General features: G+C 40.6%; 1 protein-coding gene across 2 annotated transcripts; it reads left to right on the top strand.

Moving 5' to 3' along the window:
- Positions 1 to 46,670: 46,670 nt before the first annotated feature.
- Positions 46,671 to 238,821, top strand: DOCK11 (dedicator of cytokinesis 11). Of its 2 annotated transcripts, XM_037989079.2 has the most exons (54): positions 46,671 to 47,068; positions 93,027 to 93,143; positions 93,228 to 93,317; positions 93,803 to 93,885; positions 95,617 to 95,686; positions 96,305 to 96,400; positions 112,401 to 112,535; positions 117,015 to 117,192; positions 117,584 to 117,663; positions 119,068 to 119,151; positions 123,287 to 123,427; positions 124,772 to 124,984; positions 133,770 to 133,892; positions 135,347 to 135,429; positions 139,709 to 139,831; positions 140,016 to 140,092; positions 143,438 to 143,622; positions 143,714 to 143,779; positions 145,512 to 145,604; positions 147,628 to 147,751; positions 151,868 to 151,989; positions 152,470 to 152,556; positions 153,927 to 154,016; positions 159,959 to 160,077; positions 162,665 to 162,734; positions 162,822 to 162,947; positions 163,872 to 163,943; positions 164,861 to 165,007; positions 168,667 to 168,750; positions 169,577 to 169,688; positions 170,179 to 170,217; positions 172,508 to 172,686; positions 178,314 to 178,430; positions 181,275 to 181,350; positions 181,931 to 182,040; positions 184,167 to 184,278; positions 190,124 to 190,190; positions 191,863 to 191,910; positions 193,222 to 193,364; positions 194,991 to 195,106; positions 197,286 to 197,423; positions 201,554 to 201,736; positions 204,568 to 204,681; positions 207,201 to 207,416; positions 207,503 to 207,560; positions 215,680 to 215,786; positions 224,008 to 224,130; positions 228,605 to 228,718; positions 229,260 to 229,406; positions 233,165 to 233,375; positions 233,741 to 233,931; positions 234,376 to 234,476; positions 235,768 to 235,906; positions 238,340 to 238,821. In XM_037989079.2, exons 1-54 carry the CDS (start codon positions 46,967 to 46,969, stop codon positions 238,457 to 238,459), a joined length of 6,261 nt encoding a protein of 2,086 aa, XP_037845007.2. In that variant the 5' UTR covers positions 46,671 to 46,966; the 3' UTR covers positions 238,460 to 238,821. The 2 variants fall into 2 exon arrangements, with proteins under 2 accessions (XP_037845007.2, XP_037845008.2); XM_037989080.2 differs by lacking the exon at positions 170,179 to 170,217.
- The last annotated feature ends 20,501 nt before the right edge of the window (positions 238,822 to 259,322 follow it).

Raw genomic sequence — 259,322 nt, 5'->3', positions numbered from 1 at the left:
TGAGAAGTTGGGGAGCCACGGACATATCCTTGTTGATTAGCATGGTCTTAGAGTGTTCTACGCTTTCTAGTAAATTATATATTGTTTGTTGCTTTCTTCTTGCCAGTACTGTGCTCTCTCCCTCTCCCTTTCGCCCTCCCCTCTCCTCATCTCTCTTTGGTTACTTTGGCCCCCTTACTCTCTTGTACTCTCCCTTACTGAATTGTTATGCTATTGGCTTTCTAAAAACCAGGCACAGTTTCTTTAGTCTCAAGGTCTAGGTGGCATTGTGATTGATCCAGTGTTTCTTTTTTAAACTTGATGTCTTCAGCTCTTTGAGGTAGCTTGGCTTTCACTAACTTCTGCCTGAGAACTTGTAGTCGGCTGTGGTGTTGATTGTTTTAACTGCATATAATCAGGGTATTATTATATGACTATCTCCTGATAGGTTTTATATGGTTACTTGACCAAAAAGATAAAACGAGTTGGGTTGCAAGCTTAAAAGCATAATGCTGGCTGGACATGGTGGCTCATGCCTATAATCCCAGCACTTTGGGAGGCCGAGGCAGGTAGATCACCTGAGGTCGGGAGTTCAAGACCAGCCTGGCCAACATGGTGAAACCCCGTCTCTACTAAGAATACAAAAATTTAGCTGGGCGTGGTGGCGAGCAGCTGTAATCCCAGCTACTCGGGAGGCTGAGGCAGGACAATCGCTTGGACCCAGGAGGCAGAGGTTGCGGTGAATCAAGATCGCGCCATTGCACTCCAGCCTGGGCAACAAGAGCGAAACTCTGTCTCAAAAAAAAAAAAAAAAAGCATAATACCGACACTTGTTATTGCTATATGAATACACTGAATTTGAAAAGGTAGCATCAAAATATATACAAAAAAGTTGAACACTATTTCTCTTTAAAATGAGCATTAGATATTCTCTATAATAAGTGATACGGTATTATTAAAAAAAAAAAGGAGCACAGGTTCTAGAGTCAGGTAAACTTGGATTTGCTTCCTTCCCGTTAGCACATTCCTTGGGCAAGTTATTTATCCTACATTACTACTACTTCCTTATCTGTAATATGGGAATACCTAACTTAAAGTGCAAAGATTTGCTAAGAAATCATGTATGTGTAAAGCTTGGTGCCTAACCAGTAGGTAAACTCAACAGATGTACATTTCTTACTGCCTGTCACAAATCCCTGAGTACTCTCCCAGACCAAAAAAAAAAGATAATATGATATATAGAAACGTTTTCTTTTTGAGATGGAGTTTCGCTCTTGTTGCCCAGGCTAGGATGTAATGGCGTGATCTCGGCTCACCACAACTTCTGCCTCCCGGGTTCAAGTGATTCTCCTGCCTCAGCCTCCCGAGTAGCTGGGATTACAGGTACGCGCCACTACGCCCAGCTAATTTTGTATTTTTAGTAGAAGTGGGGTTTCTCCATGTTGGTCAGGCTAGTCTGGAACTCCCGACCTCAGGTGATCCACCTGCCTCAGCCTCCCAAAGTGCTGGGATTACAGGCGTTAGCCACTGCACCCGGCAAGAAACACTTTCTAGACAGGGATTTCATGGACACACAGAATTTTAGGGATTGACATAGGGCACCGACATTTTTTAACATTTTTAACAGACATCATCTACTATCCCCAATAAAAGAGAAGACATTTTAATGCTAAAAACATAGGCCAAGCACTATCATATAATCTTAGAGCAACCAATAGTCTATTAAAGTGAATAAACTTAACTTTTGAAACAAATAGTTATATTCCCTTATTTTTCTTACGATACCATGTTATATTTTTCAATTAAAGAACCAATATTGGTATATTATTATTAACTCCACACTTTGAATCAGATATCACTACTTTTTACCCATATTTGGTCATCATGTGTCCTCAGACCCCTCTTAGCTATGACAACTTCTCAGACTTTCCATGCTTTTGATGACCCTGATAGTTTTGAGGAGTACTGGTCAAGTATTTTGTTGAATGTACCTCACGTTGGGTTTGTCTAATGTTTTTCTTATGATTCAACTGGGGTTGTGGACTTTCAGGAAGTGAATTGCTCTTTTCATTACATCACATCGAGGGTACGTTCTTACACCTGGCTGAGGTAGTGTCCATCATATGGGCACAATTTAAGCAATCCATCAAACATTCAGGTTGTACCTCTTATTTATTACTGTGAATAACAATAGGAGATAGAGAAATATATATCTTGTCAGAATTTCCAATTATTGATCGAAGGTGGTAGGTCCTTAAAATGAAAGTACAAAGGCATGAACTCTTAACAGTAAGCACCAGCCTGGGAAACTTGGTGAGACTCCGTCTCTACAAAAAAAGAAAAAAAAATAACCAGACATGGTGATATATGCCTGTGGTCCCAGCAAATTGGGAGGCTGAAGCAGGAGAATGGCTTGAGCCCAGGGGGTCAAGGCTGCAGTGAGCCATGTTCACACCACTGTGCTCTAGCCTGAACAACAGAGTGAGACCCTGTCTCAAAAAAAAAGAAAAAAAGAATAAACAATGTATGAATTACAAGAAGTTCCTGCATAGAAATTGGGAACCCCAATTTGTAATCCTGGTTGTGGTGGCCTTGTGACTTCAGGAAATACAAGTAGTTCTCTGCAAGTCTATTAAAATGAAGTCTTTGGACTAAGATTTCTAACTTTGATGGTCCATGTGCTTGCCGGCAGTCCTTCAGAAACAGTGCAGCTGAGGATTTCCTCACTTTCTCATTCATTAATTCAAATTCCTGCTGACATTATAACTTGTGATCTTCTGTGGCATCAGAATGGCACAATCAGTGACTTGAGTTCTACTACAGTATCTAATTACAAGATCGGTATATTGAGAAGCATTTTTCCTGATTTTTTTTTTCTCAAAATATGTTCATCAACTGGATCAGTATACACTGTCTCCTCTAGATGGTACCCAACATTTAAAATATTGCAGTGTGTATTATTTGGATAAGAAGACCAAAGACATAATTTAAAATTGCTAGGAGAAATGCCTTAGATTTTCACCATCCCTACTTGGAGAGGGGGAAGAACATTGCAACAGATGTCAGTGCTTTGCTTCTCTTAGGACCAGAACCAAACAGAAAAGGGACCAAGAAGCAACAAAGAATTATACTATTCTATTGAACCTCTGAGCAGATTTCAAATATTAAGTTTTCAGTGAACCATTAAACTAACCTAAGTTGTTTACAAAACAAAGTGAAGCAGTGCAAACTAGAACAATCTGTTTTCTAAGCCTGTTGAACATTAGTAAAACTCAACTATTGGCTGGACACTGGCTTACACCTGTAATCCCAGCACTTTGGGAGGCTGAGGCAGGTGGATCACCTGAAGTCATGAGTTTGAGACCAGTCTGGCTGTTGGCCATGGTCCAACATGGTGAAACCCGTCTCTACTAAAAATACAAAAATCAGCTGGGCATGGTGGCATGCGCCTGCAATCCCAGCTTCTCAGGAGGCTGAGGCAGGAGAATTGCTTGAACCCAGGAGGCCTCTGGAGGTTGCAGTGAGCCGAGATGGTGCCACTGCACTCCAGCCTGGGCGACAGAGTGAGACTCTGTCTCGGGGGGGGGGGGGGGGGGGGAACTCAACTATTTTAAGTATGGCCAAAGTGAACTTAAATTGAACCTACCCTTGTTAAGTCAGAGTCCTTAATTAGGACAGTCTTCTCTAGAGTGAGTTTTGCATGAGGCAAAAAAGAAAGGCACACTTGGTCATGATGAAGCTCTGTGTGTGGCAAGAGCAGGAATGGTGAAGTGGTATGGTGGCGAGAGGTACAGACAACTGGAGAGGCAGCAGCAGCTGGGACAGACACAGGTGGCAATGAGAGTGGAAGGTGGTGGGAAGCCTCAAAACTCACAGAGGATGAAGTTGAAGCAGATACAGAAGAGAATCATTCCACTTTATTGATTATTATGGTTGATTTCACCCATGAATATGTATGAAAGTCAATCACAGGTCCTTGTAAGTAATGTTCAACAAATATTTGATCTGAATTGAGTCTACTGCAATGCATACAACAATATGTAAAAGAGTAATTGAAGAGATGTTGGAAACTGACTTCCTTGGGTCAGTTTTTGCCTTAACATAGTCATTCACTTATCAGTGGAATAAACCGTTAGATAAACCATTGAGTCAGCCAAGCTTCCATGCATCTTCATTAGGGAAAGGAGTTATTTTAAGCTTATAAGCAATTCTATGAAAGCTTTCACTCTTGTGCACTAATGTCAAGAGCAGGATATTTCGTTTTTCCTCTTTCCAGGTCATCTCCTTTCAACCCCATGGGGACTTCTAAAATTGTGGTCTGCTATGCCTTCCTCAGAAGCACCTGGGAATTAGTTTAACGTGCACTGAATCACAGTCTGTTGGAAAAGGGATGCAGGAATCTGTTTTCAACAACTAAGAATCCCTGAACTAGGAATATAAGTTTAAGCAGCTAACTCATTCAGGTAAAGGCCAAGAGACAGACAGTAGGGACATGAATTGCCCAAGGCCTACAGCCAGTGGTGTACTAGTAAATGTTTCACAGTCCACCCTCCAAAAAAAAAAAAAAAACAAATTTGTAATATTTGCTAATTTCCATGGTATAAATACTCCCATGGTGGCCAATTTTTAAGCTAACAATGTGACATCACCTAACATGGTGCACTGTAGCACTGTTACATAGTATTTGCACCATAAAGATAACAATAAATAATCTCAAGATCATAAATGGTAGTACAACATAGTATGATAATCAGGAAGTGATGACCTTTTAGTAATTTTTACCTGTATCTTTATTATAACTTCATTGTAATACTGATTTTAATTATGGCTGTGTTTAACAAATGGCTTGCAAATTTTATTGATCGCCTCTCACCATTACCTGAAAACATTCTTGAAAAAGACACACATCCCTCCTTTGGCCTGTGGACTCATCATAGCACCCACGTGAGCAAGCTTAGAGAACCTGCCATGTATCAAGTGAGGAAGGAGAAGTATTAGGGGAGGCATTGTTTAGGGATGGATTTGGCCAGTAATCAACAATCGGGAAGAGCTGTTGTTGTGTTCATTCCCCTGGGGCCTGTGTGGCCACACAGAACCAAGTAGGCAGCTTAGCCTCCTCATTCAGAGGCTTGCCCTAGAGTCACGTCTGTAATCCCAGTACTTTGAGAGGCTGAGGTGAGCAGATCATGAGGTCAGGAGATTGAGACCATCCTGAGTAACACGGTGAAACCCTTTCTCTACTAAAAATACAAAAAATTAGCCGGGCGCGGTGGCGGGCACCTGTAGTCCCAGCTACTCGGGAGGCTGAGGCAGGAGAATGGTGTGAACCCGGGAGGTGGAGGTTGCAGTGAACCAAGATTGTGCCACTGCGCTCCAGCCTGGGTGACAGAGCGAGACTCCGTCTCAAAAAAAAAAAAAAAAAAAAAAAAAAAAAAAAAAAAAAAATCCCGTCTTTACTAAAAATACAAAAAATTAGCTGGACGTGGTGGCACGTGCCTGTAGTCCCTGCTACTCAGGAGACTGAGGCAGAAGAATCACTTGAATCTGTGGGGTGGAGGTTGCAGTGAGCCAAGATCGCGCCACTGCCCTCCAGCGTGGGTGACAGAGCAAGACTATGTCTCAAAAAGAAAAAAGTCTCGGGCCCCACCCCAGACCTCCGGAATCAGAATGTCTGGGAGCCTGATCTAGAATTTGCATATTTAGAAACACACCAAGCAAGTCTGATGAGCACTAAAATTCAAGAACTCCTGAGTTGAAGCAGCTGTAAAGATAAGTAAGTATACGTACCCCTGAAGGTGTATGAAGATTTTTCAAGGCATATGTAGGCACAGATAGTTTTAAAGGAATCAATTTCCAGATCATTCACTTTCATATGTACTCAGATTCCCCAAATCCATCTGCCTGAGGAAGTGACAACCTGCAGAATCTTTCCCACTTCCCCTTTCATGATTGCCTATCTCTACCTTCAAAAACGAAAACCATACTTCTCGCCCATCCCAAAAGTTAGTATGGAGCATTGCCACAGGGTGTGAGAACCTCCAGAGATATAAATAGAAGGACAATCCAACATATTGGTGTTGGTGCTGAGAAAATTAGTGATACTCTGATAATGGGATAGCATGTCTTTTTCCCAGTCAAGTGGTTTCTAATTCATTGCTTTCAGTAACTTTGAAGGAGGACCTAATTGCCAGCTAATCATTAAAAATAACTTTGATCATAGAATACTTTTTTATATGTAACTTGGAAAGGGTTCAAAGAAATGGGTGGCATTGCTATAAAAAAAATTCCATTCTCATCTATTTAAATTTGTGAATGAGGTTCCTCAATGCTTATATCTATAAAAGAAAAGAAAAATAGGAACAAAGTTGATGTTGAACCCTGTCTTCCAGCAGTAAAAGTAATCCACAGAAACATGAACTAAAAATGGCCCCATACACTTTAGAGCTGTGTTTCCAATAAAAATGTACTCCTCATGCTTAATAATTATTGATTAAAATTGTTGTGGCCAGGTACAGTGGCTCATGCCTGTAATCCCAGCACTTTGGGAGGCCAAGGCAGGCGGACCACTTGAGGTCAGCAGTTCGAGACCAGCCTGGCCAACATGGTGAAACCCTGTCTCTACTAAGAATACAAAAATTAGCCAGGTGTGGTGATATGCACCTGTAATCCCAGCTACTTGGGAGGCTAAAGCAGGAGATCGCTTGAACCTGCGAGGCAGAGGTTGCGGTGAGCTGAGATTGCGTCACTGCACTCCAGCCTAGGCAATAGAGCGAGACTCCATCTCAAAAAAAAAAGTTACATTTATGTTGATTGTCTAGTCATATAACTTATAAATAAATAATCTGTAAAACTATTTTAATTCAGAAGAAAAGTGTTAACATTTTAGAGCATTGTGGTGACAAAATTAAAAATCATTTCAAGTTTAACGTGTATCTGATTATTTGCTGCAAGGAAGTATGACAAGATGATCTATATAAACACTTTCAGAATACAAAATAGAATAAAAATCTGTGGAGGAAGAGGAATGGGCTTACATGTTCAAAAAGAAAAGGGAATGATGTATAGCCTCCAACTGTTAAGGAGCTTGTCTTCATGTTTTTTAGAGGAATTATGCTGTCAAATTGATATGATATGAGCCCTATGGTGTGATAAATATATCTTAATGAAGTTGTTATTTTTAAAAAGAAAACTCCTAGGGCAGTAAGATTCCAAAAGTAATGTAAGATTTCTTCTAAAATATTTGCAAAATGCCACAATTGCATTCTCTCCAGTATTTTAATTTGTGATGTAAAAGTTTAGATGTCAATTTTAAAACATGTCAGGAATTATGTTGAGCAACAAACGTTGAAGACCACTGGGGTAGAATATGAAGGACGAGGAGGACTGGCATAAGGTAAGCTGGGTCTGGGTCCTTTGAGCTTTCACGCATTGTTCTCTTTTTTTTTTTTTTTTTTTTTTTTTTTTTTTTTTTTTGAGAAGGAGTCTCGTTCTGTCACCTAGGCTGGAATGCAGTGGCACAATCTCGGCTCACTGCAACCTCTGCCTCCCAGGTTCAAGCGATTCTCCTGCCTCAGCCTCCCATGTAGCTGGGATTACAGACTCCTGGCACCACACCCAGCTAATTTTTGTATTTTTAGTAGAGACGGGATTTCACCATGTTGGCCAGGCTGGTCTCGAACTCCTGACCTCAGGCGATCTGCCCTCCTTGGCCTCCCAAAGTGCAGGGATTATTACAGGTGTGAGCCACCACACTCAGCCTTCATGTATTGTTCTGAGAGCAATGGGCTGCTCTCATGTGAAGAGTGGGGTGGGCAGAGGGTGTCAAGAATGGGTAAGACCAGAGGCTGAGCAAGCAGCTAGGAAAATGGGCAGTAATCCAGGCAAGAAATGATAGTGTCCGGACCAGAGTGGTAGAAGTTGGAGGACAATTCCTTCCCAGGATTAGTTTGAGGATAAAATCTTGAGTATGAAAAGGATTGAGTGGGACACAACTGGAAATTGCTAGTGCTGTTATTAAATACAAACCTCATAAAGCAATACGACAGCTTATATTGCTAAACCAAATTGCAAATCAACAAGATAGCTGTCAGATACACTAACAACAATGCAGTACATCATTTGGAAGGTCATCATTATTCATTAAAAAGGTACCGGCCGGCCCGGCATGGTGACTCACGCCTGTAATCCCAGCAGTTTGGGAGGCCGAGGCGGGAGGATCACGAGGTCAGGAGATCGAGACTATCCTGGCTAACATGGTGAAACCCCGTCTCCACTAAAAAAGTACAAAAAAATTAGCTGGGCGTGGTGGCGGGCGCCTGTAGTCCCAGCTACTCGAGAGGCTGAGGCAAGAGAATGGCGTAAACCTGGGAGGCGGAGCTTGCAGTGAGCTGAGATTGTGCCACTGCACTCAAGCCTGGGCGACAGAGTGAGACTCTGTCTCACCAAAAAAAAAAAAAAAAACAAATTCCTCCCAGCTCCATCACATCAGCAGGTAAAAAGACATTTCAGGTCTTTTATTTAAACTGGTGTACACTACTTAGGACAGTAACTTCTGAATTTATACCTAGAGGGCCTGTGTATTGTAGACCTTAAGCTGGGGCTCCCCAACTGCTGGGCCACGGACTGGTAATGTCCATGGCCCATTAGGAACCGACAGCACAGCAGGAGGTGAGCAGCAGGCTGGTGAGCATTTTACCGCCTGAGCGCTACCTCCTGTCAGATCAACAGTGAAATTAGGTTCTCATAGGGGCATTAACCCTATTGCGAACTGTGCATTTGAGGGACCTAGGTTGCACACTCCTTATGAGAATCTAATGCCTGATGATCTGAGGTGGAACAATTTCATCTCAAAATCATTCCCCACCCCACCCCACCCCATCCCACCCTACCATCCATGGAAGAATTGTCTTCCACGAAACTGGTGCCTGGTGCCAAAAAGGTTAGGGACCACTGCGTTAAGCAATTATCTCTTATAACCCTGTCCCACATTCAGAACTGCATAAAAATTCATTTGAAGTCACAGAACCATCATTTGGATCAAGTCTATCCCCCTCAACTTCCATTTCTTTGGATGACAGTTTTTTGTTGATCACTTTTTCTTTCAACAATTTTGAAAATAATTGGGAATGGAGTGAGATGTATGATATTTTGAAATAACTACTAACTGTCCATCCCTATTCCTGAAAGTAAAGTTCTGAAATGTATACATATTATATATGTAAATATGTTTATATATAAAATATATATAAGGTGAAAAAATATTACAAAAATTAAGTCAATTCTTATGAATTAAAATGGGCTTTTTAATAGAAAAGTTTTTTAAAATTTCTTTAAAATGATGCTGCATATCAGGGAGTAGAGTGTGTTCTGGCTCTGCCATTAGCTTTATGACTTTGGGCAAATAGCTTCCCCCTCCCTGGGCCTCAGTTTCCCTATCTGCAAAATAAGGGATTGGACACAAAGATATTTCAATCCCTCCAACTCTAACTGTGGTGATTTCACCACCTAATTTACCTATAGCTGTTTCTTTTTCCCTCTAGGCTTGCTGTGTGTAGGCCATTGTATAATTTCATTTCACCTCCACTAGAGGGTGGCCAGGGAAAGGAGATGAGGCTCAAACCAGCTATTTGTATTCTTTGCCGGCAAAAAACAAAAAATAACGTTGGCAGAAGAAATTGATATTACATGGACAAGAATAAAACTGGGATTTCAGTTGGTTTCATTTGTCTTAGCTGTTATGCTCCTATGTTATACATAGGAATTATGAGAGAGGTGTTTTACAAAATTTTCTTTTTAATTAATATAAGGAAATCAAGCACAGTTGACCATCCATATCCTCAGGTTCTGCATCCATGGATTAAACCAACCTCAGATCAAAAACATTCTAAAATAAAATGAAAAAATGACAATAAATAATAAAAAGTAATACAAATGTTTAACAATAGAGTATATCTACATAGCATTTACATTGTATTAGGTATTATAAGTAGTGATGATTAAAGTATACAGGAAGGCCGGGCCCGGTGGCTCACGCCTGTAATCCCAGCACTCTGGGAGGCCAAGGTGGGCAGATCACTTGAAGCCAGGACTTTGAGACCAGCCTGGCCAACGTGTTGAAACCCTGTCTCTACTAAAAATACAAAAATTAGTCGGGCGTGGTGGTACGCACCTGTGATCCCAGCTACTCGGAAGGCTGAGGGAGGAGAAGTGCTTGAACCCGGAAGGTAGAGGTTGCAGTGAGCTGAGATCATTCCACTGCACTCCAGCTTGGGTAATAGAATGAGACTGTGCCTCGGAAAAAATACATATACAGGAAGATGTACATAGGTTATACAAATACTACACCATTTTATATACGAGACATGAGCATCCACGAATTTTGGTGCCCATGAGGGTCCTGGAAACAATTCCCTTTGGATACCGAGGGACAACTGTATATACTTGCCTCCTCCAGACTGTATGTCCCCAACTAATAAATCCAGTCTCTACTAAATCAATCTTCGAGCACACCCCTTTCCCATTCTTTGTACTGGAATTTCCAGTCAAGAATTCTGATCAGGAACCTTCACTGATTCCGATTTGCTTGCCACAGAAAATTGTAGCTCTCTGGCCAACTTTCTGACCAATTTTGTTTCCCGTTACTTCCCAGAAAATATCCTGTACCCAAAAGACAGCTTTTCATGAAGATCCCACAAACATAGCCTTGGTGTTTTCAGGGCTGACCTACCGTGTTGTGATAAAGCTGTAAGCTGGAGTCGAAAGATTTTAGTGCACCAGAGCTTGTTAGAGAATGGCTGATTCCAGGGCTGGGCAAGGTAAGCACAAGGTGAGCCTGGAGCATATTTTTATGCCAGAAATTAAGGAAGTGCTCAAAATAAATGATGGTAGTATGTCACAAAGACAGGTACCACCTTGAAGGGACCATGGGCCAAATCTGGGAAAATTGAGATTCAAAATAATTAAATACAGTAATGAATTAGGACATGTTAAAAAAATAGTAAAGATATAAGTTCATACCAATAATAGATTTTAAAAAATAGCTAAATAAATAAAATGAAGAAGGGAGAGAACTTTACAGTAGAATTCAATTGTGAATGTGGAAGAAGTGCTAGAGTTGGAAAATCAATATTTTGCAACCATCATAGTAAATATTGGTTCAGACAAGAGTCATCAATGGATTTAGATGAGAAGTAGGCTATTTGCATGTTCTTAAAGTATTACCCCACTGGCCAGGCATGGTGGCTCACGCCTGTAATCCCAGCACTTTAGGGGGCCGAGGCGGGTGGATCAACTGAGGTCAGGAGTTCAAGACCAGCCTGGTCAACATGGCGAAACCCTGTCTCTACTAAAAAATACAAAAATTGGCCAGGCGTGGTGGCGGGGGCCTGTAATCCCAGCTACTCAGGAGGCTGAGGCAGGAGTATCACTTCAACCAGGGAGGCAGGGGTTGCAATGAGCTGAGATCATGCCATTGCACTCCAGCCTGGGCAACAAGAGCGAAACTCTGTCTCAAAAAAAAAAAAAGGTATTACCCCACTGACTTCTTGTTAATTGCATAGCAAAAGGAATAACTATACAGTCAAGAAACTGGACATCACCTTGACCAAGTGATCAAAATTAATATCACCAGTGGGACAGATGGATAATATGTGCCTCTGGTTTGACACCCTGAGAAAGACCCAGAAACATTTGTGTAGTATTCTAGCTGAGAATGCATCACCTGAATCTAATCAGGAGGAAACACCAAAGAAACTCCAAATAAGAAACACTATTTAAAAAAAAAAAAAAAAAAAGACTATATTCTATCTCTCTTTCTCTCTCTCTTTTTTTTAGATGAAGTCTCACTCTGTCACCTAGGCTGAAGTGCAATGGTGCCATCTTGCAACCTCTGCCTCCTGGGTTCAAGTGATTCTCCTGCCTCAGCCTCCTGAGTAGCTGCGATTACAGGCACCCGCCACCGTGCCCAGCTAATTTTTGTATTTTTAGTAGAGACGGGGCTTTATCATGTTAACCAGGCTGATCTTGAACTCCTGACCTCAGGTGATCTGCCCACCTCGGCCTCCCAAAGTGCTGGGATTACAGGCGTGAGTCACTGTGCCTGGCCTATATTCTTAAAAAACAGTGATGTTATAAAAGACAAAGCTGTCCTGGTGGAGTGCCTTATGCCCGTAATTCTAGCCCTTTGGGAGGCTGAAGCGAGAGGATCACTTGAGGCCAGGAGTTCAGGAGCAGCCTGGACAACATAGCAGGATTCCTACTCTACAATAATAATAATAATAATATTAAAAATAAATTTTAAAAAAGACAAAGCCCGGGCATGATGGCTCATAGCTGTACTCCCAGCACTTTGGGAGGCCAAGGTGGGAGGATTACTTGAGCCCAGGAGTTTGAGACTACCCTGGGCAACATAGCGAGACTTCTACAAATAATTTAAAAATTAGCCAGGCATGGTGGTGTGCACCTGTGGTCCCAGCTACTCACAATGTTGAGGCAGGAGGATCAGTTGAACCTGGGAGGTCGAAGTTGCAGTGAGCCATGATTGCACCACTGCACTCCAGCTAAGACCCCATTTCAAAAAACAACAACAACAACAAAAAGACAAAGACTGTAGAAATGTGTCCAGATTTAAGGAGATTAAAGCAACATGACAAATAATGCATACCAGATCCTAGATTGGATCTTGGAGAGGGGAGATGATGCTATAAAGGACATCATTGGATCAACTGATAAAATGGAAATATGGACAGTAGATAAGAAAAAATTATTATATCAATATTAAATTGAAGTTAACTGTACTGTGGTTATGTAAAATAATATTACTAGTCTTCAAAATATACAGGCAGGAGGATCGCTTGAGTTCAGGAGGTCGAAGCTGCAGTGAGCCATGTTTGCACCACTGCACACCAGCCTGGGCGACTTAAGTCTTTAGGGGTCATAAATCATGAAACTTAATCTCAAATAGATGGATACAGAGAGAGAGATCATGCTCGAATGAGCCATAATGGTAATAATAGCTGAATCTGAGTAAAGAGAGTATATGGGGTTCTTCGTACTGTTTTTGTTTGTTTGTTTGTTTTGTTTGTTTTTTGAGACGGAGTCTCCCTCTGTTGCTCAGGCTGGAGTGCAGTGGTGCAAACTCAGCTCACTGCAAACTCCGCCTCCGGGGTTCAAGTGATTCTCCTGCCTCAGCCTCCCGAGTAGCTGGGATTACAGGCGCCTGCCACCACACCGGGCTAATCTTGTGTATTTTTACCAGAGATGCGGTTTCGCCATGTTGGACAGGCTGGTTTTGAACTCCTGCCCTCAGGTGATCCACCTGCCTCGGTCTCCCAAAGTGCTGGGATTACAGGGGTGAGTCACTGCGTCCGGCCCTCTTCTTTTCTTCAATTTTATTTTTTGAGACAGGATCTCACTCTATGGCCCAGGCTGAAGTGCAGTGGTGCGATCTCAGCTCACTGCAGCCTCGGCCTCCCAAGTGATGCTCCCACCTCAGCTTCCTGAGTAGCTGGGACTAAAGGCACACACCAGCATGCCTGGCTAATATTTTGCTTTTTTGTAGAGACAAGATTTCATCATGTTGCCCAGGCTGGTCTCAAACTTCTGGGCTCAAGCAATCTGCCTGCCTTGGCCTCCCAAAGTGCTGGGATTACAGGCATGAGTCACTGCGCCTGGCCAGCCTGGTTTCTTAGGCTCAGGTTCAGGTGTGCTCCATTTCAGGACCCATGCCAAAAAGGAAATAGATACCTGTGGCATGCTTGTCTTTTAGTGGATAGCAGGAATACAAGATGCTTCTTAAAGCCTCTGCTCAGAACTGATACGCTACCACTTTGGCCCATTGGTCAAAATAGGACACCTGGCCAAGCCCCAAATTCCTGGAATGGGGAAATATACTCCACCAACTCTACTGGGTGGGATGTACTACAAAGCTGCATAACAGAGAGTGCAGATGGATAATTCCCTAGGGAGAAGGAAGAAATGAGAAGGATAATCCAATATTCTAGACACTCTTGTCCATACACCAGAGTAGAGTTGAGGTGGCTGTGAAGTCCTGTTTATGTTATTCTGATTATAATTATTCATACATTTGTGGCTAACTGATTTAAGACCTATCTCTTGTACTGGATATGAGCTCCTTGAGGGCTGGGATAGTGTCAGGTTTTGCTCATCATTGAATCCCCTGCATCTAGGACGGTGCCTAGTATGAAGCAGGCACTCAATAAATGTCGTTGAAATCATGGATGAATAAATGGATCCCTGTTTTTGTTAGAGTATTACATGACTCATCTCTCTTTCGAGAATCTCAGAGCATTTTACAGTTTTGTCAAAAATGTCCTGCAATCAGGAGACTCGTTTGAACCTGGGAGGCAGAGGTTGCAGTGAGCCAAGATCGCGCCACTGCACTCCAGCCTGGAAAAAAAAAAAAAAAAACAAGGAAAAGGAAATGTCCTGCAATCTCTTTGGAGAACAGAGGTCACACTAGGGTTTGGAACAAAATATTACAAAAGGATAAAAGTTTTTTAAGAGATTCGGGAAGAGGAACCTACACGCTAGAATTTAGGTGTGACTCTAAAATCATAGACGGTATCTGGAAAGCCTTGATAAGAAAGATCTCCCTAATGACACTTGATTCTGGCATCATCAAATAAAGTTGAATAGAAATATATCATCCAGTCTTGCACAAAAACTCCAGGACACAAACCAAGTAGGCAAAGGAGAAAAACGGATTACATGAGCTTTGACAGAAAAAAAGAAATTATTACTGCCCATTTACTTAGTCATGGTGAATAAATCTTGAGTTGTTAAATAAAACGGATCTTATTCTCAGTTAACCCCCCTGGGGTCCCCTGAGCAATTGGAAAGAGATATTCTGGGAATAACCCAATCATTCAGATACTGGGAGGAATCAAATGCCTACCTAACAAAGAAGCAAAGGGATGCCCGTCTGCACTTCCCACATCTTTCCACAGAAGTATCCCAAAGCACAAATGTATGAATGCGGTAAGCACACAATTTTGTTGAACTCACAGGTATTATTCCAAAAATCCATGCAAAGTTTGCTTCCTGCTCCATAACATACCCAAATGCGTTTTAATATAAAAATACTATTTAAAATTACTCATTGTCAGCCGGGCAAGGTGGCTCATGCCTGTAACCCTAGCACTTTGGGAGGCCAAGATGGGTGTATCACTTAAGGTCAGGAATTCGAGACCATCCTGGCCAGGATAGTGAAACCCCATCTCTACTAAAAATACAAAAATTAGCTGAGTGTGGTGGCACGCACCTGTAATCCCAGCTACTTGGGAGGCTAAGGTGGGTGAATCACTTAAGCCCAGGAGGTGAAGGTTGCAGTGAGCTAAGATCACACCACTGCACTCCAGCCTGGGGAACAGAGCGATACTCTGTCTCAATAATAATAATAATAATAATAATAATAATAATAATAACAAAATTACTCATTGTCTAGTAAAATGGAAAGAAACTCCAGGAAGATGCACCTTGTTGCTTTACACACGACCCCCTTTCCCAGCCTGTTCTCTTCCCCAGGTTTACTTACCTCTGTTTGAGAAACAGACCTTTTTATCATTGTGCTGAAGCTGTTAACCGTATTATAATATTTAAATCAACCTGGCTAGATTTTGCCACTTTATACAGGAAAGATTTCCAAAGGTGATGTCAGAAGGGAATCAAGGGGCTCTTTTGCAAGTGAAAACCAAAATAGAATCAATGAGAATGAGATTGCCCCAAAGGGATTTCAGTATTTCTCTAGAAACTCTTTTGCTATTCTGCCCCTGTGGCCTAACTTGGGCGATCACTCTAAAACCTTATGCTTCTGGAATCCCCACCCCTACATAAATCACCCAGCCTGTTTGCGCAATAGAAATATTAGCCAGTGGAGTATGGGTCATCCAATAGGATTAGAGAAGAGGCTTCTTTTTCTGACTACAAGAGTAATTTTACTCAGTGTATAACAAATTTAAAAGTATAAAAAGGCAGGAAAAAAAATAAGCTGGTGACCCAAATCCCTTTTTGGCATATTTTCTTCCAGCTTTTTTTCTGCTTTTTTTTTTTTTTTTTTTTTTCAGGATAATAGCGATTGTACCATACATATAATTTTTTTTTTTTTTTGGTGGAGGCAAGTCCTCACTCTGTCACCCAGGTTGGAGGGCAGTGGCATCATCAGGGCTCACTGCAGCCTCGACCTCCTGGGCTCAAGCAATCCTCCTACCTCAGTATCCTGAGTAGCTGGGACCACAGGCACTTGTCACTACACCCAGCTTATTTTTGTATTTGGTGAAGACTGGGTTTCTCCACGTTGCCCAGGCTGGTCTCAAACTCTTGGCCTCAAGCAATCCTCCCACCTCGGCCTCTGAAAGTGCTGGGATTACAGGTGTGAGCCACGACACCTGGCTGACACAAGTAAATTTTTATCTTGGTATTGCCACTTTTAATATTACAGCATTTCCCATATCCTTTAATGCTTCTCTAATGATTCTGTTTAAAGACTATTCAGTTTCCTGATATCTAGCTGTATCATAATTTACTCAACCATTGTCTTAACGTTAGAGGTTTGAATTATTTCCAGTTTTTCAGTTTTCTATTAATAACACCGGCCAGGTGAGGTGGCTCACGTCTATAATCCCAGCACTTTGGGAGGCCAAGGTGGGCGGATTACCTGAGGTCAGAAGTTTGAAACCAGCCTGGCCAACATGACAAAACCCCGTCTCTACTAAAAACACAAAAAATAGCTGGGCATGGTGACATGCGACTATAATCCCAGCTACACAGGAGGCTGAGGCAGGAGACTTGCTTGAACCTGGGAGGCAGAGGTTGCAGTGAGCCGAGATTGTACAACTGCACTCCAGCCTGGGTGACAGGGTGAAACTCCGTTTCAAAAATCAATCAATAAATAAATAACATTGGGCCGGGTGCGGTGGCTCACACCTACAATCCTATTACTTTGGGAGGCCAAGGTGGGTGGATCACTTGAGGTCAGGAGTTCAAGACCAGCCTGGCCAACATTGTGAAACCCTATCTCTACTAAAAATACAAAAATTAGCTGGGCGTGGTGGCATGTGTCTGTAATCTCAGCTACTCAGGAGGCTGAAGCAGGAGAATCGTTTGAACCCGGGAGGCGGAGGCTGCACTGAGCCGAGATTGTGCCACTGCACTCCAGTCTGGGTGACAGAGCAAGACTCCATCTCAGAAAATAAGTAACACCTGGATGAACATCTTTGTGTACAAAATTTTGTCTGCACTATAGAGTGCACACTTAGGTAAATGTCTAAGACTGAAGACTCAAAGGATTTGCACAGTTTTTTTAGAGATAGGGTCTTGCTCTGTCACCCAGACTGGAGTGCAGTAGCATGATCTCGGCTCATTACAACCTCTGCCTCCCAGGCTCAAATGATCCTCCTTCCTCAGCCTCCAGAGTAGCTGGGACTATAGACTCACACCACCATACCTAGCTAATTTTCTTAAAATTTTATTTTTTTTTTGTAGAGACAGGGTCTCAGTATGTTGCCCAGGCCAATCTCAAACTCCTAGGCTCAAGCAATCCACCGGCCTTGGCCTCCTAAAGTGTTGGGAGCCACTGCGCCCAGCCGATTTGCACATTTTTAAGACTCTTGATACAACTGTCTATTAGGGTTTTTAGTCACAAGTAACAGAAGCTGACTCTGGGAGACTGAGCAGAGAAGTTGTTTACTAAAGGATATTGAGTCTTTCACAGAATTGTTGGAGGGACTGGATAATCAAGGCTAAGCTGCCAGAAATACCCCAAATCAGGCCACAGAATAAGCTGATGGAAAAGATACTATAGCCTGTAATCCCAGCACTTTGTGAGGCTGAGGCTGGCGGATCACCTGAGGTCAAGAGTTCGAGACCAGCCTGGCCAATGTGGTAAAACACCGTCTCTACTAAAAATATAAAAAATTAGCCGGGCATGGCGGCAGGCACCTGTAATCCCAGCTACTCAGGAGACTGAGGCAGCAGAATTGCTTTAACCTGGAGGCAGAGGTTGCAGTGAGCCGAGATCGCGCCACTGCACTCTGGCCTGGGCGACAGATATGTAAATAGCACTCCCTAGACTTACACATATGTGGTAGCCCTGAACCCCACTCTAAAAAAAACCCACTGGCACTGCTGCCAGCACCCAAAACAGATGACTCCCTCCTTTCATTACCTCTGTCAGCACAAAAGGAAGCTCCATGCAGAGCCGGGTTTAATCATCATCATCACTGCCTAATATAAGTTTCCTAAAAGCAAAGCCGAGACCACATGCTTGCAGGCTAGCTGAAAAGGACACTAAGAATTCGATATGAGCATTATAAACTTGGAATTTCCACAAATATAGGAAATAAGTTTGCCAGATAAAATACAGGATATCTGGTTAAATCTGAATTTCAGATAAACAAGTAATAATTTTTAATATAAGTGTATCCCAAACATTTATGGGACGTATAGTAAAAAATTATTTCTTGTTTATTTGAAATTCAGACTTAACCAAGCATCCATGTTCCTATTTGCTAAATCTGGCAACCCTAATTGAAATGCTATTCAAAAGATTATGGTCAGCTGTGCAGGAATATTTCAAACATCCACTACGCTATCGTATTGCTTTAGCTAAATGAAGCACCAAAAATGAACAGAAGTTTCTAATTCACTAATAGTCTTTTAAAAAAAAGTTTGCTGGCCGGGTGTGGTGGCTCACGCATGTAATTCCAGCATTTTGGAAGGCTGAGATGGGCAGATTACTTGAGGCCAGGAGTTCGAGACCAGCCTGGGCAACGTGGTGAAACCCCAATACAAAAATTAGCTGGGTGTGGTGGCAGGCAAGTATAGTCTCAGCTACTCGGGAGGCTGAGCCAGGAGAATCACTTGAACCTAGGAGGCAAAGGCTGCAGTGAGTTGAGATTGTGCCATTGCACTCAAGCCTGGGTGACAAAGAGAGACTCTGTCTCAAAAAGAAAAAATATTTGCTAATTTGATAGGCAATAACTGATAGTAATATTTATTTTCATTTACCTTTCTTTGATTTTTAGTGAGGTGGAACAGTTTTCCCAATCTTCATTATTTTTATCTCCCTCTTGGTGAAGAGATCTTTCATGTGATATACATTGGTCTATTGGAGTCTTTCTGTTTTAATTATCAAAGATGGCATTAGCCCCCTTACAATAAATATATTATCCCTTTACACAGTTTATTGTCTATCTTTTAATTCATGATCCTTTTTTTATAGAAGTTTTATTTTACTTTTAAATATGTATATTTATATTATATATATATGTGTGTGTGTGTGTGTGTGTATGACCTCCTGGCCAGGTTGGTCTTGAGTTCCTGAGCTCAGGTGATCCGTTTGCCTCAGCCTCCCAAAGTGCTGGGAATACAGGCATGAACCACCATGCCCGGCCTATTTTTTAAAAATATTTTGAATAGAGATGGAGCATCTCACTCTGTTGCCCAGGCTGGTCTCAAACTCCTGGTCTCAATCAGCCCTCCTGCTTCAGCCTCCCAAAGTGCTGAAATTACAGGCATGAGCCACCGTGCCCAGCCACACAAAGGTTTTGTATGATCAAGTTTCTTGCTTTTCCCCCCACGTTTAGAACAATTTTACCTAGAGATCGGATAAATGTTTATTTGTTTCAGTTTTCTTTGTATGATTGATATTTTCATTTTACTTTTTTTTTTTTTTTTTTAGACGAAGTCTTACTCTGTTGCCCAAGCCGGAGTGCAGTGGAGTGATCTTGGCTCACTGCAACCTCCACCTACTGGGTTCAAGCAATTCTCCTGCCTCAGCCTCCCAAGTAGCTGGGATTACAGCCATGTACCACCATGCCCGGTTAATTTTTTGTATTTTTAGTAGAGACGGAGTTTCATTATGTTGGCCAGGCTGGTCTTGAACTGCTGACCTCATGATCCACCCACCTTGACCTCCCAAAGTGCTGGGATTACAAGCATGAGCCACCACGCCCAACCTTTATTTTACTTTTTAATGTGCATGGAGGTTGAGTAATGATTAAAGAGGCCTTTTCCTAATCGTTAGCTAACAAATTATCCTAGTAGGGTTTACTGAACAAACCAAGGGGTATCTTTTTCAAAACACTTGTCAATGTAGTGAGTTTCTCTCTTTCATTACCTAATAGCACTGAGCCCTTACAATTCCTTCTTTTAGCATATTCCTATGACCCTACCAATAGTAACATAAATCTCATTTGGACTCCATAATATTTACTCACTTTATACATTTAGATTCATAAGCAAAGACATTCAGAGGCTCTCTCTTAGCCAGGCGCAGTGGCACATGCCTGTATTCCCAGCTTCTTGAGAGGCTGAGGTGGGAGGGTAGCTTGAGCCCAGGAGTTTGAGGCTGTAATAAGGTATGAGCTATTGAAAGGTGAAGCCAGCTGGACTTCCTGGGTCGAATGGGGACTTGGAGAACTTTTCTGTCTAGCTAGAGGATTGTAAACACACCAATCGGCACTCTGTAAAAATGCACTAATAAGCGCTCTGTGTCTAGCTAAAGGATTGTAAATGCACTAATCAGCACTCTGTAAAAACACACCAATCAGCACTCTGTGTCTAGCTAGAGGATTGTAAATGCACCAATCAGCACTCTGTAAAAACACACCAATCAGCGCTCTGTGTCTAGCTAGAGGATTGTAAATGCACCAATCAGCCCTCTGTACCAACACACCAGTCAGCGCTCTGTGTCTAGCTAGAGGATTGTAAATGCACCAATCAGCACTCTGTGTCTAGCTAAAGGATTGTAAACGCACCAATCAGCACTCTGTAAAAACACACCAATCAGCAATTCTCTGTGTCTAGCTAGAGGATTGTAAATGCACCAATCAGCACTCTGTAACAACGCACCAGTCAGCCCTCTGTGTCTAGCTAGAGGATTGTAAATGCACCAATCAACACTCTGCATCTAGCTAAAGGATTGTAAATGCACCAATCAGCACTCTGTAAAAACGCACCAATCAGCACTCTGTGTCTAGCTAAAGAATTGTAAGTGCACGAATCAGCTGCGTCTAGCTAAAGGATTGTAAATGCATCAATCAGCACTCTGTGTCTAGCTAGAGGATTGTAAATGCATCAATCAGCACTCTGTGTCTAGCTAAAGGATTGTAAACGCACCAATCAGCACTCTGTAAAAATGCACCAATCAGTGCTCTGTGTCTAGCTAAAGGATAGTAAATGCACCAATCAGCACTCTGTAAAATGGGCCAATCAGTGCTCTGTAAAATGGATAAATAAGGGAATAAAAGCTGGCCACCCCAGCCAGCAGCAGCAACCCGCTCAGGTTCACTTCCATACTGTGGAAGCTTTGTTCTTTTGCTCTAAATCTTGCTACTGCTCACTTTTTGGGTCCGTGCCACCTTAAGAGCTGTAACACTCACTGCGAAGGTCCGCAGCTTCATTCTTGAAGTCAGCAAGACCAAGAACCCACCAGAAGGAACCAACTCTGGACACACTATGATCCTGTCACTGAACTCCCGCCTGGGAAACAGAGTGAGACCCCATCTCTTAAACACACACACACACACACACACACACACACACACACACACATCTCTGTTTACTCCTGAGAACTATACCTGACATTCATGTGACTCAAATGATGATGGAATTACATCTTTGGGAACAAGATGACCTACATCTACACAGATGTAGACAACTAGATGAAAAAATAAGAATAATTTCTCCCATAATTTTGATTTTCTCTAAAATAGATCTTTTATTATAATAAAATATTGTTGTTGTTGTTGCTGTTGTTGATAATTCTTGCTTTTGAGACAGGATCTCACTCTGCCACCCAGGCTGGAGTGCAGTGGCATGATCGTAGCTCACAGCAGCCTTGAATTCCTGGGGTCAAGTGATCTTGCCACCTCAGCCTCCCAAGTAGCTGGGACTACAGGTGTATGCCACCATGCCTTGCTAATTTTTTAATGTTTTATAGAGATAGGGCCTCACCATGTTGCCTACGCTGGTCTCAAACTCCCAGGCTCAAGTGAACCTCCCACCTTGGCCTCCCAGAGTGCTGGGATTACAAGCATGAGCCACTGTGCCTGGCCTATATATTATTTAGGGATAAATGCATATGTAGGAAAAGTATACAACATTGCTTTTGGGGTACATAGACTTTAGGTAGTGATAACTTCTAAGGGAGTAGAGGATAGGATTGAGGAAAGGTGTAGAGGGACTTCAAATGTATTGTTTTATTTCTTGAAAAACTCTGAAGTCCGTATGACAAAATATAAAGATTTGTCAAATCTAAGCAGTGATGAAATCATTTATTCTCTGTAGTTTTCTGTGTTTTTGAAATATTTCAAAAGTTCAAAACATTAAAAACATCAACACAACTAGGTGATGGATAGAACGTGGGTGTGAAGTCAAGAGAGGAGTCAAAGATGACTCAGGTTTTATGTCTGGTGCTGACGTTAGTGACAGAAAAAGAGAAGCTACGGAAACTGGCTTTGTGGAAGATGATGAGTTATATTTCAGACAAGTGAAGCTGAAGGAAACAGCAGAACATCCCTCTGGAAATGCACATGAGGCTGTGTGAAGCTGGGGGTCGGGAGAGAAAACAGGCCTGTCAAGACGGTGTGGCGAAGCAGGACATTAGCCCTGAGCCCCACCCTTTCACCTCTTCACAGGGGCCAGCCCTTTCAACATTAAAGAGTATTTCATTAAGAGATCCAAGAAGGGCTGGGCATGGTGACTCACGCCTGTAATCCCAGCAATTTTGGAGGCTGAGGCGGGCAGATCATTTGAGGTCAGGAGTTCAAGACCAGCTTGGCCAACATGGTGAACCCCCATACAAAAAAAAAAAAATTAGCTGGGGATGATGGTGCACACCTGTAATCGGGAGGCCGAGGCAGGAGAATCACTTGAACTGGGGAGGCCAGGTGAGACTCCATCTCAAAAGAGATCCAAGAAGGAGAGGAGGAGGAACAATGAAGAAGTCAGGTAATGAGGACCAAGGAAAGGTTACTGAGTATGGTGATGACTTTCAGATGAGAAGATTTTTTGCTGTTGTTTAGAGACGGGGTCTCACTCTGTCACCAAGGCTGGAGTGCAATGCCACCATTATAGGTCACTGTAGCCTCGACCTCTTGGGCTCAAAGGATCCTTTCACCACAGCCTCCTGACTAGCTGGGATTACTGGTGCACACTCCCGGCTAATTTTTTTCAATTTTTATAATTTTCTTAAAATTATTTTTTTGTAGACACATGGTCTTGCTATGTTGCCAGGGCTGGTCTCTAATTCCTGGGCTCAAGCAATCCTCCAACCTCAGTCTTCCAAAGTGCTAGGATTACAGGCATGATCCAACGCTTCTGACTTCAGATGAGAAGATTTTTGTCAAGCAGTTATGAGAGGCCAGGTGGCAGGCAGCAAAGGATCAAGTGAGTAGCAAAAGGAGGGGAAGCAGTGGTAGAATATTCATTTTACAAGATGAACAATGAAAGGGAAAGGAGCTACTGTACAGTATTTATGAATAAATATACAGGTAGTAAGAGTATAAAAACCAGCAATGGGAAGTACAGACACTGACTTCATATGTAAATGTACATGAATGTATGTGTATACGCATACATGCATGCACATTTGCACACATGCATGTGTGTATGAAATGTATACTTAGGCTGGGTGCCGTGGCTTTCACCTGTAATCCCAACATCTTAGGAGGTTAAGGCAGGCAGATCACTTCAGCCCAGAAGTTCGAGACCAGCCTGAACAACATGTTGAAACCCCATCACTACGAAATTTAAAAAAAAAAAAAAATAGCTGGGCATGGTGGCATGCAGCTATAGTTCCAGCTACTCAGGAGGTTGTGGGAGGATGGCTTGAGCTTGGGAGGTTGAGGTCGCAGTGAGCTGAGATCACCCCACTGCACTCCAGCTTGGACAACAGAGTGAGACCCTGTCTCAAAAAAAAAAAAATGCATAATGGAACATATTTTATTCATTCACAAACACCAATTCATAAACTTCAAAATCTGTCACAGTGAGCAAATATATATATGCACAAATATGATGTATACTTAATGATAGATATGTATATTATGCCTGTGTACAGTTTTACCTTGTGTGAAGAGGGAACCAGGAAAGAACTAAGCATTTAGGATGATCTCCACCACAGAGTTTTTAAATGGACCACCATTCATGAGTGTGGAAAATGAAAATCTCAGAAAGCTTCTCGCCTGGAGTACTGTGAGGGGGAAAGAAGTCAAAAATATACCCGCTCTGGAGACATTTTCAGCCATTACAAGAGAAAGATGAAACCAAAGTCAATAGCCCTTAAGGATAAGATGCAAACAAACAAACAAACAAAACAAACCCTTTAAGAGGGGAACATTAAAAATTGCTCCCTAACTACTAGCGTAAAAGCAATGCAATGGCAAAGCGCTCGAGGTGGAGATCTTTTTTGTTGCATGCACAAGTCAGGGAAAGAGCAAATGATGACGTGAAGTCTCTGAGCTGGAGGAAGTCCAGAAAATGAAGTAAAGAACTGAGAAGATGAAATAGTTTCCACAGAATAATACACTAAGGAGCATTTCCCACATGTATTTGACCAAGGAACCCTTAAAATTATCGTATGTGACTGGAGTTCCACCAGGAACTCAAGATATAATGCTCATTTGAATGAAAGTAGACAAACAGGGCAGGGCTGGGCGCAATGGCTCATGCCTGTATCCCCACCACTTTGGGAGGCCAAGGTGGGTGGATTGCTTGAGCCTGAGAGTTCAAGACCAGCCTGGGCAACATACGGAGGCCCCCCCCTGCCACCACATCTCTTAAATAAATAAATAGCCCGGCATGGTGACTCATGCCTGTAATCCCAGCACTCTGGGATGCTGAGGCGGGTGAATCACCTGAGATCAGGAGTTCGAAACCAGCCTGGCCAACATGGTGAAACCCCGTCTCTACTGAAAATACAAAATTTAGATGGGCGTGGTGGCAGGCATCTGTAGTCCCAGGGACGCAGAGGTTGCAGTGAGCTGAGATCACGCCATTGCACTCCAGCCTGTGCAACAGAGGTAGACTCCATCTCAAAAAAATAAAATACATACATACATGCATACATGCATATATACATAGAAAGTAGACAACAAAAATGTTTTACTAGTGAACTAATTGCCACAAAAAACTGTTACAATTTGATTCACATGCTTGAAAAATTTCATAAGACATCAAAATACCTATAACATTACAACAATCGAAATATTTTTATTTTATCGAGAACAAATATAAAGTTCAGATATCTTATATTTTTATGTTTTGTTATAAAATGTGGCATACATGAAGCAATGTTGAAACATGGCAGCAGTGTTTATGTCTTTTCATTACATACTTCCTTAATATTATGACCAATCATCCTAAATGAAAATGTTATATAATGTAGCCATTCAACAAATATTTACTGAGTGCCTACTATATGCCAAACACTGTTCTAAGTGTTGTGGATATATAGTGATGAACAAAACACACAAAAAGCTTTGCTCATACAGAGCTTATAATTTACGGGGAGTGTTTGTCTCTCCCCGTAAATTATAAGGAGGCTGTGGCTCACACCTGTAATCCCAGCAATTTGGGAGGCCGAGATGGGTGGATCACCTGAGGTCGGGAGTTCGAGACCAACCTGACCAACATGAAGAAACCCCGCCTCTACTAAAAATACAAAATTAGTGGGGCATGGTGGCTCATGCCTATAATCCCAGCTTCTCGGGAGGCCGAGGCAGGAGAATTGCTTGAACCTGGGAGGTGGAGGTTGCAGTGAGCTGAGATGGCACCTATGCACTCCAGCCTGGGCAATGAGAGCGGAACGCCATCTCAAAAAAAAAAATATATATATATATATATATATACACACACACACACACATATATATATGTATATATATGTATGTAGTACGTGCTATGGAGAGAAAACAAAATGGGGAAGAAAGAAAAATAGGTAGTCTGGGGGGTGAGCTACAATTTTAAATAGGATATAAAGGGAAGGCCTCACTGAAAAGGTGACATTTGAGAAAACGCTGGAAGGAGGGGAGAAAGATAACCACTCTTCTGTCTAGGGTGACAGCATTCCAGACAGAGGGGACAGCAAGTGCAAATGCCTTGGGGCTGAAGCATGCCTGGCATGTTTGAGAAGGAGCAAGGAGGCTGGTAAACCTGATGTGAGTGAGCGAGGGGAGAATAGAGATGAGAGTGGAGAGGTCACCAGAGGTGAGGGTGTGGAATCATTGTAAGGACTTCGGCTTTTGCGGAGTGAAATAAGGAGCCGAAGGAGAGTTCAGAGCAGACTGCTGTGATCTGACTTCCATTTTAACAGAATCACTCTGGCTGCTGTGTTTTAAACACTGAAGGGGCCAAGGGTGTAAGCAAGGAGACCATTTAGGAGGCCAGCACATTCTTAGTAAGAGAGGATCCATCCATCATCTTAGTAAGAGATGATAGTGCTTTGGACCAGGGTATTAATGGAAGTGGTGAGAAGCGGTCTTATATTTTGAAGGTAGGGCCACCAGGATGTGCTGAAGGATTGGATGCAGGATGTGAGAGAAGGAGGAGTCTGGGATGGCTCCAAGGTTTTGGGCCTGAGCAACCTGAAAAATGGAGTCGTCATTAATTGAGATGTGTAAGCGTCTGAAAGGTTTCTTGGGGGAAGATGGGTAGCTTCATTTTGGACATACTATACACACACACACACACACACACATATATAAAATATATATATTATAAATATCACACACACACATATATATATATATATTTGAGACAGAGTCTCACTTCGTCACCCAGGCTGGAGTGCAGTGGAGTGATCTCAGCTCGCTGCAACCTCTGCCTCCCTGGTTCAAGCTATTCTCGTGCCTCAGCCTCTGGAGTAGCTGGGATTACAGGCATGGGCCACCATGCCCGGCTAATTGTTTTTGTATTTTTAGTAGAGATAGGGTTTTGCCATGTTACCCAGGCTGGTCTCAAAATCCTGCCCTCAAGTGATCTGGCCGCCTCAGCCTCCCAAAGTGCTGGGATTACAGGCGTGAGCCACCACGCCTGGCCCTGGACATACTAAATTTTAGATGCCTATAATAAATGCAGGTAGGGATGTTAAGCACACAGTTGGATGAATGAGTCTGCAGTTCAGGGGAGAGAGATCTAGGTTGGAAAAGTAAATGTGGACCTTGTCAGCATACTTCCTATCTGATACAGTAGCCACCAGCCACATGTGACTATTGGGCATCTGAAATGTGGCTAGTCTGAAATGAGACATGCTATGAGTGTAAAATATTCACTGGATGTCAAAGACAATACAGAAAAAAAACAGTGAAATTTTTATTAATAATTTTTAAATATTGATTACATGTTGAAATGATATTTTTGGCTATACTGAATTAAATAAAATACATTATTAAAATTGATTTCACATGTTCCTTTTTACTTGTTGAATGTGGCTAGTAAAATATTTAAAATTATATATGTGGCTCACATTGTATTTCCATTGGAGCATGCCGGTACAGATGTTATATAAAGCCATAAACACTGGATGAGATCATCAAGGGAGTGAGAAGAGTGGCTAGAGAAGAGGTCCGAAAATTGAGGTCTCATTGACAAGAAATATACTATATATATAAAAATATATATATACACACACACCACATACGCATACATAAACACATATATACACACATACACATTCAACTTTATTGCGCTTTAATTGTAAAAGATAACACACATTCATTTTATATATGTATATATGTGTGTATATATATTCACACATATATATGTATATATTCATGTTATCACCACCCCACTATGTTTTGTTTTAATTGCAGCTTAAAATGAGTAAACCATTTTGAATAGATTCATTGGAGCAAAGAGAGGAGCACAAATCCCGTTTTACAATATTTAGGCACTCTTTAATTCGGCTGTTTCAGAAATCATTGTTTCATTTTAGATACCTCACCTCCTGAGTTTTTAGAAATCAAAGGCTCTCATCGTTTATGTTTTCTTGAAATTATTCTGACTCTGTTAGTTTCAGACACAGTTTGAGCCCCATAAGAGTGGTTTTTGTTTATAACTTTTCTTGAAAATATTTTTTGGCCGGATGCGCTGGCTCACACCTATAATCCCAGCACTTTGGGAGGCTGAGGTGGGTGGATCGCGAGGTCAGGAGATCGAGACCATCCTGGTTAACACGGCGAAACCCCGTCTCTACTAAAAATACAAAAAATTAGCCGGGTGTGGTGGCAGGTGCCTGTAGTCCCAGACACTCGGGAGGCTGAGGCAGGAGAATGGTGTGAACCCGGGAGGTGGAGCTTGCGGTGAGCCGAGATCGCCCCACTGCACTCCAGCCTGGGCAACAGAGTGAGACTCTGTCTCTACCAAAAAAAAAAAAAGAAGAAAAGAAAAAAAATTTTTTAATGTATTTTTTTGGAGATAGAGTCTCTAGAGTCTCACTCTGTCACCCAGGCTAGAGTGCAGTGGTGCAATCATAGCTCACTGCAGCCTTCAACTCCTGTGCTCAAGCATTCCTCCCACCTCAGCCTCACAAGTAGCTGGGGCTACAGGTGCACACCACCACACCTGACTTATAACTCTTCTTTCAACCAGACATCTCTGGGGAATGAAAATAATGAGTTTATATAGCACAGGGCCCCTTGTATAGGGTTCAACAGACTGTCTCTACACAATGTTTTTTTTTTTTTTTTTTTTTTTTTTTTTGAAATAGAGTTTCGCTCTTGTTGCCCAGGCTGGAGTGCAATGGCATTATCTCGGCTCACCGCAACCTCCGCCTCCTGGGTTCAAGCAATTCTCCTGCCTCAGTCTCTGGAGTAGCTGGGATTACAGGTGCCCGCCACTATGCCTGGCTAATTTTTGGTATTTTTAATACAGATGGGTTTTCACCATGTTGGCCAGGCTGGTCTCGAACTCCTGACCTCAGGTGACCCGCCCACCTCAGCCTCCCAAAGTGCTGGGATTACAGGCATGAACCACCGCTCCCAGCCTCTACACATCTTTATACATCTCCAGGGGAGTGCCATTCACATAGTCTATGATGTGATTGGCATCTCCAGAATTGTTCCATGTGGCAATACTTACCAACACAACATCATACTGAGATATATTGTCCTCCCCAGTGATGGCAGTTTCCCCGACATTATTCAAATTATGTACTAAACACATGTACCACCAGGGTTGCATTGATTTTCTATTATGTTTTCATTCTCCTGGTGATCTTTTACAGACTTTCAGTAGTCTTTGGCCATGGCACACCATTTTAAAAGGCAGATAATCACACAATAACTATAGAAATGTATTCCCTTAGACCTCATCATTCCCAACACACTCTGGCTTCTTGGCAGTCGTTCCCCTCCCCCGTCTTTATCCGCTCCAAAGCAGCACACATGGGCAGTTTATTGGGGCATGATCAACCTTTGGACTTTTAGTGTAAGGAAATTTCTGGAAACAGACAATATATATCATATTGCTACAGTTTTACAAGCACACCTTCTCTCTTTACTCTTAATTATGGAAACTTTAACATACAACATACACAAAAGCAGAAAGAATGGCATAATTAATTCTCATGCACCCATCATTCAGCTTCCGCAATTATTAGCTTTTTGCTAACGTTGTTTCATCTACCACCATCCCACCTTTTTTTTTTTTTTAACCGGGTCTTGCTCTGTCACCCAGGCTGGAATGCAGTGGCATAATCATGGCTCATTGCACCCTCAACCTTCCAGGATCAAGCAATCCTCCCACCTCAGCCTCCCAGGTAGCTGGAACTATAGGCACATGCCACTGCACCCATCTAATTTTTTTTTTTTTTTTTTGAGACAGAGTTTCGCTTTTGTTGCCCAGGCTGGAGTGCAATGGCGCGATTTTGGCTCACTGCAATCTCTGCCTCCAGGGTTCAAGCAATTCCTGCCTCAACCTACCGAGTAGCTGGGATTACAGGTGACCACCACCACGCCTGGCTAATTTTTTGTATTTTTAGTAGAGACGGAGTTTCACCATGTTGGCCAGGCTGATCTCAAACTCCTGACCTCAGGTGATCCACCTGCCTCAGCCTCCCAAAGTGCTGGGATTACAGGAGTGAGCCACCGCACCCAGCCTACACCCATCTAATTTTTTTTTTTTTTTTTGGAGAGACAGGGGTCTCCCTATGTTGCCCAGGCTGGTCTCGAACTCCTGGGCTCGAGCGATCTTCCCATCTTGGCCACCCAAGGTGCCAGGATTATAGGCTTGAGCCACACCCTGCACAGTCTTTTTATTCTTTCTTTTTTTGAGACATGATCTCACTCTGTCATCCAGGCTGAAGTACAGTGATGCGATCATAGCTCACCACAGCCTCTACCTCCTGGGTTCAAGTGATCCTCCCACCTCAGCCTCCCAAGTAGCTGGGACTACAGGCACTCACCACCTTACCTATCTAATTCTTTTTAAATTACTTTTTGTGGAGAAGGGGGTCTCCATATGTTGTCCAGGCTGGTATTGTAGTTTTTAAATTGAGCTGGAATTTGCATAATATACAGTTTACCATTTAAAAGTGCACAGTTCAGTGTCATTTCGTGCATTGAAAATGCAGTGCAACCACTACCTCTCTCTAGTTTCAAGTGTTTGCATCACCCCAGAAGAATATCCTGTACCTATTAAGTAATTACTCTTTATTTCCCCCCTCCCTGACCCCCGGCAACCACTGATATGCTTTCTGTCTCTATAAATTTGCCTATTCTGGGCATTTTATAAGAAAAGAATCATACAATATGTGACTTTTTGTCTCTGGCTTTTTTCATTTAGCATTTTTTAGAGGTTCTTTCAAGTTGTAGCATGGATCAGTCATGCATTCCAATTTATGGCTGAATAATATTTCAAAATATAGATGAACCGCAATTTATGTATCCACTCATCCATTGATGGACATTTGGGCTGCTTCCACCTTTTGACTATTATGAATAATCCTGCTATAAACATTTGCGTACAAGTTTCTGTGCAGACATATGTTTTCATTTCTCTTGGAAATATACCTAGGAGTGAAGTTGCTAAATCATATGGTAATTCTATACTTAACTTTCTGAGGAACTGCCAAACTCTATTCCACAGCAGCTGCACCATTTCACATTCCCACCAACAATATACAAGGGTTCCCATTTCTGTACATGTGACCAACACTTGTTATTTTCTCTCTGTGTTTCTCTCTTTCTGTGTGAGCGTGTGTATGTGTGTATTATAGCCATCCTAGTGGGTGTGAAGTGGTATCTCATGGTTTTGATTTCCATTTACCTAATTACTAAAGATACTGAGCATTTTTTTTTTTTTTTTTTTTTGAGATAGAGTGAAGCTCTGTCACCCAGGCTGGAGTGCAGTGTCCCCATCTCAGCTCACTGCAACCTCCACCTCCCGGGTTCAAGCGATTCTCCTTCCTCAGGTTCCCGAGTAGCTGGGACTACAGGCGCATGCCACCACGCCAGGCTAATTTTTGTATTTTTAGTAGAGAAGGGATTTTGCCATGTTGGCCAGGCTGGCCTCGAGCCCCTTGCCTCAAGTGATCTGTCCACCTCAACCTCCCAAAGTGCTGAGATTACAGGCGTGAGCCACTGAGCCCAGCCTAGCATTTTTTTCATGTGCCTATTCGTCATTTGTATATCTCCTCTGGAGAAATGCCTGTTCAATTCCTCTACCTATGTTTTTGTTTTGTTTTGTTTTCTTTGAGACAGAGTCCCAGTCTGTCACGAGGCTGGAGTGCATTGGCGCGATCTCAGCCCACTGCAATCTCTGCCTCCCAGGTTTAAGGGATTCTCCTGCCTCAGCCTACCGAGTAGCTGGGACTACAGGCACACACCACCATGCCCAGCTAAGTTTTGTATTTGTAGTAGAGACAGGGTTTCACCATGTTGACCAGGATGGTCTCCATCTCTTGACCTCGTGATCCACCCGCCTCAGCCTCCCAAAGTGTTGGGATTACAGGCGTGAGCCACCACACCCGGCCTTTCTTTTCTTTTCTTTTTTTGAGAGAGGGTCTCACTCTGTCACCCAGGCTGGAGTACAAGGGCACGATCATAGTTTACTGAGGCCTCAACCTACCAGACTCAAATGATTCTTCCACCTCAGTCTCCTGAATAACTGCTCTACTCATTTTTAAATTGGATGATTGGCCCTTTTCTTATTGAATTGTAAGAGTTCTTTACATATTCTGAATACTAGACTCTTATCAGAATTACATTTCCCATTCTGTAGGTTGACGTCTCACTTTCTTTATAATGTCCTTTGATGTACAAAAGTTTTAAATTTTGATGAAGTCCAATTTATCTATTTTTTTTTCTTTTGGTGCTTATGCTTTTGGTGTCAAATTTAATAATTCATTGCCAAATCTGAGGTCATAAAGATATATCTCTATGTTTTCCTCTAAGAGTTTTATCATTTCAGATCACATATTTATTTATTTATATTTTATTTATTTATTTATTTTTTGAGACAGAGTCTTGGTCTGTCACCCAGGCTGGAGTGCAGTGGCGTAATCTCGGCCCACTGCAACCTCTGCCTCCCGGGTTCAATTGATTCTCCTCCCTCAGCCTCCTGAGTAGCTGGAAACACAGGTGCCTGCCACCACACCTGAATAATTTTTTGTATTTTTGGTAGAGATTTCACCATGTTGGACAGGCTAGTCTCAAACTCCCGACCTCAAGTGATCCACCTGTCTTGGCCTCCCAAAGTGCTGGGATTACAGGCGTGAGCCACCACACTCAGCCTCAGCTATTATATTTAGATCATTGATCCATTTTCAATTAATTTTTGTATATGGAGTGAGATAGGGATCCAACTTTATTATTTCGCATGTGGTTTTCCAGTTGTCCCAGCACCATTTGGTGGGGAAGAGATGCTTCTTTCCCCCATTGTATGGTGTTGACACTTTCTGTAGTATTTTAAAGCAAATCCTAGACATCATGTTGTTTCATCTGTAAATACTTCAACGTTGATCTCAAATCGATAAAGACTTCATTTATTTATTTTGAGATAGTGTCTCACTCTGTCACCCAGCACAATCATGGCTCACTGCAGCCTCAACCTCCCAGGCTCAAGCGATCCTCTCACCTCAGCCTCCTGAGTAGCTGAGACCACAGGCATGCACCACCATGCCCAGCTAATTTTTGTATTTTTTTTGTAGAGACAGAGTCTCGCTATGTTGCCCAGCTGGTCCTGAACTCCTGTCCTCAAGGGATCCTCCTGCCTTGGTCTCTCAAAGTGCTGGGATTACAGGTGTGAGCCACCACGCCTGGCCAGTTTCATCTCTTGGTTTTTTTTTTGAGACAGAGTCTAGCACTGTTGCCCAGACTGGAGTGCAGTGGCACGATCTCAGCTCACTGTAACTTCCATCTTGCTGGTGCAAGCCATTCTCGTGCCTCAGCCTCCCGAGTAGCTGGGATTACAGGCATGTGCCACCACGCCTGGCTAATTTTTGTATTTTTAGTAGAGATGGGGTTTTGCCATATTGGCCAGTCTGGTCTCGAACTCTTGACCTCAAGTGATCCACCCACCTTGGCCTCCCAAAATATTGGGATTACAGGCGTGAGCCACCGCACACAGGAAGCTCCATCTCTTAAGTGGTTTGTTTTCTTTTGTCTGAATTAATCCTGGTCTTCTGTACAAAGCCTTAAGCCTTCTGTACAAAGAAGCAGTGTGAGCTAGAATCTATTCACTAGGCAATTTTTTTTCTTTATTTCTTTCCTTTTTTTTTTTTTTTTTTTTGAGACGGAGTCTGGCTCTGTCACCCAGGCTGGAGTGCAATGGCATGATCTCAGCTCACTGCAACCTCTGCCTCCCGGGTTCAAGTGATTCTCCTGCCTCAGCCTCCTGAGTAGCTGGGACTAGAGGCACGTGCTACCACACCCAGCTAATTTTTGTATTTTTAGTAGAGACGGGGTTTCACCATTTTGGCCAGGATGGTTTCGATCTCTTGACCTCGTGATCTGCCCGCCTCAACCTCCCAAAGTGCTGGGATTACAGGCATGAACCACAGGGCCTGACCTCACTAGGCAATTTCTAAGGTCTGATCCAACTCCACGTATCTACCTTCCCTGTCCTTGCTCCTGCTCTGATCCTAGTCCCTGCAATGTTCTGGATACAACTTATCTGTCCCTAAAGGCTCCTGAAAGTCCTTCTTTGCTCTTTTCAGTTGTGCCCAGGAATAATTTCCACTGGACTTGTCCAGCACCAAGTCCTCCTACCCTTTCCCCAGCCTGGACCATTTGGTGTCTCTCTTTTTTTTTCATATGAAGACAGCACTAAACCATTTGGTCTCCTTATAAGTAAGTTTCCCATTCAGCAGTCTGGGTAATAGTGTGAGATCTCATCTCTAAAACAAACCTTAAAAATTAGCCAGGCACAGCCGCATGTACCTGTAGTCCCAGCTACTCAGGAGGCTGAAGTGGAGGAATTGCTTCAGCCCAGGAGTTCAAGGCAAAAAAAACAGTTTCATATTCAGGAATATACATGTGCATAATAGAAAGCAATACCTAATGCTTTCTACAACATTTGAAATACTTAAGAAGCTTACATTGGCATTTTCACAGACATATCATTAGCTTCCTGCAAGGGAAAGGGTCATTTTGAAAACCACAACACTTTATGGATGAAGAGTATTTTTTTTTTTTTTGAGAGGGAGTCTCCCTCTGTAGCCCAAGCTGGAGTGCGGTGGTGTGATCTCAGCTCACTGCAACCTCCACCTACCAGTTCAAGCAATCCTCCTGCCTCAGCCTCCCTAGTAGCTGGGACTACAGATACCCACCACCACACCCAACTAATTTTTGTATTTTTAGTAGAGATGAGGTTTCGCCATGTCGGCCAGGCTTGTCTCGAACTCCTGACCTCAGGTGATCTGCCTGCCTTGGCCTGCCAAAGTCCTGGGATCACAGGTGTGAGCCACTGTGCCCAGCTGAGTTTTTTCAATATTTGTTGGTGGTTAAGTATATTAGGACAACATGCTAAATTTGGACTTATCCCACACTCCCACTTTCCCATTCTGACAAGTCTGGGGACTGCCCTCTCCACCCCATCTGACTTAGTCTCCCAGACATGCTGGGTATCTGGCTATAGCCTAGAATTGACTCAGCAAACAAGCAAATGTAAATACTCATTGAATCTTTCTGGGGCCATTCCATGGAAACAGAAATATATTAAGTTTTTCTGCTTTTGAGAAAACACTATAGGGCACATCCACGGGCAGATATATTTGGTGGCTCTTAGACCCCCTGACATACACCCACGGACCATCCTGATCTATTTGCTTTCTGGCTTCTGATCTGGGCCCTTCTTAGGAATAGTTTTTCTCTGACCCTAGAGTCTTGACTAAAGCCAATTGGACATTCACTTCCCATTTTTTGTTTTTTTTTTTTCCCCATTTGTCTGGCAGTTTCTGTCCTGGCTTCCCCATACTTGGGCTCTCCTATCTTGGATTCATAATTATATTTCTAGCCACTCTTTCTTTCTGACTTCTTTAGCTCTTATTTTCTTTTTTTTACAGTTATATTTGTATAAATTTAAGGAGGACAAATGCAGTTTCGTTATGTGGCTACATTGCATAGTGGTGATGGTTAGGTTTTTAGTGTATCCATCACCCAAATAGTGTACATTCTACCCATTAAGTAATGTCTTATCCCTCACCCTCTTCCACCCTCCCACCCTTCTGCATCTCCAGTGATTATTCCACATTCTATGTCCATGTGAATGCATTATTTAGCTCCCACTGATAAGTGAGAACATGCAGTATCTGACTTTTTGTTTCTGAGTTGTTTCACTTAATGGCCTCCAGGTCCATTCATTTTGCTGCAAAATTCATAATTCCATCCTTTTTATGGCTGAATAATATTCCATTGTGTACATATATCACATTTCCTTTATGCAATCATTCATTGATGGACACCTACTTTGATTCCATAACTGTACTGTTATGAATAGTGCTGTGATAAAAGGTGAGTATAGGTGTCTTTTTGATATAATTATTTCTTTTCCTTTGGGTAGTTTCCAAGTAGGATTGCTGCATTTAATGTAGTTTTCTTTTTAATTCTTTGAGGCCTTGCATTACACTGTTTTTTTCTCCCTTTTCCCCCAAGTAGCCTCTGAACATTACATGCCTAGTCATCCTCTGCCTGGCTCAGCTGATGGTCCTAGCATCTCCCACTGATGGGCTTTTTCTTGTTCTCCTGAAGAGTTTCATATGGCTTCACAAGATACAACTGCATTTTGATTATGATTCTCATAGATTTCTGCTTTGCAAAAACCAAACAGACAAAACCCCACAACTCAGGAAACCACGTTGATATATTTTTTAAAAGTCTAGTTCTGACTATTTTTCTATTCTCCATTGGCTTTTACTATTCAAAACCCCTCGCTTGCCAGCAGTGGCATTCCACCTATCCCCACCTCTCTTAGCTGTGAGGCTAAAGGATAGAACATTCTATTTGGCTAAAGAAAAAAGGTCATCAGATTGAGCCCAGAGATGTACACGTAGGGGCTCATAAACAAAACAACCTCATTTCACTCTTTTACAACAGAATTTTAGCTAGGTCACTTCTAGTAATAGCCATCTATTGGGGGAAAATTAATGACTATCAATTTACGAAACAGGATGATGGAAAATTTTTCAATGAGAGCTACATAGAGAAACTATTGGGTTAATCCTCCTCAGTGACCTAGAAGTATATTGAAAAAACAAAATAGTGCTTTTCTGATAATGAAACATGACAACTGTACCTAACCTTTTAAAATTAACAGTGGTGCATGTATACTGTGATCTTTTCAAGGGCAGCAGGACCACATCTGAATCATTTTCTCCATAGATTATCTTGAGGAACATGATAGTCAAATGTCCGTAGGTATCTCCACCCATCTGGGCTTTGGGTCATGAATTGATACTTATACAGGAACTAGCTGCCATTAGGTGGAGCAATTTGAAGTCCAGTAGGTCATCTCGAAGGATATCAGATCAGGAGGTTTAAGAACTCCAGATGTTTTAATTTAGGTGAGTGCAGCTACAAGGCTGCTAGGACATTAACAAAGAACTGATTGATAGAGAAGAAAAAGTGGCTGGTATTAGATAATGGTATTAGATAAAAGTAGCTGGTATTAGATGATGGGAAGGGCCTGACGTCTGGTTGCCAAGGCACCTAACTCTTCACTCAATAGTCCCCCAAGCACAGGATTCATGGCTTTCGTGGCTCCATCTCTTGGGTGTGGAGCATAATCCTTAGCTGACCTTTGAAAAATGCAACCTCAGGCTTGCCCGGCTTCTGGTACTTCCAACTCTTCTTTGCCATTATTATAAACACAACTATCAGTCTTTGAGGGGAGGCTGATCTTTTAGTTCAGATTTCCACAGTTCAGATTGGCAGGTGTCCTTTGTCATCTCATAAAGGAATTAAAGTGACCTGAGAAAATGTCCTCTGGGTAAGATCAATGCCACCTGTACTCTGTCCTTGCCTGAACTCTCTCATCAGAGCTCTCATGTGCATCAGCCCTTCCCCACTCCTTTCAAGCCTGTACAGCCCGGGCATGACAATGAATTTGGTCCTTTAGCAATAGCATGTACAACTTCCAGGTTATTGTCTATCCTTTTTGAGAACTCAATAAATTATTATTATTATTATTATTATTATTATTATTTTGAGACAGAGTTTCACTCTTGCCCCCCAGCTGGAGTGCAATGGCATAATCTCGGCTCACTGAAACCTCCGCCTCCGGGGTTCAAGTGATTCTCCTGCCTCAGCCTCCCGAGTAGCTGGGATTACAGGCTTCTGCCACCACACCTGGCTAATTTTTGTATTTTTAGTAGAGAAGGGGTTTCACCATGTTAGCCAGGCTGGTCTTGAACTCCTGACCTCAGGTGATCCACCTGCCTTGGCCTCTCAAAGTGCTGGGAGTATAGGTGTGAGCCACTGTGCCCAGCTGAGTGTGTGTGTGTGTGTATGTGTATATATATATATATATATTTTATTTTTATTTTTATTTTTATTTTTATTTTTTTTTCTTGAGACAGAGTCTCACTCTGTCGCCCAGGATGGAGTGCAATGGCATGATCTCAGTTCACTGCGAGCTCTGCCTCCCAGGTTCACGCCATTCTCCTGCCTCAGCCTCCCAAGTAGCTGGGACTACAGGTGCCCGCCACCACACTCGGCTAATTTTTTTGTTTGTTTGTTTGTATCTTTAGTAGAAACGGGGTTTCACCGTGATAGCCAGGATGGTCTCGATCTCCTGACCTCATGATCCGCCCGCCCTGGCCTCCCAAAGTGCTGGGAATACAGGCGTGAGCCAACGCACCTGGCTTAAAAAATATTTTTAATAAAATTTAAAAATATTTTTTAAATATGTTTTTAATATTTTTTAAAAATATCCCTTTGAAGGATAAAAAAGTGAAAAAGAAGGTGATGACTTTGGGAAATAAGGAACCTCTCATTATTCCAAGTGGTACCATAGGTGATTAATATATATTCCATAAGTTTTATATTATTTAAAATATCTTATAATTGCAATAGGGCTTTTAACTTTTTCAAATACTCATATATTGCCTATATTATTGTATCCAACAATATACAGTTATCTGACAGATTAAAATATATATGACAATCTCACTATAAATTCATGACTAATGGAGCAGCATAGAATTAAAGTAAGATGGAGATTCTCCCAGGGCCCTTAAGGTTAGTCAATGCCATGTGGTGTATTTGAAAGATACCTAAAAGACCTGGTTTCTGTTTCTGGCCCTGCCAACTACTGTGTGACTTATCTGTAAAATGGGGAAAAATCATCTTGGCTCTGTTTACCTCTCCAGATTGTTCTGAAGACTGAATGAGATAATGGATATAAATATGCTTTGGAGACCATACAGCTCTCCACAATTATAATTTGGTTGTAATAAATGTCTCAACAATACACAGAAGTGAACATGGTATCACGGTTTCTTTTGTTTGACTTTATTTATCTCATTGAAGTCATCATGAATATATTCTGATCGGAGAAGCTGCACACAATTTGTATATAATAATTAATTATTGAGTGACCCTTAAGTGCTCAACACTGTTCTAGGCCTGCCTTGGGCAACACTGTGGCCACTAGTCACACATGGCTATTGAGGACATGAATGTAGCTCATGCGACTGGGGAAATGCATTTGTAATTTTAGTTAATTTATACTTAAATACAAAACTGATATGAAATACATACTAGAATTGTTTTTTTGACAGGGTCTTGCTCTGTCACCCATGCTGGAGCACAGTGGTGCAATCATGGCTCACTGAAGCCTCAAACTCCTGGGCTCATGTGATCCACCTGTCTCAACCTCCTGAGTAGCAGGAACTACAGGCGTGTACCACAATGCCCAGCTAATTTTTTAATTTTTTGTAAAGATGGAGTCTTGTTATGTTGATCAGGCTGGTTTATTTATTTATTTAGACATGCAGTCTCACTCTGTCGCCCAGGCTGGACTGTAGTGGTATGATCATGGCTCACTGCAACCTGCGCCTCCCGGTTTCAAGTGATTCTTCTGTCTCAGCCTCCAGAGTAGCTGGGACTACAGGTGCATACCACCACACCAGGCTAATTTTTGTATTTTTAGTACAGACTGGGTTTCATCATATTGGCCAGGCTGGTCTCAAACTCCTGACCTCGTGATCCACCTGCCTTAGCCTCCCAAAGGGCTGGGATTACAGGTCTGAGCCACCATGTCTGGCCAATTTTTTGTATTTTTAGAGGAGACAAGATTTCACCATGTTTGTCAGGCTGGTCTCAAACTCCTGATCTCAAATGATCCTCCTGCCTCAGCCTCCCAAAGTGCTGGGATTATAGGCATAAGCCACCGCACCCGGCCAGTAGAAAACTTTTTTTTTTTTTCTTTTTTTTTTTTGAGACAGAGTTTCACTCTTGTTGCTCAGGCTGGCATACAATGTCGTGATCTCGGCTTACTGCAACCTCCCCCTCCTGGGTTCAAGCAATTCTCCTGTCTCAGCCTCCTGAGTAGCTGGGATTACAGGTGCCCGCCACTATGCCTGGCTAATTTTTGGTATTTTTAGTAGGGATAGGGTTTCACCATGTTGGCCAGGCTTGTCTCGAACTCCTGACCTCAGGTGATCTGCCCACCTCGGCCTCCCAAAGTGGTGGGATTACAGGTGTGAACCACCATGCCCAGCCTAGAAAACTTTTTAAGTATGTTTGGAACAACTTGAATTTGTGAATGTACTCTTTCAACTGTAAGTTTATGAAGTCTAAATACAGATCCTCATAGATTTCTGATGAAAATTTAATATCTAAATTACAGTGTAAGGGTAGAATACACTCCAAAGTTTGAAGACTTATTATGAGAAAAAGAGAGCAGATTATCTCATTAATATACTGACTCCATCTTAAAGGCTGGAGTGCAGTGGCTGGAGTGCAGTGGTGTAATCTCAGTTCACTGCAACCTCTGCCTCTTGGGCTCAAGCGATCCTCCCACCTCAGCCTTCAGAGTAGCTAGTACCACAGTGTCACACCACCACACCTGGCTAATTTTTTGTACTTTTGGTAGAGACAGGGTTTCACCATGTTGCCCAGGCTAGTGTCAAACTCCTGAGCTCAAGCGATCTGCCCACCTCGGCCCTCCAAATTGCTGGGATTACAGGCGTGAGCCACCACACCCAGTGAAAATATACTATCAAAATTAATTTCACCTGCTTCTTTTTACTAATTTTTAAAGTGGCTATGAGTGAATTTATAATTACATATGTGCTCATATTATATTTCTGTTGGGCAGTGCTGCTTTAGGCACTGATGATAAAGCAGTGAACAAAGTAGACAAAATATCCTGCTTTCATGGAACGTGCATTTTAGTGTGGAAGACAGATGATAAAATAAATATATAAACATATATAGTATATCAAACAGTGACAAGTGCTTTGGAGAAAAACAAAGAAAGCAAGTTAGATAGGAGATGGCAGGAGGGTTGAACTTTTAAATTCGAAGGTCAAGGAACGCCCAAAACCTAAAGATGTTGAGAGAGTAAGTAATGAAGCTTCTTTCACTGGGTAGAAGGAACAGTAAGTGAGGAGGCCTTCATGATGGACAAAGCCTTGGCAATTCAGGGACCTGCAAGGAGGCCTGTGTGGTAGATCATGGAGTGCAAAGGAGAGGATCAATAGGAGATGAGATCAGACAGGTATGGGAAAAAAGCTGTAATGCTGGGTGAGACAGGTCAGGTAGATTGTGATGGGCAGTTCCTGATATGACTCCAGATGATTCCTGCCTCCTAGTATTAATACCCTGTGTAATATCTTCCCCTTCAATGTGAGCTGGATCTAGTGAATAAAATACAGTAAAATTGATGGAATGCCACTTCCCAGTTTAGGTTATAAAAGACTGTGGCTTCCAATTGCAGGTAATCTTTCACTCTTTCAACTCTCTCGTTTGCTCACTTTTTTTCTTTTTCTTTTTTGACAGAATCTCACTCTGTTGCCCAGGCTGGAGTGCAGTGGTGGGATCTTGGCTCACTGCAACCTCCGCCTCCTGGGTTCAAGTGATCCTCTCACCTCAGCCTCTCCAGTAGCTGGGATTACAGGTGCATGCCACCACACCCTGCCAACTTTAGTATTCTTAGTAGAGATGGGGTTTCACCATGTTGGCCAGGCTGGTCTTGAACTCCTGACATCAAGTGATCTATTCACACTGGCCTCCCAAAGTGCTGGAACTACAGGTGTGAGCCACCGCACCTGGCCCTGTTTGCTCACTTTGGTAAACTGCCATGTTATTAATTGCCTTCTGAAGAAGCTCATGAGGCAAGGAACTGAGGCCAGCCTCTGGCCGACAGCCAGCAAGGAACTAAGGCCCTTACTGCAACAACCTATAAGGATCTGGATGCTGCCACAACCACTGAATGGGCTTAAAAACAAATTCTGCCCCAGTTAAACCTTGAGATGGGTGAGGTCCCTGCTCTGACACCTTGATCAAAGCCTGTGAGAGATCCTGAACTCATACCTTGATGGCAGCCTAGCGAGAAACTCTGGTTTGGACAACCCAACTAAGTCATGCTTAGATTCCTGAACAACAGAAACTGTGAGATAATATATGTGTATTGTTTTAAGCTGCTAAACTTGGGAGTAATTTGTTACACAGCAAGAAATAACACTAGATATTGTAGGTCACTGTAAGTAGAAACTGAACAGGGGGTTGGTGGGAATCACTGGCTATGTTGCAAATCAACTACAGGAGGGTAAGGGTGGAAGCAGGGAGGTCAGTTGAGAGGCTATTGACGTAAGCTTGCTAAGGGTTGCTGGTGGTATTGGTAGAGATATTAAGAAGTGGTTGGATTTCAGATGTATTTTGAAGGCAGAGCCAACAGGCTTTGCTGTTGGTTGTATAAAGGGTGTGTAGGAAATAAGATGACTCTAAGGCTTTTGTTCTGAGGAACTAGAAAGAATGATCATATACTGAGATGGAGAAAACTATAGAAAAACTAGATTCGTGGAGAAAGAATAAGACTTCGATTTTAGGCATGCTGAATTAGAGATACTTACTAGACATCCCAGTGGGGATGCTGAGTTCAATGTACAAGTCTGATGTTTGAGGCTGGAAATATAAATTTGAGAGTCTTTGGCATTTAGATGATAAAATGTTAAAGTGTCCTTGCTCCCCACTTACACTTCCCACCCATGAGGCCCTCACTAATAACTCATGTATAGGGACATACATATACACACACACACCACACACCCTTTTTTTTTTTTTTTTTTTTTTTTTTTTGAGACAGAGTCCCGCTGTATCCTCCAGGCTGGAGTGCAGTGGAGCAATCTCGGCTCACTGAAATCTCCACCAATCTCCACCTCCCGGGTTCAAGCGATTCTCATGCCTCAGCTTCCCAAGTAGCTGAGATTACAGGGTGCACACCATCATGCCTGGGTAAATTTTGTATTTTTAGTAGAGACGGAGTTTCGCCATGCCATGTTGGCCAGGTTGGTCTCAAACTCCTGGCCTCAGGTGATCTGCCTGCCTCAGCCTCCCAAAGTGTTGGGATGACAGGTGTGAGCCACCGCGTCTGGCCCACACATACACATTTTCATACATAGAGTCATTCTGCAACTTGCTTTATCAATGAACATCCTTTGGAGCTTTTTCAACGTAAGTACATACATATATATGTCATTCTTTTTTTAATAGCTGAAGAGAGTCCCTTCGTTTGAATAAATCACATGTATTCATTCATTCCCTGAACAACTATTTTTTGAGCACCCACTATTTTTTTGTGCCAGGCAGTGGTCTAGGGACTGATCATAAAGAAGTCCCTTTTAGATGGACATTCAGGTTCTTTCTAATATTTTGCTATTACAAACATTTGATACAATGACCATCCTTATACAGGCATCTGAGTTCACATGTGCGAGTTTTTATTTAGCGTTGATTTATACAAGTGGAATTTCTCGGTCAAAGGGCTCAATGGCATTTCTAATACTTGTATCTCAGGTTCAACTAGGATAGTCTTAAGGCAGCAGCTAAATTTGTGATAAAAACCTAATATATTTAACAAATGTAGAAAAGAAATCACCCAATAAAATGCCCCATTGGAAGTTGTAAGATTGCACCTACAATTTCCCTTTACTATGTGAGTGTAGTTATATCCAAATCCTACCCATTCCGCAAAGTCCAGCTCAAACACTCCCTGTTTCAGAAAGCCTTTCATAGGCCCTAAGCAGGTATGATCTCCCCTGCCTTTTTTTTTTTTTTTTAATCTTTTTTGAGACGGAGTCTCACTCTTCTTGCCCAGGCTGGAGTGCAATGGTGCAATCTTGGCTCAGTGAAATCTCTGCCTCCCGAGTTCAAGCAATTCTCCTGCCTCAGCCTCCCAAGCAGTTGGGATTACAGGCGCCTGCCACAACACCTGGCTAATTTTTGTATTTTTAGTAGAGACGGGGTTTCACCATGTTGGTCAGGCTGGTCTTGAACTCCTGACCTCAGGTGATCCACCCACCTCAGCCTCCCAAAGTGCTGGGATTATAGGCATCAGCCACCGCGCTTGGCCCTTCCTGCCTCTTTACCTTGAGTGTGGTCTGTATCACATACTACCTGGTACCATAAATACATTCTGTACTAGACTTTCTTTTTTTTTTCCCAGAAGGAAATAGTGTCTTTAATTCATACTGCATTCTCCCTCAGTGCGTAGCACCATGCTCAATGTTTATGTACTTAAATAGAAGTCTTCAACCAGAAGAAGTGAAATCTACAATCTCAAGAATGAGCATAGAGCCTGCACAATGGCCAGATGGTGTTTGTGCACCATCAGTGTGACATATGTTTCCCATGGCTCACAAGACTCTGCAAAAATTGCTTACTTCTCCTACTCTATCTTGTACCACTCCTCTTCCTTCTATGCTCCAGCCACACTGGCCTTTTTTTGGTCTTTGAACATATTAAGTCTGCTCCCATCTCTAGGCCTTTGTTCCTGGCATTCCTGTAGCCTGGAATGCTCTACCTGCTGTTCTCTGCTGATTGCTTCTTTTTCTTCAAGACTCAGCTCAGTGTTTACCTCCTCAAAGAAGCTTTTCTTGATCATCTATTTTAAACTAGGTCCCCAACTCCAGTTACTCTCTATCAACTCACCTTAATTCTCTGCATAGCATTTATCTTTCTGAAATTAACATGTTCATTTCGTTGAGCTCACATTGAGCTCCAAGAGAGGAGGGACCTCGCCTGTCTTGTTTAATGTGATGCACCTTCAGTGGCTACCATAGAGCCCGTAGTACTAAGAATGCTTTTGCCTGAAAGTAACAGAATATTCATCTAAAAGTGGCATAAATTGCAGGAGTTTATTTTTCTTACATAAAAAGGAACTCAGAGGTAGGCAGTATCAGGCCTGGTTCAACAGTTCAATGCTGTCTGGATTCTGGATTGGCTTCTCTGAGATTGTCTTGGCCTTGCCTCATGGTTGCAATATGGCTGCCAAGGGCCAAAGCATTGCAAGCAAACATCCCTCTCAGGAAGAAAGTGGGGCCTGGGCCTCTCTCCTTTTTATTTTTTTTTTATTAAGGTAGAAAAACTTTCCCAGGAACCCTCCTCTCACACTTCCCTCTTATATCTCCTTGGCCCAAACTGAGCGGGAGTCTAGACCATCTCACTAGTCAATAAGAGGGAGCTTATCATGTTTTTTTCATCAGTCATGATTCATCACCTGGAGTTGGGCCTGCCTTCCCCAAACCCTGTGGCTCTGCCCTATACCTGAAGTGAATCTGGGCTCTCTTCGAAAGCAAAAAGTGTTATAGCTATTGTGGCAGTAACAAACAGCATGAGCCACCCAGGCATTTATGGAATAGAGGGTATGAATTCTTGGAGATCTGCCTACGTGCAACAATTAACAAATTTTACACATACTGTGCAAAACTAAGATTTGTGACAGAATGTCTTTAGAGGACTTCCAGGTCCCAGGCCCTCTAGGAGCCTCCACATATGCTTTATTGAGACTGATGTGATGACTGAAATAGGCTTACTGGGAAGACACTTGGCCTTTTCTGGGTTCAAAGAAACCATCACCACGCATGCGCTTGTTTCCATAATAAAGTTCCCTAAAAGACTGTTTGGTCTCTGAGGGTGGGGAAAGTGCCCTATGGGTGGTGGTAGGACTGCTTTCAGAAGGGCTGCTCCATCCCCCAGACTGAGGGCCATTTCCAAACTCTCAACAAATGAAATAACCAGATAGAAAACTGCCATCATCAGTGGAACCTTTCACTCTGCACTTCAGGAGGTCTGACAGGGTCACTAGTACTTCAAGATTCACGTCCCTATTTCTGTCTTAAGCATGTTCCTTTTATACCCTGTTATGAGATGTTCTTTGATTCTTGGAAAAACAATTTCTTGGAAGCTGAAAAGGGTAAGGAGATGAATAGGAAATGGAGAGGTGAGTGCAGGGCACTTGTAAAAGCTACTAGAAGATTGGTAAATCCTCCAAACCCAGGGAGATGGCCTTCCTAATGCCACCCCACCCCCACCCCACTCCTGGCGCAGTCAGTGCTGACCTAGGGACCACCTGCCACAGGCTCAGGCCCCACCATCCAGCTCTCCCCCGTGGGGGACGGAGCGAGGGGTGCCGCCACAATAAGTTTCCATTTCCAGAAGCATGCTCTCTCCCCAGTGTTGCCCCTAGTTAGGTGAACTAACTGAGTAGGAAAACGGTGTGGGCGAGGAGGGGGACCCAGGCGAGCCGCTCACGCTGGAAAGCCGCTCTATGTCCTTCGACATTGGTGCGACCCTTCCCCACAGAGCACACAAAAGGCGGCTGCTCCACGTTGTTTTCCAGCCCCTAGCCGCCTGGGCCCTGGGGGCTTGCGGGGTGGGGGGACATGAGAGTTCTCCAGCCCTCCTGCGGGGATTGCAGCTTCGAGGCGGGAGAGGAGCACTAGGGTAGAGCACGCCCCACTCTTGGAGACATTTCATCACCCCTCTCTGTTCCCCCACCCCACCCCGCCCCGCCCGCCCGCCCCACTCAAGCGGAAAAAAAAGAAGCAGCCCAGATCTCCCCTCCCGGATGCGGCTGCACCAGCAACATCAGCTGCGGGCGGAGCCCGAGCGGTAGCCACTTCCCCCCTCTTCCCTCGTGACCCTCACCCCCACCTCCAGTTCTCCCTCCCCCTCTACACACCCTTCCTCATCGGACACACCCTCCTGCTTCGGCTGGTGGCGATCGGAGCTCGGGCCCTCTAGGGGAGGGAGCTGCCGCCGCCGACGCAGTGGGGCAGGACAGTGAGCGGGCGAAGCGAGCGAGAAAAGGAGGGAAGGAGGGAACGAGGGAGGAGCAGCGGGTGGGAGGTGGGAGGGAGGAGCAGCGCGAGCCGCGCCGCCGCCGAGCTGCGATGTGGCCGGCCGGCCGGCGAGTAAACAGAGGGAGCAGCAGCGGCCGCGGCCGCCGCGGGCCGGGGCAGTGAGTCCGCCCGCCCGCCCGCCAGCCGAGGTCGGCCAGCCCGCCGAGACCCGCCCGCTGCCGCTGCTATGGCCGAAGTGCGCAAATTCACCAAACGGCTCAGCAAGCCTGGCACGGCGGCTGAGCTCCGGCAGAGCGTGTCTGAGGCCGTGCGGGGCTCCGTGGTGCTGGTGAGTGGCCGGGGGACGGGGCATCCCGGGGGACGCGCTCCAGGCGGGAGCGACGCGGGAAGGGGCAGGAACGGCGCCAGTGCGGCCGCCCGGTGCGCCGCGCGCTCTCTTTCTCCGCTCCAGTAAGTTTTCGCACCGGTAGCCGCCGGCCGGGGTCCGAGTCCCAGGCGCCCGCTGACAGCGCTCCGGCCGCCCGGCACGGCGGAGGCGTGCGCCGGGATGGAAGCGGACTATCAAAGCCGGGCTCGGACGGCTGCGGAGGAGGCGGAGGGGGAGGCGGAGGGGGAGGCGGGGGCTCCCACCCGGTGTCGGGGCCGGGGGTGTGAGCTAAAGAGCTGACCTCACGCTGCTCTGGACTCCGCACAAAGAGCTGGGGACAGGGGCAGAACGAGATCCCTATCGCCTCCTGCGAGCACCTGAGGCAGCCTAGGCGGAAGGATGCGATGAGCGTTTGGCACACACACTCTCGCGCGCACACACACACACCGTGTACACAAAAAAGAACCCCACCCAGAAAGCCCCGGGCGCCCAAGCTCGGGCGGGCGGTGAGAACAGAGGAAGCAGAGCGACTTCCTCGTGCAACTGGGGAGAGAGAGGGCGGCGATGGGTTTTGAAGGGGTGCTGCTGCGGAGGGAGGGCATTAGAAACAACGGGGTTCCGCGACAGAGTGGGCGCAGGGTCATCCACCGCAGGGAGAGGGTATCCCTCGGGGACCCGCGAGCACTCCAGAGGCAAGGGGAAGGTGCCGTGGGGATTTGGGGGAAGACTGGGTGTGTCAGTCCAGGGATGGAGGACCTGGGGTCAGAGCTCCACAGCTCGGTACTGGGGGATGGGGATTCGAAAGCGCGCTGACTCCCTGGGAACCCTCCCAGAGCACCCTCAGCCTTACCCGGATTGTCTGACTCCGGAGAAAGGCGAAAGGGTGCTAACGGGCACTTGCCCCTTCTCTTGTTTTCAAGACACTCGTTGCCAGTTTCCTGGACAAGCGAACAAACCCTGAATAAGATATCGGACTGATTAATTTGTGTTTGTTTTGTTACTTTGTTTTTTGTTGTTGTTTTTGTTTTTGTTTGTTTTTGTCTCCCTCAGCTCCATTTTACAGCGAGTCGTTTGCTGTGTTTAAGTTTCACCGTTTAAGAGAGGGCTCTTTTTGTTAAAACAACTTGTCATCGGAAGGGAACTTGACAGCTTTTCCTTGTAATTTTTCTGTTGCTCTTGTAGAATCAGCAATAAAACCCAACATTAAAGGGAGGCCAGGGGCTTGATCCCAACAGTGGAGAAAGTTGACATTGGTGGGAGTTCTGGAGGAGAATCAAAGGTAAACTATGTACCTTTGAGATAAAGATCTGATCCCTAATAGCTACAACTGTGCAACCCTAAATGACTTTAAAGAAATCTCTTTATTGTGGATGGACCCTTGAAAGTTTAATTCTGCTGTTTAGTGGAGCTAAATCCAGACCTTTAATGTTATTTTAATGGACTTGGCTTATTGTGTGTTTCAGTCTGATTTTGGAGTGAGGACCTGTTGAGGTCAGATTGGAGCCTTGCCTGTCACCACAGCCAGTTAAGAGAGGAAGGCAAGCTGTGTGCAGAACATTTATACCAGGGCTCTCATCTTGGGCGATTGTTAACAAGTGATTCAATCTACCTAGCAGAGAACACTTTCCTAAATTCGGAGAAAAAAACAAAAACAAAACAACAACAACAATAAAACTTCCTTGAGCAGGGTTGGCGGCCTTCTACCACAACACGCGAAGAAAGTCGTAGGTGGACAGATTTCTCAAGAGAATAAATGGGACTAAGAAAACTTCCACTGGGATTTGATCAGCGCTTGACCTGCCACCCTAGCAGCAAAAAGTTAACATTAGCGTTCTTTCCCATGTTTTTAGGTTTTCAAAAGAATTCTGTGCATTGCAGATTCAGCGGCTCCTTCCTAACCATTGATTCTATGGCAAAGCAGACAAAAACTGTTACTGGCAGAAGTCTCTTCTAGGAGACACTGGCAGTGGCCATGGTTCCCTTGTCAGCCCAGCTTACTTGGGACCAAGGCCATTGATTTTTACCATTTACACCAGGCAATACAGAGGAATATTTACTCATTACTCTAGTATGTGAAACATTGAGATTTTGGGAGTGAGGCAGAACAGATTCTAGTAATCTAACTCAATGAATATCTATTGAGCCCTTACAATGTGCTAGATGCTCTATAATTATGAGAATGCAAATGATCTTTTTCTTCATTTGTTTTCATTAGTTACGATCTGGGTTGGTTGTGTGTATGGGAATGTCTTTGTCAATAGGACACCCAGATTATGCACACAAATCAACTTTAGATTCTTCATAGAGCCTTAGCGAATGCTATTTGTAAGCAGTTTAGTCAATGAAAAAATAAGGAAATAGTTCTTACATGGAGTGTTGCTCCTAAATGACTCTCTCTCACAAAGAGCTGTTAACCAAAGTTAGTAAAACCACGAGTGGCTGGAGAGTGAGGGGACCATGTTACAGCTGCTGCCATAACTTCTGATTCTTTTAAGGGACAGCTGAGGTAGGATTTACACTTGTGCTATAAACCCAAGATACTCACGTTGGGGCTTCAATATGAGATAGAGCCATTACTGCAGCAAGTCAAGCTTTCCTCTGGTGTATCTCTTGTTAGAACGTGGAAAACCCACCAAGCTGTACAAATATACAGTATTTCCTGTTTAGGTTTTTTTTTTTTTTTTTTTTTAAGGATTTTAGAATCACACCCTTATTGGCCCATTGCTAATTTCATTCAGTTTTCCTCACTGTTCGAACAATTCAGAAGGCTGGGCCTGGGCTATATATATAGCATGTTGTTGCACATTCAAACTGTTACTCAGTTATTAGTACTTCCACGAATGTATTAACTAACTACATAATAAAGCAGACAGAGAGACTGTACCACTATTACTGCATTTTCCTGTAAGTTCAGCGTTTTTACGAAGGTCAGTTTTAACCCAGGGAAAGGGATAATTATAGAATCATCATTGAGAGATTTCTCAAGAGGGGATTGGGGAGAAACATTATAACCTGAGAGTGTCTGTGATTAAGAGAGAAGTGTTTACATATATACATGTTTAAAATGCAGAGTTTTAAATTTTTAAATTGATTTTGTTGTAATTCAGGATGTAGCTACTGGTGCCGCAGGGGAACAAAGGCATTTTGCTAAACATGTTGTATGATGGCTGCCCTTTAGAGAAGCCACTTTATCAGTCTGGAAGAGTCGCCTAGTAGCTGTTTAAATACTGTTTACTGCTGAGCTTACCCTCAATTCCTTGTGCGCCAAAGGATCGGGAAAGAGTTGCTAGATATTAGGGGTTGTAGCCCTTGCAGGCGCCGTAATGCACGCAGCGTCCCCTGGCTGGCATCAGCCAGATTTCGTTTAATAGCTCCAGTAGAGAAAAGCTCTCCAGAAGCTGAGAATGGCTGAAAAGCGTCTGCAGCTGTTGACTCCCCCAACCCGCTGCTCACAACTACCTTAGCATGGAATGTTTGTTATGTTTGCATTTAGGGAAGCACTGAAAACGGAACCACTCCTCTGCTCACTCTTCCCAAGGGAATTTGTGGAAAGTAGGTAATATCGGACAAAACCCACAGCCTCATCTGTAAGGAGGTGAGAACAATACAGAATAAAAGCCGGTTTCAACTTGGGCTTCTTGACCAAGCCTTTCCAGTTCAGAGGCTCTCAGTGAACTAAGCTCTCAATAAACTGAGGGTCAGGAAAGTTAACCAGAGTATTGGCACCTAAACATAAAATAGTCTCGCTACTGGAGGTTAGTAGGGCCCAGAGCAAGCCAGTCCACCAGGATCTGTACAAAAGACCGGTGCAGGTTGCTGTGAAGCCAGAGAGGCCTCCTTGCTGAACCCTTGTTTAAGTACCAAATAGGAAAATTTGTTTTCTAAGACTAACGTGTTAAAAAAGTCTCTGGATTGAGTCTTTTTCTATTCTAATCGTCAGTGAACCTTTGTTATTTAAGCTTTCATTGCTTTTTTTTTTTTTTTTTTAGACGGAGGCTCCCTCTGTTGCCCAGACTGGAGTGCAGTTGTGATCTCCACACTGCAAGCTCCACCTCCCGGGTTCACGCCATTCTCCTGCCTCAGCCTCCTGAGTAGCTGGGACTACAGGCGCCCGCCACCACGCCCGGCTAATTTTTTTGTATTTTTAGTAGAGACGGTGTTTCACCGTGATAGCCAGGATGGTCTCTATCTCCTGAGCTCGTGATCCACCCACCTCGGCCTCTCAAAGTGCTGGGATTACGGGCATGAGCCACTTCCCTTGGCCGCACAACCTTTAAATAATTTTTTTTTCATTTATCAGTATCTTATTAACATTTTTTGATGTCAATAAATACAAATCTATTTAATATTTAATGACTGCCTAAATTTTCATTATGGGTGTATCACAGGTAATTATCATTTATTGTTTGATATTTTGATAATTTTTCTAATTTTGTGCTGTTATAAACATGAACTATAAAGGTAAATAGCTATATGTCTTTCTTTACTTTTAAATTTAAATTAATTAAAAGTAATCATACCCAGGTGTGGTGGCTCACGCCTATAATCTCAGTACTTTGGGAGGCTTAGGCAGGCATATCACCTGAGGACAGGAGTTCGAGACCAGCCTGGCCAACATGACAAAACCCTGTCTCTACGTAAAAAAAATACAAAAATTAGCCGAGTGTCATGGTGCATGCCTGTAGTCCCAGCTATTCAGGAGGCTGAGGCAGGAGAATTGCTTGAACCCAGGAGGTAGACGTTGCGGTGATCTGAGATCCCATCACTGCACTCCAGCCTAGGCGACAGAGCAAGACTCCGACTCAAAAAAAAGTAATAATAATAATCAGTTTCCAAATTTCACCTGCCACAGTTCAAGTGCTCAATAGCCACATGTGGCTAGTGGCTACTATATTGGACAGTGCAGACATAGAGCATTACCATCAGTACCTGAGTGAATGTCTTTGAGAAGGCATTTTCAAAATTGCCAGATTGTTCCCTTAGGATAAATTCTAGCAGTGGACTTGCTTGCTCAAAGATTACACTGTATACATTTTTAGTATTAAAAATTCCTCTTATGTACTGTTAAATTGCTCTACAGAAAGTAGCTTCAGTTTATTTTTTTACCAGGAGAGTGTGAGGGTGTTCATTTTCTCTCTCCCATGCCAACGCTTGTTAGTAGTATTTTAAAATTTTTTGCAGTTTGATAGGAAATAAATGGTACATCACTGTTCTGATTTGCATTTCTTTGATTACCCTTAAAGTTGAACAGTTTTTCATGTTGATTGGCCTTTCATAGTTCTTCTATTGAGGCTTGAATGAATCTTCTTACAGACTTATTTCCTCATATGTGATTCTTGCAATACCGTCTCCATCCCCCAAGATTCTGTTTTGCTACGTCTGGGGTGGGGCCTGCATCTGTATTCTTTTAAATGACCCCAGGTAATTCTTATGTGCCCAGAAACACTCATCTAGACCGTTTGTCCACTCAAGGCAGGAATGTCCTTTCCACCCACCCCTGACAAATGATTGTTTAGCTTCTCCTTAAACACCCCTGCCTGTTAGAGGGCTATGTTAGAAAAGGTTCTTGGGTCGAAATTTACTGTGTAAATTTCACCATGAGCTAGACCTAGCTCTGCTGTTGGAGCCACACATGATTGCTTCCTTCCTCTTTCGCATAACAACCTCTCAAATATTTAGAGACAGCCACCATGTCATTTTTAAATTCACTCTTCACAAGGCCAAAGAGGCTTCATTTCTTTCCTTTGTTCCCCACATGACTTGCTTTCAAGATTCTGCATATCATGGTCATCCTGTTTGGGCTCTTTTCCAAGTTTTCTGTGTCCTACTTTAAGATGTGAGAGACAGAGCATAAGCTAGAGGATCAGATCTGGTCTTGAATCCAACATCTGTCACCTGCCTGAATTGTGAACAGAGGCAAGTAACCTGGTCTCATTTTCCTTATCTGTGAAATGGGGATAAATAGTAGTACCTCCCTTGTGGAGTTCTTGGGAATAACAAAGGTAACATACGGAAAGTTTCTAATGTATAAGTGATTCATGAAGGTTAAAAAAAGAGATCTGGTGAAAAAAAACCAAACAGTATTCCAGAAGGATCTGCCACTGAATATAGTTGGGGAGGGGGCAATGTTTTGTATCAGTTCTGGGTGTGAGCCAAGAAGCCAGGGGCTGTGTATGCATTTTTATTCCCAGCCCAGCCCCTCACACAGTGCCTGGAGTGCAGTAGATTCTTAGGTGTTTTGTGAAAATACACTGCCAACCTTGGGTACGATGGACTCATTGTTGGGAGAAGAGCCTGGAGGCCAGGAAATGACTTAAAATACAGTTAATATAGTTCTGGAGAGAGATAACAAAGGCTTTTTTTTTTGAGATGGAGTTTCACTCTTGTTGCCCAGGCTGGTTTGCAATGGCACAATCTCGGCTCACTGCAACCTCTGCCTCCTGGGTTCAAGCGATTCTCCTGCCTCAGCCTCCCAAGTAGCTGGGATTACAGGTGCGTTCCACCATGTCCCAGATAATTTTTGTATTTTTAGTAGAGGCAGGGTTTTACCATGTTGGCCAGGCTGGTCTTGAACTCCTGACCTCAGGTGATCCACCCACCTCGGCCTCCCAAAGTGCCGGGATTATAGGCCTGAGCCACTGTGCCAGGCGAACAAAGGCTTTTAACTGAGGCAATTACAATGGAGATAAGGGAGAAGACATAAGAAATATTGTGCTGAGAAAATCAACAGGATTTGATGATTCTTAAAAGGGAAGGAGAAGGGGGAGGAAGAAACAGGAAGAGCGGAGGTGGAGTCAAGATAATTTTGAGGTTTCTCAGCTTGGGTGAACTGAAGGAAAAGCAAGTTTGTTGATAGGGGAAGGGAAAAGAAAATGAGCAACTTCTATTTGAGAGGGTTGTCAGGGCAAAGCCAGGTTACAGTTAAGCAAGACGGTGGCTGAGCATATAAGGTTGTCTTTTGGCAAAGGACTAGGGTTCTTGAGGGCAGAGGTGGGAAGTGTTCCAAGTGGGTCCAGGAAGGAGAGGAAGAGCCAGGAAAAGGCCAGGGCTGAGTGGACGGAGATGAGATTGTAGGTGAGATTAGCTGATTGAAGAGGTTTGCACCTTTGGGGGTGATTAGGGAAGTGGGAGGCAGGGTGTGGAGAAATGATCTGGAGGCCAGCCCCAGACTTCCAGTTAGAATGGGGATGGGAAGTGAGTTCACTCCTTGGGCAGATCGCACTCTGGGGTGGGTCTGAGCAGCAGTTGCCCTAGAGGAGGAGGGGGTCAATGAGGGGTTGACTACCTGCTCAGGTGCTCAGGAAGAGGCTAATAGGATAGTTCCTGCTTTTATGGGAGACTAGAGGTATGCAAATAACCTAGAGGAGATAGAAGCCAGATAGGAGGCCAGTGGTCAGTGGTTTCCCAGTCTTCACCCCATCTCCGACCCCCACCCCAAACCCCAGTGCTCTCTCTTGAGATCCTTAACATTTTTCAAGACTTTTGTCCTTTCTGGATTTGACAAGGTTAAATAGGCCTTTACTAATGAACATTGTTCTGTCTGTGGCATTTCCCACATTTATTTGACCACAGACCCTGCTCCGCTCCCCCGGCTTTTTATGGAAAGTGGAGAGCAAATGGTAATGTCTAACAGGCTGAGAAATTCCTATATAGTGTGCCTGTGTAACTAACTCATCTTTGGCATTCTCTTACTTGACCTCTGTGGATTGCAAGCAGTGGTTGCTACTTTCCCATGCTCCACTTTAAGAACCACCCTTGCTGTTCAGTTCAGAGGAGTAATTCACCTGATTGTGCTTTCTCTTGAGCTGTAGAACTGTCAGCAAGGCATGTTGAAAGTTTATTAGTCTTTTTAAATAATTTGTTTATCATGGAAGGGGAGGCCAAAACTACATGAGGGTATAGCGCGAGCCATTTCTTCTTTTCTGTAAATCCTAAGGGTACTTAGAATACGTTTCTCTTTGAGATTTACACCTCTTGGTTTAATTTTTATCAGACATGCAGAGGAGTTGGTGGGTAACATTAGCCTGCCGTTTATATCAGCCTACAGCCAGATGCCTTTTTGATTCCTTGCAGGACCCCACCCTGGACGCTCCCAGAGCAGTAGCTTGAATGGAGCAAAGAGACAGCCTCAGTTAGCTGCCATTGCCTGTAAGCTTGTGCTTCAGAACAAAGTGGTTAAGAGAGTAGGCTCTGGAAGCATGCTGCCCAGGTTCATAGTTCAGCCGTAGATGACCTTGGGCCAATTATTTAACCTTCCTGGGCAGTGGTAACCCCCTCAGGAGCTTGTTGAAAGGCTTGAATGAGTTATTTTTTTTGTTTGTTTTGTTTTGTTTTTTGAAACGGGGTCTCGCTCTGTCACCCAGGCTGGAGTGCCGTGACACAAACTTGGTTCACTGTAACCTCCGCCTTCTGGGTTCAAGCGATCCTTCCACCTCAGCCTCCCTAGTAGCTGGGACTACAGGTGTGCACCACCACTGCCCGGCTAATTTTTGTGTTTTTAGTATAGAGACAGGGTTTCACCATGTTGATCAGGTTGGTCTCGAACTCCTGACCTCAAATGATCTGCTTGCCTCGGACTCCCAAAGTGCTGGGATTACAGGCGTGAGATACCATGCCCAGCCTTGAATGAGTTATTATAGTATTAATGTATAATATTTAAAGCACTTCGAGCGGGGTTTGGCAATTGTTAAGTACTGGCGACTGCTGGCTCGCATTATCATCCCCAGGCTTTATGGTGGGCAAGAGACGTCTTTTGTGTATGTATTACAAGTCAGCCGACAGAAAAGTTAACTGGAAGAGAGGAAGCAGATACCCTTGCTTTAATTTCTTGCTCCAGATGATGCCCCAAAGGGGTGAGCCACATGGCTGAGCCAAGAATCATACCCTTCCTGGAAGAACAAGCTGGCAGACCCCTCTGCACGAGGTTCTTGCCAATACCCGTTCCAGTCTGACTTAGTCATACCGAAAAGCGTAGTGGATGGGAGCAAGGGTTCTGGGTTTTTGGCATTTTCCACCTTCACACCAGTTTAATGAGTGAGTGGGAAGGCTGGTCCTCAAGCGCGGAGAAGCGCTCTGTCCTGTGCCTGGGCCGGAAGGCTCTCCAGACTGGGGAAACTGTACCTGTGGCCTTTGGCAGAAGCACTTACCTTTATGCCAGCCTGTTCAGTGTGATTTATGCAAAGGGGTGAATAGAAGAGAATTGAGATCTGTGTGGAAAAACAGAGTTTGGATATGCCTACCTTTCCCTTTCAAACCTTCACTGACGCCAGGCACGTTAGCTTACACCTGTAATCCCAGCCCTTTGGGAGGCTGAGCTGGGAGGATTGCTTGAGTCTGGGAGTTCCAGGCCAGCCTGGGAAATACAGGGAGACCCCCATCTTTACAGAATTAAAACAAAAATGAGCCAGGCATGGTGGCACATGCATGTAGTCCAGCTACCTGAGAGACTGAAGTGGGAGGACTCCTTCAGCCCAGGATTTCGAGGCTGTAGTGAGCCTTGATTGTGCCACTGTACTCCAACTTGGGTGACAGACTGAGATGCTGTCTCAAAACAAAACAAAACAAACAAAAAAACCCCAAAACCCGAAAACCTTTATTGATATCAGTTTCACTCTTAATCCTCACATTTAATAGTCAGGTGAATATTGAAATTCAAATACTTTTTAAAAATTCTATTTTGGGGCTGAGCGCTTTGGCTCACACCTGTAATCCCAGCACTTTGGGAGGCCGAGGCGGGTGGATCACTTGAGGTCAGGAGTTTGAGACCAGCCTGGCCAACATGGTGAAACCCTGTCTCTACCAAAAATATAAAAATTAGCTGGGCATGGTGGTGCACGCCTGTAATCCCAGCTACTTGGGAGGCTGAGGCATGAGAATCGCTTGAACCTGGGAGGCAGAGGTTGCGGTGAGCTGAGATCATGCCACTGCACTCCAGCCTGGGTGACAGAGTGAGACTGTCTGAAAAAAAAACAGAACAAAAAAATTATATTTCAGAAACATACTTTTTAATAGGAAACTTTAAAACTTAAAACTCTCTTGAGAAATTATTCTTTTATATTGGGCTATTCTGGTTTTGTGGTAGCAGGATAAGTTCTGTTAAGGATAGTGTGTGGCTGGGCATGATGGCTAGTGCCTAAAATCCCAGCATTTTGGCAGACTGAGGCAGGAGGATTGTTTGAGGCCAGGAGTTCAAGACCAGCCTGGGCAACATAGTGAGACCCCCATCTCTACAAAAAAATAAAAAGAATACTGTGCACTGGTTCCTAGCAGAGTCAATACAGTGGAAAACATGCCGACTGCTCCAGCTCCACGTGGTTCATCTTTTGTCTGTGTAAAACCTTGCACAATCGTGCCTAAATTTGCTATTAATGATTTCCTGCCATTCTTCTCCACTTTTATTGCCTATTGAGTTTATTGTTCATGGGAAGTTATGTGCTTTTGCCTTTTTTGACTTCTGTTGGATTGTGTATATGTTTCAAGCTGCTAAGAAATGTTAGAAGATATTCTGATACTTCAACTTTCCCATCGCATTGCTTTCCCTAATGACTGGAAATATTTTACTGGGTAAGATTTAACTGAGAAGTCAAATGTTCTTCCAAGTCTCTGAGACAGAACATCTTTATTTGAAGTGTTTCGGTGAAGTGTGTCAGAAGGCTGGGGAATTCTTTTGTATAAGACTTCTTTTTTTTTTTTTTTTTCCCCCGGAGACAGAGTCTTGCTCTGTCACCCAGGCTGGAGTACAGTGGTGCAGTCACAGCTTACTGCAACCTCCGCCTCCTGCGTTCAAGCGATTCTCCTGCTTCAGCCTCCCAAGTAGCTGGGATTACAGGAGCCCATCACCGTGCCCAGCTAATTTTTGTATTTTTAGTAGAGACGGGGTTTCACCATGTTGGCCAGGCTGGTCTCGAACTCCTGACCTCAGGTGATCCATCCACCATGGCCTCCCAAGGTGCCGGAATTACAGGCATGAGCCACCGTGCCCAGCCCATCTTTTAAATGATGACAAGACCTTGAGATTTTTTATAGCCGAAATCTTAAGAAGAGTTAAAAATGCTGTTATATCTATCTGTGACCTCATATGTCTACAGGTCACTACTAAACACATATCACATAGTCGTCACCCCTCTTCTGTAAGTGGGGAAACAGAGGCATGGTTTTCAGTGAGACAGGCCATGGGTTATTTATATTAATGAAATGACAGAGCAGGTAATAAACTCCAGGTGTCCTGATTCCTTTGGAGTAACCATGTGAAGGAGCACTAGAGGGATGCCAGATTCCACCGTCAATCAGGTGGAGGAAGCTCTTTCTATGTGGTTTTGGTGATGATCTCGCTCTACTGGGAAACAGTGTTTATTTCTAAACAAGCTTAGGTCTCTTTAGTGGGAAAGTAGGAGGTGAGGGCAAAAAAAAAAAAAAAAAAAAAAGAGGGATGGGGTTGTTATTGAGAAATGTGGGCAAGATCAGTATAGATTTCTCCTTGCCAAAGTAAGCCTAAGGATTTTGAGAACTGTTTGCAATTGGCCATTCTTCCTTACTTTGCTATTTGAATAACTATATGGAAAAAAAATATCCAGAACACTGGCTCTGCAGAAGTACCTGGGATCCTTTTCATGGAACTGTTTTTATGATTTTTTTTCAAGTGGGTGAGTGCTGTCCAAAAATAACAACATATATATTTCTTTCCATGCCTTTTGTATTAATAGTTTAGTTTTCCCACTTGAGAAACTGCCAGCTTTATTCCTTGCAGGGTCTGTTGTCACAGTGTTCATGGTGTGAATGGAAGAGTGCTGTTGGCATGGCCAGTTTACTTTCATAGGTGAACACGTTCCTAATGCTTCAGTACATTAAATAGTTTCCTAGAGATCTGAAGGAGGGAATGCCACCTTCCAAGGTACCTACCTTCCCACCAAGAAAGAACTTAAGTCCAAGAAGGTTCTAAATCAACCGGTGCATACATGGAACTGAATCGTTATTTGAAAGCTCACAGGGGCCAATAGCTCTCGTTGTGTCCAGCCGAGTGTTTATGGCATGCTCTACAGCTTGTGGAGCAAAGAAAACCCTCCCTGCTAACTTGACCCTGGGGAGACTTGCTCCTCTACTCCTAGTGACCGACATGACCACTTGCAAGGGAACTTGGCCTCCGTCTGTCCCTTCCAAATGATCTGGCAGAATTCTCATCAGGAGAGCCAGAAGAAAATTCCATAAGGCTTCTCGCTTCAGTTCTGTAATAACAAACCCAGCTCCCTCTCCCTGCCTGCCCTGCTTCCTTTGCTCAGTACTGCCCCAGGCTCAGAGACGTCCGGGAGTCTCGTACTCAGAGCCCAGGTTCTTCAAGTCCATAGGCTGCTGGTTCTGCCCTGCCTTTAGAATCCATTTCCGGTCACTGGATTTGGGTCTTCTTCCTTGCCCCCTTGTGTCATTGTCTCACTCACTATATCTCTCTCTGGGCTCCCCTAGCCTGTCCATAGCTAACCCCCTGCCTCAGTTTTCTGGCTAATGGCTCAGTTCCTCTAGGAATGAGTTCTTGTCTTGTTGCTGGCCTTCCTGAGGAGGGATGCCTTACCCTCACCAGGACCATATGACTGAACCCAGCACAGTGGAACTGTGGATTGAAAGGGGTGAGTTTCTCTCTTTCTTTTTTTTTTTTTTTTTCTGGAGACAGTCTTCCCAGGCTGGAGTGCAGTGGTGCAATCTCGGCTCACTGAAACCTCTGCCTCCCGTGTTCAAGTGTTTCTCCCGCCTCAGCCTCCCGAGTAGCTGGGACTACAGGTGTGCACCACCACTCCTGGCTAATTTTTTGTATTTTTAGTAGAGACGGGGTTTTACCATGTTGGTCAGGCTGGTCCCGAACTCCTGACCTCAAGTGTTCCACCTGCCTCGGCCTCCCAAAGTGCTGGGATTATAGGCGTGAGCCACTGCACCTGGCCTGGAGGGGTGAGTTTCTGCTTAGAGAACTCAAAGGAGGCAAAGTGCCTGGGATGATGCAGTCCAGCAAGTGGCCCTGTTGAGGATTGGACTAGCTTTATGGTCTGTTAGTTTCCTATTGCCACTGTAACAAATTGCCACAAACTTAGTATCTTAACACAGATTTATTCCAGTTCTAGAGATCAGAAGGCCAAAATTGTTTCGCTGAGCTAAAGCCAAGGTGTCCAAAAAGCCTCACTTCCTCCAGAAGCTGTAGGGGAGAATCCATTGCCTGGTCTCTTCCAGCTTCTAGAGGATGTCCACATTCCTTGGCTCATGGCCCCTTCCTCCATCCTCAAACCAACAATGACTGGTCGAGTCTTTCTCACATCCTATCAGTCTCACACTGCTTCTGTCATTATATCTCCTTCTCTGACACCAACTCTCTTGCCTCCCTCTTTGACTTATAAGGACCTTGGTTCCACCTTGGTAATCTAGGATAATTGCCCCGTCTCCAAACCCTTAATTTAATCATGCCTGCAAAGTCCTCTTTGCCAGGTAAGTTCCACAGATTAAGATGGGACCATCATTGAGGAACCATTACTCTGCCTATCATGCAAGATGTCACCCAAGTTTGAGGAATGATGGAATCCTGGGGTCAGATGGGTTCCCAACACAGGTCCTGACATTACAGTGAAGGAGGAACAGGGATCTGGCAAACAGCCAGGTGCAGAAGTCTTGATAGAATTCAAATGAGGAAGCACAATCCCTTTTGCAAATTTTGGCTGAAAGAAAGCAATACAGGTCTGCAGTCTGCAATTTCAATTTGCATGTTTTCTTAAATTCTTCATAACTAAATGTCTTTACCCACACAGGACTCCCTGAGCCTGGAGTTCTTATGGTGGGCACTGCTTTCAGACTTGAGGTGTTTTAGGATACAAGCTGGCCAGACATTTTGTGGGCATTTAGCCAGCTCAGGCCTATGGAATTTTCCACCTTCAGTTAAAGAAAAGAGCAAAAAGGTAGGGATGTGTGGGGGTGTGTGGACATATGTGTGTGGCGGGAGGTCAGCGGGGAGGTGTTTAAAAGAGAAAGCAGTGGTTTCACATCACATAAAATAACTCTTTGGCGACAAGTCCCAAGATGCCTCTCATATGTCCTGTGTAAAGAGATGCTTTGCCCAGCCTCAAGGTCAAGTTAGACTGGGCATGGTCCTTCTGCATTTTCAAGGTAATCACAGAATCCCTTCCCAGAAATGGCTTTCTAAAACACATGATTGGAGAAGCAGAAGGAAGGACTGGAAAATGTCTCTGAGTTCTTTCTGGTTTCATGATGATTTCAATTAAGAGAAAAATGGAAACTTCCCCTCTCTACCACATCTAGTCACTGCCATCTTAGAGACACATACCACGAAAGTTTCCTGGCTGGTCACATTTGCATCAGCCCTCCTCACACTGGCCAGTATGATGTCTGTGATGGGTCTGATGGCACAGAGCTTTGCTGTCCTGAAGAAGCACTCTGTCGTAGATGTGGATTGCATTTCCTATTTTTACATTGGTTCGAATTGGCCACAGCCATATTTCTCCCAGGCCCAGCCTATCTTTTTTCAGGCCTCTGGCTGTAATGCACTGAAAATCATTATAGAAAAGGTTGGGGAAACTCACAGATTTTGTTTGAAAATCTGTAGAGACAAAATACACATTCACCATCTTCACTTTTCTCATGTTCTATTTTTTCTTTTTTTCCTCCTCAATAGGAAAACAGTTTCAATTCTCCTTATAAGCCATCTCAGGGTAAATATTCAGATGTTTTCAGTGGAATTGTGTTATACCATTTTTTGAATGTACTTATCTACAATGAATATCTACTACTTATTAAATGTGAAAGGATATTAACTGTAGTACTATTTAAGTCTTTTTTAGAAAATGGTGTTCATTTTCTGTAAATTGTGGGTTTATTCTCTTCAACTGGCTTATTTTATTTTGCTGATTTACTACCTCCTGCTTTGGAGTTTCTCCTTTTCTCGATTGTCTCTCAGCTGAACTTCACTGAGGCTTCTGGGTACTGTGCTAAGTTAGGTCAATGAGCTTCATGACAGAGTTGACGCCTAGGAACCCTGAAACCTCTGGGGCTGTGTTATGCAGCAGAAGGAACTAGAAAGGAGGGCGTTGCTGGAGAGTGAGCTAGAGAGAGAGAAAGTTGTGCTGAGCTGTGGAAGATGGGTGCCCTGACTGAGGGAGAAGACAGATACCGTCATTCAGTTCATGCTCAAATCCCAAGGGAAATGCTTGTGAACTATTGCTTGAAGAGAAACAGAGAATCTATTTCCGCTTATTTCTTTTTTTTTTTTTTTTTTTTTTTTTTTTGAGAAGGAGTCTCACTGTCTCACTCTGTCACCCAGGCTGGAGTGCAGTGGCGCCATCTTGGCTCACTGCAACCACTGCCTCCGGGATTCAAGCAATTCTCCTGTCTCAGCCTCCTTAGTAGCTGTGACTATAGGTGCATGCCGCCGTGCGTGTATTTTAGTAGAGACAGGGTTTCACTGTGTTGCCCAGGCTGGTCACGAACTCCTGAGCTCAGACAATCCACCTGCCTTGGCCTCCCAAAATGCTGGGATTATAGTGTGAGCCACCATGCCCTGCTCCACTGATTTCTTTTTAACAGATCAAACCTACTTAGGACAAGGAGGTAGGGGGAATGGTGGAAAGCAAGACCAGGGCTTAATCTCAGGAAACTGAAGGATTAAAAAGGGGCAAAAGGAAGGTATTTTTTTCCATTACAAAGACCAAGAGACCAGAGATTAAAATATTAACAATATTTAATGAGTGCAGCCGTATATTTTTAGATTCAGACAGGAAGAAATCAAGTCCTTTAGAAATTGTGCTTGATAAATGAAATAGTTTTGTCTGGCACCAAAGGGGTGAGTAGATACTTATTCAGGGACTGGAGACAGTGCATATACTGTCAACTTGCATAATTCAGTAGTTAAGGAATTGAGAAAATACTTGTATGCCATTCAGCATATAGGATAGTTGGAACTTAGGGAACATCATTCTCCAACTTCAATGGAGATCAGAGACACGTGACCATCAGATACCCATAGGGGCCAGATTTCTGTTGGGAGCCCAGGGTAGAGGGACTCAGGTGCTAGGTCTGCCTGCCCTCCTTTCTTCCATCCTAGCCTCTACCAGGGTAGAAGGGGAGCAACAGCTCATGCCTCTGCCAGACCCATGTTTCTCAAGGCAGCAAACCCTGCTTGACAGGAATGGTGGCCATAGAGGCTGCCACTCTGAGCCCTTGTGACTTTCTATGAGAGCGGCCCCCACTAGGACTGGCTTCCTCTTACTGACTACATTTTCTTTCTTGCAAGCTACTGTCTTTCCCTTTCCACCTTCTACTATTCTTTAGCTGCTTTCCCCTCATTCTGATTTTCCTCAACTGCTGCTCCTGGTGTTCGCCTCTGCACTGCCACCTACCAGGAAACTCTTCTGTGGATCTGGCTGCCTGATCCAGCCCCTTGGCTTCTCCCTTCTACCATGCCCAGGGAACCGTTCTTTGACTGTGGCCACACTCCTTCTCTCCCCTTCTCATCTTTTTCTCACCTCTTCTTTCTCTCCTCTGTTTGGCTAAAAAGTGTGCTTTGTGGCACAGAGCCATCACTGTGTTTATTTTTTTTTAAACCTTTTCTTTAGCCAAGGATGGAAAATTCCAAAGGCCTGAGCTAGTGATGGCTGGATGCCTTTTCTGGAAATCCAATGGCCTGGGTGCCAAGGGAATGTTGTGGAGCTACACATCTGGCAAGGTTGTCCCCTAAAATGTCCTGGCTTTGGATTTAGTTCCATCTGAAAGAAGGAGAGGTTCTATCTGGAATTACGGAATCAGAATGAAGAGTTAGCTAGGTGTGGTGGCACACGCCTGTGGTTCCAGCTACTCGGGAGGCTGAAGCAGGAGGATCACTTGAACCCACTTCAAGGCTATGATGAACTATGAGTACACCATTGTACTCCAGCCTGGGTGACAGAGCGAGACCTTGTCTCAAATTTAAAAGAAAAATGAAAAGTTTATGAAATTATGTAATTATAACCCCAGAGCCCAGTTTATGTCACTGTTTTTTTCTGCTGGGTTTAATTTGGGGAAGAGTGGCCTTTGACTTAGTAGATCTTTCAAAAGTGAAACCTTTTGCATGAGAGTCAAATAAAGTTCTTGCAACTCAGTTTAATCATGATTTTGCTTCATTGGGGTTATTATTTGGCAGAGGCCAGGCACACTTCAGAGCACCTGGAGTGGGCCTCGTGGGGGAGCAGCAGCATCCTTCCAGTTGTTACCAGGTGCTGTTGAGTAGGCCTACCCCACCTTCATGTTTCTTGCCCCCTCCCTGGAGAAATAGTGATGTGGTTTGGCTGTGTCCCAACCCAAAAATCTCATCTTGAATTGTAATCCCCATAATCCCCACGTCAATGGTGGGAACAAGTGGAGGTAATTGGACCATGGGGGCAGTTTCCCACGTGCTGTTCTGGTGATAATGAATGGTCTCACGTGTATCTGATGGTTTTATAAACGTCTGACCTTTCCCCTGCCTGCACTCACTCCATGCTGCCACCCTGTGAAGAGGGTGCCTGCTTCTCCTTTGCCTTCTACCATGATTGTAAGTTTCCTGAGGCCTCCCCATCAATGCTGAACTGTGAGTCAATTAAACCTCTTTCCTTTATAAATTACCCAGTCTCGGGCAGTTCTTTATTAGGAGTATGAAAATGGACTAATACGAATAAGTTGGCTAGAGTTTTGTCCACACATCCCTGAGGGCTGAAACAAGTCAGAGTTGACCACCTTGATGGTAAGCAAAAAGTTACTGTCTTGAAATATCTAGAAACTCTACCATTCTGCTACCTCTTGGGAGAGTGGGGGAGATTAACAAAATACCCAAAACCATAAAAATGCCAACTGTGTCTGCACTGGCTTCACGTTGCCATAAACACCCAGATTTCCTAGAGGGGCCTTAATGGCCCTTCATGTCCACCAGTAAGGCCCATCCCACCTTTGAAGTTTCTTCTCCCACCACATCCCTTCCTTTGCCCTGTAGTCTGGCCACATTGAACCATCACACTTTTTCAAACACATTCTATAGTTTCTCACCTACATACCTTTGTGCATGCTGACTCCTCATCCAGGGATGCCCTTACAACCCCTTCCCTGCTAAAGGGAGTCTTATCTGTCCTTCACGGCTTAGGTCAAATGGCCATCTTCTCCATGGCCACCATATTTGGAGCTAATTGCTCCTTCTGAAGCCTTACAGCCTCTTACTAGTTGCATTGGCTTCCTGTGGCTGCTGTAACAAATTACCATAAATTGGGTGGCCTAAAACAAGTTTGTTCTCTAACAGATCTAGAGGCCAGACGTCTGAAATAAGTATCATTAGGCCTCACTCTTTCAGGAGATTTTAGGAAAGGATCATTTATTGCCTCTTTCAGCTCTGGTAGCTATAAGCATTCCTTGGCTTGTGGTTGCATCACTCCAATCTCTGCCTCTGTGGTCACATTGCCTCCTCTTTGGTCTGTTTCAGATCTCTCGCTGCCTCTTTCTTGTCAAGATACTTGTGATGGCATTTAGGGTCCACCCCAATAATCCAGGATGTGCTCGTCATCTCAAGATCCTTAATTTATTTCATTTTGTTTTGTTTTTTTTGAGATGGAGTTTCGCTCTTGTTGCCCAGGCTGAAGTGCAATGGCACAATCTCAGCTCACTGCAACCACCACCTCTCGAGTTCAAGCGATTCTTCTGCCTCAGCCTCCCGAGTAGCTGGGATTACAGGCATGCACCATCATGCCTGGCTAATTTTGTATTTTTAGTAGAGATGGGGTTTCTCCATGTTGGTCAGGTGGATCTCGAACTCCTGACCTCACGTGATCTGCCTGCCTCAGCCTCCCAAAGTGCTGGGATTATAGGCGTGAGCTACCACGCCCAGCCAATTTATTTCACATCTGTAAAGACCCTTTGGCCATATACCATTTGCAGGTTCCAGGGATTAGGATGGGGGGAGGCATTTTTTCAGCCTGTGCATTAGTTCTTAGGTTTTAGACAGGATTGATGTCAGTACTTCCATTTTAAAGAGGATTGATTTCATTAGGCCTCCTAACAATAGTTGTTGATAGCTTCTCTATTGTATTAGAATGTAAATACCTTAAGGGGCTGGTAGGAGACTAGAAAGCTATTGCTTAGTAGTCAGTGCCAGAGGGCCCCGCAATTCTTCTGACAATCTGTATTACCTTGGGCAGACTGTTTGACTTTTGGGGGATCTCTTTTGCTCATTGGTAAACATTGGAAGAATAACATGAACATCAGTGGGCCTTGCAAAGATGTTTATAATAGCAAAAACACCCAAAAAAGTTCACCTAAATATTCAAAAGTAAGGATTTGGGCAACTATGTATATATACATTCTTACACGAGAAAACTGTGCAGTCCTTAAAATGACTTTTTTCTTTCTTTCTTTTTTTTTTTTTTGAGATGGAGTCTCGCTCTGTCCCCCAGGCTGGAGTGCAGTGGGGCTATCTCAGCTCACTGCAAGCTCCGCCTCCCGGGTTCATGCCATTCTCCTGCCTCAGCCTCCCGAGTAGCTGGGACTACAGGCGCCCGCCACCACACCCGGCTAATTTTGTTTTGTATTTTTAGTAGAGATGGGGTTTCACCATGTTAGCCAGGATGGTCTTGATCTTCTGACCTCATGATCCACCTGCCTCGGCCTTCCAAAGTGCTGGGATTACAGGCATGAGCCACTGTGCCCAGCCTCTTCTCTTCTCTTCTCTTCTCTTCTCTTCTCTCTTTCCTTCTTCTTTCTTTCTCTCACCTCCTCTCTCACACTCACTCTGTTGCCCAGGTGGGAGTACAGCTGCACGATCTTTGCTCACTGCACCCTTCCCCCACTGAGTTCAAGCAGTTCTCCTGCCTCAGCCTCCCTAGTAGCTGGGAGTGCACTACCATGCCCAGCTAATTTTTGTATTTTTAGTAGAGATGGGATTTTGCCATGTTGGCCAGGCTGGTCTCGAACTCCTGACCTCAAATGATCTGCCCACCTCAGCCTCCCAAAGAGCTGGGATTACAGACGTGAGCCACCACACCCGGCTGACATCTATATTTATTATTGACAGTGGTAAAAAATTTACATTATGAAATGGCATGCAAAGTGAGATCCTATTTTTGTAAAATAATACATATATGATATATGTGAATTTACTTACCTAATCGCTCTGTGCCTCATTTTCTTCATCTGTAAAATGTAGATAATGATAGTCCTGACCTCAGAGGGTTGTTGTTGTAAGGTATGAGTAAAATAAGACATTGAAGCATGAAGAATAATGCCTAGCACATAGAGAAGCACTAAATAAATGTAGCTATTAGTATTATTGTTATATTCAAAACAACATTCCCAAAGGATGTTGTATGTTGATAACATATGTGTATATATATTATATATATGTGTGTATAATATTAAGAGTGCTGGATGGGCACACTGGCTCACACCTGTAATCCTAGTGACTCAGGAGGCTAAGGTAGGAGGATCATGTGAGCCCAGGAGTTCGAGACCAGGCTGGGCAACATAGCCAGACCCCTGTCTCTTAAAATAATAACAATAATAAAATTAGCTGGGCATGGTGGTGCGTGCCTGTAGTCTTAGCTACTTGTGAGTCTGAGGCAAGAGGATTGCTTAAACCCAGGAGTTTGGGGTTACAGTGAGCTATGATCGTGCCACTGCACTCCAGCATGGGTGACAGAGTGAGACCCTGTCTCAAAAATAGAGAAAAGGCCGGGTGCGGTGACTCACGCCTGTAATCCTAGCACTTTGGGAGGCCGAGGCGGGCAGATCATGAGGTCAGGAGATTGAGACCATCCTGGCTAACACGGTGAAACCCTGTCTCTACTAAAAAAATACAAAAAATTAGCCAGGCATGGTGGCGGGCACCTGTAGTCCCAGCTACTCGGGAGGCTGAGGCAGGAGAATGGTGTGAACCCAGGAGGTAGAGCTTGCAGTGAGCCGAGATTGTGCCACTGTACTCCAGTCTGGCTGACAGAGTGAGACTCCATCTCAATAAATGAATGAATGAATGAATGAATGAATGAATGAATGAGTGCCTATCTTGGATGGTGGGAATATGTTATGAGGAAATTTTATTTTTGCTTTAAAAACATTTGTTCATTTATTTTACTCTGAACATTATTATTTTTATAAACAGAAAATGTAGCGTTCAAGATAAGAACCATACTTTCAGGATTTCTAGATTTATGTGACACACATGCGTGTGCACACACAACATATGGTCTCTATAATTAGCTATTATTATTATTAAGATAATTTTTCCTATAATCCTGCAGCTCCTTGCCTAGTGCTTTGCATATCTCAGATTCTCTACCTGCTAGATCATTAAAATTAGGACGGGCTAGAGATTAGAGACTTTAATTCCCACTTGCTTTTCATTCCTATCTAGTTATTCCCTGAACTTTGATTACAATGTGTTTTCTTTAAAGCGAAGTGTTGAAGAATATATGTATATATATTCTCTCACACTAGATATTTACCTGTACATCCACATATATCTATATATTTCATATTATCTTTATAATTTTGGGGAGGCATAACTGCCTACTCTGAATTTTCTGAACTGTAAATTAAGATAGCTGCCATGTTGCATGTGAAATGTGTCTCAGGTTGTTGATACTGGAGTTCTCTTTTGCTGCCATTAAGAAGATGAATCACTAGAGGGACTTAAGTTTCAAGTAAAGCTAATTAATTTGCATTGAAATTGCGAGGATTTCTGGTCATGATTTTTCTGATTTTGAACATACTGAATCTTTGTTCTTTTATTTAAAATAATCTATACCTTTCGTGGATTTAAAAACAAATGTATGGGAGAATTACTTATGAATTATGAGCTTTGAAATGGAAGGTCTTGCCTCTGACATTTAAAACAATTAGATTATGATGCGCATCTTGGTAGGCAGGGGCTCTTTCCCTCTGTACTGTGTGCCTCTTTTTTCTGTCAGCACACACGTCCTTCAGTTCATTTCTTTCTTCCTTCTGTTCTTCTGTCTTCTCTCCACTATATGTCTCTTTTTCTTATAAGATATATAAAAATGATTTGTTATGTTTGGTGTTCTGTGCCTGCAGTCTCAGCTACTCCAGGGAGACCAAGGCGAGAGGATTCCTTGAGCCCAGGAGTTCAAGTCCAGCCTGGGCAACATAGCGAGACCCCCTTCTCTTAAAGAAATGGTTTGTTGTATTTAAACTGGGATTTGGATATTTCCTCTTTGTAACTGAAAAAGTAGGGAGAATAAAGGGATGAATAAGTGAAGCAGAGAGGATTTTTAAGGCAGTGAAACTGCTCCATATACTACTGCAATGGTGGATACATGCCCTTATATATTTGTCAAACAAAACCCATAGAATGTACAGCACCTAGAGTGAGCCCTAATATATCCTATGGACTTTGTGTGTTATGATGTGTCAATGCAGGGTCATCGATTGTAACAAATGTACCAATCTGTTGCCTGATGTTGAACTTAGTGGGGGAGGCTGAGCCTGTGTTGGGGCAGGGAGCCCGTGGGAACTGAACTCTCTAATTTCTACTTAATTTTGCTGGGAACCTAAAACTGCTCTGAAAAATAGTCTATTAAAAAAAGTAAGATCTATGAAATTTTTTTTTGTCAAAAAATATCCTAAGTGTATTTCTTTTGCATTTCCGTGGACCTTTAATTTTTCTGCCTGTGAGTAGTCCTAATATTTTTTTTAAAAACCTTTTGTCCCATCTCTGGTAGTTTGGAAGCTTACATTCTCAGCTCTCTTGCTGACTTGTTCAGCATAATTATGAAGACTTATAGCAAATGAGAATTGAACACTTTGAAGGCTTTGGATGAAAGGTGTCAGGTAAAAGCAAAGCAATTTTATTGTTAGAGTGGGGGATTCTGAGTCAGAAATTTTAAGGTCAGCCACACGCGGTGGCTCATGTGTGTAATCCCAGCACTTTTAGAGGCCAAGATGGGCAGATCACTTGAGGTCAGGGGTTCAAGACCAGCCTGGCCAACATGGCGAAACCCCATCTCTACTAAAAATACAAAAAAATTAGCCGGGCGTGGTGGTGCACACCTGTAATCTCAGCTACTTGGGTGGCGGAGGCAGGAGAAATGCTTGAACCTGGGAGGTGGAGGTTGCAGTGAGCCACTGCACTCCAGCCTGCGCAACAGAGCTCGACTCTGTCTCAGAAAAGAAAAGAAAAGAAATGTTAAGGTCTGCTCCTCACTGTGTGACCCTGGAGGCAAGGTGCTGATGAAATGAGTATGTGAACCACCAAAATCATGGTGAAGAGGTACCTGCTAACCAAATTCAGGCTTTGGTGCAGCTGTGTTTCCTCAATGTGGCCCATATGTAAATCAAATTTGGGCAAATCACGTCATTTCGCATATACCATGGGAATCTGATTTTTGAATAAACTTTATTGGAATCCTTTGGAAAGGCAAAGCATCCTTTTGTAATGCAAATGACCACCCACTAATTTATATCTTTTTTAAGGCAGGGTTTTGTGAGGTGGGATTTCAGTTTTTGTAACACACTGACCCTCCTCTGCCATTTAAAATCAGATTACACCTGGGAGAGAAGGCGCACTCTGGGAAGTCGCATTAACTCCTTCAGACCTGAAGAAGGCATTTAGTCAATTATTGTTTCTGGGAACTAAATAATACCCTTGTCACTCGAAAAATTTAAAATAGCCTCTGTAAGTGGCTCCTCAGTCTCTAAGAGAACATGACTCATTCCTTCTTTGTAACTTGAAAGAAATCCAAGTGTCAGAAGATACCAGGAAATGAACTTGAGTTACACTTCTAAACATCAGTACTAGAGGTCTTAAATATTAGGAAACGAATATGATATTGGTTTAAAGTTGATGGTTGGAGCCACTATATTAGGATGAAAGGGCAAGGGCTAGACTGGCAGTGCTTTCTAGAATATTCCTTGGGGAAATTCTTGCTGGCAGCATTAAGGCTCCTGAGCTCTGGCTATACTCTGTGTACCATAGACCGTCCTGTTCTTTTGTCCAGAAAGCCCACTCCCTGCTTTTGTAACTGCCCCATGGTTACACATGGCCTCATAATGTTTCTTCTGCCAGCTTAATTTATGGTTGCTTTCCCCTCAAGCAGCCTTTGGATCCATCTTCTGCATATAATCAGTGAAAAGAAACGGAGCATATTAGAAGATGCCTTGCATTAGTGCTGGGAGATAGATTGCATTCCTGTACTTCTTAAAACCCATGTCCTTCATAATACAAGATGGAGCTGTGGAGGGTGAGGTTCTCCATGTCTGGTTTGGCCTTTGCCTTTCATTGACCTCGGTGGCTGCCAGTCAATGGAAAAATATGATCAGGGTTCACCCTATGGAATCATTGCTTAATATCATAGATGACTCATTGGAATTAGTGTTGTTAGAAAATCACTTCCAGATGTGGAGCAGAAACTTTTCCAAAAGAGAGAAATACACTCTGGAAAACTGGGTTTTATTATTTTTTTTAAATGATTTTAGGGCCAGAATTAAATCTGCTTGTGCCTGGTTAGTCAACATATATTTGGAGTTCTAACTACAATCCTGTTCACTTCCTTTAGACTGACATCCACGTAAGTGGGGGCGGCCTTCAGCCTGCCTCCTTATGCTCTGTCAACTTCTGCCCTCTCCACGTCTCCCATCTTCTCACAACGATGAATGGCTTGGAAGCCTTATCTACTCCCTCAGGTTCCGGTCTCTCATTCCTTATCATTATCAGCAAACATTTATTGAGCATTCCTAGATACTGTGAAGGATGGAAGAAACATCTAGTTGGAAAGCAACAGAAGTTTTGATCATATAGCTAAGTGACTGAGAATGAGCTCTGGTGTCCACTTCTGAGTTGAAATGCCACTTTCTGGCTGTGGAATATTGGGAAACTTACTCAACCTCTTTAAGTCCCAGTTTCTTTGTTTATAAAATAGGAGTGATGGTGATAATCATACCTACTGCTTAAGGTAAGCATGAGGCCTAAGGGCATAATCCATGGTCAACCCTTGGCATAGGCTAAGTGTTAGCTATTATTATTCATCAATTCACCTCCGTGTGTAGTTTGTGTGTGAAGGGGGAATATGAACCATTAGTTCTAGACTGACACTCTCTAAAAAGCAACCACAGTGTTTGAATTTTGGAATTCTCTTTAAGTTTATTGCACTGCAGCAGAGAATTCACTGGCTTCTCATATTCACTACATTTTTAGTTGAGCCCTGTTAAAAGAGGGAATGAGTTGTCATCTCCTTGGAAGCATCACATGACAGACTTTGTAGTTCACGCAGTAGTCAGAAGAAAAGTATTTGTAAGTAGCATACCCTGGAGTTCTTGCAAAAGCCATGTCTATTCTAATAAGGTGTTTTTGGTAAATGAAATCTTATGTTTCCATCCTACTTATTTTCCACAATGTACCTATTATCACATTGTATTTCAGCAGTTTTCTATTGATTGTGTATTCTCCCCTCCTTCCATCTCAAATGTAACATATCAATAAGTGTGTTTCTATACTAGAATGTGGTAAAAACGGAAAACATTTCTAAAACTTGAAAACTGCACTAGAAGAGGAAAAGATCATAACCATTACTATTACATAGAGATTTACATTAATATCTATACTCTTTGAAACATTGAAAATGTTTGGGAATTCATGAAACTGCTGCAGAATCTACTGTAGTGGTTAAGAGCATGCACTTAGCCGGGCTCATGCCTGTAATCCCAGCACTTGGGGAGGCCGAGGCAGGCAGATCAATTGAGGCCAGGAGTTTGAGACCAGCCCTGCCAACGAAGCAAAACCCCATCTCTACTAAAAATACAAAAATTTAGCCGGGTGTGGCAGTGGGCACCTGTAGTCCCAGCTACTCAGGAGGCTGAGGCAGGAGAATCACTTGAACCCAGGGGGCGGAGGTTGCAATGAGTGATATTGCACCACTGCACTCCAGCCTGGGGACAGAGTGAGACTTTGTCAAAAAAAATAAATAAATAAAGCATGCACTCCAGAGTTAAATAGAGCCTGACTTTGAATCCTGACTATACTGGTTTTCTGTTGCTGCATAGCAAATTACCACACACTTAGCAGCTTAAAATAACACACTTATTATTTCACAGTCAGAAGTGTAGGCATGGCTCAGCTGGATTCTCTACTCAGCGTTTTACAGGTGTTGGCAGGACTGCATTCTTATCCAGAAGCTCAGAGCTTTTCCAGGCTCATTCAAGACGGCACAATTTGGTTCCTTGAAGTAGTTGAAATGGTCCCATTCAGCTAGGGGTTGCTGTCACCTCCTAGAGGACATCCTCAGGTCCTGGACAGATAGGCCTCTCATCACATGGCAGTTTGCTTCTTTAAAGCCAGCAGGTCTCTCTCTCTCTTCAGGATGGGCCCAGTTCCTCTTCTAGAGATCACTTGATTAGGTCGAGCCCACCTGGAGTCCTCTCTGTTTTGATTAACTCACAGTCAGTTGATTCCTGACCTAATTAGGGTAGTGATATCTCTCAATATTCACAGGTCCCACTTACATTCAAGAGGAGAATTCAAGAGTGAGTAGACCAGGGGACAAGAATTCTAGGGGCATCTTCGAATTTGGCATACTACACTGACTCTATTTGCTCACTTGGGGAAGTTTCTGACCTCTCGTAATCTGTTTTCCCATTGATAAAATGTGAGTAGTGATACTATTCTCTACCTCATAGGGTCATTGCTAAAATTAAATGAGGTAACGCATGCAATGCATTTAGCATAGTACCTGGTGCTTAGCAAGCTTTCAATAAATGTTAGAAGCATAATAGAAAAGAGTTACATTTCTTCCTTCCGTCCTACATTTTCTTTCATTCCCCCACCCTCATAATGAAATGGCTTTGAGGATAGGACATATGATCACATGCTAAAGAAGTTGAGTTATTGCCCTTAGGATTTCAATTAAATACAAAAAGAACTTTCTGAGCATAAAGGTTGTTTAACATTGAAATTTCTAAGCCATTTGTATGTCTAGGTGGAGACCTTTCTAGAAATATCCTTCTCATTGGATTCTTGGTTAAATGAATGCATGTGCAGCAGGCAGTTCATGGGGTTTTAGGTGTGTTTTCCTAGGTAAGAAGATGATTTTAGGTTATTACTCTGCTTATGAAAAGACAGTTTGGTAGGCTGGTGATCTGTAATTGACAATAACTTTCAATAACAAATCAGGACTTTGTAGAGCGAGAAATTTCATTTTACAGGACCTGCACTGTGCACTGTGTTTCTCATGTTCAGTAAGGATAGTCAACAGTTCAGCCTCACGATAATCCTGAAATGTATTCACATAAGCCCTGAGTTTATTCACATAAGCTACTGAGACACAGCCATTTCTAGAGGATTTGAGTATAGTTCTGGGGCTAGTCCTAGAAGAAAATGAGTATGTATTGCTTTTTCTCATTGCCTGTATAAATTGATCATACTCAATAATACTTAGGAAGCAAACTCCCATGTGACAAATAGTTGGTTCAAAGGCCCGTTTTGCAGGTGGAACTGAAGAGAAAGGAAACAAGGGGCAGAGAGACAAGAAGGGGAGTTTGATCCTCCGAGATGGAGCTGAACTTGGGTGTCACTTTTCACAATAATTACTCAAACATTCCTCTCCATTCAGTAGTGACAAATCTGCATGTTTATCTTCTATGTGAGAAGTTTGGAAGTTTGAGTGTGTAGTTAAGAACCAGTCAGAAACAGAGAGCTGGTAGGGCTGAGGAATCGTATAAGCCTGTAACATCTATGTCCTCCCCACCCTGCCTGTTTGCCCTTGCTGGGCTCACAACCACACCCAGTATGAGTTTCCTCTCTGTGACTGTCATTAGTACACAAGTGCCCTACCGCATCAGCTGCCTAAGAAGGAGCCAAGTTGGGGGAGGAGTGATGAGTTTGTGACCTCATTGAGAATACCTCAGTTCTTGTTCCTTCACCTACAGAAGGGTGAAAAGGAGGTATTAGGCGTACCTTCTCCATCCATATTTCAGGCTGTCTGCTTGCTCCCTAAAACTTCTACCCATATCTTCTTTAAAAAATAAAGTTGATTACATTAACTTTATTTGTCCGTGTCCTCTGATTTTTTTCTCAAATCAGAGGACACTAGCAAGAGAGTAAAAAGGCAACCCACAGAATGGGCAAAAGTATTTGTAAAGCATATATCTGATAAGAGATTAATATCCAGAATAGGTAAAGAACTCCTATAACTCAACAACAACAACAAACTCGATTTAAATCAGGCAAAGGACTTAAATAGACATTTCTCTGAAGATGGTAAACAAATGACCAATAAGTATGGGAAAAGATAGTCAAAACCATTAGTCATCAGGAAAATACAAATGAAAACCATAACGAGATACCACCTCACACCTATTCTCATGGTGGTTATTCAAAAAACTGGAAAATAAGTATTGAGGAAGATGTGGGGAACCTGGAATCCTTGTGCATTGTGGTGGGGAACATAAAATGGTACAGCCACTATGGAAAACAGTTAAGTGGTGCCTCAGAAAGTTAAATATAGAATTATCATATAATAGGCTGGGAGAGGTGGCTCATACCTGTAATTCCAGCACTTTGGGAGAGGCAGGCAGATCACCTGAGGTCAGGCGTTCGAGACCAGCCTGGCTAACATGGTGAAACCCCAATCTCTACTAAAAATACGAAAATTAGCCAGATGTGGTGGCATGTGCCTGTAATCCCAGCTACTCAGGAGGCTGAGGCAGAAGAATCGCTTGAACCCGGGAGGTGGAGGTTGCAGTGAGCCAAGATTGCGCCACTGCACTCCAGTCTGGGTGACAGAGCAAGACTGTGTCTCAAAACAAACAAACAAACAAACAAAGAAAACCGTATAACCCAGCCATTCTACTTCTAGGTGGAATTGGAATTGGGAAATTCTCCCCAAAAGAATTGAAGGAAGGGACTCAGATACTTGCACACCACTCTTCATAGCAGCATTGTTCACAATTGTCAAAAGGTGGACACAGCCCAGTGTCCCTCAGCAGATGACCAATGGAATATTATTCAGCCTTAAAAAGGAAGGAAAATATGACACATGCTACAATATGGATGACGCTTGAGGACATTGTGCTAAGTGAAAGAAGCCAGTCACAGAAGGACAAATTTTATGTGATTCCACATATATGAGGTACCTAGAATAAGCAAGTACATAGAGACAGAAAATAGAATAAAGGTTTCCAGGGATGGGCGGGGGCGGTGTGGAGGAATTGCAGAGTTGAGTGGGTACAGAGTTTCTCTTTGGGATGATGAGGAAGTTTGGAAATGGGTAATGATGAAAATTGCAGAGTAGTGTGAATGTACTTAATGCCAAATGCAGACACTTACATATAAAGTATATACTTAATGAAGTATATACTTTAAAATAGTTAAAATGGTAAATTTTATGTATATTTTTACCACAACAATTTAAAAAAACAAATTAAGTTGATTGTTTTGGATTATACCAGCGATACTTGTTTGTGCTAGAAAACTCTGGGGGAAAACAGCAAAGGAAAAAAAAAAAAAAAGAAAGAAAGAAAAAGAATGATCCGTAACGCCTCCATTTGGAATACATAAACCTTTAATGTTTTGATTTGACCATATTTCCTTTTAACTACCCTCCCCTCGTCAGCAAAAATGACAGTCACTTTCTACCACTTCCTGTATAGGTGGCAAAATAGTGCCTACCTATTCCCCGTGAAATGTCAGTGTCTTCATTCACAAACAGAAAAGAAAGAAGAAAGACCTGAGCAGTGAAAAACATCACTGCCCTGCTAGGCATTCTGTTGTAAACCTATCCTTAGCAGGGCAGTGGTTCCCAGGCCATGACCACATCTTGGGAGCAGCTGCCGAGACAAGCACAAGGACCTGGGGTCAGCAAGGTCTGGCTTCCAGCTCCAGTCATATGAAAGATATGAGCCAGGGCTTTCAAGTCTTCGGCCATTCTCACGTCCCTTACTAAGCCGCAGAGCAACATCACATTTAGCCGCATTGAATCAAGTCCTTCTCATACCGAGCATGGCTCTTGCTTCAGAGACGTGAAGGCTGTTATCTCTTGTGTTCTTTCTCAGCTAGCTGTTCTGTCAACGGACTGTCCCCAGGGCCTTTCAAAAGGAGCTCTGGCCAAGGGTCCCTGAGGGAGAGAAAGATGCTGGAGTTTTACAAGGGCTGCCTTTGCCTGTTTGTCTGATGACTACTTGCTTACAATCTGTAAGTGGCTGCTCTCAGGTTGTGGTGTTTATAAGAAAGCAGGGGCCAGCCCCTGACCTGGCCAGAGGCTGTAGCTTCTACAGTAGTGCCAGTACATTCCTGGGTTCTGGGAAACTTTACTGGGCTAGGCCCAGATTGCTCCCTAAGAGAAACTTCCCGGGGGTCAGAGGAAAGAGGAAAAGCCTCCTTGATTTAACAGAGGACAGGGTGACTGATAGAGAAAACCATTAAACATTTCAATTGGCTCTGCCTTGAATTTTAGAAAGGGACTTATTTGTTTTCCCATTGGAAAATGGGATATTATTTAAATATGGGATGAAAATTGCATTGGAAAGACTGGACTTAACTGGCCAGAAGTCCTTCAGTTGACCCAAGCAATAATCCTGTTTTGCCAGAATTCTCTCAGTAGTGAAATATGTAAGCAGCAGTGAAGTAATTACACCAGTCTTCCTCCTTAAACATGATAGGACTCCAAAAACATACAAGTGATGTCTTTTGAATTGTCACCCACCACAGGAGGCCACATAATCACTCCCTAATGTTTTCATTGCTCTAAAACCCAGGAATTTCTATCTGTAAGTTTATGAGTCGTGTGAGATACCCAAGGCCTTTACTATATAGTCATATTTCATGTACTGTATATACTTTTATCATTAGATGAGTGTCTGCATTTTGGTAGTAAAGGAAAACTACCATTTAAACAAACAACTTCTACTGATTTTATTGTGTCTCTCCAAGACTATAATTACATGTGCTTTTTTTTCTAATTGTTATAGATCCAGTCATTTTAAGTGAAAAGATGTTCTTTCTTAGGCTGGGGCTTCACATAGCCTCTTGAAATCCGTAGAATTTTTAAACACCTTGTGTGAAAACTTAGTTAAAGATTTCCCTCTCTTACTTTTGGAGCAACAAATATTTGTTGGTGGATACATCTTGGAAATCAAAGGAGTTTTTGAACTCTGGTCCAAGGTTCCTTGTAGTCAGAAATTTCTCTTATATTACTGGGAACACTGTAACTGCTAGAAATCAACTTAATCAGCATTATGAATCCATTTTGGAAGGAGAAAAAATGAAGAGATGGAGAACATCAAAATGTTACCAGTGGTCATTTATGGATGGTGGTTTTCCAAGTGACTTATATTTTCCTCATTATATTTTTGGATTAAAAATTCTTCAACAAACATGTATTGCTTTTATAATTATATAAAACCAATATATCTTATATGATGACAAGGCAACCTGTTTATAGGAAGCTGGTAACCTTTCTTGGGCCACACACTCCTTTGAGATTCTGGGAAGCTTCGACCCCTCTCTCCAAAAAGATGTACATACAGCACCTTCCATATAATTTTAGTAGTTTCACAGATTCTGTGTAGCCCATCCAATAATTGACTAAACCCCAGAGTAGGAACTACTTTAGGAAGTGGATAGAGTAGTACCCCAAAAAGTGTTGACTGCAAATAAATGTAGCAGGAAGCAGAGTTATATGCATGTTGTTGGCATCATTGTGGAGGCATCTGATTCAGGGCACAGCCCTGACATCGGACTATGCAAATTAATTGGGACACCATTGCTATCGTAAGAGAGAGGAGTTTTTCCATTCATGAAACCTCAAGTGTACTATTCTATAGGCTGAGGCATGGGGAGCTGCCAAGGAGTAAGTCAAAACCTTGAGGGGCAGGCCTGAGAGCCCAGTTGATCCCAGGGCTTATATCTATGTGAATGAAGCCGCCCCACCCCTGGCACCCAGTTGGGGTTTTCTCCAGCAGCTGCAAAGGCTGGAAGCCCCTTGGAGAAGCAGCAGAGAAATAAATGAGAAGGGGATTTGATCCAGGGCTGGAGAGTGGCGGCGGATGTGGTTCAAAACGACAAGGGGTGGTGGGGGAAGAGGTCCCAGTTGAACTGAAAATGAAAGCAAGACAGGAACGCACTGTCACACTGAGAGGATGGCATTTTAGTTGGAGAGCGTACAGAAGGTGTAGACATCGTTTTGTCTGTATCAGACATCTTGATAACAAACACTATAGCTAGAGGCCTCTGGAGGCAGGATTGCTCTTAGTCTAAGGTCTTATGGTAGCATTTGCAGGGGATACTGGTTAGCATTACAAAATGGGGATGCTTAAGGAAGGGTGTGGGAGAGTGCTTCTTGCTGTTACTTCTTCTAACCAAAGCTAGTCTAGGCTTTTGGGTATGTTCAACACTGCATGGCCTTTAGAGCACTTTTATGGGAAGAGGTAAGAAAATGTTCCCGTGGGCACATTTAGCACACAGACTAAATGTGAGTTTCAAGGAAGGGAGGGTGGGTGGGATAGACAGAGAGAGAGAGAGGTTGTTTAGGAGGAAGTTTGACAAGGCGAAAGCTATTGCCAGCACGCATGGAGTTTTGCTTGAGTCATCAACTTCTTCTTAGGTTTAATTCAAGTGCGCAACCGATACTATTTTTCTTTTTCTTTTCTTTTTTTTTTTTTTTTGAGATGGAGTCTCGCTCTGTCGCCCAGACGGGAGTTTAGTGGCACGATCTCAGATCACTGCAACCTCTGCCTCCTGGGTTCAAGCAACTCTCCTCAGCCTCCCAAGTAGCTGGGATTACAGGCGCGTGCCACAATGCCCAGCTAATTTTTTTTTTTTTTTGTATTTTTAGTAGAGATGGGGTTTCACTGTGCTCGCCAGGCAGGTCTCGAACTCCTAACCTTGTGATCCACCCGCCTTGGCCTCCCAAAGTGCTGGGATTACAGGTGTGAGCCACCATGCCCAGCCACCAATACTATTTTCTACCTCCTAACATTTCTTCGTGGGGTGCCTTGTTCTATGGAAACTTCATATATGGCATTGTGAATTTACCAAAAGATAAATTAGTGAGTGATGATTCATACTATTAAAAGTGTTCAGTAGCAGAGCTCCTTTGGACAGCTACCCTAATGTTTGCATTTCAGTATTTTGGAGATTGTGGTCATTTAGGAAAGATTATAAGAGGCAGAAAATCTTAATTCTGAAGGTTAGGAAAATATTGACCATGGATTCATACTTTGCTCATTTGAAGAGCTGGGGACAGAGCAGTGAATAAGACAATTGACACTACAATCATAGAACTTTCATTCAAGGGGGTAGAGAGACAGAAAAGGAAACATCAGGCACTGCTCCTTGGCACCTCTGAAATGGGCTGAGATGGCAAAGGAAGCACAGGAAATAGAATAGCTCTGGGTTTCAGAAGGTGCACTGAATAGGAAGGAGTACTGTACTTGGGTAGATCAGGCAGCCTCTTGGGGTCTTGAGGTGGGGGGAGTAGACATAACCAGGCAGAGAGGTCAGGATCATCAAGTATGAGATAACATGACCCATTAGGAGGTCAGCCCACCATGGTTGGAGGGCACGGGGCTGGAGGCTGAAGATGGAGACCAGATCACAAGGGATCTAATAAGCCTTGCTGAACAGTTTGAGCTTTATTCCACAGACTCTGGTGAGCCACTGAAGGGATTGAAACAAAGGAATACTGTGATCCAACATATTTCTCATCAAAAGTTGGACCATTTTGGATCAAATTAGCCATAGAAAAGGTGTTGGGAACAAATTAAATACAGATTGGCGGCTTATCTTTTCCAAATGAAATATTCTGGTTAATCTCTATCACACAAGGATGATGCAAACATTTTCTCTCCCTTAAAGAAAGGCTTTTCACATAAGCAGAACCCTCACTTTATTGTCCTCAATAGTTTTGTATGCAACTCTAATGAGTAGTTTTCCACAATTCAGTGTATTACTCCTGGAAAATATAGACAATAGGACAAATTTTTATCCTATGCTGTCATTTTATGGATTAATTTCCATTAATGTTGACCTTCTGGTTTTCAGTGGATAAATATTAGTAAAACATCTGTTTGTGTCATTCCCTTGCTTTAAAAACCTCTTCTGGCTCCCCATCACCTACACTAGGAAACAGTCTAAACTCATTGACTTGGCATATGTGGTCCTCCATAAACGTTCCTTCCCAGCTCATCTTGGCCATTCCTCCCTGTTCTGTACACCCCAGAATCAATGAACACATGGCTTTCTTCTTCTTTGCTAAGACTTATGCTCTCTTCCTTGCCTGCCACGGGATTTTTATTTCATCCTTCAAGTCTCAGCTCAAAAGCTATTTCCTCTCTGAACTACCTTCACCAGTGGCATGAATCACTCCCTTCCCTATGTCTGCATGGCGCTCTCTGTATCCCCTACCCTAGCCCTTACTCCGTTGCATTGTAGCTCTTGATTTAGGGATCTCTCTCTCCCTCTAGCCCATGAGTTTGTTAAGGACAGGGCCCACATCTTGCCTGCTTTTGCCTTCCCAGCTTTGTAGCTCCACTGCCTGACACATGATTAATGCTCAGTGAATCTATAGAAATAAGTTCTATGTTTTCTATTTCTGTTTATAAGCATTTCTGAAGAGCCCTCAGGGAATGACAGAGCAGCAAGCCTCACTTTTGTAGGAGGCTGGTCTGTGAAATATACGGTTACGGTGTAGGAACCTCAAACATGGAAACCTAACCATTCAAATGAAGAGCAACATGATTTCCGTACTGAGAACTCATCTCTTACTAAATATTGGAGATTGATTTTTTGTTGTTGTTGTTGTTGTTGTTTTGTTTTGTTTTGTTTTGTTTTTGGATGTATAAAGAAGTGAGATTGGGTGCAGTGGCTCATGCTGGTAATCCCAGCACTTTGGGAGGCTGAGGCAGGAGGGTTGCTTGAGGCCAGGAGTTTGAGACCAGTCTGGGCAACATAGGGAGACCTCGTCTCTACAAAAATTAAAAAAAAAAAAAAAACAGCCAGGTATAGCAGTGGATGACTGTGGTCCCAGCTACTCAGGAGACTGAGGTGGGAGGTTGCCTTAAGCTCAGGAGGTTCGAGGCTGCAGTGAGCCATATACTTAAAAAAAAAGAGAGAAAAAAAGGGGGGGAAGTGAAGCTGAGTAATTTTTTGTTTTACTTTTCTTGACAGCCTTTGAGATATAATCCTCATTCTATACAGCTCACCCATTTAAAGTGTGTGTATATATATATATATATTGTTTTTTTTTTTTTGAGAGAGAGTCTCCCTTTGTCGCCCAGGCTGGAGTGCAATGGTGCCATCTTGGCTCATTGCAACCTCCGCCTCCCAGGTTCAAGCGATTCTCCTGCCTCAGCCTCCCGAGTAGCTGGGATTACAGGTGCCCGCCACCACATCTGGCTAACTTTTTGTATTTTTAGTAGAAGTGAGGTTTCACCATGATGGCCAGGCTGGTCTCGAACTCCTGACCTCAGGTGATCCACCCACATCAGCCTCCCAAAGTGCTGGGATTACAGGTGTGAGCCACAGCACCCAGCTGAAGTGTATATTTTCATTTTTAGTATATTCAAAGATATGTGAAACCATCACCACAATTTTAGAACATTTTCATCACCTCAAGGTTATTTGTTTAAGACAGTCAAAAACCTTTCATACAGGTCAACTCCTAAGACTTCTTTCAAATGGTATCTCTGGTGATAGGGGGTTTGTCATAGGGAAGGGAATTGGCTTAAAGAAGAATAGAAAGATTATAGATAGGGGCAGTCTTTTTTTGTTTCAGAGGAGGATGTGTAAAAAAAAAAAAAGCTGAAGACCCAAGGGATGGTTTAACGGATGCTAGTCTGACTTAACACCCTTTCTAAGGATAGAGAGAGGCTAAGCTGTAGGAGCTTTCATACAGTGAGGCCCTATAAAGTTAAAGAACATGGACAGGAAAGTGAAACATGAGTTTCTAGAGAGACAAGATTTGGGAAAATAATTACAACTTACTAATAGGAGAGTATGCTGTAAGCTTAATTGAACTTGACTGAAGCTACATGAGAGCAATTGAGGACCAGGGTGTGTTAGGGCCAATAGAACAGTAAAATTCAGGGCATGATCAGGAAGGGCTTTTTGGCAGCCATCTGTAGACACCTGCCTCACCTCACCAAGAAAACCTAGTTGAAGAAGGCGTGCCTGTTTAGTCTCGAGTGGGATAGACAGGATAAACGTAAATCACCTCACCATATCCTGAAATGTTATACCACAAGGTGGAGCATCTCCTGACATTTTAAAGAGGCAAACTTAAGAAAAGTCAAAGGAGCTATCACTTTATTTACTTTACATAGCTTTTATTTGTTTCTTTGTTTGTTTGTTATTATTATTTTTTGAGATGGAGATTCGCTCTTGTTGCACCGGCTTGAGTGCAATGTCATGGTCTCGGCTCACCACAACCTCCGCCTCCTGGGTTTAAGCGATTCTCCTGCTTCAGTCTCCCGAGCAGCTGGGATTACAGGCGCCCACCACCACACTTGGCTAATTTTTATATTTTTAGTAGAGACAGGGTTTCACCATGTTGGCCGGATTAGTCTCTAACTCCTGACCTCAGGTGATCCGCCCACCACGGCCTCCCAAAGTGCTGGGATTACAGGCGTGAGACACCACACCTGGCCTTACAGAGTTTTTGGAATATATTATCTCATGCAGTTATATAAACTTAAAATACTGGTGGACTCAAGAAAGATAGAGATAATTTCAATTAATGGGTAGATTCAATATGATGAATTGTGGAAAACTAAAATATTTGTAGAAAGGTGCATTTTTGCCCCTATCAAGGTTGATTTTCAAACTAGAGTCTGTCAGCTTTCTTTACTCGATTATGAAGAGCAATTTAACGAGATGGGTAGACCAATTGTCAGATCCGGTGCGGAAAATGATGTGTGGCTGCTTTATAGGTTACTGAGCTCTTCTCTAATGGAGTAAGTTTATGCTACTGTGTTCAAATGATACAAACAGGACCTCTAGGAGGTTATGATTTATTGAATGTAAGTGATTTGGATGGCTAAATCTACATACCTATAGAATGCCTGTGCACTTCACAGTTTTTTTCTGCTTAAGGATGCAAGGTATGTTAGAGTTCTGTTTATAACTCAGGAAAAAGAGACGTCTTTTTGTTGTTGTTGTTGTTGTTACAAGTTTAAGGTGAGCACTAAGATCCAAGGCAGGTTATAAAATAGTTGATAGGCATAGAATGAGTGCAATCTCATTTCTCCTTGCAGGAATGAATTTTTTGCAATAATTTGTGCATGTCTTTGTGAACTCATTAAATTCTTTGATTTGTTAGAAAGTCATTATGTATCTCCAAGGCACATTTTTTTTCTTTCTGTCGATAATGGTGTACTAAAGAATAGAAAAAAATTAATTTTAAAAAGGCTCTTTGCCATTCTAGTCTCTCAATTATTCAAGCCCTTCTTTTCATTTCTTAAACCTCTTTTTGTTTTACTTTTGAGTCGTTTAAATGCTTATTAGCACAGAGTGAACACAAAAAGCCAGGAGAATTTGAATTCAAATCAGTTTTCCTACCTGTCAACCAGTTTGTCGAGTAAAGTTTCGGCTACATTGAGTTTTGGGGTAGAAAGTTCATGAAAATTATATTTATTCATTTGTAGATAATCAAGGTCATTTGCATAATATTTGAACTGGCCGTAATGAAAAACGTTTGTTAACCGAGTGTGAACTAATCATATAGTGTATAGTCTTGTTTCTTAATTTTTTATAGTAAATTATTTGTAAGTTTTTAAAAATAGTTCTTGAGTTTTTGTAAATAGTTAAATATACTTGGAAAGGGGAAATGATTTGGCAGTTAAAACAATTTCTTCCCTATGCTAAAACTCTTAAGGGAAAAAATGGGTTTTATTTTTCCTTAATGTTTCTATGTTACATTTAAAGGCCTTTGAAATCATATTTTGCTGATTCTTAGAACATTAAGTTGTTCCTAAATTAAAGCTGGGAACTGAAAATTTAATTCTGAAAGCATCAGCAACAACTTGTCCTTCTGTCCTTGTGTGCTGCCATTTTAGCTTGGAAGGCATATGTGTAAGATCAGTCTCTTTGTACTATTCAGCTGGCTATCCCTACACAAAAGCTTCTGGCTTTGTGGTTCTCAGGGCTCTCTGCTAGGTTGTGTGGAGGATATTGAGGTGAATTAGACATGGTCCCTGGACAATAGCGTACTGTTGTTTTTTTGTAATTTGATTCTTAACCACTTGAAAATGAATCTGCCAACTCCTTTCCCCCAAGTAAAAGACCTAAGGTGCTAATCCCCACTCATTGATGACAAATGCTAAATTGGAAGCAACAGCTTAGAAATGCAAAACTCCTTATCCAATTACATTACAAGCTCTCTAAGCCAGTCATGTTCAGCATCTTCAGGGCGATGGGAAGGCAAGATCTCACTTTGGTAAGAATGATAGCGTAGTTTGAGTCAGTTTTAGACATTTCTAAAATGCAAAGTTTGTTCAAGGAGATAAAATGTGGTAGGAGCTGAGAAAAATGATTTGCTTTTGTTAAGTTCAACGCATAAATGTTTATGTGGATCATGGTTAAGAGCACTGGCTCAGGAGTCCATCAGATAAAGATTTGAATCCCAGCTCCACAAATATGTATCACTGGACATGCCTAAGCGTCAATTTCCTCATCTGTAAAATGGGCATAATAAAATAACCTCTCACAGGATTTTGGGGCGAATCAGATGAGATCATAGGTATCAAATGCTTAACCGGGTATACAGCAATGCTCAATGTAAGTGGTAAGAGAAAGTACAAGGCACTGTTTCCTAACCAACCCGGTGTTTTTGATCCTGCCTAGGAGACTAAGTAAACTATCCAAAAAGCAGTTAAATATCCAGGGAATGTTATATATGAGTAAATGCCACAATAGATGGGAAAGACAATAAGGGCTGTTGGGGAGTGAGGAGGGCTATGCTATCATAAGAATCAGGTGAGCCAAGTGTGGGTTGGTAATAAACGTGACCCACTGGTCTCATGGAAAGTATGACTTCTCCCTTAGCTGTTTGCTTTAAGAAAGGTCAGTGTCCTGAATGCAGTTTGTATTTAGATTCTTATGCCAAGATTTTCCCCGGAAAATAATCTTTGTGAAAAGATGTTCATGTCTATTTTGCCAAGTTGGGTTCCGCTAATTAAAAAGATGCCCCCCCTCCCTCCACATCATTAGATTGTAGTTATGCAAAGCTCCTTCAGTAATTGGAGTTCCTATTGGGGAAGAGACAAAGAGATGAGCTGCTGAAAGATGGTCAGATTTAGAACAAACAGGGTCATGGTCATCACAAAGTCAAGTACTCTTTATTTGAACCTTATGAAGAAATTTTTTACCGGCTGGACAGAGTGGCTCATGCCTGTAATTCCAGCACTTTGGGAGGCTTGGTGGGTGGATCACTTGACCTCAGGAGTTTGAGACGAGCCTGGGCAACATGGCGAAACCCCGTCTCTATAAAAAATACAAAAATTAGCCTGATGTGGTGGCACACACCTGTAGTCCCAGCTCCTCGGAGGCTGAGGTAGGAGGATTACCTGAGCCCAGGGAGGTTGAGGCTGCAGTGAGCTGTGATCAAACTACTACACTCCATCCTGGGCAACAGAGTAAGACCATGTCTCAAAAAAAAAAAAAATTCCTTACAGTTATGGTTCCATTATTGCCATGCTGTATAGGGTTCCTCTCTAGAAGTCTCCAATCTACAGTGGTGGCATCTGTCACTTCTGTGAATCATAACACAACTTTTGCTTCTCCTCATATTCGCACACCACTCTTGACAGTTACGTAGTCTCCGATCTTACAGGGTTTATGAATAAAACTAGAAGGCAAGATGAAATGATCTGAGACCACATAAACAGATATGGTGAAATTCTTCTGATTGATCTAACGGGGAATAGATGGACTCACACATTTTAGTGTGCAAACATACTTGTACAGTTCCTTTTTTGGAGGAAGATATGGCTATCAAAGGGCATGATAGATGCACAGAAATTACAACAGACTGTGATCAGCTCTCACATCTTGGGTTTATCTGCCTTCCCCGCGAGACTGTGAACTTCTCAAGGGCAAGGTGGTTTTTTTTGTTTTGTTTTGTTTTTTTCACCTCTGCATTACCAGGGGCTAGCACAGGGCCAGAACCTCAGTAGGAACTCAATAAATGTATCTTTATGCTGAACTCACTTTGTTTTCTGTGCTGCCGGAAATTGCATGCCCCCAGTGGCCATTTTGAGTGCAAAGTGTTATTTTAAGATGCTCTCTGGAGAAAGCACTCTAGCCTCTGCTTAAAGATGTCTGAGAGGAAAGGAGAGCCGAATGACTAGGGGGTCTGGAGAAATTCCTAAGTGAAGGCGGTGGAGAAATGATGGGAAGGAGATACTCACCTCTTTTTGAGTGTGCTACTTCTAACCCAAGACTGTTGTTATTTTTCATAAGAAAATGCCCAGATGTCATTGAAGCTGTAGTCTGACTGCAGTACTGCAAAAAAGAACTTTTGGGCTAATCATGCTCTTTCTGAAACCAGTAGTTGCCATGTTCCTCCTTGTGCTGAAACTCAATTTGGAGGATGGGGTGGTGGTAGTGGTGGCGTGGTGGCGCAGGGATGTTTTTGAATTGGCCCTGTGCCATACTGCTAGGCTTTCTGCCTGCTTTCTGGTATCCCTCCCAGTGTGATAAAGGAGCGATTCTACGAAGCCAGTGTTCACTTCAGACTTGCAGAAGAGACATTCTTAGAATTCTTAAGGAGAACTAGTTTCTAAAGTAAAAGATTTAGCGGTAAACTAATGACCTTTGGTATGATATTTAAGCAGAAGTAACCCAGGCTCATTTTGCATTGCTTACAGAGAAGTACTATGTGATTATTCTTGTGTCTTACACATTTCTAATTATAACATAAATATGCTTGCTAGTCAAATATGCTTTTGGATACATGAGTGGTTGGATGGTTGAATATATACATTCACGTACCTTTTTATGTATTTATTTTAGTATTACAACCATGGTTTTATATTTACACACATACAGTTATGATGATGAAAGATCAGTCATCCTGTACTGTGAATGTACAGGAACCACCACAAAATTATAAAGCCTAAGTGGTGATGCTATCAGTGACCCTCAGTGAGGATCCATTGTTTCCTCTCTTTGGACCAGGAAGTGGACTGCAACTGAATCTATTCTGACGAGTTTCCTTTTTTGCTATCTGTCCTTTCCACCTATATTAGAAATAAAGTTATCTCAATTTATGGAGCTGTGCATTTCTTCCCATTTGTAGAGTTTGCACACAGAAAGCTCATTGAGATTTGGTCCTTAGTGGCCTGAGTAAGCAATGGAAAAGTGTACTGTATCCCACACCATGGTACCAAAATTGGCATTTTTATTTTACTAGAGATAGAAAAATGCAATTTATTCTCCTTTATGGGTTGATATGAAGCTTTCTTTTTCAATAAACGTTTTCAATTAAAATATTTGATTTGAAGAAAAATATGAAGTAAATGATAATACATGGTATGGCACATATGAGGATTACATGTGAATAAGTTCAGGAAACTAATAAAAACAAGGATCAGGAGTTGGGAGACCTGGGTTTGAATCCTGGTTCAGCTCCTAATGTAGACAGATGAACTTAGACCTCCGAGCCAGTTTCTTGATGTATAAAGCTGAAATGATGGTATTTTCCTTGTCTACTTGACAAGCGTTTGGTAACAAACAGAATGCATATGAAAGTGTTTTCTTAAGACTGCAAAGTGACATTGAAATGAATTAGCAAAAAATACTAATATTACTAGCAAGTTATTCAAGAAGGCTTGGGAGTCAGTGAATGAAAACTTTCAAGAACAAATCGTTTTGTTTTGCTTTGTTTTCCCCATGGTGAAAACTGAGCTGGTTCCAAATTTAGGTTGACGGTTTTCCTGTCACTACTTACGGGAAGAAGACTGAAACATATGCTCACTTCTTTCCAGATTGCATAAATGCCTTCGCCTTATACTTAGCACTGCTCTGGAACTGTGTGAAAGTTGCTATTATTTCAATGTTTATGAAGTACCATTTATTGTAACGGGTTTTTGGAGTTATGAAAAAGCACCTTTGCGGGCCAATCAGTGTGCACACTGGCAGAAAGGATAAATTACAAACCTGAAAGAAAGACCCTCTTTGAGTGTAGTAGAAGCTTTTATGTTTAAGTCTAGTAATAGAATGAGAAAGCCGAATGGGAAAGTTAGATAAGGGATATGATGGAGACTGCTGGGCAGAGCCACCATTAAATCATGATAATTCTATAGGTCATAGATTTTCTTTGTCTCTGAGGCCTTCAGAGTTATAACTGAATCCTACTAGAAGGGAAATGTAGGGTTCAGTCCCTTCTCATCTTTCTTCTTGGAAAGATGAATCCTGATTCACAGGCCTAAATCTTCTATTAGGGGAAGCTTTGTGGGACCCAGAATAGCCACCCTAACTTTTCCACAATTGAGCTACCCCCAACAAAGGAAGTAGGCGTGAAGACCCAGAATGCTTAGTTTAATCAGTTTTAAATGAAAAGTGAAACTTTGTTTTCTATAACATAAATATATGACCTTCAAAACATGTGGTAAGCTGTTTCATTTTTAGAAGGTATATACTATACATTTAAATAAATGAGTAATTCAGGAAGTGGAGAACATTACCCTGAGTGACATATGTCACGCAAAGAAAGACAAATACTACATGATCTCATTTATATATGAAATCTAAAACAATCAAACTCATACAAGCAGAGAGTAGAATGGTGGTTACCGGAGGCTGGGGGTAAAGGGGAGATGGTAGTCAATGGCAGGATACAAAGTCTCAGTTAAACAGGAAGAATAAGTTTGTTTTTTTTTTTTTGAGATCAACAGTATATAGCATGCTGAATATGCCTAATAATTGAGTACTGTACATCTTATCACTAAGAATAAATTTCTTATGTTCTCATCACAAGAAATGTTAAATACTTGAGGTGATAGATATAACTAGCTTAATTTCATCATTCTATATTGTATTAAAAATCAGGCGTGAGCCACCACGCCTGTAATCCCAACACTTTGGGAGGTCAAGGTGGGTGGATCACCTAAGGTCAGGAGTTCGAGACCAGCCTGGCCAACATGGTGAAACCTTGTCTTTACTAAAAATACAAAGATTAGCTGGGTGTGGTGGCGGGCGCCTGTAATCCCATCTACTCGGGAGGCTTGAGGCAGGAGGTGGAGGTTGCAGTGAGCCGAGATCATGCCATTGCACTCCAGCCTGGGCAATGAGAGCAACACTCCATCTCAAAATAAAATAAAATAAAATAAAAGCAAAAAGAAAGAAAGAAAAGCAAAAGGAAAGCTGAAGGAGGATTTTCTTTTTTTTTTTTCTTTTTCAAATATACCTGAAGTAGGTACTTGTGAAATTATTGTACAGAGAAGTTGACAGATTCAACAGGTTAAAACACTGAAATTTGAGGACTGTTTTTGCAATCTGTACTAGGAAAACAGTTGGCACCAAAAGCAAGACTTAGATTATTTTTAGTGCCTCAAGCTTGCTTTCTTGGATAGGACTTACACATTCAACTTCTCTGAGAAATTGATCTCAGACTGGGAGCGTTAGAACTGGAAGATACAGTCAGTTTCCTTTTGTTTGAGTCCATGGAAACACGGTAGGTATGGCTGAAAGGGGTCAGATTTTCCCATCAGAAAATCTGAATTCCTCAAATAGGATTTTTTTCTTTTATTTCAACTCATTTTGCAGTAGTATTTGCAGACGTGAGAGGGATGATCAACTTGCTTTGATCTTTGTAGACATGGGTCTACAAATCCAAATTTAAGACTTGAAATAAAGCATAAAGATTAGGATCTTTTAGACTTGTTGAACACTGAGCTCATTGGTCAGAGTAGTTTACTTTAATCTTTCTAAATAATCTTCTACAGGAAACTCTGAGATGCCCTTCAGATATGAAAATTGGGTATAGCTGTGACCTGTTGTGAACCATGTATAAAAACTATTCTCAACTTTTCTATGGATATAGTGATACTAGAGACTACCTCAAATACTGTGTACACAAATACGAGTATAATCCCGATGCTTTTATAATATTAAGTCTTAATATAAATTATATTTGGAGTTTTAATACAGTTTTTATTGTAAAATTTTAAGGAAATAATTCATATGAAACATCATCATTAAAAATTACTACTGTCTGCCCAGCTTGGTTTAGAAAGTGAGACATGGCTCTGGTTGAATCTGAATATCTCAAAGTTCATCAGCAATCAATGACTGGATGCCTATCGTGTGCCAGGTATTCTAAGTGCTGGGATTAAAGAAGTAAACAAATAAAAGAAAATCCCTGCTCTCAAATAGAGAGGTGAAATAGATGGTATATCAGATTGTGGTAAGTTCAATGAAGGAAAAAAATGATAGGAAGGTAAATAGTGGGATCCCACTCCCAGTTCAGTACCATGCACATGAGAATCTTGGTATATTTCTTTCTTCTTTCCGCCCCCTAGCTCCCCCGCAGTTGCAGGGGTCAGGGCTGGTGGTATGCATGCATGACAGCTGTGGGTGCATGTAAGTAGTGATGGCCAGTGGTGGAAGTCAGGATCACCTCATATGGCTGTGGGGGTTGGGACTTATGGCATGCACACCTGTGACAGTGAAAATTAGTGATGATAGACATTGAAGTCAGTTGCACATGTACACACAGCTGCAGGGTCAGCCATGGGTGTGCAGAAGTGGGAGCCGTCTTTGTGTATTTCTGAGGGGAAAAACAAAAGCAGAGCCTTTGCAGTCACAGACCTGGGTTTGAATTCCAGTTCTGAAGGCAGGCGAGTTACTTAACCTCAGTTAGGTCCAGAGTCTTTGCATCTGTAAAATGGGGATAATGATTCAATCTGTTTCATATTGCTATGAGTGTTACATGAAAAAATGTACAGAAAGCACTTAGCACAGTGCCTGGCATATAGAAAGGGCTCAGTAAATGTGAACTGTTACCATTACTCTTATTATGTTACATCCTGGCTTTGTTAGCATCACTGACCCTGCTTCTTGTTACTTTAGCTTCAGGCTGGGCCCTACTGTCAATGGCCAGCTCGCCTAGAAGTCCAGCAGGGATCCACTGACTTTGTCACCTTGAACCTCACCCTTTCATAACCTGCCCACGGGATCGAGCATCTCTAGTACCTATGCCTGCCCCAGCTATGCTGGAACTTAGTACGCCCATGGGACAGTGTCCCTGGTACAGAATAGGAATATGAATGTTGATACTTTCTCCCCCAACGTTGCCCAGAGAGTAGTGCAGATGCAGTAAATACCAACAGGCAGACTTCCAAATATGCCACTTTTTGTTTTACTTAAAATTTAAAAATTTTTAGAAGGCACACAGATTAAGCAGAATAACACAGTTCTTTTTTTTTTTTTTTTTTTTTTTTTGGAGAGACAGGATCTTGCTCTGTCGCCCAGGTATAAGTGGCACAATCAAAGATCACTGCAACCTCAACCTCCCAAGCTCAAGTGATCCTCCTGCCTCAGCCTCCTGAGTGACTGGGACTATAGGCATGAGCTATCACACCCAGCTAATTTTTGTACTTTTTGTTGAGATGCGGTTTTCCCATATTGCCCAGGCTGATCTCTAATTCCTGGGCTCAAGTCATCCACCTTCCTCAGCCTCCCAAAGTACCGGGATTACAGGCATGAACCACCATGCCCAGCCAGAACTCTTTATCTTTAGCAAGGGAATGTCTGTATGTGTGTGTGCGTGTGTTTGGGGTGTGTGTCTAGCTATGAAGAATATTTCTCTTGTGAAATTGTCTTCATTAAGTACTTAAAAGTATCAGTAATCCCTTCTTTTGAGAAGTAATGTATCTTTAGTACACAGAAAAGAATTTAACTCTTGTGGGTTTGATCATAATAACTTTCTTTTTGTCTCTTATAAAGGAAAAGGCCAAAGTTGTTGAGCCCCTGGACTATGAGAATGTTATTGCCCAAAGAAAAACCCAGATTTACAGCGACCCCCTCCGAGATCTGCTTATGTTTCCAATGGAAGATATATCTGTGAGTTCACAAGCACTTCTTTAAAGAAAAAAGCCCCTATTTTTCAAGCCAGTTCTTACAGCAAGAATGTTCTTTGTGTTCTAGATCTCGGTAATAGGTCGTCAGCGCAGAACGGTGCAGTCTACTGTACCAGAAGATGCTGAAAAGAGGGCCCAGAGTTTATTTGTCAAAGAGGTAAGAGGCTCAAAGGCCACAGAAGAATATTCTTCATATATTTAAAATATATACAATATTTATGTGTCTTTATATATTTGTAACCTGTTTATAAATAAATAAATGTAAAATATTTAAAGTAGTCTTCCTTTAATGTAAAGATAAAATAAAATTACTGGCCTAAATAACAAGTGTATATGATGTTAACAAGTCTATATGATGATAAAGCTTAAACATTTCCACAAGGTGCATATGACCTTAGTGTTTTCCTTTTGCATGTGAATACTCTTTGCACTGAGCGTCAGAGTATTCAAAGGGCATATGAGTTGGGATTTATTGCCAGCAACTGGGTAAGAGAGGCACAGTTAATCCATAAAGGAAGATCCCAGTACCAGTAATTGCCAAATGGTTTTAAAAAGCCTGTCGACATAGTACCAGACTTTTAAAAAGTGGACATATATGTACTTTTCCTGTATTTCAAATTCAAGATTCCTATTTTCTTTCAGTGTATTAAAACCTATAGCACAGATTGGCACGTGGTAAACTACAAGTATGAGGACTTCTCTGGGGACTTTCGAATGTTGCCATGGTAAGTTTAGCATTCCAGGGAAACATGCAACAGGAGAATTATTAAGCTTTTTTACCTTGTTAAAACCACTTGTAAGGCCGGGCACGGTGGCTCATGCCTGTAATCCCAGCACTTTGGGAGGCCGAGGCCGGTGAATCACAAGGTCAGGAGATCAAAACCATCCTGGCTAACATGGTGAAACCCCATCTCTACTAAAAATACAGAAAATTAGCTGGGTGTGGTGGCGGGCACCTGTAGTCTCAGCTACTTGGGAGGGTGAGGCAGGAGAATGGTATGAACCCGGGAGGCAGAGGTTGCAGTGAGCGGAGATCGTGCCACTGCACTCCAGCCTGAGCAACAGAGTGAGACTCCATCTCAAAACAAACAAACAAACAAAAATCACTTGTGAAACCTTTCAGTTATAATTTGTAATAAAGCAAGTCTTCAAATAACCTGCATGTTTGGTTAAATGCAGTGTTTTGGTTAATTGAATAGGTTTTAACTTTCATCTTTGAAATTCTTTCCAAAATGTACGAGAGCTCACTTTTTGACTTTAGTGAACCTGTATTGATCATAAACTAAAATTTAGCTGATGGTGGATAATGTAGCGAGCATTTTCCAGTAGTGTCAGTGAAAAAGCTTGATGATAATTACTTCAGTTTGGTGAACCTAGCCATCCCTTGGAAAAAGTACATCTCTTTCAATGGAATTGAAGGAATGGCATGGGCACACTGGCCCAGGAGCCAGACTGTTGGAGCTCAAATCTTATTTCTACCACTTACTAGCTGGATGACCATGACTCAGTCACTTAACCTGTTTGAGCTCTCCATTTTCTCATCTCTAGTACTGATTCCTCACAGGATGTCATATGGGAAATGTTTTTGGAACAAATAGCAGAGGAGTAAGACATTTGTTTAGCTTTTTGTAGTTTTCAGAGCACTTTCCAAAAGAGGAGAAAACTGAGTCCTTTATGGACAGCCTGGTCCTTGGGGAAAAAAAAAAAGAAAAAGAAAACAGAGTCCTAAAATGACCCGTCCAAGGTCATACCACAACAAATGCAAGAGCCAGAATTACACTGTTGCCTTTTTTTTTTTTTTTTTTTTTTTTTGAGACGGAGTTTCGCTTTTGTCGCCCAGGCTGGAGTGCAGTGGTGCGAACACTCCGCTCACTGCAACCTCCGCCTCCCGGGTTCAAGCAATTTTCCTGCCTCAGCCTCCCGAGTAGCTGGGCTTACAGGCACCCACCACCACACCCAGCTCATTGGTTTTTAAATTATTTTTGGTAGAGACGGGGTTTCACCATGTTGGCCACGCTGGTCTCGAACTCCTGACCTCAGGTGATCCACCCGCCTCAGCCTCCCAAAGTGTTGGAATTACAGGCGTGAGCCACCACACCCGGCCTGTGTTGCTTTTTGACCTGGGGAAGGAGAAGTTCTGCCACCACTAACAGCTCGGGCACAGGATCCTTAGCAACTTCTGCCCTTCCTAAGTTTCTGGGCTTAGTTGTGTCTTCGCTGCTGGCCACATATGTGGAAGTCCTTACAGAAACAAAAACTTGCAGTAAGTTTACTCAAAGGGGAGAATCTGAATTTGGAAAGGAGAATAGGATGTCTTGGCATTTTCTTGTTTGTGAAAGAAAGAAATCTGCTCATCTTGCTTTAACTGTTGTTGTCATTATTGTTGTGTTTTTGTTGTTGTTGTTGTTTTTGGTCTGTTCTGTTTAGTTTCTAAGACAGTTCTCTTATATTTGCAGTAAATCTTTGAGACCAGAAAAGATTCCTAATCATGTATTTGAGATAGATGAAGACTGTGAGAAAGATGAGGTAAGAATGGGGGCAACAGTGGGGTAACTGTGCTAGTTTTCTCACGGTCACTTTGCTGAAAAAGATTTCAAAGGGAATTTCTTGAGAAAATATGAAGGAAAGAATTGTTTTGGAATGATCTGTAGCCAGCTTTCAAACTGGGTGCTTTTCAATTTTTTTTTAATTACTGTATTTGCAAGTAGGAAAAAAATCAAGTGAGAGGGGCTGTGATTTGTACATAAACATGTTCCCCCACCTGTGGGACATGCTTGTGGAGCTGCTTTTCTCGAGTTGGGCATGTGGTGTGGTGATTCATCTGGACTCTCCTGCCTGATAGATTCCTCTTGGGACAGATGGCCCGGATGTCTGTGACATTTCGAGGTGCAGTTCGACTGTTTACATAATGCAGAAGAGTTCCCAGAAGAGAGCCCATACCATTCAGTAAATACTGAGTGCCTACTGTGTGCATAGCACAGAGCCTTTCATTCTACAGTCAACTATTTTAAATCCTCGTGGGGAAGAGGGGACTTTATGTTTTAATCAGGAAATGGGCAGGGCCTCATTCTGTGCCCCTAAATGTTTGGCTAATTAGATGGCAGGCTGGCTGTTGTTTTACTGATTATTTTTGTTCTATTTCAGGACTCATCTTCTTTATGTTCTCAGAAGGGTGGTGTGATAAAACAAGGCTGGTTGCATAAAGCAAATGTAAATAGCACCATCACAGTAACCATGAAGGTAGGAAGTAGTTATTATATTATTCCATCATTTTAACGATATTGGCATTAAGTAGCCTATCTGGAAACAATATTTATTTCACGAAGAGCCCTAGCAAAAAAAAAAAAAAAAAAAAAAAAAAAGGAAACGGATTCTCACAGACGTATGGAATTTAAAAAATCTAAAACATCAGGATAAATTTAGAACTGTAACTTTTTTAAAGACATATAATGTAATGATTATCTGGTGAATCAGGATGTTTAAAAAGGAGGCTGTCAGTTGAAGGAGGAAAACAGCTTTGAAAAATGGGCATCAAAGTTTCATATGTAGAAATGACCTTAATGAGTGGAAGGACAAGTAATCCATTTCTTTAGCAAATATTAATTAGGTGCTTATTACATATTAGTCACTGTGGGGAAATATGTAGATATCTAAGATGGGGTCCCTGGTCTCAGCCTCCGGACTAGACAAGAAATATAGTATTTTAACTAGTATACAAAGCAGTCCTTTAGTGCAGTCAGAACAGCCTAACTAGAAAGTTTTGTAGTTTGGCAGGATAGTGAGTTTGCATAAGGGGTTTATGTGAGATAAAAGTTGAAACGTTGAAAAGGGTAAAATTGGGCTGGGTGCAGTAGCTCACACCTGTAGTCCCTCCTCCTTTGGGAGGCCGAGGTGGGTGGATTGCTTGAGGTCAGGAGTTCGAGACCAGCCTGTGCAACATGATGAAACCCCGTCTCTACAAAAAATACAAAAATTAGCCTGGTGTGATAGCACACACCTGTAGTCCCAGCTACTCAGGAGACTGAGGTGGGAGAATCCCTTGAGCCTGGGAGACGGAGGTTGCAGTGAGCTGAGATGGCACCACTGCACTCCAGCCTGGCAGCAAATAGAGAGTGTATCTCAAAAATAAATAGATCCCTTTTTTTTTTTTTTTTTTTTTACAATAAAGGAAAAATTGTGCGGAGCCTTGAACGCCTTGGACATGAGGTTCACTTATTTGGGAGGTTGTAAAGAGCCGTTAAAATCCAAAGGGAAAACAAGTTACATGAGGATTCTGAGCAGAAAAACAAATTATGCTCTGATACCAAATATAACTGTTCTTTCAGATATTCAATATAAAATCCTGTGGTTTTCTGAGGATGATTCACACTTGCATTAAGTATTGAAGGTCATTCTATCTTTCACACAGGCTGCAAGTAGAAACCATGGGTATCTACCAAGGGAAGACTCAAATTTTATCTTAATTTAATATTTTGCCTGCTGCCTTCCCTTTGGCAATCATGTCCTGTTCTCACTTTCATTTTCAAGCCCTGAAAATAATGAATCCAAGTTGTAGGATGCTTCCTGTATATCGCTTGCACCTAAGCATGGGCCTCAGCAAGTGGTGATAATAAGAGAACCCATTTATTGAGGACTTAATATGTACCAGGCACCATACTGGGTGTTTTATATTCTGTATCTTGTTTAATTCTCATGGCTGCCCTATGCAATACGTACTGCTAACTATTCTTAATTTATAGATTTGGAAAGTGAAGCTCAGAAACATTCAATAATTAACCAAAGGTCACACAGCTCCAAGTTTTCAGAGGTAGGATTTGAACCTAGGTAGGCTGTAGTCAGAGCCTGTGCTCTTAACCAGTATACTGTCAGTGCTCACCAGCTGAATGAGACTCAAGGCTTTATTACAATATATTTCCTACCAGAGTTATCAGGTTCAGAAATGTACGTGTGAACGTTACATTTCTGTGTGGATTATCGGAAAATGGTTGTGTAGTTTTTGACTGCATTCCCCTTCCCAAACATTCTCAAAATATTCAAATAGGGCCAGGCAGGGGGCTCACACCTGTAATCCCAGCACTTTGAGAGGCCAAGGCAGGAGGATCGCTTGAGCCCAGGAATTCGAGGCTGCAGTGAGCTATGATCGCGCCACTGTACTCCAGCCTGGGCAACAGAATAAGATGCTGTCTCTAAATTAAATAAATAAATGCATGAAGGAATGAATGGTTTTACCCACATTTAAGCCTTAGCCCCACATTAGGTAAATGTGTGAAAATCTGGATTCATAAGATAAGATGTTAGGAAATTAATATCTTTACAGAATAGTTCACCACAGATTCCTTTAGTTTAATACCTTTCAACTTTAATTTGCCTTACAAATAACTTCTAATTTTTTAGGAGTCCATATAAGGCAAAAAGCACATGCTTTACATTTTCTCTCATAATTTGTGAAATACACATTGATTGATTGATGTGATAGGAGGAATTGATGGCCTCTCAAAGATGTCCATGTCTTCATCCTTGGAACAGTCAGTGGTCCCCTACATGGCAAAGAGGAATTAAAATCACTAATCGACAGGAGGGAGGGTATCCTCAATTATGTGGGTGGGCCCAGTGCAATTTCAAGAACCCCGTAAGTGGAAGGAGGGAGGCAGAAAAGGACAGTCAGAGAAAGAGATGTGAGAACAGAAGGAGGGCCAGAGAGAGATGCTGCGTTGCTGGCTTTGAGGATACAGAAAGAAGTCACAGGCCGAGAAATGCAGGCAGCTTCTAGAAGCCGGAAAAGGCAAGAAAATGGATGCATGCATCCAGAAAGGAACATAGCCCTGCTGACACCTTGATTTTAGCCCTGTGAGACCCATGTCAGACTTCTAACCTGCGAAACTATAAGATAATAAATTTATGCTATTTTAAGCCATCAAATCTGTGGTCATTTATTACAACAGCAATAGGAAACTAACATAAACTAGGCAAAGGTTGATTGTTCAGCTTGTGGGTTTCATCTCCCTGAGCTTGGGAACTCTAGCACTAACAGTGGCCAGGCAGGAGCAGTACATTCATAGAGAGTGTGGTGAGTCCAAGGCAACCTGGTGACCACATAGCCCACAGCTGAAGGGGACAGCTGCCACTTGTCTCCAGCTAATTGTTGTTTTGCTGTAGCTGAGCTAGACTCTTTGCTTTGCCTCTTTTTATCCTCAGCTGCTCATATTCTGGCTGTGTGTGTGTGTGTGTGTGTGTGTGATCATTAACATATAAAAACATTTTTTATTATTATTATTTTTTGAGATGGCTCCTGGCTCTGTTGCACCAGGATGGAGTGCAGAGGTGCAATCTCAGCTCACTGCAACCTCCACCTCCCGGGTTTAAGCCACTCTCCTGCCTCAGCCTCCTGTGTAGCTGGGATTACAGGCGCACGCCACCATGCCTGGCTAATTTTTGTATTTTTATTAGAGACGGGATCTCACCATGTTGGCCAGGCTCGTCTTGAACTCCTGATCTCAAGTGATCCATCCGCCTCGGCCTCCCAAAGTGCTGGGATTACAGGTGTGAGCCACTGTGCTTGGCCTATTTCTTTCTTTTTAAAACCTCTACCAAACAGTAGGCAAAGGAAGGGAAAGAGGAATAAACCAAGTTAATTGGTCATATGAAGCTATACAACTTTTGTCTTTATTTTTATCATTTATTTGTTTGTTTTTGAGACAGAGTCTCACTGTGTCGCCCAGGCTGGAGTGCAGTGGCGTGATCACGGCTCACTGCGGTCTCAAACTCCCAGTCTCAAGTCCTCCCACTTCAGCCTCCCAAGTAGCTGGGACCACAGGCACATAGCACCATGCCCAGCTAATTTTGTTTGTTTGTTTGTTTGTTTTTGGTAGAGATGGGGGTCTCCCTATGTTGTGCAGGCTGGTCTCAAACTCTTGGACTCAAGTGATCCTCCCACCTCGTCCTCCCAAAATTTTGGGATTACAGGCATCAGCCACCATGCCTGGCTACTACACAGCTTAAAAAAAATTAATAGGAAATATTTTGAAATGCAAAGGCCATATTGAGGTTTGGGAACTGTTTCTGGTTATGAGTTTCATTTATCCCCACTCTTTTCCATTATAGATTATGAATCTCCATTTTGGATTTCTGGGAGCTAAATATATATCCTTTACTCTTCTAATTTCATCTCCTGAGCCATAACAGTAGTGCTGTATTTCAGAATTTGTCACAACTAGAATGGGAATCAGAGGAAGGTTCAGCTACAACCTTCTGAGGCATTTTGCCAATATTACTTTTTCCTATAATAATTGTATTTTGGGCCAGGCGTGGTGGCTCATGCCTGTAGTCCCAGCACTTTGGGAGGCCAATGCGGGAGGATCACTTGAACCCAGGAGTTTAAGACCAGCCTAGGCAACATAGCGAGACCCTGTCTCTACAAAAACAAACAAAATTAGCCATGTGAAGTGGTGCTCCCCTGTAGTCCCAGGTACTTGGGACATTGAAGTGGGAGGGAGGATCACTTCAACCTGGGAGGTCGAGGCTGTAGTGAGCAAGATTGCACCACTGCACACCAGCCTGGGTGACAGAGTGACACCTTACCTCAAAAAAAAAAAAAAAAAAAGTGTTTTACCTGTTATTTAGTTCAACGTTATTGAAATTAGTTGGAGCTGCAGTGTTGACACATCATTTTTTCATGTTCTATTTCTGTATCAATACAGGGCATGTGAGTGTACAGGGCAGAGGATTGAAAAGAGGGAGCAGTTATATAGTTTCCAGGCTAGAACTTGAAGTGAGGGCCAAAGCACAAGTCCAGGCCTATTAAACAAGGCACACTGGGAGAGTCTGGTTTGTACCTTTCAGTGCTCTGTTACAGGGTGGGGGATCGTATACGTTTTTCCTGCGTCAAGTCTGGATTGTTTCAGGCATAGGAGGCTAAAGCTAAAGATGGGGTGAGCAGCTGACCCAGCTCTTGGATAATTGGAAAAGGCGGAGGCAGAAGAACTGAGACAAAGGGTTGACAGAGCTTGAGACACTCTGAAAGGAAAGTTTCTATGTATTTTTTTCTACTATGGTAATGTTTGAAGTGAAGAATACTAATGAAGCTCATAAGCAAATGGGAAGATGACTCAGGTGTGCTATTATCTGAGTCATTTCCCCAATCCTGGAGGCAGGTTTATCCTTAGAGCATCTGGAGTTCCCTGCCCGCTAGGAACTCCAGCCCACACTGGTAAGAGGCATCGGTAGATTTAGCAACTAGCACCTCAGGGCCAGAGCTTGCAGAGTTGAGAGAAAAGAATCTTTTTTTTTTTTTTGGAAAATCCAAGCTTTGATAGCCTCTGCACACTCACGGCAGACTAACTGGGAAGCAGCAGCAGATCTGGTTGTTAATCATGACTCAGTGGCAAATAACAGCCTCCATAAGCCAAGCTTCTTCCCTGTGTTTTATCTGAGCTTATTTGATGCCCTGTGGCTTGACACTGGCCTGCAGATCCCTCTGGAATTGCTAGGGAATAAAAGCAAGGCATCTTGATGCCTTTTAGAGAGAGGTGTACGTTTAAGGGTCTTTATTCATTAAGAAATTTCTAAATTTTAAAAATTATGTGCAGGGCACAGTGGCTCACGCCTGTAGTCCTAGCACTTTGGGAGGCCAAGGCAGGAGGATTGCTTGTGTTCGGGAGTTTGAAACCAGCCTGGGCAACATAGCAAGACCCTGTGTCTTCAAAAAATAAAAAAATTAGCTGGGCGTGGTGACTCATGCCTGTATTTGCAGCTATTTGAGAAGCTGAGGTGGGAGGATCGCTTGAGCCTGGGAGGTCAAAGCTACAGTGAGCTGTGATTGCATGACTGTGCTCCAGCCTGAGTGACAGAACAATACTCAATCTCTTAAAAAAAAATTATAATCAGTTCTTTGGAAAGTTTGAAATTATGCACAACTTTAAACTGATTTTAGAAATAGATCTGAGTTGTTTTCCTGGACATTTTGACTGTTAGAAATAAAGGAATCTGCCCAGGTGTTCATGACCAGCCTGAGCAACATGACGAAACTTCGCCTCTACAAAAAATACAAAAGTAGTTAGCCAGGCGTGGTGGTGCACTCCTATAGTCCCAGCTACTCTGGAAGCTGAGGTGGGAGGATCACCTGAGTTCAAGAGGTGGAGGTTGCAGTGAGCCGAGATTGTGCCACTGCACTCCAGCCTGGGTGACAGAGTGACACTCTGTCTCAAAAAAAAAAAAAAAAGAGGGAGGGAGGGAGGACTCTAATAGCAAGGAAGGAGGAATTGTATTGTGAGAGAAAGTGCAAAAATAAAACGAAGGAAAGAGTGTTAGAAGAGACTCAGTAAAGTGCAGTTGATAAAAGGGAATTAGAAGATTCCAACTTTTTATAAGATCTTTTGAGAAAGCAACCACATGGTTTTAATGCAACCTAAATAATGTAGCCAAAGTAATTTGTATATGGGTTGCCTTAGAAAGTTCAACCTTCCTAGCTAGCTTGCCAGCAAGTTTTGCAAGAACACTCAAGTCGATGGTTCTTGCAATGATTTGCAATGCATTCAAGTCAATGGGCTCTAGGTAAAAGAGGGGCTGGTAGAGGAACTAGGCTGAATACTTCGTATTGGAAGATTATAAGACACCATATTTATGGAATAAAAATTTATATTTTCCCCAATATATAGCTTTCCACCTGCTCTGGTCAGTTGTTAAGATATAATCTACACCATCTTCTGAAATGGGCGTATTTTCCCAGAAGTGCTTGCTGAGTATAACCTCACTGTTGGCTGAGAAACTTGCCCTGAGGAGCCTGGGCTACAGGAAAGTTGCGAATAATGTGTATTACTCCACGAGTCACAGTGCTCCGTGCCCAAGCACTTCCTCTCACTGAAGAGGATGCTGGCATCATGCGGTTCTTGCAAGAGCTCCGTTGCGCTGGGTGTGGTGGCATGTGCCTGTAATCCCAGCTACTCAAGAGGCTGAGTCAGGAAGATCACTTGAGCCCAGGAGTTTGAATTGAGCCCAGGAGTTTGAACCTGCAGTGAGCTATGATTGTGCCGCTGCACTCCAGCCTGGGCACAAAGCGAGACCTCATCCCTTTAAAAACAAAACAAAACCAACCAAACAAAAAAACAGAAAAACCCAACGCTTTGTTGGTTGTTTGGGTGCAGTGAACATTTAGCACTTATAATTTGCTCTGTTCTTCGTATTCAGGTTAAAACAGGACAAGCCTTATCATAGTGATTAATTTCTTCAATTTGTGGTTTCTAGTTAATGAGGATGTACCTTGTTGCCACTCTTCAATTCCTGGAAAAGTATTAGAGAGAAGTTTTAAGGTGTCGTAGAGAATACATGATCCTTTAGATAGAAACCGCAATCCTAACAGACCCCTATTCATTTATATCCTCTCTTTCCCAAGTAGCTGCTAGAAACATCTGCTTTATTCAACTTCTTTTCATATCAACGAAGGAATTTAATGTGGGCTTAGATAGCTGTGATATTGGACATAGCCTTCCCCTGGTATTTAGAACTATTTTTTCCTAAGAGATATAATGATATATGGAGGAATTTAATCTTCAGGGTGGTTTTTGCATTTTTAAAAAATTGCTGCAGATTCTTGGCCAACTCCTGGGACACCCACCTTTATGCATCTTTTTGGCTCAATTTGGTCACATTCCTCTAGCTCTCTCCTCCCCATTCTCAGCAATTAAACGTTGAAGTGCCTTGATATGATATCGGGGTTGCAAGTTCAACTGGTTGATGTATGACTCACTTCTAGTGCCCTTAAAAATTTTTTTTGGCACAAAAGAGAGCCATTTGTTATATATCCAGAGTCCAAAAGTCCTTAACTCCTTAACTCTTCCAGGAGGGATTTTCCCTCCTCTGCAGTGGGAGAACATCAAATCAAATGAGGATTTGACCTAAGAAAGCACATAAGATATTAAAATAATTGCTAGGAGGTCAAGGTCACTATGTGTGTTAGGAACGAAAGGAAGAGAAAATATTTTATTTTTGATATGTTAGTCCAATTGTATTCTCAAATCTACCAGACTGTCTCTTACAGCTAACAAATGGATTGCATTCATTTATTGTGCATAAGAGATTTTTTCGCTGATTTGTTTTTTATGTTTTGTTTTCCCTCATTCATATTACTTCTCAAAAACCATTTATTAGGTGCTTCCTATGTGTCAGACACTATTGGATATCAACAAATTCATGACCAAATAGGTAATTTCTTAATTTAATTTTTTCAGAGACAAGGTCTTACTATATTGCCCTGGCTAGAGTGCAGTGGCACAATCATAGCTCCTTGCACCCTCCAACACCTGGGCTGAAGCGATTCTCCTCCTCAGGCTCCCAAGTACCTGGGACTACAGGTGCATTCCACCACGCCTGGCTATCAAATAGATATTGAATGCCTTGTTAATACAAGGTATTAGCATTGTGAAGGGTAGAGAGAAGTGTCAGATGTAGAGCTTAAAACCTTTTTGGGACAGTGGGCTGGGCACAGTGGCTCACACCTGTAATCCCAGCACTTTGGGAGGCCGAGGTGGGCTGATAACTTGAGGTCAAAAGTTCGAGATCAGCCTGGCCAACGTAGTGAAACGCTGTCTCTACTAAAAATACAAAAATTAGCCAGGCGTGATGGCGTACACCTGTAATATCAGCTACTCGGTAGGCTGAGGCACGAGAATCGCTTGAACCCGGGAGGCAGAGGTTGTGGTGAGCTGAGATTGCACCGCTGCACTCCAGCCTGGGCAACAGAGTGAGACTCTGTCTCAAAGAAAAACAAAAAACAAAAAACAAAATCCCCAAAAACAAAACAAAACAAAAAAAAACAAATCCCAAGAGTGTTTACCTATTGTGTGTTACCTAGAGGGGTAATTATTTACTGCTAAATTGCATGAACTAGAAACCCTTAGAAAGGATGCTTCAAAGGTTTAGAGGTGGAGTAGGTCAGCCAGGAGCAACGTAGAAATGATGTGGGGGAACTTGCCTAATGTCTCAGACAGAACACAATGGAAGAGCCAGCAAGGAAAAGGAGAAAGCAGGAGAGACACACTGCTTTTTTGGGGAGGTGAGACACACAGTAAAAATAATTATTTAAAGATGGTACAGTGACCAAGTGCTACATGAATCTAGATCATTGTGGCCTGGGGTCAGAGAAGGCTTCTTGAAGAAGGCAGGACCCTGAAGGAAGTGAATCAGAAAGGAGAAAGTGAATGTGCCAGGCAATATGTATAAGGCAGAATGGTTAGGTGAAGCTGAGTAGTCATGGGAGATGAAGTTGGTTTGGTCCTTTGGTATCACCTTGTGCCTCCATTTCTTTTCTGTAATATGGAGGGCATAACAGTAATGACCACACAAATTGTTACTTAGGATTCAATGAAATAATACAAGGAAAGCACTTAATCGGAGACCATAATGCACAAAGCACCCCACAGATGTTAGCAATTGTTGTTATTTTATATTATTAGGATTGTGGGAGGGCCTTAAATGCCAGTATCTGGCATGTGTGCCTTACTATGTGAGTAATTGAGAGTCATTGATTATTTGAGCAGTGTTATGCTGTGCTGAAATACATCTGACAAAATAATTTGTGTTTAATGAGAAAGGTGGATTGTAGACCCCTCCTACTAGACTTTGCTTTAAATCAAATAGTTGAAGAACTCTTCAGTGCCCAGATTTGGTAGAATTATTTAAGAAAAGCTATTTGATTTTTACTCAGTTTCTCAGTGGATAGGACAGTGTCATATATTAAAACTTGGGGCCGGGTGTGTTGGCTCATGCCTGTAATGCCAGCACTTTGGGAGGCCAAGCCAGAAGGATCACTTGAGGTCAGGAGTTCGAGACCAGCCTGGGCAACATGGTAAAACCCTGTCTCCAATAAAAATACAAAAAGCTTAGCCGGGTATGGTGACACACACCTGTAGACACACACCCCACTGGAGAGACTGGGGTGGGAGGATCACTTGAACCCAGGAGGCTGAGGTTGCAGTGAGCTGAGATCGTGCTACTGCACTCCAGCCTGGGCGACAGAGTGAGACTTCATCTCGAAAAGAAAAAAACAAAACAAAACAAACTTGATAGGACTGTAAATAACATGATGGAGAGAGGTGAGTGATGTATCAGGTTACCAACGTAGTGGTAGGGGTTCTTCAACAGGATGAAGTTCCTGGCATTCTGGTATTATGACTGCAACTCACTTTTCTAAGTCCTGTGGTTTTTTCCCCCATTGTTTCTTTCATTTTTGTGCAGAACAGTTCTAAGACCCAGTGTGTCTCTGTCTCTCCTGCTTTCTCCTTTTCCTTGCTGGCTCTTCCATTGGGTTCTGTCTGAGACATTAGGCAAGTTCCCCCACATCATTTCTACGTAGATCCTGGCCGACATACTCTGCCTCTAAACCTTTGAAGCATCCTTTCTAAGGGTTTCTAGTTCATGCAATTTAGCAGTAAATAATTACCCCTCTAGGTAACACACAATAGGTAAACACTCTTGGGATTTGTTGTATAGAATGATAAAAGATTTTCCTACTTTCTTTTCTTTTCTTTTTTTTTTTTTGGACACAGGATCTCGCTCTGTCACCCAGGCTAGAGTACAGTGGCACAACCTCTGCTCACTGCAACCTCTGCCTCCTGGGTTCAAGCACTTCTCCAGCCTCAGCCTCTCAAGTAGCTGGGATTACAGGTGCACACCACCACGCCCGACTAATTTTTGTACTTTTAGTAGAGACGAGGTTTCACCATGTTGGCCATGCTGGTCTCGAACTCCTGACCTCAGGTGATCCACCCGCATGGGCCTCCCAAAGTGCTGGGATTACAGACGTGAGCCGCCACCCCCAGCCGTTTTCCTACTTTGAGGATACTAAGTGCTCCAACTTTCCTTCCTTTGTTTAATCTTTGATGCAGCCAAATGACAAAAGGCCTTTGTTCCTGCTCCAGAAGGAGTTCAAAAAGGTTGTCATCTGGCCAGGCACAGTGGCTCACACCTGTAGTCCCAGCACTTTGGGAGACTGTGGGTAGATCACTTGAGGCCGGGAGTTCAAGACCAGCCTGGCCAATATGGTGAAACCCCATCTCTACTAAAAATGCAAAAAAAAAAAAAAAAAAAAAAAAAAAAAAAATTAGCTAGGTGTGGTGGCATGTGCCTGTAATCCCAGCCACTTGGGAGGCCGAGGCAGGAGAATTGCTTGAATCCAGGAGGCGGAGGTTACAGTAAGCCAAGATCATACCACTGCACTACAGCCTGGGCAACAGACCGTGGCTCTGTCTCCAGAAAAAAAAAAAAAAAGAAAAAAGGAAAAAAAAACCACCAAAACAGTTTGTCATTCCAACAGCTTGGGACCTTCAGCAGACTTGGCAGGACCTGATCCTATAGAATCAAATCCTTTGGCTTGTTCTCTGTTTTATTCTTGTGGGTGGTCTGAATGGGCCACTCTTCAGGATCCATGTTCCTCACTGAGTAAAGTGGGGAATTTTCGGCTGTGTTCACCATCTAACCAAAATAATAAAGACAAAGAGGAGGAGAAAGAAGAGTATGGGCATTACAGAGAAACGCAATTCTGTTGGATGAAGCCACTGGAGAATCTGCTGGGGAATCTGTGCTGGAAATGGGATTATTCATTCATTGTTTATTCATTTTGAAACATTTTACTGAGACCAGGCATTGTTATAGGTACTGGGGGGATAACAGCCGTAGATGAAACATGAAACTTCATGGGCTAGAAAGAGATGGCAAATAAAACAGATAGATGAATAACATATTTGTATAGGGATCACTCCATGAAAAAGACATAACTGGGTGCTATGATGAGGGCAGGTGGTACAGAAGGCCTCCCAGAGGAGGGGAGAGTCAAGCAAAGACCTGAAAGGAGTAAGAAAGTAAACTGTGTGGATAGTGAGGAAAGAGGATTCTAGGCTGAGGAAACAGGAAGTACAGAGACCCGAAGGAGCTCACTTGAGATATTTGAGTAACAGCAGATAAGCCAGTGTAGCTGGAGCGGAAAGATTAGAAATAGAGTCCGAGGAAGGCTGGGCATGGTGGCTCATGCCTGTAATCCCAACACTTTGGGAGGCCAAGGCGGGTGGATCATGAGGTCAGGAGATCGAGACCATCCTGACTAACACGGTGAAACCCCATCTCTACTAAAAATACAAAAAAATTAGCCGGGCGTGGTGGCGGGCGCCTGTAGTCCCAGCTACTCGGGAGGCTGAGGCAGGAGAATGGCGTGAACCCGGGAGGCGGAGCTTGCAGTGAGCCGAGATCGCACCACTGCACACCAACCTGGGCGACAGAGTGAGACTCTGTCTCAGAAAAAAAAAAAAAAAAAAAAAGAAAAAAAGAAAAGAAATAAAATCCAACAAGTAATCTGAGGCCAGATCCTGTACCGTGTTCTGGGCTATGGTGAGGATTTTAGATCTTAGTGTAAAGTAAGATGGGAAGCCATTGGAGGATTTGGGCAAGATTCTCTTTGTAGCCATTATCCTATTCTGATTCCAGTTCTATCAGTGACTTGCCTGTGTGAACCTTTTTTTTTTTTTTTTTTTTTTTTTTTTGAGACGGGGCCTTGCTCTCTCACCCAGTCTGGAGTACAGTGGTGTGATCTCAGCTCACTGCAGCCTCCACCTCCCGGGTTCAAGTAATTCTCTCACCTCAGCCTCCCGAGTAGCTGGGATTACAGGGGTGTGCCACCATGCCTGGCTAATTTTTTGCTTTTTAAATAGAGACACGGTTTCACCATGTTGGCCAGGCTGGTCTCGAACTTCTGACCTCAGATGTTCCACTTGCCTTGGCTTCCCAAAGAGTTGGGATTACAGGCATGAACCACCGCTCCTGGCTGCCTGTGTGAACTTGAACGAGCTCTTGGTCCCTCAGTTTGCTGTTAGGTAAAATGTGGGTAATGATACTTATCCCCAAGGGGTATTGAAACAATTAGCTATTGGTTACAAAAGAGTTGCAGCCTTCAAATGACAGGTATGATATAGAATAATTACCATTATTCTGTATAGTCATTATTTTAACACCTGTCTTCTTTTAGAAATGTAAAAAAATATCTAAACTTATACCCTAAATAGCTGCATTGTAGAAATTTTTTAAATGTCCAGGAAGTTATGTTTCTGATTTCCCTTTGATTTCCATGTGAGAGATTTAGGATATTCCTTTCTTCTTTGCAAAAGAGATCTTAAAAGCTTCTCAGAAGTTGAAACCCAACATATATCATAAAATATTAGAATGAGAAGAGATCTTAGAACGTGTTGGGCAGAGTCTGATTTCTACATAGAGATGACTTTTAAAAATATTCCTTACTGTCCAAACTCTGTGTTTCCAGTGTATGAGAAATCACGTGGGAAGAGTAGCTTCCAGGCTAGGAAGGCTGCTGTGTTATTTGTTCAAGTTGAATGAAATTATTTGTAGATTGTGGAAAAATATGATCTTACAGATCATCTGGTCTGATCTCATCATTTTACAAGCGAGTAAACTGAGAGAAGCAGAGTCTTGAGGACAATTTCACTGCTGGTTAGCAGGAGATACTGGCTGAGAATCAGTATCATAAGACTTTCAGGCATCTGCTCTTTCTGAGTGCTCTTTCAGGCATCATGTTCTCTCCCCAGATTCATAAGCTACCTACCCTTGTGTCACATTTAGATATAATTGCAATGTTATAGGAAGTGATTTGCTGTAATTTCATATCCCTTTCTATCTCCATTGTAATGATGTGCTTTGCTAATATTGGAAGTGGTGGCTGCCACAGAATTTCTGTGCTTGGTGAGGCAGCTGTACGTGAAAAAAAAATTTCCCAGACTATAATTTGACTGTATGCCACAAATGTTTTGCTCCGTATTTTCTCTTCTGCCTCTCTCTTTGTTGCTGGCTGTTGACTCTGCAAGTGGATTCTATAGGCTGTCCCACTGAAGCAGCAGAATTTCGGTTTTAGATTTGAACAATTCAAATCTAAATTTTTTCATATTTTTTTCATGTTACTTTTGGCCTGAAAGATGTATTCTAATTTTGTTATAGATAATTATTGTGATAACTTTAAAAAGCAATGTGTTACACAAAGTTAGTGCTCATTACATGTTTATTCATTTGAAATGACCTCAGCATGTAATTTTAAGCCTTGTATTCCCATGATTTTAATGATAGATGTGAACCATTGTCATGAAAATGAGCAAATAGGCCGGGCAGTGTGGCTCATGCCTGTAATCCTAGCACTTTGGGGAGCTGAGGCAGAAGGATCCCTTGAGTTCAGGAGTTTGAGACCAGTGTGGGCAACATAGGGAGACCCTGTCTCTAATAAAAATAAAAATAAAATAAGCAAATATACATATATCATCACCATTATGATTAACATTTTCCTTTAATATTAATCTAGATTTCTTCCAGCAAACTTAAATGTGGATTAATTGAATATGAGAATATATGTATATATTCTCACATATATGATATATGTAAATATGTGAAAGATATAAATATGCCCACACATTCTCTTTCTGTTCCTTTGCATACTAATACAATAACATTTAATTGACTGGAATTGCTAAACAAGGTGATATTTTCTGCTTGGACTCTTTTTTTTTTTTTGAGACGGAGTCTCGCTCTGTCTCCCAGGCTGGAGTGCAGTGGGGCGATCTCAGCTCACTGCAAGCCCCGCCTCCCGGGTTCATGCCATTCTCCTGCCTCAGCCTCCCGAGTAGCTGGGACTACAGGCACCCACCACCGCACCCAGCTAATTTTTTTGAAGTTTTTAATAGAGACAGGGTTTCACCATGTTAGCCAGGATGGTCTCGATCTCCTGACCTCGTGATCCACCTGCCTCGGCCTCCCAAAGTGCTGGGATTACAGGCGTGAGCCGCCGTGCCTGGCCTGGACTCTTTTCTGTTGCTAGCATATAGCCTACATGGCCGATTCCTGAGCTAGAAACTGTAGCATTTATCAGTCTAACCTGTTAGGGTATTCCTTACACTGATATATATTTTTGTCATTCATTAAAAAATCAATGATATTTATACAAGTCAAAAATAACTATCAATGTTATTTATTTTTACTGGTTTTTCTAAAAAGAAATGCCCCTTAAGGCTTTTATATATTTTGCTTGATCATACTATGGAGAAATAAATTGATGTTTCAGGTACTTTGCCAGACGTTAAGTTGTTGGCAAGAATGACCTTGCCAAATAATACTCTTTGCATAATTAAAGTTCTCAAAATGATCAGGAATCATATTGGATAATCACATGGGTGATTAAAAGTGACAAGCTTAAATTTTAAAACCAGGTTCTTCGAATAAGACAAGATGCATAGGAATGCATTTCTTCAATAATCACCAGGAGTCTTATTTCCTAGCTGCTCTTCCCATCCCACCCTGAAGTGATTTCAGATGTATCATCCTGGGAAATTGCAATAAGCTCTGCCTTTCACTGTGACAATTGCTTGACATAGCCTGCAGTTTGTGACTTACTGAAAGAAGCTTCAATTCATCAGAGAGCTCCTAATCCCTTTTCTCACCTCTTATTAGACTCTCAAAGTCTGTTTTTAGGGGAGAATAGAGGGACAGCATGAACTCATCAGGCAGTCCCCAACCTTTTCCCGTTCCTGTGGGCTTTGCTGTGAGTTGTAGCAACAGGCTTCTCCTTAACTATTGTGAATCCCTAACTCCAAACAAACGGCATAGTTCCATTAGGACTGTTGATTTAAATGTCAGCACTTGGGGCGCTCAACAACTGGTAGGCAACTAATGAGTCTGTGCTTCCCTGTGAGTGCCCTGTAAACTGGACTTTCAGAAGCAAAGACGTTGGTACAGTGTAGATGAGTGTAGTAGCATGTGTAGGTGAGATGGAAACATGTAATGTGGGTGTATATATAATATATATGTATATATATGTGTATATGTATGCTTTTTATATTTATTCTTGAATTCGTGGTCCTAGAAACCAAATTAAAAGGATCTAATCATGGTTTGCAATTAAATGGGAAAAGAATGCTATAGTGAAAGGGTCAGGAGATTCAGATATCAAAATGCTTTATACATTTCAAAGTGTTAAATCTTAATTACTGTTCTCTAGGTATTTGATTAACTGAGGGTAAATCATGTATATTTCATTCACTATCTTAAAAAAATGAAGATAATGATAATTCCTAACATCTTGTCAGAGTTGTCTGAAGACTGTCCAGGCACAATGCCTGGCAAGCCTTTGAGGTTTTTAGTTCAGAGAAACTATTCAAATGCAATGTGTATGTAACAAATGTATCATTGCGGGGTTTTCCCCATGTAGGTATTCAAGAGACGATATTTTTACTTGACCCAACTTCCTGATGGTTCATATATTCTCAATTCCTATAAAGATGAGAAAAATTCAAAAGAATCGAAAGGTTGCATCTACTTGGACGCCTGCATTGATGTTGTTCAGGTAAGGCCATCGAGGTAATCCTTCTCTTTTTCTAAGAGAGTGACTGATAAACTATTAAGAACCCCAGATGGCTGGTTGTGGTGGCTCATGCCTGTAATCCCAGCACTTTGAGAGGCTGAGGCAGGAGGATCACTTGAACCTAGGAGTTCATCAGCCTGGGCAACAAAGAGACCCTGTCTCTGCAAAAAAATACAAAAAATTACCCAGACATGGTGGCATATTCCTGTGGTCCCAGCTACTCTGGAGGCTGAGGTGGGAGGATCACTTGAGTCTAGGTGGTTGAGGCTGCAGTGAGCTGTGATTGCACCACTGCACTCCAGCCTGGGTGACAGAGCAAGACCCTGTCTACAAAAAAGAAAAGAGAAAAAAAGAAAAAGTGACTGGGTGCAGTGGCTCATGCATATAATCCCTGCACTTTGTGAGACTGAGGCGGGCAGATAACTTGAGGTCAGGAGTTCGAGACCAGCCTAGGCAACATGGCGAAACCCCATCTCTACTAAAAATACAAAAATTAGCCGGGTGTGGTGGCATGCGCCTGTAATCCCAGCTACATGGGAGGCTGGGAGAATTGCTTGAACCCGGGAGTTGGAGGTTGCAGTGATCCAAGATGGTACCACTACACTTCAGCCTGGGTGATGGAGTAAGACTCTCACAAAAAAAAAAAAAAAAAAAAAAAAAAGGGAAAGAAAATGAACCTCGGCATTTTTCTATCTTGATTGATGGCATCTCCATCCTCTGAAACATCCACACTAGAAAGCTCAGAATCCTTTTCAGTGTCCTGTTCTTGCTCAGTGCCAATATTTAAATGTTTATCAGGTCTCTTTGAGTCTGGCTCTAAAGTGCCTCTTAACCTCTTACCTCCTATTTTCATTGCCCTTTCTCCAGTTCTCCCTTTTATCATCACTGACCTAAAGTTGCGCTTTTATGCCTCCTGATTTCTTGTCTTGCTCCAGTTCAACTTCCTAAGATATAGATTGGGTCAATCATTTGCCCTCTCCAAATCTTTTGGCTCTTGATTTATTGTCTTACAGAGTCAACTCTAAAGCCTTTACCATGACATTAAAGGCCCATAGTGATTTGGCCTCGCTGTACTTTCTAGCCTCATCCCTCCTGAACCCCCTTGTGTATTCTGTGCTCTGGTCACACCAGGCTAAGCATTCTAAGGCGTTTCACACATATATGGCTTGCCTTACATTTTTTCCCTCTTCTTGCTACATGTAATTTCTCCTTCTATTCCTGTTTGAACCTTATCTTTTATGACTCAGCTTAAAGGCTACTTCTGCCATGAAAAGTTTTGTGTTTCCTTCCTCACCCTCATGACTACCAAGTAGAATTAAGCTCCACCTCTCCTGTGCTAACCATTTTGCTTTTCCTTCTGTCACACAACTGAGTCACATTCTAATTTTGGTTTATTCTACACATTCCTTTTGGGATTGCAGGGACCATCTCTTACTCTTTTCTGTTTCTTCTATAATAATTACCAGGGTTCTGCACACAGTAGGGACTTAATGAATGTTTGTTGATATGAATTACTGAGGGGACACAGACAAAAACAGGGTGGGAAGTAGAGGGCAGAGAGAGAATCTGAATGGGAAGTCAATTGACTGTGAAACAGAAGTCATTATTACAGAGCCAGGGTGGTGTGGTGGACTAGAAGGATGGGCTGATTAGGAGGAAAGCGATGTTAGTTCAGCAACTCTCAAACCTATATCTTCATCTTCAGAACTGTGAAGTGGGATTAGTAATATCTATATACTCCATCAAACAAGATTGTTGTGAGGATCAAATGAGAAAATACCTTTAGGGCATGATGCTGTGTGCCTGTAGTGCCAGCTACTCAGGAGCCTGTAGCAGGAGGATTGCTTGGGCCCAGGAGTTTGACGCTGCAGTGAGATGTGATCATGCCTGTGGAATAGCCACTGCACTCCAGCCTGGGTAGCACAGTGAGATCTCATCTCTAAAAGGATAAGTTAAAAAATTCTAATAAATGAGAAAACACTTTTTAAAAAGTACAAAGATCTATGTGAATAAAATGTGCTTATATGTATGATTATATATTATATATTCATATATATGAATTCATATATATAAAGAAGACCTTTCATATCTTACTGGAAGCACAAGGCACACACAATTTCTGGATTGACCTTTCTTTGCAGTGCTTCCCTCATCTATTTATTTTTATTATCATTTGGAAAATTTTTTTCTTTTTTTCTTTTTTTCGAGACAGAGTATCACTGTGTTGCCTAGGCTGGAGTGCAGTGGCTCAGTCTCAGCTTGGTGTAACCTCCACCTCCTGGGTTCAGGCGATTCTCCTGCCTAGAGTAGGTGGGATTAGAGGCACTCGCCACCATGCCTGGCTAATTTTTGTATTTTTGGTAGAGATGTTGTATAACTTTCTCCTTAATTCAGTTGAAACCGGTTCTTGTCACATAACCAGGAAAGATTAGGCTTATAGACACATAGAAGGGTGAGAAGTGGAATTTACTGGGTGAAAAGGAAAAATAACTCTCACCAAAGTGAGAGAGTCCTGCTAGCAGGTTTCCCACCTCACAGATTGAAGGTTTCACCGGGGACCCTTGGCTGTCTCCTGTCTCTATCAGAGATGGGCTTTTTTCATGTTGGCCAGGCTGGTCTCGAACTCCTGACTTCAAGTGATCCGCTCGCCTCAGCCACCCAAAGTGCTGGGATTATAGGTGTGAGCCACCATGCTCAGCCCCCCTCATCTATTTATGATACCGCCTCCCAAATATTTTCAAATGTATAAATCTTTATGACTTGAAACAGCAGTTTAATTTCATCCTTTCCTAGACTCCGAAGATTAGAAGGAGGAACTTTCTTGGTTCCTTCTTGAATAATGACCATGCAGTGGAAAATTATTGATTCATGAGCATTTCTTGAAATGAATGCTGTGGGATTTGAAAAGGGTAGTATGTCATGTCTTTTGTCGTGACAGAGAAGGTGGTAAAGTGAAAGAACGTATCAGTGTGTTTGAGAAAAGGAAGAGACTTATTTTCCTTGTGTGGTGGTATTCAGCACAGGTTACTTCCATGTATTTTACACAGAGTCACAATTTAATGTGAACCAACTATGGTTGTATGGTCTTACATTTTCTTTCTTTTTTTTACCAAGCCCTTCCTCCTCCTCCTCCTCCTCTTCCTCGTCTTCTTCTTCTTCTTCCCCTTTCACTTCCCCTTCCCCTTCCCCTTCTTCCCCTTCTTCTTCTTTCTCTCTGTCTCTCCCTCTCTCTTTCTTTCTTTTTTTGAAACAGAGTCTTGCCTTGTCTGGAGTTGCAGTGGCATGATCATATCTCACTGCAGCCTTGCAGCCTTGAACTCCTTGCTGCAAGGAATCCACCTTAGCCTCCAAAGTGCTGGGATTACATGCATAAACCACCATGCTTGGCCTTCTCTTTTTAATTTTTAATTATTTTTTTGAGGCAGGATCTCACTGTATTGCCCCGGCTGGAGTGTAGTAGTGTCATCTTGGCTCACTGCACCCTTGAACTCCTAGGCTTAGATGATCCTCCCACCTCAGCCTCCCGAGTAGCTGGGACTACAGCCACGTGCCATCATGCCTGGCTAATTTTTCTTTTTTGTAGAGATGAGGTTTCACCACTTTGCTCAGGCTGGTCTCAAACTCCTGGGCTCAAGCAATCCTCCCTCAGTCTCCCAAAGTGCTAGGACTACAGGTGTGAGCCACTGCCCCCGTCTTTACTTTTTCATTGTTATGGATATGGAATATTTCTACATATTTTGGGGGTACATGTGATAGTTCAATACAAGTATACAATATGCAAATGATCGAATCAGAGTAATTGGGTTATCCATCACCTCAAGTGTGTATCATTTCATTGTGTTAGGAACATTCCAAATCCACTCTTCTAGTTATTTTGAAATATACAATAAATTATTGTTAACTATGGTCGCCCTATTGTGCTGCTAAACTCTGTAGTCTTCTTTTATACTACTGTGATACAGTTGATACTATGCGTGGTAAAATGGGTTAGGATCTATAGTGCCTTTTATGGTGAGATATAAATTAAGTATCAGCTTTGTTTCAGGTCATATTTAAATTTTTTAAAGTGCTGACTTTGAAAATCCTTAACTATTCAAGGAAAAGTTTGAACAGGCTGGACATTGTAAAATATTTGCTTACTTTTTTGGTGGTACTTTGATTTTCTAAATGTGAAGGATGCCAAAAGGCCTTAAATGATAATACTTAACAAGTATTGTTTTCTGCCAACTTTATGCATAGTCATACTACTGTGCTCAGTCCTGAGGGGAACAAAAAATATATTTAACATAGTCATTTGTTGTCTTAGAGTGTCTGTTTCTTACTGAAAGAAGCAGTTATTTCATGAAAGTCTTGACGCACATATATACTAAGCTGAGATAAAAATAAATATAAACTAATGAAATCTAATAGTAAAAGGACAACTAAACTAACTGAACACATGCTTTTTTTTCCCCCTTCTAGTGCCCCAAAATGCGCCGTCATGCTTTTGAACTCAAGATGTTAGATAAGTATAGCCATTATCTGGCTGCTGAAACTGAGCAGGAAATGGAGGAATGGTTGATAACTTTGAAAAAGATTATTCAGATCAATACCGACAGTTTAGTTCAAGAGAAAAAGGAGACGGTAGAAACAGCACAAGGTCAGAATTTTAAAGTGATTTATTATTGAAGTAAAGCCCTTGTCTTTATTCCATGGAAATGTCCTCTGTGCAGGGTGAATAGAGAACTGTTAATCTTAAAAGTTGACCTGCTTCTTCATTAATAAGTGACTGTGGAGGTTGATAGACTTTTTAAAAATAGTTGATGCTGTATGGGCTCTGACACATGAAATATAACCAGACTAAAACAGATAGAAAATTCATGGCAGGTTTTCAAAAGTCCATTAAAGTTTTCCCTATGCTTTCATAATAGAAATTCTTTGCAATAAATCTAGTAGGAGAGGATGGGTGGGAGAGATAGTTAGGATACTCCTCTTAGGTTATTAGTAATGGTCTGTATGGTTTAGAACATCTGCTTTTAATGAACTTGCAGATGATGAAACTAGCAGCCAAGGAAAAGCCGAGAACATCATGGCAAGTTTGGAAAGGAGCATGCATCCGGAACTGATGAAGGTACATCTTTCATATGGCAACTTGCCTTCAACTGAGATAATGCAGGATTAGCTATTAAAGTTTTAATGCTGGATTCCATTTGGCAATGTCATTTCCACGTTAAAAACCACAGCAAATTGGTGAAACAGGTAGAGATTGTAAAAGAAAAGTTGTACTCCTGAAGACTTATTTGTAAGTACCAACTGACAGTTTGGAAAAATCTTATTTTTTTCCGGACACCAAGAAATACTTCCAGGCTTTTGTGACTCCATTAATTTTATCTGCTAGTTCTTATTCAATTTAATTACTGTATATCATTCATAAAATGTTCTTCAGAAGGATAATGATGCAGCTCATGCACATGATATTTAATCTATGACCAACATATGTTAATCTCACATGAAAATCATATTCTCTATATGTAAATATATGTGTATACGAATGATACAATCTGACAAAGATTTTGCTGCTGTTTGAAGTCTGAAATGAACCAATTTTGAAATTGTAGAGATGATTGTTCTGAGTATCTTACCAAGATATTGTATTCTGTAGACTCTATATTATAGTAGATTAGTAGGTTGTGACCCATTTATTCATTCAAATCATTGTCAAACCTATTTATATTTTTACTTTATTCATCTTCCTGGACAAATTAGTTATACAAATTTGGAAGCACTTTTTTTTTTCTGTTTTAAATTTACCCCTCATAAACTTCAAAGCTATTTTTCAAAATTTAGGGACACACTCATGATCCTCTAATCTAGGATTTTTTTTTTTTTTTTTTTTTTTTTGTGAGACAGAGTCTTACTCTATCACCCAGGCTGGAGTGCAGTGGTGCGATCAGCTCACTGCAACCTCTGTTGCCCAGGTTCAAGTAATTCTCCTGCCTCAGCCTCCCGAGTAGCTAGGATTACAGGCGCCCGCCACCACGCCCAGCTAATCTTTGTATTTTTAGTAGAGACAGGGTTTCACCTTGTTGGCCAGGCTGGTCTCGAACTCCTGGCCTCAAGTGATCCAGCCACTTCGGTCTCCCAAAGTGCTGGGATTACCGGCATGAACCACTGTGCCTGGCCTTATCTAGGATTTTATAAAATGATTTTATAGATTTTAGTTGCATTCCCTCTCAATCTTTGTCATCCTGGATTGTGCAGCTCGTTAGGTATTTCCCAAAGTGATGGAACCAGAATTATATATAATATTCTATAGCTAACATAATGGCTATGAAAACTATGGTGATTTCTCTTTTGTTTATTTCTCCTTTGCATCCAGAGTCTCTTGCATTCCTGTTTTGTACTGACTACAGGATGAATGGTGTATTTTTGAAGCTGTGACAGATTGATAGTTTCACATAAACTATACATTTAAATAGTATTTAACACTGTTTTGAAGGAAATGAAGTAACATACGTATTTTTTAAAATTTTAGTATGGAAGAGAAACTGAACAACTAAACAAACTCAGTAGAGGAGATGGAAGACAGAATCTCTTTTCTTTTGATTCAGAAGTTCAGGTATTAATGATAATGTTTCTTTAAATAGTCCTAGAATTACTGCTTATTCAGATAAACAACATCTTTGAAATGTTGAACTCACTGTTTTTTGCACCAGTGGGGAATATAGATTGTTTTATATTTGTCTTGTTTACTTTGAACAGGTAACTTAATAATTAACTCTTCACTCAAGGGGACTGTCACATATGCAGATGATTTGGAGCTGAATTATATATATACACACACACACACACACACATACACACACACACACATATTTATCAGTTTCTTGTATTCTTTTCTCTTCCTCTTGCTCCTTAAAATAGATAAATTAAAGCACTATTAAAGGTGGTTACAGTGTTCTTTTAGCCCATGAAATACAATTGTGATCTAGTGGCAGAAAATATCTCCAGTATAAAGAACACATGAGTCATATGAAACATTTGTTTTTCACATTTGATGTAGGCCTGTAGAACTAGGATAATTTTCATGTCTGGCTTAATCACACTTTAAATGGAGGGTGGTGCAGGAAGGTGCAGGTTTATATGCAGATGTGTATTTTAACCTCTTTCATGAGAGTTAGATGTGTTTTGTACTAAGATACATGCAGTGAATATTTAATTCTATGGCACTTTCTAAGTAAGTTTTTAATTTGTTTAAGTGGGAAAGGTCTACAGTATTTAAGTATTACAAATATTTTTCCTAATGGAAAATACTTTTTGAGAAAATGAAATTGAGGAAGATGAAATTTTTTGGCTTTCTTTTGCCTTTTCCTACATGAGATTTCGAATGAAAATTTTTTATTTTGTTTGAAATCGGAAAATGTGCGTTACAGTTTTTTCTTCCATGAAAATATGAAATAATTTAGGGGAAGTCTGATTTTGTTGTTGTCGTTTTTTCTTTTTCTTTTCTTTTTTTTTTTTTTTTTTTTTTTTTGAGACGGAGTTTTGCTCTTGTTGCCTAGGCTGGAGTGCAGTGGCACAATCTTGGCTCACTGCAACCTCTGCCTCCCCAAGCGATTCTCCTGCCTCAGCCTCCCAAGTAGCTGGGATTACAGGTATGCACCACCATGCCCAGCTAATTTTGTATTTTTAGTAGAGATGGGGTTTCCCCATGTTGGTCAGGCTGGTTTTGAACTCCCGACCTCAGATGATCTGCCCACCTCGGCCTCTCAAAGTGCTGGGATTGCAGGCGTGAGCCACTGTGCCTGGCCTCTTTTTCTTTTTTTTAAGTGTAGTCAAGTACAGTAGTGACAAGGGGAGAAAGAGTAGAACAAAAAGTTCAATATGTAATTGACTGAACAATCAATTGAGATAACTTACTACCTTTGGACCAGCCGTTGTTGTTTTTCGCTTCGTATGGTTTTCTAATTAAAAATTTAGTTTAAAATGGAAAAAGTATATAGGCTATAAGTAATATAAACATTTTTCCTTAATGAAAATATCACACAAGAAAATGGAATTATTTGGAGAAAATAGATTTTCAAAAATAATTTCATTTCTCTTTTTCCCCCCACGGAGTTAAATATTGCTTTAGTGCAAGTTATGTGATTTTTTTTTTTTTTGTAAAAAAGTAATAGTATAATGGGCCTCAGGGATGTTTGTTCTAAGATATTCATTCAGAAATTTACTTGTTCCAAGCATGTCTGAGTCTTTGATCCTCCCACCCATGATTGGGCTCTAGTTGGACATGTCAGGCTGTTTCATTGTATACAAAGGAGCCAATTGACTGTGGTTGAAACTAAGTCCAGTATCTTTACAAATTTGTGGTGTAGCATTTTTGTGGTAATAAAACCGAACTGGTTTTATGTCTGAGTTGTTTATCAGTGAGCTATGGTAAGAGAGAAATTCACAGTTGTGATGAAGCTTTAAGGAGATGAAATTGAATGTAATGTTGGTTACGGAAGGCAGTCTCACCTCAGAGAAACCTATGTTGTTATCTGTCAAGTACCTTTTCTAGGTGAGGCGCCATCCCATAATTTCACCTTTTCTTTTGGCCATAGTTCATTGTTTAGAGACATGACCTTAGAGAATAAAGAAACACTGGCTGACTAAAGGGGATGGCTCAAACTTTGAGCTGAAGAAGGCCATATGTTCCAACATTTGTACTCACAGGCCTTAGAATGGAAAGGATTTGAAGGCTGGAGTGGTTTGGTCCAGTTTCTCTTTCCATTCTACTGTCTGAGTAAGACAGAAAGGAGAGCAGATAAATGGGTGGAAATTAAACTTGATTTCCATGGCAATGACTTGCCTCCACAGATAGATATATGTTCAAGAGGCAGCTGTCTAGTCCCACACCTTCACATTCCTTTTGTAGATAAATAGATTCAAAGGGGAAGAAGTCATGCTTTCAGGCACAAATCTTACGCATTGGGTCCTTTTAAGGAGGTTTTAGTCATACCGGGTAGGTTAGAACAGCTATAATTATCCAGTATTCTTCAGGCATAATACCTGTTTTGGCTTGATTTACTTAGGTAATTGAGAAAAATTTTTGTGTGTCTTGTCTTGAGTTTTCCATACTGACAGTGTCATTCTGCTCAGATCCATCCAATCATTTTCTGCCTACAATGTCTACGGCCTTAATGGAAGTATAGTAAATTGACCCCACAATCCACACTTTCCTGCCCCTTTGTGAATAGAATAGAAGTCTGTTAAGACATTCAGCATAAACAGATGAACTTAGATTACCTGAGCAATCTTTTTCTTTGAGAGACAGATTCCTCCCCTACTGAAAGGAATTCCTTTACAAACCCCATATCTTCTCCTTAAACTTGTTTTTATTTCAAAATACCAATAATTTTAAAAAATGATTGCTGTGGCAGCCCAGGTCCATTGCCCAGCTCTGTTAGCTGAGTTCAGTGTTGCTCAGTTTCCTAAGCAGATGCCTCTTACTCTGTTCGTATTAAACATAGGTAGTCCATGGGGTTCCAGCCTTTTGTGCCTCTCAACCTAAATGCTGCTGACTCCCACATCCAGATCTCTAAGTCAGGCCTTTCCCATTTTTCCAACTACCTGCTACCATCACCTCGAACACAACACATTCCATACTGAACTCACTATTTCTACTCACTGTACCCCCAAATCTGCCATTCATTTGTATTTCACGACTAAGTTCATAACATCACTATGTATTGAATCTCCCAAATTAGAGATCCCTGTGTTAATCTTTTTTTTTTTTTTTTTTTTTTTTTTTTTTGTCTGAGACAGGGTCTGACTCTGTCACCCAGGTCGGAGTGCAGTGGCACCATCATAGCTCACTGTAGTCTTGAACTCCTGGGCTCAAGCCATTGTCTCACCTCAGCCTCCCGAATAACCGGGACTACAGACCTGCACCACCGTGCCTGGCCAGTTTTTATTTTTTTGTAGAGGCAAGGGTCTCACTATCTTGCCTAGGCTGGTCTCGAACTCCTGGGCTCAAGCGATCTTCCCTCCTTGGTCTACCATGTTAGTTTTGATGCTTCCTATACCCATTCCTGTCAATTTTGCCTCCTGCACAGCTCATAAAGGAAACCAAATTTCGACTGTCCTGGAACATATATTGTGTGTGGAACACAGAGAATAAACACATAGGAAAAGTAATATTAGAAAGATAGAGAAAGGGAGTATAGACTGTCGGGGAGTGTGCAGTTTTCTATAGGGAGTTAGGAAAGGTCTCCCTGCAGAAGAGTCGATAGATCAGAGACTTGGAAGTGAGGGAGCAAGCCATGCAGCTATCTGAGGGAAGAGGGTTCCTGACAGAGTAGCAAGTGCAAAAGTCCTGGCGTGGGAGTGTCCTTGGTGTGCTGGCAAAATAACCAAGGAGGCCAGTGTGGCTTGAAGAGGGAAGAGGGCAAGCGTGGTAGGAGATGAGGTCAGAGCAGTGTGAAGAGACAGGGAATCATGCCATGTAAGACTTTGTAGGCCATAGTACAGACATGTGACTTTTCCATTGCCTTTAGATCCGAGTTTCATCATCTCCCTCTAGGATTTCTCCATCACTGTTTAACCTTAGTGTAAAAAGTCGACAAAGGCTTGTTAAATGAAAACATAAAAAGGGTTCAAATGAAGAATGGACAGAGAACTGTTGGATTTTTGCCATTTTTGGTATATTGATGTAAATCTATGTTAATATGAATCCTATCTTTTTTTGAAAATGATTCATACTATCTCTTTTATAGAGGTTGGACTTTTCAGGAATTGAACCTGATATAAAGCCATTCGAAGAAAAGTGCAACAAACGTTTCCTGGTAAATTGCCATGATTTAACTTTCAATATCTTGGGCCAAATTGGAGACAATGCAAAAGGACCACCCACAAATGTATGTATGACTTTGCCTTCTACCCTCCTTGCATCAGTGCATTAAAGAAATGTCTTTCTCAAAATAATTTGTAAACCAAACCTCCGTGACATGCAATTTACCTATATAACAAACCTGCACATGTACCCCTGAACCTAAAATGAAAGTTTTATATATATAAAAAAGAAATCTTATTACAATAAAAAATGAAGAAACATCATTGTATGACTGAGAACTATTAATAATTGACTATGTGAAAATTCCAGTGCCACATATTATGATAAATTTGACATGCAAGAATTTTATACATCTCTTTCTTTTGCCAAAATATAACTATGTTCTCATTTTGAGGATTCGTGAAAATCTTACCTACTCAGAAGAGCAGATAGAGTAAGCTCTTGATGTTCAAGAGGAGCATGTCTCCCAAACTTGCAAAATCCTCAAATGCGTAAATTCTACTAGACAATATGTTTTCTTCTATGAAATTGGCTCGTAGCAATAAGTAAGGATCACCATAACCATGCTGGGATACAGATGCTGTGCAGTCTGCTAGGCTCGGTCACTATTCTATAGCATTAGATTCATTTTGGTCTACAGAGAAAATTCTAAGTGATGGCTGTCATGGATCATTTGAGTTGCTTAGAAATCCTTGAAACTGTAAGTGTAAAACCTTCAAAGAGACTGTTTTTTATGTTCATCTTTATTTTTTGGTTCTAGTTTTGTCTATTAAAAATAAAACAGTGATGATAGATTCTCTTACAAAATAGCTTAAAAGTACAGCAGACTTTTCTGTGTGTAAAGGGTTAATCTTTATGCCATCTGGCATGAAATTTCTCTTTGTGACCATCTTTCAAATGCCATCTGTAGAGAGGAATCATGTCTTCCAAAATTGCTGATAGGGCAAAGCTTTTGTCAAGTAATTTGATGTTGATTGTTATTAGCTCTTATGAAATGTATAGTCAAGTAAGTTGGAACATAACAGAAGAGAATATTTATTTCTATACTGTAATATTGGCATTATTTTTTAGGTAGTTTCAGTAAACGTGTAAAGAATTAAATTTTATTCATAGAACATTTCGTGTTATTTAAATGTAGCTTTTGATTTCTATTTCTTTTTGTAAACTTTATAACTTGTGAAATTATCTACACCTGACAGAAGTTAAAATTTGATGAAGTCTGTTGTTTTGGAATACTCTTTGTTCTGTGCAGATAAGCCATAATATAATTTTAGCTAAGTTTTGAACTCAGAAGGGAATTGTAGTCACAGAAACTGGAGGAATAAAAAACTTATTTTGCACTTGTGCGCCTCCCCACCATGCCCCTACTAAAGCCTCAGTTTTAAAATATAACTGTTTTTATTCCCAGGTTGAGCCCTTTTTTATCAATCTTGCCTTATTTGATGTAAAGAACAATTGTAAGATTTCAGCAGACTTTCATATAGACCTGAATCCCCCATCTGTCCGTGAAATGCTGTGGGGCTCTTCAACCCAACTGGCCAGTGACGGTAGCCCAAAGGGCTCTTCACCCGAATCTTACATTCACGGAATTGCCGAATCTCAGTTACGCTACATACGGCAGGTAATGAATAACCTTTAGTCTTAGCAGCACGTTCAGAATAAGAAACAGAAATATTCTTGCATTATTTCGTGGTTTCAGACCAATGTTTTCATGACATTCTCTCTCATAAGGTCTTTCGATAGATATTTTTCTGGTGACTGAAGTTTGAGGGCAAAAATGGAAACCAGTGAACATGCAAGTAACATGTTATCAAAGGAACGTTTTTAATGGGACCATGATGTGAGATACAAGGGAATTATTTTGCGAGATAGAAAGCTGATACAGGCCAGGCGCAGTGGCTCACACTTGTAATCCCGGCACTATGGGAAGCTGAGGTGGGCGGATCACTTGAGGTCAAGAGTTTGAGACCAGCCTGGCCAACATGGTGAAACCCAACCTCTACTGAAGGTACAAAAAAAATTAGCCAGGCGTGGTGGTGGGCGCCTGTAATAACAGCTACTCTTGAGGCTGAGGCAGGAGAATCGCTTGAACCCAGGAGGTGGAGGTTGCAGTGAGCCGAGATCACACCACACTGCACTCCAGCCTGGGTGACAGAGCAAGACTCCGTCTCAAAAAGAAAGCTGATACAAACACACATAAACACACCTGCACCCACACTCATGTGTATACTTCTGAGCAAGGCAATAAGTGCTTGAAAGTTTTGGTTTTTAAGAAAAATTGACCCTAAATTAACTCTCCTACCCCTAATTTTCATGTCCATTCTGAATATGAGTAGGCCATTTGAATGGAGCGTATGGTCTCTTTATACAAGGAGTTTTACTTGAAAAGCAATGAGTGGGAACTGCTTGTGTCATAGCTGTAATGCTATACTCTTCTGTTTTATCTGGAGCAAAGATTCCCTTTCAGAAAGAGCGTAACTGTTCCTTGGAATTCTGACCTCTGACCAGACTGGAGGCCATAAGAAGTTAGCGGAGTGGATTGATCATCTGCTCGCTAGACTTTTGCAGCTAAAAGGAAATGAGAGCATGGCATAGAATTAAAAGGAGAAAGAGGCATATGAACAAAACTGTTCATGTTGTAAGGAGATTGATTTTTTTCTAAATAAAAATACCATTCTTTTTTTTCCTGATTATAATAAGTACATTCTTATGTAGAAAATTCAAATAATATAAGAAGTGTAAAAAAGAAAGTAAAATTCACCACCAAAAGACAATACCTATTAACATTTTGGTAAACATCTTTTCAGACATATCTGTTGTGTATATAGAAATATATACACATTATGGGGGGGCGGAGCAAGATGGCCGAATAGGAACAGCTCCAGTCTCCAACTCCCAGCGCGAACGACACAGAAGACCGGTGATTTCTGCATTTTCAACTGAGGAGTGCAGCTCATCGCCAGCAATGGATCAAAGCTGGACGGAGAATGACTTTGACGAGATGAGAGAAGAAGGCTTCAGTCCATCAAACTTCTCAGAGCTAAAGGAGGAATTACGTATCCAGCGCAAAGAAACTAAAAATCTTGAAAAAAGAGTGGAATAATTGATAGCTAGAGTAATTAATGCAGAGAAGGTCATAAACGAAATGGCAGAGATGAAAACCATGACACGAGAAATACGTGACAAATGCACAAGCTTCAGTAACCGACTCGATCAACTGGATCTTAAACAGACTTTAAACCATCAAAGATCAAGAGAGACAAAGAAGGCCATTACATAATGGTAAAGGGATCAATTCAACAGGAAGAGCTAACTATCCTAAATATATATGCACCCAATACAGGAGCACCCAGATTCATAAAGCAAGTCCTTAGAGACTTACAAAGAGACTTAGACTCCCATACAATAATAATGGGAGACTTCAACACTCCACTGTCAACATTAGACAGATCAACAAGACAGAAAGTTAACAAGGATATCCAGGAATTGAACTCAGCTCTGCACCAAGCGGACCTAATAGACATCTATAGAACTCTCCACCCCAAATCAACAGAATATACATTCTTCTCAGCACCACATTGCACTTATTCCAAAATTGACCACATAATTGGAAGTAAAGCACTCCTCAGCAAATGTACAAGAACAGAAATTATAACAAACTGTCTCTCAGACCACAGTGCAATCAAACTAGAGCTCAGGACTAAGAAACTCAATCAAATCCGCTCAACTACATGGAAACTGAACAACCTGCTCCTGAATGACTACTGGGTACAGAACGAAATGAAGGCAGAAATAAAGATGTTCTTTGAAACCAATGAGAACAAAGATACAACATACCAGAATCTCTGGGACACATTTAAAGCAGTGTGTAGAGGGAAATTTATAGCACTAAATGCCCACAAGAGAAAGCTGGAAAGATCTAAAATTGACACTCTAACATCACAATTAAGAAAACTAGAGAAGCAAGAGCAAACACATTCGAAAGCTAGCAGAAGGCAAGAAATAACTAAGATCAGAGCAGAACTGAAGGAGATAGAGACACAAAAAACCCTCCAAAAAATCAATGAATCCAGGAGTTGGTTTTTTGAAAAGATCAACAAAATTGACAGACCGCTAGCAAGACTAATAAAGAAGAAAAGAGAGAAGAATTAAATAGATGCAATAAAAAATGATAAAGGGGATATCACCACCGACCCCACAGACATACAAACTACCATCAGAGAATACTATAAACACCTCTACGCAAATAAACTAGAAAATCTAGAAGAAATGGATAATTTCCTGGACACTTACACTCTTCCAAGACTAAACCAGGAAGAAGTTGATTCCCTGAATAGACCAATAGCAGGCTCTGAAATTGAGGCAATAATTAATAGCCTACCAACCAAAAAAAGTCCAGGACCAGATGGATTCACAGCTGAATTCTACCAGAGGTACAAGGAGGAGCTGCTACCATTCCTTCTGAAACTATTCCAATCAATAGAAAAAGAGGGAATCCTCCCTAACTCATTTTATGAGGCCAGCATCATCCTGATACCAAAGCCTGGCAGAGACACAACAAAAAAAGAGAATTTTAGACCAATATCCCTGATGAACATCGATGCAAAAATCCTCAATAAAATACTGGCAAACCGGATTCAGCACATCAAAAAGCTTATCCACTATGATCAAGTGGGCTTCATCCCTGAGATGCAAGGCTGGTTCAACATTTGCAAATCAATAAACGTAATCCAGCATATAAACAGAACCAAAGACAAGAACCACATGATTATCTCAATAGATGCAGAAAAGGCTTTTGACAAAATTCAACAGCCCTTCATGCTAAAAACGCTCAATAAATTCGGTATTGATGGAACTTACCTCAAAATAATAAGAGCTATTTATGACAAACCCACAGCCAATATCATACTGAATGGGCAAAAACTGGAAAAATTCCCTTTGAAAACTGGCACAAGATAGGGATGCCCTCTCTCACCACTCCTATTCAACATAGTGTTGGAAGTTCTGGCTAGGGCAATCAGGCAAGAGAAAGAAATCAAGGGTGTTCAGTTAGGAAAAGAAGAAGTCAAATTGTCCCTGTTTGCAGATGACATGATTGTATATTTAGAAAACCCCATTGTCTCAGCCCAAAATCTCCTTAAGCTGATAAGCAACTTCAGCAAAGTCTCAGGATACAAAATTCATGTGCAAAAATCACAAGCATTCTTATACACCAGTAACAGACAAACAGAGAGCCAAATCATGAATGAACTTCCATTCACAATTGCTTCAAAGAGAATAAAATACCTAGGAATCCAACTTACAAGGGATGTAAAGGACCTCTTCAAGGAGAACTACAAACCACTGCTCAGTGAAATCAAAGAGGACACAAACAAATGGAAGAACATACCATGCCCATGGATAGGAAGAATCAATATCGTGAAAATGGCCATACTGCCCAAGGTTATTTATAGATTCAATGCCATCCCCATCAAGCTACCAATGAGTTTCTTCACAGAATTGGAAAAAACTGCTTTAAAGTTCATATGGAACCAAAAAAGAGCCCGCATCTCCAAGACAATCCTAAGTCAAAAGAACAAAGCTGGAGGCATCACGCTACCTGACTTCAAACTATACTACAAGGCTACAGTAACCAAAACAGCATGGTACTGGTACCAAAACAGAGATATAGACCAATGGAACAGAACAGAGTCCTCAGAAATAATACCACACATCTACAGCCATCTGATCTTTGACAAACCTGAGAGAAACAAGAAATGGGGAAAGGATTCCCTATTTAATAAATGGTGCTGGGAAAATTGGCTAGCCATAAGTAGAAAGCTGAAACTGGATCCTTTCCTTACTCCTTATACGAAAATTAATTCAAGATGTATTAGAGACTTAAATGTTAGACTTAATACCATAAAAACCCTAGAAGAAAACCTAGGTAGTACCATTTAGGACATAGGCATGGGCAAAGACTTCATGTCTAAAACACCAAAAGCAATGGCAGCAAAAGCCAAAATTGACAAATGGGATCTCATTAAACTAAAGAGCTTCTGCACAGCAAAAGAAACTACCATCAGAGTGAACAGGCAACCTACAGAATGGGAGAAGATTTTTGCAATCTACTCATCTGACAAAGGGCTAATATCCAGAACCTACAAAGAACTCAAACAAATTTACAAGAAGAAAACAAACAACCCCATCAAAAAGTGGGCAAAGGATATGAACAGACATTTCTCAAAAGACGACATTCATACAGCCAACAGACACATGAAAAAATGCTCATCATCGCTGGCCATCAGAGAAATGCAAATCAAAACCACAATGAGATACCATCTCACACCAGTTAGAATGGCAATCATTAAAAAGTCAGGAAACAACAGGTGCTGGAGAGGATGTGGAGAAATAGGAACACTTTTACACTGTTGGTGGGATTGTAAACTAGTTCAACCATTATGGAAAACAGTATGGCGATTCCTCAAGGATCTAGAACTAGATGTACCATATGACCCAGCCATCCCATTACTGGGTATATACCCAAAGGATTATAAATCATCCTGCTATAAAGACACATGCACACGTATGTTTATTGCAGCACTATTCACAATAGCAAAGACTTGGAATCAACCCAAATGTCCATCAGTGGCAGACTGGATTAAGAAAATGTGGCACATATACACCATGGAATACTATGCAGCCATAAAAAAGGATGAGTTTGTGTCCTTTGTAGGGACATGGATGCAGCTGGAAACCATCATTCTTAGCAAACTATCACAAGAACAGAAAACCAAACACCGCATGTTCTCACTCATAGGTGGGAACTGAACAATGAGATCACTTGGACTTGGGAAGGGGAACATCACACACCGGGGCCTATCATGGGGAGGGGGGAGGGGGGAGGGATTGCACTGGGAGTTATACCTGATGTAAATGACGAGTTGATGGGTGCTGACGAGTTGATGGGTGCAGCACAGCAACATGGCACAAGTATACATATGTAACAAACCTGCACGTTATGCACATGTACCCTAGAACTTAAAGTATAATAATAAAAAAATAAAAAAAGAAATATATACACATTATGTATATGCTTATAAAATTATATTCATGCTGTTTTATACCTACTGTATTCTTTTAATATGTTTATCATCCTACATCAATATCTATAGATCAGTCACATTTATATTAAAGGCTAACATGACATTTCATTGATTTAGCTACTTAAGACATTTCTAATTATTTGCTATCAGAAATAATGCTGCATTGAATCTCTTGTGCATACATCTTAGCTCACGTGTTGAATTATCTCCTTAGAATAAATTCCAAGCATTGGGATTTTTAGGGTCAAAGATTATGCTGATTTATATAGATGACCAAACATTGGGGAAGACTTCTTTACATGGACTGTCACTGTCTTTTTGGGGCTGTGGATTTCTGGTGGCTTGTCCTCAAGTTGTCCCTTATTCCCTGAGAGCCCCTTAGCTTGTTACTGAGACTGTAGTTGTCACCTCTGTGAACATTCCACAATGATGGTGGATGCTTCTGAAAGGGATTGAGCAAGTAAAGTGTTGTAAATATTTGAGAACCTGCTATTGAATTTTATGTTTAAAATTTCCTGCACAATATCAAATAAGTCATTTCAAGCCAATGTGTATTTCCCATATTACTTCAGTGTGTACCACTCAGCTGTATGTTCAATGCAGGAAGTTTAAATTATGATTTCAGATGTCATCCAGTTTGTAATTTGGGACAGGAAGAAAATCAACATTTGAAAAAGATGTCCTGTGTGCCAACATTATTCCATCAGTGTCTCATGTAATCATAATAGTTTATGAAATGATATAATCACTACTGTTTGACAGATGGTGAAACTGAAGCTCAGGGAGGTTAAGTAAGCTGCTCACCATTACACAGCTAGTAGTGGTGACAGCAGGATTTGAATTTAGGTCTGTTTGAAATAATTTGATCAAGAATAGTAGATGAATATAATTAAGTGCTGAAATATAGAACACATAGCACACGCCCTGCCACACCCTGGGAGCTTTGTAAGTGCTGGTGGCTGGGGTAGAGGACCTGGTCCATTCTCTAGCTGGAGGGGCCAGCAAAGTGGATAAGAATCGCCCTGGGGTGGGGAGGCATATTCATCCCCCTTGGTGGGAAACAAGGACTGGGCCATAGACCTTGTCCTAAACGGCCAGACCTCCAGCCCATGTGGGATTTCTGGGCTCTCTCTGGCCACCTTTTGCATTCTGGGGACAGGGAGAGGACCAGAAGCTGATGGGACAAAAGGTAAAACAACCCCAAAGAGTGTCCCCCATCATTGGAATCCCTGGGCAGTTAGAAATTGGACATCTCTGTGCCTCAGCATCCTCATCTACAAGTGGAGGTGGTGACCATACCTGTGTCCAAGGGCTGTGGGGAGGCACAGACAAGGTGCGTGGTTCTAAGAAAACACTCAGCACTGCGATGGGCACACTGGGTTTGGTCAGTGCAACGTAGTAGCTAGGAGTAGTAACAGTAACAGTGATCTCAAGCAAGTGAAAACAGCAAGCTTTTATCAATTATCAACTACCTTAACATTATAGTACTCATTGCTGGCATCAGTAGGAAATGCCTAGAGTACTGGGAATGGGAAACAATAGGTGCTCAGTAAATGTTAGCTATAGCAATAATCAGTATTACTGTTCTCAAACTCCTGGGCTCAAGCAGTCCTCCTGCCTCAGCCTCCCAAAGTGCTGGGATTACAGGCATGAACCACCACACCCAGCAGTATTACTGTTCTAATCTGGCCTCGTCATATGAGATGTTGGGTGTATGGACCTCAGGGCTGTGAGAGAATATAGCATGGGCTGTATAATCTGGAAGCCTGGACTGCAGTCTTCTTCACCCACTTACTCACTGCACAAACCTTTCTGAGCCTCCATTTCTTAATCTATAGAATGTGTATATAGTAGTGCCTACATTTCAAGGTTTTTATGAAGACTGAAGGAGATAAAGCATGAAAACCATCTAGCGTGGTTATGTGGCAGTTAGCGTAACACCGCACTCAAGGCGTACTGCTCAGCATACCTTCTGCAGGGAAAGCTCGGGCAGTCTGCCAACGCGGCCAGCCTCACAGCTCAAACAGCATGTTCCCGGCAGTACTAGAAGCCAGGTTCTGTGACCTTGGGATGCTTTGGTGGGCCACCTGGGTAATAACAAGGTACCTGATGTGCATTACTTCATTTAAGCCATACGAGAGATGTATAAAGTCGCTACTATCATGCTATTTCACAGATGAGAAACCTGGGACTTAGAATGTGACTTGCTTAAACCCATAAATGTTGGAGCCAGAACCCAAGAAATTTGACAAGCAATTTTGAACCACTTGGTTCATTTTCCCAAGCAAATTTGAACCACTTTGTTCCGTGCTTGCTGCTTGGGAATTCAAAGCTGAGTCAGCCATTACTTGGGACCCTTCTAAGCTATTTGACTTGAGAGGAATTATTAGCCTTTTACACTCAATTTTCTATTCTGCCCTGTCTAGCTTCAAGGGTTCTGTCTGGTACAAAGGAGATAATGTGTCTGAAATGCATTGGAAACTGGAAATCACTATATTAACAAAGTTGGTAATATACCAACGAAAAAACGAAATTTTAGTAGAGACTCAGTGATAGATTTTTCCGCTTGAATTCATTAGTGATGCCCCTTTAAACAACAGGCATAACCAACTAACATGCTATGTAAAGGATATTATGTTTGGAAGGAGTCAAACTGGACAGGAGGTGTTCCTGTTCCACATGCATTCAAAGAAAAATGTAACTTTGGTTGCGTCTGCATTAGTACGTTTAAATAAAGTGTATGGGGACAAAATGAGTTTTGGATTCTCTGTCTCCTACCTTTGCATTGGAAGCACAAGAGCTCTTGAACTGCAACAAAGGAATGTCTTCTAGAGGATAATTTAGCTTTTCCATATTAGAGCAATAAAGTTTCTGTTTCCTTCTTAGTGGAAATAAATGCTAGTTAAATATTAATTGCTCTTGAGTTACATGCAGCTGCATTTAAAAACGTATATCTAGTTCCACTTGAGAAATGTACACTATTTTAACACACATCAATTAAGCCAAACAATGTACATTGTATTAAATTAGGTCGAAGAACTCACTTTGCATACACAACCAAACCAAAGAGGCAAAGCAGCAACAGTGACACCTGCACTACGGAGGCTAACAGGTGTGAGGTTGGTGACAAAATATAAAATCCGTTTTGAAAAGAACGTTGGAAGCTTTGAAAACTGTGTGAAAGGAGATTCTATCTATTTCTAGGGTCCTGGACACGATCCTTTGTTGAATGTGAGCGTTCTTTACTAAAAATCATTAACCATAAACAACCATATGTACAAGGTTACGTAAGAAAGTCTAACGGAAGTACTTTTTCCCCAGGGAATTTTCTCAGTGACGAATCCACATCCTGAAATTTTTCTAGTTGCAAGAATTGAAAAGGTGCTGCAGGGAAGCATTACACACTGTGCAGAACCCTACATCAAAAATTCTGATCCAGTAAAGGTAATTTATAAAGATTGTTGATCGACCTTTCACCTTAACGTAAAATTTGCCTTTTACTGATATTTTAAATGCCATTGCTTTGAGCATACTATATATTCTGAAAACATTGTATACTGTGTCTGTGTGCTAAAACTTGAACATGGCATATTTTCCTATTGTCATTGATGTTCTTTTAATGTGATCATCTGATTTCTGCTTGATTATCAAAATAAGAGCCAAAAGCTTTTAGGCAACATCTGCTAATTGACACCATATCCTTGACAGTAGCCGTTCTTTTCCTTACAGCCCTACATAAAGCCCTAGAATGAATGTCAGAGCTGGGAGATTAAAGATGATCCAGTCCTATAGTTCCCAAATGTCAGTTCATACCCAGATTTACTCCTGTCTGTGATGAAACGGGAAAGGAAAGACAGTGAACATTTCATGAAGCTAAATGTGTTTAATTCGGAGGGCTGCCCTTTATTCTGAGATCTTTGCCCTTCCTGCTTTTTAAAGGTTATGCATATCTTCCTTTCATGAAATGTTGGCATATTAAATGGCAGGGATTTAAAAAATTGTTTTGTTGAATGTCCTTAAGTGGCAATATTAAAAGTTGGCAACCCTATATTGTCATCCACATTTCTAGAAAATTGTGAAATTCAAATGTTTGGAAATCACTGCTCTAATCTCATCCTCTCCTTTTATAAATGGGAAAACTGAGACCCCAGGAGGGAAAGGTTCATGGTTGAGTTCATTAGTAACACTCCAGCCACTGTGTATTTATGAAACATCAGTCTGTTGTACATGGCATTACGTTGTGTACCCAAATACTGTTTATTAAGTGGAAGTTGCTGATGTGATGGGACTAATTTGTGGAGGAAAAATGTCTCAACAATATAGATAAAAGCCTCCAGCACTCTGTATCCCTAGGGATAAGCATCCAGCCAGCATTTCGAGGTCTGTTTAGACTCTATAGGCAGTTTATCTCGTTGTCATCTCTCCGTGCCTGTGCAAACAGCAGCTCCTGCCCACACTTAGACTAATTGCATTGACTCCTGGTGACTTGCTCCTTATCTTGGGAGTAGAAAGGGCAGCTGTATCCATAAGAAACTTCTCCCAAGAATGATGAGCATTTGACTGCTATGTGAAATAAAGTACATGTTAAGACCAGTGAACATTTTTCCAGTAGAGGTCTTTGGTGCAAAGTGTGCCCTATATCTATTTTGTCTGTCTTCTGCTGTAAATGACAGAAGCTCTGTTAATGAGAAAATCCAAAGCCTTTATGAAATATTTCGGACTTGAAAAATGGCTGGCTGATGCATGTTGTTCTGCTTGTGGCTATTTCTATGGTTGTTTTTTTTTTTCTCCCCGAGATTTTTGATGTTTTATAACGGTAAGTTGGGGAAATTATTATTCTGGGTGGGTCCATGGCAGTTTGAACAAATACAAGCCTATCTTCTTGTTTCTGACCTTAGACGGCCCAGAAGGTGCACAGGACAGCTAAACAAGTGTGTAGCCGCCTTGGACAATACAGAATGCCCTTCGCTTGGGCTGCCAGGTTTGTACAAATATAATCCTGACCCGCTCACTCACGTTCATATGTGAAGTTAAGGGCTGTTATACTTAACCAGCATTCAACAGTGTGTTTCTGGCAGGCCAGTTGTATCTTGGGACACTTGGGATGTAATAATTATTATTTTTTTTGTTGTTTTTGAGACAACAAGTTTCACTCTTGTTGCCCAGGCTGGAGTGTAATGGTGCAATCTTGGCTCGCCACAACCTCCGCCTCCCAGGTTCAAGCGATTCTCCTGCCTCAGCCTCCCAAGTAGCTTGGATTACAGGCATGTACCACCACACCCAACTAATTTTTGTATTTTTAGTAGAGACGGGGTTTCACCATATTAATCAGGCTGGTCTCGAACTCCTGACCTCAGGTGATCCACCCACCTCGGCCTCCCAAAGTGCTGGGATTACAGGCCTGAGCTACTGTGCCCAGCCAAGAATGCTTTCTCTTAAACTTTGCTGTGCATCAAACACCCTCTCTCTCTTTTTTTTTTTTTTCCATATGTCTTGCTTTAGGGAAGTTTCCTTTGGCTTTGGTTACTGTTCTGACTGACACCACTTAATTTTAGTGCATTTAAAAGCAGAATTTATTTGGTAGTAATGGAATTTTTTTTCAGAAAAGCAGAAATTATAGTGGCTTATGTACAGTATGCCCCCTATTTCAGAGTTGGTTGGGTTTATGCTTTGAAAGTCTATCGTAGAATATTTCTGGAAAACATACTGAAAACTTGGAGGCAAATAATGAAGTCATTAAATGTGAGTGTGTAATTAATAGATTTTCTTCCTGATGACAAATTCTGCCAGCATCTGTTAACTCTATTTCATACCTGATGGTAGGCTACATTATTTTATCCAAAGTTTGTAAATGCTTGCAGGGATGACTTAAAACAGGTTTCTTGTTTATCCCCATTTTTCAAGTACAGGTTCACTGACTTGTTTGTGGTACAGCCTGTACAGCTCACCGGGGCTTCTGTGGAAAGGGCACCGTGTTCTCAATAATTCAATCAATTATGTTCAGTGGGTACTAGGGAGTAGCATAAGGGTAGGAGATTCTAAGTTAATGAACTCTTTTATTTGTCACTATGCATAATCATTTCATTTTGGACAAGGTCTCAAAACATATTGTATGATGGTAGATGAAAGATCACTATTGTCCTTGTTTTGCAGACTGGTAAAAAACAACGATAACTAGGGATAGGTGAATGGCAAAGAGTAGCAGAGGTTGGTGTATGTAGGCATTATAAGAAGGTGAGGTATGACTTGTAAATATCAGCATATTTTTAATGCTCCAGCCTGAAAAGTCCATTGCTGCTGCTGCTATTATTATTGTTAATAGTTATTGGCCGGGCACAGTGGCTCACACCTGTAATCCCAGCACTTTGGGAGGCCGAGGCAGGTGGATCACAAGGTGAGGAGTTCAAGACCAGCCTGGCCAACATGGTGAAACCCTGTCTCTACTAAACATACAAAAATTAGCCAGGTGTGGTGGCAGGCGCCTGTAATCCCAGCTACTTGGGAGGCTGAGACAGGAGACTTGCTTGAACGCGAGAGGTGGAGGTTGCAGTGAGCCAAGATCACAGCACTGTACTTCAGCCTGGGCGACAACAAGACTCCGTCTCAGGGGAAAAAAATATATATATATATATTTATCAAGTGCTAACTCTGTTCAAGGCACTTATCTCCGTGCTTCATGTCTATTGTCTTAAAAGGTGGGTACTGTTATCCCTGTCTTTGAAGATGAGGAAATTGAGGCCCAGAAGTGAAGCAGAAAGACAAAAATATAAATTATTTTCCAAGTTCACACAGCATGTGGCAGAACATGGATCAGAACCCAGGGCACCTGCCTTCACAGTCATCTCTAGACCACTGTGGCATACGGTCCCTCTTTGGGCCATACCAGTAGCTGCTTGATGCCGTTTTACCAGTAGAAAAAATAATTTTGAAGTCTTCAAAGTTAGAAGCTTTGATTTCCAGTTCTGATGAGGAATTAAGGTATTTTTTTCCTCCTGAATTGTTTTGGTTCTCAGCAGTAGTAAAAACGTACTCAAAAGGCTGGGCTGGATGTTTAAAAGATATATGATAAACCCCTGTTTACTAGAAATAAAGGAGGTATGCTTAGCAAAGGATATGAACAGACACTTCTCAAAAGAAGACATTTATGTGGCCAACAAACACATGAAAAAAAAGCTCATCATCACTGGTCATTAGAGAAATGCAAATCAAAACCACAATGAGATACCATCTCCTGTTAGTTAGAATGGTGATCATTAAAAAGTCAGGAAACAACAGATGCTGGAGAGAATGTAGAGAAATAGGAATGCTTTTGCACTGTTGGTGGGAGTGTAAATTAGTTCAACCATTGTGGAAGACAGTGTGGCGATTCCTCAAGGATCTAGACCCAGAAACACCATTTGACCCAGCCATCCCATTACTGGTTATATACCCAAAGGATTATAAATCATTCTACTCTGAAGACACATGCACATGTATGTTTATTGTGGCACTGTTCATAATAGCAAAGACTTGGGACCAAACCAGATGCCCATCAATGATAACTGGAAAAAGAAAGTGTGGCACATATACACCATGGAATACTATGCAGCCATAAAAAAGGATGAGTTCATGTCCTGTGCAGGGACATGGATGAAGCTAGAAACCTTCATTCTCAGCAAACTAGCATGAGAACAGAAAACCAAACACCGCATGTTCTTGCTCATAGGTGGGAGTTGAACAATGAGAACATATGGACATGGGGAAGGGAACATCACACACTGGGGCCTGTTAGGGGGTGGGGGGCTAGGGGAGGGATAACATTAGGAGAAATACCTAATGTAGATGATGGGTTGATGGGTGCAGCAAACCAGCATGGCACGTGTATACCTGGGTAACAAATCTGCACGTTCTGCACGTGTATTCCAGAACTTAAAGTGTGTGTTCATATATGTGTATGTGTGTGTCTGTGTGTGTGTGTATAAAGTATATATGTATGAAGTATATATATATATATGAAGTAGGAACAGTGGGATTAATTAATGCCTATAACCACATCTTCAGAGGTACTGCCAGGGGGGAAATATGTTTCAGGCTATAGTTGCTTCCAGTGTGTTGGGTGCGTGTATATTGTTTTCCATTTTAGCAGTAGAACAGTTGCTTAAAAATGGGAGAAGACGAGGGGAAGGGAATAATCAAGTTCATATGAGAAACTATACATATATAGTCATCCCTCAGTATCCGTGGGGCATTGGTTCCAGGATGTCCCACAGATACCAAGATCTTCAAATGCTGACGTCTCTGCTATAAAATGACATAGTATCTGCATGTAACCTACTCACATCCTCCCATGTACTTTAAATCATCTGTAGATTACTAATGCAATGTAAATGCTATATAAATAGTTGTTATACTATATTGTTTAGTGAATAATGACAAGAAAAATCTATTTGTGTTCAGCATAGACACAGTTCTTTTTTCCAAATATTTTTTATCCATGGTTTTTTGAATCCACGAATGCAGAGCCCATGGATACAGAGAACTGGCTCTATATTGTAATCACCCCATATAAATTTATCCTTATGCTTTTTATGAACTTTATGGAAATGTACTTCACCTTTGATAACATTTACATGTTTTAAATGTCTAGCTTCATGAATTTTCACGAATGTATACAGTTATGTAACTATCACCCCAACCAGATATGGAACATGTCTATTACCCCAGAAAATTTCCTCATGTCCCTGGTCTATTCAACCATCTTATCCCTGTCCCAGGCAACCACGGATCTGATTTTCACTGCAGATGACTTTTTATCTCTTCTGCACCTTCATATAAATGGAATAATGCAGCATGTCCTCCGATGTTTGCTTTCTTGTACTCAGTGTTCTTGAGATTCATCCATATTGTTGTGTGAATCAGTAGTTCGTTTCGAGCAGCATCTCCTTGTGTGAATATACAACAGTTTGCTTACCCATTCACTTTTTGATAAATATCTGGATTATTACTAGTTTGGAGCTATAGCAAATACATCGTCTGTGAACATTTATTTCTGTAAATTTTTGTTAAATTGCTGCTGCACAAATTAAGAACATTCATGTACCATGTGGAAATGTGCCTAGGAGTGGAGTTGCAGGATTGTAGAGTGATGATTAACTTAACGAGACACCGCCAAACTGTTTCCAAAGTGGTTTCACCATTTCACATTCCGACCATTGCTAATTTTATCTTAATTTATCAACATGGAATATCTTTTTTAAAAAATGCTTCTGTTGCTGTTTTAGACCCATTTTCAAAGATACTCAAGGCTCTCTCGATCTGGATGGGAGATTTTCTCCTCTGTATAAACAAGACAGTAGCAAGCTTTCAAGTGAAGACATTCTCAAGTTGCTCTCAGAATATAAGAAGTAAGTGTTTGGTGTTTCTGCAATAAATAAATATAATAGATGAATCCTCAGTTCTTTTAAATGATGAATGTGAGTCATATATGGGAAAAGCAGAATGCTTAAAATTGTAAGTTTGGATGGAGGGGTAACCAGTGCATTCAGTAATCATAATTTTAACTCTAAAATATTATTATTTTATACCCAGGCCAGAAAAGACCAAACTGCAGATTATACCTGGGCAGCTAAACATCACAGTAGAATGTGTTCCTGTGGATTTATCAAGTAAGAAAGTATTGCAAATAAACCTTAAGCATAATGTTTGACTGTCAGGTTGTTATCCTTTCAATATTTTTCTTGAGGTTTACATGGCATATTAGTTTCCCAGGGTTGCCATAACACAAAATATTATTACAAACTGGGTGGCTTAAGACAACAAACATTTATTCTCTCACATTTCCAGAGGCTAGAAGTCCAAAATTAAGGTGTTCACAGGGCCATGCTCTCTCTGAATGCTCTAGGGAAGAGCCATTCCTTGCCTCTTCCTACCTTCCAATAACTCCCGGCTAACCTTGGCATCAGTTGGCTTGTGGCCACGTCACTCCAGCTGCTCCTCTGTCATCGCATGACCTTCTTATAAGGACACCAGTCATTGGATTTAAGGCCCATCTAATCTTGTATGACCTCATCTTAACTAATTGCATCTACAAATATCCCATTTCTAAATAAAGTCACATTCTGAGGTTCCGGGTGGATATGAATTTTGAGTGGGGGTGGGGATGCTTTTCAACCCAGTATGCATGATGAATAGTTACAGATTAGGAAGTGAATTGAGTTGATTTTATCAGATGCTGTTTCATATATATGAAGTTGTGAGTGTGTCCCAGTCAGGTTCTGTTGCCTTTTGCCTTGGGTAACTTTTACTTCTGTCATCAACTAAGAGATGAAAAAGGAGAAGGATTTCTTTTCTTGTCTAAGGGCAAGAATCCAAGATCCCAGGAGAAAAATGGAAGACACAAAACACAATTTGCAAGAGATAAAATGAAGTAGCTAGTAAATATGGGAAAAATATTCAATCTTAGTAATAACAATGCCAGTAAGGCAAATTAAACAATATGCTTTTGCTCATCCATCAAATCTATTAAAATGTTTAGAGTGAAGCTACCTAATGCTGGCTAGGTTTTGGCCAGGTGTTATCACCTATCATGAGTAGGAGTACAGTTTGGTAATAGATATCCATAGATGTTCAGAAGTAGGGCATTCCAATTTTGAGAGTATATTTATGCATTGATTCACTGAATAACTATTGAGTAAACATTTATTGACTACCAGCTAGGTGCTTTAAACTTAGGGAGTTTAAAGTCTAGAAGGAGTGACAGATAGTATACAAGAAAACAAGTTGTATTAGTCCGTTTTTCACACTGCTATAAAGATAGTACCCAGGCCGGGCGCGGTGGCTCACGCCTGTAATCCCAGCACTTTGGGAGGCCGAGACGGGCAGATCACGAGGTCAGGAGATCGAGACCATCCTGGCTAACATGGTGAAACCCCGTCTCTACTAAAAAATACAAAAAAATAAAAAATAAAAAAAATAATAAAAACTAGCCAGGCGAGGTGTCAGGCGCCTGTAGTCCCAGCTACTCAGGAGGCTGAGGCAGGAGAATGGCGTAAACCCGGCAGGCGGAGCTTGCAGTGAGCTGAGAAAGCGCCACTGCACTCCAGCCTGGGCGACAGAGCAAGACTCCGTCTCAAAAAAAAAAAAACAAGATACTACCCAAGACTGGGTAATTTATAAAGGAAAGAGGTTTAATTGACTCATAGTTCTGTATGGCTGGGGAGGCCTCAGGAAACTTACAATCATGGTAGCAGGGGAAGCAGGCACGTCTTTTGTGGTGGCAGGTGAGATAAATACTGAATGAAGGAGGAACTTCCAAACACTTATAAAACCATCAGATCTCATGAGAACTTACTATCACAAGAACAGCATGGGGGAAACCACCCCATGGTACAGTCACCTCCCACCAGGTCTCTCCCTCAATACCTGGGGATTACAATTGATGATGAGATTTGGGTGGAGACACAAAGCCTAACCATATCACAAGGGCAGCTGTAAAAAGGGTAGCCAGGGAACACCTCTCTTAAGCTCAGGAACTGAAGAGGGAGAAAGAGAGCCAGCATGTGGTGATTGGGACTGTACATTTTCAGACTGAGGGCATCACATATGTTGTAAAGACCTTGAGGTGAGACCAAGCTGGGTTTGCATGAACAGAAGGGAATCCAGTATAGCTCTAGTGTAGTGTGTGATAGGAACAATGGAGATAGGAGATAAAATAGGAAGCATCAGGTCACGTAAGGAATTGTATTGACTGTGGTAATGCCTTAGAAAATTGAATGTTATCCTAAATGCAATGAGAAGTCAGTAAAGGATAGTAAACAGAGGTGTGGCATCCACTTTATATTTTAAAACATCTAAGAGTACAATGGATTATATTTTTCCTAAAAAAGTAATTGAAATCTAGGCAGAAATGGATCCATAAAGATGTTCTTTGCAGTGTTACTTATATTGGAGGAAAATTGGAATCAATCAGAATCCAACACTGTCAGTGTGGTTAAGATAATGACGCCACACTGATACCATGAAACTTTGTTGCAGCCATTAAAAGCAGTGTTTACAAAGAGCTCATGGAATGAGACATCAGATAAATGTCAAAAAATTAGGATAAAGATCTATACATAGAGTAGGATTTTCATATTACTATATAAAATATGCATAGAAAGAAGACTAAAAGAAAACATACCAAAGTCTCAACAGTAGTTATCTCTGGGAAATGGAATGAGCAACCGTCCCTGTCTACCTTTACTCTCTACTTCCAGGTGCTCTGTTATAGGCATATATCACTGTAATAATCAGAAAAGCAAATCCAACAAAAAATACAGCATCCTCAGGTCCAACTCTCCCTGGGACTTCCTTCTTCATCATTACTGCTCCGCAGTAAGGACCAGCAGTGTTAGAGCCCCTTAAGTATATGAATAACCTTTACTACAGTGACAATTTCAATAACATGCTGCTAAACTTCTCTGAGGCTTAGTATTTTTTCACGGTCAGGAGTATTGAGTTTATCATTGGTAACACATCGTAAGATCTGTAGTTTCAAAAGGCCTCCATTATTTCTTCGGTGAAAATTTGCACCTGCACCAAGTTAACTTTTTAAAAGTGACTTGCCATGAATTAATTGGAAGCATAAATTTACCGTTATTTCCCTGATACCAATAAAAATTTGCAGTGAAAGCTAAATTGCTGCCACAGGAGGGAAAATGAAATGGATTTCTTTGCAGAGTTTAAATTTGTCAAAATTATGATGTGTTATATTTGGCAAATCACTCGACATTGAGAACGAAATAGCACTCCACGTCTGGTATGAAGGGTTCCACTAAAATCAGCATCAGACTACTCAATCTTGTCCTTTTGGGTTCTTAAAGTTGTCGTGTGATTTTTTGGTCAATTACTAAGAGTTATGTTTTTTAAATCTCTCTTTGAGAATACAACTCATGTATATTTTTATACATGCAGGAATGTGTTAATGATTATTAAACTGAACGATCTTTGCCTGTTTTTTTTCCCTGCTGTAGATTGTATTACTTCTTCATATGTGCCCTTGAAGCCTTTTGAAAAGAATTGTCAAAATATTACTGTGGAGGTTGAAGAGTTTGTTCCAGAAATGACAAAATATTGTTATCCATTTACTATTTACAAAAACCATCTGTATGTATATCCCTTGCAATTAAAATATGATAGCCAGAAAACATTTGCCAAGGTAACCGTGTAAACTATACATTTTTGGAGTATAAAATGTTATTTATAATCTGCTAATTGTGTGACTCATTTTGACTGATTAATCATTTTAGGCAAGGAACATTGCAGTCTGTGTGGAATTCCGGGATTCAGATGAAAGTGACGCTAGTGCTCTAAAGGTTTGTTTATGATATTGATAGGCGTATGTTTTTAGTAGAGATGGAGATTTTGGTAATCAGTAGTCTTATGCTCTAAGTTTAATTGTATCAACATCAAAAAGAAAATGTTCTAAAGTGACAAATGTAATACTTTCTTTTCTACTCTTACATATTAACTATAAGGCTTAGTTTAAATATTAATGCAGTAGGAGCATATATAGCTTTAAAAATGCCAGGTTTTGGCTTTTGCTCCTTTTTGATTTTGCAATTGCTTCAGTGCCCAATTGCAAGGTCATTTTCTTATGACCTGATAGTTTATAATGGTACTATCAAGGGACTATAAACTCCTTTCTCCTTGAAACCTGAATAGGCTTTGAGCTGACAGAAGCACAGCATGACTTCTTTGATCTGAGATAGGACTTCTACTCCATGACTGGCCAAATGGTGCCTCCAGTCTTGGATTGTGGTCTATGAAAAGCAGAATCTCAGTCTGTCTGATACAGCAATCCTTAAATACCTGTCACACCACAGTGCCTTTATATTTTTACTCTTTATAACTGTAACCCATCAATCAGGGACCTGAAAGAGAAGTCAGAACATCTAGCCAGCAAGACGTGTTTATCTGGCTCCCCATTTCTCTTGCATGAGCCTAAATCAGACAGATGGATGCCGGGTCTTACATTCAAACCACCTAGGGAAACAGGCTAGAATGCTCCTGACTAAGTAATTGAATAATAGCCCCCACCTTTGAAAAGAGATTTTTTTTTTTTTTTTTTTTTTTTTTTAACAGAGAAACTTAAGGATTCACTGGCTCAAATTCTGTATGTTTTGTCTGGTTCTCTGTTCAGTGGAGATGAGAACAACTGCTGTATTTCCTCCTGGCAATATCCTTTTGTAGACCCAATGACTCTTAGGTTACTTCTCAGCAGTTCTTGCAAATTGCCTTCATAACCGTATTTAAGAAGAGTTGGATATTCACTCATATGGAGTTTCAATTTCATTTCTTGGCTGGCCAGGATTGCTCGCTCTAAAGTAACAGAGTGAGGCAATTAGTGCATTGGCATGCTGACTCCATATTCATCCTTGAGCCTATTAGGCCTATAGAAGTGAAAAACTCCCACTAGAAATGAAATTGGATCTTTCCATGGAACCATAGAAAGCCTTACATTTATTTTATTGGTATAACAGAAAGCCAGTGATATTTTAATGTGGCTCATAAAGTGCCACATTTAAAAATGTGAGAGAACAGCAAGCTTGTCTGTAGCTTAATACACATTCAATTTTTTAATTCCTTTAGGCCAGGAATGTGTCTGCTAGAACTTTTTAAACATGCTTCACCTTGCCCACTGCACAAAGAGCATTTAACAAATGTTGCCAACTGGTTGATGGGGAGCCTCTCCTATTAAGAAATGCAAGTAGCCTAAGAGAAGTAAGCTTTATAGGCCTGGTTTGAGACAAGTGTTACCCTTCCAAATGACTAGGCCTGTTCAGCTCCTTACTATCAAGGAGTTTGAGATTGTGTTTCTTTGATGGCTGGAAATTCAGAAGCATCCGTACAGCCAAGTTACATGGTGTCCGATTTGGTGTCTGGAGTGACGGTGTAAATGATTGGGAATTTACAGGCTCATGGTGACTGCCAGGTGGGCTTGGCCATGGCCGTGTACTGACAGATGCCTCTAACTATATGTGGTTCCATGGCATCACATTGACAGACCTGCATTTGGAGTGGTGACTCTGTTTCCTTCTTTTGCAGTGTATTTATGGAAAACCTGCAGGGTCTGTTTTTACCACAAATGCTTATGCTGTTGTCTCGCATCACAATCAAAATCCAGAGTTCTATGACGAGGTAAAAATATATTATTCTGACATTTTTAAAATGCAGTGGTTGGAATTCTTTTTCTCTTTGAATCATTTTCATCATTTTACCTGCACTTTCAATCCCTGAGTGCTTTGTTCCATGAAAACAGAAAACATTACAACAAAACAGAGTGCTACTGGCCTGCTTGGTGCCTTTTGATGGTAGTAGAAGATTTACTCCCCAATTTAAGGGGCTCTTCGACTTGAGGTAACAATGCAGGAGACAAACACGAGAGTGGAGCTAGGATTCTAGCCGTCCTAGCTTTGACAGTGTGGGCTCTATAACATCAAGTCACTTCCCCCTCCAGAGTCTCCATTTCCTCAGCTTTAAAATGAGAAATTCAGAAGAGGTTTTCAGAATGCCTTTCTAGCTCTTTCCCCTTACGGTTTTACATAGTAGGGTGCAGTCTCTCTGTAACTGAAATACTAGGAGAGACAGTGATACAGCTGGGCCACCAGAATCCCACTGACTGGCCTGCATGCTTCGTTGCAAAGCAGAAAAAGGGGTATGGTTGGGTTTCTGAGTATCTGTGCTTCCTCCTGACTCAGCCTCTCAAATTGTGTCTCTGCCTTTGAAACCCTGTCTCTGCCCCTCTTTCCTTCTTCCTACTTCTCCACGTCTACGTCTCTGTGTGCTTCCCAGCATGTCTCTTAGTATCTCTGTCACAGCCACTTCTGGTCTGTATGTATCTGGCATATCCAAATCTGTAGTCTCCTTTTGATTCCTATATGTCTCTATGGAACCTGGATGGGCATCCCAGCCCAGATGCTCTACTGTCCCTGCTCCTCAGTCCACATGGCTCCATTCTTGGCTTGGTCTGAAACCATCCCCCCCGCTGTGGTGATTTTGCCATGTCCACCTGCTGTTGTATGGAAGCCTTATATCACAGCCTTAGACCTTGCTCACTTTCTTTCAATCCAGTGTCCCTAGTTTCATGGGGGACGGGGAGGGGATAGTATTGCCTTGTATTTTTGCCATCAAGGGAGGGAGTATGCCCATATTTATGTGCAGCAGAGCATTACATGCCCAGATGGTCTGGATGCTGTGAATAGGCATGTTCTGTAGTGAAATATACCTAAAACAGACATTAGTTATAACATCAAAACCATGCCTTGTATGAATGATAACTGGACCAGATGTCCATCACCAAGTTGTTAAATATGTGTATCTCTGTAACCAACATCAGTCACTACAAAAAACTTGACCATGTAGTAAGTAATCCACATTATTTTTAGGATGCCTAAAATGAACATGCTTTTCAATCATTTACTGTATATTGACTGAGAGAGACAGAGAGTATTTGCATGTGTACCTTGGTGGGTACGTGCATGTGCATCAAATCATTTAAATCTGTAATTTCTCTCTTACATACTTTCAGGAGGCATTACAAACATTCAGTTGGGATCTGATTAGAAAATTACTTGCGATGCTTTATTACAACCATTAATTTTTTACTAAATGTATATGTCATGGCTGATAATTTTCATCTTTAAGAGCAAAGTTGTGTTTTTCTTCTAGAGAAATTTCTATAAACTATAATTTGTGGATACCATAAGACCATAGTTACTTTCTGCATATTTATTTGTAATGGCTTATTTTTTTCATGCAAAAGAGAACAACAACTTGGAAAAAAAGTAGCCTTTCAAATTCAGTGTACATTTTAAATGGGTTGCATTCATTGATGCAGATTGAGTTGCATAGTATCCCTGGGCTGTGAGGATGTGGTTTTGACTTAGTGTTTTAGAAAATTATGCTGCAAAATTGAATCCAGGAGAATCCATTGTACTCTCCAGCAAAAGTAATAAATCAACTCTCACAACTCAGAATATTGCTGTCAAACTGAAACTGACCAGAAAAGCATTTGGAATATATTTAAATGATACTATTTGGCCACTTGGCCAGTCCTTTAGGAAGTATTTTTGGAGCAGTATGATGAAACTGAACTAAATGATGTCTGATAGTTTCAGCTTGAGAAAACAAAGTGCCATGTGTAATTTTGCTTTCATTTCAGATTAAAATTGAGCTTCCCATTCACCTACATCAAAAACATCATTTGCTTTTCACTTTTTATCATGTAAGTTGTGAAATTAACACAAAGGGGACAACCAAAAAGCAGGACACAGTTGAAACTCCAGGTATGTGTACTCTTTAAATGCCTCTCTCCTACAGTTATTTGAAATGGAATTGTCCAGGATATAATCTCTTTTCATCATGCTATAGACCACTTCTTCCCTTGACCAAAAACCACTGTATTCATTCATTTTCATGCTGCTGATAAAGACGTACCCGAGACTGGGAAGAAAAAGAGGTTTAATTGAACCTTATACTTCCACATGGCTGAGGAGGCCTCAGAATAATGGCAAGAGGTGAAAGGCACTTCTTGGCAGCGGCAAGAGAAAAATGAGGAAGAAGCTAAAGCAGAAACCCTTGATAAACCCATCAGATCTCATGAGACTTATTCATTATCACGAGAATAGCACAGGAAAGACTGGCCCCCATGATTCAATTACCTCCCGCTGGGTCCCTCCCACAACACTTGAGAATTCTGGGAGATACAATTCACATTGAGATTTGGGTTGGGACACAGCCAAACCATATCAAGCACATTTCTAATTTTAAAAGCTCATTGGTAAAATGCATATTATATGTTCATTTTAGTATCATTTCTACCAAATATCATTGTCCATATGCTTGCCAATGTGCTTAGACTACTATAAGCAACATAAAATAATATTGCTATTCTCAAAAAGAAACACATATTGCGATATAGTATTTTTGTTATTTCTTTTATGTAGAATTGCCCAGCAACCAGAATTTTCCAGTTCTGCTCACTGAGGAAGAGGGAAGTGAGCCCAGACCCAGGGACATCTGTGAGCCAGAGGGAGGTGGGGGATTGACTAGTTCTAATGAGAAGATAACTGATTTAACAAACTTGAATAAGCTTCAGTAGTGAAGCTCTCGTCATGGGCCCATTCAGCAAGGCTTTAGGTAAACCAGTGGGTAGCATCCTTAGCAGAAATAGAAGGCCTTGTGAACATAGCTTGTATCACAAGCACTTTATGAACATCAGCATGTCCTAAGATTCAGATCCCAGCTAGTCTGTATTATTCATTCATTCATTCAGCAAATATTTCTGCATACAGGTTGAGCATCCCAGATCCCCAAGTCCCAAATTCTCCAAAATTGGAAACTTTTTGAGCACCGGCAAGATCTTCAAAGGAAATGCTCATTGGAACATTTCATATTCTGAATTTTTGGATTTGAGATACTCAACTGGTATAATGCAAATATTCCAAAATCTGAAAAAATCAGAAATTTGAAATACTTCTGTTCCTAAAAGTTTCAGATAAGGCATACTCAAACTGTATTATGTACAAGATACTGTAGTAGGCACTTTGGAGAATATAGTGGAGAATCAAACACAGATCTCATCTTCAGTGAGGATATGATCTAGTAAGGGAAATGAGTCCTGCGTAAATAACTATAATACAAGATAGAAAGTGGTGTTTAAGAAAGTAGTGCAACGTGAACTCAGAAGAGCGAGTTATTCAGCTGGTGGAGGGACGAGTGGCTGAGAATCAGAGACGGCTTCTAGGAGATGGTGTTTGAGTGAGGCCTTAAAGGGTTGGGTGGGGTTCAATAATGCAACGATGGCAGGAATGTAGGGGATTATGAGGTAAAGGAGCAGCTTGTACAGAGGCAGAGTATCAAGGAGCATGGACAGGAAACCACAAGTAGTTCACTAAGCCTGGAGCACAGGGTGCTAGGAGGGGGATCATAGGATGTCAAGTTGAACAGGAGGCCTCAGATTTTGGAAAGCCTTGAATACCAGGCTATAGATTTGATTTTATTCCATCACCACAATGGAATTATTGGAGAGTTTTAAACATTAGAGCTGTTTTTCAGGAAAACCAATCAGGCAGCAGTATAATGGGCAAGGCAAGTAGGAGCAGGAAGAGGAAGAAAGGAAAACCAGTTAGAGGGTTATTTCAAAGGTCCAGGAAAGGAAGAGGCCGCACTATGGCAGTAGTGGGGTGGGTGCGGGGTGGGCAGAGAGAAAGGGAAGTGCAGAAGAAGAACATATTGGACCTGGTAAGTGATTGGCTATTAGAGAGATGATTTAGTTAGCAATGAAGTTTCAAAACTGGGTGGTTGGAAAGAAGGCATTGCCAGTAGCAAAACTGTGGGTAGGGATGGCAGGTTTGGGACAACATCAGTTGAGTTTTAGGTGCTAGTGAGACATTGGAGTAGCAGGCAGCAGAACTGAAAATGAGGGAGTTCCCTTTGCAGGTAGTGTGGATCTGTTCTTCATCCCCATAGAAATTGCAGTTAGTTCAGGGTAGGGGCTTTGAGGATTGAGAAGAAAACTAGCAGAATGATAAGAACCCATGACCATGTGTACATCCTGAAAGCTAAATTACCGATTCGTTATCCAAATCCTAGACAGAGGTGGACAAGATGCTCAGTGGAGCATGAAATGGTCATTCTGTGAGCCACTCATCACTTTGAACTGTCCATTCTTTAAGTGACTTCCCACCTTTGAGCCAGATGGTGTGCTTGACATTGTGCCTTTACAGCTTCCAAGTGCTCTCTATGAGTTTTGAATAGGGGACATGCTTGGTTGTGCTCTGATTCATTTACAGTACAAAAATGTTGCCTAAGCAGTCCCACAGAGACAGAAAGTAGACTATCGGTTGCCAGGGTCTGGGAGAAGAGGGAAATGGGGAGTGACTTCTAAGGGCTATGGGATTTATTTTGGGGGTGATGAAAATTTCTGGAATTAAGTGGTGGTCATGGAGATACAACTTCGCAAATATACTAAAAACCGCGATACGTACACTTTAAATAAATGAATTGTATGGTATATCTGAATGTGAGGTCTCAATAAAAATTTCTATTTTAAAATGTTGCATAAGAACAAGAAATAGATTTTCCTTTCATTTTCCTATTTTCAGGGCTGGAAATCTTTTCTCATTCATCAAATTTTTAGTTTAACTACTTTGACAGAGTCATTTCTAATGGTTCTTCTGCTCATGTTACTTTCCTCTGCCTTTTATAAAAGAAAAGGTCTGGGTAAACCATTTGTGTAGTTGAACTAGTAAAGATGCCCATCAGGCACATTTCAGAGTCTGAGAAAGCCATTTAGTCTACTTAAAGAAGCAATGTTTTAGTCTCCTTTTAAGAAGTAAAGCATTTGCCAAATTAAACACATAAATGAAAACATTCTAACCAGATTTGTGTTGACTTCTGTGTTCACAGTATCTCACACACACACACACACACACACACACACAGTCACACAAAGAATTTTAAAGAATCAGAAAGCAGTGGCTTTAAAAAATGTTCTCCAGCCAATACCCTCTGTCATATGCCAAAACTCAGTCCAGAGCAAGCTTTTTTACAGCTGAGTTATAAACACTTGAATCCCAGAGTAATCTCTATAATGGAAATACTGACACCACTCAACTTGAGCAACACAGATGGCTCTGGCTTTTTTAGCTAGAACATGATGAGTTTTCTAATTGAAAGCCAAAAGGCTCTTTTGGGGAGAACTGTTAAGAAATGTAGAGATTGGGGAAAATCTCTTGATAGATTCAAGTCTCTTGATAGATTCAAGTCATAAACACTATTCCCTGGCTGCATTCGCCTACCTCCACCTATACCTCTTCCTTCTGTAATCAGGAAAACTCTGCCTAACTAAATGATTTATGCCTACTGCCTCGTATAAATATGGAGTGTAACCGTGACTTTGTGACCTTAATTTTCCAGTTCCTTACCCTAGGGTTGCCATAAGAAATTCTGGAACATGTGATTGTTATCTGAAATAGTCTCAGCCATGAGACTCTGCACTCTTAGTGTAAGAATGGATGAGGACTATCTGAGCCTTTTAAAAATAAATCTACCAAAAATATTTCCCAAAGCATAAAGATAATGATATTGATGCACTTATAAAGTTTTAAAGTGTTTTCATGTCATCTCACTCTGGTTTCTCAATAATTCTTGTAGATGAAAAGATGAAAAAGATTCTTGTGTTGTTATTCCCGTTTTTATGGTCAAGGAAATAGAGTACATAACTTGTTAGTGGTCAGGCTGGGATTGAGAGTTCATCCAAACCCATGGTTGCTTCCCCAGTACTCAGTTGCCCAGCACCTGAACTCCCACATACTCCCTGGAGACATCACCACCCTGCCCTGCCCCCTACTGATTGCATTTGTTATTTCCTTTCTCACGGTTGGTTATTATCTTGGCAGTTGGGTTTGCCTGGGTACCTTTGCTGAAAGATGGTAGAATCATCACATTTGAGCAGCAGCTGCCAGTTTCCGCCAATCTTCCCCCAGGCTACTTGAATCTGAATGATGCAGAATCAAGAAAGGTAGGAAAATACTGCATTTGTTGAAGTAATCATGATTAAATGTGCAAAAAATAGAATTCTGTTGGTCTCGATTGTTTAGTACAATGCTACTCAAAGTGAGGTCTGAGGGCCGGTGCGGGTCCACAACAAAAATAAACATGAAATGTGCATGTTTAGAATTTGTAGCAGTTTGACAAAGTAATTTTATGTCTGTTGATTTTAATAACAATTTTTTAGTGGGGCTCAGATTTTGTGCATAATATTAAAAAATATTTAAGTAATTCATTTTACTGTAATTTATGAAAATATCAGTCTGCAAAGGATTGGAAATTTAAAATGATTTATGGTATATTTATTCTAAAGGTAGGGTATTTTCTCCAATAATCTCTTGGTATGAAATTAATACATTCATTTCTGAAAAAATGTTTAAATGCATAAAGATATTATATGTTGTTCATCTATCCATTGTTATGTTACAGAAACTCAATTTTCTGTTCACAGCAATGTAACGTGGATATTAAATGGGTAGATGGTGCAAAGCCTTTGCTGAAGATTAAAAGCCACTTAGAATCTACCATTTACACTCAAGTAAGTTGCGTTGTTTGAATTTTGTCAATTTTTATACTTGAGTTTGTTTGATTAAAATAGACCACATTTGATTCCTACAGCCTTAGAGAAGATGTGACCTGCAAGATTTTCTCATTAATAATAACATCTGGCCAGGTGCAGTGGCTCATGCCTATAATCCCAGTACTTTGGGAGGCTAAGGCAGGAGGATTGCTTGAGCTCAGAAGTTCAAAGCTGCAGTGAACTGTGATTCCGCCACTGTACTCCTGCCTGGAAGACAGAGTAAGACCCTGTCTCTTAAAAAAAAAAAAAAAAAAAAAAAAAGTCATTCTGTCTCAAATATTATAGTTCTCTCAAATTACACTATCTTTTTATTCTTATTAACTGATTTGAGCCTCATTGAACTCTGAAAGGAATGTGAAACCGTCATCTCCATTTTATAGGTGAGGAAACTGAGGCTCAGGCAGGTTAGGTGACTTACCCAAGGTCACAGAGTAGTAGTCAGGGGAATCAGGTCAAAACACACATTTCATTATTCTAGTTCCTGATGTAGTCCATGCTGTCTACAAAATCAGTATATATGGATTCCACATAGGACAGTTGGACTGCCTTGCCAGTGAAGTGCCATGGCAAATTTGGGTATTGAATGCCTGAGACTATTGTTCTGCTAACTTCCTGCTGCTATCTTTTCTTTATCAGTTCAGATCTTTATTATTTATTTATCTGTATGTTTTTCAGTTCAGACCTTTATTTCTGCTTATTTCATTAACATGGAGAAGCAGCCCAACTTCATAGAACACACTAGTCAAAGTCGGAATCAAATGAATGTTTAGCTAGTTGGGCATAAATGGTGGCCTACCGGCGGGGCGCGGTGGCTCACGCCTGTAATCCCAGCACTATGGGAGGCCGAGGCGGGCGGATCATGAGGTCAGGAGATCGAGACCATCTTGGCTAACACAGTGAAACCCCGTCTCTACTAAAAATATAAAAAAAAAAATTAGCCGGGCGTGGTGGCGGGCGCCTGTAGTCCCAGCTAGTCGGGAGGCTGAGTCAGGAGAATGGCGTGAACCCGGGAGGCGGAGCTTGCAGTGAGCCGAGATCGCGCCACTGCACTCCAGCCTGGGCGACAGAGCGAGACTCCATTTCAAAATAAATAAATAAATAAATAAATAAATAAATAAATAAATAAATGGTGGCCTACCCCATGTGCTTACGTACATGCCAGATTTACCTGGTTTTGCTGCTTTGTGTGGTGGTCAAGAGCTGCTGAGCCCGGGCATTAAAATACCGGATAAGTAGGTCTGCAAGATACAGCAGGAGGGAAAGGTAGAGAGCTTGCATTTGAGGATAATGAATCAAATTTCATATGGCTGTTTCCATCTGTGTTCCAGGATCTGCATGTGCACAAATTCTTCCATCATTGCCAGCTGATTCAGTCAGGCTCGAAAGAAGTTCCAGGGGAGCTCATTAAATATTTAAAGGTAAATGAACAGCAGCTTTCTGCGAAAGGTTTGTTTTTCTTGTCTTTCTGTTGCCACATTTTGGTGTGGGAAAAAAAAAAGCAAACAGACAGTTTAAAATATTTTTGGCTGTATTTCCTCAAGAGAATACTTTCTATTATGTATTTTTCCATCATGTGGCTGTTTAGAACCAGACAGCAGAGTGGCGACATTAGGAAGAAAATGTAATAGCAACAATGCAGCATCATATTTTTGAAACTCTCATGAAAATGTTTATTTCGGGTCCATAAATTGATTTTTCAGGGCCTTTGTCTTCCTGCTGACTGGCCAATAAAGGTGGAGGATGCTGTGGGGGAAAGGGCCAGAGGAATGGAATCACTTTGGCTTGGAATGAAATGTGAAATGGTTCTTGTGTCCACGGGTGATAGACTAAGAAAGGGGCTGGCTAACGAAAGACACATATTCTATGCGTGTTGGAATATTGTGTCTTACCACATGTATAGAGGACCTAACATGTGGTTTTTTTGCCTGTGTGCTAGGACTACAGTGCATGTCATAATTTGCCTGACAGTGGCTCTTTTCTTTAAATTGTTCCTTTAATAAGATAGCTATAGCAAGTCTGAGGAAATTTTATTTTAAATCACACATCTTTAGGATTTACCTTTGGACATATGCTGTTACTTAATGATATACTCAGGAACAAAAATGTTCATTTCTCTCAGAGAGGTCATATGAGATGAGATCAAATATATGGGTTCTGGAATAATAAACTGAGCTTGTATCCCACATGTCACTTACTAGCTCTATAACTGACCATGACCAAGTTACTTCTCTGAGCCTTTGTTTCTTCATATGTCATGTGGTGATAACAATAGTGCCCATTTTGTAGGATGGTTGTGAGACTTTAAAATTAGATAATGGGGCTGGGCATGGTGCCTCACACCTGTAATCCCAGCACTTTGGGAGGCCAAGGCAGGGAGATTGCTTGAGCTCAGGAGTTCAAGACCAGCCTGGCCATGATGGCGAAACCCCGTGTCTGCTAAGAATACAAAAATCAGCCAGACGTGGTGGCGGGTGCCTGTAATCCCAGCTACTCAGGAGGCTGAGGCAGGAGAATCGCTTGAACCTGAGAAGGCCGGCGGAGGTTGCAGTGAGCTGAGATCGCGCCAGCCTGGGTGACGGAGCGAGATTCTGCTTTTTTGTTTGTTTGTTTAAAAAAAAAAAAAAGATTAGAGCATCTGCCAGATAGTAATCATTCATGCCACACTTATTCCTTTAGTGCTTCCTATGTGCCAGGCATCATTTTAAGCATTGGAAATTTAAGTGAAGAAAACAAATAATATCCCTATTGTCAAAGAGCTTACTTGTTGAGACAGACAATAAACACATAAGTGAATAAATATATATGTCATCTCATATGGTAATAACTGTTATAAGGAAAACCAGCACAATGAAGGGGAGCAGAGATTTACAAGGGGTCCCAGTTTTAAAGTGGCCAGAGAAAATCTCTCTAGTAAAGGCACATGTGAACAGAGACCTAAAGGAAATGAGTGCCAGCCATGTGGATATCTCGGGGAGAGCTGGGAACAGAAAGTACAAAGGCCCCCAGGAGCTTGGCTTGGTGTGTTCAGGGAACAGCAAGAATCCCAGTGTGGCTGGGACACAGAGTGATAGGACATTACCTCGGGGAGGTTGCTGGGAGCTTGTCAAGTAAGGCCTCATAAGCCATGGCGAGGAGTTTGAATTCACTCTGAGTGAGATAGGAAGCCTTATGGAGCTTTGGACAGAGGTGTGACATGATGTGACTTTGGTTTTTAAGGTGTCATTCTGCTTACCATATAGAAAACACACTGTTGGAAGAGTAGAAGGGAGACAGTAAGTGGTGGCTATATGGCTATATGTTCTTAATCATCATTAAGAAGTATTATAGGCCAGGTACAATGGCTCATGCCTGTAATCCCAGCACCTTGGGAGGCCCAGGCAGGCAGGTTGTTTGAACCCAGGAGTTCAAGACCAGCCTGATCAACATGGTGAAACCCATCTCTACAAAAAAATACAAAAATTAGCCAGGCATAGTGGCACATGTCTGTAATCCCAGCTACTTGGGAGGCTGATGTGGGAGGATGTTTGAGCCTGGGAGGTTGAGTCTCCAGTAAGCTGTGATCATGCCACTGCACTCCAGCCTGGGCCACAGAGCAAGACCCTGTCTCAAAAACAAACAAACAAACAAAAAGGTATGATAATCATCTAACTTTTAAATCCTTTCCTCAGGTAAATGTCTAGTACCTCAATATGTATGAATGCTTTGTTAATGCTTGTTCTTCACATGGGAAAGTTTTATAAAAGTTTTGATCAAGTGGAATGGAAAAGAACATTATTTTCATATATACGGGTATTCTTAAAATGGAAAAGCGCTCGTATTTGTTTTTTTGAAGATGTGAAATTTCTGATATTTATATGACCTACGCTCTCCCTCTAGTGGCAGTCAATGAAATACCTTGTGATTTCAGAAATAGCCAAGCTCCTCTATATAACCTTAGTGCGGAAAAGGATTCTCAAGATTTTTTTCTTCTTTCTTTCTTTTTTTGAGACAGAGTCTCGCTCTGTCGCCCAGGCTGGAGTGCAGTGGTGCAATCTCAGCTCACTGCAACCTCCGTCTCCTGGGTTAAACTGATTCTCTTGCCTCAGCCTCCCAAGTAGCTGGGACTATAGGCGCCCGCCACCATGCCCAGCTAATTTTTTTTTTTTTTTTTGTATTTTTGTTAGAGATGGGGTTTCGCCATGTTGGCCAGGCTGGTCTTGAACTCCTCACCTCAGGTAATCTCCCCATCTGGGCCTCCTAAAGTGCTGGCATTACAGGTGTGAGCAACCACGTCCAGTCAAGGCTTTTTTTTGTTTTTTTTTTAACAGATGAGGAAGCTGGGGCCCAAGTAGAGGTGACTTGCCTGTAGTCATTCAACTGGTTAGTAGCAGAACTGGGGTGAGACTATGACGAGTCCCATGTTCTTTCTACTACACCTTGCTATCTGTTGTTCCTATAAATGACATTGTTTCAAGAATTCATTTACCATCCACTTTTTGAGCTCTTCTTATATATTTAGTATTTTCCTAGTTCTTTGAGGCTTACAGAGAAGAATAATTTAGGGTTATTGTCCATAGGGGAACTTATAGTCTAACTGAAGAGACAGGACACACATAAGTTAAATGACAGTCTGTCAATAATACAATTAATAGTTCAAAGCAATATATGATGAAATATCCAGTATGTGATATGGTGTACAAGTGCTGAGGGTTTGGTGAACTGAGGAACTACTATAGACTAGAGGGCTCCTGTCTTTTTTTGGGAGGGAGGGGGAGACACAGTCTCACTCTGTTGCCCAGGCTGGAGTGCAATGGTGCAAACTCAGCTCACTGCAACCTCTGCCTCCCGGGTTCAAGCTGTTCTCCTGCCTCAGCCTCCCGAGTAGCTGGGACTACAGACATGCACCACCATACCTGGCTAATTTTTGTATTTTTAGTGAAGACGGGGTTTCACCATGTTGGCCAGGCTGGTCTCGAACTCCTGAGCTCAAGTAATCCGCCTACCTCAGCCTCCCGAAGTGCTGGGATTGCAGGCCCAGCCTAGTTTATTATTTTATTCATTTATTCAGTAAGTCACCAAATATTTATTGATCGTGTAGTATGGGCCACACATTGTTCTGGATGCTATGAATTGAATGGGGAACAGTTTAGACAGCATACCTTTTCCAGTTGTGGTAGAGAGATTATAAGCGAGTGCCATGAAGAAAAGAGCAGGTTAATGGGATCCAACATGACCGGAAGTACACTCTACATAGAGTTGTCAGGGAAGGTCTACTGGGGGACATGGCATTTCAAGCTGAAAGGATGAGAGGAAGACAACTTTAGGGGGTAAAGCCATGTAAACACCTTACATCAGCATGTTTGAAGGACAGAAAAAGAAAAGAAAAGACCATGTAGCTACAGTACAGTGTGCATTGTTGGGGGAGGATGGCAAGTGATGGGTTTGGAGGGACAGGCAGGATATGTCGTAGGCATGGAAGCTTATGACAGCTCTTTGTTTGCAGTAGTTTGTTTTGTTTTGTTTTTAACAACAGAAAGATGGCAATGTCTAATTTGCATTTCAAAAAGAACACTCTGGCTGTCATGTTGAGAATAAATTACAGAGGACCGCTGCTGGTAGCAGGGAATGCCCATCTCTGTTTTCTACCTGGCACTATTCTATTTATCATTCACCCTTTCCCATCTCTAAGGCCTTACCAGACATTCCCTACCCACTTGCACACTCAGTTGCACACTCAGTGGCTTCTTTGTGAATTTTGTATATCCCATGATCATGGTATTTACTGTTGATATTGCAGTTATTTAGTTCCATGTCTTTATCCCCTGTACACTGCAAACTACTTGATGGTAGAAACCATGGCCTTTATTTGTTTGGGTTTCCTTTGTTTTCGGTGTGCTTGGCTATCGGGAGTTTATTTGTTTTCCCTTTGTCGAATGAGAAAATGAATGGTTTCCCTGAAGTGGTGATTCGTACTTGCCTTGAAAGAGTGGCCAGGATTTGGCTAAAAACTATGAACAGACACAAAGGTAGGAAAGTAAATGATATATTCAAGAACAGTGAAGAAACCAGAGATACCAGTTTGGCCTTGTAGAGAACAGTGATGATTGTTTAGGCTGAAAATGCCAGTTAGGTCTGAAATAACTTGATCTTAATACTCTAGGCCAGGATTTCTCAATCTTGGCACTATTGACATTTTGGGGTAGAATAATTCTTTGTCCATAAGGGTCTATGTGTGCGTTATAGGCTATTTAGCAGCATTGCTGGCCTCTGACCACTAGATGTCAGTATCACCCCCTGGTTGTGACCACCAAAACCGTTTCCAGACATTGCCAAATCTGTTGGGGACAAAATGGCCCCTGGTTGAGAACCACTGTCATAGGCTATGGGGAGACATCGAAAAAATCTTGGCAGGAGGTGATCTAATGTAACGAGTATTTGAGGAAGATTAATTTAGAAATGAGAGTTGGATGTATTGAGAGTAAAGAGAAATGGTACAGAGACCTGCTAAAGAGAAAATGATTTATACTGTTTTGGTTATCGATTAGAAGGTCTTGAAGACAGATTGTGGCAAGAGTCAGGGAATCTGGGAAAGAGAACTTATGAGTTTTTTAAGTACAGAGACTTGATTTATCCACCTCTCTATTTCACCTAGCACTACACATTGAATTGATATAGAAAGATGCTCAGCAAGGTTTGTTTCCTTTTTTTGGTTGACTGGTTGAGTGAGTGAATGTGGAGAGAAGGGAAGAAAGAAGAAAGAAATTGAACAACTTTCACTATTTGTATAATTTCTCTGTATATATGATCACCTTTCTTCTTTTTGATGTTCGTAGCGCACTTATCATTGGAGACAGAGTGTTAGCACTTTGAAGGACATGTATTATAAGATTCTTAGACTGCAAAAGTGCTTCCGTTTTGTAGTGGTAATGGTGTACAGCCAATTACATATAGAACCACTCTTTATTGAATTCCACTTAACTTGTCACCAGATTAACTGATGCCCACCTTCCCCTGCAAAAGATACAGAATGCCTGGGGGTTAGTTGATGCATCTCCAGTATCATCTCCAAACATGTCTGTTCCTCCCCACTGCCCCAGGGAATTGAGTGTTGGTTTACCAGGAGTCAGTTGTCAATTTTCCAAAAACTGTTTATCCAAATTATACTTATTACCTTTAGTATTTAACATGAAATAACAAAATCTGAGTGCCAGATAGAGGTGTGGATTAACAAAAAGCCCCCTATCCCATGGAAAGCTCACTTTTAATTGAGCTTATACGCTAGTCAATGTATTTTTCATTACTTAATTTTTTTGTTGTTTCACATTTGCAAATTTTATCATATTTCTGTTTGTTTTCATAACTAATGATGACTTGATTTTAGTGTTTGCATGCCATGGAGATCCAAGTCATGATACAGTTTCTGCCTGTAATTCTTATGCAACTCTTCCGAGTTCTCACAAATATGACTCATGAAGATGACGTTCCTATCAACTGCACCATGTGAGTTTCGGTGTTATAATACCAAGATGCTGTTTGAAATCTTTCTTATCTTTTAATAGAGGTATGCATTACTAGAAACTTCCCTCTTAGAACTGCTGTTGCTGCATTCCATAGGTTTTGGTATGTTGTGTTTTCATTGTCATTTGTCTCAAGATATTATAAATTTTCCCTTTTCTTTTTTGACTCAGGAACATGTTTAATTTCCACCTATTTTGAATTTTCCACGGTTTCTCCTGTGATTGATTTCTAGTTTCATTCCATTGTGGTTGGAAACAACATTTGATATGATTTCAGTCTTCTTAAAATTCTTAACGCTTGGTGTGTGGCCTAACATACATGGTCTAGCCTAGAGACGATTCTGTGTGTTCATGAAAAGAATGGATATTCTGTTGCTGTTGGATGGAATGTTCTGTATATGTCTGTTAGGTCTATTTGGTCTAAGTGTAGTTCAAGTCCAATATTTCCTTATTACTTTTCTATCTGGTTGATCTGTCCATTGTTGAAAGTGGGATATTGAAATCCTCTATTTTTATATTGCAATATATTTCTCCTTTCATGTTCATTAATATTTGCTTTATGTATTTAAAAAGATAAATATCTAAGTTCCAATTGAACTTTCTCCAATTATGTAAATGTTCTACACTTGTGTTGTTCAGTATAGCAGCCACCAGCCACATGTGGCTATTGAGCACTTCAGCTGGGGCTGGTTCAGCTGAGAAACAGATTTTTTTTTTTTTTTTTGAGATGGAATTTCGCTCTTGTTGCCCCAGCTGTAGTGCAATGGAGCAATCTCGGCTCACTGCAGCCTTTGCCTCCTGGGTTCAAGCGATTCTTCTGCCTCAACTTCCCGAGTAGCTGGAATTACAGGCGCCTGCCACCATGCCTGGCTAATTTTGTATTTTTAGTAGAGATGGGGGTTTCACCGTGTTGGCCAGGCTGGTCTCAAACTCCTGATCTCAGGCGATCCACCCGCCTCGGCCTCCCAAAGTGCTGGGATGACAGGCGTGAGCCACTGCGCCCTGCAGGAACCGAATTTTTAATTGTGTTTAATTTTAATTTTAATCAATTTAAATAGACACAGGTGACTAGGGATGTATAGTTAACAGAATGTGGCCCTAAGCCATCAATTTTTACTTGAAAGAATAAGGAAGTATTATTTTTATATGAAAACAAACAAGGATGTATTGTAGAGTAGAATGCACAATGCACCTGAATTTTGAAATCAAAACAGGATACTTAAATTATGGGCTGAGTGCTGGAAGTTTCTTGCTTTGCTGCCTCTGCTGTTGCCACAACCTCTTCCACCAGACCTCACACCACAGCCACACACCATTTGCGTGCATTGCTGCTGTTGGGAATAGTGTGGTTGAAAATGGAAGAAACTTAAGGCCAGTGGTTTTCAAAACATGGTTCCCATACCAGTAGCATCAGTATCACCTGGGAATTTAGTGAAATTGTTAATCATTGAGCTTCACTCCAGTCCTACAAAATCAGAAACTCTGGGAGAAGGGCTGAGCAATGTAGTCAAAGGACCCACCAGGTGCTTCTTATATGTGCTGAACTTTGAGGACACTGCTAGTCTCTTACCCCAATTATAGTTCATATCATTACACCTGCCCCAGCTCTCCCTTTTCCCTGTCTGTTGACATGCTTTTCATTGCCTGCCTGCCTTTCTTTCTTTCTTTCTTTCTTTCTTTCTTTCCTTCTTTCTTTCTTTCTTTCTTTCTTTCTTTCTTTCTTTCTTTCTTTCTTTCTTTCTTTCTTTCTTTCTTTCTTTCTTTCTTTCTTTCTTTCTTTTCTTTCTTTCTCTCTCTTTCTTTCCTTTCTTTCTCTCTCTTTCCTTTCTTCCTTCCTTTCTTTCTTTCTTTCTTTCCTTTTTTTTTCTCTCTCTCTGTCTTTCTTGCCTCCTTTTTTTTTTTTTTTTGAGGTGGAGTCTCGCTCTGTCGCTCAGGCTGGAATGCAGTGGTGCAATCTTGGCTCACTGCACCCTCTGCCTCCCGGATTCAAGCGATTCTCCTACCTCAGCCTCCCAAGTAGCTGGGATTACAGGTGCCCGCCACCACACCCAGCTAATTTTTGTATTTTTAGTAGAGACGGGGTTTCACTGTGTTGGCCAGGCTGGTCTCGAACTCCTGACCTCATGATCCACCCGCCTTGGCCACCCAAAGTGCTGGGATTACAAGCATGAGCCACCACGCCTGGCCTTCATTGTGTCTTTCTATTCTCTTCCTTTTATTCTGACTAGATGGTATCTCAATATTTATCTAATTTGAAGTCTTTTACTGCATAGTAGCTACCACCATGCTTCAGGCACATACAGAGATTTAGAAACAGACATAACATCTGGGTTGTCAAATTAAATATCCTTCTTTTGAACTAGGAAATATATTTTATAAGACCCGAGCATGATAGATGCTGAAATCTTTGGTACACCTAAACTATCACCATTATATTTAATGCAGTCATCTCACTTTTAATTATTTAGGCAGTGTTAGATGTTGTGGGGGCTACACATGACAATCTTAAGAATCAAAATATGGTAATTCATTATAGTATGACATGCTGACTCTTGTGAATGTCGTTTCAGGGTTCTCTTACATATTGTATCAAAGTGCCACGAAGAAGGCTTGGATAGTTATTTAAGATCATTCATAAAGGTTTGTGGAGTAAAGTTTCTTTCTGAGCAATTTGTTTTATGTGACAATTTTGTCTTACAGTTCATTTTTTTGTTTGTTTATTTGTAGTATAGCTTCCGACCTGAAAAACCGAGTGCTCCTCAGGCCCAGCTGATACATGAAACCCTGGCTACTACGATGATAGCTATATTGAAACAGTCTGCAGATTTTTTATCAATAAACAAATTGCTAAAGGTGCGAACACAGGACACAACAAGGAACGAAAGCAGCCATAGACACACTTTTTTTTGATACCCTCCCGTTTTGCTTCTAGTCTTTCATCAGTTTCACGTGTGACCCGTCCTCTCCCCACCACTTTGCCCATGCATCCTTTTCCTGAAGTTCTCCACAGAACCTTCTTCACCCCAGCTACCCACCCCCTGCCCTCATTTAAATGTGTAAAAGAAAGACTTTTGGATCAGATAGACCTGAGTTAGAATCCTGTATCCGTCACAAAATAGTTTTGTGACCTGGGGCCAGTTATTTAGCATTTCTGAGCCTCCAAATCCTCATTGCTAAAATATAAGTAAAGCATTCAACACATGGTTCCTGGCACGTCGTAGGCACTCAAGAAATTATAGCTGTTATTATTGTCATTATTTTTATTACTTCTTTTATTAATGGTAGAATTTCGAGTATCTTGGAGTATATCTGATTGAGGCTTCTCTCTACTCTTCAAATTATATGACGTAGGCAAACATCTAGGCTGCACAAATGTCACATCAAGGGCAGGGTTGGGGCCCAAGCTAGGTGCAGGTGGTAATAAGATTCATTGAGCATTTAAAAGCGGTAACAAGATAAACTAGAAGTTAGTTTGCTCTTAATACCACGTGTGGGCAATTAGAAACAATGGTGGGGATAAAATACTCCCCAGTGGGACAAAGGTTCCCATCCTTCCTTTGTATATTACCAGTCAACCCTGAAGTACAATAGTACCTTTTTGCTAAAACCATTTGCAGATATTCTGTGAGACTTTGATAGTGACTTGGGATCACTTGAAAATGTTAGTAAAATTCAAAGACAAGACCCATATTGATTTGTCAAACTTTGCTAAGCTTCAAAGATTTGGTAACAGTTAAAGATTTTCTTTTCTTTTTTTTTTTTTTTTTTTTTTTTTAGTACTCATGGTTTTTCTTTGAAATAATTGCAAAGTCGATGGCCACATACTTGTTGGAAGAGAATAAGATTAAGGTAAGTAAATTAAGGTAAAGAATAACTTTCAGTTGGCAAATGATAATTGTATATATAAGAATAATATTTGATGTAGACAAAAAAAGCTAATCTTACTCTCAGATAGCCATGCCATGCAAATCCTGTTTTATATTTAAAGGCTCCGAGTGCTTAGCTTTTTCAATGTTGCTTACAAAAATAATGGATGTATTGCGTAAATCTGAGGTCTTGCAGTTGATATGTTCTCACCATCTAATCTGCAGAGACTTTTCCACATAGATTCTTTCCTATAATCATTTGCCATGTACAACTCATTACCTTTGAATCTTTGCCTTTGTCTTATGGCTTAAAAATGTCTCTTGAGAAGACTCATTGGGTTAAATCAGACATAGCATTTGCCCATGCACGTGCAGTGTTACAAACACTTTATGCACTAGATATGATCCCGGAATGTGATATATACAATTTGTTGTAATTTTTAATTGTTTGAAAGGTAAAACAATTTTTCTTATTCATAGGAATCATAAAGCTAAGACTTGTGAAGTACAAAATATTTACCTTATACTTAATTATTTTTTATCAGAATTTATATAATACGTTTACTGAAATTGAAGTGCATGCGTACTTTGTGTGTCAGGAAAAAAGTGGAATGAAAACTGGGATTTGTCTGTAACTCAGAAGCATGATATTCCAAAGTTGGGGCAGAACAACCCATTCTTGCTGATAACCTCAGTCAGGTAGATTATTAGAGATCCAGATAGTTCCTGTAATTATAGAGAGTCAAGTACATCTTGAACTAGTGATGTCATTGTTAGGTTGGGAGAACAATTGTACATCAGTTTTAAGATTTATTTATTTGTAGAATGTGTTTGAAAGTAAAAATGGCAACTTAGACCTTTTGGAAGTCTGACTTTTTTTCTGTGCCTATTTCATTTCAGCTTCCCCGAGGCCAGAGATTTCCCGAGACATATCATCATGTCTTACATTCACTGCTTCTTGCAGTAATTCCCCATGTGACTATTCGGTATGCGGAGATTCCCGAAGAGTCCAGAAATGTGAACTATAGTTTGGCTAGCTTCCTGAAGGTGAGTTAAAGGCAGCTGGAATGTGGTAAGGAACTCCTCTTCATTGACAGGAAGCCCAAGAAAAAAATTAAGCACTTTCTAGAGACTCAGCTAGGTCTTCATAAGACTATTGAAAAACTTAGGTTGCTTACAAACGTTGGCTATTGTGAACAGTACTGCAACAAACATGGGAGTGCAGATATCTCTTTGATCCACTGATTTTCTTCCTTTTGGGTATATACCTAAGAGTAGAATGTTGGATTGTATGGTAGCTCTATTTTCAGTTATTTGAGAAACCTCCATAGAAGACATTGGCATTGGCTTGTGTTCTATGTGGCGATTCAAAAATGTGAGAGGCTGGCCGGGCACAGTAGTTCATACCTGTAATCCCAGCACTTTGAGGCCGAGGTGGGCAGATCACATGAGGTCAGGGGTTCGAGACCAGCCTGGCCAACATGGTGAAACCCCGTCTCTACCAAAAATACAAAAATTAGCCGGGTGTGGTGGCAGGCGCCACTAGCTACTTGGGAGGCCAAGGCAGGAGAATCCCTTGAACCCGGGAGGTAGAGGGTGCAGTGAGCCGAGATCACACCACTGCACTCCAACCTGGGCAATAGAGTGAGACTCCGTCTCAAAACAAAACAAGAAAAGATGTGAGAAGCTATCTTAGTAGTCAAATTTAACTATATATACAAGATAAAGGTGGTAACAGTCATACCAGAAGTACAAACAAATCTGTTCTTGATAGTGGTTGTACTAATTTACATTCCCACCAATAGGGTAGGAAGATTCCCTTTTCTCCACATCCTCACCAACACTTGTTATTGCCTCTTTTGGATAAAAGCCGTATCTTTTAGCTTAACTGATCACAGCAAATTTGTCCCCATCCCCCATTGAAATGATGAGTTGATTAAATCAGAGGACACATACAGGTGGCCTAGTCAGAAGACAAGTGTTGCTTGTTGCACACAGTGTTTTTAAACATAGTTTAAATGCTTATTTAAATGGGAGCACATACTTTCTGAAATGTAGAACATTAGCTTCTTCCATGGAGTTTAAACTTGGAGTTTAAACTTGAAGTTTACTATGTAAAGGGAACAGAACAGTTTTGGTTTAGTAGCAGCATTTACTTAATTCAAGTCAGCAAACATTGGCTTGTCTTTTTTTTTTTTTTTTTTTTTTTTTGAGACTGAGTCTTGCTCTGTCGCCCAGGCTGGAGTGCAGTGGCGTGATCTCAGCTTACTTCAAGCTCCGCCTCCCGGGATCACACCATTCTCCTGCCTCAGCCTCCCGAGTAGCTGGGACTACTGGTGCCCGCCACCATGCCCAGCTAATTTTTTGTATTTTTTAGTAGAGATAGGGTTTCACTGTGTTAGCCAGGATGGTCTCGACCTCCTGACCTCGTGATCTGCCCACCTCGGCCTCCCAAAGTGCTGGAATTACAGGCGTGAGCCACTGCGCCTGGCCCATTGGCTTGTCTTCTGTGTGGCAATTCGAAGATGTGAGAGGCCGTGTTAGTGGTCAAATTTGAATATATATGCAAGATAAAGGTGATAACAGTAACACCAGAAATACAGACAAAATACTATAGAAAAACTAGAAAGGGAGAGAGAGATTATGACCAGGCAGCATGAAACAAGTAGCATAGTGCGGAGTTCCCCAGGACAAGAGTTGAGCATGTTGCAGTTAGAGGGTCCCTGAGCAAAGATGAAATTTACATGTTCAAAAATTATTTAGGGACAAGTGAAAACTCATTGTGTGATGAGTTTAGGAAGTATGAAGAAAGAGCTGGAAAGGCCATCTGGTGCCAGTAACGGAAGGCCTTGAATGTCAGGTTAAGGAATTTGGACTTTGATTCATATGCAATGGAGCAACACCAAATACTTCGGAGGATACTTTTCTTGCTGTTATGATAGATGAAGTGAGGAAGAGACCCGAGTCGAGTCAGGCAACTGATTAGAAAACCAATTGTCCGCCTGGCACAATCCACTTATCTTTTAGGCTCAGCTCTTCTCTGGCCTTTCCATGCAGTGTTGATCACCCCTTCTGTTGTTCATCTGTCTTTTACATAGTTCTATGGCACTTCTTATTGTACACTATGTTTTCATTATGTGATTGTCTTCACTATTAGACATGATTATGGACCATGCCTTATTCCACTTTGTATTTCTCTAGAATGTAATACATTGTCTCAAACATAGTAGATCCTCTAAATGTTTGTTGGATGCTGGAATAAATAAATATGAGCCTAACTCAGTAATCCAGATGACAGGCGATGAGGGTCTGACCCTGGGCAGTGGCCGCAGAAGTGGAAAGGAGAGTATGAGATGCAAGATGCAGGTAGCTGGTTAATCAAATATTGAATTATTTGGATTTCACAGAAATATTCTAGGCACTATGAAGGATATAAAGGAAAAGATCATTCTTATTGTCCAGTCTAGGTGAGATGACAGGAAAATAGTAAAATACAAGCTAATACTGAATAAAGTGTTTAAAGGGATCCATGGACCAATGTAGTTAAGGAAGATGGGATTTCATGAGAACCTTAAAGAATGAACAAGATCAGATAGAAGTAGCGATAGACTTGCTAGGTGTCGCATGAGTCAAAGACCTAGAGGTGGGAATACACAGTGCATCTCGAGGGGAAAATAAGTGAATGATGGCTGAGCATGCTGGTGCCCGCCTTAGTCCCAGCTACTTGGGAGACTGAGGCAGGAGGATTGTTTGAGGCTATAGTGCGCTATGACTGTGCTACTACACTCCAGCCTGAGTGACAGAGCAAGACTCTGCCTGTCTCTCTTTCTCTCTGTGTTTTTTTTTTTTTTTTTTTTAATGTTTTGAGACAGAGTCAAAGGAAGTCAATGAAATCTGTTGGCAAATGAAGCTGGACAATTAAGTTGGGACAAGATTGTGAGTGTTCTTGAATGCCAAGCTAAGGAGTTTGAAATTATATTAGAGACAATAGGGAACTATTGGAAGCTTTGGGGCAGGAAAATGACACGATTAGGGCTGGGACTTAGAGGTTAATCTGGAAGCAGATGGATGGAGTCATGAGAGACATGAAGACTGAGGAGGTTAACTACAGTTTTTCAGTTGCAAGGTAGTGAGAGCCTTAACTAGGAGAATGACAGCAGGCAAATATGAATAACTTAGGGCTGTCACAGAGAAGGGAGGTTTTACGCCTTGACTTCACTGAACACAAAAACCCTTTTGGTCTGAATTATTAATATTTACACAGGCAAGTCTCACTTTCATCAGCTAACAGACTACCTTACACTTCCCTTTGGAAGTGGGAGTTGACCAAAATGAGGTCAACTCACTTGGGCTTTGGGAGTTGACCAAAATGAGGAAGTGTAGCTGAATAGATTACAGATATGTATGTGTGTCTGTGTATGTGTGTGTGTATATGTATAGATAAATGTGTATTTGTGTGTGTGGCTATATATACATCTTATTCTGAAAACTGTATAATTGACGCCCTTCAGTCCCAATTCCAGTGATGCCACTTGCCCTTTATCTTTTTCTTTAAGGTCACCTGAAGCTCAGACAGTTATCTATAAAAACAAAAATGTCTTTCTTTTTGTGTGGAACCAATTTTGAATTTTTAAAACTTTACATTTTTTAAATTTAGACTTTTAGAATTGTGTAACTAACCCTTAGTTTTGTTTTGGTTCCTATAGCGCTGTTTGACACTAATGGATAGAGGATTTATTTTCAATTTAATAAATGACTATATATCTGGATTCAGTCCCAAAGATCCTAAGGTAAGTTATGAGGACATGATCATAGTGGATGTCAGACATCTGAGCATAAGACCAAAAGTGACATTTATTCTCTTCTAGGGGATTAGGAACTGCTGTTTTTATTTAGGTACTTGGAGTATAGACATACTTAAAAGCAAGGAATACTGGACTGTGTTTTGGGGTCCCCAGGACCCCCCATATGTTCAATAGCTCATTCTAAGGATTCACAGACTCAACATATAGCTGTATTGATGGCTAAGATTCATGAGCGTGATATGATGAGGATACTCAGCTGAATCGGGAAAGGAAAAGACATCAAATGGGGTGGGTAGCAATCCACATGCAGCCTTTCTGAACTCTTTCCCTCCTGTGAAGGGTCTCACAGAGCACAGCCTCCTTCTAGCAGTGAAAATGCACTTGTAAGTGTGCAATATTCCTGTTCAAGGAAGGCCTGTTTAAAACTCAGAGTTGAGGGGTTTTATTGAGGGCTGATTATGTGTTGGAGGCTGGTCAAAATTCCAGACTCTCAGAAAGGAAAGCAAAGCAGGTGTTCACTATAAATCACATTGTTTGTACAAACAGTCTAAGCAGGCTGACACAGAAGGCGCAACTTATCATGTAGGGAACGTTTCAAAATTTCATTTTTTAGATGCCAGCCAACAAGCAGGCCTTTTAAAGGATAGCAGTCTTGGACCTGCTATGTTAACTCTTTCCTGCACAGGTCGCATCTCAAGGTATGCTTAGAATACTAAGCACTTCTGTTGTGAAAAATAATGCGCTGTATTAAATTCTTAAAATAGCAAATGCCTACTAAATATGAGCTAATGTATCATTTCTTTCCATTTAGGTTCTGGCTGAATACAAGTTTGAATTTCTGCAAACAATTTGCAATCACGAACATTACATTCCTCTGAACTTGCCAATGGCATTTGCAAAACCTAAACTGCAGCGGGTTCAAGGCATGTATTTGCATTTTCCATCATTTGAGTTTGTTTTTTTCCATGTTTTGCTAGCGCTAGTGTAGTATAATGTTTTCTAGTTGAACCAGTCAACTTGAAGGTAAATTCAGAATTGTTGCTATCTGAAGTCCATTAATGTTTTTCTGCATTTCCTTCATAATATCAGTAATAATATTCATAGTGTGAAGAAATCAGGTGTGTTAATAGATTGCTGCTTAAACACAGATGTCAGATACTAGTGAAATTACTTTCTGTAGTAGTGTTTGGGATCTTGTATAAGACTAAATTAACAAAAAGACATGTAAATGCATTTCTCCTCAAAGCATCAAAAAATGTAAAGGTAGAGTAAAACAGTAACATGTTTGTGCTAAATTTATGAAATGCCTTCAGTTATCTCCATTGCTAGTTTTATTGAATGCTTTGTTGTATAGCACTATTCTTATGTTACTATGTTTTTTATTTGTCCCTTTTCTTTTCATATATTAATTAGATTTTTTTTCATTTGCGGTGGACCGTTTGACTTCAGTAGGTAGGTTTAACTCGGTTCACTCTAAATTAGCTTGCTGTTTTAGAAAACAATTGATTTGATGAATTGCTAAGATGGATGGGGGCTTTGTTTGCTTTTCAAATCCTCCCTAGCCAAGTACCCAGAAAATCTAGGAGGCAGTGTGTTTTAGTTTTAAAATAAAATTGAGTGTTGCTAGAGAAATCAACTTTAAAACATCTTCCTTCAAAACACAAGTTCCTGCTGCAAGCCAGCATAGAGGCCATGAATGGGGAACTGGAAGTTACTTGTGTGTGTGTGTGTGTGTGTGTGTGTGTGTGTGTGTGTGTGACCTCTCTCAGGCTTTCCTCTGTCTCTTAGATGCTGTTTAATGATATCTTGGCCACAATTCTGCGGGTGTAGATGAAACCACCTGATTGGATTTATTCAGATCACCAAAGTAACAAATTGATTACCATTTGTAAAATCTACTCACATAAAGCCACCTTTGTTAGTCCTGGCCCTTATGCGTAGAAGGTGATAGGGATTCACAAAAAAGCAGGACCAATGCAGGAAGAAAATAATCTGCCTTGGTCTGTGTAGAAGTATTTGCTGAGTGGTGGTTTTAGTGATGGAATTATAGCCAGTGAAGATGGAGAAAAAATATTTTTAAACCATAGTACTCCTATTCAACTACCCCCTTACTTGATTCTGAGCATGTGTAGCTCATATACTTCACCCAATATTTATTTATAACTATGAGGAAGTCAGGAAAAAGAAGGGGTGGACAGATCATCAGGATTTAGGATTAAATTGGACTACTCGCAGCATTTATTAAGTCCCAGCTGAATATAAAGCATTATATTAAGTGCTGAACAGGCCAAAAGAGAAATAGAAAACATATTCTTCGGCTTCATGGCCTATCTAATTAAATAGTACTGGAGAGGAAATAAAGATAGCAGAAATCTTCCATAGAAATTACTAAACTTGGCTGGGCACGGTGGCAAACGTCTGTAATCCCAGCACTTTGGGAGGCCAAGGCGGGTGGATCACAAGGTCAGGAGTTAGAGACCAGCCTGGCCAATATGGTGAAACCTCGTCTCTACTAAAAATACAAAAAATTAGCCCGGCATGGTGGCACATGCCTGTAGTCCCAACTACTCGGGAGGCTGAGGCAGGAGAATTGCTTAAACCTGGGAGGCAGAGGTTGCAGTGAGCCGAGATCGCGCCACTGCACTCCAGCCTGGGCGACAGAGATAGACTGTCACAAACAAACAAACAAATTACTAAACCTGATCACAATCCCCTATAAGTACTTATAAAGCAAGTCCCAACCATGATATTAACATCTGAGATTTAAAATAGACTGAGGATCTAGGCCAGGCACAGTGGCTCATTCCTGTAATCCCAGCACTTCAGGAGGCCAAGGCAGAGAGATCACCTGAGCTCAGGAGTTCGAGATCATTCTGGCCAACATGGTGAAACCCCGTCCCTACTAAAAATACAAAAAAAAATTAGCTGGGCGTGGTGGTGCTCATCTATAGTCACAGCTACTTCAGAGGCTGAGGCAGGAGAATTGCTTGAACCCGGGAGGCAGAGGTTGCAGTGAGCTGAGATTGTGCCACTGAGCTCCAGCCTGGGCAACAGAGTGAGACTCCATCTCAAATAAATAAATAAATAAATAAAATAGACTGAGGATCTTAAAAGAAGGGAAAGACATAGTTCGAAGTGATTATTTTCTGATATAAAATATTTGTTTTTGAGTGATGATGGATTGGAATGGAATGAGACTGTTTTCCTTATTGTTCTTATGTCCCATGTATATTTTCAGCCCAATATATAATATTTACTGAAACAGTCAATACTGTCAGACTATTCAGTTGTTTAGTTTGTCTTTTCCCACTTTATAAGTATAAATGGATAAGTAAGTCAAGCATTATTGTATAGAATTTTTCAAATGTATAGTTGTGACAAAATCTCTTCAGCTATAAAGAAATCTGTTAAAACGTTGCAAAATATATAATTATCTTATTGTAGGTTCTATCATAAGATTTCTATGAGTTCAAAAGAATGCAGGGGGAAAAAAAAAATCTAGGGACTTTCTTCCTGACTGAAACGATCATTAAAGTTATCATCTAGCCCAAAATATGAGTGCTCCTGTCTTGTAAATTTTGCATGCTTATTCTAGATGATAAAAGAACTGCTCAGAATCATTAATAATAAAAATTATAGCTCTTGCTAGCATGATCACGTATTATTAAATAATACAGTATTTTAATTATTATCATTTTTTGAATATTTTCATAAATGGGTTTTAAATGTCATTGTACTGCAGATTCAAATCTTGAATACAGTTTATCAGATGAGTATTGCAAGCATCACTTCTTGGTTGGTCTACTTCTGAGGGAAACTTCCATTGCTCTTCAGGACAATTATGAGATCAGATATACGGCTATCTCTGTCATAAAGAATCTTTTGATAAAACATGCATTTGACACAAGATACCAGCACAAGGTAAGGATATCCATGCAGTCATCAGTATCACACTGGTAAAGTTCTACTATGATTTTTTATAGAAGATGAAGCTTTTTTAGCAAGGAACATTATATAAGCATTGAGGACAATTTATTTTTGCTTCAAATCACAAGATTGTTTTTTTTGGGGGGGGGAGACAGAGTCTCACTCTGTCACCCAGGCTGGAGTGCAGTGGGATGATCTCGGCTCACTGCAACCTCTGCCTCCCAGGTTCAAGCGATTCTTGTGCCCAGCCTCAAATCATTAGGTTTTTAAAAATACCATTTAGGACTGGGAACGTGGCTCACGCCTGTAATCCCAGCACTTTGGGAGGCTGAGGTGGGTGGATCGCTTGAGGCCAGGAGTTTGAGACCAGCCTGGGTAACATGGTGAAACCTCATCTCTACTAAAAATACAAAAATTTGCTGGGCGTGGTGGCACACACCTGTAGTCTTAGTTACTTGGGAGGCTGAGGCAGGAGAAGCACTTGAACCAGGGAGGCAGGAGGCGGAGGTTGCAGTGAGCTGAGATCGTGCCACTGCACTCCAGCCTGGGTGACAAGAGTGAAACTCTGTCTCAAAAAAAAAATAAAAATTAAAAAAAAAATATATATATATATAGTTTAGTTAACTGTTAAAGAAATACACTATTTTCTCAAATCATACTTAAAGAATAACATAATTGCTTTATGATTATTATATAAACTAAGAATGTTTAAAAATTATTCTATAAAATATATACTTTAATATATCTTTAAATATATATCATGTAAAATATGTAATAAGTTTTCTTCTTACTGAAAAAAATGTTAATGTGATGGTGTTACTATAAATAGCTGTGGGTGTGGCTGTAAATTTTACATACATTACACTGTTTTCTATGAGTAACGGTCACAGCTGCAGTTTCTATTTACTGCACTAATTTTTTTTTTTTTTTTTTTGAGACGGAGTCTCGCTCTGTCCCCCAGGCTGGAGTGCAGTGGTATGATCTCGGCTCACTGCAACCTCTGCCTCCCAGGTTCAAGCAATTCTCCTGCCTCAGCCTCCCAAGTAGCTGGGACTACAGGTGCACACCGCCATGCCTGGCTAATTTTTGTATTTTTAGTAGAGATGGGGTTTCACTATGTTGGCCAGGATGGTCCTCATTTCCTGACCTCATGATCCGCCCCAGTCAGCCTCCCAAAGTGCTGGGATTACAGGCATGAGCCACCATGCCTGGCCTATTTACTGTACTTTTAACATATATATTGAAATCTTACTGACATTAAATCCTGTTGGCTTGGAAAAGTAGAGTGCAAACTGTATGGATTTAGAAGACTAATTTACTTCCACAGTATCATAAATCACTTTAGGAAACATAATATTGTTTCATAATAAATAATTTATCCTTTTCTTTTTACATTCCAATATAAATAAAATTATGATGTCATTTATCATCATAGTCATTTTGGAAGGCTGACTTGGAGCTTTTATTCTTTTTCTACAGTATTCCCATTTGTCCTTTTTAAACAGAAAATGCCTGCCAGTGACATCTACTCATATTCCTTTAATTACAGTGATTTTCATACATGTAAATCTTGCTAGTTTTCTTTATGTGATTGTATCCTAAAGTAGATTTAAACTTCTTAGCTTTAAGATGTAATTCATTGCTTACTGCAGTTTGCTTTGTTTTTGACACATTATAACATACCTCCACTTAGTGTAGTTGACTCAGTTATATGCCATTTTCACTTTTTGTGAATGTTGATATTGACTTCACACAAATTAGCTGGTATGATATATCCAAATAAAAACATATCTTAAAAGTCCTCCAGTCCAATCAAGCTTGGTCAAGCCTTTAAAAATGCATTATCGCTGAGTTCTGGCTAACTACTTGCTTACGCCTAGGAGTGGGGAAAAGGATCTTATGCCATGTGGAGGAAAATGTCTTTAGCCATGACTTTAAATGATTCACTGGAAAAGTACAAAATGAACTTCCCCTCTCTGAAGCAGAAAGTTGTATGTTTCTCCACTGCCTCTTCACATGAAAGTGAAAGAAAACTGGATTTTGCCAGTGGGATTCTCACCACCTAGAGGCGGAATTAAATATTTTACATCACAAATTTGGACACTTTTAACTTACTTTTTAAATTCTTAGAGCTGTATGTATACACACGCAGGTATTGTTACCTGTAAATAAGTTAGACACTCTGAGCGTTTGAGGTTTTAAACTATAGGAAAGATTGAAATGCCAAGCCTTACTACTCTTTCAGTGACTTCTGAAGCTCTTTCCTCTTTGTTCAGAGGCTTCATACAGGCATTAAATGACGATAGAGTTTTCTCCATGAGAAGTTTGTTTACTTCATGGGCTTGGTTAGCCAAAGCTTCAATTCCAGATTATTGGATGAGGATATAAAAGGTCCTTTGTCTGTTTTGTGCAGTTTCCAGGCAGCCTGGGTAAGAGTTCATTTATCAAATACATCCAAGTAGAGCGTGTTTCCTATTAATGATGACACCAAGGTGAGGGATTGGAGGGAGCCTTAAGCCCCCATATTTTCCATCAGTTCTCTAAAGGGACCCCAAAGTAATACACCAAAAAAAAAAAAAAAAAGAAAGAAAAGAATGTTTCCTATGAAAAGCCTACTTCGAGACTCAACTCCCTAATCACCCCCACCCTTTCCAGCCAATTGCCACTCCTAAGCCCCTGCTCTTAGGAAATTTTCGTCCCTGTTATGTGTTACTCATAAACTATTTAGCAATCTCTCTCTCTCTCTCTCTTTTTTTGTGACGGAGTCTCGCTCTGTAGCCCAAGCTGGAGTGCAGTGGCATGATCTCAGCTCACTGCAGCCTCCGCCTCCTGGGTTCCAGTAGTTCTCCTGCCTCAGCCTCCCGAGTAGCTGGGGTTACAGGCGTGCACCGCTACACTTGGCTAATTTTTTGTATTTTTAGTAGACATGGGGTTTCACCATGATGACCAGGATGGTCTTAATCTCCTGACCTCGTGATCGCCTGCCTTGGCCTCCCGAAGTGCTGAGATTACAAGTGTGAGTCACCATGCCCAGCCAGCAATGTCTCTTATTATAATTACCATGAGACATTTTTCCTTTTCAGAACAAGAATGTTCAATATCTAACATTTACCCTGGGGCCTGTATAGTTCTTGTACCCACTACAAGTACTGTTGATACCTAAGAGAATTGCAGATTCTACTTCTAGTTGGGCTGTGGGCAAATCTTTTTACCTTTTTTGAAAAAGTAATCCATATGCATGGTGAAAAACAAAAATCAAAATGCCTGTCTCCCATTCCTTACCTCCACTCACCAATTCATCTTTCCAGAAGCAACTACTCTTGTAAGTTTATTTATACTTCTATTTTACACAAGCACAAGCCTATATGATATATATGTATAAAATATAACAGAAACCATTATACATTTTTCTTTTTTCATTTAACAGTACAGCCTGAAGGTTAGATCTACTGCATTTTAAAAAGTAGCTGCATAGTATTTTATCATATGGATATACTTTATTTTATTTATCTAACTAGTCTTCTATTAATAGATTCTTCGGTTATATTCTATTTGTTGTGCAGGCGAAATTTTTAACATATTTGGCAATGACTTTATGTTTTCCTGTGTTCCTGCTTCCCTGAGAGAGTTGTAATTTCTCTTCCCCTAGAGATCACTCACTATCAGAACTAAAATGGACTCCTATTTAGAAGCCATAATATTAATAATAGCAGCTAAAATTTATTAAGGGCTCACTATATGCCAAGCACTATTTTAAATATCTCACATTAATTAACATCATTATTATTACCCCCATTTTACCAAAGAGAAAACTATAGTTAAGTGACTTGATTGTAATCAAGTAGCTAGTAATGGGAGAACTGGGTTTTGTGCATGTCTCTAACTGCAAAATCTGTGCTGTCAGCCACTAGCTATACTGCCTTTTAAATCTCAACTTGGGACGTTGAAAAATTAGAAAACCACCAAAAAAAAGGGTGATCACTAAGTGAAAAATCTTGACACCAAAGCCATGGAACAAAGGAAAGTAATGAGAGTTAAAAGGCCGGGCGCGGTGGCTCTCTCCTGTAATCCCAGCACTTTGGGAGGCTGAGGAGGGCAGATCACCTGAGGTTGGGAGTTCAAGACCAGCCTGGCCAACATAGTAAAACCCTGTTTCTACTAAAAATACAAAATTAGCCAGGCGTGATGGTGGGTACCTGTAATCCCAGCTACTTGGGAGGCTGAGGCAGGGGAATCTCTTGAATCCAGGAGGTGGAGGTTGCAGTGAGCTGAGATTATGCCTCTGAACTTCAACCTGGCTGACAGAGTAAGACTCAGTCTCAAAAAAAAAAAAAAAGAATGAGTTAAGATGATTCATGGTAACTATATTCACATATTTAAAGGGTTGCCATGCAAAAGTAGAAGTAGACTTTTTCTTGTACTCCAAAGGGCAGAGCTATACCTAGGAGGTAGAACTTAAGAATGTATTTCAGATAAAGGACCTTTCTAATAGAACCCATGAAAGGGCTGGAGTTTTAAAGAAGTTTAAAAAACTATTTGTCAAGGATACATATAAGGGCCATTCATTCCTGCCTTCAGCAGGAAGTTGGACTAGGTTAGTGGTTCTGAAACACATCAGCATCATCTGGACCAGTCCAGACCTGGTAAATCAGAATCTTCTGGTGGTAGAGACTATTACTGATGGGGTACTATGTTGGAAGAAAGTCTGTTAAGAAGGGTTTTTGAAATTCACAAATGAAGTGCAAATGGCCAATTAACACATGAAAAATTGTTCAACCTCAATAGTAAATGCAAACTAAACAATAGTAAGAGACCAGTAATCTTCTATATTCTACATGTTGACCATTTTGCCCTAGAGGGCCTTATCTAATTCTCCAGAAAAACGTGAAGTCATGAAAGATGGAGGGCAACGCTTGTGCCACCACAGCTACTATTTTCTCTGATTTGAGTGTGTATACGTATCTGGCGAGGAATGTCTATAAGCTGAGGAAAGCAATAAATAAATTTGTATAAGAGGTACCACATTAATTAAGAGTCCTGGTGGTCAGTTTTATTTACATATTTACAAATATATCAATCTCCCAAGTCTTATAATTGACTTAGGGGACCAAGTTCGTATTATTGTAATTGTAGCTTTAATGGAAGCAAAAAATGTTTCTTGAATGAATACAGTAACTTACCATTTTTTCACTTCTTTCACTTACTCATTCATTCCTTCAGCTAATATGTATTGACCATCTGCTATGTGCCCAGGTACTGGGGATGAAGCAGTGAACAAGACAGACACTGTCCCTGCTCTCATGAAGCTCAATCCTCACTGGAGCTGAAAAACAGGACTAATATCATCTGCTTTCTATACCAACTTCTATTTTTTACAAAAACCTTTTACTTCATGTAGTTATGCTTGAGGGATGTAATTTGACTCTGTATCATGGATAAATCCAAATGCCAACAAAGTTCTGTGGTAATTAGTTTTCGTATAAATAGACTCATGCTTCAGTAATTTGTTATGGATGTTAGCCTACTTTTTAGTCTTTAAGTTGATATATGAAGCCAACTCCATTTATTTGTAATATATACATATTATATACCTATTAAGCTTTCAATAATTATTTTTTCAGAACCAACAAGCCAAAATAGCACAATTGTACCTTCCCTTTGTTGGACTACTTTTGGAAAATATACAGCGATTAGCAGGTCGAGATACCTTGTATTCTTGTGCAGCCATGCCTAATTCTGTAAGTAGTAATGTGTTTCTGTTGGAGTTTTATCCTGTTTTATTGAATGCATTTGGAATTGGGGTCATATGCTATATGATCAACCTTAAGAGTTCACTTTTTTTGGTTTGTTTTTTTAAGCCAGAGTCTCGCTCTATCACCCAGGCTGGAGTGTAGAGCACAATCATAGCTCACTGTAGTCTCAAACTCCTATGCTCAAGTGATCCTCCTGCTTTGGCCTCCCGAGTAGCTGGGACTAAAGGCATATGCCACCACGCCCAGCTAATGTTTTTAATTTTTAGCAGAGACAAGGTCTCACTGTGCAGCCCAGGCTGGTCTCAAACTCCTAAGCTCAAGGAATCCTCCCGCCTCAGCCCCCTGAAGTCCTGGGATTACAGGCATGAGCCACTGTGCCCAGCCAAGAGTTCATTTTTTACTCCATGTACACTGTTTTTCCTAATACAGTGCTTTGCAAACTTTAATGTGCATATGAATCACCTGGGGAATTTGTTAAAACAGATTTTTTTTTTTTTCAAGACAGAGTATCGCTCTGTCACCCAGGTTGGAGTGCAGTAGCGTGATCTCGGCTCACTGCAGCCTCTGCCTCCTGGGTTCAAGGGATTCTCCTGCCTCAGCCTCCTGAATAGGTGGGACTACAGGTGCCCGCCACCATGCCTGGCTAATTTTTTTGTATATTTAGTAGAGATGGGGTTTCACCATGTTAGCCAGGCTGGTCTGGAACTCCTGACCTCAGGCGATCCACCCACCACGGCCTCCCAAAGTGCTGGGATTACAGGCATGAGGCACCACGCCCAGCCAACAGATTCTAATTCAATAGGCTTGGGGTGGGACTTGAGAGCATGCATTTCTAACAAGCTTTTGACTGCTTCTGGTCCTAGGATTGCACTTTGGATAACAAAGTCCAAGAGAACACCACAAATCCTTTGAACCCTGTGTTTTGTTCTAAACATTTTCTGTTGTTGTATGGCTTCATACATTTATTCAACTTAAACTGAACAAAAGATCCTCTACTTCCAAGATATTAGGCACTGGGGACTCAACTGTATTCCTTATTCCTTTGCTTCTCCTTTCCCTTAGTAGTCTCCTTCAGCACTTCTTGGTGAGACTCTTAGTTTATCACAATTGGTCTGTGCTTTTTTTGCTCCCCTTAGAATTTTAAGAATTGGAAGGAACTTTGGAGGTGATCAGTCTCCTATTTGGCAAAACAACCTTTTGCCATTGTAATAATTTAAACATTCCTTCTCACATTAGACCTAAAAGGTTTCCTATCCACTGGTCTTTCTTTTGTCTTCTAGAGACACATGAAACACATCTGTTCCCATCTCCAAATGTACCCTTTCCACATGTGCCTTCTAAATTTTTCTCCAAGCTAAATATCTCCACTAATCTGTCATTCCAAATCCTTTACTTTTTTTTTCTTTTTCTTTTTTTTTTTTTTGAGACAGAGTCTTACTCTGTCACCTAGACTGAAGTGCAGTGGCACAATCTCAGCTCACTGCAATCTCTGCCTCCTGGGTTCAAGTGATTCTCCTGCTCAGCCTCCTGAGTAGCTGGGATTACAGGTATGCGCCACCACGCCCAGCTAATTTTTTTTGTACTTTTAGTAGAGATGGGGTTTCACCATGTTGGCCAGGCTGGTCTTGAAATCCTGACCTCAAGTGATCTGCCTGCCTCAGCCTCCCAAAGTGCTGGAATTATAGGCATGAGCCACCGTGCCCGGTCCCCAAAACCCTTTGCTTTCTTGGTCATCCCTTGTCTGAATGTGCTCCAGTTTACCAGTAACCCTATTAAAATACAGTGTCCAAATTATACACTTTATAGTCTACCCAATGGAACTGTTAACTTCTGCCCCCATCCATGTTCTATATGGCCCAAGATCACCTGTGCACTTTGGCTGGCCATGTCATATTGTTGGATAGCAGGTTAAACTGCATCATTTACAGCTTCCCCTGCAAATTCCCCCTATGAAATGCTACAGCCAATTTGTCATGCCTGCCCTGCGTTCCTGAGGACGCTGCTTTTAAACTTTTCTAGTGGCTTGCTCGCTCGTGACTCCCAGTCATGTCAACTGGCTGAATGTGGATACTACACCTACCTGAACATCAGGCTGGTCTCACTTTACAAATACAGTATCTCATGCTTATGCTCCCTCCACATATATCTGACAGCATTATTTGGAAATATTTCACTTCTCTGTACTCTTTGCAGCTCAAGTTTCCTTAGGGGTTCTGGTCACACACCTTCTTCTAGCGTTGCCCTGGTTCTAAGGAGGAGAACTGAATGATGTTGAGACTTTACCAGGCTGGGCGCCGTGGTGCATGCCTGTAATCCCAGCACTTTGGGAGGCCGAGGCAGGAGGATCACTTGAGTCCAGGAGTTTTAGACCAATCTAGGCAACATAGCAAAGCCCCATCTCTAAAAAAATGCAAAAATTAGCTGGGTGTGGTGGTGGATGCCTGCAGTCCTAGCTAATCTGGAGGCTGAAGTGAGAGGGTCGCTTGAGCCCAGGTGGTTGAGGCTACAGTGAACTATGATCACGCCACTGCACTCCAGCCTGGACTACACAGCAAGACCCTGTCTCAAAAAACAAAAACAAAAAAGACTGTACCAGTTGCAGCTATCTAGAATTTATGTCACTTGGCTAGAGGTCATGGTTACAACAGTATGCTAGTAGCTTTTATTTTTTTCTTTAAAGAGTCACCTAAATACTAATTACTAGTATCTGATTTAGACTTTCACAGTGAGCTTTGTTTAAAATCAGTGTAACATTTTGTTCTGTTAATTCAGGTTTCTTATCCTATATACGAATTTGTTTAAATGACACAGGTATCATATTCATTACAGACATCCAGAGATGAGTTTCCATGTGGCTTTACTTCACCTGCCAATAGAGGGAGTCTGAGCACTGACAAAGACACCGGTAATTAAACAGTTTGGAGATGATACATTGCATGGGTGTTTAGAAATGTACCCTCTACTTCTTAGTATTTTTGATGTATTTCATAATAAAGACCATACATAGCTTGATCTCTACTAAAGTTTAATTAAAATCTGACTCATACTTGCAGTCAAATTTATTTGCCGAGGTTTCCTTGTCTAAGCTTATTTAGAACATAGCTTGGCATACTGACAAAATAGAGGATAATGAGAAAAATACTGGTTTCTTTATCTGTCACCAATTTTAGGCCAGATACCTCCCTTCTCTGGGCTCAAGTTTCCTTGTCTATAAAATTGTCTTTTAAATTGTGTGGCTTTATTTTATAGCTTCCAAGGAATTTCTTGTCGTTTTGTATGTGCTAAAGTGTTTTGAAAGGTGAAAAGTTGCTTCACTTTTACATGGTTTCTTATGGTGTTTTCATATAATAAACTTCACATTTTTAGATGTCCAAGATCTATTCCCTATATTAATGTCTCTACTTAAATTAGTTCAGTACTTATTTTTTTTAAATATTTCTGACAGTTCCTCCTCTTGCCAACAAGGACTTGACTTTTTTTTCCAGCTTATGGGTCTTTTCCAAATGGACATGGAATTAAGAGAGAAGATTCAAGAGGTTCCCTCATCCCAGAAGGAGCAACAGGATTTCCAGATCAGGGCAACACTGGTGAAAATGTAAGAACTTAAATATATAGGATGACCCTAGTGACACATTAGGCTGCAACAATTTTTTTATAGTAGAAATGTGAGCATCTCTACTCTCCTGTAGTCCATCCTGGCTCTGCAAAAAGCATCCCATAATTCTTAGATATTTTAGCAGTATCTTCCTATACTGGCAGCTGCTACTTCAGTGTCTTAAACTATTTATGGAGAATGAGGCATTCATCCTCAAGTGTTCCAACTCTGAATATCTCCTTTAACCCTAGTACGCTATTTTAGTGAGGGGAAATTCAAGTTTAAAATATCTAATGTGCCTTGTTATTTAAAACAAAGCACATCCTGGCAGGATTAATGCAGTCTTCCATTCTTTTGTAATAGAGTAATGATATTAATTTGGGAGGAAAAAATATAGGTCCCGAAACTGATAAACTTAGGGTCCCAGCATCACTTAATCAGAATATATCCTCCCAACTCTTCTATCAAGTTGTTTCACGCCTACCATTAAAGTTTGAGATATGACTGCCTTAAGACAGACAGACCTCATTTTAGACCAGTAAAGTTTTGCCATGTTATGTAAAATCATTGAATTGTATAAAATTATATTAGAAGGGTCTATAAATAAAAAATTCCAACTCTCAATTTACAAATGAAAACTGGGATTATGACTTAGAACAACCAGCTATGGCAGGACCATACTCAAACCTAGATTTTCTAATATGAGCACTTTTTCTCCTATATCATGGTGCTCTTAGCGTGCATCAGGATCACTTGAAGGGCTTAAAAAAATAGATGTCTGGGCCTCACCCCAGGGTGAGATTCAATACGTCTGGAATAGGGCCTGCTAACATGTATTTCTAAGTTCCCAGGTGATGTTGATGCTGTTGGTTGGGTATTGTTACCCTTGAGAGCCAGTGAACTATACTTCCACTGGTTCCTTGAGCCTTTGGGTAAACAGTAATTTATTCACAAATGTTTCTCTTTTACACCATTTAGAAATTGTGACAACAGGTACTGTCATAGCTAAGGCAAATAAAGGTCAGAGAGGTTGAATGACTTGCTAGTAGTCACATAGTAGCTAGGCAAGCAATCAGAACCTAGGTCTGTTTGCTCCAAGTAAAAGTTCTTTCTTAGTAAATTCCACCTTAGTCAATGGTGCATCCCCAGTTTAGCTCAACTGAAAGTATGAGTTTTTAACAACTGCAATTTTGTAAGGAGATTATTGTTATTCTATTCATATAAATCCCCAAATAAGTCAGATCTTGTCATGCTTAATTTCTGATTTTTTTTAAAAGTCATTAAATAAGAGGAACACATCAGTACTTTGTAGAGGTGCTAATTTTGAAGTATTACTGGGTACTCCTAAGTGTAATTACCATAATATAATTAGCTCATTTTATGTATTTATTTATATTTTTTAGAAATAAGGTCTTGCTCAGTCACCCAGGCTGGAGTGCAGTGACAGATCAGTGTGCTCACCGCAGCCTTGAACCCCTGGGCTCAAGCAGTCTTCCTAACTCAGCCTCCCGAGTAGCTAGGACTACAGGCATGCACCACCACAGCCCAGCTTTTTTTTTCTTTTTTTTTTTTTTTGTAGAAACAAGTTTTGCTATATTGCCCAGACTGGTCTTAAACTCCTGGCCTCAAGTGATCCTCCCACCTGAGCTTCCCAAAGCACTGGGTCTACAGGTGTGGGTTACCATGCCTGGCTTCTATTAGCTCTTAAGATAGATTTTCTAATGTATGATTTTGATGTTGGATTTTAATAAACTCTAAGGAGAGATTCAAATGAAAAAGTTTAAGATGTTTCTTATGCTTTCACTCCATGTAAAAGTTATCTTTCCTTAAATAGCCATGATTATTTTAAAATTTTACCACTAAAACACATGGCATATGAGAATGAAACATACACAGTATTCATGGCTATATCTTTGTGAAGACCCCAAGGTAATTTCTAGTGATATTACTAGCTATTACTAGGAAAGAAAGACTCAGTCCATTCACCTTCAAGTTGTGATATAAAATTTAGATTTATGTTTAGAATTTTCCCAAACTGATCTAATGATAAAAAAAAGAGTTACTGAGTTAAAGGCTGTGGAAAATTGTGGTACGGATACTATTTCACAAACATCCTGTCCTTACAGACCCGACAGAGTTCTACAAGGAGTAGTGTATCCCAGTATAACCGCCTGGATCAGTATGAAATCAGAAGCCTCCTGATGTGCTACCTGTATATAGTAAAAATGATTTCAGAAGGTGAGTTACCAGCATATTAAGCATGGACCGTACTAGACATACACCCTCACAGGTTCACAAATTCATGCAACAATATTTGATCATCATCTGGAGGTAGAGCACATGCACATTATAAACAGATATTTGGAGACTTTGACCTTAAAATGTTTCTTAAATTGAACCTCAAAATAGGTTCATGTCAGTCACACAAGTTCAAGTCTTTGAAATAATTTTAACATAATTTTGCAAATAAATTTCTAAAATGAGGCAGTGGTTTTAGAAGTGCTAAACATTTTGTTTTCATGCAGAGCATTTAATTCATTAAATGACCAATGTAACTGAAAGGAAATAATAACCACCAGAATTCATATTTAATACTTCAGCCTTTATTTAACCCAGGATTTGACAAATAAGAAACAAAAAAACAGGAAGAGTTCTCGAAGGGTAGCGAATGTCATCATTATCTTTGCAGCAACACTGTATGATATTGTCTGGTATCACGTTGTCAGGCTCTGTTTTGTCTCCTTGGTGTAGAGCCATATTTACTAGTGTCACCAGTTCCTCTTTATACTGTATGATGGAATACAACCAAAGGACTTTCATAAACTGCATGTCCTCGGGAAGTAAAAGCAGGTTATTTCCAAATACCACATTTACTTAGACAGTTCCCTCCCTTGTCTTCCTTTTCGCAATACTTTTGCTTTAAAAAAAAAAAAAAAAAAAAAAGAATGGAAAACATAAAAGCACCTGGGATCATCATAGTGATTGCTATGTTTTACTCATTTTCTATTTTTTATTTTCAGTAATTACTACTTGTTTTAAATATTTTATGATAATGCAGGATGTAAAGACATAAAATAAGTTGATATAGTAGCTATAGAAACATTAAAATAAATAGCTAGATATGAGTAAATTCTAAAGTTCGTTAATAAAATAAAAATAACTGGAATATTGAAGTTCTAGGAATGTACGATTTAGCATAAACATCAAAGATTATGTTGTGGAATCTGGAAATTGCTAACATTTATGGAGTTTCTTCTTAAGGCAATGAAAATGTTCTAAAACTGTGGTGAAGGTTTCACTAGTCTTTGAAGAAACTATAAACTATTGTACTACTGTGGGTTATTTATGTGGGCATTTTTATGGTAAATGAATCTCTCAATAAATTTATTTTTTTAAAAAAACAGGCCCAATCTTTATCTCTTCTCCACTCCCATTGCCTCACTTGACTAGCCTTAAAAAAAAAATAGGTCCAAGAGATACGTTAGAAAAAAAAGCGGAACTGAACAATAAAGCGGTTGAATACCACCATAGCCCAAAGAATGAGGGAGAGAGAAGGTAGGAGGAGGGGAAAAGCTGCATTGCCGACTAGTTCTCTCCCCTCCTCCACTGTAGGTCTCACACACACATACACACACACACACACACACACATCCATCACATTCTGTACTAACCAGAGACAAGTCTCTGGTTGTTTTATTTTAATGTCATGGGTAAAACCATGACTGTTTTTTGTTTCGTTTTGTTTTGAAGAGGGAGTCTCACTCTGTTGCCCAGGCTGGATGGAGTGCAGTGGCAGGATCTCAGCTCACTGCAACCTCCACCTCCCAGGTTCAAGCGATTTTCCTGTCTCAGCCTCCGGAGTAGCTGGGACTACAGGCACCTGCCACCACGCCTGGCTAATTTTTTGTATTTTTAGTAGAGATGGGGTTTCACGGTGTTAGCCCGGATGGTCTCGATCTCCTGACCTCGTGATCCGCCTGCCTTGGCCTCCCAAAGTGCTGGGATTACAGGCATGAGCCACCGTGCCCGGCCCATGACTGTTTTATTTCTTGTGCACTTGATAGTACCTCTTATTCTTGCAAATGTTGACCATGCTTGCTCAGTGGCAGGTACTCTGTGCCAAATATTCGGTCTTTGCTTTTTGATTTTAAAAAGCACATTTTCAATAACTAGTATACAGTCTATGTCACATCTCTTTATCTTTTATATGTATAAAGTCATGCTGTATATCTGTAAAGTCATATTCATTTTGTTTTAAGAAATGTCTTCTTCTAGATCCTTCTCAATGGATGTATTCTAATTTGTCTTGTCCGGTAAATATTCTGTTTTAGTTACTCTTTATGCATTTAAATATTTATCTCTTTGAAGTCCACAATCTTGAGGTCCTCTCTTGGCTTTCTTTTTTATGGAGTCATAAACAGTAGCAACTTTAATATCAATGAAAAGATGTTCTATCTCTATACTTCTATATGGATTCTGGAGAATAAATTTCATTATCCACTTGTAGCTGCATTTTATTAACTGACAAAAATTTGCTATTTCAAAGTCTTAGATTCATTTGCCAAATATTTTCAGGCCTTATTGCTTAGTTTATTATATCGTGAGAAAAGGAATAAGAGTCAGGAGTTACCAGTTAGGAAGTCTGAATTGACAAGAAGGCTGTTCTGTTGGAAAAGTAAAACATTGTTGCTTCCTTGGGGGTGGGGGGCGGGGGCGGGGAAGGGGACAGGGAAGGGGAAGCTACTTCCTCTTTCTTTGTGACTGTGTCTTCACTTTTCTCTTTAGCCCAGACCCCAAAAAGACACTCTCAGTATCACATTGAGGCTTATCGGCACCATTCCCTGCACTTGTAGATTCATAAATATTCTCCGAAGCAGACTGTTCGTTGGAAGGTATCAGTTTAGAGCTATCTTTCGCTGCAAATTTGGTGTTACAAGGAATAGCAACCACTGCTCTTCTTTTTGTACTAGATTTTAAAGTAGAGTCTAAAGGCAAGGCATTCAAAGGGATTATTTTCTTTTCCTTTGTAAGAGGGTGACATGAGGTTATAGAATAATCCTCTAAAGTCTCCAGTAAAGTTTCAGATACATGAGTTGGGTATTCTCCTGGGGAGACAGCGGAAGGGCTCCACGATACACCAATCTGAGTTTCTTTTGCGGGGCAGACCTTCGTTTCAAGTGTCCCTTTTGGCTGGCCAATCTTGTCTTCATGAGGATTGAGAAAATCTTGAAATCCATACCTCTTTTGATGACTAAGTGAAGTTGTTAAAAGAGAACTTGCCAGTAGCTTCTGGCTGGCAGGGTCTTCTGTGTTAGGCTTAGAGGAACTTTTCGCAAAAGGGGTCTCTGGCACTTCAAAGAGGTCTTGACTAAAAGATGGAACTGGAAACTCTGAACTTTGTTGCAGTTCCTTTGTGCTCGTAGGTTTCATCTGTTTACTTTGTGACTGGCTTATTGATTTGATAGGCACATGCCTCTGCCTTCCTTGTGCAGGCTCCCTGACTGAAACATCTGACATAGTCATTTGACTACCAGAAACGAAGTCATCACTACCATAAGTCTGAAACTGTTGTTGCCTCATTATTATTTCAGAAAGCCTTTTATTTTCTTCTCGTAATTTATTTGTTTCTTTAGTGAGTTCCGCAATAAAGAAAAGATTTTGTTGTTGGATTTCAGAATAGTCTTTCTCTAGCGCAAGCCTGTATGTTTCTTTCATTGAACAGTTGTCACAGGTTTTTGCCTTTAACTGATCTTTCAAGTCATTAATGGTGCTCTGCAGGACTCTCTGCTGTTCAGTCAACTCTTTAATTTTGGCTGTGGAGCCCGTCCACCTCCCATCTGACAATCGCTGTTTCCTCAGACTCGTTAATTTTGCCTGTAGACGCCTCAGCTCTTTATCATGGAGCTCTTTCAGCGTCAGCCATGTTTTTTTAAAACTGTCAGATTCCAAATCACATACACTAAGCTGTGATGACTCTCTTCCTGAAGATTTCTTACAAGTTCTCCTCCCTCCTTCACCCTCGTTCCCTGCCTGCATCATGTTTCACAGATTTGGAAATGGGAGGGATGGCCTTGTCGCTCGATAACAGTGCCGTTAAGAAAATGGCGGACTTGCCGTGGATTGGAGCTAGTTCGCTGTGAGGGCGAGCCCTTCTACCCCTTTCACAGACCTTCTCCGAAGCTACCTTAGGACACGGGGCGAGGGAGATGGGTGCTCACGGTTGGATGGAAAGTCCCAGGTTTTCGCTGGAAAGGAGGCACCAACTTTTCGGCTGGAAGAGCTAACGCACAAGAGAGGGAAGCCACCACCCTCAGGCAGTGGCGCAACAAGCTGCCCTTTGACCGGAGGCCGGAAACGCAGGGACTTCTGGGGGGAACCCAAGCTTCTGTGAGTAGACACCCAATGGCAGATAGGTGAGAGCGGAAGTCACTGCTAGCTTAATATACTTTTTTTAATTTTATTTTTTCTTTAGATGGAGTCATGCTCTGTTGAGCCCAGGCTGGAGTGCAGTGGCGCGATCTCAGCTCACTGCAACCTCCGCCTCCCGGGTTCAAGCGATTCTCCTGCCTCAGCCTCCTGAGTAACTGGGATTACAGGCGCGCCACCAAGCCCAGCTAATTTTTGTATTTTTAGTAGAGACAGGGTTTCACCATGTTGGTCAGGCTGGCTCGAACTCCTGACCTCATGATCCGCCCGCCTCAGCCTCCCAAAGTGCTGGAATTACAGGCGTGAGCCACTGGCCCTGGCCTAATTTTTAAAACAAGTCACATTTTGATTCTATTTTCAGTTTTATTATTGATGATTAGCATTTTGTGTTAATTGAAACCTAGCAATATTCGTGGTCTTATAAAACAATTGGAAAATTGGAAGTAACTAAGTCAACTTCCCAGCATCCCTCATCCTCCTTGCCCCTCCATAAAGCCAACATTGTCTTGTCTTCCATCTTTATCATTGAGAGGTTCTAGCTCAGTTGGGAATTAAGTCATTTGCTTGCTTTTGTGACACCTATGCGATTTTTACAGTTAGAGGAGGGTCTGCTGACACCATTAGCTCCATCAAAGTAGGATAAAAAAGGAATGGAAAGTCAAGTAGTGGCACTGTTTTTGTTTTGTTTTGTTTAAATCTCAGTAAGTAGGTGTGTTGGGGAAGAAATGGGTAAGAAAGAGAAGTATATGTGATAGATTTAAGAGACTTGTGTGTCTGAAATAATTGTTCCACAGATAGATAGGACATCAGAATTTATAATGCAAAGGCAAAGAGAAAAAGGAAAGTTATCTGTCTCTTATTCTGAAATTTAAAATTCTGGGTTTTTTTGTTTGTTTGTTCTGTTTTGTTTTTTTTGAGATGGAGTCTCACTCTGTTGCCCAGGCTGGAAGTGCAGTGGCACGATCTCAGCTCACTGCAACCTCCACCTCCCAGGTTCAAGTGATTTTCCTGTCTCAGTCTCCCAAGTAGCTGGGATTATAGGCGCCCGTCACCACGCCCAGCTAATTTTTATATTTTTGGTAGAGAAGGGGTTTCATCATGTTTTCCAGGTTGGCCTTGAGCTCCTGACCTCAAGTGATACGCCCACCTTGGCCTCCCAAAGTTCTGGATTACAGATGTGAGCTACCACAACTGGGCTACAGTTTAAAATTCTTAAACTTTTTTATTCACAGAGCCTTCCTGAGTAGCAGGCAAAGGCATTTGACCTTCTCAGAAAAATGCACCTAAACACACCATCTTGCATAAAATTTTAGGGAGTTCATTAAAAATACCTCATCTAAAGTAAAAACACAGCAACTTCCGTTACTCTGTCTTCAGAAATGATATGAAGATTGGGATAAGCGACCCAAAAGGACATACACAAAACACATAAAAATGATCATTGATGCTGAACTAATTACCAATTAAATGATATATTTGGAATTAATTCAATAGAATACAGAGTGTGTACTGGGCAGTGGGAGGGGAGAGGAGAATATAGATGAAACGAGATTTGCCTTGAGTTGATAGTCCTTGAAGCTACATAGGACTTGGGGATTCACTGTGCTATTTGCTGTGATTATTTGAAGATCTAACACTTTATTTATTCCATTTTCAGATACTCTCTTAACTTACTGGAATAAAGTATCTCCTCAGGAGCTCATAAACATTCTTATACTTTTAGAGTAAGTTATATTAATTTATCTTCATAAACTTTCCCCTTATTTGGGGAGAATTCAACTGTTACATTTTTTTCTGTTTTTAATCGCTTATTTGCTAATAATGTAGAAAATGTTAAATTATTCTGATAATATAGAGCCTGGCATGTGGTTCTTTATCTGCAGACAGAAGAAAAATGTGAACGTGGAATACTTTCTATATTGCTGAAAACTCTAGCTAATAATAAACCATCTTTACAGCCCAGCAAAAGACTTTCTGTGATCTGAAAAACTAGAAGTAGTATCAGCTGTTCTGCATCATTCATTTGGAACAGATGCTGGAATAGTGAAGCAGTGTAAATGATTGGAATTTAGAATTTGTACTTTCATATAGAGCTGAGTAATTCTACCCACTGCAGAAATGTGTCTGTGTATTTGTGTGTGTACACACATACACACACACACACACACACACATACATATGTATATATGTATGTATTCCAAGACACTTGGGGGAAAACCTAGTCTGGAGATGGGAAATTGTCCTACATTTCATCCTGAACTATTTTTATATGATTATTGGAAGCTGAAAGAAAAATTAGACATAGAATGAAATGCAAGAAATTTTTTAATAAATAGTACACATATATGATTTGTATGTGCATGTCTACAAAAACAAAGCATATCAATACAAACCCTTGGATTAAAGTCTTACATACTTTAGCGGAAAATGTCAGGATAATAAACAGCAGTTAAGATTTTTTTTTTAACTACTGTAATTGTACTCAAATATTTACTAATGAAAATATCTGATGTTGGGGATTTGCTTTAGAAACACAGGGGCAGGGAGGGTGGAGGGATATATCAGGGAACCTATTCAGGGCAGAGGTCAAAAAAGAATAGCCATGAGTTCAGTCATTGTTGAATCTGGGGGGTGATTGGGTATGTGGGAGTTAACTATGGTACTCTCCCTACTTTTGTACGCGTCTGAAATTTTTAATAATATAAAGTATTTTAATGTTATTATTTAAAATGTAGAAATTGCCCCAAGTTTTAGTGCAGAAGAACCTTTTAGAGATATTATTGACTATGCTGGTGGGCCAGGCATGGTGGCTCACACCTATAATCCCAGCACTTTGGGAAGCTGAGGCAGGAGGATCACTTTAGCCCAGGAGCTTGAGAGCAGCCTGGGCAACATAATGAGACCTGATCTCTACAAAAAATAAAACATTAGCTGGGCATGGTGATGTGCACCTGGGGTTCCAGGTACTTGCGAGGCTGAGGTGAGAGAATCATTTGAGCCCGGGAGGTCGAGGCTGCAATGAGCCGCACATGATCATTCCACTGCCTTCCAGCGTGGGTGACAGAGCGAGATCCTGTGTCAAAAATAAAAATGACTGATGGAGACCTTTGCTATAATAAGTTATAGAGCATAAAGGGTGATTTGCATTGACAGGTTTTTTTTAACCTGTCATTAAAATTGTATATGAAGACATGATGTAATTGTAGCAAATAAATGTAGAAAGATAGAATATGGCAAGCCCACAATTAATTATCTATGTATTTCTGTGTAGCAAAACACGTATCATTATATGATTTAAATAGGCCATTCTTTGTAACTCATGACTTTTAAAATATCACTTGTTAATCTGTAGAGGATGTTAATATATTACTAACATGCTATTGTTTTTCTTTCTAGAGTATGCTTGTTTCACTTTAGATATATGGGGAAAAGAAACATAGCAAGGTAATTCCCATAGCACTGCAATTTCTACCTTTTCCTTCTCTTCCAACAGAGGGCAATCTTACTCATGCCATGTAAAACCAAGGTTATTTATTTTGAGTTAACATTGAGATACCTGTGATTTAGTTAACATGTCACAACTGAAAAATTTAAACGAATGGGAACTTTTACATTTTCAAGCTTCCCACGGTGTGATGATTAAAGTGACATACAGAGTTTCTACCTTGTGAGATGCTTATCTTTTCTAAAGGAATCCAGAAGGGGCTAGGTCCAGGGGAAGGCAGAAAATCATAAAGTGAGGACAACTGTAAGGTCTGTACTTTTGTCTGAAGACTATCAATACTCACCTCAGTTACTAAGGCAAATAGAAATCCCCAACAGCAATTGGGACATAAATGATATATTATCTATTTCCTCTTTTTGTCATGTAAGTCCTAGTGAAATAAATACTTAAGGAAATATTTGAGGGATTCTAAGGTGAAGACGGTTACTTGCTTATTTCAATGAGATATATTTTAGGGGTAGAGATAGTCATTAAAGGAGCTTAAAAATAGTTTTTAAAAAATGTTTAATTTTTAAGAAGCTGTGTGGATGGGGGGATTATTGCTCAGTCTCTGGAACGTCCTAAGGATAGGTAGTTTGGGCGGTGAGGGTTCCAATTTCCACCATCTTTTCCCATAACTTGGAGTTGGTATGGCCATTGTTACCATGAACCTCAGTCTTTAGGATTCTGTCAACTCTCCCACTACGTTTACTAGAGGATAGATAAACTACTTCTTTCTTAGTCCATGTATGACCCAGTTGTAATTTTTTAAATGGAAACAACATTAAAGTAAAACCAAGAAAAGCTTGTTTATCTTAGCAATAGACATACCTACAGAGTAAAAATTTCTAATCCAATCTTACCTCAAGTCCAGAAACAGATTAGATTGGCACTCATTCTTGAACATCTGACTCTAGGATTTTCCCCTCTCATTTCAACCTTTAGTGAACCTCTGGCTATCTTCTTCCCACTCTTGACCTTCCTCATCTCCCGTGAAAAGATTGAATCTTATTGGAGTGTTGGCCACTTATCTCTGATGTTTTTGAGAAGAAGAAGGGAAGTGGAAGCTCTTTCTAAATTCCTTAATTATATTCATATATGCTATTTTAAAGATACATTAAAACTTCATCCAATTTCTAGTGACACTTCATTTAATCCTTGAGTATACTACTATGTTTATGTGAAAACCTAATTTTTTTTAGTTAAAAAGATTATAACATTGAGATATGTTATTAGAGAACTCCAGTTCCTGACTTTAAAATTTATTTTAGGGTGCATGATGCCTGGCTGTCAAAACACTTCGGAATAGACCGAAAATCGCAAACCATGCCTGCTCTTCGAAACAGATCAGGAGTAATGCAGGCCCGGCTTCAGCATCTTAGTAGCCTAGAAAGTTCATTTACACTCAATCACAGTAAGTGAAAATGCGTGTGTGGTACCCATTTGACCTTAAAGAAGTCCTGGTTTAAATAATAAAAACTGAAGGTGATGGATACCCTAAATACCTTGATCATTACACATTCTATGCATGTAACAAAATATCACCTGTATCCCTTAAATTTGTATGAAGAAAAGAAGTCCTGGTTTAAATTGCCAATATGATTGGAAATGATTTCCCATACATACATGTATTTGCATCTTTCTGCTATGTATGTATGTATATAATCAATTTCATCATACATGACTATAAAATGATAAAATACACATGGATTTTTGAACAATTTTAGGTCATGGTGTTTTCTTCATAGTGTTAAAGAAATTAAATTTTTCCCACGAATTGCTGTTCTCATAATATTTTTATATTGGGTGTTCTTCATTCCTACTGTTAAACTTTAATGCAAATATTGACATCTTAATATAATATATATAATATTTGTTTAGTTACTTTTGGTCATTTAATGATTAGGGAATGAACATGCTGAGATGACTGCAGAAATCAGTGAACTCTAAATACTAGTTTGGCAAAGGTGTATTTCAGACAGGTTGAAGTATTGACAAGGCAAATAGGGCAAGGAGAGAAATCTTGCCCAACTGCGGAAGCTAGAAGGTTATATAAATGGAAGCTCTCCTATGAAAAGCAAATATTAATAACAACTTAAAGAGTAAGAATGTTTTGTTTCCACACAGTCCTCTGAAGGTTTCAGAAAAGGAAGTTAGCAAAACTGGCTTTGTGGTAAGACCTACTAATAAAAAATAATGTTTTGCTAGACGCTGAGCTAATAGACTCAGGACCTTTAAATCTGCATGTTTTAAAGCCTTCAGCTTCTTGTAAAAATATGATGAACCTATTTCCTTCAGTTGCCTCCAAGATACCTTGTTTTCCTTCTGATTTAGAGACAAATCTCATATAATCAGCATAATTGAAAATGTCTGACCATAAGGTACTACTGTTTATCTGTAGCTGAATTTCTATTTAGTGGTTTCTCATTTTTACCCACATAATTAGTAGCATGACTTAGAAGGCCTCCCACATTATTTCCTAGTTACATCACCAGAGTTCATCACTGAAACTTTGTCTCCAAAGAGTGGGCACCTAATTATGTCCTGCAGAGCTGTTGATACAGAACTGTAATGAAAACTAATGAAATTGATTAACCCAGACTATATTTGATGAAGGAGTTAAATACAGTATGACACTGTGAGCCCCCTTTCTTTTTTTTTTGAGACAGAGTCTCACTCTGTCGCCCAGGTTGGAGTGCAGTGACGTGATCTCGGCTCACTGCAACCTCTGCCTCCCAAGTTCAAGTGATTCTTCTTCCTCAGCCTCCTGAGTAGCTGGGATTGCAGGTGCGCGCCACCATGCCAGGCTAATTTTTTGTATTTTTAGTAGAGATGGGTTTCACCATGCTAGCCAGGCTGGTCTTGAACTGACCTCATGATCTGTCTGCCTCAGCCTTCCAAAGTGCTGGGATTACAGGCATGAGCCACCACACCCAGCCGAGCCCCCTTTCTTGTCTTAAGTCTTTGGGTAGAAAGTCATTCAGCACCATTATGTGCATCTTCGTGTTGGGAAAAGTTTAATTTACTTTTTTAATCCTAGGTTCTACAACAACTGAAGCAGACATTTTCCACCAGGCACTTCTTGAAGGCAATACAGCTACTGAAGTTTCCCTAACAGTACTAGATACCATATCATTTTTCACTCAGTGCTTCAAGGTAAAAATGAAGAGTTATAATCCAGTTGGTACCATTGCAAAGTAACATTATACAGAAATTACCTAGTCAAATGTGGGGTAGTGCAGTGAAAAAGGCTGGCATGAATAGTCAGAAAATGTGGATGGCAGTTCTAGTTTGGTTTTCATGTGACCCTGAAAGTCACTGAGACTCACTTGTGTCATCCATAAAGGGAAGGGAATGGACTAACTTGCCCTTAAGCTCTCTTCTACCTCTTAAATTCTATTAGATTTTCATGTTTAAAAACAAAGTTTCCATACTTTAAGTAGCCAGCAATTTTTAGCCCAAAATATGATTGGATCTGTTTGCCCAAATACCCGTTGTGATGAGGTGTCCTGTCAGGGTAGATGAGGTCCAGGCAGGCTGGCTGGCTTCCCTAGCCATGCACTTAGTGTTTTTTCTCAGATGTTTGCCTCTCAGTGCAAATCATCATTGCTATGATTTTAAAAAGAAGGTAAAAGCACTTATCTAACAGGATTATTGGAGAGGGGATTGCAATAATGGACGTGTGCTTTGAAAAGTAAAAATGATGTGACTATAATGTAAGAACTCAAAGGTGAAAAATCTTGCTTGCTTTCATTTCAGTTATACAGATGTGTTTTTTTGTTTGTTTGTTTTGTTTTGTTTTGTTTTTTCCTTCTTCCCCTCTTCTCTGAGTAATTCAGTTAATTGTTTCAGCGACCTCGAGATTTTCTATGGAAACCTGGCCTGTGCTTTTCAAAGAGGCTTATAAAGGAAAATTGAATTAGATACTAATACAAAATAAGCTGCAGAATACCTTTAATAAATAGGCTACAGATCCCTTTATGAAGTATTAGGTTTGTTCTATATTAAAATGCAACACAACTCCATGTTTCATCATGCCAATAAATAAGGAAGTCATTAGATCTCATGATGTACATTGTATTCCTTCCTCCTATTCTGATACCTCTTATTTATTTAACAAACATTTATATAATCTCTTGGTAAATATCAGGCACTGTCCTAAGGGCTTTACAAATATTAACTCACTTTTTCATTGTGAGGCTGGGAATGAGAAAGGGGAGTGATCTTTTTTGAAACAATGGAAATGTTCTAAAATTGTATTGTGGTCACCCAACTCTGTTGCTGAATTTACTAAATGTAATTTAATTGTATACCCAAAACTGGTGAATTTTATGGTTTGTAAATTATATCTCAATAACTTAAAAATACAAATATGAACTTACTTTTAATCCTCATAATAGCCTTATGATGTAGATACTGTTATTCCCTTTTGAAAATGGGGAAACTGGGGCCCACAGGAGGTTAATGCCACACAGCTGGGCAGTGGCAGAATCAGGATTGAGATCTAGGCCAGTTATGAGAGACCATGATTCTAGCCACTATACCGTGCTTTGAAATATACTAAGGAAAGTGCCAGAAAAATCAAAATGCCATTCAGGGATTCTGGCTGTCAGTATTATCATTAGATTGTTGTTGTTTTGGGTTTTGTTGTTTTGGGCCAGGTTGTAACCTGCTGGTTACTTTCTTGAGGGGTAGCAGGATAGAGCTGGAGAAATTAGCCATTGCTGATTAAAACAAAGTTGACAAACTAATAGGTATTTATCTACAATTTGTTGTTTCTTTGCAAGGGGCATTTAAACAATTTACATAGTCTGTTCAATTGTGATGCCTGTTAATTATCTCTACTCATAGAGGGTTTAATTTTTCACAAATGGCTAACCATATAGTAAACATACTTTTAAAGTAAATTAGATCATAATCTAATAAAATAGAATTGATATTTTCCTTCATTTATACATTATAATATTTAGTCTCTCAGAAATACAAAGGCTGATTGGTTTGTATTCATTTTTAATTTATTGATTTCTTAATTGAGAAGCAATATGGTATAGGTTAATAGAAAATACTGTTCCCATACTAGTCCTGTATATTGTTGTGTTGCATTGAAAAAAAATTCCACCTGTTTAAAATGTTGGGATTAAGTATTCTAGATACCATGTATGTAGTATTTGTTTGAGATTTCCAAGTTGAAAGATGGCACAAATATTTTGAAATTATATGTAAGAGCCTTTTATTTTCCTGAAACTTCCAAACAGTGGTTTCATAAACAGGTACTGGTGAAATCAGTTCTGTCGTTCTCAGTGGGGCATAAACCATATTTTTTAATGTTTTATAGACCCAGCTTTTAAATAATGATGGCCATAACCCATTAATGAAAAAAGTGTTTGATATACATCTTGCTTTTCTTAAAAATGGACAATCTGAAGTGTCGCTGAAACATGTATTTGCCTCACTAAGAGCTTTCATCAGTAAGGTAAGGACAGAAGCTTGGGAGCAGCCGGTGGGCTATCTTCATTGCAAAAAGGAAAGATGGGACAATGGGGGTCATTGTGGTGACATATACAATGCCAGCTCATGAAGCCATTAAGTACTGCCTTTGTAAATAGAAATACAGAGCAACAAAGCACACACAGAGGGCCTGACCATGAACCCCTTCAAATCAGAAGCTACTTTTTATTTCACCCCATAATACCTTCCCTTTTCCATTAAGCTCCTTTGAAGAGTATCATTTTAAAATCACCAAGCCTGCCAGTTCTCTATTTTGCTTCTTTTTAAAAGTATTGTCATGTTGGAGGTATATAAGCCATGAGTGCACTCATGTCTAAAGACTTTGAAATGATCCAAGTTTTGTAATCCCAGGGTCTTGTATAATATCTTGGAAATGGTAGGCACTCAGTACATGTTCAAATGGATGCATCCTGACTTTCAATGCTAGTTGTAACTAAGGGCCCTAAATGCAGTCCACTTGCCCCAGCTGAACAATAACCTCAGACTTGGCTTTTAGGAAGAAATACGACTGAAACAGACAGCAAAGATTTGTTTTCTGTGCTCAGGGGCTTTTTAAACTTAAGAATAAACATAATAAACCAAGATAGAGCTAAGGTTATGGAAAGGCACAGTCCAGATCTTCCACTGGTTTATGTAACTACAGTAAGACAAAGAAATTCAGTTACGTTATTTGTGTAATAGGCTAGCTAAGCTTTGAAAACTTTTTGCCGCCATCATTATTTATATAGCAGCTAGTTGCATTTAATAGATACAGAAATTAGATGAATTTGAAGCTTTTTATTGCCATTCTTTAATATAATGTATGAATTAAAAATCTATGGGAAGCCGAGTTCAACACAAGCATGTTACAAGAAACCAAGGGAAGGAGATTCAGAAATAATTCATTTAACAAAAACTGTGTAGGTACTTACTGGATATAGTCCCTAAGGGCTTATTGTCCAGTAGAGGGAGGCACACACACATCAAGATACACGTACACAGAAACAAATACCATCAGGATAAAATAAGTCTGTATAGACCTCTGGGGGTGGGCAGGAGAAAAACTCTAATTTAGCAAAAGTTTTTCTGTAGCAATGGAGCTAGGATTTAATATGGATTCACCAAGAGATGAAACTAAAGATGTAAATGGAGTACAGATCATGTGGACTCGTCTTAAGAGTTGGATTTCATCTTTCAGGCATCAGGTAGTCATGGAAGGGTTTTAAGCAGGGAAGTAACACAATTATATTTGTATTAAGAGAGAATTGGTAAGGACAGGGGAAAGTCTCTTTAAAAGTTGTGTTGAAGAAGGATTGGTGACAGTGTCAAAGGCAGTAAAAAGACTAGCTGCAGTAAGCTAGATAAGAAATGAGGGCCTGAAGTAAGGTAGTGACAGTGGATATATGAAGGGTCAAAGGCAGATGAGACATGTTGAAAAAGGATTTACAGGATTTGATCATTAGTCCACTGATAGTATGGTGGAGTGTGGTAGTTGATATGAAATACAGGGGAAAGACTACATTTGCAGTAAAAGTTCATGAGTCCTGTTTTGTAGACCTGTTGAATTTGAGTGCCTATGGGACATTAAGATGTGTGGATCTTTGCTCTGGAGAGGGATCAGATTGGAGAGCCAGACTTGGAGTCATTCTCCATTCATCCGTGCTATATTTATTGAGGACCTTCTCTGTGTCAAGTGCTGTACTAGGTCCTGGAGATGCAATGGAGATACAAAATAAATAATAGTCTTCGCCCTCATGAAGCATTCAGTTTTAGTGGGGATAGGGGAGACAGAAAATAAATAATAAAAGAATTAGTAATTATGAGCCGGATGCGGTGGCTCACACCTATAATCCCAGCACTTTGGGAGGCCGAGGCGGGCAGATCACCTGAGGTCAGGAGTTCGACACCAACCTGACCAACATGGCAAAACTCTGTCTCTACTAAAAATACAAAAATTAGCCAGGCGTGGTGGCGGGTGCCTGTAATCCCAGCTACTCAGGAGGCAGAGGTTGCAGTGAGCCAAGATGGCGCCATCGCACTCCAGCCTGGGCGACAGGGCAAGATTTCATCTCAAAAAAAAAAAGTAATTATTATATGTTCTAGGAAAGGAACAAACAGCGTGCTGAGACAGTAAATGATTTGTGGGAGATAATCTTATCTTAGATAGGTTTGTCACTTTTAAAATGAGACCTGAATCTGTAATCCCAGCACTTTGGGAGGCTGAGGCGGGTGGATCACAAAATCAGGAGTTCAAGACCAGCCTGGCCAGCATAGTGAAACCCTGTCTCTAGTTAAAAAAAAAAAAAAAAATTAGCCGGGCATGGTGGCGTGCGCCTGTACTCCCAGCTACATGGGAGGCTGGGTCGCTTGAACCCAGGAGGTGGAGGTTGCAGTGAGCCAAGATCGTGCCATTGCACTCCAGCTTGGGCAACAGAGCGAGACGTCGTCTCAAAAAAAAAACAAAAAAAACAAACAAACAGAGAGACCCAAATTATTGAAAAGGGGCCAGCTGTAAAAAGAGCTTACAGAAGAACTATCTAGGGAGAAGGACATATATGTGCCAAGGCTCTGAATTGGGAAACAGTTTGGAATATTCTAAGAACTAAAAGGCCGATATTTTTGGAGTATAGTGAACTAGTGGGAGCATCAACATACAAGTGGTAGTCGAAACCATGAGAGTGGTTTGATTTTCCCTGGATAGTACATTGAAGAAGAAGAACAACAACAACAAAAATCAAAAGCAGAACATTGGAGAGAAATAACGTAGAAGGGAGGTTCAAAGACGAATCTGTAAGGGAGATGAGAGGGAGCAGTCACAGAGGTGGGAAGAAAGGTAAGAAAGAAGGATATCATGGAAGCCAAAGAAAGAAAAAGTTCCAACATTGTCATGACGTATACAGAGTAGTCAAATAAGATAAAGGGGAAAAGAGGTCTGTTAGAATTGGCAATTAGGAGGTCATTGATGATTTTGGCCATTGCCCACTCAGAGAAGTGAGTGATGTGGGTAGAAGACTTAGTGTAGTGATGAGCTACACTATAGCTATGCTCTCCCTTAAATGTTTATTTTCATACCAGAGTACCTGCTTCATCCAGAGTTAGTTTAGTCTGGTGAAATTATTAGTGAGATTTCCCAATTACCAATCAGAAAACATTTATTAAGCATTCATTATCTGCATAGAATTACACTTGGTATTAAGGTGAAATAAAGGGTAGATTTCCTATAATGTGGGTCTAAATTCAAGGTTCCTAAGAAATAATTTTTAAAACATGGCCCTCTAGCTTCACTCTCCGAAAAACATCTATTATGTACCCTGAAGCAGCTTATTATTTGCTTGCCTAGACCTATAAGCACAGGAAATTGTAACAAGTCTATTGTGTCTTCCACAAAGCAGACCGAATACATTCTTAAAGGAACAGGCCACTTGTCTCTTCGGATAATTAGTCACTTTCGTACTCCTTTTCTATGCTAAAATGTATCCTAACTATCAGTGTTTATGTGAAGAGGATACATGTGTGTATCTCCTGTATCCCATTTTGTTAAAAGATGAACTTCACTTGCTGAGTAGATTTTAGCTATAATTTTCTCAGCACTTTGATGTTCACAATAAAGGAACTGTTGAAATATAAACCCAAAGAGTAAGTAATGAAGATTGACCTTCCCATTTTTAAGCCCACATTTGAGATCCATCATTCATCATTTCAGGCATTCTTTCACAACATATTGAGAACCTGCTTACGGTATTATGGTGGTGCAAAAGTAATTGCCACTATATGGTGGCAAAAACCGCAATTACTTTTATATATATTATATTATTATATACAATAATATTATATGTTGCAGACTCTCTTAAGCTCTTCTCAGATCTACATCATTTATATTCAGTACTTTTACATCTTTGTAATAACTTGTATACTGACTTAAGTTCTATTATTATCACATGCTGGTGTTAATGTTAACTAGTTCAGACTCTCTGGAGAGTAGAACCTGCTTTATGTTGATTTTGTATCCTTAAAGCACCCAGCATAGGTTTAGGTGAGGATATAGAGGGCACTTGATACTCTATTGATTTTATGATTGGATTTTAAATACTTATTTCTGTTTTCCCTGTTCTTTAGTTTCCTTCAGCATTTTTCAAAGGAAGAGTAAACATGTGTGCTGCATTTTGCTATGAGGTTTTAAAGTGCTGCACATCGAAGATTAGCTCAACCAGGAACGAAGCATCTGCACTTTTGTATCTTTTGATGAGAAACAACTTTGAGTACACCAAAAGGAAAACCTTTTTGAGGACACATCTACAGGTCAGTGAAAATAAAAGAGCCTCTTCATCTTTCTTCTCTTCAATCTTTAACCTCTAGATCAAGATCCAGAGCCACCCAACCCAGTCCAATACAGTGTGGCCATCTAGCACTTGATGTGTGGCTAGTCTAAATTTAGATGTTCTGAAAGTATAAAATATGCTATGGCTTTTGAAGACTAAGTATGAAAAAAATAGAATATCTAAATTGTTCTATATTGATTGTATGTTAAAATGATATGTTACCTGTATTAGGTTAAGTATATTAAAATAAGTCTCTTTTTAGTGTGGCTACTAGGTAATTGATAATTACGTATGTGGCATGTGTCATATTTCTACAGAATAGAGCTGCTCTAGAGCAGAGACATTACGACCATAGGCTCTATTTCAATTTTTTTTTTTTTGATTTTTTTTTTTTTTTGAGACGGAGTCTCACTCTTGTCGCCCAGGCTGGAATGCAGTGGCGTGATCTCAACTCACTGCAACCTCCACCTCCCGGATTCAAGTGATTCTCCTGCCTCAGCCTCCCGAGTAGGATTACAGGCATGTGCCACTATGCCCAGCTAACTTTTGTGGTTTTAGTAGAGACGGAGTTTCACCATGTTGGCCAGGCTGGTCTGAAACTCCTGACCTCAGGTGATCCACCCACCTCAACCTCCCAAAGTGCTGCAACTACAAGCATGAGTCACTGTGCCCAGTCTCTAGTTCAGATTTGAGGACTGCCACATACCATGTGACCTAGAACAAGTTACTTCCTTAGCCTCTCAGTGCCTCAGTTTCTGCAAATGCAGTAGGGTAAATATTGTTACCTAGCTCATAGGATTTTTATGAGGATTAAATGAAATGATTAAATAACAAGCTTATTAGATTTTACAGAACAGATAAGACAGTTTATGTTTCTCATGCTCCAGTATGCCCACTTATTTTAAAAATGAGAGATGTCTCAAAGTTTAGTGGAAAGCATGGACTTCAGAATCAGGCCTACCTGCGCTTAAATCATAGCTTAAATCCTTACATGCCGTGTGACCCTAAGCAAATCACTCAGTCTGGCTAAACCTGTTCCCTTATTTGTAAAATGAGACTGAGTATTTCACTTTGCAGCATTACCCTGAGGATTAAAATAAGTTGTGTATGGTGCCTATAGTGCCTGACACAATGTGTAGCACAAGATAGCTACTTCCTACATGATAGTTATTATTCAGCATCTCCATACTTTTGGGTTTATTGGATGAAATAGCTCTGAACTAAACCACAATTGGGACTGCTTGACTCAGTAGCCCTCATTATAATATGGGAAATCCTTGATCCTATTTATATCTTTACTGTCATGGTCTGTCCCATTGGAGCTGTTTACTGGAGACAAGATTATTAATGGGGAGACAACCATAAGCAGCTTGTTGAAAAATGTCATCAATAATGTGAAAATCCAATAGGAATACTGTGTATGCTTCCTGTAAAAGTCTGCTATATAATTACTTTTGCATGTTAGAGTCAGCCATCATTACACGTTAGCTCCTTTACTATTTGCTTTTATATGAGATGGCACTTGGAAACCCACCTTCCCCCAGAGCATTGTTCTAATTTGTGTGCCAATATACCTGAAATTCCCCCATTGTTATTCATTCTTCTGGGTCAAAGCATCAGTTTTCTTTAAGTCTTTTATTCAAATATAGACAAACTAATAAATGTGAAGACTTAAACACTGGCACATAATAAATGCTCAATAAAGGATTAACTAGTACTCTAATGGTTATCATCTCTTTCATCCTCTACAAAGTAGGGATTTTTATCATAGCCACTTTACCAATGAGAAACATGAGGCACAGAAAGGTTAAATAGCTTTCCCAAAGCCACACAGTGAATTATTGGTAAAGTCAAGATTTGTATCTAAGGCATTCAACTCTAGAGCCCATACCCATGGCTATTACTGTATCTTGCTTCCTAGGACCAGTGGTAAAGCGTCCAGCCATTAACATCTTAGCATGAATTGTTTTGGCAGTCACCCAAGAGAGACTGAGAGATTTAAAAGTCCCGTCAAAGGCGGTGGTTCATGCCTATAATCCTAGCACTTTGGGTGGCATAAGTGGGTGGACCACTTGAGCCCAGGAGCTTGAGACCAGCCTGGGCAACATGGCAAAATCCTGTCCCTACAAAAATACAAAAAATTAGTTAAGTGTGGTGGCACACATCTGTAGTCCCAGCTACTTGGGAGGCTGAGGTGGGAGGATCACCTGAGCCTGGGAGGTCGAGGCTGCAGTGAGCCAAGATCATACCACTGCATTCCAGCCTGGGCAACAGAGTAAGACCCTGTCTCAAAAAATAAAAAGTACCATCAAAGTCCATTGCATAAACTTTTGTTAAACTAGGTAAGCCCTGGTCAAAAACAAAGAAAGTTGCTGAGGCACTGGACTTGGAATTCCAGCCAACAAATAGACTAATGAAAAGGAATGAGAAATCATCAAAGAAAAACATGATTTATTCTCACCTTTGCCACAGCTACAACCTAAAAAGCATATTTAAAATGGAGACCTGACTACCATTGTATCAGTTCACCATTACGAAAATAGTTTTAGATCTGGCTGTCCTGTGAGTTTTGAAAAATTATTACATCTAACCAAGAAAGATCCTTTAAAATTTGAAATGAGGCCTTTCAAGTTACGATTTCAGCAGAAGAATGTAAACCCCTCATATATGAAGAAAATACATTATGCTGGTACAGTGTAGAATCTTTAAAAGAAGCATTTCATGTGAGTGCTTATGTACTTATAAAATGATGAGCATAGGCAGCATTTGTTCAAAAGGTGTTTGGAAAATAATGTTTACTTCTTCCCACAGATAATAATCGCTGTAAGCCAACTGATAGCTGATGTAGCACTAAGCGGAGGATCAAGATTTCAGGAGTCTTTATTCATTATCAATAATTTTGCAAATAGTGACAGACCTATGAAGGTATGTTCTCACTTCAAATAATAAATTATAACCACCTTTACTATCAGGGAAGTTTAAACTCTTAAACTGTCATTGGATTCACAACTTTTGATAGTATAGAATGTACAGAATGTGAGTTTTATGAGTTAAGGGCTTTGTCTTGTACCTCACTATATCTCTAGTACCTAGAACACTGCCTGGTACATAGCAGATATTCAATATCAGTTTAGTGGATGGATGAATGAATATACTGTGTATTCATTGTTGTTATGGCAAGTTGAATCTGAATTTTTTTTCTGGGCTTCATTTCCAAACTTGCTCAGAAAATATATGGATCCTTTATTTCTTAACAATTGTCACCACTTTTAATATTGGTTAAATAAGCACCGAATCTGAAATTTCACAAAATTTCACTTAGAATAGCTAACAGTTGCCTGATCCATTGCCAGTGGATGAGGAATGACACAGAAGGGATTCATTATTTGATGGTTTTGTGAGTTTTGAAAATTATCTGTTAACACCAAGGCTATTGCTCTTAAGCACCAGTTTGCTGAGGCCAAACCCAAGACTCTGACTACTGTTCTGCTTTCTTTCCTATATGCTTAAAACTTACATAGCACTGTAAAAATTCATCTATTACTTCGTTGCATAGAGTGCAGATTCTGATCTTCGGTGACACATGTATACAAGGGAAGAAGAATCCTTTCCCAGTAGGACTTTTCCTCCCAGAAGAATGAATCATCCCCATTCTTGGGAAAGGTCATCTTCCAGCACAGTTTGACAATATTGTGTAAAATCTGAAAAAAATTAAAAGCTCATAGTCACAGCATATTTGATGTTTAGATGTGTAGAATCTATGTACCAAAAAATATTCCCACAGGAATGTTGCTTGCACTGAAAAATAACAGTGTGTAGTGCCAACCGCTCTCAGGCTGGGAAAGTTTGCTTTCCAGCCAGTTCTACTAGTTCCCCAGGGGATCAGTATATGCTCCAGCTAATCTCGTGAGCATAGAAACAAGTTACACCACTTATGCTTATACTCTAAGGAATTGTTTTTACCAGTTGTTACCATCCTTAATACTATGTTATATAGGTAGATTGGTAAGTTTTTCTGGGTAAATGGGGCTTGGATACTCTCTCCTTGATAGGAAATCTTTTTCTTTTCCATAACTCATTTATGAAATGACTGTTTTATTCTATTATGGAAGTCATTACCAACAAACTTTATTACAAAAAGATATGCCTTTCCCCTGGTAAATGGGATCTCTATTTATAGAAAGGAACTTTATGTATATAATTATTATTTTTCAAGGGATTAAGTTTTTATTTTTTATTTTTATTGTATTTTTCCTTATTTACTTATTTAGAGACGGAGTTTCACTCTTGTTGCCCAGGCTGGAATGCAATGGCCCGATCTTGGCTCACTGCAACCTCCACCTCCTGGGTTCAAGTGATTTTCCTGCCTCAGCCTCCCGAGTAGCTGGGATTACAGGCGCCTGCCACCACGCCTGGGTAATTTTTTATATTTTTAATAGAAATGGGGTTTCACCATGTTGGCCAGGCTGGTCTCGAACTCCTGACCTCCGGTGATCCACTTGCCTCGGCCTCCCAAAGTACTGAGATTACAGACATGAGCCACTGCTCCTGATTAAGAAGGCAGTTTTTCAAACCATTTCCCCCACATACTGTGTTCATATTGACAAGCGCCCTAACCCCTGTACCTGTCTCTTCGTCGTCATCTCTGAATCATATAGATAATTGTGATTACTCCTGTGGGGGTTAAGAGGATGCAGTAGGACTTCCTTAGCAGTGACTAGGGTAAAGAGGAAACTCTGGTATTCTTGGCTCCAAAGACAAACTTTGAAAACTTAATGATCTCTCTAAACTTTCTGGAATGTTCTGTGATTCATGACCTCCCATTTGTGTAAATAGAAATTTCTGCAGTATGATTTTCACCTTAGTGTATGTGGTAGTTAGTGGATGGAGTAGGTATGCTCATCAGAACGGAAGGCTGGCTAAGAGCCCCAACTCTAGGGCCAGACTGCCTAGGTGAAAATCCTGTCTCTCCGTTTACCAATTTTGAGACTTTCGTCAAGCATTTAAACACTTTTTTATAATAGTACTTCACTCAGGGTTGTTGTAAAAATTAAAACCTGTAAAGAACCCAGACCAGTACTTGGCACATAGTAAGCTATCAGTTTTTAGTTACTGTTACAAGAAAACGGCAAACAAAGATCACTCCCATGGCTGTGGAGTTCACAATGGAGGATCTGGGATTCAAAGCCAGGTAGTCTGACTCCAGAGCTAATGCTTTTATGTCCTATGAATATACTGCCACCAAGGTTAGAGCCTTTGAAGCCTGGGCTAGTTACATATTTTAAAAATAATTTATTTAAAATTCTTTCAGTGTACTATATGCAATATACCAAGAACTGTAACAGGAAGTGAAAATCATATTATGTCCTCACCATTGGATGACAAGCCTTAGAGCACATCAATATTGTTGTCAAACATGTCTTTTTTGTTTGTTTTGAAATTAGGCAACTGCCTTTCCCACAGAAGTCAAAGACTTGACGAAGAGAATCCGCACTGTTCTTATGGCCACTGCCCAAATGAAGGAGCATGAGAAAGATCCTGAAATGCTAATTGATCTCCAGTATAGCTTAGCCAAGTCCTATGCAAGCACCCCAGAGCTCAGGAAAACCTGGCTTGATAGCATGGCCAAAATTCATGTAAAAAATGGAGATTTTTCAGAGGTGACTACTTAAAGTTTTGTTCTAAACAGACTTTCAAAATACCTTGAGCATGTTCTGACAGTTCTTTCTCTGTCATCCTTTTTCAGGCTGCGATGTGTTATGTCCATGTAGCAGCTCTAGTTGCAGAGTTTCTTCATCGAAAAAGTAAGATATTTCTGTTTTTAGAGATGGGGCGATTTTCATTTAGCATAATAGTTTTTTATCTTTGTAGTTTAACTGTGATATAATTGAACGCTGAAAAATATGTTCACCCTTGGCCTCATTCAGTGTTAAAAATAAGCTGTTACAAAAGAAGACTGGATTGTTTGTTGTCCCTTCTGCTTTCATTAGAGATTACAAGAAAAGTGAAATAGTACAGGGTGGCCAGGTGCAGTGGCTCATGCCTGTAATCCCAGTGCTTTGGGAGGCCAAGGCTGGAGGATTGCTTGAGGCCAGGAGTTTGAGACTAGCCTGGGCAACAGAGTGAGATCCTGTACCTATTTTAAAATAAAATGTAAAATATATCAAAAAAAAAAAAAAACTAGTACAGGGCCAGGCCTGATGCCCAGTGTTTATTTTCCAAGACTGTCCCTCCCTGGAAGGCTGCCACAAATTAAATTCTTCTCAAGGCTCAAGTCAGGATAACACAGATTATTTGTTTCCCCCTCATGTGTCTTAACATCACCGACTACCCATAGACTATGTCTCTCCAACCACTTTAGTGCAGTGACACCTGGGTACGAAAAGGGAGTCATACTCTTGAAGGGTTTCAGGTCCAGCAGCCCTGGATTCCTAATTTAAGATTCCTAATTCAGGAAATCTACTTGGGAGTGTTCCTTTCCATAAACAATATTGTTGACTACGCTCAACAGTATTGTTGAACAGATTGCATCTGCTCAAATAGTAACCCAGTTGAGTTAGGTTTAAACATCGATTGACAGTGGAGATGGCAGCCAAGAAATCTCTATCTCAATGTCCAAGCTACTTCCTTTAAGGCAGTGGAATGAGTAACAATATGGCAAAATGAAACCAAATTATTAAAGGAGTCATATCACTCTGGCTTCAGCTGTAGGAACACAGCCACATTTTGTTTTATTTTTTAATTCCAGAATTCCTATAGTTAACTATATATCTATCATTTCACACTGAGGCTCAGTGTTTGATTGCCTCACATAACACCCATGTGGAGAATCTTTTTCTAAAAGGATTCTTGGCTGGGTGTGGTGACTCATACCTGTAATGTCAACACTTTGGGAGGCATGGGTAGGTGGATCACTTGAGCCCAGGAGTTTGAGACCAGCCTGGACAGGAATAGTGAAACCCCATCTCTGCAAAAAATACACAAATTATAGCTAGGCATGGTGTCACATGCCTGTGGTTCCAGCTACAAAGGAGGGTGAGGTAGGATCATAGCTTGAGCCCAGGACACTGCACTCCAACCTGGGTGACAGGACAAGACCCTGTCTCAAAAAATAATACATAAATAAATAAATAAATAAATAAATAAAATTTTAAAAATATTCTTCTTAAATATAATTAAAATGTAGATTCGTTTTACTTATATTTTAAATTAACACTTTCTGTCTGACTCTGGAATTCTTTTGAACAATCTGTGTGTTTGATATACTTTAGTTTTCTCCTTTTAGTATACATATGTGAGTTTTAAACAGAAAAATAGATTAATTACCAAAATGAGGCCCCATTTGACGGTTTTTTTAAAAATCACTGGTATGCCTATGAAATCACAGTATAAGTAAATATTGAAATTACACACCTGAAATTCCAAATAAACTGACAGATATGAGAATCTTAAATAGAGTACTGTGATTTCAAGTATGTCTTCAGAGACATAGGTTAATATTATCTCATCTTTTTAATTAGTAGAAATCTGGCCAGGCATGGTGGCTCACGCCTGTAATCCCAGCACTTTGAGAGGCCGGGGCAGGTGGATCACCTGAGGTCAGGAGTTTGAGGCCACCCTGGACAACATGGTGAAACCCTGTCTCTACTAAAAATACAAAAATTAGCTGGACATTGTGGCACACACCTGTGATCCCAACTACTTGGAAGGCTGAGGCAGGAGCGCTTGAACCCGAGAGGCAGAAGTTGCAGTGAGCCAAGATCTCGCCACTACACTCCAGCCTGGGCGACAAGAGCAAAACTCCATCTAAATAATAATAATAATAATAATAATAGTAGAAATCTGAAGATTTTTATGTCCACTAAGTCTAAAACTGTACTTTTTAGATTTTGAAAATAGTTAATTATATCAAAACTATTTCCCTGGAATTTTTTTGTTTTTTTCACAAGTGCAAAGACATTAAAGCTAATGAAAAATCAAGAATTATTTATCTGTATTATCAGTCCTTAAGCTTTAGAAATGGAATTTCTTGCTATGGTTTTTCTGGATATTATCATGAGGCAACTAGCATAAACACCAAACTGATACGTTTCAGGAAGTGGGAATAATATTTTTAACTAGCCATTTATGTATTTCATAATACCCTCAAGGTTTTTTAGAATTTATCCTTCATAGAAATCAAAGCACTCTTCGCTAATGAGGAGAAAATGTTGTTTTGAATGTTAAAAAATGATGTTTAAGAGAATTTACATGTTTATTTATAGGTATCATCTATTTTTAAATTTCTTTTAATTAAATTTTATTTTATTTTAAGTTCTGGGATACATGTGCAGGACGTGCCGGTTTGTTACATAGGTAAACATGTGCCATGGTGGTTTGCTGATGCCATCTATTTTTAAACCTGGAACACTATTTGCCTAAATTAGAAAATCTTATTCTAAAATAGTGGTAGTAGTAAAAGTCTTGAGGGTTTTCCCCACTTAGTTTCAGTGATCCAAAACACCTTTTTTTTCTTAATTAGCTGATTCAACTATACTAGCTATATCAAGGTCGACTACTAATTTAAAACACAAGTTAAAAACGTAAACTGAGTATTATTCTAAGTGAACTAACTCAGGAATGGAAACCAAATATCATATGTTCTTGCTGACAAGTGGGAGCTAAGCTATGAGGATGCAAAGGCATAAGAATGATATAATGGACTTTGGGGACTGGGGGTGGGGGCCAGAGAGGAAAAGACTACACATTGGGTGCAGTGTATACTGCTCGAGTGACAGGTACACCAAAATCTCAGAAATTACTGCTATAGGACTTATCCAGGTAACAAAAAATCACCCGTTCCCCCACAACTATTTTTTTTTAAACCTGTAATCTGTTAACCTCCCATCCATTCTGAGAAAGCATTAGTGAGCTGTTTGAAGTCTAGATAAGACCTGGCAATTGACAGAGTCAATGAAAATACGTTTGAGTGCAGAACTGAAAAAAAATCATTGAATTTACACTTAAGACCAACGTATTTGACAAAGATAATTTGGCACCTTTAGAACTCTTTGTTTTCTATCATTAAGTGCCCTTTGATAATGAGGCCAAGAGGGAAGGAGCATTAGAGTATATTTTAAATCCGTTACATATCCATTGCCAAAAATGTTTTGTTTTCTCTAATTCCTAACCAGTTTTTCTTGAAGTACATTATAAAACATTTTTAAATCAAAATGGAATAAAATACTACTCATCAGTTGACACATTGGAAGCAGATGTTCTACTGTGTAGCATTTTTAAGGGAAAAAATACTTTGTCCTATTGGATCATTGCCTGAGCAGGGAAGGGCTTAGGGGCCCTTGCCCCTCGAAGGTGACTACACAGCACCCACAAGGGACCATTTCCAGGTCCTTTTCTTCACTGGGTCAGGCACTGAACTGACAGGAAAACGGAAAGGTGGTATGCAGTTCTCCCTGCCCCCGCTCTCACCCTACCCTCAAACTTCTTTCAGGCAACCTGAGCTCTTGCTTATTCTACCAGAGAGACTTAAGGAGCACTATTCTCTTCCCTTTATTGAAGGCATCTCAAAGTGGTAATACTGAGTGTCAGCTATTCTCCTCCCTCCAAAAAATATAAAATAAAAATGTCAGAATTTGCTTATTTTTGTTTTGTTTGAGAACCTCAAAATTTCTAGATCACATTCTCCCTTTTTTCTTTTCCCTAGAGAGGATACAACTGTTTTCCCCAGGGAAGACAAGAGTCAAGTCTCTGCATTCTTTCACCACCAAACAGTATCCTAGGTTCAGCAAAGCTTCAGGCTTGCAAGGATTCACCCATCAACTCAGGAAAAGGAATTTCCTTTCCCATAGAGTCTGTTGTGGTTTTTTTTCATTCCTTATAGGGTAATGTTGTTCTCTTTCCCAAGTCTTTGTATCCAGGATCTGATAGCTTGAGTTTCATGAAGCTTTTTATTCCCTCATTCTTTCCTAGTCATAGCTTTTTCCCTTCTTATCCTCCCCTCAGGACTCTTAGCTCTTATCCTTCTTCTGACTAGCCATCCTTTTTTATCAAGGGTTGCACTGCTATCCCATCTTCCACACCCCTTCCCACTTTTTTTCACAGGATATCTTGTATTCAGGATTGTGGTCTCTATTTGAACAGTTTCGATCTTGTTTTCCCTGGGACAGCAGTCAGGAATACAGAAGTTACAGCTATAAACGGCAAGGTCAAGAGTCCTGGTCAAATACCAGAGAAACTGACAGCAGACTCTCCAGGACCACCCTCTACAGGGCTGCATAGGTCTACATGAGATCCCTCAAACAGATCCCTCCTTCTGTTGGGATATGTACGCTGGCCAATTTTAGACTCAACAACTTGTTTCATCTGAAAATCTTTCTAGAACTAAGAGGAATCAGGATTTTCTCCAAGCATTTTAAAGAATCTAACAAGCAAAGGGTCCTGATATATAATTGGATATTGATGGGTGTTGATAACTTTAGCAAAAAGGGGGAGGAATATAGTCATCTCTGGGTAGAGATACATTATCAGGCAGATGCATTAAGATAACACATTTAATAAGAATATTGGACTCTGAAGCTGAAAATTCACGATAGTAGTCTTTGCACTAGATAACCCAGACACAACTTTCAAAAGTGGGTGTTTATGTCTTTGTTCCTGAGATAAGACATAATTTTCCCTACTTCTACTTAAGATACACCAGAAGACTCTCTAGCAAGATGCTTTTAGCCTCATCTCATCTCTGGCATAGGAGTGTGCCTTTCTTCATCCTCCCTTAAATCCCAGCATTCTAGAAAAGCCCTACATTTGGAAATGACTTAAAGTAATAATCTCTTTTGAACAGATGGGATTTTTTTTTCCCCAGTTATGGACCTAGCTGCCTGAGGCCTTCAGGGTTTGACTATCTTCTTCAATAAAGGCTATGTTCTTTGTCTCTTCACTCAAGTCTTGGGCCCTCTTCTTTACAGCCGAGCTCTTGACTTGATAGTGGTGATCAAGTGGAATGGTTTTTCTACATTTCAAGAAGTTCTCCTAATGCACTACTGCACAAAGAGTATCCCACAAACCAGCTGCTAGTCTGAGAACTGTTTATCACATGTTTACAACAAGATAAGGAGTATCGTCATGAATGTAAATGAACCATGTCACTAAACACTCTGTTTGTCCAACTGACTTGTTCCTTTTCATAGACTTTGTTGAAGGAGGAAATGAGGAATTGATTTACATTCTGGTGAAAGTTCCTTATCTTTTTATGGTCCAGTACTTTGAATAGGTCTGTAACAGACCATTTTAGTCATGCTTTTTTTTTTTTTTTTTTTTGAGACGGAGTCTCACTTTGTCGCCCAGACTGGAGTGCGGTGGCCGGATCTCAGCTCACTGCAAGCTCCGCCTCCCAGGTTTACGCCATTCTCCTGCCTCAGCCTCCCGAGTAGCTGGGACTACAGGCGCCCGCCACCTCGCCCGGCTAGTTTTTTGTATTTTTTTTTTTAGTAGAGACGGGGTTTCACTGTGTTAGCCAGGATGGTCTCGATCTCCTGACCTCGTGATCCGCCCGTCTCGGCCTCCCAAAGTGCTGGGATTACAGGCTTGAGCCACCGCGCCCGGCCTAGTCATGCTTATCTTCAGAAATGAAGCAGGCTATGTTTTATCTCAGTGCCTTTTATTTCTTCTTCTTCTTCTTCTTCTTCTTCTTATTATTATTATTATTATTATTATTATTATTTTGAGATGGAGTCTTGCTGTGTCACCGAGGCTGGAGTGCAGTGGTGATCTCGGCTCACTGCAAGCTCTGCCTCCCGGATTCATGCCATTCTCCTGCCTCAGCCTCCCGAGTAGCTGGGACTACAGGCACCTGCCACCACGCCCAGCTAATTTTTTGTATTTTTTTTTTTTTTAGTAGAGATGGGGTTTCACCCTGTTAACAAGGATGGTCTCGATCTCCTGACCTTGTGATCTGCCCATCTCGGCCTCCCAAAGTGCTGGGATTACAGGCGTGAGCCACTGTGCCCAGCCGGATGCCTTTTATTAACTACTTTATTTGAACAAAAATGGTCCTACAGCTTGGTGGGTCAAACTAAATATCATTTTCATTCCTGGGTCTCTTTCTTCCTTAATTAAAACTCACTGACTACTCCCATGTATTTCTCCCTTCTTGAAAAAGTATTTCAAAGCCAGATGTAGTGGCTCACACCTGTAATCTCAGCACTTTGGGAGTCCGAGATCGGTTGGATCACTTGAGGTCAGGAGTTAGAGACCATCCTGGGTAACATGACGAGACCTGGTCTCTACAAAATATATAAAAATTTGCTGACTGTGGTGACTTGCACCAGTAGTCCCAGCTGCTGGGGAGGCTGAGGCGGAGGGATGGCTTGAGTCTGGGAAGTCAAGGCTGCAGTGAGCTATGATCAGGCTACTGCACTGCAGCCTAGGCGACGGGGTAACACTCTGTCTCAAAAAAAAAAAAAAAAGTGTTTCAAAATAACCCTATCTTCCCCTAGCAGACTTTCATCTTTTTCTCAAAGAAGTGTGGTTCCTACTTCTATGTGTGGTTCCTACCCATGTTCTGTCAAGCATCTTACCCAGAAGATATATGTCTAGTGATTAGGTTTCATTTAGACAAGAAGAGTTGGAAAAATCCAAGCCCTGATATATAACCTCTTTTCCACCAGAATTCTGAGAAATCTCTTCAACTTGAGGTCTGATTTTTTTAAACCTTCCTTCTTCCTTCCCCAGCCTCTAACAGGAAGATTACCAGTACTTAGTTGTAAGTAAAGGTTCTTATTTGTAAGTATCACTGTTAGAGTGTAGAACAGTAGATTGCGACAGCCATTTGTGTGTGTGTGTGTGTGTGTGTGTGTGTGTGTGTGTGACTAGCTCCTATTGGAAGGAAACTTTTTCATTGAAACTTTTTCAATGGTTATGTTACAAAGAGGCAGAATTTTCCTTGAACTCTAAAATTACAGCCCACTTAGATAAAGGTCAAGGCAGACACAGTAGGAATGTTTACACATGTTCCCCTGTCTAGAATCTATAGGGGAATCATGAGGCCTTTACACCTAGACTCTTGCTTGACAGTAACAATTTGGTCCAGAAGCCTACAGCAGGTGTTCTCAGCTTGAGTTCACTTCCTACTTCCCAGGAGTCCAGCTGGCAGCCATTATTTTATTCTACCTTGAGAAGGCTAGTTTATTTACTGGTAGGCTTATTTGCTGATAATAATTCATTGAGTACTTATGTACTAGGCTCCATTCTAAACACTTTACATTTCATTTATAGCATCGTTATTATTCCTGTTTTATAGATGATAAAACTTTTTATAGTCCCAGGGAGATAAACATTAGCACAAAATCACACAGTTAGTGATAGAGCTGAGTCTATGTAACCGCCAAAGTAATGGTTCTTTCAGTGCTCCATCCTGTTTTCTCTAGGATGCTTCATCCCTGCCATCTGTTTTATTTCCTGACTCTTAAAAGTCCTAGGCCAGACCTTCTCCAACATCTCACTTCCTCTCCCACATCTCAGTGAAATTAGGCACTAGACATGGTTACCAAAGATCACTTAGTGGTTACCTGAAAAGTGCCTGCCCTCTTGTTTAGATGATAGAACACAAATGTATATAGGATCAAAGTTTAAATAAATGTTTAGATTGCACTAGGTGAACATCTATACTAGCCATTGAAGATGATACATAGTCAAAGAATAAAACTTACTCATAAGTAACTTAAGCTCACTTTGTAGGGGAGAAGCTAATAAAATATGTAGTAGATGGAAACAAATTTTAAAATTTTTGCAAGTGAAAATTGTACTTAAGACTTTGATTCTTACAAAAATATGTTTTTATTTTAAATAGCCCATCTCTGTAAGGCTCACTGTTATTTACTAAATGCTTTCTCATAAATTTACTCCACTTTTTTTTTATTCACACAGAATTATTTCCTAATGGATGTTCAGCCTTCAAGAAAATTACTCCCAATATAGATGAAGAAGGAGCAATGAAAGAAGATGCTGGGATGATGGATGTCCATTATAGTGAAGTAAGGATTCCAGGGCCTGCGTTGCCAGTTATATAAATTTCACTTAATAAAATTCATGTATATTAAACAATTATTACAGCTAACCTAATTTTGAAGGTAACTAAGGGTTAGTGAACTTTAAGTATTAAAACTGTCCAGGCCAAAGATGTTCCTGTTTAGAGGACCCTGTCTCTTGAACTGGTCCCATTGTCTAGTTTTAGAAATGCAGCTTTTGCCATCCTCAAGTCACCATCCCAGTAACTAGATAAGAGTCAACATATGTTGGAAATTTTTCCATGAAAAAGAGAGTTAACATTGTTTTTTTCTTCAGCTAAGACAGAGTATGTCCAAAAGTATTTTTAAATGGAAAATTTCTGCTCTAAATGCCACATGGATAGAAAACAGCTTTGGCTGTCAAATCAACCACCAAAGATTTATTGGACATTAACTTAAGAGCAAGGCCCTGGACTTGGTGACCTAGGAGCTTTAAATAATTAGATATGACTAGTCCCTGACCTCCAAGGTCCACCTGAAGAGATAATACATGTACATGAAATGGAAAAAAGACTTTTGAATAATATTTAAATAATATAGACAATATGTGCCATGCAAAGTCAAAGGTGAAAGATGCCTTAGAGCTCAGGTAGACTAGAGGAGGTATGATCAGAGAGGGACTGGAAGAATGAGGACAGCCTGAAGGCATTCTAAGAGACAGGAGAAGAGCAGGGACCATGACTAAGAGATAGGGAAGTGTAAGACATGTTTGAGGCACAGTGAGTGGATCCTTTTGGCTATAGCAGTAGGTTCCCATAGAGAAGAGTATTAGTTGAGGCCAGATTTTGAGAAACTTTCAATGTTTGGGCTTTATTTAGTAGAATATTGAATTGGTATCAAAGTCTTTTTTTTTTTTTTTTTTTTTCCAGGAGTCTTGCTATGTCGCCAGGCTGGAGTGCAGTGGAGCAGTCTCGGGTCACTGCAACCTCTGCCTCTTGGGTTTAAGTGATTCTCCTGCCTCAGCCTCCTGAGTATCAGGGACTACAGGCATGCACCACCATGCCCAGCTAATTTTTGTATTTTTAGTAGAGATGGGGGTTTCACCATGTTGGCCAGGATGGTCTCGATCCATTGGCCTCATGATCCGCATGCCTTGGCCTCCCAAAGTGCTGGGATTACAGGCGTGAGCTACCACGCCTGGCCTCAAAGATTTTTGAGCAGGATAATGACTACATGAAAGCAAGGAAAAGGGAAGGCTAATTTGGTGATGATGTGGGAGAGGTATTGAAGATACAGGGATAGGAGCTAGAGGCAGGGACTAGAGAGAAGGCTGCCCTAATTATCCAGATGCGAGTAGGTAAGGCTTAAACCAGGGTAGTGAAAGATTCAGGAAACAGTGTGAGGAAAAGATGATGATTTGCTGGCTGTGGGAGGGGAAGGGTCAAAGGTAGCTCTAAGATTTCAGGTTTGGAGGTTAAGGAGAAATGATAGATGTATGGTTTTGCAGGAAAAATGATGAATTTCATTTTACAGGTGAGTTGATTTTGAAGTGAAAGCTTATCAATATGGAAATAACCATCAAGCCATTAGAAATGTGGAACTGAGACCAGACTGAGTGGCTCATGACTCTAATCCCAGTACTTTGGGAGGCCGAGGCAGGTGGATCACCTGAGGTCAGGAGTTCGAGACCAGCTTGGCCAACATAGCTCTACTAAAAATACAAAAATTAGCCAGGTGTGGTGGCACCTGCCTATAATCCCAGCTGCTGGGGAGGCTGAGGCAGGAGAATCACTTGAATTCGGGAGGTGGAGGTTGCAGTGAGCCAAGATTGTGCTATTGTACTCCAGCCTGGGCAACAAAGTGAGACTGTGTCTCAAAAAAGAAACAAAAAAGAAATATGGAACTGAATATAAGGAGAGAGTTTAGGGTTAGAAATACACATCTGGAAGTCATATCCTTATGAGAACCAAAGCAGACTGAATGTTAGACATAATACAGTGAGTGAAGACCAGAGAATCAAGGACTGAACCATGGGGGAAAGTTCACAAAGAGTGTGAACATAGAAAACAAGAAAGAAACACAGAAAAGCAGAGATTGCAGTTATAGTCCCATAAAATTACATTTCTTAAAAAACTTGTATTAAACAATGAGATTAAAATTACAGTGACATACTTCATAAATACTTTATGAGTTGATTTTTTAAAATACACAAATCTCAACTTAGCTCTGGTTTATTTAATGATCCACCTAGAAGCTTTACCTACTATTTATACATAGTCTCTCTCCCTATCAGTAAAATAAGGACAATAATACTATTGTAGTCACTTCACAATACATGTGAAAACTTAAAAAGTCATGAAGTGTGAGAATAATGTCAGGTTTTATCATTGACCTACTTGGCAGTGAGATTTCTTAAAGGCAAGTTGGTGTCCTTTTACCCTCAGAACCTACAAGGATAGATACTTAAAATGTGTTTGCCGAATTAATTGATCATAACAGAGACACAAGATACTTGAATTTTTATTCCAGCTTGATTTTTGACTGTGTAGCCTTGGACAAGTTAATTCATGTTTCTGGATCTTAGTTAGATGATTTCCCAGAGACCTGCAGGTTTTACAGGCTGACAGCAGAAAGATTCAGAGGATTTCATGGGGCTTAACTGGTTCAGTACAATTGAACTTATATCCTTGCCTTCTAAACAGTAGCTTCAGTGTATTCATAGAAACGCCTTTGAGCTCGACCCTTTTTTATACTCTTAAGGAGAGCAGTGACTTTTCTTAATAATCAAAAACCATAATTAGTTTTATGTATAAACACATTTGTTGGAAATCTTTTGGGTTCTACAAGTAATTTATACATACTTTTATTTGATATATACAGGTAGAATCATGTTCTATCAAGTGCCACTTTATGTTTCAGTTTGCATAATAAGGCTTCTTCCTTATACCCTAGCCAATTAAAAAAAAAACTAACACTGATTTAGAAGTTACATTGAAATTAAAAATACAAACTTGTCCATTTAGTGCTTGTATTTACATATGTGAGTTAAACCAGTAATAATGCAATGTAACTTGTTTCCAAAAATGTATTTCTGACTTGATTTGCAACAGTCATTTTTTTTACCCATGACACCACCTCAGGAGGTCCTGATGACATGTGCCCCTGCAATAGATTTTAAACATATAATCAATATATAATTGGGCTGGGTATGGTGGCTCACACCTGTAATTCCAACACTTTGGGAGGCCAAGGCAGGCAGATCACTTGAGGCCAGGAGTTCAAGACCAGCCTGTCCCACATGGTGAAACCCCGTCTCCACTAAAAATACAAAAATTAGCTGAGTGTGGTGGCACAGGCCTGTAATCCTAGCTATTCGGGAGGCTGAGGCACAAGACTCTCTTGAACCTCAGGGGCAGAGGTTGCAGTGAGCCAAGATCGTGCCACTGCACTGCAGCCTGGGCAACAGAATGAGACTGTGTCTCAAAAATAAAAATAAAAATTACATAATTAATACATAATAAAATCTTAAACAATTTGATGAATTTTGACAGTTGTATACACCCATGTAACCATGTAATCAGAAACAAAAAAATAGAACATGCCCATTCCTTCGGGAAAGGTTCCCTTGTGCCCATTTCCAGTCAGGCTCCCCACCTTCACCATCTGATTTCTATCACCATGAATTAGTTTTTATGGCATATAAATGGAATCATTCAATATGTACCTTTTTTTTTATCTGACTTCTCTTGTTTAACCTAATATTTTGAGATTCATCCATATTGTTGGGTATATCAAAAGTTTGTTCTTTTCCGTTTTCTTTATATACAAATTTTAAATCCATTCAGTTAATGGGATTTTGAATTGTTTCCAGTTTCAGGTTGTTATGAATAAGTCTACTTTAAACATTCCTATCTATGACTTATTGTTGACATATGCTTTTTTTCTCTTGGGTAAATATCTAGGAGTGGCATTGCTGAATCCTACGGAAGATATATATTTAACTTTTAAGAAATTTCCGAAGAGCTTCTCAAAGTGGTTGGACCATTTTATACTGTTTGCCAGTAGTAGATGAGAGTTCTAGTTGCCCCACATCCTCCCTAGCATCTGATATTGCTAATCTTTTTAAATTTTAGCCATTCTATTAATAGTAGATGTGAATCAACATCTCATTGTGGCTTTTATTTGTATTTCCCTAGTAACCGATGATGTCTACCACTTTTTCAGATGTTCCTTGGCCTCTTTTATATTTTCTTTTGTGAAATGTTTGTCTTTTATCCATTTTAGAAATCACATTGCCTACCTTTTATTGTTGTTTTGTGGGAGTTCTTTCCTGGATATAAATCCTTTGTCAAGATGTGTGTGTTATATATTTATTTACCAGCTTCTGACTTGTCCATTCACTTTCTTAATTGAGTCTGTGGTTGAGCAGAAAATTTTGGTTTTGGTTGTAATTGATGAAATCCAGTTTATTATTTTACAATAATTTGTTCTTTTTGTATCGGGTCCCAAAAATCTTTGCCTACCTCAAGATCCTGATAGTGTTGTCCTGTGTTTTCTCCTAGAAACTTTGTTTCCAAGTTTTGTTTAGGTCTGTAATATATTTAAAGTTCATTTGTGAGCATGGAATGAGATAGAGGTCAAAGCTTTTTTTTTTTTTTTTTTTTTTTTTCCCTGGATAGTTAGGTGGTACATACCATTTGGGGAAAAACAAGACTTTCCTTTTGTCACATTGAATTTACTTTGGCACCTTGGTCAAAAGTTCATTTCTTCATATTTGTGTGGGCTATTTCTGGATTCTCGGTTCTCTTCCATTGCCCATCTTGATGCCAGTATCACACTTGATTACTATAACTTAAGTCTTGAAATCAGGTAGTGTTAGCCCTCCAGCTTTATTCTTTTTCAAAGTTGTTTTGGCTATTCTACATCCTTTGAATTTCCATATAATCTTTAGAATCATCTTTTCTATTTCCTCAAAATAGCCTGAGAATGGAGAGTTTAACAATATTGAATTTCTCAATCAATGAACGTTTATTTGGGTTATCTTTAACTGCCAATAATATTTTGTAGTTGTTAGGGTAGAAGTCTTGGGTTAGATTTATTGGTAGATATGTGATGTTTTGATGCTATTGTAAATAATATTGTTTGCTTTTACATTTTCATTTTTTAATATGTTGTTGCTAGTATATAGAAATATAATTGATTTTGTATGTTGCTCTTATGTCCTGCAACCTTACTAAGTCTGCTTATTAGTTTCCGTAGTTTGTATGTTTTTTAGGATTTTCTACATACACAATTATGCCATATGCACGGAACAATTTGACTTTTTCTAATCCTGTATGCCTTTTCTCTTTATCTTGCCTTATTGTACTGGCTAGAACTTTCAGCATAATGTTGGATATAAGTGGTGGGAGCAGACATTCTAACTTGTTCTCAATCTTAGGAGAAACATGTCTAGCCTTTAGATTTTTAGTAAATGCCTTTTATCAGATTGAGGAAGATCTCTTCTGTTCTTTGTTTCTTGAGTTCTTTTTAAATATCATGAATGGATGTTAAGTGTTGTAAATGCTTTTTTCCTGCATCTATTGAAAGAGACTTGATTTTTCTGTTTTATTCAGTTTATGTGGTTGTATGTTACATTTTTTTAAACTGTAACCTAACTTTACATTCCTGGGATAATTCATACTAAGTGTGTACCTTATATTTAATTCCCCCAATGTTTGTCCCAAAATTGCTGGAAATTTTAATTTGGCTAGCAGGCATTAATATATAGATATTTTATTCAAGTAGCAACATTTATTTCACATATACTATCCAGTGACACTAAAATAATTACTGGAAAAGCCAATATAAGTAAAATATTGTCCCTACTCTCAAAGAATCATAGCCTATTGGAAAAGTCAGATATGTAGATAATAAGTAAATAATGTACAAATATAGTGATAAGTCCTTACCAAAAAATTAGTGAAATAGAAAAAAAGATGTGTAGTGTCTTGCCTACCCTGTATTGATAAGGAGAAAGATCCTGGAAAAGGTGATACCTAAAGTGTTTTAAAGAGATTAACCAAGTAGAAGGGATTAAAGGGAGGAAGGCACAGCCTGAACAAAGACATCGAGCTAAGACACACCATTGTGATTCAGGGAAACTACTTAGTTCACTGTTGTTATAACATAAAGTACAAAGTTTGATATGATGAACGATGAGATTATGGAAGTATCAGCCACATCATTGCAAGCTTTGTGTCCCACATGAAGGAGCGTGTCCGTTGTTCTGTGAGTGATGCACAGCCATTGCCAGATTTTAAGAAAGGGAGAGTGACACGCTCAGGTTTGCATTTTAATCAGAACCCTATGGCAGATGTGTGGAAGATGTATTTGAAAGGGCCAAGACTGGAGGCAGGAAGATAAATTAAGAAAAAAAATAGGGAAATTTTGCACCTTAGCAATAAGAGAAATGGAGAGAAAGGGTCAGATTTGAGAAATATTTAGGAAGTAAAACTGGCAGGACTTGGTGATGAACTCATTAGAGAATGAGTAAAGAAAGAGGGTCTAATAGTTTCATAGATATCTTAGCCTATTTGGGCTTCTGTAACAAAATACCAGAGACTGGGTAGGTTATAAACAACAGAAATGTATTTTTCACTATACTGGAAGCTTAGTAGGTGGAAATAAAGGTGTTAGCCGACTTGGTGTCTGGTGAGGATCCACTTCCTAATTCATACATGGTATCTTCGCACTGCGCCCTTATGTGGTGAAAGGGGGTGAGCTAACTTTCTGGGGTTCTTTTTATTAGGGTACTAATCCCATTCATGAGGGCTCTGCCCTCATGACTTAGTCATCTCCCAAAATCTCCACCTCCTAATACACCATCACCTTGGGGGTTAGGATTTTAACATATGAATTCTGAGTAAACACAAACATTCAGGCTGTAGCATTAAGACTGCAACATCAAAGTACCACAAATTAGGTGGCTTAGAACAAGAGAAATTTATTGTCTCACAGTTCTAGAGTCTAGAAATATGCAGTCAAATTGTCAGGGCCATGCTCCCTCTGAAACTCTGGGTAGAAGCCTTCCTTATCTTCTGGTGGTAAGAGTTGTTCCTTGACTTCCCTTGACTTGCGGCTGCATCACTCCAGTCTCTGCCTCTGTAGTCGCATGGTGTTTGCCCTGCGTGTCTCTGTCTTCATATAAAGATACAGTCATACTGGGTTGGGGCCCACCCTACGCCGGTATTGCTTCAACGATCATATCTGCAATGACTCTGTTTTCAAATAAAGTCACATTCTGAGGTGCTTGGGGTTACAACTTCAACTTACCTTTTTGGGGGACACAATTCAGCCCATAACAGATGGTCAAGTCAAAACTGCACTTAGTTTGCTACCTAAGGGTCTATAGGGTATTGCCACTGGCAAGATAGGAAACACACGTATAAGAGCTAGATGATGAATTCGATTTTCTAAAGGACATACGGGAAGAGCTGTTTTAGCGATCAGTTCTATAGGTCTGAAGTGCATCTCTTTAAGATAGAAACAGGCTGTTATGACTTATGGGTAGCATCAATAATTGGCTTCAGGTTTTCATGGTTGAGAACATGAGATGATGGTTCACAAAAGACTTTTATAGCAACTGTTATTCTGGCAGGGCTGGTGATCTCTATCTTGACCTGTTATCCTATCGTTCTCAGTAATTTTAGAACCATCAGTTGGGAAGTGTTCTTTATCAAAACTGAATCATTTTAATACCAACCCACAAAAATAAAAACTAAAAAAAAATTTTAAACATCGAATCATTTTAATAAACACCTAAATCACCAATACAATATTTGAAAATGTTGTCAATTTTTCTTAAGACTGATATGGGTAAATATTGTTTTAATATAAAAAATAATGGATGTTAGACATTCAGACATCCTCAATTTGGAATAAACAATATATTCCCTTTTTAAAAATATTCTTTCTCTATGTGTTAACATTTGCAACTGTAGTTAACACCTTCATTATGTGAATAAACAAAATAATCATAGTTTACTATTGTTAACATCAATTTTATATTTTTAAGAATGTTTTTAACTTTAAATATTTTAAATATTTGATTTATAAAATATTGTCACACAAGTATGTTCCTTTTGTGCATCTCATTGAATTTAGTACCATCTGTTTGTTTTCTACCAACTTGAAATGCTTCAAAAGTTATTTGTCCAAAACTCTAAAACTATTTTTAATTCCTAATTGGATTTTTCTCTTAACGCAGGAAGTCTTGCTGGAGTTGCTAGAACAATGTGTGGATGGCTTATGGAAGGCAGAACGTTATGAAATAATTTCTGAGATTTCCAAGTTGATCATTCCAATTTATGAGAAACGTCGTGAGTTTGAGGTAGGCAATTTGAACATTTTTATCATTGACTTATGTAATTTATTTTGGTTTTCGGGAAAACAGTAATATAGTTCTATTACTATTATTCTACTCGGTGTCCTCTGAAGAATATAAGGTTCATTAGATTATGACTTTTGTATTTTATCATAGAATATAGTCTATCATTTTGACACATTTGTCCAATTTCAAAGTGACAATCCCTAAAAAGGCTATTAAATCCTAAGATTTTTTAATGTTTTCACCACAAAGGAATGATAAATGTTTGAGATGATACATTTACTAATTACCCTGTTTTGATCATTACACAATGTTGGCATGTATGGAAATAACATTCCCCCCATAAATTATACCCCATAAATATGTACAATTATTATGTGTAAATTAAAAACAACATAAAACTTCCTCTGGTCCTGCTTATGAAAAGAAAACAAAGTGAAACTTAAAAAGTCCTACCTTATATTCATTTATGTTTTCCAAATGAAATTAAGGCTAAAAGATCCAAAATAGAAATTGAGATTTAAATTAGACCAGTGGTTCTGAAAAAAAAAATTTTTTTTTTTTGAGATGGAGTCTCACTCTGTTGCCCAGGCTGGAGTGCAGTGGCACAGTCTTGGCTCACTGCAACCTCTACCTCCCGAGTTCAAGCAATTCTCCTGCCTCAGCCTTCCAAGTAGCTGGATTACAGGCATGCACCACCATGCCCCGCTATCTTTGTATTGCTGGTAGAGACGGGGTTTCACCATGTTGGCCAGTCTTGTCTTGAACTCTTGACCTCAAGTGATCCTCCCGCCTTAGCCTCTCAAAGTGCTGGGATTACAGGCATGAGCCACTGTGACGGACCTGAAAATATTTTCATCTAGCAACCTCCCCTCTTTCTCTCAGAGCACAAAATAATCAGTGTTGTTTTCACTAAACCTTCACTTTAAAAAGCTGTCAAATTTCCATGTTACCCAGGGAAGAGGCATAGACATGATTGTATTCTTTATAATTCAGCGGAGAAACTAAAGGTGCTGGCAGATGACAGTGGGGTGGGTAATAATACACTAGTAATAGCCCTATTATGAGAATTTTAAAATTTTGGCTTGCCAGATAAACTATTGATAAAGTATAGTTAATAAAGAATAGTAGTATCATGAACAGCAATTGCTACCAGCACTAAACACGATTTTTTAAATATTCAAGTCTCTTAGTCCATATCATAATTTCTATTGCTGCTGTACTGGGAAGGGATGATTTAGGATTCAAGCCATTTTTAAAAAGCAAGGCAATTTATTCTTAAATAAAGCAGTTAGGCCTTTCCTTGTTGACAGTTTCTAAGAGTGAACACACAGATTTAATATAATCTGAGCAGTGTTTTTGTCTCTCCTCCAAACTGGCTCTGATCAAACTCACTTTTTCTTCCTAGATTCTAGGTCTTCCTCTCTCTCTGCCATACGTTTGGTGTAAATGGGGCATGCCTGAAAACTCATAGTAGAATTCAAGTGAATATAGTAATAAGCTGAAGTTAAGTATAGGTCATACAGATGGCAAAGAATAGCCTATGAGACAAAACTAGATTTGCTATTACCCCTCCTATCAAAGCATTACATCTGAAGAACCTTTGTATTAATTTCAAAATAAAGTCCCCATTTTCTGACTCTTAGGATGAAGGAAGTTCTGGCTTTTAGAAACCCAGGGAGCCTTTTGCTACTTAGCCAACCAACAGGGAAGAAAGAAAAATATATCTTCTCTACACATTAAAGAAAATTATGTTTTCTATAGGGGAACTACTCCTATTTCCTTGGAGGGGTGTAAGGGTCTGTATAAATCCCCTAGCACTCTGTATATATAGATGAAGTAATTGTGTTTAGGACTGATGTAGCTGGAGCGTGGTAGTGCACACCTGTGATCCTGGCCATTTGGGAGGCTAAGGTAGGAGGATTGCTTGAGTCCAGGAGACTGAGGCTGCAGTGAGCTATGATTGAGACACTGCACGCCAGCCTTGGCTAAAGAACAAGATCCAATCTCAAAACAAAACCAAAAAATAGAACACTGATTTATACTTTTCCAGTGTATCTCTATGGAATGAGCTGAAAACTATCAGAGATAGCAGCCAGGGTAAGGAAGATTTCCCTCCAATTGAGCTCAATTGTAAAATATAATATGGGAAGAATTTTAGAGAAAAAAGCTTGTGTGTTCTTCCTTTTTTTATTGAGGTGACATTTATATAACATACAATTAACCATTTTAAAGTATAGAAGTCAGTGGCATTTAATATATTCACAGTGTTGTGCACCCACCACCTCTTTCTAGTTTTAAAACTCCCCAGAAAAACACTCCATACCTATTAAGTAATTACTCCCCACCCCACTCCCATTTTCCAATAACCACTAACCTGCTTTCTGGATTTGCTTATTCTGGATATGCCATTTAAAAGGAATACAGATTGAGCCTCCCTAATCTGAAAATTCGAAATCATAAATGCTCCCAAATCTGAAACTGTTTGAGCATGGTCATGATGCTCAGTGGAAATACTCACTGGAACATTTTGGATATCAGATTTTCAGATTAGACATGTTCAGTTGGTAAGTCCAATGCAAATATTTCAAAATCTCAAACACTTCTGGTCCAAAGCATTTCAGATAAGGGATACTCAACCTGTAATATAATATGTGACCTTTTGTGTCTGGCTTCTTTCAGTTAGCATTTTTTTTTTAATTGAGACACGGTCTCACTCTGTCACCCAGGTTGGAGTACAGTGGCGTGATCTCAGTCACTGCAACCTCTGCCTCTTGGGTTCAAGTGATCCTGACACCTCAGCCTCCCAAGCTGTGAGGCACACACCACCACTCCTGGCTAATTTTTGTATTTATAAGAGAGATGAGGTTTCACCATGTTGTCCAGGCTGGTCTCAAACTCCTGACCTCAAGTGATCCACCTGTCTCAGCCTTCCAAAGTGCTGGGATTACAGGCGTGATCCACCGCACCTGGCCTGTTAGTGTAATATTTAGAGGTTCATGCATCAGTTGTAGCATATATCAGAACTTCATTCTTTTTTATGGCTGAGTAAGATTCCATTGTATGGATACACTGCAGATTGTTTATCCATTCATCCACTGATGGGCATTTGGGTTGTTTCACCTTTTGTCTATTATGAATAGTGCTGTTGTAAACATTCACATACAAGTTTCTGTGTGGATATATAATTTCGATTCTCTTGAATATATACTAGAGAGTAGAATTGCTGGATCATTTGGTAATTCTATGTTTAACTTTTTGACACCCACAAAGCTGTTTTCCACAGTGGCCGTACCATTTTACGTTTCGATCATCAGTGTACTAGGATTCCTATTACTTCATATCCTCACCAACATTTGTTATTTTCTGTTCATTTTATTTTGTTTTGTAAAATCCATCCTAGTGCATGTGAAGTGGCACCTCATTGTCTTGGTTTGCATTTCCTTAATGACAGTGAGATTGAGTGATTTTTCGTGTCCTTGGCTGCTTGTACATCTTCTTTGGAGCAATGTCTATTCAGATCCTTTGCCCATTTTTAAAATTGGTTTGCATATATTTTGTTGTTGAGTGGTAAGAAGTCCTTAAATATTGTGGGTAGTAAACCCTTATCAGATCTGTGATTTGCATACATTTTTTTTCCATTCTGTAGGTCGTCTTTCACATTTTTGATAGTGTTCTTTACACAATGTGCTCTCTTTTTCTGGAAGTGCAGAAAAACATATCCTTTGGAAATATCTGTGAACTTGCATAAAAGCAGCCCTCACTGCAGCTTACACCATTACTTATTGTTATATTTGCATTTTATTTTCCTCTTTAAATACGTGGATTGTTTATTCTCATGTCTCTCTACCTGAGGTCTCAAGCAAAGCATTTGGCTGCCCTTTCAGTTAAAAATATTGAGACCCTGTAGAAAATAGTAGTTGATAATACAATATTTCAAAATTAAAAATGTCCATTGAGATGTGAATAAAATGAAGCATGATATTAAGAAGTACAATGTTATTGAGGAACAGAAAACCACATACCGCATGTTCTCACTCATAAGTGGGAGTTGAACAATGAGAACACGTGGACACAGAGAGGGCAACAACACACACAGGGCTTGTTGTGGGGTGGGGGGTGGGGGGTGAGGAGAGGGAACTTAGAGGACGGGCCAATAGGTGCAGGAAACCACCATGGCACACATATATCTATGTAACAAACTTGCACGTTCTGCACATGTAGTCCCCCCTTTTTTTTAAGAAGAAATTTCTTTTAAAAAGAAATACAGTGTTATTTTACCATTTTAAGTTCTACCCTTAGACCTAAAGTTGTTGAGGACTGTCTAATTGTTACAAAGGGAGATGAGTAGGAATGACCCCACCAAGACCATTTTGAAAAGAATATACTGGTGCTTTTTATTCTTGTACTTTCATCTTGAAGACATTTAGTAATTAAACAAAAAAACAAAGCTGATTTGTATATTTTTATTTTTCAGAAACTTACTCAAGTTTATAGAACTCTTCATGGAGCTTACACAAAAATTCTGGAAGTTATGCACACAAAAAAGAGACTTTTAGGCACTTTCTTCAGAGTTGCCTTTTATGGCCAAGTAAGTGTACTTGAGTTCATAACGTTTTCCTTTTTAAACATTCACCTTTGAATTACTAGTTTACTGTAGCAGCTAGGATTCTGTCCAGATAGAGTGCCTATTACAACAGCAGAGAGCCTCTTTTGTATGTATAAAGTTCACTTTGGTTCTCATATGTAAATCCTTCAGGTCAGAATACGACAGAGAAGGTTTTGATTTCTGTCAGCTTCATTTTCTGTTAAACTTTTTAAAGTACATATTAAATATATAGTAGTTAAAACTTTTAAATAAAAAACAGGTAAGTGTACAGGGAAGGAAAAAACCTAGTTTGGAAATCATCCTCAGACCATATGTTTATATGATTATAAATTTGAAAATTATCAGGAATTTGAAAATTCTCATGTATTTGAAGTTCAAAGGGTAAATACATGCATGGGACTTTTAGTAATACTATTCAAAATGTATTTCAAATATATTATTACTAGTTATTTAATAGATTTTCTTTACATGTTGTATTTGCTCATATTATTTATAAGTTATTATTTGTTTAACTTTATAATAGTCTTTTTTTGAAGAAGAAGATGGAAAGGAGTACATCTATAAAGAACCAAAGCTCACTGGCCTCTCAGAAATTTCCTTGAGACTTGTTAAACTTTATGGTGAAAAGTTTGGCACGGAGAATGTCAAAATAATTCAGGATTCAGACAAGGTAACACATACCCTACATTTTGAAATCATTATTTGCTAGTTCCAGGCATTGTACATTGCTCCTGACTTTTTCCTTTTTTAACTGGTAGAGAAGCATGAAAATAGAGCTTTCCAGATAATAAAAGAAAGAACAGGGGTTTTGGAGTCAGAGATAACAAGTTTCAAATCTCTACTGTCTGCCACTCATTAGCTGTGTGACCATGGGGAAGGTACTTAACTCTCTGTGCTTCATCGTTCTTAGTAATAAAGTAGAGATAATAATAGTAGTATTTTCCTCATGAGGTTGTTGTATGGATTAGATGAGTTAATATATGGAAAGTATAATCACTTTCCTGGTACATAAAAAGCATTCGCTAATAATAACAAGCTAGCGTGCTCACTAAAGGGTTAGATGTTATCGTAAATGCTGTTGTACATCATGATTCTCCATTACATCATGATTAAAATCCTCTTGGAGCACACATTTTATTTTAAGATGTCCTTAGTTCAGTAATAGTGACTGTAGTTAACATTTGCAATGAAATAGGTTTACGAGAGATCCTTGAGCCTTGCTCTAAAAGTTATCCATCCCACTGGGCCCTGCCAAGGCATAGTGAGAAGGCTTACATCATAGCAAGAGAGGCCCTTTCCTAGGAAATGCATAGTTCCCTATAGACAGGATTTGGGGGAAGCACTGTAGGAATGCCTGACTGTCCTTAGTTGCCTTGGGTATGCCCAGACTTAGAGCTGATTTTTAAGGGTAGGAAGGACATATAAAATTCAAGATTTGTATCCACAGCAATATTTACTGAGTGACTATGATATGCACAGTGCTATGCAGAACACTTAAAAGCTAGCAGGAAGCATCACCATAGTGAAAAAGCCCATGGCTATTGTAAAGACACTTCATTGTCTACCATGAAAATAATCTTTTCACTTTGTAGACTTACATATATCTCTTGGAGATGACTTTATCTTCAACATAAACCTAAGACATTTAAAAATAGATTTGGTGGTAGTTTCAAACGTAATATATGGCAAACACTCTCTACTTCTTATCAGTTTCACTCTTTTGTGTTGTTTCATTGAATTGAAACAACAGAAGATTTTCTCCCCTTGCAGCCAGATAGTGTTAGACTTGTTCCCACAATATTGATTACTGTATAAATGGAAAGGTAACGAAAAGTCAGACTTTCTGTGCAACATGCAGTTTTCTACCTTATTCTGCCTCTGAAAACTGGGCCAAAGAATGCTAGTGACAGACCACTATCAGGTGGCTGGACCCCTGATGTTTGTTATGTATCATATTTTAGTAGTTCCCTATAGGCAACAGGCATAATAAGCAGTTCCTGCTTTTAAAATATATTTATTGTTTTCTCAATGTGCGAAAGTGAAAATTTAAAATACTCTTTTCCCTTGCCAAAGAACAAAATCTGCATAAGGGCAAAGGCAATTTGAAGAGGAGTTTGGCAATGTCTTCCAATATTTTAAATGTATGTGTCCTTGGACCCAACAATTTCACATTTAACATTTTATCTTGTAGATGTACACATATAAATATATATGGTTAAAGTTGTTCACTGCCACAAAATTTATATAGCAAAAACCTGGAAGCAGTCTAAACGTCTATATGGCTGAAGAAATGGTGGTCTTACCCGTATAATGGATATAACCACCTAGGCATTAAAAAGCATGAGAGATTTGTAAGTGTCCATATGAACCTATCAAGATACATATTTTTTTCTTTTCTTTTTCTTTTTTTTTTTTTTCCAAGACAGAGTCTCACTCTGTTGCCCAGGCTGGAGTGCATTGGTGCCATCTTGGCTCACTGCAACCTCTGCCTCCTGGGTTTAAGCAACTCTCCCACCTCACCCTCCCTAATACCTGGGATTACAGGCGCCCACCACCACACCTGGCTAATTTTTGTATTTTTAGTAGAGATGGGGTTTCACCATGTTGGCCAGGATGGTCTTGAACTCCTAACCACCTGCCTCAGCCTCCCAAAATTCTGGGATTACAGGCCTGAGCCACTGTGCCTTGCCGCTTTTAATTTTTTTCGAGACAGGGTCTGGCTCTGTCACCCAGGCTGGAGTGCTCTGGCAGGATCACAGCTCACCGCAGCCTTGACCTCCTGGGCTCAAGCGATCCTCCCACCTCAGCCTCTTGAGTAGCTGGGACTACAGGTGTGTACCACCACACCTGGCTAATTTTTGTTTCTTGTGATTTTTTTTTTTTTTTTTTTTTTTTTGTAGCGATGGGGTCTCACTATGTTGCCTAGGCTGGTCTCAAACTCCTGGGTTCAAGCAATCCTCCTGTCTTAGCCTCCTGAATAGGTGGGACTACGGGCGTGTTGCCACCATACCCCAGCTAACTTTTTTATGTTTCTTAGAGACAGGATCTTGCTATCTTGCCCAGGCTGGTCTCAATCTCCTGCGCTCAAGCAGTCCTCCTGTCTTGGCCTCCCAAGCCTTGGGACTACAGGCATGAACCACTGCACCTGGCCCCATGTACATCTTTTAACTAAGCAATTTCTTTTCTAGGAATTTATACTAAGGAAAAAATCAGAAAAAAGTGCACACAGTTTTAAATACAAGGATGTTCATCAGAACTTTATTTACAATAGCAAAAAGTTGGAAAACAGCCTGTCTCCACTAATGAGAGAATGGTCCAATAAGTCACATTTATCCATACAGCCATTAAAAGTAATGTCAGTGACTATAGTACAAACTGTTGGCCAGACATGGTGGCTCATGCCTATAATCTCAACACTAGGAGGCTGACGCAGGAGTATCACTTGAGCGCAAGAGTTCCAAGCTAGCCTCAGCAACACAGCCTCTACAAAAAAAAATTTTAAAATTAGCCAGATGTGGTAGTGCATGTCTGTGGTCCCAGCTACATGGGAAACTGAAGTGGGAGGATCACTTGAGCCCAGGAGACTGAGGCTGCAGTGAGACATGATCACACCACGGCACTTGAGCCTGGGCAACAGAGCAAGACTCCATCTCAAAATAAATAAATAAATAAATAAGCTATGATACCTGTGTTTTTATTGAGGTGTAATTCACATAATACACAATCAAAACAATGTTTAGTATGACCTCAATTTTCTGAATACATATACATAGAAGAAAGATTAGAAGGAAATATATAAAAATGTGAATAATGGTCATTGCTGGGTAATAGGATTACAGTTGTTTTTTTTTTTTTAATTTTTATTTTTATTTATTGTTTTTTTGAGACGGAGTCTCACCTTGTCACCCAGACTAGAGTGCGGTGGCGCAATCCCGGCTCACTGCAACCTCCGCCTCCCAAGCTCAAGTGATTCTCCTGCCTCAGCCTCCTGAGTAGCTAGGACTACAGGTGCATGCCACCCTGCCCAGCTAATTTTTGTGTTTTTAGTAGAGACGAGGTTTCACTGTGTTGGCCAGGCTGGTCTCAAACTCCTGACCTCAAGTGATCCGCCTGCCTTGGCCTCTTAAAATGCTGGGATTACAGGCATGAGCCACTGTGCCCGGCCAATTACAGTAATTTTTAATTTCTCCATATGTTTCTGTAGTCTCCAAATAGATTTCTGTAACTTCTTTATAATCAGAAGTAAGTGATTTTTAAAAAGAATGAAGACCCCCCTTTACTGGAAACACAATTATAATGGCAATGTTCCTCACTTGGTCTCAAAGAAGTTAGTAGGTTACCTTATCTCCTTTTCCCTTCCATTGAATAGGATTTAAAAAATAATAATAAATTAAATTTTTTTAAAAAAAAACCTTTCTTATTTTATAGGTAAATGCCAAAGAGCTTGATCCAAAATATGCTCATATACAAGTTACTTACGTGAAGCCTTACTTTGATGACAAAGAACTCACAGAAAGAAAGACCGAGTTTGAAAGAAATCATAATATCAGCAGATTTGTTTTTGAGGCACCTTACACTTTATCAGGCAAAAAACAGGGCTGTATAGAAGAACAGTGCAAACGCCGTACAATCTTGACAAGTAAGTACAGTTTTACATGTTAACTTCTTATTTGTCTTGGTCTTTTTCAGTATACACGAGTAGCAGCTGGCCAGCTGGACCATATAACTGAAATTTTAATTATTATTTGTTCTGCTGTTCAGTTACAAGTTAGCACAAGCACGTCCATGTGATAAACCATCATTTTTCCATATGTCATCTTTGATTGCCCAGAGGTGTCTCATAAAGAGAATTTCTCTCTGAATCCTGAAGTACTATATGGGACCCTCAGTCATCTTCTAGATAAAGCATGGGGAGAGTTAAGCACAATAGAGTTTTTTCTTTAATTTGGCTATTTGAACTAATGATTTTCTAAGGACAGTAAATCAATCTTAACATTTTAATAGCTTCAAATTCGTTTCCCTACGTGAAGAAGAGGATTCCTATTAACTGTGAACAGCAGATTAATTTAAAACCAATTGATGTTGCCACTGATGAAATAAAAGACAAAACTGCAGAGCTGCAAAAGCTTTGCTCCTCTGCTGACGTGGACATGATTCAGCTCCAACTTAAATTGCAAGGCTGTGTTTCTGTGCAGGTACGCTGGTCGTCCAACATGTGTTAAATGTTTTTTGATGTTTCTTTTGCTTTTATAAGGGCACAGAGCAAGCATTAATTGTAATTGTGTGTTGGGCACTTACTGAGTGCAAAAACCTGTGCATTATTTTTTATTCACTTAATGAAGATATTACATTGAATTTTTATAAGGTTTGTGTTATGTCAGAGGACTCTAACATAAGTCTGATGACTGTAGCGAAGCCCTGTATGTACATATCAGAAATCACTCACTTACTAGAATATCATCTTTGTAGATTATTTTCTTTGGTTAATGGTTTTTCAAAATAAACTTGTAATAAGCATATATTTCTCAGATATGGATTTCTTGTATATTTTGGGATTTTTAATAAAAAAGAGAAATGCCAAAACTTCTTTGATTATTGCATTCTGGAAACACTGTAATTTTTCTTCTATTGTAATGTAGGTCAATGCTGGTCCATTAGCATATGCAAGAGCTTTCTTAAATGACAGCCAAGCTGGCAAGTATCCACCTAAGAAAGTGAGTGAGTTGAAAGACATGTTTAGGTAAGTGGTTTATAGTTTTCAGGTTAGACCCGTATTCTTTTTCTCTATTTTCTTCTTTTAAAAAACAGCAAAGTATGACCAAATGATACCCATCCAAAAAGGGATATTCTCTGTGGTCTTTTACAATGTCTAGGTGACCTCCTAAGGGCACTTTAAGTAATGAGAAAATGTGTGATCTGTTTCATCCTGCAGGACATTAACAATACCCTAGTGACCCAAGAGATTAAATCTTCCAGTTTACTATATTGCTTTGGATATTTTAAGTGACACAAACACAAGCCTATGTTCCTTATGTGCTTTCCTTCTTCACCCAGTTGACCTCCTGTTACAGCATTTCAGACCATTTGGGGTAGGAATAGAAGTGGGGCAGGAAAGATTGCATATGCTCACTCCAATCCCCTGTCCTTACTTCCACTTGGACACTGCCAAACTAGGGCATGCAATATCTTGTCTTCAGTGAGCAGCTCTGTAAGCTAAGGCAAGTATGAATGCTCTTACATTAGAGAAATATCTTTAATATATAAAAGTTTTCATTCAGAAGAAGAGAAACAGTTGAGTAATATGGACTAAGGAGAAAGATGATAACCTATCCACTCATTTGCTCCCGATTTATTTTGTTTACTTTTCCTGTCTGTGTTTTATCAGCTGTTCTAGGGTGCAGAGTAACTAGTAGTCATTCATTCACCAGTATTTATTAATGCCTGGTACATGCAAAAGACTATTAGTTGCTATGACAGGGATATAAAACAAATGGACAGTGAAGTACTTTGTCCCCTAAGACCTACACTCTAATTGTGGACATTAAACATAAACACATGAAATAATGGAAAAATACTTTTATGATAAGTCATCAACTCTCTGTTCTCCTTAGCAGCCCAGGGAAGATCCTTCATACCTGTACCACCCAGCACTGTACTAGCCACATAGTAAGCTCAAAATAAATTCTTTTTGAATGAATGACTCATTATCTACAGGTGCAAATTAATGCCAGCACAACTTTAGCTGATAGAATGCCAAGTAAATGATTGAGCAAGTAGGCTTTCCAGAAGGTATGTGTTTTGAGCCAAGTCTTGAAGGAGATAAGAAACAAAACCATAAGGCAAAGGCGGAAAGGAAAGAAGGCATTTCAGATTTAGGAAGAGACATTAAGAAATAAATGCATGGTGAGAAAAGAGAGGATTCTGATCTTCTTTCTAGGCAAGCCATGGCTAAACTGAGTTATCAAGTGGATTGTCAGTGAGACTGCCTAAGAATAAATAACAAAACCTTTATCTTTGATATTCATCCATAGGAAATTTATACAAGCATGCAGCATTGCACTTGAACTAAATGAGCGGCTAATTAAAGAAGATCAAGTTGAGTACCACGAAGGGCTAAAGTCAAATTTCAGAGACATGGTAAAAGAACTGTCTGACATTATCCATGAGCAGGCAAGTATTAGGGTGACTGAAACTGAAAACATGATCTGCGGGTCCCGAAATTGTTGCTTAGCAAAATATAATGGTTCAAAATGCATAACCTTAAAGTCTGTATTTTAAATTTTTTCCATATTATCTTTAATCATTTAAGTGATACAATACAAATAAAATTTGCAGCACTTATCTAAAGTGGTTAGTGATGCGATTCTCAGTAAGAAATCATTTTGTTTTTTGTGCTCCAGTGTCATTAGAAGCAAGAGGTTGAACTGAGGTATACCATTATCAAATAGACTACATAGTTTGTTTTTAGAAACTATCTAGTTGATGAGTTTCTATTCCTCATAATGCACAGAAAAAGCATCAAAAATTCCTCCTTCACAAAAGATGTAAGACAATTGCATATGCTATTTTAAGTGAATATCCACTAGATTACAGTTATTTCATTTGCATGCAGCTGCATGACCTAGTGTTGAACTCTAAATTATTCAAATTGAAAACAAATTATTCAGTTTACTGTTATTACTGTGATCAAGATATTCTGAGTGGCCATTTGATAAAATTTTGTTTTCCTTTTGAAGCATGGATTTTTCAAATCCCACTTGTCTGTATCAGTTATTCCTATAAAACATCGCTATTTCTCTTAGATGTAGAGACCAATAATTTAGATTCTTAATATTATGTATTGATAGCTAACCAAGAAAACTCTTAGTTTCTATTGGCTTATATTTATGCAAGCCATCCTGTCATTATGAACCATACTTGGGTGTGCCTTACTTTTGGCAAATGTTGACTTTATAGTGAATTGAGTTTCATATAAAAGAGAGCCACTTTGTAGTCATACACTTTGAGGCATATATCAATACTGAAGAATAAGACAAGTGTTAATGTGTACTGAAATTTGAAATATTCTCTTGAGCTCCATAAATGATTACTTGACAAAAAGTCATGGCTGGATATTTCTTGTCCCCTTTCAATGTAATCTGTTACAGAATACCAGAGTATATGGTCCTTTGAAAAAATTCAATCTTTTGATTTTTTTTTTTTTTCTTTTTTTGAGACAGAGTCTCACTCTGTCGCCCAGGCTGGAGTGCAGTGGCGCAATGTCAGCTCACTGCAACCTCCGCCTCCTGGATTCAAGTGATTCTTCTGCCTCAGCCTTCCGAGTAGCTGGGACTACAGACACGTGCCACCACACCTGGCTAATTTTTTGTATTTTTAGTAGAGATGGGGTTTCACCATGTTAGCCAGGATGGTCTCGATCTCCTGACCTCGTGATCCACCTGCCTCGGCCTCCCAAAGTGGTGGGATTACAGGCGTGAGCCACTGCACCTGGCTGCTTTTGATTTTTAAAAGGATTTATATTGTCATAAAGCTATAAATTGCAGTTTTCTTAGATAGAGTTGGGGGTGGTCATTGTAGCATCTGTTGAGTATGTTTCGTAATTTCTTAGCAATAAGTAATTACATCTTGCCTGTCACATCTGACCAGCATAGATAATCAATTATTCATCTCTTAACATTCTAGTATGCTTTCAGATTAGTGTCACAAGTTAATATTTTTGTAAGAGGAAATTTCTCTATTATAAGTTTTATTTAAGCCTTATGATTTGTAGCAACACAAATGATATGTCTCAATACTGCCACTATAGATCAGTCTGTGGGCTTAACACTGAAGTTTCACAACTAACTTGAGAACCAAGTGTTAAAAGCTTGAGACCTAAGTTAGGACTTTATGGTAAAGAGACTGGATATAATGTATTTACCGTTTTTTACCTCAATCTACTTTAAGTACAAGATTTCTGTTGCCTTTTCTTTGGATTACACAAAATGGATCATTTAAAAAATATTTAAACTAATGTGAATATCTATGTTTATATACTTATTGGAATACAATCTTTAAATTTTATATTTATAAAGTTCTTCCTTTCCAAGAAAAATCTTCTATATCAATTAGCTTATACAATTATAGTGTGTCTTTAGAAATGTGCACTTAAGACTTTTATCTTCATTTGCTATTATTTTCAAGTCTCCAGGGAAGGAACATGGGTGTCTGAATGTTTCAGAAGTCCCATAGATGATTCTGAGGACCACTGTGTTAGATCATTCATAAACTCATATCAGAGTCTACCGTTTAGAGCTCTTGTTATAACCATCCGTTAAAAAATATTTTAAGGATTGTGTTACCTCGCTTCTTGTTGAATTTTGCATTTTACAGTCTTTGTTTTTCTTAATGAGTAACTAGGTATTTTCTGCTTTTTTGATATGCTGCCTTTGTAATACAGCTGTGAAGACTTAAGTCGGTAATGTTATTCTTTGCTCCCTCTGCTTTCTGTCTTTTTAAATAACTAAGTGTCAGTGATAAATTGAAATATGCCTGCAATTTCATATACACATTCTTTTTTTGTCAATGGCTTCATGATAACCATGCTGATTTCTTTTGTTTTAGATATTACAAGAAGACACGATGCATTCTCCCTGGATGAGCAACACATTACATGTATTTTGTGCAATTAGTGGTACATCGAGTGACCGAGGTTATGGTTCCCCAAGATACGCTGAAGTGTGAGGAAATGCAGATGTACGTGACAATGAGACTGACCTTTCTCAGGAATATTTGGAGCTGTGCAAATGTTAAAATTTAAAGATTTGATATACGTGGAGTGTTTCTTCTCGACACCAAAATTTTCATGTGTTCCAACAGGGTGCTTACGTATTTGTAAATAAGCAACTTGAAAGTGCCTGGAAAATTGCACCACTGTGCTTGGTTTGTACTTTTTTAGGTAAATCTATATGCTGAAAAGTAGAGCTCAAAAACAGTAGTTCAATTTGCTTAATTATTGCTTAAAATAATAATGGTACTATGTAAAATTGTATAATGGAATACAATAAAAGGTAAAACTTATTTGTAATTAGAAGTGAAAGAAATAATACTTTGAACTTAGCATTTTTCTTGACAAGAAGCTCAATTCATTATCATAGTAATCTTTGGTAGGAGGAGAAGAAAATTGATAACATTTCCATAATTCATGGACATTTAAAATTGGGGAGATCATTTGAATCCTTGCCAATTAGTAGTCAAGGCTGGGCTAAAGGAACCAAAAGCATTATTTAACAGGAAAATTTCAAAAAGAAAGGATATACTTATAAATATACCAAGCTTAGGCTGGGCACGGTGGCTCACGCCTGTAATCCCAACACTTTGGGAGGCTGAGGCAGGCGGATCATGAGGTCAGGAGTTCAAGACGAGCCTGACCAACATGGTGAAACCCCTTCTCTACTAAAAATACAAAAATTAGCCGGGCATGGTGTTGCATGCCTGTAATCCCAGTTACTGAGGAGGCTGAGGCAGGAGAATCTCGTGAACCCAGGAGGTAGAGGTTGCAGTGAGCCGAGATTGTGCCACTGCACTCCAGTCTGGGCAACAGAGTGAGACTCCATATATATAACATACATATAATAGTAAGCTTGAGATAACATATATATAGGTTATGATCTGATGATGCCAGGTAATCTTGTAGGTCTCCCTTCTACATACAAGACGTGCAAGGGATTTATACAGGGCAAGCAGCATTTGTTGCCAAAGCTTTATCATCTGGGGCCATCTACAAAGCTAAACAAAACATTCCTGAGATTGCAGTCAGTACATCCCACAGAACTTCAAAGCTTTGACAGCAGTCTGAGGTAGGAATTTGTAATGATTATTTTCTTCAGTTATAAAATTAATAAACATTTTGATTAGAATGTAATGGTTGCAGCATGTCTTGGGTCAATGTACAAAACCACCACAGATATGGCATACTAGCTTGGGATTATATTTCTATCTATGAAGAAATCTCAGATTGCCTAAATAATTCAGGAGAAACCAAGATTTGAATGACGTTTTTAGCTTGAAGAATTCATATAATTTTGGCTGCCTTCTATGGGAACTTCAGATTCTAGACCGTTTTTTTTTTTTTTTTTTTTTTTTCTTTTTGAGATGGAATCTCGCTTCAACGCCCAGGCTGGAATGCAATGGCGTGATCTCAGCTCACTGCATCCTACACTTCCCGGGTTCAAGTGATTCTCCTGCCTCTGCCTCCCAAGTAGCTGGGACTACAGGTGTGCACCAGCACGCCTGGCTAACTTTTATATTTTTAGTAGAGATGGTGTTTCACCATATTGGCCCGGCTGGTCTCGTACTCCTGACCTCAAATGATCTGCCTGCCTCGGCCTCCCAAAGTGCTGGGATTACAGGCATGAGCCACTATGCCCGGCTTACACTTATTTTCCTTATGTGGTTTAGCCTATTTTACAGATGAAAAAAACAGTCGCTGAAATATAAATGGATTCCACGGGTCCTTGGCTTTTTGAGCACTTTTTGATCAAGTAAATCCTAGAGATTATGCTCCTGGCCTGGCCATTTTTCTTTTTACTTTTTTGGGGGGACCATTTTTTCTTTCTTTCTTTCTTTTTTTTGAGATGGAGTCTCGCTGCAATGCCCAGGCTGGAATGCAATGGTACGATCTCGGCTCACTACAACCTCCACCTCCCGGGTTCAAGCGATTCTCCTGCCTCAGTCTCTTGAGTAACTGGGATTACAGGTATGTGCCACCACCCCGGCTAATTTTTGTATTTTTAGTAGAGACAGGGTTTCACCATGCTGGTCAGGCTGATCTCGAACTCCTGACCTTGTGATCCACCCGCCTCAGCCTCCAAAAGTGCTGGGATTACAGGTGTGAGCCACCACGTCCAGCCCATTTTTTCTTTATATGTCATTTTTAAGCTTTCAGGAGAGCATGAACTTATTTATTAAAAGTTAATTTTGGGCCGGGCGCGGTGGCTCAAGCCTGTAATCCCAGCACTTTGGGAGGCCAAGACGGGCGGATCACGAGGTCAGGAGATCGAGACCATCCTGGCAAACACGGTGAAACCCCGTCTCTACTAAAAAATACAAAAAAACTAGCCGGGCGAGGGGGCGGGCGCCTGTAGTCCCAGCTACTCGGGAGGCTGAGGCAGGAGAATGGTGTAAACCCGGGAGGCGGAGCTTGCAGTGAGCTGAGATCCGGCCACTGCACTTCAGCCTGGGCGACAGAGCCAGACTCCATCTCAAAAAAAAAAAAAAAAAAAAAGTTAATTTTGTATTTTAATAGTGGACTCACAAGTATTTCTGAGGCAGTTTATAATTCCTTAATATCTTAGAGTAACCTGTAGAGTTAGTTTCACCTTTAAAGTGATTGTATTTGGTATGTGTGTGTGAGGAATTATCACCTCTAGTAAATGCTGCAATCTGAGAGTTTGGCATCTTGAGGAGACTCCAGCACCCTTCTGTCTGTAACTAGTCCCTGTCACAGCCCCCAGCACAGCAATATGCACTGTGGGTAGATTTTTTTAATGTAATAAATGGCCCCTATTCCCAAGGATCTTGCAGTCTAGTTGAGAAAGCAAGATACACAAAATTAAATAGTACAAGAATTAAAAATGTAAGACAGGAAAAGTCATATATGAGTATTGCCAAATGAATGACAGCATTCATAACTCAATCACATTCAAAGAAGGAGAGAGCACTGTGAATTGTAAATGTTCAGGGAGGGTTTAGTGAAGAAAAGTTAAGCTTTGAACAGGTTTCCAAAGAGGGAGAGGGGAATTCTAGGCAGGAGGAACACCATAAGCAAAGGTGCAAAAAGAATTTGTGGAGGTTCAGGGGATGGTAAGGAGACCAGTTTTGTCCAAGAGGTGGTAGATGATAAATCTAGAAAATACAGGCTGTGCGTGGTGGCTCATGCCTGTAATCCCAGCACTTTGGGAGGCTGAGACAGGCAGATCACTTGAGCCCAAGAGTTCAAGACCAGCTTGGCCAACATGGTAAAACACCATCTCTACTAACAATACAAAAAAAAAAAAAGTTAGCCAGGCATAGTGGTACACACCTGTAATCCCAGCTACTTGGGAGGTTGAGGCACAAGAATCGCTTGAACCCGGGAGGCGAAGGTTGCAGTGAGCCTAGATCATGCCATTGCATTCCAGCCTGGGCAGCAGAGCGAGATTCTGTCAACAACAACAAAAAAAAAAAAAAAGAAGAAGAAGAAGAAGAAAGAGAGAGAGAGAGAGAAGAAAGAGAGGGAGGGAAGGGAAGGGAAGAGGGAAAGGAAGAAAGGAAGGAAAGAGGGAAGGGAAGGAAGGAAGAAAGGAAAATACATTTGGACGGAGATTTTGGAAGGTGTTGAATACCAGGCTAATGGGATTTGGAGTTTACTCAATAGGCATGGGAGAGCTAGCCAAGGTTTTTAAACAGATTACTTAATTAAATGTTATTTTTGGAAATGTAATCTTTTATGTTGCTGCCAGATGTATTTGAGGTAGAGAGAGATGGAAATTAGGAAACCAGTTACATAGATATTGCAATGAACTAAATTCAATAAACTGCTAGATGTGAGGGATATGGCAAGAATGGAGAAGAAAGGACGAGTCCCAGAGACATTATGTGGAAGGACTAGATACGACTCGTTGGATGGCCAAGGGGGGGAAAAAAAAAAAGAAATGTGAAAGATAATTTTGTGTCCTGTGACCAGTGAGTTTGCCGTGTCGTGACACAAGTTCACTAGATTTATTTTTCCAACTTTCAGACTAAAAGTAGCAAGCTGTAGAGAACAGGGTGGGCTCAAATAGAGAAAGCTAGGTAAATCTGTTTTGTAAACACTACATGTATTAGACATTAAAGTGTATATAGTTTAATTATTTCTTGAAGTGATTTGTCCTCTACAAATTAATTCACACCAAAGAATACATTTCTGCTATACTGATTGTTTTGCAGTTAAGCCTGAGTCCAATTTCCCCTGGAAGTTGTTGTTTTGATAGGCTTTGAACATACTGTGAAATGTGATTAAGTCACCCTTGGTAGTGTTAGTTTATCACTACGGTGAACAACCATAGAGAAAATAAGAAATTCCATGTAAATTTTCCTAGTAACCAGTTGTCACCTATGGCATCATGTATATAGATGGGATTGTTATTGTTACTGTATTTATATGATTTGGCTGCCTATCAAAATATTACATATTTTCAAAAGTGAAACAGAAAGCATCAGTGGTAGTAATGTCCTTGGAACCTTGACCAACAACACATCATCCTAGAACTAGAGATGACTCTAATTTAGTTTCTTACTAGAGACCGGGCGCAGTGGCTCACGCCTGTAATCCCAGCCTTTGGGAGGCTGAGGCGGGCTGATCACGAGGTCAGGAGATCGAGACCATCCTGGCTAACATGGTGAGACACCATCTCTACTAAAAATACAAAAAGTTAGCCAGGCATGGTGGCAAGCGCCTATAGTCCCAGCTACCCAGGAGGCTGAGACAGGAGAATGGCGTGAACCTGGGAGGCAGAGCTTGTGGTGAGCAGAGATCGCACCACTGCACTCCAGCCTGGGCAATAGAGCAAGACTCCGTCAGAGAGAGAGAGACACAGAGAGAGAAACAGAAACTAGATAGGTCATCATAATAAGAACCCACATTTTAAAAAAACACACATTTTGTATCTTTTTTTCTTCTAACTTTTAAGTTCAGGGGGTACATGTGCAGGTTTGTTACATGAGTAAATTATGTGTCACTCAAACCTAAGCTTTTTATTATAAATATTAGCTTTCTCTGAGATGAAGAACCTGAGTGATGTAATGGATTAATAGGAATTTCCAAACTATTCAAAACATTAATAATTAGACATGTGTCACGGGCTTCTGATCTCCGAAATGTTGGGCTACCTTTAGTCTCAGTCTTGTTCTAAGAGTACACTAGTTCAGCTATCAAAAGACAAGGAGAGGAAAAGAGTAAAAGTTGGTTGTGGATGGACAGTGGGTTTGTGTAACAAGGCTATACCCCTATCCTGGGAGTTGGTAAGTAACAGTGCTTTATTTATCTGTTTTTTTCTACTCCCTAAGCACTTAATGGTCACTCTCTAAAAAAAGTGTATCTATGTTTGTTCATCTCCTAATTGGAGTCGTGGCTAAGTTCTTTAAAGATTTTGCCTCTGTGCATGGCATTTTAAAACTTTTCCAATTTTTTTTTGCTTTGTTTTTCCTTTTTGTTGAGATATAATTCACGTACCATAAAATTTACCCATTTAAAGTACACAATTCAGTGTTTTAAAAAATTACATCCACAGAGTTGTGCAAGTATCACTACAATTTAAAACATTTTTATCACCTGAAAGAGACCCCATACTCATTAGCAGTCACTCCTACCAGTCATCCTCCAACCCCTGGCAACCACTAATCTACTTTTTGTCCCTACAAGGTTTACCTGTTCTGGACATTTCATATAAATGCAGTCATACAATATATGGCCTTTTGTGTCCAGTTTATTTGACATAGTGTATTTCCAAAGTTCATCCATGTTGTAGCATGTATCAGTACTTCATTCCTTTTTATGGCTAAATGATAATCCATTATATAGATACACCATATTTTATCTTCTCATAAGTTGATGGACATGTGGGTTATTTCCACTTTTTGGCTACTGTGAATAATGTTGCTGTGAACACTCACATTCAAGTTTTTGTGTGGACATGTTTTTAGTTCTCTTGGGCACGTACATAGAAGTGAAATGACTGGTTCATATGGTAACTCCATGTTCAACCTTTTGAAGAATTGCCAGACTGATTTTCACAGCAGCTGCACCACTTTGTATTATCACCAGCAGTGTATGAGGGTCCCAGTTTCTCAATATTCTTGACAACACTTGTTATTATCTGCCTCTTTGATTATCGCCATCCTAGCAAACGTGTAGTGTCTCATTTTGGTTTTCATTTGAATTTCCCTGATGTCTAATGATGTTGAGAATTATTTGATGTGGTTACTGGCCATTTTTGTATCTTCTTCAAAGAAATAATCTTTTTTTAAGTCCTTAGACCATTTACTTTTTTGAGACAGGGTCTTGCTTCATTGCCCAGGCTGGAGTGCAGTGGTGCGATCTCAACTCACTGCAACCTCCCCATCCCGGGCTCAAGCGATCCTCCCTTTTCAGCTTCCCAAGTAGCTGAGACTACAGATGCACACCACCATGCCTGGCTAATTTCTGTATTTTTTGTAGAATTGGGGGTTTGCCATGTTTCCCAGGCTGGTCTCAAATTCCTGGCCTCAAGCAATCCACCCACCTTGGCCTCCCAAAGTGCTGGGATTACAGGCATAAGTCACGGTTCCCGGCCCCTTAGCCCATTTTAAAATCAGGTTGCTTTATTATTATTACTATTATTGCTGAGTTGCAGGGTTCTTTATTCTAGATGCCAGTATATGATTTAAATATATTTCTCGTGTTCTGTGTGTTGCTTTTTCACTTTCATGATGGTATTCTTTGAAGCACTCAAGTTTTTTAAAATTTTGATGCAGTCCAATTTATATCTATATTTTCTTTTGTTGCCTGTGCTTTGGCATTGTATCTAAGAAGACCTTGCATAATCCAATTTCACAGAAATTTACACCTATGTTTTCTCTTAAGAGGTTTATAATTTTAACTCTTACTTTTAGGTCTTTGGTCCATTTTGAGCTAATTTTGTATATGGTGTGAAGTAGGGATTCAGATTCATTCTTTTGCATGTGGATAACCAGTTTTCCCTGCACCATTTGTTGAAAAGAATATCTTTCCCCCATCAAATTGCCTTGGCACCCTTATAAAAAATCAATTGACCAAAAATGTGTGGGTTTATTCTGGACTCTTAGTTCTATTCTATTGACCTCGTATATCTGTCCTTATGCTAGTGCCACAAAGTCTTAATTACTATAGCTTTGTGGTAAGATTTTGAAATTGGGAAGTGTGAGTCCTCCAACTTTATTCTTTTTCAAGATTGTTTTGTATATTCAAGGCCCCTCGCATTTCCATTTTTATTTTATTTTATCTTATTTTTTGGAGACGGAGTCTCACTCTGTCCCCCAGGCTGGAGTGTGGTTGCACAATCTCGGGTCACTGCAACCTCCACCTCCTGGGTTCAAGTGATTCTCCTGCCTCAGCCTCCTGAGTAGCTGGGATTACAGGTGCACACCACCATGCCTGGTTAATTTTTGTATTTTTGGTAGAGGTGGGATTTCACCATGTTGGCCAGGCTGGTCTCGAACTCTTGACCTCAAGTGATCCACCCTCCTCGGCCTCTCAAAGTACTAGGATTACAGGCATGAGCCATGCGCCCAGGCCAATATTAATTTTAGCATCAGCTAGTCAATAGCTATTTTTAAAAAGGCAGCTGGGATTTTGGCAGGATTTGCTGTGAATCTGTAATTCAATGTGGAGAGTATTGCCATCTCAATAATAATAAGTGTTCCAGCTTATGAACACAGGATGTTTTTCTATTTATTTAGATCATCTTTCTTTCAACAATGTTTTACAGTTTTCAGTATATAAGTCTTATACTTCTTTTGTTTATTCCTTATGCCCATAAGGAAATTTATTCCTTAGTATTTTATCCTTTTTAATGCTATTGTAAGTGGATTTGTTTTCTATTTATTTATTTATTTATTTATTTATTTATTTATTTATTTAGTGAGACGGGGTTTCGCTCTTGTTGCCCAAGCTGGAGTGCAATGGTGCAATCTTGGCTCACTGCACCCTCCACCTCCCAGGTTCAAGCGATTCTCCTGCCTCAGCCTCCCAAGTTGCTGGTATCACAGGCACATGGCACCATGCCCAGCTAATTTTTTTGTATTTTTAGTAGAAATGGGGTTTCACCATGTTAGCCAGTCTGGTCTCAAGCTCTTGACCTCACGTGATCCAGCTGCCTCGGCCTCCCAAAGTGCTGGGATTACAGGCGTGAGCCACTGCGCCCGGCCTGATTTGTTTTCTTAATTTTGTTTTTGGATTGTTCATTGCTAGTTTATAGACATACAAATGGTCTTTGTATATTGATCTGATATCCCAAAATCTTGCTGAATTTCTGTATTAGCTTTAATCTTTTTTTGGTGGCTTCTTTAGGTTTTTCTATACATAAGATCATATCATCTGCAGATATAGTTTTACTTCTTTTTAAGTCTTGATGTCTTTTATTTTGTTACCTAGAACCTAGCTAGAACTTCCTGTATAATATTGAATAGCAGAATTGCAGAGAGCCTTGTCTTGTTCCTGATCTTTGGGAGAAAGCCTCCAGTCTTTCACCTTTCAGTATGGTGTTATCTGTGGCTTTTTCATGGATGCTTTTTATCTGGTTCAGGAAGTTTCCTCCAACATGATTTGCATCTATTTTCTGATTCAGTTCTCCTTATATATGTCACATAGGAATCAATTCTTCATATGATCCTGTATCACATATAAGGAAATGGATGCATAAATGGTTAAGAAATGCACTCAAGACACACAGGAAATTAGAGATGAGGTCACGGTATCCTAATTTATAGTCTATTGTTTTCAACTCTACTTTTTCCGTTGGTCTTCTGCTTCAACTTCTCGCAACTTTCTAGAGACTAAAATGGGTTCATCTTTTCCACTTTTTCATTTAAAAGGTAACTCCATATGGGTAGAGTCTGGATCTGAATTTTTCACCTCTGTTTTCCCAGAACCTAGCACAGGATAAGTGCTTGAGCAATCTCAAGGAAATAAAGCCAGTTTAGATAAACAGCACCTCTGGAGCCTTTATTATGTGCAAGGTATTGTGAGCAAATATCCCAGAACTCAGAGAGATTGTGGTTGAGGGAGATAACAAATAGTCACATTAAAAAGATATTATGGGCCAGGCACGGTGGCTCATGCCTGTAATCCCAGCACTTTGGGAGGCCGAGGCAGGTAGATCACCTAAGGTCAGGAGTTCGAGACCAGCTTGGCCAACTTGGTGAAACCCCATCTCTACTAAAAATACAAAAAGCCGAGCGTGGTGGCACGCCTGTAATTCCAGCTACTGGGGTGGGGGTTGGGCGGGGGAAGGGCTGAGACAGGAGAATCGCTTGAACCCGGGAGGCGGAGGTTGCAGTGAGCCGAGATCGCACAACTGCACTCCAGCCTGGGCAACAGAGCGAGACTCAGTCTCAAAGTATTATGAAGAAGTCTGATAATAGCAAATCAGTGGTAGTTACAAGTGCTTGAAAAGGCAGAGTCTTTCTAGATGTAGACTGAAAAAGGCTTCATAGAGGAAACGCCATGAATAAAGCCTTGAAGGATGGGTAGGAACTAGCGTGTCTGTGTTGGGGAAGTACTTTAGGCCAAGTTTTTAACAGGAAGTTTAAAAAATTAACTTCTTCATTTTTATCGTTATATGAATTCCAACAATTAAAACCAATCCATAGTACACAGAATATACAAAGCAAAAATAATAAAGTGCATATAAAATCAGGTGACATTCTCTATATGGTTTTTCTCAGACTCTCTCATCCTATTTTGGTCTTAGACACAAGCCAAGTTAAGTCAGCTTTTTCTTTTTGTCCAGAAAACTCATGCTCAATTTTCTTCATCCTCCTGATAGAAAACTTTTACAGCCAACCTCAGTCCATTTCTGATCGACAAGTCTCATTCTTTATATGCCACAGTGTTTTGTAATAGTCACTGCTTTCGTAGCTCTCCTAGGATTGAGTCTTACAGGCTCTAGAATTCTCATCCTGCATGCTCACCGCATGTGCCTTTCATAGAAAATCAGTGAAAACTATCATATGAGCAGGTAAAGGCTGCAGTGTGGAAGTCGCAGACCATTCATCCATCCATCACACATTTGTTGACCACCCACTGTGAACCAGGTATATGAATGATCAAGGCAATATTTCACAGGCAGATATGCAGATGGGATGTTATAATCTAAAAGATAATTCAAAAGTAGTCGTCTTCTAAAAATAATCTTCCAAATTCTGTATTCTTGAAGAGAGACATCTTATGTCTCTGATGAATGTGAGTAATAGTTCCTAGTACTGATATATTGGAACAATTAAAATATTGATTGAGAAGCAAAAGCTTAGCCAATATAGATGTGGAGTTATGTTCAATGCAAAGCTGACCAGCTCCTATATTACTCGTGCAGTGGATTATTTCAGAATTCTTCTGTGGTGTAGTCAGGATTTGAGATATCTCCAGAGCCACTATGATATCATGTAATAGTACTATGTCCTCCCTCCCAATCCCAAACTAAATCTAGACACAATACACATGCAGTGAAAGAGGATTAGAAAAAAAGGTGGAGTTGACAAAATTATCCCTATCAGAACAAGGAAAATGAAAATGAAGCCAGGCATGGTGGCTTACTCCTGTAATTCCAGCACTGTGGGAGGTCAAGGTGGGAGGATCATTTGAGCCCAGGAGTTTGAGACCAGCCTGGGCAACATGGCAAAACCCCATCTCTACTAAAAATACAAAAAGTCAGCCAGGCGTGGTGGCATGCACCTGTAGTCCCAGCTACTCAGGAGGCTGAAGTGGGAAGGTAACTTAAGCCTGGGAGGCAGAGGTTGCAGTGAGCCAAGATTGTGCCACTGTACTCCAGCGTGGGCAACAGAGTAAGACCCTTTCTCAAAAAAATAATAATAAAGAAAATGAAAGACTTCCAGAAGAAAGCATTGCTGCAGTTTGTTCCACAGCAACTCCCAAGTCGTCACAGAGCCAGCTGAATACGGTTCAAGTCACATGTAAGAGAATTTTAAAAAATTGTACCCACATTATTTGTACAAACTCGTGGAGTGCATGTGAAATTTTGTTACATGTATGTAATGCATAGTCATCAAGTCAGGGTATTTAAGGTGTCCATCTCCCAAGTACATTTTTGTTTAACCATAGTCACCCTATTCTGCTATCAAACATTGAGTTTATTCCATCTATCTAACTGTACCCTTTAACACACTTCTCTCCATCCTCCTTTCTGAAGAGAAATTTTCATGGAAATGATTTTGGATATTTACACAGAATGTGTTATTTTTTTAAACAAAGTAACCCCTCTACCACCACCACCTCTTCCTTTGTTGTAGAAACAAAACTCAGAATTGAAGTTTTAGCCCTAGAATATCTTCAGGAGGGGAAATTCCAGCTCTCCCCATTCGTTTAACCATCTTGTGATTTTTCTCAGTTTTATTAGAACTGCCACTACCATGATGGCCTCCAGGCTTATTTCATTATAGCTCTGTGACTCTAGATGAGGCTATTGGGTTGGGGGGATGCTGCTGGGGGAGGGGGGTAGTTAGGGGTACCCATACCTACCTGGATGTTTTGGCTGCTCTCCCTCTAATGATTATTCTCATCTTGAGAGTTTTGGCATCCCTACTGTACAGCACATTTGTTAAGTACACAAATTCTGAAGCAGGTTGACTCGGTCAGAATCCCAGTTTTGTCATTTACCAAATTGTGGGACCTTGGTCACATTACTTAACCCCTCTAGGTCTTCATTTCCTCACCTGTAAAATGCAGGTATGAATTGTCCCTACCTTCTAACATTGTGAGGATTCAATGAAGCCAAGTATATAAAGCATAGAGAACGATGCCTGGACTGGGCGTGGTGGTGTGTGCCTTTAACCCTAGCACTCCGGAAGGCTGAGGTGGAAGGATCACTTGAGCCCAGGAGTTTGAGGCTGCAGTGAGCTAGCGTGCCACTGCACTTCAGCCTGGGTGACAAAAGCGAGACTCAGTCACTAAAAATATAAAAATAATTAAAAAAAAAAAAAGGAATGGTGCCTGGAACATCTACATAATTGTTACATCTATATATGTGTTATTTATAAGTGTAATCTTTCCCCCACAGCATAGGAGAATTTTACCAGCCATGATCCCCTCTGTGTCTCTGGGCCCATCCCTCCACCCAGGTAGGGGTAATGGATGGGTCAAGGTCAGGCAATTTTTGCCATTTGATATTTTACAGGTCACCTCTGGCCTCCGTAGATCTCACCATATGGTGAAGATCTGTGCCCCCATGAAGGGACATTGTTTTCTGTGTGGTGATATAAGTACCGACAAATATACACAGATGCTGGCTGTTAGCAACTAGTACTGCCATACTGGTGCATCTTGGCTGAATATCAGCCCTGCTCCTGTGTCTGTTTGTTTGTTTTGTTTTGTTTTGTTTTGATATGGAGTCTCGCTCTGTCGCCCAGGCTGGAGTGCAGTGGCGTGATCTCCGTTCACTGCAACCTCCACCTGCCAGGTTGAAGTGATTCTCGTGCCTCAGTCTCCCAAGTAGTTGGGACTACAGGCACGCGCCACCACGCCCAGCTAATTTTTGTATTTTTAGTAGAGATGGAATTTCACCATGTTGGCCAGGCTGGTCTCAAACTCCTGATATAAAGTGATCCACTCACCTCAGCCTCCCAAAGTGCTGGGATTACAGGTGTGAGCCACCGCATCCGGCCCTGTGTCTGTCTTCTTGAACAAAGCCAGTGGCTTATCTTTATGGCTTTCATATGCATCTGCGGATTAATGAAAATCCCATGTGCCACCTAACTATAGGAATTCTCTGCTTACTGGCACTTCCTTTGGCTTTGTTACACTACCAGAACTACACAGAAAGTGGTTCTGGATTTGAAATTCAACTAGTGGGACTTGCTCAGTATTCCCTCCATAGAGAGCCTCTCATACACAGCCTCCTACAGTTGAGTTTAATTTATTACCCTCATTTGGATTTCCCTGTCACCATTCACAGATTGCTACTTTATGACTCTCAAGTAGATCAGAAAGGTTTCGGAGTTCCCCTTCCACACCTCCTACCCATTTCTCTGTAACTACAGACACCCTTTAAGGGAAACTTGGCCCAACCAATCTTATTTGAAGACATTTCATTTTCACTTTAGGTAATGGGGCTTGGAGTTGAGGTCTACCTTTTCGTTGCTTTCTAGTAAAGCACTGATCGCTATCTCACAGCACTCTCCTAGGCCCTGTCCTCCCTGACACCTTAGTTGCTTTATCTTTCCAGGAGCACCCTCACATTCCTATACTGTGCACACTCAAGACAATTTCCCAGTGTCGACTTCCTGGCTGAATCAATTTCCACAACCATGACGTGTAACTCCAGCTCATCTCACCAAAGGGCATTTTAGCAAGTCACTGCAGATGCTGCAACTCAGAAAGACACGTTTAGTTAGGATCTGATGAGTCTTCTCCATTAGATAAATGTTGTGAGGTGGAACTTACTGTAATTTCCTTCCCTCCACCCAAAATCTAAAATTTTTCTCTGAGTTGGCTCCCTCTCTACCTTCAGTCTCTCTTCCTGGAAGATTTAGCTCAGCAAGGATGTCTTCCTTCAGATGAATATGAGTAAGTTAGTTTCTGCCCCTGTTCTGCTTCCTCCTCCTACTCTGATGTTGGCACATCCTTAGGAAGTCAGCTACTCCACCCCCTCTACCAAGATGTGGCCCAATGAGGGTAGGGTATCTTTCACTTCTCCTTTCTGGGAGGCCAACTGGCCAAGACTGAACTACCTAGACTCCCCACCCTTACCACTGTCATCCTACCGACTGACCCCACATGCTCACTTTTTTGGTTGTTTGCTCCATTATCCCTGAGATCTTAGAGGAGGGGTTCTTAACTGGGGGTGATTTTACCCCCTAGGGAACATTTACAATGCCTGGAGACATTTTTGGTTGTCACAACTGGGGCAAAGAGGTTGCCACTGACACCTGGTGGGTAGAGGCCAGGGATGCTTTTAAACATCATACTCTGCACACCTAGCCTCCTACAACAAAAACTCTCCTGGCCTCTACTATCAGTAGCGCAGATGTTGAAAAACAATGGCTTAGAAGGAACACCTGCCTCACTGGAATGTGTGATGTCTACTCCACCAGTTGGTTTGTCCTCAAGGAGCTTTTGCTGGTCAACCCACCAATAAATCCACTGGGAGATCTCTCCAACTAATAGCTGTTGGTACCCTCATTTACAACTGTCTGCCCCCTCACATGTTTGAATGCCACAAGTAGTGGTGGTCTGCTCAACCTTCATTCCTAACTCTGCACTTCATCTGCAGGTTGGCCATACTCAAGAACCTGAAGGTGCTCAAGGTCTGCTTCATGATCTCTGTGCCTATCCCTTTCACTTTCTGGTGAAGTAAAGGCTTTCTCATTACTAGAAACCATCCAAGTTAACTAGGCCAAACAATTACAATTTGATTGCTACTACCACCTATGAAGCAGTATAGTTTATTAATAAAACAAAACCTAAGACCTCTAAGTTATTAGCCCTGAAGGAGAAGCAGTAAGTCGGGAGGACTTGTCTACTGAAGGACAAAAACATAAACTCCCAAATCAATGGAGAGACATATTTTGTTAGAATTATAAATATGTGACTTCTCTCCTTAATATCTGTCAATTCAATGCCACCCTAGTCAAAATCCCAGAAGGATTATTATTATTTTTTTTTTTTTCTTTTGGAGATGGAGTTTTGCTCTGTTGCTTAGGCTGGAGTGCAGTGGCGCAATCTTGGCTCACTGCAACCTCCGACTCCTGGTTTCAAGCGATTCTCCTGCCTCAGCCTCCCCAGTGACTGGGACTACAGTGCATGCCAACACATCCAGATAATTTTTGTATTTTTAGTAGAGACAGTGTTTCACCATGTTGGCCAGGCTGGTCTTGAACTCCTGACCTTGTGATTCACCTGCCTCGGCCTCCCAAAGTGCTGGGATTACAGGCATGAGCCACTGCACCTGACCAGGATTTTTTTTTTTAACTTGGCAAAATGATTATAAAATTTATCAGAAGCACCTGTAGTCCCAGCTACTCAGGAGGCCGAGGTGGAAGGATGGCTGGGGGCCAGGAGTTCAAGACTAGCCTGGGCAACATAGCAAGTCTCTGTCTCAAAAAAAGGAAAATTAAAATAAAAAATAAAATTTATCAGAAGGAATCAAGATGTAAAAATAGCTAAGAAAATACCAAAGAACAGGAATAAGGAGCAGAAGCTTGCTCTGGCAGACATTAAAATGAATAATGTAGCTAATTAAAATTGAACATTTTACCCATAAAAATTAAAACTAAAAATAAATTAGACATTTACTAATACAGAAATAGGCAGAAGGATGTAATAGGACACAGAATCTGTATGTATATAAAAATATACATGATAAAGGTTGTATTTCGGCCAGGCGCAGTGGCTCACACCCGTAATCCCAGCACTTTGGGAGGCCGAGATGGGTGGATCACCTGAGGTCAGGAGTTCAAAACCAGCTAACATGGGGTAACCTCATCTCTACTAAAAATACTAAAAATTAGCTGGGCATGGTGGCACAAGCCTATAATCCCAGCTACTCAGGAGGCTGAGGCAGGAGAATTGCTTGAACCTGGGAGGCGGAGGTTGCACTGAGCCAAGATCGTGCTATTGCACTCCAGCCTGGGCAACAAGAACAAAACTCGGTCTCAAAAAAAAAAAAAAAAAAAGTTGTATTTCAAGAAATAACAGTGTTGAGATTATTCAACAAATGGTGTTGGGATAATTAGCTAAGCATTTGCACCTTTTTTTTTTTTTGAGATGGAGTCTCGCTCTGTTGCCCAGGCTGGAGTGTAGTGGCGCCATCTCGGTTCACTGCAAGCTCCACCTCCTGAGTTCAAGCGAGTCTCCTGCCTCAGCCTCCTCAGTAGCTGGGATTACAGGTGTGTGCTGCCATACTTGGTTAATTTTTGTATTTTTTAGTAGATATGGGGTTTCACTATGTTGGCCAAGCTGGTCTGGAACTCCTGACCTCAAATGATCCACCCACCTCAGCCTCCCAAAGTGCTGAGGTTACAGGCATGAGCCATTGCACCCGGCCTTATGCACAAAATTTGAGGGATCTCTACACAAAAATAAATTTCAAATTGATTAGAGATTTAAATGTAAAAGACAAGATCCTTTAAAAACTAAAACTGGGCGTAGATTACAATATGTGCAGTCTTGAGGTGAGGAAAGTCTTTCTAAAGAAGACTTAAAAACCAGAAGTCAAAAGGAAAAACAATTAATAAATTTGATCATATAAAATTTAAATTTAAAAGATTATAAGCTGGGCATGGTGGCTCACACCTGTAGTCCCAGCACTTTGGGAGGCTATGGTGGGAGGATCACCTAAGGCTAGTTCGAGACCAGCCTGGCCAACATGGTGAAACCCCGTCTTTACTAAAAATACAAAAATTAGTTGGGCATAGTGGCATGTGCCTGTAGTCCCAGCTACTCGGGAGGCTGAGGCAGGAGATTCACTTGAACCCTGGAGGTGGAGCTTGCAGTGAGCCAAGATTGCACCACTACACTCCAACCTGGGCGACAGCGAGACTCTCTCAAAAAAAAAAAAAAAAAAAAAAATTATAAAGTCAAAAGGAAAATAATAGTAAAATATTTGTAGAATACATGATAGGGTAAGGATAAATATTCTTATTATAAAAAGAGCTCTTACAAATCAATAAGATGAAATTTCTCAGTAAGAAAATGGGTAGGCTGCGTGCAGTGGCTCACACCTGTAATCGCAGCACTTTGGGAGGCTGAGTCGGGTGGATCACAAGGTCAGGAGATTGAGACCATCCTGGCTAACAGGGTGAAATCTCATCTCTACTAAAAAATACAAAAAATTTAGCTGAGTGTGGTGCTGGGTGCCTGCAGTCCCAGCTACTCGGGAGGCTGAGGCAGGAGAATGGCGTGAACCTGGGAGGCGAAGGTTGCAGTGAGCCGAGATCACGCCACTGCACTCCAGTCTGGGTGACAGAGCAAGACTCCATCTTAAAAAAAAAAAATTCGTTGGGCGTGGTGGCACCTGCCTGTAATCCCAGCTACTTGGGAGACTGAGGCAGGAGAACTGCTTGAACCCCGGAGGCAGAGGTTGCAATGAGCTGAGATTATGCCACTGCACTCCAGCCTGGGCAACAGAAAAATACTCCTTCTCAAAAAGAAAAGAGAAAAGGAAAGAAAATGGGTAAAGGACATGAATAGGCAATTTGCAGAAGAAAAAATTCAAGTGGTCAATAAACATAGGAACTAATGTTCGATGTTATTATTAAACAAATATAAATTAATACTAGACAAAGGAGGAGGAAACATCTTTTTTAAACTCTAAGAAGAAACAAAATGATAAGCATCTGAGATATCTAGTCTAAAAAAAGGTTGGTACAACTTCAGAGACAGTGGGTTCCTTGCTTTTTCTCTCTACTTCTTACTCCCCATAAACCTACTTCTCCCCACAGGAGGTGCCTTCTAGACATCTTGACATCGTGGTGAAGATGGAAAGAGAGTCTTACTAGACATGCCAAGAAAGGCTCTCCCTCCCAGTTCAAGTGTGCTTGTTTGGTTGTTATTTTGTTTTGTTTTTTGTTTGTTTGAGAGACAGACCTTTTTACCAAGGTGGCTAACACAAAGAATTAACTTGTCCAGGTGAGAACTCACCCCTGAGTCACAGAGGTTTATGTTACTCTGGTTAACTCAAACATAGAACCACATCTAAGCAAACCGCAACAACTGTGGCATTCATAAAACAAGAATCATGCTTAGGCAGTCATTCAAGTGGGCTCATCACAGGACAGCAAATGATGACAAAAGAAAGGAGGGTGTGGAAGGGACTTGTGATGTTAATAACTCGTACAACACTTAAATACGTGCCCAGCACTGTTCTAAATTAACTCCTTCAATGATCACTACAACTTTGTTAGGTAATGACACATATCCCTCATTTTATGAGCAGGGAAACTAAGGCACAGCAAAGCTAGATAACTTGTTTGAGATCACACAATAGGTGGCAGTGCTGGAATTTGAACCCAGAGAATCTGGTGTAACAGTTCACACTCAAGCCACCACGTTGAGAGGAATCAAGGGAAAAAAGAAGAGAGATCTAAGAGAACAAAAACGGGAGGATGGAGGAGGAAAAACTCAGTTCACTAACACCTGAAGGCAATTGCTACATGGTACCCAGCCTCCTTTTCAGGCCCACACCCAGGTCCTTGCAATCTCCATGTCTACCTCTGTTATCAAGCTTCCTAAAATGACATGATTTGGGGATAAGTGTTCAAACAGTTTTTTTTTTTTCAAAAATAAATGGTGTCCAGAGGAATTGATGTTGTTTCTTTTTTTCTTTTTTTTGAGATGTAGTCTCACTCTGTCACCCAGGCTGGAGTGCAGTGGCGTGATCTCCACTCCCTGCAGCCTCTGCCTCCCAGGTTCAAGTGATTCTCCTGCCTCAGCCTCCCGAGTAGCTGGGATTACAGGTGTGTGCCACCACACCCAGCTAATTTTTGTATTTTTAGTAGAGACAGGGTTTTGCCGTGTTGACCAGGCTGGTCTCAAACTCCTGTCCTCAATTGTTCCACCTGTCTCGGCCTCCAAAGTGCTGGGATTACAGGTGTGAGCCACTGCGCCCGGCCTGATATGGCTTCTATTGTATCTTAGATTCAGGGGGTACATGTGCTTGTCTGTTTCATGAGTATATTCTGTACAGGGAGTGGGCTTCTAGTATAGCCGCTACCCAAATAGTAAACACTATACCTGATAGGTAATTTTCCAACTCTCTCCCCAATATTTATTATTATTATTATTATTATTATTTTTGAGATGGAGTCTCACTCTGTCACCCAGGCTGGAGTGCAACGGCATAATCTCGGCTCACTGCAACCTCCGCCTCCTGGGTTCAAGCGGTTCTGCTGCTTCAGCCTTCCGAGTAGCTGGGATTACAGGCACCCACCACCACTCCTGGCTAATTTTTGTATTTTTAGTAGAGACAGGGTTTAACCATGTTGACTAGGCTGGTCTCAAACTCCTGACCTCATGTGATCCACCCGCCTCGGCCTCCCAAAGTGTTGGGATTACAGGCATGAGCCACCGTGCCCAGCCTTATTATTTTTTATATTACAAACGACAATTGTTTTCAGATGGAATCCATGTGAATTCATGAACATAAAAATGCTGCCTTGGCCAGGCACCATGGCTTACGCTTGTAATCCCAGCATTTTGGGAGGCCGAGGTGGGTAGATCATGAGGTCAGGGGTTCAAGACCAGCCTGGCCAACATAGTGAAACCCCATCTCTACTAAAAATGCAAAAATTAACCGGGCATGCTGGTGCGTGCCTATAATCCCAGGTACTTGGGAGGCTGGGGCAGGAGAATTGCTTGAACCCAGGAGGCAGAGGTTGCAGTGAGCCAAGACCACGCCACTGCACTCCAGCCTGACAACAGAGCAAGACTCTGTCTCAAAAAAAAAAAAAAAAATGCTGCCTTTTTGGTTTCGGTTTTCTTCCCTCTGCCTATGTGCAACCTAGAGCACCAAAATCAGAAGATCCACTTATGCCTTTTCTGCAGCACTAAGCTATAATTTAAACCGGAAAAGGCAAAGTTGCAGCTTTTGAACAGCCAGAAGCCCTTACATCCTAGTAAGATGGCAGACTAAACTGTAGATAACTCCAGCTTCTCAAATTCTTAAAAGCCCTCTCGTCTTCATCCACCCCGTGCCATGTCTTGAGGATTCTATAAGACAGTAAGACTTTATTTCTAAACCAACTACTGAGAGTGAAGGTAAAATTGGAGCTTTAAGTCCCTTACCAAATTAATGGGAAGAGACTCTGGAAATTTGGAAATTCACTTCTGGAGTAGTGGAAGAATGGCGATATTCACCTACTCATCTACAGTGGGGCCTCTCTCTGAGCTCGGGTGCCTAATACCCAGCTGTTTGCTGAGCTTCTCTCCTTAGGTGATCCACAGGCACCTCACAATCACCGTGCTCCTCTTTCCTCTCAACCTGCTCCTCCTCCTCTGTTCTCCATCTCAGTTGAGGACGCCCCTTCCTATCCAGTGACACTGGCCAGAAACTTACAAGTCACCTAGACTAGTGGTCAGTAGGCTTTTCCTACAAAGGACTATTTATAGAAATACGTGAAGCTTTGCAAGCCGTACACTCTTTGCTGCAACTACTCAACTGCTACTGCAGGATGAAAACAGCTATTGAACAATATGTAACAAATGGGCAGGGCTGTATTCCAGTCAAATTGTGTGAGTGCTAAAATTTGGATGCCATGTCATTTTCATATGTTACAAGATATTCTTTTGAGTTTTTTCCAACCACTTAAAAATGTAAAAACCACTCTTAGCTCACAGGTTGTACAAAAGTAGGTGGGCTGGATCTGGTATACGAAGAGCTTGCTGCTCTAGAATCCTCACTCTCCTCACTTCCCCACATCTGATCAGAAATGTCCAACAACCTCACTTTTTCTTTTTTTTTTTTTTTTTTTTTATTTGAGAAGGGTCCTTACTATGTTGCTCAGGCTGGTCTCAAACTCCTGGTCTCAAGCCATCCTCCTGGCTCAGCCTCCTGAATAGCTGGGACTACAGGTGTGCACCACCACACCCGGAGATCTCACTTTTTAAATGGTTGTTGAATCTCTTCATCCATCTTTACATCATTTTAGTTCAGGTACTTGTCCATTTTGCTTTTTTTTTTTTTTTTTTTTTTTTTTTTTTTTTTTTTTTTTTTTGAGACACAGTCTCGCTCTGTCACCCAGGCTCGAGTGCAGTGGCACAACCCTGGCTCACTGCAACCTCTCTGCCTCCTGGGTTCAAGCGATTCTCCTGCCTCAGCCTCCAGAGTGGTTGGGATTGCAG

Source organism: Chlorocebus sabaeus, chromosome X, assembly GCF_047675955.1.
Source record: "Chlorocebus sabaeus isolate Y175 chromosome X, mChlSab1.0.hap1, whole genome shotgun sequence".
In the NCBI taxonomy this organism is placed as follows: domain Eukaryota; kingdom Metazoa; phylum Chordata; class Mammalia; order Primates; family Cercopithecidae; genus Chlorocebus; species Chlorocebus sabaeus.
Note: the sequence above shows the minus strand (reverse complement) of the source record. Positions and strands in the feature narration are given on the sequence as shown.

Excerpts from the sequence above, each read along its gene's own strand:
- DOCK11 (XM_037989079.2), top strand. The coding sequence starts at position 46,967 with ATGGCCGAAGTGCGCAAATTCACCAAACGGCTCAGCAAGCCTGGCACG. Across the intron at positions 93,144-93,227 it reads TTCCAATGGAAGATATATCT|ATCTCGGTAATAGGTCGTCA; the intron begins GTGAGTTCACAA and ends TTTGTGTTCTAG. Across the intron at positions 169,689-170,178 it reads TAAACTGCAGCGGGTTCAAG|ATTTTTTTTCATTTGCGGTG; the intron begins GCATGTATTTGC and ends TATATTAATTAG.